The 221,016-nt window shown below is 39.6% G+C and overlaps 3 protein-coding genes across 8 annotated transcripts; 2 read left to right on the top strand and 1 right to left on the bottom strand.

Moving 5' to 3' along the window:
- The first annotated feature begins 17,866 nt into the window (after positions 1-17,866).
- Positions 17,867-184,298, top strand: TIAM2 (TIAM Rac1 associated GEF 2). 3 transcript variants are annotated; one of them, XM_053972797.1, is made up of 28 exons: positions 17,867-17,945; positions 48,270-48,412; positions 95,576-95,687; positions 96,759-97,961; positions 103,778-104,213; positions 108,122-108,294; positions 109,321-109,545; positions 118,571-118,756; positions 119,711-119,857; positions 123,258-123,311; positions 127,564-127,728; positions 130,442-130,552; positions 130,974-131,052; positions 132,064-132,156; positions 133,178-133,438; positions 152,996-153,099; positions 171,561-171,740; positions 173,168-173,236; positions 173,616-173,741; positions 174,894-175,002; positions 175,630-175,809; positions 177,160-177,278; positions 178,416-178,524; positions 179,549-179,607; positions 180,500-180,605; positions 181,334-181,421; positions 182,068-182,222; positions 183,062-184,298. In XM_053972797.1, the coding sequence occupies exons 4-28, from the start codon at positions 96,765-96,767 to the stop codon at positions 183,703-183,705; spliced, it is 5,175 nt and encodes a 1,724-aa protein (XP_053828772.1). In that variant the 5' UTR covers positions 17,867-17,945; positions 48,270-48,412; positions 95,576-95,687; positions 96,759-96,764; the 3' UTR covers positions 183,706-184,298. The 3 variants fall into 3 exon arrangements, with proteins under 3 accessions (XP_053828772.1, XP_053828769.1, XP_053828770.1); XM_053972794.1 differs by lacking the exons at positions 17,867-17,945; positions 48,270-48,412; positions 95,576-95,687; ... (10 more) ...; positions 132,064-132,156; positions 133,178-133,438 and adding an exon at positions 138,099-138,372; XM_053972795.1 differs by lacking the exons at positions 17,867-17,945; positions 48,270-48,412; positions 95,576-95,687; ... (10 more) ...; positions 132,064-132,156; positions 133,178-133,438 and adding an exon at positions 152,699-152,882.
- On the bottom strand, positions 178,968-210,956 carry TFB1M (transcription factor B1, mitochondrial). Of its 4 annotated transcripts, XR_008436171.1 has the most exons (10): positions 210,465-210,819; positions 210,215-210,372; positions 208,572-208,723; positions 204,922-205,030; positions 203,090-203,241; positions 198,734-198,853; positions 187,897-188,024; positions 184,656-185,153; positions 179,904-179,955; positions 178,968-179,090 (listed from the first exon to the last, which is right to left on the bottom strand). XR_008436171.1 is itself a non-coding variant. In XM_053972800.1 (8 exons), the coding sequence occupies exons 2-8, from the start codon at positions 210,345-210,347 to the stop codon at positions 184,892-184,894; spliced, it is 1,056 nt and encodes a 351-aa protein (XP_053828775.1). In that variant the 5' UTR covers positions 210,348-210,372; positions 210,832-210,956; the 3' UTR covers positions 184,387-184,891. The 4 variants fall into 4 exon arrangements, 3 of the variants coding, with proteins under 3 accessions (XP_053828775.1, XP_053828774.1, XP_053828773.1); XM_053972800.1 differs by lacking the exons at positions 178,968-179,090; positions 179,904-179,955; positions 210,465-210,819 and adding an exon at positions 210,832-210,956 and having other exon boundaries at positions 184,387-185,153; XM_053972799.1 differs by lacking the exons at positions 178,968-179,090; positions 179,904-179,955 and having other exon boundaries at positions 184,387-185,153; positions 210,637-210,820.
- On the top strand, positions 191,826-194,995 carry CLDN20 (claudin 20). The gene is made up of 2 exons (XM_053972801.1): positions 191,826-192,027; positions 194,053-194,995. Exon 2 carries the CDS (start codon positions 194,137-194,139, stop codon positions 194,794-194,796), a length of 660 nt encoding a protein of 219 aa, XP_053828776.1. The 5' UTR covers positions 191,826-192,027; positions 194,053-194,136; the 3' UTR covers positions 194,797-194,995.
- Positions 210,957-221,016: the final 10,060 nt, after the last annotated feature.

Genomic DNA, 221,016 nt, shown 5'->3' with positions numbered 1-221,016 from the left:
CCCTTGCCAGGCAGTGGTACCAGGGGCAGGAGCTGACTGCCCACAGCGTGTGCTGCTATTGGATTGGACAGTCACCCCAAGTGCTCAGAGGAGACTGCTGTCTCCATGAACATTAATTTCTTTGCAAGTGCCCCAGCCTGCCCCAGCCTGCCAGGTGACAGGGAATGTCACTGCAATAGTGCAATTGCAGGAGGGATTTCTCTGGGCTGTGCTTCACCTTGGTTAAAAAGAAGGTCAACTTTCTGCCAAAGGATACAACTGCAGTTCACACCAGGTGTCTGAGTAACTATAGCAGAGTGACACATGGTGACCAGAGTTAAAGTCCAGGTCATACTGGTGAGCTTTTCATCTTGCAGGCTAAACCTCACTGGTCTTCCCTTACACCATAGGCTGACCACTTGTCACAAAAACTTTCTGTTCTAGGGCAAAAGTATTAAAGAAAATTTTATGTCCTTACTGTGAAGTGATATAGAAGCAGGAGTTCTTCCCTTGCATGTAATCCTAAAGCATGTAACTTTGTGATACAGAGCCTCCCCTTACTCATTTTGTTAGCTTTACAAAATCTTGGACCTTCGGTGTATGTCTCATGTCACTAACTCTGTTGTACCACAGGCAGAGGCTATGTGAGAGGCTAATGGAAAATCAGAGCTTGCAATTGTCCAGGTTTAAAATGCAGAGTCAAAAGACACTTCCAGTGGTGAAAGACTGTATTTGTGTCATCATGCCAGTATGCTGATCCATCAGTGCTGGAGCATGTGGGATACCTCTGTGACAGCTTTCACAAAGTCATACATCAAATTACAGGCACATGCCAGTGCCTTTGGAAAAACGGCTTTTGCAAAACTCATTTATCCCTGACTACACATTCAAATTCTGTGAATGAATCACTGTAGATAAAAAATAAGTAAAGAAAATAGAGTGGAGTAGCGTGAAATTGGAAAAAGTACTTCAAAGTGTGTTCAGGGTGATGGTTTATAGTGAAGCAGGTAAACAAACATCTCTCTCCAATCTCTTCCTCTTCCATTCATTATTACAGTGCTGCAGTGGTGAAAAGCTGTAACAACCTGATCATTTCTAAAATTTCTTCAAAATAATATAGCTGTACTTGTCAGGAAAAGCAAGTCAGTCAAGGAGAATTTTGCCAGAAGCAAAAGTTACTGTTTGGGGAAAGAGATTGGATTTGGCTTTGTATTTGGCTCTAGGGCCTTATGAGGACACAAAAGGCAGTGCTTACTTTTGCATTCTGCCACATTCACCCCAAAAGAATGGCGACGACCACAGATAACTGTGTGTATCCCAAGGCAGCCAACTCAAGGCAGATATAAACAGCCAAGGCAGGGGGCAATGTATGAACATCACACATATATGAGACATATATGAGAACAGACAATGCCAGAAAGACCTGAGGTCATTCTGGCCAGCTTGATGTTTACTGGCTTCCAGCTTCTATTTTAAATTATGTTACTGAGAACATGGATTTAAAGTGTGTTCCAAAATCAAGAGAGATGAGCAGTAAAAAGACTGCATATAGCAAGTGCAAAGTGAGAAGTCCCGTGGCTGAGTAGTGAAATTGTCTCACCACAAACCCAAAGTTAGCTCCTTGCCAGCTGAGTGTGAAGGGTTTCTCTAAAGAGCACTGATACAGATATCTGGGCCACCAAGGGTCACCAGATACAATGCTCTAGCAGTACCAGTTTCTTACATACCATAAGCTACAAAAGCTGCTCCTTTATAACAAGGACTTGGAAAGTAGAAAGGTGAGGGTGTACATCTATTTCTCACAGTGTACAAAAATAAGTATGCATAAAGCTTAGAAACTCTATTTTTTCTCCTGCCATGAGACTTCAGGAGGTTTGGAGATCCCAGTTTGCATGTGCAGTTCTGGCACTGTGAACCCTGAGGTAGACCTGCTCCTGATATAGATACAATGAGTATAGGATTAAACATTATTCTCACATCAAATACTGCAAGGCCAGTGTTTGGGAATGGATCTGATGTTTTGCATATCATAGCAACAACCAGACTGTCCCAATAATCCAGACTGATGGATGGGCATTAATTTCCACTTTCTGAGGATACATGCCACCCAGAAATAGGAATGCCAGTAACTGCTGATTTTTTTTCAATTCAGTATATAACAGAGGAAGATAATTGCTTCATATAATAGATAACTGAGCTATAATAGCAGTACACCTGGTATGAAACTGCACTGTATAGCTTTTCCTCATAATTGACTGGTGTTGAAAACTTGAGTTGTGAACAACAAATAGTCTTCAGACTTAACATGATAATACTTGGTAAAGACTCTGAATTAGTGAGGGATTACCAAACTGTGGAATCATAACAATTTCTCTTTCTCACATTCTGTTGACTCTTCTCTACTGTTTGCTAATCCATCGCTACTCTTTACATCCCAGTCTTTTCTCTTGCTTCAAACAATTCCTGTCTAAAAACGTAAGAAGAGGCAAAGATAATGTTTTCCTTCATTTGATTACTTCTTCTTCATGTGATTTTTCTCTCTGAGTGGGTGTTCTGTGGCACCAAATTCATGCTGGTGACATGTGCACACACGTAACATCCCAGCTCATTCATGGTGGAAGGACCTGGAGCCTTAGCGGGACCAAATCTAGGTCACCAGTGTGCAAATAAGTAGGTCAGTAAGGAGTGGAAGTAGGTTATCCAATTGTTATGGGGGGTGAGGGCTGCCCATCCACTTCTAGGGTACATTTCCAGAACACAATAAGGCAGCATCACAACTGACATTGACATTGATTGGTGTCCCCCCTGGGGATATCCACGGAGATGCCAGGAAATAAATGGACAAGGAAACAAAATCTACCCTGTCACATGGGAGAGGGCACACCCAGGTCTCGATGCAGGCATATCGGGAGAACAGCACGTAGCCTGGCTGGTGAACCTTTTGCTTTCCCATCCATTCTGTGCCTGATTAATGGACAGAAAAAGGACTTCACGTTCCAGGGCTTTATTCTGACACATTTCATCAGCTCTATCACTTGAGAGTAGATAGAAGACAAATAGTTTTATCCTATTATGTCAGAACAAATTGCAGCCTGCAGGCCTGATTCTCTGCTCCGTTATGCCAGTTTTACCCTGGTGCAATTTTACTAAGCACTGATGAGCTCAACCAGACTAAAACCAGCATGACAGCATGAAGATGCAGGTTCTTCATCTTCCAGAGTATGGAAGATAGAGCTCCAAGGCCCTGCTGCATTAATAGCAGTGCTCCCCAGTACAGCCTCAATGAAAAGTAGAGTCAGACACTGCACTTTGAATCATGGTTATTTCCAGGGCAATGAACAGAGATGTAGTCAAGGTATTGTGCAGTAGTTGTGTTATGGCAGGACCTGGTTTGGCTCTCAATTTTCTGTAGGAGGCAGAGGTTACAAGAGGAACCGATGGTGTGTTCCCAATGGCTGGTGACAATTTAGAGCAATGTCTCCCCTCAGCTCTGTATCCATTTACCTTCTAGCCTCAGATAAAAGCATTTCACAAAGCATTGAAAGAAGGTGCTTCTGCAGTATCTGTTCTATGGTTTCCCTGTAAAGAAACAGCTGCTCAGAGTGAGGTGGAGAGATGATGCAAAGCAGATGCCATGTGATAATTTGTAAGAGCAAAGACTCCTGAGACTCCCAGTTGTTTTTATAGTAGAGTCCCCCAAAGCACCTAAGGATGAGGAATTTCTTGTCCAGAGTTTGTCCTGATTTCTTAAGTTTCTCCAGGCTGGCCCCATGCAGCCAGTGAGCTAGAAGAAAGAGGAGGAAAGGGTCAGATCATTTCCCATCCACCTGGCTTATGTAGTTTCTTTGCTCATCTTTCAGTGTTCTACCTTCCTATCCAGGCTGGTTTGGATGTAAAACCAAATTGAAAGAAGGAGGGAAAGGAGTGAAGCTTAACATTAATCTGAATAAATCAGATAAATTATGTATGTTCCCTTTTCCTCTCTCCAAGAATGAAATCTGTGTCTATCCTCCAGCTTTTAACTGAATTATTACAAAGGTATGTGAGCTCTAAGCCTTTCAACGCCTGCAATGATCTCCATCTCACCCATAAAGTCTTCTCTGATAGTTTGACAAGAGTAACTGCACAACACGTGCAGAAAGAGGGAATGACAGATGCTGTGTTAAACAAAGACAAAATATAAATTACTACAGTGACCTCAGCTGTATAAAAAATATGTTGTCAGGAGACTAGGGAGCTTTTGGGAAAAATTTTTAATGGGAATTTCTTTAGTACCCACCCCTACAATATCTGGTTGCTCCATTCAATGGTTTTCCCCATGATCCCTCTGCTTTGTCCTGGCCCTATCTCAGGGCTGCAGAGCCCTTACAAGTATCAGGAGCACTATTATTATCTGCAATTTCCTGGGTGCAGCATAACATGTGATCCAAGAACATCCTTCCTTTCCACTTCCCATCTCTGTAGATAACAGCACACCGCAGAATTCAGTTACTATTCAGTTACTATGCTCCCAAAAACCCTACTTTTTGCTTTGCTGGGAGCTGGAAACTGCTGATATGTGTATCTTAGTATGTTTCCCTTTGAGTTTATAAATTACCTGCAGGCTTTGTTACACACAGTTCTTGCATGGTAGAAAAAAAAAAAAAAAAGAAGAAAAAAAAGGAAGAACTCACTCAAATGTAAGATAAGCAAGTAACTGAGCATGCCTGCTTGGAAATGGCTGGATTTTTGTCAAGAAAAAAGCATTAACAGAAACCTTACTTAAACAGCATCATGTGTCAGTCCCTTTAAGGCTTTCACTTAGGAACAGTTATTATATTCTATGATATATGTATATGAAATAGATTTGAAGACAAATTTTTGCTATTTAATTCCTGATAGAAAATTTCAGAACACTTGAATAGATTAAGTCCCGAATTCACTGTAAGCTAGGTAAGCAACATAAATCTCACCACAGAATCACAGAATCAGCTGCATTGGAAGGAACCCACAAGGATCATTGAGTCCAACTCCTGGCCCTGCACGGAACCATCCCCAAGATTCCCACCTGAGAGCATTGTCCAAATGCTCCTTGAACTCTGTTGGGCTGGTGCTGTGACTTCTCTGAGGAGCCTGTTCCAGTGCCCAATCACATTTTTACTCTTTATACTCACTGATTCAGGAGGCAGGGGCTTCAGTTATATTCGTAAATTAATTCCCAGAACCACTGTCTGGACTGAAGCCAACCGTCTCCCTGGTCTTATATTCTCCTGCTCCCAAAAACAGGATGCTGGAAGGAAACTGCCTATGGTGAGTGGTACTTGGCCTGTCCTACATGTACCCAGAAATAGTTTGGAAGGCAAAACTGTGCTGGTCAGGACTCAAGTGACTTAATAAAGTGAAGCTCAAGCCCCACCAACCAACTGCAGTGGAGAGTTTCTGGTTGCTGTTTAACTTAGCCACGTAGATACAATCAGAGTGAGCTTGTGCCGCAACAGAGTACAGCTCCTGAATCCCAGTTCTTCTTTCCATGGCCTGCCCAAGACCTTGGGTCCACTGTAAATTTTAGGATATCATTGCTGTACCCTGCAAACCCTGGTATCTATTCAGAGCAAAGGAAGCAGACATTAGGTAAATAAACCAAAACATGGTGCTGTATAACCTTACAAAATGCATGTAAGTGGCTTTAGGCTAGATTATTCTTGTACTTGAGCAGCTAAGTTCACCATCACTAATGTATAAAAAAGGCATTGAGTTGACACATTTGCAGAAAAAGTCCAAGTGTGATTGTGAGTCACATTTCACTTACACTTGCATTTCTATACAGCCCTTTCACAGTGTTCCTGCTCTAGGCAGAACTCCCTATGATTAGTCATCTAATTCAAACTAATTATCATAGCAAGAGAAGTTTTCTGAGTGCTTGAAGAGAACACATTGATTTTTTTTGTGGGCTGTCTGCTGTCATGACATTTCAGAAGAGACAACAAAACATGCAAAAGAGGAACAAGGAACAGAGTATAAAGGAGCAAAACTAGGGAAATATTTTGATTGCAGGGGAAGTTGGCTAGTCAAGGAGTCTAACTGTGCATAATGCTGTTTATTTTCTGGTTAATTTTAGATACTGGGTATTGGACAGCAAGACAATTTTGAAGGCTTCCTAGTGGGTGGGACTGGTTTTATGGCCCATTAAGCTATTGCAGAACAACCATAAAGGGTGCATTAAATCAGTACCTTCAGCAAAGGTAGGCAGAGTTGCATGCTCACTTGTACATATTTCATACACTTACACTCTGCCCTTTTGCATTGAAGGTATTTGTGCATTTCCTTGTGCTGAAGACAGAATGTGTATTAAGGATTCTTGAGCCAAGGGAAGGGCAGCAATAATGCAAGTCAGCACAGGGGAACTTCAGTAGGCAAGGAGACTTAGAGCTTCCTTTCAAGCTATTTCAAGAATTATGAAAACTAAAATGGCTTTGGACACTTAATGCAGTTTTGCAGGATGAGAAAATTAGAAATGCGCCAGGTACACACAAAACCAGGTCGACACATTGTTCTGTCACCATGAAGAAATTCACTGGAAATCCACAGATTATTATTTTTTAATTGTTCTACCTTCATGGGGTTTAGGAATAATAATAAGTGACCAAAAATAATGATGCTATTGAACCAACATGTGCATACCAGAACACCAGAAAAAAATTCCAAACTAAGCAAAGAAATGTTCTGATTAGTTTTTCATTTAAAGTCAAGGGCTTTTTCATCCATCTTGTGGGCTTTACAGCACATTGCTTGGACAAAGCAAGGATCTGTTCCCAACTCTACAAGGTAAACAATGCTAAATATCAGCTCCTCTTCACACAATTTCTGAGTTGAATCCATCTCTGTCCAACCATATATTGGCTTGATTTTTTAATGTCAGTTATGAGGGTAAATTACACATTTGGGAAGGACCTTTCCTGTTACTTACATGGTGAAACTCCTTCTCAGAAATCCACTGTGTGATCACAAATTGCACACAAATCTTGGAGGTCTTTATCTGTAGGTAGTCCGGACCTTAGATAACACTTTGCAACGCCATCTACTTGAGGCTTGGAAAAATCCCAGTCACATAGGTTGATTGTATTCCCCTGGAGCTCATTGTGACAACTGGTTATTCAATGTTTGCAAAGGGATCTGATAACAAAATATGCTTCGGGCTGCTTGTGTCCTGTGCATAAAGTATTAGATTTTCTTAATGCAACATTAAAAGGCCGCCTATCTCCAGGGACTGTTCCCCCTAGATATATGCACACTTATAAAATGAAAGCACAGGAGGCACAATTACACTCCATTGTTTTTAAAACTCCCTCGAATATCACAAAGTGCCCTCCTCCAGTGAGAAGAAGCAAAGACTCCCAGAAATAGGTAGGGGTGTTGTGTGCTTGTTTCACCCTAAACATTCATGTTTTATCTCCATTAATACTCAGAGGCTGTGGCTGGGGTTTTCTGGAGGCAAAACTCATCACCCTTTGCTGTTCTTAATGCAGAGACTGTACCCTGGAGGAGGCCAGTGCTGACACACTTGGTGTTTCAGTCTTTGCTTCAAGCTGTCTCCTGTCAAACCAAACCTCATCCATGGATGGAAAATGTGTGCAAACCAGTTCTCTCCTCATGAAACCATTCAGAGCCATGTGGAGGGGTGCTCTTGAAAAAAACCTCAACCAATACCCTACCTATCTCTAATATTTATATACATATATTAATATTTATATATTTATATGTACATGTAATTATTAACAATCATCTTAAGAACTGAACAGAATTTTCATAGCAAAGTAAGTAGCATATACTCATTTGACAGATAGTTTATTTTCACTATATGAGTCTGAGAGAGTGGGGGAAGAAAAGGCAAAAAACCCAAAGGGCCTAAACTGCTCCAGGGTTTTGAACTCCAGCCAACATATAATATTTAAGGCTGATGCTTTTCAAGAGCTTCCAAAGCACATATATGATGTAAAATTAAATATGCAGTCGAATCATGACAAGTTTTTTTTTCAACAACTGTAGTTCCTACCAATTGTTGTGATGATGCCATGGTACACAGATAGGAGGATTTTTTGCGGAATTCTGCAAGGGAATGAATCTGAGGCAGGTGGAGGAGAGAGATGATCTGTTATAGGGGGTTATTTTTTGTGTCTATGCTGTATGTTTTCTATAAACTTGCATCATATTTTCCTATATTCAACTCCACCTCCAAAAACAGCATGACCAGCTCATTTTTTGTCCCTGCCATATCATGTCCACATCCTCGTATCATTAACAGCTTTCTTGGGCCAATTCTCCACTAACTCCAGCCCCTTTGCAGGTGTTCTACCTTTATTTATCCCAGCAACTGAGCAAAAACCAGTGTTTTGTGGCTTTTTCAGAAGCCATGCAGAAATTGCTGTGTAGGCAGCCACCTACATTATTGCTAATTGGCCAACTGCTTCTCCTAAATCCCTTCAGAGCAAACAACAGAAAGCAGTGATGACTGTCTTTCCATTACTAGTAGCATTAATGTGGCCACTTCTGTATCTCCTGAAGGGAGTACCTGAAGGGAGTCTATAAGAAAGGTGGAGAGAGCCTAAATGTGGGCAGTTTTTAAATATCTTTCACTACATTTGTTTGAAATTGGTTAGAAAGGTCAAAAGGTGTTGCAAGTAGCAGTAGTGATGATGAGGAAAACTGATGGATGGGTAGATAGATATCAGTTCACATAAGCCTTGTTTCCTTAGGAACCAGACTGAAAGCAAGTTAGAAATGTTTAAAAAATGATTCTTGGTTGTGCTTTGTGGTTAACAGATCTGTATGCTGCTGTTGCCATGGGTACATTGTTATTATGTACAACAATATAATAGCGCCAAAGAGGGTTAGTGTCAAGAGATAAGACGTAGGTCTGTTGTCACATCAGCTTCCATGCAGTCCAGGGGATATGATGCTGTGCTCTAATTAATGCTGACTTCAAATGCCTCAATCTCAAATTAACATGCTCAACTGAGTTGTGGTTAAGAGAAAGACAACCAATGTGTTCTGGTCAGCCCTGGCCCATGAGAAACACCAGTACAATCCAGTCCTGCTAAATCCAGAATTTTTTTTACTCGTCTTCATCTTAACCGCAGTCCGTTCTTTTTCCCTGCTCCCAAGCAGGAGCAAAAAGGAGGTCAAGTCCTTCTCTCATCCACTCTGTCCAGACTCCTCTCTCTGGCCAGACATTGTACTTGTCTAGTGCCCCTCTGAGTGTGCTGGTGCTCACTGGGCCATGGGTGAGGGCTCACTGGGTGGAGCAGAGCAGCAATGACCTGCCTGATCACAGGCAAGCCCTCAAAGGAGACTCGGAAGCTCGCTCAGCCTTGGGTACTTCTGCTGGAATGTCGCAGGCATAGTAGCAATGTTCATTCCTACCACATCAGGAAGACAAGCAAACTGCACCTTCCTGGCAATGCTGATCTTTCCAGAAAGTGGAGAAAAATTAACCTCTCCCAAATAAAATTCTTCAAAATCCTTCTCTCTGAGGAGTGATATGTTTGTTATCTGTGAATATGTGAGAAGGAAAAGACCAGAAAGGAAATTTAATGTAGAATGCATCACAGTCAAGAAGAGACAAATACTGATAATGAATGCCTGTACCCTTGCTATTTAAGGTTTCTAATTGACAGAAGAATGAAGTAATGAATGATTAGAACAGCAGAGGAGACAAAAACCTGGCAAATTAAGCTCAGTGAACATAAAAGGAAGATAAAAAGCAGTTGCCTACCAAAGGCCTGTGTCTGATGACCTAGCAGCACCTTCCCTCCTACACTCCTGGGGACTGCACCCACACCAACTCCTCCTCCTGGCCCAGAACTGAAGATGCAATTAGCTGGCAACTGTGGGTTGTGAGTCATTCCAAGGAAAACTACCCCCTTCGTGCTGAGACTAGTGAATAAAAAGGCTCACAGGTCACCTAAAACAAATGGATGGTGCCATCTCTTCCATGGTGACAGGACCTTTATTTGTGGTCATTAGTGCGATCCACCGCTGCTGCTCAGGATGTGCTTTAATTACAGCATCGCCTGTTGCTTCCAGCTTGCCCCTAGCTTCTTACCAAGTGCTCTTCTCTGAACCCACTCTCAGTCCTTGTCTCCCATCAGCTCCTTCCTCTAGGAGCTCCTTGTTCTGACTCCATCCAACTTCCTACCAAAATTATACATATGTCCCCGTTTTCCTCTGAAAGTCAAAAAGGAACTAGGTACTCAGATTTCATGGTGATGAAAATCCCTAAAAATCCCTAAGAAGGAAGGGAAACAAATAAACCATCCAGTCTGCCTATTGCCAGCCTTCCAAAATAACAAGTGTAGTGTGAATCCAAAATGGAAGACCAGGAAAATGGAGTGTCTACCTTAATTCTGAATCACCTGGTTGTGACTGATGGCCTACCAGAGTCATCAGCCCCAAACTAGACCCTTATTGTTTTGCTCCATTATTATTTGCAAAGCAACTGCACAGACTAGTACAACATTTTTAGAGGCTCTGTTCCTCATCAAGATTTAATTGTGAAAAATCTGCCTTCTGCAGAAACTTTGGTCTGGGATTCAATGGCAGGGGCTTATCATGTAAAAGGTTACTAGCCTCCTCACAGGCACAGAATGCTGGCCCTTTTCTCTGCTCAAGCACTTTCCAGAGCAACTGCTGGCAAACAGGAGAAATAAGTCACTGCTGGGCAGCTCTATGAGTCCAAATGCTACAGTACATAGAAAAGAGCAATAGCATAATTTTCCTGTTCCAGGAAGAAGTTCAGTTGTATACAGTAGGTTAGACTAAGACATGTGGCCTACCTAGAATTGCTCTAATAGGTGCAATCTTGCATCTCTCAACCCATGTCTGTATCTGACCAGGGTGTTTTGGTTGGTTGGGCTTTTTTTAAACTTTTGCAAGCAACCATTAGCCTTTGAGATGCACACAGCCTTCTACTTTGCATATATAAGGGGTCAGAGTCCAATACTTTTCCTACTTTTTGCATTTCACATGCTAATAAGGTTCAGAGACAGTTAGATTAAGAGGCCTTCAAAGCAACTCTCTGTGTTGGAAGTTTAGGGCTGGACTGCAGATGATTTCTTGGTTCAGGACAACACGTGGGCACATGCTTTGGTTTATTAAAATCTGGAACCTAATTAGAGCACACCCTTTTTTGTTTGAGCCAGCAATGAATTAATGTAAAAAATAAAGTCACAGCCACATGACTGTGAATGCTGGGACAGACAGGAACAGGGAATGAAAACCATGGAAATGAGTGATAATGTTATAATACTGTGCCTCAAAGTTCCTGCCAAAAATCTTGGCCAGATAGTGTTGATTGTATGAAGAAGTGAGACCTTGTTCTAGTCAGTTTATAAAGCCATGCCTATATGAAGAAGGATATGTTCAAGCAGGCATTGATTATCCATTTTAAAATAATATTTTAAACATTGGTAATATTGAGGACTCATAGGAAAATTATCTAGAACGTTACTCATATAACATTGCTTATATGCCTTCTTTACAGATAAATACGTATGTGAAATTGTAAGGAAGAAAGCACCTTTATAAATTTCCTTTAAACACATTTTTTATTTTTATAAAGTCAATGTGTAAAAAAATTACCATATTTCTGTATAATAGGAAGCCCCTTCATTCTATTTGCAGTCATGTCTGCTGGTAGCAAGGGAGAGAGCAGAGAGTACTCTTCTTTTTCCAACAATAAGGGGCTAATAATAATTTACAGGGCAACTGGATATATACACCGGCGATGTAACAACAGGAGTCAATGGAAGGAAAAGAAGAAAATACCAAAATGAGCACAGAAACTAAATGCTGACACCTAAATGAAGTGATAGAAAGCACAGTCACTTTTAAGAGCTGTCTTGCAGGTTGGCATGTGCTAATACAGTAAGACAAGTGAAGAGTCTGTAAACACCCTGCCCTGGAAGATAAGATATGATGTGACTGTGGTATCTTTTGTACCAGTGATGGTATCAGCACCAACTGGTTAGGAGAGAGGGGGTTGGGTCAACCATCCTGGTGGTTCTGCCACTTCTGACTTGAAAAATGATAATGTCAAAACATGATAAAAGCTTGAGAAAGACTTTGATACAGACTCTCACCAGTCATTGCTTCAATGTTTTGAGAGTTTTGGTATCCTAAAGTGAAACTGGTATTTTGAAGTGAAATTAGCATTTTGAATAAGCTGAGGGGCCCAGCTTTGCATTGCACACAGGGAGCTTTTAAGCAGAGCCTTTGGAAGCTGTGAAATTAGGGATGACTTTGTGTTTTTCAGAGACTGCCATTTCCAAACAGGGCAAGCAGTGTTCACCAGAGGATGCAGTCACGTAACAGTCAGTTTTGAAATGATGTTTCTCTTTGAGCTTGAGATGAACATGACAATTCAGCATAAAATTGCATTGGCTTTACAGGCTTCAGACAAGGGCTTCTGAGGGGCATTTGTTATGCCAGAAAAATCCAGATTGGCCTCGGAGCGCTGGTTTGTTGAACACTTTGGCCAGGGCATTTTCTGTGCGGGCAGTGGAGTTTTGAGGAGAGAAGGACCTGACAGGCTTGGCGAGCCTCTCCTGCCTGGGGGAGGACACATAGACTTGGAGGTGTCATGCAGGGGGGTTCCCTGAGAGACTCCACACATGCCTGCAGTGCACTGCTCCCTGGCTGCCCTGGCTGGTGCAGTGGCTAGAGGACAGAAAAAAACTCAATTTTTCTTCTTGTATTGCTTGAGTGAATTAACAGCAAGGGGCTCTGAAATAATACCAGACTGGTGATGAGCTGAGCCATGTATGCTGCAGGGTGAGTGCAGGGGAGGAGGGGTTGTGCTTGCAGGAACTGCAAGGGACTTTAAGTCAAGTTCAGCAGAATTAGCCTGTGTACTGCTTATTTTAGAGATCACAGCATCATTGCTTTTATTTGCATGATCAATGCAAAGAAATGGTTTTACCATGCAGAGATATAGTCCCAGGTACCTAGTCATGTGGAAAATATTTCCTGAGAATAATACCATGGCCATGGGCCTTGTCTGCAGTAAGTCTCACATGGGGGCATGAACAAGAGGGTTTATCGAGGTTGCTCATTTTCCCTTCAAGGCCATCAGCTTTCTATTTTCCTTCTAGTTTTTCTGCTGTTTTTAAAATTATAAAGCTGCAGCGCAGCTACCTCCATTTACATACATTTTTCAAGAAACATACCTTTTGTTCTTGACATGCAACGTCTTGAATTAAACTGTACTTCATCTATTTGAACAATACACACCTTCTTTTTCAGTTGTCAAAAAAACTACTTGGTGAGAGGGACAATTTACTTTTTTCTCTCAAATGTCCCAGCTCAAGCGCTTAGATCTGCAGATGTTACTCTCCAGTCCTCTTGGCCCCACAGCTAGGTCATCTCTGGTCCTGTTCCACACCTGGAAACCTGGGACCAATGGGTCAGCAGGGCTTTGGACATGCTTTGAATGGCTTTGGCTTCCTGTTCAAATCTTCTTCCTGGAAAAGCCCAGTGTCACTGATGTCAGTAAGATCTGTGCTGGTTTCAGCACCTTTAAGATTCTGAGCATGGCTCTAGTGGAACTATTATCTAAGTTTTATGCCTTCATCTGTTTCCCTCTGTACATGCTTTTGCCTGTATCAAATATTTAATTTTATGTCTCTGTATTTTTTATCATTTGTCTTTGAATATACATATGTGTATATTTGGATGTATATAGTATACAGAGTCATGAATAAGTTTACATATTTTGTTTTTGATGGGGAAAAATACAAAAGGAGAAAGTTTTTACATAAAAAAGTTGGAAATTGCAAAGAAAATTAATCCAGGTTCCCATCTACACACATCTGTGTTTTGAAGATGGTCTTATGTTTAGGAGTTTTTGCACAGCTCTGTCAGCTGTCAAAATCTCTTATCTTAACATTTTGAAATTGAGTGTGAATATTTATTTGGAACAAATAATTGTGAGTTACCATTCTATAGGATTGGCAAGGAAACTTATTCTTTGCAATACTTTTACTAGTGTGGCCAATATTGTTAATGCTCCAGCATCATCAATACTTTCAGTATAATTTTTGAAGTATGTTTGTTAATACAGATACATAAAGGGGCCAGCCAGCAGAGGGGGCACAGAAACCAAAGCGTTGTTTTGGTGATGTATCAGAGGTGGGCATTTTCCCCTACGTTTGTTCGTGTATGTTGTGTGTGTGTGTACCTGCAGAGAAGGTGCATAGAAGAGAAACATTTTCATATTCCTTAATTTACCTTTACTAATTTACCCTCAGTGAAAATGTCTCCTGTCTTAATTACAAGCACTCTTAGAGACTGTGTTTCATTATATATGTTGAAAGAAAGTGCATTTGCAGAGGATGTAGAGCATATGCCATCTGATGGTTTGCATCATGTATATAATTTTTCAATAACAAAGATAGAAATTGTCTGTGTGTGCTTTCTGACAAGTAGGCACATAGGGATAGACAGATTCTAAATATTTGGGGGTCCCAGGCTCCTGACTGGCAGAACACCATGTTTTTATGAGTTGAAATTTAGGGAACAAGCATCTCCATAGTCTGCACCGCTTGTGCTGGGAGTGTGGGGTGGCAGGAGCAGACAGGCAGAGGCAGAGGCAGTGATGCCCAGCTGCTGCAGCCGAATGGAACACAGACAGCTACTGGAAAGCAGAGAAAAAAGTAAAGGAGATGCCCAGAAGCCATACATACAGGGAGGTCAGGAAGGGACAGATAAAGGATTTCACTACTTAAAAGGGAGAGAGAGACATACTTTGGAGGACAAACAGGAACACAAACCACAGAGAGGAAATCCATGCAAGCACTGAGTCAGTCAGACAGGCTGCTCCATAGCAAACCAAAGGCAGGAGGATGAAAGTGATTAAGATCGAAGAAACTTCTAATGTAACACTTCCTTGAGAGGGAAAGCCAAGGAATACAGGGGCAAAAGGGGGAACTTCATATTCTTACACAAATAACACTTTATTGTGTACCTTGGGAACCTGCTGTGCATGAAGAGCAACCACAGATGGTGTTCACTAAATCCTACTTAGTGAGGTAGATATGCCGGCTGAAGGCCCATCGGAAGTCCTCCAGTAATCTCACAGGAGAACTAAGCTCTGAACAGCAAACTTTGGGTCTACATAAGGAATCCGACTGCCTTAAAAGACCAGAGTGTTTCCATCCCTGTTCTGATTTTGGCCCATCTCCATCTTTTTTTCCTGCCAAACTCCCATTTACTTCAGTAGATGTTTTGCTTGAGTGAGTCATGAGGTAAGGGCTGGACCTGAGACCACAAAACATTGTAATAGGTGAGTCTGCAAGGGACATATTATTTTGTGATGTTTTCAGGAATTTTAATGGTGGCCTTAAGAGTAAATTTACAGTTTGTAGCATGTGACAGTGACACTGGCTTTAAATATTCATGACAGCAGATGATAGTTTCTGCTATGACATTTTCTTGTGTCTTTTTTGATAGGCAACTCGTTCAGCACTTTGCAAATGTAAAGATTTTAATCTCTGGAGTACGCTACAAACTGGATTTACCACTAATATGAATTTACTATAAACATAATCCATTACAGCAAAACAAAGGTGTATGGCTGAGAGGGGCAATAATGCCTCCCTCACCACTTCTGCTGTGCTACCAGTGCCACAGATACGAGCATTTTAATGATATTTAGCTTCTTTTTAAATTCCTGGTTCCAGAAGTTATTTGAATATGATTTCTTTTTAAAAGTAAGTAGTTAGCTCTCAGGCCTGTGAAAAATAAATTGGGAACACAACCTTGGCACAATTTTGAAAGTTTGAGAGCTAGCTGTTGCTTTTTAAGAGCTTCCATATGACTTTTTGTATTACTTTTTCATGCGCCATATTAGCAGTACTGCCACTGATTATTTCCAACAGCTCTCCATGGATTTGTTCTGCTCCATCGTGCATACAGCCAACACCACAGTCGCCAGTTGATATTCTGTCCCTAGAGTCTTTATTGAGGGGTGTTGCATGAAGGCAAAGCAATATCCTAATTGCAGTTGTGCAAAGGAGAAAAGCAGTCAACAGAGGGGGAGAAGGTGATCTGGAACAGGATAAACACATCAACCCCAAAGTAAATGTACTAACATGCAACAGAGCCCCCTATCCATGGAGACATTGGTTGAAATAGAACATAGAAGGCATCCTGCAGAAACTTCAGCAGACCTTTTCCACCCTATGAGGAAATTCTACTTATTTCTGAGTGATTATGTCAAACACAATGAAGAAGTCTGATTTTTGACTGATACTTGACCTGATACCTTTCTTTTTTTCCCTAACGCAATAAAAAATGCTTATAATATAACAGTTTTGCAATGTTCCTCTGCTTCCTTCTCTCAGTAATGACAACAAGGTATATTCCTAGTTCTCTAGCCACTACATCTAGCTTAAATGCTCTCTGCAAGATCAGTAGGAGAAACCATACCTGTGGGAGTTGCCACTCATTTTAGTCTTATAACTATTTAGTGTTTCATATTTAAAGAGTTCATAGTCACAGGAGAGATTTCTTCATTGAAATGTCATAATCACAATTGGCTAAGCTAGGCTGTGGGGCAGGAGTGCTGTCAGTATCCCTCCCTGACAGTACACGTAGCTGTGCTCTGGTGGACAGGTAGTGTTCTCTGACAGAAAGCACTTGCTGGCCAGAAGAGTCTCTTCTATCCTGACAGACTATAGTCCTGACGACTCCATCTCACACTACATTACTGAAAAAATGTTGCAGGCAGGAAGCCAGCAGAAAACTCTAACATAGTGTATTGTCTAAGCAGCTGAGTATACCATAAACACACATCCTCTGCTTGTCAGTTCAGCCTCCTGTAGAGATCCCCTTCCACCCAGTTTTGCTATTCTGATGCACTGGGCCTCTCTGAAGACAGGGTGTAGCCTGCCAGGGAGGAGACAAAGCTTTAAGGGCTGGCTGTGGCACAAACTAGTTGAGGGACAAGGGACTGCCACAACGTTCTCCACGATGCTGGCAAAGAACTTTTTTGATCTAGTTTTCCTGGAGAGAAACCAAAATAAAAATTGTCAGGGGAACAACTGACTATCCCTACATCAAGCCCTCCTCCTCATACTCACAACTGCTCCGCAGAGAGAATGACAGGGTTACCAGCATAACAAAGGTTAATTATGTAACATGCATCAGAGCTGTGCTTGCACGGTGCAATAATGGCAATAAACACACCAGGAGAATTGAAGGCAGAGGACAATTGCAGGCAGTGTGCCTGCCCCTCTCTGCTCTCACACCTCTGCTGTGCAGAGAGAGGGGCCTGTCCCAGCCTTCCTAAATATCTTCAAGAATGGCAACTGTGCCGCTGGAGCAGTTCCCTTTGGAGTTTGTTTCACTGTATAATCCCTCTTAGAAGGGCTCTCTCAGGTGGTTTCTCTCCCATTAAGTACCTGTGTGTTGAAAAACCCAAGAGGTGTGATCCTCCTGGGTTTAATTTCTCCTACTGTTGCATTAACCGGCTAGGTAACTCGCAGTAAGTTTGTAAATAAACGAAGACTAAAGGACAGGAGGGCTTGCTCGGGCAGACAGAGGAGGATGGGGTGGCAACGCCTGGATCCCGCACCCTTCGCTTGCCCTTGCAGGACCCGGCGGGTACAGGTGAGCTCGCCCAGCCCTGCCCGGGACACCACCGGGGCGGGCACGTCCCCCAGCCCGGCTGCCCGGTACGAGTCGCGGACCCCCGGCACCGGCCCAGCCCGGGCACAGCCCGGGGAACCGCGGGGCGGGGTCGGGCGCTCCGGACCGCCGCCCCCGCCCCTGCTGGAGGGAGGGAGAGAGGGCGGGCGGACGGACGGTGAGAGCGGGAGGGGGGAAGCGTCGCTGTGGCCGCGAGGAGCGAAGTAGGGGCAGAAACTTGTCCGCTGGCAGCCGGGCGCGCCGCGGAGACAAAGTCCTCGGGGCTGCTCCGCACCCGCGGAGAGGTAAGGGGGTGTTGGGCGGGGGGGCTGACAGTCCCGGCAGGCGCTCCCAGGTGTCTGACAGTGGTGAGACCTTGTCCTCCGCTGCGCGTTCCAGCGGCCGGGAGCGGAGCTGCTCGGCCGCGGGACGGGGTCTGGGTCTGGGTTTGGGTCTGGGTCTAGGCGCCGTCCGGCTCCGCGGGCTCCTGCCGCCCGTCCGGCCTGCGCTCCCCGGGCCCCCGGGCTGAGCCGCTCCCGCCCGGCTCCCCGGGGCGCGGCCGCTCCGGCGTCTGGCACTGCCGAACAAAGAGCCGCGGCCGCGCTCGGCTCCGCGTCCCGCGCAGCGCTGGGGCGCCCGGGAGAGCGGGGCTGCGGCCGCGGGGGTCTCCGGCTCCGGGCGTGAAACCCGCGCCGGCGGCTGTCGACGGGATAGCCGGGCTCCTCCGGAGCCCCTGCAGGCAGTCCGGCCGCTGCCACATGCTTGTGCTGTGCCCGGCACTTCGGGGGTGCTCACAGGGGAACCTTGCTCCCGGCAGCGACGCGCTGGGCTCAGCAGCTTCAGAAAACGCCCGTCAGGATTTTAGCAAAATGAAAAGGTTTGCCGGCGCGGATCTTGCTTTAAAGATGATCGCGGGGGGTGAGCTTTCAAAGTAAGAGGTGGAAAGGAAAACAGCGGCTTGAACAATGACAATTTCAAAAGCTCGGGGTTTATGGAAATAGTTTTAAGGCTGGTGCAGATCGTTTAGCGATTTTTGTACCGAGCTCTAATAACATGGAGTAAATTTTGCCTTTTCATATGTCTGCAGAGTTCTTGTCATTTCCCAAGAGAGCAATGTGTATGAATCTGAGAGGTTCTTGCTGGGTTTTGTACATGGCCAGAACTCCCACTGAAATTAATTTAACGTTTTGTTTTAAGTTACTAGTGGGATTAATGGTCATTTTCTTTAATCAGCTTTCAGTGAGGCTATACAGGAAAATCCTCCTGGAACCGTTGGGATTTTTGTATATGCAAAGAATGTGAAAGGAAACCAGTACTTTGTATGACCTTTTTTTATCTAACTAAACTTACAATAATGTGCTTCTATGTTTTTGGCATGAGTGAAACTTACAATCCTGCAAATGGGTTTACTTCTGTGGCTGTTCCCTGTGGGAGGCAGCGGTTGGTCCTGGCCGGGCTAGCTCTCTGTAGTTGGAAAAATATAGATATCTTGGTCTGGGTGCTTTGCTGTGGACCCAGTGCACCCTCTCCTTTATGCCAATGTAGCAGAAACCTAATCTAACCCCGGAGTTTTTGGTTTTTTTTTTTTTTTTTTTTTTTTTTTTTTGGGGTGGGGGGGGGATTTCTTTGCAGCTCTGCCTTCCCAGAGGAGTGTCTGGGAGAGATGCTGAGCCCCAGTGCTGGGGGGAGAGGGAAGAGAGATGGAGGGAGGAAGGGGGGGGACCACCCTTATTGCTCTAGTTTCAGTGTCAGGTAACTGTAGCAGGGCTGAAACTACAGAGGTGGGCTATGATTGTGCTTTGGGTGGTTTAAACTGCTGCAAGATGGGGTTGCCCTGGCAGCCCCTGCCTAGCTCTGATTCTTTTCATAGCACCACACTTACGCGGGCCTGTGGTGATCTGGATCTAGGCACTGAGCAAAAAACAGATGTAATTTTAATTCGGATCAATTCCATGATTTGGTTCATTAGGGGGTAAGAGAGAAGGAAAGAGGGAGTGGAGAAGGTAGCTTTTTTTAAGCTGGCAAAACTGGATACTGCTGCCAAAACTGCTTGTGGAACTGCAGTGTGACTGTAGATACTCCCAGGTGCCTTTCACCCTCCCTGCCTCCCCCCTGGGAGCCTGTCCCGTGACTCTGCATGTAGCCTTGGGAGCCTCCACTCTCTGGGTAAAAATGAGCCTTTGCTAATTAATCCATTAAGTGTAATGGAGTAGTTTGTAACAGAAGAATTAAGCAAGTGCCCAAGTGTTTGCATAATTGTTGCTTTGGACAACAATGAACGCTGTAGGTAGAACAGCACAACATGCAGAGTTTTATAAAAAGTGTGTGAGTTTGTAAGCACTTACTGGGTTTTGCTGCTCTCTGCAGCGTCTGTCTAGCACTTAATGCCCAGGGTGAGCCAGATGTTCTACAGTCAGTTATGACACTTATATTAGTAAGTGATTATCACATGGGCTTGTGACAGGAATGGGTGCTAATCAGCCAGATGAAATAAGATGAGTGTGTTTCTCAATCCTGGGGCTGATGGAAAAGTAGAAACTGAATCCCGGTGTATGACAGCAGAGTCTTTGCTGCAGCAGAACATGGGGATCTCTTCTTTCTGTTCCTGGTTACATCATTCCAACGTGCTGCTTATGCCAGCTCTGCTGGCTATGAGTTGGATCAGATCAGTGATCAGGCTAAAAAGTAGTGCTTGCACTACTTTTGGGAAAAAAACCATCAGCTGATGGGAAAAAGCCATCAGCATGCTGACTGCTGTCTTGTTTCAACACTTGCAATAGTGTCATCTGAAGGCAGGAGGGACAATTGATGGCCAGAGATGGAGGATGCTGTGAGACTTCCCCTTTGAGTAGCAGGGTAGTTTTAGCTGATGAGTTGATAGTGCAGTTACTTCTTCCATTCCTGTAATTGCAGTCACTTGAGGAGCAGGAGGAAAGCATTCATGTGGTGCTCAGGAGCTGGGCATCCCTCACTGTCTCACATTAGATCCCTACTGAAGGTATTCTGAGTGTCTGGAAGTAATGAATTGCTGCAAGTGCAGGTGTTAATTAGTTGTCAGTTTTTACCTACAGAAGAGAGGCAGCCCACTTTGTCCATGGCCATGGGACTGAAGTAGATGATCTTTAATGTCTTTTCCAACCCAAACCATTTTATGATTCTATGATATATTTGCCTCCAGGACTTGATAGCATTGATTTGTGGGATTTGGATAGTCTTCCTCTTGGGTCACAATACAGCTCATCAAGGAGCTGACCAAGACTTGGTTGAAAGACAGGTTTCTGTTTGTTTTTAATAGTAGATGTGCTTCCAAAACCTGTATTTGTTGGCCAGATCTGAGCTCTTCCATGCTCAGGTAATGATGTTACCATCAAGCACACTGAAGGCCTCACTGAATTTCCTTCAGTAGGATGTCTGCAGAGGTTATGTGGGTGCCCTGCACACTGACTGCACAAGTGAGCTGCACGTGCTGTCTATTCACATTTGCAGTGACAACTTTACTCTGACCTTGCCTTTGATAGTGCCTGGGCACATTGATAAGGATCCCTCATGCTGCTGTGGAACACCCTTATGGATTAATAAAGTTGCCTTACCACTTAGAGTCAAAGGTGAGATTCTGATGGTGCCAAAGTGAAGTGATTGCTTCTGAAAATTCAAGAATAGTAATGGTATAATGATAGTGGATGGGGAAAGTTTCAACAGTTTCTGTATATACTCTTAAATTCTCTGTGGGATTTTTCCCTTTCTGCAGAGTAAATTGCAGTGACACAAAGTAATGCACTGGAAAAGTTTGGACAAATGCTACCAATGAGATTATATAATACAATAGTGAAGGAATTTATTATGAAGCCTGTTCTTGATTCAAAGGAGAAAGATTTTTCCTGGTGGATTGTGGATTTATAGCTTCCTCTCCCATCCCAAAAGTGTATGTGTCATATTGTGCAACCAGAGAAATATATGCTTGCTCCTCTTCAGCAAATAGTTTGTGAGGACTTTAATAGCAGTTTCAAAGCTTGTAGTTCATTACTTGGGATAGCATAGCTGAAAATAGGGTTTACTGCTGATAGTAATTAAAATATGAGCACTTTTCTGGCTTTGTTTCTCTTTTTTATGGACCATGTTAAATGCTGGGGTGTCTAAATTTAGAAGTGTTTCTAATGTCCATAGATGTTGAGACAAAAATTTCCTAGGTGATCTCACTGTGTTCATTCTCTCTTTAGAATTGTGTATTTTTTCTTGATTTTAAATTAAATTATTTGACAAAGAGTTATCAAGTAAGAGTAGTAAATAGGTTGTGCATCATTTTTTTAATCATATTTGGCATTGTATCAAGTATGCTGTGATACCCCATTTGCAAAGCAAATAGGTGTTATTGAGAAGCCTTGAAAGTTTTGATCAAGGGGGCAGATGACAGCAAAGGAAGCAAGTTTGCTTTGCTTTATATGTAATCCTCATCATTCAATTTTTAACTTTTTGTTTCTTTCTTGGTTTTTTTAGTTTGGTTTGTCTTTCTTCTTTAGCATAGTGTTTCTTATTCCTAGCATCTGTGTGCTTATATCCCAAATGTCACAGAAGTGTGTTTCTTCACAAGCAGCAGCGACATCATTCCAAGGAATGAAGGGTGAGAAAAACACCTGCAGCATGTGATCATCCTGTGAGTAAATTGTCTTTTGTTGAGGGCACTTGGTGCCTTGCTGTGGGGACGGAGTCAGACGGTGCCTGGTGCACAGCACCATGGAATAGCACTCGGGCTGGTCATTGCTCACCCATGAGCTCTTTCCCCTTGAGTGATGCCATGGCTGGGTGGGAGCACTGTGCGTTTATATTGTCCATAGTCTGTCCGACTAGACATTGGCAAAGGAGTCAGCGCTGTGACATGCCAGCTTGCCAATGACTCGAAGAGAGGCTTGATTTTGAACATGCCAAGAGGCCCCTTGGCTGCCTTGGTGCCTGGTTGTGCTGTGTCATTTGCTAATGTGGTTTCTTTCTTGCTGGCCTGCATCTTAATGGAGTTCTTCAACCACGCTAACTGATTGTAATAACTTTTGCCTGTCTAGACAGGGCCTTACTGTGTCTGATTAGATCCCAGCCTTGTGGCGTGCATCACTGCCTGTTTCTTATAAATGTGATGAAAAAAAAAAAGTGCACGTTAATAGTGCTTAGTCTGTTTTTTTTTTTTTTTTTTGCTTTGCAGTGTTGGTATAAAATATTTATAGATGTTTACTTTTTGCCTGGAGGAAAAAAGTTTTAGTCAAATGTCTCTAGGATGCAATTTAGAAGGAACCTCTTATCTCCAGTAAGGAAAGAGCAGACAAATGTTCTCTTTGAGGATATTAATTGGGGTTCCACTTAAGTCAGTTGCAGAAGTTTATGGCTCACTGAAGTCAGCAACTTTCTCATATAGGTAAAAAAAGAATTTCTCTGAATCATTAATAAAAATCAAAAGCAGGAAATATGGTCTTCCTGCCTGGTTTTAGTTCCTTACTGCATTTTGGAAACGTAGTAAGTTAAATGCAACTTTGGTACTCTCAATATTTAAGTGCTCAAGAGGAAAGGTTGTAAAAGCAGTTTTCTACTGTAATTACAAAAATATTTTTTAAATTGGTATCCAATTTTAGAGAACCCAATAATTACAAAGTATAGAGTTTAAGATAAATTTGGGTTGGTAGTAGTCTGCCTTGTCTTTTTCTTCCATGCCTTCCGCAGAAAAAGAATGATTCAGATTTTAAAGTCTCTTAATTAAAAAAGAAAAACTGCCTTGGCAGAAGAAATGAACTTCTGGTTTTGATTTGAAAAGGAAATCAGAAGATAGTACAAATGTCCATGCTTTCCAGTAGCTCTGATTAGTATTTTAAACTCTATGTCATGGTAACAACTGCTTTTATTTTCCTTTTACTGTTAGGATGGATTTAGACTGAGTGAAGAAGGGAAACTTGACAAAAGAAGTTAGCAGACCATTCTGGTGTCTCACAGGACTGGGAAGTTCGACTACGTTTTTTTGGAGCTGGGACGAGCAGTCGCAGCTTGGTTGGTGTGCTGTGCCTGCCCAGAGGAAATTCCTACTTTATAGTGAAAGAGTGGCCAAGGACTAGAGCATATTATTCTAATTAAATAATTTAAATTCCATTGCCGTCATTTGAAAGGCTCTGTGTATCTTCTGAGTTATAGATGGCTTCTACAGGGACACTGTGAACAATTTGTGTACTTACATGCCAAAATGTCATCTTCAATTGATGCTGTAAAGTTTAAATTGCTGATTTATTTTGGTATTAGTCACTTGAAAGTGCTCTTAAAAAACCTACATCTCTTCAGAGGTAGAAGGCATGTTTATATGTGTTAATCATATACTGAATTTGTTTCCTTTGTGAAGCACCACAATGTCATTAAAATAGCTTTTAGAAGGAAACATTTAATGCAGCCCCATAAAAATAGGCCATTCACCTCTCTTTCTGGTTCAAGAAACTAGACTACTGCAGAAAAACTGAGTCCAGGATCTGGAACTGATGTTGGTGTAGTCATGCTCCCAGTTCCTTTAGGTCAGATGGTACAAATTTGATCTTGACTGTCCATAGATGCAGAGATCACACTTAAAAATGGTAGGGGTCCCAATAATGAGTGGGGTTTTTTTGTGATTTCTAATAGAATTACATTACCATTTTAGTGTGAGATACTTGGCAGAGTTAACTCTCTATAATTAACTTGTGTGATCATTGTATATATGACAGTGGAAAGAAGAGAAACTTGAACCTTTAAGATACTTTTGTTTGGAATACAAAGCTTGTTAGGCAATTATCAACTTTCAGGCTTTACCAACTGACTGCAAGGCATCTTGTTTGAAAAAAGAAACTGTTAAAATAATTTACTTTTTTTTCCTGTGGTTTTAAACCAACAGGAATGTTTTATGTGAACTAAAATACTTTGTATATATATCACTTTATCAGATCTCCAGGGGAAAATATTTGCTTAAAGATGTTTGAGTTTTCAGATGAGTAACTGACTAAAGCCAGAAACTGATGGTAGAAGAGTTATGGGGCTGCTTTTTCTGAGATTAATTTTCACTGACAAATAGTGATTATGGTGTAGCTATTCACCGCTGTAACTGTGGTCCCCATTTGGCATGCTGTACCTATAAAAAGCTTCCTGTATGGAAAAAAGTTAGATGGTGCTAGGTGCTGTTGTGCTCTTTGATTATCACAAAGCACAAATAAGCACCTGAAAAGTTAAGTCATCATAAATAATTGTAAAGGTTTTTTAACAATAATATAATTACTCATGCTGATGTTTTTGTGACCTCATGATCATGGGCTTGTTATGAATTTTTGTCCCTTCCCTTTGTGTTTTTTATTTAGTGATAGCATTGATTTGGTTACTGAAAATAAAAAAGCTTTGCCTTAACTAAGTGGGTTGGACTCATGTAGTTGCAAATTAGGGGAAGATTTTTAAGTTGTATCACAATCTAATAGTGAATAACAGTAAAGGGAAATATCTGTGCAACACTTAGAATACTCTCCCACCCATAAGATTCATCTGTTTATAAAATGCCAGTAATGCATTAGACTTTGGACAAAAGGAGATGCTGCTAGTAGGCAGCTTAACATAGAAATATTCCCTAAGGGCAGTATAGATTGCAATGGGTAGTAGCGATTGAACAGGGCTTTAGTGCGTCATACCATGGCTGTGATTTTTATTTTTTGTAATTACTCTCTGGGCTTCTGGCTTTCTCTGTGTGACTTACTTGTCTCAAGCCTGGTCAAGGTCAGTACAACTAAGATTATTGGGATGTGTCCTATGACTGGCAAAGTGATAAAACTATTGTTTTTAAATTTGCAATTGAGTTGGCATTTCAGGGACATAAAATGATGTGAGCTTTGATTCTTGACAATCGCTATGTAGGCTACTAATGTGTCCCGACACCCCCTTCTTGTAGAGCAGATTGGTTGCAGTTGGCATATTATTGCTGATAGTTCTCAAATTCCTTGCAGTGGTCCTGTCCTCCCTCCCATTGCTCTTGTTATGAACAACCGGTTCCTAGGCTGGCAGCAGGGAGGGAAATCGTGGGGTCGTGAGCAGGTAACTGTTAAATCAGCTGCATGCAAGTGTGCAGCAGATAGCGGCAAGGCCTGAGTAACAGCTACAACTGCACCACTGGGAAGTATCTACATGCACAGAGGAGTCTTGCAGTCTGCTCAGAGTAGCCTTGATTATTTTACTGGGTATTGTGGATGCTTGAACCCCGGCAAAAATATAGTCTATCTGATTATTTCTCCAGAATCAACCCTTCATAACCATTGCATATATTTAAATGATGTGTGTCTTCCTGAGGACCAGATCAGATGAGGTTTGAATTCAGATGATGAAATCTGTGTCTTTTTTCTTTTTGTTTCCTCTGGAAGTAGGAAAAGGAGAGCTGTGCTCCTTTTTCCATTATTGAGAGAGAGACTTCAGTGAGCACATGTCTGAAATAGTTGGTCCATATTGATTGTTTTTAAAATTCTGATCTAGGGATGTCCTTTCATCAGTGGTGAAGACTTTTACCTGTTTAATTGCTCTTTCTTATTATGAACAAAATGATGTTGCTTTTGTTGCCTGATATGGGCCTAAAATGGCACTGAAGTGCTGAGAAGAATATAGAACAAAATAGGAAACTTGGAATCAGTGCTCATACACTGCTTCATTTGCTGAGGCATAGAGCTCAGGTATACTTATTTGCAATGTTTTTTTCTTCAGTAATGGAAGGGGTGCTTTCTGCCTTTCTAAGGTGATGAGGTCTGTTTCATTTTGTAAAGCAGTAGAAGGCCCTGAGAAGAAAGATACCAGATGTATATATTGTTGTTTATTCTTCCTATGGAGTTATGCAACAATATTATCATCAGTGCTACCCAGTGAAGGAAGAGAAAAATTTGAGTATTTTAGTACTGTAATTGATGCCCAACAATTAATTATGGCATCCTTGAAGTAATTTTTTTTTCAGAGTGTTTCACTTTTTCATGGTGCTTCCAAAACTGGGTCTTTGAGAAATGTTTTCTTTCTCTTTTTTTTTCTCTTTTGGGAGATACCTTCTAGACATCATCTTTCTGCGCTCTATTTCTTTTGGATCCTGACAGCTTCCACATTTGGTCATGGAAAAGGCATTTCCCATAGTAGAGAACTACATTAGAAAAACAAATCACTGAACAGTTGCGGTTCTCTTGTTTGACAGTTTATGGAGCAAATGCTGGCTATGCACCATTTAGCATTCTCCAAGACAAAGTACCCACACAGTGCTGCCAATTTCATTAGAGAGCTACACCAGCTACTTTTAAAATTTGGTCCTGTTTACATAGGAATTACAGTTTTACTACCATTCCCATCAAAAGGTTATTGTCTGCACACAGAGTCAGTGTTTTTAGCAAATCTGCCTATAAATCTAAGTAACAGTAATTAAATGGAAGTCTGAATACCAGGCAAGGAATAAAACTAAGGGTCTCCCTGTGGACTATGAAGTTATGATTAGCATGGGCAGGTTTTAAGCACCAATCAGCCAAAAAAATATATTGTAATTCATCATTAGGATTTACCTTTCCAAAACCCAAAAGTTAAATTTCAGCAAAAGGCCAGAGATTACTCAAGGAAGAAAATGGTCACCGTGAAGTGATGATTTCTTTTTCCTCTCAAAGAAAGGTAGCTGGAATTGGTGCTGCTTTTCCAGTTCATTATACAAATGGGAATAAAAGCTGGGTGCCTGTGGATGGCGTTGAGAAAAGTCCAATAGCTTTGTTGTTTTCTCAGCTACACACTTGTCCTCCATGTCTGTCTGCTCTCTCCCTTTGCTCCCATTTCCATGGCCCGAGATCCACAACAAGACCTCAGCGGGTTAAGCTGGGTCCAGAGTTCACATACTAGACACATGAATTATACGTCCACAGTGTATCAATCTCTGCCAGAATCTGTCTACAGCCAAGACATAATGTATAGCAACACTTTTTAATGAGGAACATGCATCTGTTACACGTTTAGCAGAGGATATTTCTGGAGCAGTGTTAAGAAAATATGCTTTGGTTTTACAACCCCATACCCCTCTGTCTGTAGAGATGTCATTTTTGAGTCAAAGACCAGACATAAGAACTTTCAAAGGCTGTACATCTTAAAACTGGATAGAAGCCTGGCAGCTCTACCTGCTGTAAACAACATGTAAGTCTCATCATTCCCTGTTCTGCTCCCCGACCCAACACAGTAAGATGTGCTCTTCAGAGGGTTGAGGAAGCATTCCAAAGAAACACTGGAATAAAAATGCTGTTTTGTTTAAGAAGCCTCGTGCAAATGTGTAAACTCCTAATTTTCAACAGAAAAAGCCGTTGTGAAACAATGTAATTCAAGGCAAAAGCCAAATGTGCTGGTTTAGTTAGACTCTCATTGCAATACTTTTCTTCACCAGTAGGTGAAAAACATTATGTCCATGTCAAAATATTGACACTTGAGTCAAAAACTGGCCTGAAATGTTTTTTGTTGGATGGATAATGCAGAAAAACGTGTATGAATATCCCCAGGATTGAAGTCAAGGCTTGAAGACAAAGCTGTGAGTGTGGAGGCATTTCTCTCTCCATGCTGTGGTGAATGCAGCCAGCAATGAGCCTGTGGTTTGCACCAGCACGAAGCACTGTGAGCATTGCCAGCTGTGCTGAGCCTGAGGTGCTGGCACAGAGATGTCCCAGCGGCTCAGCAGAGTTTATTAGCTTGGCCCAGAGCCATGCTAAGTGTTCAAAAGACTTTTGGTTATCTCCAAGTGTGGGCAGGGATTTCTTGTGTCAGTTCAGAACAAGTTTGAACCTGCTGGTGTTATAACCTATAGATATATCATGTGGATCTGTGTCTTTGATGAAAGGAAACTGGTGTGGTTTAGTATCTTGCCTCTCTTTGACTGCCTTTGAGTTTGTTAATGATTTTTTCCTAACTTTGCAGAACTTGCCTCACTGTATAGGAAAATTAAAAGAGGACAAAGCAATTAAAGACTCATTAAGGTTTTAGAAGACCTCCAAGACTGAGTCCAGCCTTTGACTGAAGATCACTTTGTCAAGACCATAGCACTGAATGCCTTGTCCAGTCATTTCTTGAACACCTCTGGAGATGGTGACTCCACTGCCTGCCAAAGCAACCCATTCCAATGCTCAACCTGCCTCTCAGTGAAAAAATTCTTCCTTGTGTCCAACCTGAATCTCTTCTGGTGCACCTTAAGGTTATGTCCTCTTGTCCTGTTGCTGTTTCCCTGGGAGAAGAGGCCAAATGTCACCTGGCTACAACCTCATTTCAGGCAGTTGTAGAGAGCAATAAAGTCTCCCCTAGGCCTCCTTTTCTCCAGACTAAGCACCCCCAGCTCCCTCAAGTGCTCCTCATAGGACTTGTGCTCCAGACCCTTCACCACATCAATTGCCCTTCTCTGGGCACAATCCAGCACCTCAATGTTCTTACTGAATTGGGAAAACTCATCAAAGCACTTGAGATGTGGCCTCACCAGTGCTGAGTACAGGGGGGCAATCACTGCCCTGCATCTGTTGGCCACACTATTGCTGATCCAAGCCAGGATGACATTGGCTTTCTTGGCTAGCTGGGCACACACTGGCTCATGGTCAGCTGGCTGCCAACCAGCACCCCCAGGTTCTTTTCTGCTGAGCCACCTTCCTGCCAGTTCCCAAGATGGTGGCCAGCTAAGTCAAAAGTACCAACAAAACTTTTCTACACTGTTTCATCCTCTTCATCAAGCCTTCTTTTTTGAGCCCTGTACTTGTAGGTTCTGCAGTCTTCAGTATAAAGCTTATCGGAAGCAGCATTTCCATGTAGGAAGGTTACCAGAGGTGAAAATTTTGAAATTATGCAATCACTCCTTTCCCCTTGTGTGAAGGGGAATGAAGGGCTCCTTTATTTCCCCTGCTACCTTGGTCTGGCTTGGAAAGAGCATTTGGAGAAAGATAGATACAATGGAGTAAGCAATTTTTCTGTTGTTTGTGTCTAGCCATTTTGTGCTTCAGGCCCTGACTGCTTCAGCTGTGCTTGTACAGCATGCTGCAGGTTCCTATCAGAACAATTGCCAGATGAGCTGAGAGGAAGAGATGCCAAGATCTCCTTCACTGTCAAGTGGAAGGTTGCATTGAGGGAGCGGTAACTTAGAGCAAGTTACAGACAGAGGTGTCATCCTCATCAGGAGTACTTGTCAAAGGCACTTGAAGCCAAGAATGAAATGATGCAGAATTCATATGTACTAATGATTTCCATGGCTCTGTCAATTAAACAGCTGCAGAGAAGAACCCTAACAGAGTGATGGCACTGAAGGTTTTCCCATTGAGGCATTCTACTTAGATGACTTGCAGGATTTGCATAAAGCAGCCATCTCCATGGTATCAGGAAGAAAGAGTTTACTTGACATAGCTGCCTAGGCCCTTGGTGTGACAAGTGTATTTCTGGTTAGGCAGTAGGAGGAAAGTTGTGTTCCTGTCCATAACAGGTGTTGAGAGTGAATCTCCCTTTTACTCTTGTTCACAGTTTGTATACGACTTTTAGAGATCACTTCTTTGTGTATTTCCCCATGCTATTTCAGCTCCCAGCTCTGTGACTGCTCTCAGTTTGCATCTGTGTAGTGGGAAACTGTTGGCTCCACAATACGCATCAGAAAAATTTAGGATAAATCACTTCAGACTGACAAAGGTTTCTTTTAAAATGGCGGGGGGGGGGGGGGGGGGGGGGACAGCTTCTCACCCAAAGCTCCAAAACATGTCATATAAATTTGCTTTCAGAAGATGAACAAGGGAGCAGTGATTAACTGCAGTTCCTGCTGTCTTCCTGTCTAGCTCATACAACAAGAGGAGTAGGATGAGATGTGTGGAGAGCTTGTGTCAACAGTGCTAGTCACTGTCCTGTGGTCTTGGGGAGTAGAAAGAATCTCAGGCTAAAAACTGAGCATTTATGTGGCCTGCTGGTGTGCCCGTGTGAGGAATGGGCTGTTCTCTTGTAACAAAATAAGTCAAAGTGCATGTAGGATGCTGTTTCAGAATACCTTACAGTATTTTGCTCTACTTAATATTTTAAGGCTTTTACACTTTGGCCTGTGTTAGCATAAAAATAAGTACAGGACTATCAAACTTTCCCCACAGGACAAAAATTCCATTTTCCAACCACCTCTAATTATTTCCATTCTGCTGTCTGGAAAGGATCTGGAGACAATTTAGGAAGCCAGTTTAAAACTGACTTGGGGAAAAAAATAATTTACCCTCCTGAGCCTCCTTAGATGTGCAGCCAGTGGCATGTGATCAATAGGAAATCTCATGCTCAATGATTTTGATGCTTACAGAAGGACCTTGAGACCATGAAATTCAGCCTGAGAAATTCTTACCTGTATATGCAATTTTTGTAGATGTGGTGGACCGAACAGCTCACTTGTTGAAGAGCTTTGTGTGGTAGATAAAGTGACAAAGAACCATTAAAATTAGGCAGAGGATGGCTGTGCTCTTGGAAATGCCTTGTCATGAGGTGCATGGCCAGCCATTCCCTGCCTTCTTCCTGTGGGAGCTTGGGTGACATTGCAGTTTCTGAGCCCAGCAGTGATTATCTCCAGCCTGCAGTCCTGAGGGTGCCTGTGGGCAGCATCTGTAGCTCCAGCAGCAGAGGGAGGGAGGCACCAGGAAAAGTGTGTGTGCATGCCTGGTACCCAAGTACCACTCCTCCCGGAGCTGTGTCCGATCCTGCTGGCTCTGTGGATGGACACAGATTTTTCTTCAGCTTTTCTTGCATACCGGGTCTACATACATAATTCTGAATGTCTCTTTAATCCTATTAGGGCTGTGTTCAGCTGGAGTTTGGATTTGTCACTAATGAGCGCTTGAGGTTAGTAATTTTCAATTAGAGTTTTCTAGCTCTCAATTAAAAAGGTGGTTGACATTTTATATGGAGAAGTTAAAAAACTCTTATTTTTCATTTAGTCTGGCTGCAAATTATAAAATCAGGACTCATGGGTGTACAAAATGAACATTCTTGTGAAATATTGTAAAAAGTGCTTTTCACAGTTAACATTTAGAATTTTAAGGTTTTTTTTTTATGTGCTTTATTCTATGTTGGCAAATTGAAAAAAATATTGGATCCTTATATGGAGAACCAGCAATTTCCCACAGCCCTGCTTTTACAGTGGTGAATGCATTTCATTTTGTGTGTGATTTTCCCCATTTGCCAACTGACTACATCATACAGTTTTTTTGGCATATTCTTTCTGTCTTATGACCATCAGCAGATATTTTGAGTAGCATATTATAAAGCCACAGATCCTTTTTGCCGCCTTGTATTTTCCCTGTTGCCACTGGGAATGGAAAAGATTTTATTAATTTTGTGGTGTCAGATGAGGCTTCAGCAGAGTCTCTGTGCCTGACCCCAGCACCCGGTGCTGGTTTCCCTCCCCATTGGCAATGGAGAGACGTGCCTGATGGTCTCCAGTGTGTTCTTTAAACATAGCACAAGATTGTTCTGGAGAGGTATGAGGAAAACGATTGATACTTGTAAATGGTTCAAGATGCTCTGCAAATCTTTCAGGATGATCTAAGTGTCAAAGAGATGGAGCTGAATTTGAGACATGCTGCTGAAGTGGAGAATAACTGGAGCAAGGAGGAGATGGGGCCAGGCAGAGGTCTGACAGTAGTGGTTGTAGAGAAATGGAATATTCTTGCACGGCAAACTAGTGTTTTATGGAAACATAGACTGACCACCAGAAACTGAATTACAGAAATCAGGGAGGATGTAACACTGCTGGGTGCTGCAGTTGTTGTAGGGCTCCATGAGGATTTTTGCCTTCAGGTCTGGGCATTGCAGCAGTAGGAAGGAATACAGTCTATATAAACTATTGGGAACTTCACAGCAGTCTAAAAATTTGTGGTGTTTAGGACATTGTGCTTATTTTGGGCAGCATTTGTAACGAGAGTAACAAATGATTGCATACTGGAGGCTGGTTCAAGTGGTGTGCATGTGGTTTAGTTTAGCTTAGTGGGCGTGGAGATAGAGCTAATGTGCTAATCATCATCCCTGAAAGCTGTAACTCTTGTGTGTAAGGGGCTATTACTTAAAATACTGTGAGGAATTATGAATGGGAAAATTTGAAAGTAGTAAGCTTAAGTAGGAAGTATAATCTGAATGAAATATCATCTTTACAGTCAGACCTCATAAATAGTAGAACATTTCTTTGGGGAAGGGATGGGTGCCCTGTCCCTCGAGTTTAAATTTAGGGTAGGCTGGAGATCAGAATATGCATTGCTGGGAGGCAACTCTTCACTGGCAAGATCAGGATTGGCTTCAGTATTTGGCCATCAGCAATGTTATTATTGTGAAATGTTTCCTGGAATAATACAAGGTGGGGGTTGGTATCATAAAACAGTTTAGTTTTTGTTGATATATTTCTAAGAGTGAAAATATCTGTGATTAATTGTCACTGTCAAATCTCTGAACCAACATTTTTATTAGAGAACATGTCCTGCAAGATGTCCAGTGCGCAATTATCTCTGTAGGAGAGGGTGCCACCCGAGGCCGACACTAATGATAGATCATTCACTAAACTCTGTATTGTAAATGACTGTGTATTCTGAGCTAAGAACATGTGAAAAGGGTGGGTTTTTATTGCTGCTTTCAAGTTTGACTTTAGTCAGTTATATTTGTTCTCTTGCACTTTATGAACATAAAGTCCCAGACATAAAGGAGGGGATATATTCCATTCACTGAATTCAGACTGATTGTTAATCAGTGGCTACTTCTTACTTGTATAACATTGATGTAGGAATTAAGATTTCCAGTTTGCCAGCTATGAAGAGTAAAAAATGGGGCTAAATCATCAAAGAAAGTGTCCAGACTATTTAAAATACTTACATTTACTACTACTTTTTCCCCACCACAAAATCATAATACTAGATTTTTCCAGTGTCTGAGCTGTGCTTGACCAGTAAGCCCATTTAAACATTTTCTTTCTTTTATAAAAATTTTTACTTCAGTTTTATACTGAAATTTTTATAAAAATTTACTTCAGTTAAAGCACGGAACAGTGCTTTATTTTCTCTGGCCCACATGCTGACGTGTTGTGTTTTTCTTTATTTCTTGCAGTATTTTGCATTTCAGTGGGACTTGTGTGTTATAAGGAGGACAGTCTCCCAAATAAAACTTATTTGGTAAATACTTCAAGCAGCTATGTGGAGTTAACTGGTTTTTGATCTCAGGATGAGAGCTTGACATTAACTTTTTGTTCACTTGTATTCTCTATATCCTTTTGAGATAGGAAGTTCTTATTGTTCAGTTATCTTCTTCAGACAAAGACCTTTTCATAGGGAACTTTTATGTTTTGCCGTTGGCTTTTTTGCTTTCATCCTTATGAATTTATTTGTAGAATTGTTGTTGTTGAGGTTGTTTGTAGAAACTGAATCTATAATATATTGTTTGCCATATTTCACTTAGTATTATGGTATAGATATTATTCATAATTATTCATTTTTGGTTTAAATGTTTTCTATTTGTTATTGGCATTTTATAATAAGTGTATATATTATTTATTCTTGCATGTATTATTGATACATACACTTTATATATATGTATATATATATATAGTTTTGCAGAGAAAAGATAGGAATGATTAAATGGTGTCTTCAAAAGTTCATGGGAAGTTTATGGAGAAGCCATGTCTGTAAAGATACACTAAAGTTCTCTCTAGTGTATCTTATCCTGGTTCCTGCTTTGCTTTCTGAACTGGTTTTGGATCAGGAGCTGTAATCTCTGACGCTTTAAGTGCTAAACCCTGAAAAGCTCCAAGTTCGTGGTTCAGCCATGTGAGGTCTTTGCTATCACATGGATAATAGACATTCTCTTTTGCATTCCCTGAATAAAAAGTGAATCAACTAGAAGCATGTTTGTACTAAGCCACATCAGAGTTATCCTCTGAATTAAAGCTATGTAATAGGTCCTTTAGAACTAAATTTGTACAAAATACTGCACTTTTTGTTGTTAGTCCAGATATAATTTGACAGCTCTAGTTTTATCACTATTAAATTTACAGTTTTATTTTATCTGGATGAATTGGAGTGTGATTAATTTGTATGCAACTTTATATACCACTAAAACCTTCCATATGGAATTTAGATTAGATAAGGTTCCAGGAAATGAGAGTCTTAGATGTGAATGACTGTAAACATACTTTAAAGAGTTATACTGTAAGGATTAAATAATGTTTAAAGTTAATTCTGATTTTTTTTTCTGTTACAGAACATAGCAAACAGTGTAATTCAAGTTCTAAATCTGGATTAAAATAATTATGATAATTTGTTGACTCATAGTATTTCATGGGCTATGCTACTTTACATGGTAGTGCAATGGATGGTGTTGTGCAAAAAAAGTCAGCAAAATAAGAATCTCTGACTAACAGAAGCCTACATTTTTGATAGCAGTTAATTGGTCCAGGTGCCTTTTTAGCACATCATGTCACATTTTCTTGCCTTGGGGATATCACAAGATGGCTGAATATGGATAAACTAGGAAGACTGGCAAGCTGAAGCTATAATCTAATTTTTCTGAAATTTCTGTGGCTAAAACAATAAAATCAAACTTTCCTATGGCTTGTTAAAGATGAAGAAAATAGTGAACTGTTTTCCCACTGTTCCCACCCACATTTGATATGTATATGTGCAGTGTGTGTGGAAGCTTCCCCTCTGTGCCTCTCCTACTAGTCACTGACTTCTAGAGTAGAGTACAACTTCTCCAGAGTAGTTAATAAACTTTGGGGACGTCATTTTTTTTTTTCTTATGCCTTAAAAATTCTTTAAAAACTTTAAAAATTCTTTTTTCCCCTTCTCACAATTGCCAACAAGATTTTAGGATGTCTTCTCTCCCCTGGTAATCCTGTCAGTTTTGAGAGGTTTTCAAAAGACCTCTGAGGACTTGTTGTAAATCTTCTGTCTTTTATGCCCTGTTGGTCATTGTTACATCATTCCTTAAGGAAAAAAAATCCATCCAGAGGGTTCATTGTGCAGTTTATCAGACCATTAAAATAACTAATAATGAGTAAAAAAACAATGAAGGGGATGTGGGAGGGGCTGGGATGTGGGACTAACTGCAAAACAAAGTGAATTTCACTGCTGGGACTGATACATCTTTTACAGATACTCTACCTTGCTTTGAGGGGAAGGGATCACATAAAGTACCCTTCCTCTGGGCTTATGTTCTGGCGCAGAGCTCATAAAAATCTGTGGAAGTCTTTTCATCAGTCTCCTAATGAGTAATGCCTGCAATCTTCTTGTAGGCACAACTAGGTACATGCTGCTTATGTTTCTGTTGCTATTATGTAGAGGTTATGGGACAATCAGAGCTGAGGTAAAAATTCTAGGCAGTGGTAGCAGCAGTCCTGTGCCAATATCTTGGTGCTTCCACCACACATCAGCCCAGGGGCTGGCAGGAGGAGTGTGAGTGGTGGTTGTGTGAGGCTGCCGGGCTTCACCCAGCTCTCAACACCTTCTCTAGCTGCTCATGCCATCAGAGATGTGATTAGTCAGGGGCTGGAAGGCACAGGTTGACTGGGGAATGATGAAGTATAAAGGGAATTTAGGAATCAAATGGGGGTGGGACCTCCTCACATTTATATTAATTTATGCACTGCTGTGATATGAATACCAAGTGTTTAAAAGGAATGAAATAGTTAAGTTCAAAATCCTTTATGTGCTGAGCAATGTCTAGAAGGTTTATAGCTGCAAGTAAGTGAAAGGTTTACTTACAAAATTGATTTATATGTTCATTTATGTTCTTGAATATTGAGAACAGGGAGGGAATTAGCAGTGTTGCATGAGCTGCATGAGCACATTTTTCACCTTATATGGAGAATTGCCTGCCACTTATCAAGCGGGGTTAGATGTGCTGTTATTGTCACATTCCTTAAAGTTGGAAGAAATCTTGTTTCTCTGACTAAAGATCCAACTCATAAGCTTATGATTTTGTTGTTTGAATACTGTTTTTTCATCCAGGAATTGTTGGGATGGGCAGTGCTTCTTGAGAAAAATAGCAGCGTGCACATTTTCGCTGCTGTGTTGTGGAGTTCATTCCTCAGCTCGGGTGGAGAAACTTAGATGCTTGCAAGGGAAAATATGTTTCTGTTTGGAGTCATCTGGAGCTCCTCCTGGCTGGCTTCTCTGGTCCTGAAGAGCACAACAGGCGGAAAGGTCCTGGGAAATGAAGGGAAAGACTTGCAAATCGTATACACATGGTATTTAAGCGGGTAGACCTCACTTTTGTCTTTTCTTTATCCCCGTTAAAGATAAAGTGGCTGGTATTTGAAACATGGACTTGTTGAAAGGATTGTAACTAACAGCTGTTGGCTGTGAAGTCATTGATCTGCTGGTGATTTGAGTGTGAGATGGAATAAGTGGAAACGTGGAAGTGGAGACAAATTGCTTGTTTAGCCATTGATATCCTGAACCACAGAAGCCTGACAAAAGACTGAATACTTGAAAGATTAAGAAGGTGGCAATTATCAAATTTCCTTTTATGATAATGTGCCATTGATGGTTGCATTCACTGAAATATTTGCATTTTAAAAGTGGGAGGTCAGGTCTGTTTTAGTGTAATTTCTTCAAATTAAAGAAGTGTAAATTCTTCAAATTAAACTGCTTTCTATTTGAAATATTTCTGGGGTTATGGCATTCAGTAGAACAGTAAGTTTCACTGCTGCTTCTTGGTTTTTTAGGTACCTAGACTATTATAAATTCCTTAGCATGTGCTCTGCTACTCTTGTGGCTTGAGTTTGTGCTGTGGTTGAAGAGATTTTTCTATGGTACAGCCTGGGAAATAAAATACTTAAAAGGTAGTGATTAGGTGCAGTGGTTAGAAAACCTGGCTTAAAATTGCTGTTGCTGATTTCACTTTCATGCAGATCCAGAAGAGTTAACTGGAAAATGATACTTAGGTTTTTCTTTCTCCATAAAGGCAGTGTTGGCTGTATTTTTTTGAATAATAAGACGTAAGGAAGAATTCATGAGCCTAGTAACATTTGAAGCCAACAGAAACAAAAGGGTAGTTTATATGGCTAAATACTTCGAAAAACCAACATTTGAATCATTTAGACAAATAGTTGCATTGAAGTATCCATGCAATTTTGAAAGGGTAGAGCAAAAGATACGGATTTTTATTTTCTGCTTTCTTGTTTGTGGTTTTACCATTCGTCCCCTTTTATGGCTCACCAGAACAGTACCAGATTTCTTATCATGTATGGATATAAAAGAATTTAAACTACATATATTTATTTTTAGGACTCCACCCTTGGGCTTTGGATTTTGTGAACAGCTATTTTGGTAAATTTATATCTATATGTGGAAACTAGCAAATTGAATACTGTGCAAATCCACATTTTAAAAAAAGCAACTGCTATTATAGAAGTTAAATGATATCATAAGAAAGCCAAGAAAAAAGGATTGCATTTTTGTTTGCTGCTAAAGGAATGACCAATGCTTCCTGCTAGCTTTTGCACCCTGCAATTGGAGACTCTGGTGTGCGAATGGTTTAAATAATGCTGGGGTTTGTGTCTGGTTGGCGCTGTATGATGCTGGGGCTGAGGTGACTTAAATATACAGTGTGGGCCAATCTCAAAACCCTTTCTCAGGCAGAGCACCCATTGAAATCACATTTAAGTGTTGTCAGTGAAAGCTTTGCCAAACAAATCATTATGGATTTGACCCCAAAGTTATTACTACTAAATATCATATGTAAGCCTTTCATTATAGTGTTTTTTTAAGAATGGAGTACTTGAATGAATCCTGTAATTCATTATAACTCAAAGTTTTTAACAGGGTATCAGCCTCTTAAATTACATTTTCATTACTAAAACCAGTTTCTTCCTCTTTGTTTCTTTCTCCTTTTTTTTGTTCCTCAGAAGGAAGTAGAAGAGATACTCTGTGGCTCAGAATTTTTTTACCTGAGGCAAGCAACCTACTGAGGTGCCTAAATTAGGAGCTTGGTCTTCCAGCCTCTCCATGTGCACAGTGGAGAGGGTTATATCCAGAGGGGATTTTGCTCAATGCCATCTTTTGGATATGACTCTATTATGCCCATGGGTGGTGTAGGGTGCACTGATTTAGGAACCCAGTGGTTGGTTGGCAAAGGACCTCTATGATTTATGATGTGAGTTGTATATAGATTGTTTCAAAATTCCTTTTTAGGAGTTATCAGGTTAAGCTTTTTGTCTGTCTTTGCTCCATGGATGATGGAGATTGGCAATAGAGCTGTGTTCTTTAGTACAGAAAATCTCACATTGTGATGGGACCTTTTTGAGGTCTTCAGTCTCCCTTGCTCTTTCATGTGCTTTGTGTCTCTGGCCTTGGTCCCCTTATGAATGCAGGCTTCATTCAGATCTCATGAAGTGTTTTGTGAGTCATGATGTGGACTGATGGATTATGTGACCAGATGTCTGCAGTGCTTGGCTGCTTGTAGCAGGACTGGCTGAACCAGGTGGTCCCTTCCTGGCCTCAGATCCCAAGAGAGGGATTTTCAGCACAGAATCTGGATGTTTCATACTTTATATAGCTAAAACTGCTGTAATCCAGCCCTCCCCTATTTAAAATACTGAAGGAACAACAGAAAGGGCAGGCCATTAGGGTTTTAAAGCTGTTTTAATGTCTTTTCACTTCCAACTGCATTACACAGTATTAGATACAAAAGATGTCAATAGAGGTAGTAGGAGCACCCTTAAGCACGCCTCCCATATTCTAACATCATATTTTCACCTGTGTTTACTTCTGGCCAGCCTTCAGTCATTCAGACAAAAAATTTCCAGAGTGTTTTTTCTGCTTCAGGCAGAAACGTCTTGGAAAGTTTTTCACCAGAAGAACTCCAACTGTTTTTAAAAGAATGCATTACAGAAATTTAGAGAGATTTGTCAACTTTATTTAGCCAGTCATTCCTTCAAAGCATTGTTATACCTTCAGGGAGTAGACGGGGGAGTCAGGGTGCTTTTTGCAGTCCGATGGAAATTAATACAGACCTACCAACCTGCCAGAGTTGGTGGAAATTGTTATCTGCACGTGCTCGCAAGAGCAGCTTAGAGCTTTGCTGATACAATCACTGAATACTCCCACTTTATAAAATGGGCTTCTGCCTCACCAGCCTCTGTCTGTGCCTGGGGTGATGATGATGATGGGTGGTACTGAACACCCAGATGGGTAGGTCCGTGATTCCCGCTGCCTCTGCTTTGTTGGAGGAAAAGGTATCTGGATGTTTAATAGTCTTCCAAATTCATTAAAGCTTTATGCCAAGGCATACTTGAGGCAATAATTGAAAAATTACTACTTTGTTACTAGTCATCATTCATGCAGTTAATTTCAATAAAGCTGAGAGTAGCTTTTATAGTTTAGTTCTTATTCTACTTTCAGGAGTGTTGGGGTTGGGAGGTGTGATGCCCAAAGTTTGGGAACAAGGTTCAAAAAAGAACTTTTGTCTTCTACTTTTTTTTTTCCTCCCAGGTTGCAGGAGACTCTATAGGATTGTACTGATAATTCTTTGTTACTCTAAATGACGAAGTGTTGGAATCATGACTTCCATAGAGGGGATGGATCTCTCTGCTTTGTTTAAAACCAGCTAAGCATAAAAATACTACTGGGGAATTTTATGAAGGTTGCAATAAACCAACAAAAACAATAATCTAATGCATGACATCTTCAAGCTGTTTAAGAAATCAGGATAACACATGCGGGTTGATGACTGGAGTGTGATGGCAAGACTAAGGTCATATCTTACTTATTCTGCAGGGTGGGAATGAAGTTGCTGCTCATATATCAGCATTGCTCCAGCCAGAGTCTAAAGGCTTCACAGAGTTTGGGTTACCTCCTTTGATTTTCTTGTTCTTTCACATTTATAAGGACACTGAGAATTCTTGCTTCTCCCTATCTCAAACTCTTTTAAAATATTCATCTTGCCCAGAAAATGCAAAATACTTCTCCTAGTGAGAAGTGCTTTGGATCTTTGCCTTCTCAGTCATGATCCCCGAGAGGCACTAGGAGCTTTTCTGAAAGGGAAAATATATATTTGCTCAAGTAAGGTGGAAAGGAAGAGAGAAGCACTTGCCAGCCTCTAGTGTTGGCCAAGTTAGCAGGCCAAGAAGATCAGGATTGCAGCAAATAGGTAATTGTTTGCAGGATATAAACGACTAAGTTGTTCTTACAATCTTTCTGCTAATTTGTTGTGCTAACCCTGATAAAGAACAATATTTTACCATCCTTCAAACATGCATTCACATTTCACACTCAAAGGTCCATGTTGTCATGGATGTCCTTGCAGTATTCATGATACACTATTCAGCATTTTTAGCCTCTTGAGATTATTAGGATGGTGTGTAAATGTTGTTCCTTAACACAATGACTACCCAGCTCAAAGCATGCTCCCAACAAAAATGCCACTAATTAAAACTTGTGTGAGTGGAAAAGTTGTCATCTGCATCAACTTCAGTCTCTGTTTTGAAGAAAAACTTAAGGATTGTTAGAACCCTTTTGTGAACTAAAACAATTAAGCAGTTCAAGACCTTGTGTTATAAAATCTTAGATAAGAGTTAATCAATGTGACAAATTATAGGTTTGTCTGCCTGTCAGATGGAATTAATGTTCAGTGACCCAGGGAGTTTGGGTGCTGAGGTGAGAAGGAGGTGCTCCAGTGTTTCACTTTATGTTTGTCTTGATGTGCTGAATTTTTTCAAAACATTTAAACAAAAGAGAATTAATTTGGGTAACCCAAATGTTTCAGGTTAATACTTTGAAGCTGTTTTCCCCCACCATTTCTGTTGCTTTTAATCAATTATGAATGTTCTGATGTAAATGCAGAATTAAAATAGTAGGCTATTTTCTTGTGCATGACGTAAGGTCCAAAAATTTATACCAGATGAGTGTTCTGGAAGAGGGAAAATAAAATACTTGGGAAGAGAGTATTTTCTGAAGCATATTTTCCTGCATGTGATCTGTAAAATGTATATATCTAATTTTTAAATATGGTATCTATCACCAAATGTGAGTAGTGAGCTGTTGATAATGTTAGTAGCTTTACAGAAAATTTGAGACTTGCCTTTCTCTGTATGCAACTTTTTGCTGTTTTTTGTTAGCTTCATAGAGAATTTCACAGAAATTCCCAGCTTTTTTCAGTTTTCAGTTCTTTTGAAGGGTTTCTTTTGGGAGGGGGGCAGGTTGGTGGGAAGGATGGGGTTCTCTTTGTTTGTAGGTTTTGTTATTTTTTACTTTGGGTTAATTGGGTTTTTTTTTTTTTTGTTTTGTTTTTTTTTTTTTTTTTTTTTTGCTTTTTTCTTTTTTGGCCCTGAACATTACCAGATACTGTGTGTCTTTCCTGGGGTGTTCAGCCTAAGCTCTGACAGAATGCCACTGTTGCTTTAAGCCCATAGTGTTGCTTTATATAGATCTGGCCTGATTTATAGTGTTGCTTTAAATAACAATAAGAGAGTTCATCTCCCTTTCAGAAAAGGTTTATGACTGATCTCTGCCTGGCTAGGAATGTTTATTTTTCTTAAGTTGCCTCACTGCAAAAATGTTTTGAAATTGAGAGTCCCAAGCTGGTGATGGGGTTTATGCATCTATCGCTTGTGTCCTATGCAGCTCTAATCCCTTTACCACTAGAGAGATGTGGTTTGTGATGGATCTCACATAGATGAGGCTCAATTCTCAATTTCTCTGTCCTTTCCCTATTGGTCATCCTGTTTTCAAAACTGTATAATTGAAGTGATTTATGGGTGTTGGCAAAACCATCAGAAGCCTCAGTAAGATTTAGTTACTGCTTCTAGTCCTTTGCAATAACACAGGCTTATTTTCTTTTCTCCGTAGCTGATGATGAAATAACTTTGAAATAAACAATTTGAGAAAAAAGCATTTCCACCACCAGGGATAATGGCCGAAGGGGAGGGATTCGCAGTGGATTGCTTCTGGATGTTCTTAAAATGGCATGCATCAGCTTTCTTAAAAATGTAAATTTTAAATGTAAATCTTAAAATGCAACATCAGCTTTCTTGCTTGACTTTTGCTGCAGCCATATATTGATTATGTATTAAGTTGACAGAGGCTGATGGAAAAATCCTTTCTAACCCTGTACCAGGAGTCTGTGGGGCTGTGTTGTATCCTGTGCGGTAGCTTGTGCTTTGAAAGTGAATGAATAATGCCAAGTATGGGAAGAAGCATGCACAGAAGAAGAGATTATACGAAGCATGTAATTTAGGACACAGAAGGGAAAGCTCTGTTCTTCCCTTTCTGCCTTGCCTGGTTTTCTGGTCTGCCCTATGTCTGCCTTCCTAGTATCGCTTTCTGGTGACCAAGAGAAGGATTAGGCTGCTCCTAAAGCTGAGTCACCAACTCTACCTGCCACTTTTCAGGAGACCTTCCTGAAAAAAAGAGAGACAAAGCAGCAGGAGGATTATTTGCTTGAAAACACCTGTGGCTTTTTTCACTCAGTGTGCGGTAAGGAAATGGTGTCTACCTTGGTCACAGGGCAGTGGGCAAGGAGAAGGTCATGATGTGGGAATGGTTTCTATTCATGTGTAGAGACCAGGAGAGGATTTTCACGGAAAGAGAAAAATTAGCCAGTCCTTGAGGCTGTTCAGAACATCTGCAGACAGAATTGTGGCTCCAAGGGCAGATGAAGCATGAGCTTTCCCAGACCAAGGGCAGCATGAGTTAAGGTGCAGAGCTACAGTCAAGGAAGTCTTACCTTCTTTTCAGGGCTAAAAGTCTCATGATCAGGCTGTAGACCAGCTTGTGGCTGGAGGAATTTTAGTGAGATCTTAAAAAAGAGTGAGGAAACCTTTAAATAAAGTTTTCTCTTTGACTGTCTTCCTAGGTGGGGACACTGAAACTACTGGCTGGCTGGGAGCATACCTGGTTTCAGTTGTGGTATGCACTTAATGCGGTGCACATTCCCATTGAGTATCAGTGTCATTCCTACTTCCTTGCCCGAGCCAACTAATTCAAGACTACAGGTCTTTGGCAGAGCTTTGCAAATGCATATTGAACCTCCAGGTTTTATTGTGTTTATTTTTGCAAAATTACAATAATTAAAAAAAAAAGGAAAAAGTAGATGATTATGAAATTTAAGGCAAGAAAATGTGAGACTTTCTAACGAATAAAATACTAAAGTAAATTAAAAATTATCTCAGAAGTGTAAGACTGAAAACTTGGTGTTTTGTTGTTGTGTTGTGGGGTTTTGCTCCTCTTGAATAAAGAGGAAAGCAGTTTAACGCAGAACTAATTAATCTACAGTTCTCTTAGGTTGAGTGATCTGTGTTCAGTCACACCTTCTTCAGGTAACTCAAGTGCATTAATCAATGATCATCTTTCTAATTAAACTGCTGAGTAGAGAGAGCATTTAGAGGATGATCATTAGTTTTGTGTAAATCAATGTATTAAGGGAAAAAGATGTTCCTTTTTCTCATATGATCAGTCAAAGGTGAGGAAAAAGGTCAGAAGTTCTGTTTGTATGTTGCCTCTGAAGTGCAAACCATCAACAAAAATTAGAAAAAAAATTCAAGTGCTTTCACAAATACATTTTGAATATAGCAAGAAAGGTGGGGAAATAAATGTTCTGGATCATCCCAGACGTACATATCTGCTTGGCTCTGTTCTGCATCTGACAGAGCAGTTAGGGTAGATCCTGAAACTTGGCTTGGGAATGGGAGATTTCCTGAAACAAACACCCAGGCACAGGGAAGTGAAGTTTAGCATTCCTTGGGCAGAGCTGCCTGCTGTGGCACTGCCCTGCCTTTGTGGGCAGGCTGAATAGATGTGCTCAGTCAATGGTCCCTTCCCAAGGACCAGAGGATTTGCTGCCCCTGAGCAGAGCTGAAGCTCAGTGTGTCACTGGATAGCCTGGGCTCCCAGGAGTTGATTATATGCTGAATGTGTGAATGTTCTCTGTCCTGTCCAGTATGACTTGTGGTGCATTTAGAGTCAGTCAATGGGGCTGGAAAAGTTGTGGGATTTTTGTTTGTTTGTTTATTTGTTTTCTGTAAGCAGGAGCAGCTTCCCAGCAGGATCTGCAGACTATCCCCAGATTTCTCTAGGGGAAAGGGGAGGGATGGCTACCCAAGAAAACCATGTAGAACAAGCTGATGGGCTGCTGCAGAAAGCTGCAACAGCTGCCACAAGCTATTCACCAGTGGTTGGTTGAATATAGATGTCACAGATGAAGTTAAAATCTCTCTCTCTGGTGATTGACAAGGCAAGGTCTGGATGTATATCCTGTAAAGCTGTTTGCAGTGCATTTTATAGGAGGGTGCTGTGCTGTACTTGGTTTATCTACCAGTGGCTAACCCTGGGGGAAACCACATGAATAATAAGCGTCACTTCTTTGCTCCCTTCTTGCCAGACCTGTTGAGGTTTGGTAGGAGCTCATACCTCCCTTTTGACACACGTGTACTGCAGCTCAGGGGTTTGGAGGTGTCTGTAGAGCTGTCTTCCTGAATTGCTCAGCGCCTTGTCATTGTACAATGGCTTTAACCAGGGGCTATAGTTTTTAATGATGATGCCTGGCAACCCAGCAAAAAACCCCAAAAAACCCATCAATCGGTGTTTGCTCCTTGCTTGTGCAGACAGCACCTGCCCTGAGTTTGTACAGCCCTTCCCAGATCAGAGCTGAGGAACTACATCTGCGAATTAAGTGTTGCTATTGTGTGTATAATGTAATTCACCCTTTGTTTACAGTAGAGCTGAAAGGGCCCATGGTAGCTTTGTACTAAGGACTTTGCTTCAGTGCCATGCCTGCTAGCCATTTGCTAGTGTTTATTTTTGTGTACCCTCCTGTTCAGCAGGAAAATGAAAATGTGAGTACAAGATGAATGACAAACCAAGGTTGTTACCATAGCACATACTGCCTAAGCTATGCTGTTAAGACTTTCACAGGTATATGCCTACCTCTGTCCTTAACTAAATGACAGAGCCTAGGGTGTTGTATATGCCATGCTTAGTGTATGGGATTTTTGACCTTGTTTGTTGGCAGGAGGCAAAAATCTGACTCTGGGATGTGTGAGGTTTATGTGACTATTACTTTACTACAGCAGTTGTTTCTTTTTAAAGTACTACTTTATCTTTTTTTTTGACACATGAAAGATTTTTTTTTTTTTAAGATTTATTCCTTCAGAAGTGCTTTTCCCTTGGTAGAAGTTTAATGGGAATTATTGGTATTAAAGACATTTTGGGGAAAGGAAAAAGAGAGGAGTGTTGTAAACTGGTATGAGATGCCGATTTCCTCCTAGCCTGCTAGAAAAAGACACCTGAATGTATAAAGGTCTGTATGTATGGAGCAATATTCTACCCAATAGATTTTTCTTATGTTAAACCTTATTATTTAAGATTGTGCAGATCCAGAGAGATGGGTATTACAGATCTGGCAGAGCATTGCTGGGAAGTTTGTATTCACCATGGCAAACTTCCTTCAATATTTGATGGACTGCTTGCGGGGGAGCATTGTGACCTCCCTAAGAGGTAGCTTACTGGGAGTGCTGGAAGCACTTCAAAATACTGGGCCCTCTACCTTGGCTAGGAAGTTTGCCTTAATAAGTGTTCAAGTAAGACCTGACTGGTAGGGAGGGACTCATGTGATACTTTGCCATAAATCAGTTCTTTTGTATCAAAAGTAGTATAGCATCTGCCTGTTTTAAATGTTGTGTTCTTGTTTCTGCCTGTTCCAATCCAGATAGAAATGTTTTAGCTGTACATTTACAAATCTGTGATGATTGAGTACTGTGAGATTACCCTGGCTGTGTTAGATAACAGCTAGCTGCATTCCTCTATTGGTATGGGCCAGCAAAAATCCAGGAGGGCCAGGTTTGCCTGTGAGGGCAGAGTATAAGACTGCATTGTTGAAATTACATGTAAATCCTGACATGGATCTTACATTTAGCTTTGTACTAAGTGTCACTCCATGTTTATCAAACCATTAGTAAAGAAGCTATGTCTGAAGATCTGGAAATGTGGTTCCAGCCAGAAAGGAAAATGCTCGAGCGGCACTCTGCAGTGAGCTGGAACATGGGAACAAAAAGGGCACTTTTCAGTTCAGGGGTTTTGCAGATGAGAGCAAGCTATTGCCACAGGTTTTGAGTCTTAGTTGCTGGTGCTCAGGAACTGAACCCCATGGTGAAGGAAGCCCTGTGTGGCTTTGAAGAGTGGAGCCATGCTGTGCCATTGTGTAGAAAAAGGAAGTATGACAAAAAATAAAGGTTAGACATGGTAGCAGTGCTATGAACTTTGGGAAAGACACTATCTGTGACACAGGGATCATGGCAGTGTTATCTGAATGCCATAATCATGGCGCTTGCAGCCTTGTCTGGCAGCTCTTGGATCTGTGTCTCTTACAGCTGTGATTAAGAGGGCTTTGGTGGTCTGAGCTCTAAATGTTCTGTGTAGGTAGTTACACCTTTCCCCACTAGCAAAGCAAGGTCTGTGTATTTGGAGCTTAACAAGTAGGGGTTTTTTTTGTGTAACAACTAAGAATTTAGTTGCATTTCATTAGTTACATTTTATTACTTATATTTCCTCTTGGGTGTAACTTGCAGCCTGGTGTTGCTTTTTACTTTGCTGACGTGCTGTTAATTTGTCCATTTTGTGTGGTGGTTTTGCAGTTTGTATTATTTGCTATTTTGTTTGCATTTTAGTTTAATGGCACATCCTTTATTTTCAGTGAAGTCAGTTTAGGACTTTGCTCTAATTCCACTGCCTTTGGAAGCATGAGTATGATAAAATTCTTGTGTTAGTTTTAATTATATTTTATGTCAGCTTAACCATTGTAGATATCAGGATATTTTATGACAAGGTGCTTTGTGCTGTGAAGAAGCTGTTTAAAATCAGCTGTGCCAATTTGAACATCAGAGAAAATATTATAATACAGTCTGACACTTTGCAGAATGAAAATGACAGGCTTTGTAGAGCATGAAGTTCTCCTTGCCAGCTTTTAGGAGCTCAGTTAGTCACTCTACTTGTTCAGTGCACATCCACTGAGGATGGTGTCTGTCTTAACATTTTCAGGTGACATGGGCAAAGGAGCAGCTGATTGCTCCACATCAGTCTCCTCAAAAGCAGTTTCTGGCTTTTCAGAGCCTGGCTTGGTTGGTGCAAGAGAATTTCCATGGGAGATCTTTGTACCTGATGTGCAGATATTTTGTAGAGGTCCTGGCTGGGATTTGATAGAAGCTTTAAATATGAACATATGGAAACAGGCAATCCTATTATGGTACAGGCATAGTTTGTGGTTAGGGCCACCACTGTAGAAAAGGGACTGTGATGGTGCTGGCCTATTTCAAGCCACCTTTCCTGGTTGAATGTTTCCTAGATGGAAAGCTGGACAGCTTAACAACAGCTCTTCTCAAAGTACGTGGTTGTAATGTGTTGTTTTACTGGTTTCTATTTTCCATTTGTACACAGAAAGAAGTTTTTAGCTGTGAGCAGTCAGTGCAGAATGCATAAGTGTAGTATGAATTGAGTGATGTTTCGAGTTTTTTTTTTTTTTTTTGCATGAGAGCTGTTGGCTTGTTCATAGGAGAGATTAATGATGTAGTTGGCAGTGGTTCAGAACAAACCTTATTTCTATTTTCTGTATCTAGGGATACAAGTGTTAACAAAACAATTTTTGTTTTTCAGATTGCCAGCACTACGAAAATAGGGACTTCCAGCAAGAAGTTCTTCAGCTTGTGAAGCCACAAGGACACCTCAGCCCCTTTCTGTGCTTTCACTCATGATGCAGAGGGAAACAAGATATTTAGAGAGCAAATAAGTTATGCAAGGTTTGTTTGGGTTTTTTTGTTGGTTTGTTTATTTCTGAGTGGGTAAATTGCATTATGAAACATTATAGGCAAGAGCCAGATAGAACCAGGTTAAAATTTGTTTTAGTCCCTGGATCTTAATGTTTCATATTGGTTGGGTGTTTTTGAGGCTTTAGAACCAACCAATAGAGAACATCATCACAGGGAGAAATGTAGGCTATGTGAACTGTTTCTTTCAAGGCATTAATCCAAATATTAATGCTTGTGACTTCAAAATAGATTGTATTTACAAAACTTCAGTCAGACAAGCCTCCAAATCTGTAAACAGCAGAGATATAGTTTTCTATACTTAGCAGGGAAAGGGAAGGGTTTAGGCTTTTTTTCTGCTTAGCTCACAAGAGTGTTATGATGTGGTAAATTTATCAAAGGAGAGGGAATGGATGAGCAGTTTCTGGTGTAGAGTGCATTGCTCCAGAATTAGACAGAAAATTATCAGCAAAGAGAGCCCTACTCCTCATATCTCACCTAAAGGAGAGAGTTTGAAAGATCTGGTACAACTGAGTTTATGATAGGGCAAGTTTCCTCCATCCTGTTTAGTTTTGTCATCTGAGATAATTGTTTAGAGTTGTTTTAGAGATTTTAAAAGACTTAATCATGATGTTTTGTAAACAGGTGATGAGAGTGTTTATTCAATTTTCATTATTTTTAATTGCTTCAGCAGTTTACTGTTACTAACAGAATAAACTTGACATGGTTGTCAGTACCGTGCTATCTGCTACACCATGTATGCTACTAGTTATCATAAAATTCAGACCTTGTTTGGACTTTGTAGCAGGAATCCACTGCACAACCCTGACAAAGCCACCTTTTAGGAAGTTAAGGCCTATGAGCAGTTTGGACATCACAGAGAAAGAAAATGGTTAAGCCTCAACACATCCTGTTCATTCTCATTCTCCAGGAGTTTGTCTGATGCAATCACATCCACTGGCAAGGGATGCAGTTCCAGAGGGATTCAGTCTCATTCCATGCTAGGACAGAATTGTTCTTCTTTCCTGACAAAATATTTTGGGGCAAAATTGGGCTGAATAAACAAGGGGAATCTGTTGCAGAGTTACAGGGTTTTCCCCCCCATGATGGACACATACTGGGCAGGTGATTATTAGACCCGATTGTTAGATATTATTCAAACACTTAAAAATTCATACCTGTGCGCTCAGTTTACTTTGTAACCCACTCATCTCTTTAAAATTAGTTCATAATGGAGCATTGTTACATTTTTTAACAACTTAGAGTTTTGCCACATGCAAGGGATTTAGGGCACTGTTGCTACAGAAGTAAATATGCACAAACTCTGCATATGCTGTTGTTTGGCTAGCGGAGTATTTGGCCCATCCTTCTCTAAAACAGACTGTTTTTAATACTAGCTTATACATTCAGGATAAATTATATATATAATATAAAAAATGTATAAATTATACATTTATTATAAAATTAAAATGGATTTGGAGGTGTGGTCAGTGTTCTGCTGACCCCGATTACAACAGGTCTAGAAGGTCTTCTGAATTCTGGAATTTCCCTTCTCAAAAAGGAAAAGTAATACAAAGAAACAACTCAAAAATAGTCAATTTCTAATTGATTTTGATAAAAGGACAGCTGTGAAACTGTGCCATTGATTGATACGATTAGACTTACTATTCCAGTGTGTTGTGCCATTCTTTATTGCCATAGGTTAAAAGTGTCACTGAGATTTTATGCACTGCAGCACTCATAAAAGTTCAAATTTGCTATATTTAGTTAAATTTGCTATAATAGTCAAGCTGTTGGGGGGCTTGTGGGGGCGTTTTGGGGTGGTTTTTTTTTTTTTTTTGATTGATTGGTTTTCTTTGACCTGTGTTGATAAAATGAAGTATTGAACCTTATTCTAAAATTTAATGACACTACTGTCTGTTTGGGTGTCTTTTTGCCATGTTTCAGTGCTTTGGGAGGAATGCACAGTTTATTCCCTTGCAAGTTCTTAAGCTTTTTAGCAGTCAGTATGTTTTGTTTCATTTTGCTCACATGCGGCTTCCCAAAAAGCAATGACAGCCCAGCGTGAGCTTGTCAGGGGCAGAAGGTGAATTTGCGAACCACGTGAAGGCATGAAGGAGAAAATTACGGCATACAGATTCCTAATGATAAACACACCAAAAGCATCCTAAAATTATAAAGCAGTGTGGTGCATTAAAGCTCTAATTTGCATTTTGGCTAAGGCGTAGCTGCATTTTTGGACTATCCCTTTAATTTGGTTCTTTTAATTACCTGCTGATGAGTTCCTGTGGTGGAAGCAGCAGGAGCTGTGCCTGCAGCAGTTTCCTGGCATAGTGGTTTCTATCAGACAGAGCAATGGGATTCCTAAGGTTACTTTGAAATCTGGGGTCTCCTGCTGTAAACCAGCAGACTGACACGAACAGGAATCTAATTAAAAAGTCAAAGATATTGAATAAAGCTCACAAATGCCATCTGTTCAGCTTTTCAACCTGAAATTACTCTATGAATTGCAGCAACGAGTTTGATTGTTCCTACATTTTTGTAGTTGAATTTTGTTACAGCAGCCACCCATACAGGCAGAATTGTTCAGGCTCTGTTAGTGTCAGTAACTGCTTGGGCCTCTTGAAGTATTCAAGCAAAGTATGTTTGGGTGACAGTGCTGGATTAAAACTTAATCTCATGAGGAAGGCATTGATAACCTGCGAAGGCCTTGCACTGGTTTACTAGCCTAGAGAATGCCTAGAAAGGGGCAGCACCCTATATATCTGTAGACTTTTGCAACAAATTATTCCAGGTTAATGTAATTAAAGCAAGGCCTGGTTATTTACCTCCTTTGCAAGTGGAAGTGTTGCTCATGTGGTTGGTTGAAGGAGAAAATGCCAAACAAGTTTGTAGACTAAGGAGGGAAAAAATTCCACCAAATTTGTGATAGAATGATCGGGAATCAAATCAAATGTGAAAGACGATCCACCAGTGTCTTGATGAAAACTATGGAATGGAGTAATCTTAAAAACTCTTTCAGTAATATATAATGTTGGTACCAACAGCGTGCATTCAGCCTTTATACAAAAATGAAATAGAGACATTGCAGAAAGAGTCTTTGTGGCTATTTGGACAAGCTCCTGTGCCTGTTCATGTGTAGTATACAAAAGAAAATGTTCAAAGTCTGAGGAAGCAGAAGAAAACTTTTGTGTACTGATAGAAGTTTTGTGGCCTGCTGTTGAGCTCTGTATCCAGGAAACAATTTCTTATTGACAGACAACAATAGATAAACTCAGTAATTTACTAAGACACTGATTTCCTAAGAAGATCAATCTGGTGTATGCATTTTTTGCAGTATTATCTCATAAGAAATATATAAGGCCCTAAAGGCTTCAAGGTAAGATCTCCAAAGCTAGCTATCTGAAGTTACTGCCTACCCTTATTTCCTAGTTGTACATTGCTTTCCCTGTTTCCTTGGTGTTCTCTGTCACAGCCTCGTGCACCATGGCCTACATATGCCCGTGCACATCCACAGCTGGTCTACACCGTCAGCAAGGATCACCAGCCTTCCTAAAGATGGCACTAAGAAGTTAGGCATGCCTGATAAAGTTTAAGGATGCTAACCTCCAAGAACAGGGCAGCTCTCCCTATAATGTGTGTTCGGTTTGACACCTCTGTGAGCTGGCACTGCTGACAGAGTACTGGGATGAAAGGATCAAAGTGTCACCTTTTCCCTGTGGAGCTGTTGCGACCGTGGTCCCTGAACCATGGTACCATGGGAGGGAGAACACTATTTCCCAGGGGATCACACAGGGTGCTGACCTGTGACCCTGCTGGCATAGTTAGCAGTGTGTCTGCTCTCACTCTGCAGCAGTGAGATGCAGCTCATCCATCATTCTGGAGAGCCCATCCTCCCCTGCTGTAACATGAGGTGACAGGGGCAAGGTGTGTGTTGGTAGTGCAGCTGATATACAGAGAGCATTGCCCCAGGTTTTTCCTGGTCGGTATGGCCTGGCCTTCAGTAGAAACATTGGTGCTCTGTGTGTGAGCACGGGAGCAGAAAGAGTATTTGTGTTTATATTACTCTGAGAGGCATTTTACTGAGGTCACTGTTAGTCTGGATAGATGCTTGTTCTTCCACCTGAGCCGTAGCACGGTCATCAACAGTCTGTGGACATCCTTGCTATGTGTTCTCACAGCTGCTGCTCTTTGTTCAGAGATGTACATCCCTGATCGAGGATGGACTCATTTGTGCTCCACCATTCCTGTGTCCTGGGAGATCTTACAGCGTGATCTATTGGTGTATTGTCTTCTACCCTGATCTATCAGAGAGGTCTCTTTTTTTTACTTTAAATGACAAACATCAAATATTCCCTGCAATTGCCAGCTGAATTTGCATATAGAGTAGTTTCTTGAAAACCACATTATACTTTCGTATTGGAGAATGACATTTTAAAATCAATGACTGTGTAATACAGAATAATATTAAATAGGATAGCAAAATGATCTTGGAAATTGGAGATCCAGAAAAGAAAATCATGGGTAGTGGATACTGAGACTCTTCACTTCAAAACTGAGTCAGTATTTCTTAGCATGCTTATGCCTTGTAAAGCTTATATGTCTTATTGTCATTGTAGACAGTATTAAAAAGAAATTTATAGGGAATCTCATTGCTCTAAAGGATAACATTTAAGAAAACATTGCCTCTTTGTATTTGCTGTTGCAAGCAAGCTTGGTGCTTAATCCAGTGCAAATGTTACATGCATTTATGTGAACTGAAATCTTAATTACTGTTCTGCCTGCCTGTTGTTGGCATGGAAAAATAATTATTGATTGAATTGAACAGGTGCACCAAATTTGAAGTTTTTATAAACCTAGTTTAAAATACTTTTTATTTTTCAGAAAGAAAAATACAATGCATAATACTAGTACTAGAGTACTAGTATTGGAATTCACTGCAATTCCTTGTAGTGATGCTATTCTGGTAGATATTCCTACAGTATTGTAGAAGTTGGTTTTCAGGTGTCTGGGCCAGTAAATGTTGCCTTAACTTATACTTTGAGGCCTTATGTGAAAGCTCTCCTCTTCATACACGGATACAGCTGCTGTTTAGGTTGCCCAGAGTGGGGAGCCTGTCTATAAATAACAGTTGTCACTGGAGTCCAGTATATCATAAAAGATATTTGGCCTTTAGGTATGTTTCTCACATTGGACTTATCGAGCCATGTGATTTCCAGAAGTGCTGTTCCCTTGAAGCCTCCGCAGCATATCTGAAGAGGTGACAATATAGTTGCAAAACCCTTTGACTTGGGACCAGAGCCAAATGGTGCCTCCCACTCTCCTGCAAGATCCCTTGCACACGGATCACTGAGGAACTTACCTCAAACCTTAAAAAAACCCAACCAACCAGCTAACCAACAAACCACCAAGACACCCAGTTTTAGGAAGTGCAGTGCTCTTGGATGAGTCACTGCAAAACTGAGTTTTAATGCTGTGGATCTTTTCCTGCACTATTAAAATGCAACTGGTGCAAGAGCTGCTGTGTTGTGTTTTTCTGGGCATGAAACAGTGGGAAGGGCAATGTCCAAAGCTTTGTCACAGGGAGTGATAAATCAACTACCCAGGCACTGAACCATCAGCTTGTTGGCATAGCAGGGGGAGGGACAGAAATTGCATGGTCAAAGACATCAGAAGTAGTGATTAAAGCAATCTTATTTATTATTTTAGTAGTCTATCTCCAAGCCTTTCCTATTTTCTTAGTTGGCACAATGGATGAAATTCTGTTGATGCTAGCAGGAAGTTTGACATGAGCTTTAATGAAACCAAGATTTCACCCAGTGTTTTAGGGTATTTTGAGTGTTAGTGCAGCATTTGTGTATTTTACAATTCCTTGATTTGTAGGCAATAGCCTAAGTATTATGTATCTTTCTTCAGTTACCTTAAGAAAATGGTATTTATTTTTGCAGTGGGAAGTTTCATGTAATTACAGCAAATTTTGTACTGATTTTTCTCAAAACTTCCTAACTTCCTTTTTTTTTTTTTTTTTTAATGGTGTACAGGAAAGGGCGTTTTTACTGGCAGACTAACTAACTTAAGAGAAAAATTAACAGTATCTTAAGTTATACAGTCATAAAACAGGTATTATTTATGAATAATGAAAACTTTGGAGGAAAACATCTGTCTGAATTTAAAAAAAGTGTTATGGAATGACATGGATGTTCTCCTGATTGCAGTCTTGAAACAGTTCTGCTAATTCCTTTAGTGGATAAGAAAAAGAATTGCAAGAAATAATTACATTTGAAGTCAGTGTAATCTGCTTGTGTAGACCCCGGTGTATTAAAATTAGTGTAGAATAGTTTTGCTCTATTTGCCATAGAAAATAATGTTCTATGGATGCCTCATAGATTCTTAGCCTATGACACCAATGTCAGATGTTTTTTAATATACTGTAAAGAGATCTGCATATGTGACTTTCATATATATCATTTTCCATTAAAAGGCTGTATCAGTAAGGGTGGGTGGGAATAGTAGAATATTGAATAATAATGAAATAGTATGCTGAGATATTTCTTCATTTTCTGACTACTTTTAACTGGTAAAATTTACTTGGGTGGAAAGCAGTTTTCTATACTGTGCATTCAGTTAAATCCTCATGAGGCATGTCCTAGCATTCCCTTAATAAAATTCATGTTAAAATGTTATTGAGTTCATTTGGTTTCCAGGATGTGGTCTTCTGTTGCACATTGGCAAACCTGACTGAAACACAATTATTTCTTTGCATCTGTTGATATTTTTCTGTAACCTGAATTAATAAGTGCTGTTGAGGACAGGAACTGAATTTTTACTCTATCCATTACCTGACACAGTTGGAGCTTGTGGGAAGGGAACAGATGCTTTTGAGCCTTAGCAGAATAACACATGCTAACAGGATGTTATGTGAATTGTGCTAGGGTTAGTTCATAGAATCACAGAATGATGGAAATGTTTTGGTTGAAAGAGACTTTTAGAGATCACCCTTAAAACTCTACTCCTCTGCAATGAGCAGGGACATCCTCAACCAGATCAAATTGCTCAGAGCTCTGTCCAAACCTGGCCTTGAATGTTGCCAGGAATGGGGCATCTACCACCTCTCTGGGCAATCCAGTGTTTCACCACACTCATATAAAAATTTCTTCCTTATATCTAGCCGTTAGAACAAATAGCCCTTGTCCTATCAGTGCAGGACCTGCTAAAGTCTGTTTTCATTTTTCTTATAATCCTCCGATCATGAGGGAGGAAGAAGAGAAAACTTTGGCATGAGGCTCGCTGCAACTTTGCCTCCATATGACCTTTTCCCCAGCCATTACGTGAGCCTTCACCACATGTTAATCTTCAGTTTTCTTGTTTTCACAGCCGTTGCAGGCCTCCCCCATCTGTCCATACCCACCGTAGATAGATGAACCAGGGCAGGGCTGAGCAGCTAGTACCCAATAAAGCATATTTCCAGGTCGCAAATAACCAACTATTCCATACCTTGTTGCCTCGTTCATCCTTTTCTCCTCTTGGGACCCAGAAGCCTGGGAAGAGAGAAGCCTTTTTGGTGCTTGTTCATTCCTTGCATCAGCAGCATCTGGGTTGTTTCAGGAGTTCAGCAGATTGCCGTCCTAGAGCTTAGGAAATGATTGTAAGATGTCTGTGTTGGTTTATTTCCTGTGTGTCATTTCCTGTGATATTTCTACAGAATAGCCCTTTCTGTTGCACAGACATAAATCACCTGTACCATAATGATTGCATAGAAAATGGAGCAGTGTGTTACCCACGCAGTGAGGCTGTAGTGCTGTCTACTAATGCTATTAAATATACTTTATATAGTGGTAGATTTCTGGAAAATCAAGAGTGAGATCCTGTGGGAGTAACATAATAACAAATTTATGGATATTTGTGTCTTATTTTGTGATAACTCTATGTGTATTTCTGTCTTTTGAAACATTTTTGGAACAAGTTGAATTTTTAGCTAATGTACGTATTCTCTGGCTTTTACATGCTGTCATTTCTTTACTGTTGCCTTCGTCCTCACCAGGACATTTTTCATTTCTTCTTAATATAATGTGAAATTAGATCAAAGTATTAGCAAATAGCACAGGATTGGCTGTATACCCAGTATCTCAGACTCAGTATTTATCCAGACTATATATAGCTGATTGATTAAAGTGGTTTCAGGTTTTGTGCAAGTCAAGAAGCTATTTATGTGTGTTGGAATAAAAGCCATAGTGTTGAACAAAGTTTTGATTATTCCCAGAAGTTGGAAATAAAAAGGTATTTGATTTCCAAGACTTCTGTAGAATTAGTAAAGAAAGATGTATACTAAAATCCAGGAGATGAAGGGTGGGTTTCCTAAGTTCCTTGGACTTCGTGGGGAAAAACAGAGAGAATGACAATATTTTAAAAATTAATATATTGTGAGGCCAGAAGTGATGACTGTGATAATCTAGTTTGATTTCCTGAATAATGCAGATTGTGTGGCCAATTTTTTTTCTTTCTAAAGAAACATTAGTTCCCGTATTTTTGTTAAAAAAAAAGACTTCAGTCCTTGATAGGCTGCTTCATGATTGCTGTATTTCTGCAATTCCCCCCAAACCTTGTTTCTGCTGCTGTTGGTCAGTGCTGGAGGCTGGCTCTCCTAACTGGACCGCTGAGCCTGGCCCACTGTGTCCCCTCCCAAGCTCACAAGCAGAATATGATGAAATAAGCAATATATGGTACTTTACCAGCTTCTGCTTTTCTGCATGTGTTTTGACGGACAATGTACCCCTTGAAATCCTTTCCTGCTGAAATAATTATGCAGCCTATAAGAGAAGATGCTGCAATAGTGCTTAGAGGAGCTGAGCCCTGTCCCCACCTTGGCCATCATTCTGCCTGGAAAAGCTGTCTTGTCCATGCACTCATCTTTCTTCTCCTTGCCTTTCCCCCTGCCTGTGACTGGGAATAACCATACCAGCACAGCACGTCTGGGTTTGTAAATGAAAACTCCCGTTTGTTATGATAATATGCCCTGTGTGATTGTTTGGATGTACTTTGCCAGGCAGTAGCAGTTACTAGTTACCATAGCAGAAAACCGTAATAATTTCCCTAGACAAAGTCTTGGCATCTCTGAACACTGTGAATGGGGATTTTACCACCACCAAAGTGATCTGGGTCAGCACTCATCCACTGCTTCTTTTTTTTTTTTTTTTTCCCTCCCTCTGACCTTGGCAACTTCGAAGAAGATTTGCCCTCCTGGGACAGAGATTCCAATCTGATTGTATTGCTGAGTGTTGCCTCCTGCAACAAATGGTTGGGGTTATTAAGAGTCCTGGTCAGAACCGTTTCACTGGTTAAAAAGTTGTGAAATTTTAATACTGAGGTTTTATAACTGAAAGGATTTGGAAACCTTAGTTACAGAGTCACTGCTTCTGTCTAGACTGTGGAAAGAAAAGAGTGAGTGTTACACTGTGAAGTGGTAGCTTAGTTTTTGGCAAGAAGTATCAAAATGTCCTAAGAAAACTGTCTTTGTCATGAAGATCAGTTCATATATAAATGCACAACTGTACTGTCAGCTAGCGGATGTTCATTCCAAACACTTCTACGAGGAGTGTATGGAAAATTTATACTGTGATTTTCCCAAAATGTAGTCTAAATCTGAGAAGGCTATTTTAAAGCAAATACAACATTAAAAAGTTTCAAAGCCATTAGTTTTAAACTGTGCATTATTTATATGGAAAATATTGCTTTTGCCTATTTCATGTAAAAATTAATCCAACCTGCTGACTCTTGAAACAATCATTTTTTGTTTCCATTTGGCATAGAGAGTTACTGGAGGCTTTTAGCACCATTGTAAGGGATAATGAGGTCATTTTCCTCCCACATTGCTATTTTTTGCTAATTTGTCTGTATATGTAACCTTCCTAAAGTAGCTTGGCCTTAGCTGTCCTTATGCTCAGAAAGCTTTCCATGACATCTATACAAAAGTTTCCTCAGTGAAAAAATCAAGCTGATTTATTTCTCATATATTCTTGATGAGGCTGGCCAACAGCTGATACAAAATCTTTATACAAGCCTGTTATATACTAAAAGAATGTTCTGCATTCCATTTTTGTTCTCTTTTTCCAAAGAAGTTTGTCCTTCCTTTCTTATTTCTTCAAAGTGTCTTATGTCTTTTTAACTAACTGGACAAAGTAATTCTGTATAAGTTCTAACAATATTGATGAAAGAATTATTGTATTTGAACATTCTAACAAATGAAAGAATATTTTATTTGTGTTTAAAAATTGCTGACTCATACTGTTCAGTGGCTGTGCCTCTTTAGTTGTAGTGTCATTCCTACTTTCCTCATGTGTACCTGGAAAAAAAATACTAGAATGAAAAAACCTAACAACACAAAAGTTATGATTTGCACAAGGAGAAGAAATGTAAACTAATTGCTGCTTATTTAAGGAAACTGTTTGATCACTCTCAAAGCTCATTATTTTTTCCATACCTGCTGTCACCATTATGTTTTATTCTGTGACTTATTTGTAAAGCACGATTTTCAGTCAAATAGAAAAATGTGGACTTTGTTTTGCTCCCCAGTTGCACCAATGTGAAAAATACAGGATGGAGCTGTTGTTTTTCAGGCAAAGATCAAGAGTGTGCCACATGTTCAGAGGACCTTATCACCTAAAATCAGCAACTTAATGTGTAAATACACAGTGGGGTTATTGTTGGCTAAAGAAAGGAAGATGGTAAATTAATGAAGTTACAAGAAGTTGTAATACATTATCTGTTTAATTGGGTGATGTGGCTTACATTTCTGCACCAGACTTCTACAAATCAAATCTCCCACCCCACATTGCACTTTTGAGGAGGAGAATGTGGCTTTAGGACGCTGTGCTGCTGTAGAGTTTCCACATGAAAATGCGTTCAGACGTTTTTGGATAAGATAATAAAGAAGCGCATTTGGAGACAGGCCATGCAGTATCGGGTGTGTCGGGGAGCAGCAGTGGTCCCGGGTGGGGTTCCTGTTGGAGCTGCAGCTGGTACCAGGGCCTGCCTGGGTCACCAGATAGCAGCCAGGAGCCATTGGAGCATCTGCAGGAAAGGGGTTTCCTCCCAGCTTTGCCCCTCTGGTGCTGGCATCTGCTGGAGCACCTGTTGGAGGGGCTGGGCTGGTGGGAAGATAGCTCTCTTTGGAAAGTGGGGTGTCCAAATACACGAAGAGTTGTCTGTTGAGTGAGCTACTCTTAATGTCCTTAGAAAAGGCTGTGGCCTTCTCCCAAGTTCAAATCTTTGAAATGGTTGCAGAAGGGTCTGGTGCAAGGATGGCAGGCAGCACCTTGCTCTGTTCTCCTATATGACACAGTTGCATGGTGGTTTGCATCACCTCCAGAGTTCCTCTGCTCCTCTCAGCTGGTGGTTAGGACATGTTTATACTTGTCCTCTCGATTTTCAAGGTGACAAACACCCATCAACTTGGGTGTCTTGAGTGCATTTAGCCTAGGAGACTTACTGAAGTGGGGAGGCAGCTAGCTACAAATGACTTTGTTGTAGGAGAAAACTGATATTGACTTATTCTGATTCTTAGTCTGATTTCAGAGCATCAGTGCTACCTCCATAATAACTAGTTTATATTCATGCTGCATTTTGTTTTCTTTAATAAACTGTTAGAGTGGAAGGAAACCTAGCTGTTTAAAGACTGCTCCAAGGTAGTCTTGATGCCATGGCACAGGTGGAGTAAAGAAACAGAACAGAAGTTGAAGTTCCACTAGTGGGGATGGGCAGAGGAACTGGGCAGTCCAAAGATGTGAGTTGGAGAAAGCAGGATAAACCTGCAGGATGGCAGCACAGCCATCTGTCTGTCTCGTAGGCATGTACCCAGGGCATCCTCAGCTCTCCTTGTCCGGGAGATTGGTAGCAGGCAGCTCTAGCAGACAGCATTGTCCATCTCCTAAGGGCCAGGTCACACAAACTGTGAGAGTGATGCAGTGAGATAAGGGGGTGGGGGGAGCGAGGCAGGTGTGATGGCTGGTTGTGTGCTACAGAGCAGCTCCCCTTTGACAGAATGTGACCCCACGTGCAGCTCATGTTCCTGAGCATCCAGCTTCAAAATAGTCCCTGCAGTAGAAAGCCACTCCAGGTGAAGCAAGTGGGGCATGACCTGACCTGCCTCACGTGGAGAACTAGATGGGTTCTGGGGACTCGGTATTGGGCTGCGGTCAGGGCAGGGACAGGTAGCTGGGGAGTGGGGTGTATAGCAGTAGCTGTGTAGCAGATAAAATTTGTGATGTTGGTGTGTGAATAATGGCAGATAGGAAGAGGAGAAGTGATGGAAAAAAATAGCTAGAAAAAGAATATGGGAAGCAGAGGAAAGAAAATAAATATAGAGTGTAGTTTATGTTTTATAATTACTTGGTGATAAAAAGGTAACTGAGATTTGTCTCTGAATGAGAGACAGCTCTTGTATGTAATTTGGACAGCTTGATGGCACCCCCTTGTTGCTCATGGCAACCCTTGTAGGTTGTAACATACCTACCTGAATTGCTGCTACACCAGGTTATGTCCATGAAGTATAAAAGCTATTTGAATTTTCAATTAGGCTTTTTCTTAAAGAAAGGTAGCTCTTGTATAGCAATGCCTGTATGCAGATGTTTCTTATCTTGGAAAAGGAAGTAGCAAACTTATTTCAAGTCAGACAGGATGCACTTATCTGGTGCTGTCCTTTTTTCAATTACTGCAAGATGTGCAGCTTGTCACTAAAGAGGAAAGGCTTATTTTCAGAAAAAAAAAGTAGCAGTTGAAAATGTCAATGAGTTATTTGAATTAAAAAACAACAAACCTGAAACAACCACATAGACTAGATTGTGTCTCGTATTTTCATGGCAAGAGAGGAGGCATGCATACGTTCCGACTGCAGGAAGAGAACAGTTAATATGAGCACCTTGCTATCTTAGAGATTTACTGAAAAGGGAGTGAATTGGTCTCTGAATTGCCTGGGTCATTCCACTAACTGCAGCAGGAACTTGGAGTCCTGGTTAATTTACTAAGTTAGGTCTGATCATAGAATGTCATTCCCACCCTCTTCTTGCCTGTTGCTGTAGGTGCCCAGCATACAAGAGCCATCTGGTGAGTGTCCAGGCAGTGCTTTTGCAAGGTTTGGATTGTGTGGCAGAGCTGCTGTCTCTTGAGTAGGAGTGAATACTGGCTCTCATGCACTATTTAGTTGCTGAACAGATGGAGTCAAAATGGCATCTCAGGCTGACTTCTCCATGGTTGTTTATGGCTTGTAGCCATTTCAGGAAATGCTGCACTACTAATGTTACTGAAATTCTTGAATAATGTCATTTCTGTCACTTCAGGAACCATTGTTCTGGTGTGTGAAGGGTTGAAAAGCATTTGTCTGATGCAGGGACAGCACAGAAATGGTGCTTAGATGTAGTTGATTTGGGTTTTTTTTTAAGCTTTAGTTTCTTATGATGTTTTTGCTTTGAGATCTATCATTCTGTACTTGTTACAGGGCTTAACCAGTAGAGTTTAATCAAAGCTTTTGGTTAACAGAGATTTTTTTTTTTCTTTAAGAAGTTTGAAAATTACCAAGGTGTCATCTTCCAATGGGTTTACTTTTATAGACTGCAGCAGCTTATAGACTTATGTTAGCAGCAAACCTGTCTGCACATAGTATCAAGAACCTGATGATTAGAACAGATCCAGAAGGTTCATACATTTGTGGTGGACTCAAAAGAGGAAATCTGTCCCTTTTTTAATTGCAGAAAACTCATCTAATATTACTATGCACTGCCTTCCTGCAAGTTATTCTCAGTAGCAGTACAATTACCAACATTCAAAGCGATAGCAAAAACCTCCCCCCAGCATTCCTGTGAAGTTGTGAATCACACTTCTGCTAAGATGCCTCTTGATAGACTGCATGAACTATTGTAGTTAGAGATATTTAAGATGAATTATAGTATGAATGTGAGCACAGTGTGAATTATGACTTATATTTGATTTGCCAAATATGTTATGTCTAGTGAACTAATGCTGTCACAGAGAAGGGCTTACCTGTTGTATTTACAAGAGATGGTCTTGTCAAGTTATCTGGCTGGATTTGCCAGACCTGCTTGTTAATTGAACTGTTTTAACAACCCCTCGCAGGCAGATTAAGTAATATTCTTTTCATTTGATGTTGGAGAAGGTTAATGTAATCAAAGAGGCAAAACATTGGTATTGAATCTGGTATTTGAAGGCAGGAGCTGCTTCCTTCATAGGCAGGATTTTTAGCAAGTCATTATTATGTTATTTGTGTTTACCACTTTTGTAACTATGGTTTCTCAAATCTAAGTCCTTTAAAGTGAAATTAATCTAAACCCAGAACAACGGTGGTTGTTGTAGGATAGTGATGTTTTCTCATTTGCCTGCCCAGAAGTGGCTGTGTGCAAGGCAGCCTCCACTGCCTGCTGTGGCTGCATATTTGAGCAGGCATGCAGGAACTGGATGTTTCTTCTGAATTGTTTGGAAACTGACGAGGACATCATGAGTCTGAACAGATGACGTGGCTTTATAATTTACTTCTGTGAAATACTGATCAGTGATAGCTTTAACTGTTGCAGGATGTGTCTGTCTTTCTCCCTACCTCCTAAGATCCTAGAGCAGGATTAAATGATGTATTATGATGCTCAGAGGCACATATTTGGTTGGTGGGCTACTGAGTCTTCAGCTCTTGTTTTTCACAGACTGTCTGGTTTATAGTGCAGTTCCCAGGATGTTTTTGTGCAGCTTGGATAGAAGCCTGGGTGGGCTGCTGGGCTACCCCCATGGTGCAAGAAGTGCTGGAGGGGTAATGAGGTGTAGAGGAGAAATCCTGGCCTCAGAGTGGTCTGACAGTCTTCTCCCTCGCATTTTACTGCAGTCAGGAGTTGGACATCTACTGTGGCCATGTTGCTTCTAGGCCCAGCCTGGGGAGGTCGTCACTGTGCCAGCGCTTCTGTTTTCTTTTCCAAAAGCCAGCTCTTCCGTTCAGGTATTCGTGCAATTCTGGCTGTGGCTGTACCCAGTGTTCAGCTGGTGACCATCCTTGGCTTGGAGGTTGCTGCCTGTTCCTCAAATTGGCCTGGCTCCTGGCCACTGGGAACCCTTGTCCTCCTGCTGTGGGGCTGCTCAATCAGACTGCAGATGAACAGAGAGGACAAGGGGCAGGGAACAGCATGAAGCATCTTTGTTTAGAGACATCTAAGTTTCAATGGAAATTGGACTTGTACGTTGTTGCAGACATAATTAAGGGCTGAACAAAAAGTACAGTTTTATTAGTGGCATAGCTTGTGATGCTGCCAGAGGTGAACATGGAGCGAACACATAGCGGGAGCACAGCTGTGTGGTCCCATGGGAGCAGCAGGTGAATGCTTTGCCAGTCACAGGGCTTGGTGCCACCAAGGGCCTGAGGTTCAGCTGACTGTGTGTCTCAGCTAGCTCCCAGGTCACACTTGCAGTCTCTTTTCTCTTTCTTCATTTCCTCTGTCTCCTCATTGGTTCTTCCTCTCTTTCTCAAGTATCTGGGCACAGGTGTTTGTTTTAGTGATTGGTTTTTCTTTTTGCAGGCAATGGGCAAGATGGAGTTGCCTTTTCTGCGGACTGACTCAAAAGTCAGGTTCAGGCAGCGTGTTCTTCTAGCCGTGCTTAGGGGGGAAAACCTTAATCTGTTCTTAGTACCTTTTGATTAGGCAATGCCACCACCTTCACCGCTCAGCACAAGGCTTGACTGGTGGGCAGCATCCCTATACCAATTGGGGAAAATGGCAATTCCACCACAGCACAGAATATGCTGTTTTCTTTCATATATTATTTGTACTTCACAGATCTTTCTCCTTTTCTGCACCATGCTGTTTTGTTGTCATGCGTTCATCTGACTTAGTCAATGTTTATGTGTAAGACTTGATTAGTTAAAGTACTCAGACAAAATTAACTGAAGTAGAGCTTGCCTTTTCCAATGGCAAAACAAATTATGAGGCAGTTTGAGTGGATCCAGTGTTTATCTTGCTTACAAGTGAAGGGTCAGATTAATACTTGGCGCATTGTTATGGTTTTCTTTCCTTAGTGGTTTTGGATGCATCAAATGCTTTAATATACAGCAGGCACTATCAAAAGCTAGCCAGATCAGCTGAGTGATTTCAGCAACAAGTTTCCAGAAGACTGTGGATTGCCTTTAGCTGCCTGTTGTATGTATTCAACATACATTTTTCCTTTGCTTCTCACCTGGCAGCTGGGAATGCATTTTGCCTCTGGTTAACTCTGCAATATGGCTGCTTAAAGGAGGGCATCTAACTGGCAACATTACCTCTGTTATCCTTGCTACTCACTAATTCTCAATAGCACTAGTTGTAATCTCTTCTAGTATTTTGTTGTGGGTAACCTTACCTTTCACCCCAGTCTGCCTTAAAGCAGAGCACCCCAGCTTCTTCCCTCCCCTGGACATAAGCAAGACAAGAACTAACCCTTCCCTAAGGTGGGGAGCAGGGGTCCCTGTGAGGTAGGCATGAGGGGACTTTCTCCCTACAAAGGTTGTGGCAGGTCTTTAGCTGAAAGCTGTCTAGCCTTGTGCCTACATGCTCCCATTAAGTCTTTTTGGGCTTTCCTCAGCCCACCAGGGCAGTCCCCAGGCCCAGGGTGAGCAGGGAGGACATGTTACCTCTGATAAGAAATTGGTAGTATGTGTGTTTTTTAAAATATCAAAACAAGAATTGCAGTGGGACAAATCTGTTTGGAAACTGTCCTGGCTATAAATGTGATCCTAGGTCTGTTGCCTGTAAAATGTCCCATGTCCATTTCTCACCTCTTTTTCATGTCAGTGACAGGCTGCATTTTTATTCTACCAATTTATTTCAATCTTTGGAAAAACGGAGATCTCAAGGTTTTTTTTTTTTCTTTTTCACTTAAGAATTCAGCAGAACAGTGTTTTTGTGACACTGATCATGAACCAAGCTGAGCATTTACCTGCAAACATCTGCAGAGGTTTCTGGTCCCTGTGCCTGTTGCAGGCTCAGTAGCTGTGTTGACGTGGATTAAACAGAAGTAGGTTTGGTTAGGGCCCTGCAGAGACCTGCTGCCTCGGGTCCCTGCTAGCCACTGGGGATGCAGCCAGCACTGCTGCTTGGTCTTGGGGTGACACAGCTGTGCCCTCTGCCACAAGGGTCTCAGGCCTTCACTCCTGGGATGAACCCTGAGAAAGGGCAAACCACCTGGGGTTGGTCAGGTCAGACTCTTAAAAACACAGGGGGTGGTCTAGGCTGTAAATTCTAGTTAATAAACACTCTGCTTTAGTGGTTGAACAATGCGTGAGACCTTTAAAAATCTTTATTTGCCATCCCAGTTGTGCTACAAGTCAGTGTCACCTTTCTGTTTTTATTTTCTTCTCTTTTATCCTCAGATTATTCCTGGAAACAAAGAGGAAATAATTCTGACAATCCTTTGTCAAAGGTAGCTAATAAAACAATGGAAGGATGTAGGCTGAAGCATAAATGGGATATTGTGGCAGATGTAGATGATTATTAACCAGCCAATGTTTCCGCAAGGGATTCTAATCATAAACACAGCATGGAGTGAATCTGGGTGTATTAATAGCAGAGGTTTTATGGAAAATCAGAATGTGGGCTTTTTTTTTAAACATTCCATTTCCTGCTTTAATTGATAGAGTGTGAAGCTTTCATGCAAATAATTTGGAAAAGATTGTTTTGTATCTCTGACATTAAGTACATGATACAGGCCAGGAACAACATGTTGTAGAAGGATCTCTTAAAAAGGATTCTTACAGTGATGCTTTTTTAGAGATGTGACTAGTGACAGATGCTAAAGTCAGTGATATAAAAAAGCCAAGTGTCTGTGGTAGAGGAATATCTATTTGTGTCGATGTAACCTATGTTTTAATGTGACTTTGCAAGAAAAACAAAGATATGAGAGAGATCATTATGCTGCAAAACTTGTGGGCTATGCTTCCAGTTGTATCAAATGTCCTCCTAGTTTCAGTTTCATATTATTCTGTGTTATGTTTTGAGAAATAAAATGCTAGGTTTGTACTGTAATCACTGGTTTAGAGTTTAAATACTTTAAAAGTACACCTTTCTTTCTGCAGCTGTGCTACAAGTTTGGTCCATCACTCTCCTTTTCTGAATTTCTGAGGAGAGAATAAAAAGGTTAAACAGAAATCACCCAAGTAAAGTGATGAAAACTCTTCTTGACATGTTATACCTCAGCTCTGCAAATATTGAGTTCTAATACCATTTGCAAGAGTCAACAGTTTATTTGTCTTATAGCAGCTGATATTTTTGAAGTGTAGAGTGTTGCTTACAGTGGGATAGAAAATGCTGGGAAAGGAAATATCATTATACTGTTATAATACATTAAAAAGACAATATAATTGTAAATGCATGTGGATTTTTAATAATAATTTTTACTCTGCCAGTATCAGCCAATATATTTCAGAAATTTTGTGACAGGAAGGACCCCAGGTTAAAATTTGAAAATAAGGGAAAATGGGAGAAGTTTCATCAAAAGATATGGACAGGAGCCAGTTTCTCCACTAGTCATCTCCAGCTCTCCAGGAAAATGGTATAAACTGTAAAGCCAAAGGGGAACAGCAGGATTGACCTCGTGGAGGTTCCTCTTGCTGCAGCATCTATTTTCTTCAGGAGCACCAATGGATCCATCTACAGCAAAGCATTGTGCTTACTGCACGTGGTCTCTTGTAGCTTTGCAGCCTGTTTTCTGGTGATTAATTAAACTAAACTTCATTATTTTTGATCTTAATTTTTCTCTTTCTTTTTTTTCTTATTTTTCTTCCCCCCCCCCCCAAAGCTGTTTCTCTGCTCAAGAAATCTGCTTAAATTAAGCAGTCGGTGCCAAGTGAAATCATTCAATTATTGGCACTTTTGGTCTTTCCTTTGAATAAACAGAGCCTTCCTGACGGCAGGGCAGTTCCTCAGGAATTCCTTTATGGTGAATTAAGCAGAGCAGTGATGAATAACTGGGAGCAAAGGACAGTCTGAGCAGCAAACCAAATTGATTATCTAAGTCCTCAGCTAACTGCTTCAGGGCAATTTTGGATGGGACCGATGTCCCCTAAGGCTTAGGTGGAGCCTAATCTCACCCCAGGGACCTGTTGTTGTTAACGTGTCCTGCCCTGTTATCTGCCTTGCCTGTGTGCAGCTGAGGAGGGCCAGAGCTGTGTCATGAATTAAGGGTTTACAGGAAAGACCAGGAGCTGGCATCTTTGCTCATGGACCCCTGGTGCACGTGGGGTGGTGGTGACAGGACATTCCCGTGGCACACACACCCCTTTTGTCACCCCCCGGCTGCCTCTTCACCAACGCTCCCACGAGTGTGCTCCTGCCAGGCAGCCAGTCCTGCTGATGGTTGGACGTGACAGTTCCAGCAGGCACCGGCTTTGCCACACAGCCATTCCCTATCCAGGTGCCTGGGGGGTCCAACCTGCCCGTGCCTTCAGCTACTCCTGTGCCCCAGTGCAGAGCATGCAGCTACCAGGGGAGCACAGCAACACTGTTGCCCCATCCTGCTGTGCTGCTCTGTGAGAGATTAAAGCTTCTGTCAAAAAACCTACAAAGAGCCTTTACAGTATTTTCTGTCTACAGCAAACCTGTGACCTGCCATGTCTTGTTATAGGAGAGAACAAAGAATCTTAGCACAGACTGGTTTTAAGCGCACTTTACTTGGTAACAGCCTAATGTGCTCCCTACCGTCTTGAGAGACTCGTCATTCCCAGCAGTCCTTTCTTTTATTTTTTTCTTTAACTTATTCTGGCTACTGAGGCAATCACTGTAACAGTAGAACATCAAACCAGACTGTAAGAGTGTAAAGCATGATCTCCCCCCACTGTGTCCTGTAAAAACTAGCATCCAGTCTGATCACTATCTTGAAAGGCTAAGGTGAATCAGAGATTGTTTACTGCACACTTTTTTTTTTCTTCCACTGTCCTTCTGAATGGCTTTCTCTAGATTAATTTATAATGCCACCCATTATTATCCATCTGATTACATTTGAAGAGGTTCTGCATTTAATATTGAGTGCTTTTCCCTGATGAACACATTGGGGACATGATTGAAGACAGAATGAGGAAATGGGATGTGGAGCTCAGGATGAGAGCAGGAGAGAGTGATGATTTCAGCTGTTCCTGTTTACACTGCCAGCTCACTGTCCTGCTAAAAAGCTACTCCAGAACTGTCTGGTATTTTCAGAGTTAAGCTGATTATAAAATATAGTAAAAGCTGTGGCCTCTCCAGGAAGCTATACAGACTTTCTGTGAAATAGTCTTCGAAATGGATTTAGGAGCATCTCCACTGTTGCTTTCCAAGGAGGATAGATTTGGATGGGTACATCTTGCTTCCTGTACCACTAGAGCAGAGCAGCACTGGAAGTGGCAGCAGCCAGGCTGGGGATGTTTCCAGGCAGTGGCAGCAGCCTCTTATTTCTTACCTTTCTCTGAAAGAAGAAAATTCAAAGAGTGACAAGCTTCAAGGGTAACCTGGGCTCACAAGCTTTAATCAGATCTGCACCTCAGGTGCCTGTATACCACAGAAATGTAGTGCCTGCTGTGGAATGATTTTGTTTCCTGATTATTTATTTTTCAAAATTTTGTTTCTGGGAGAAAGAGGAGCAGCAGTGGGTGGATGATACGCAGGACACAGCAGTTAAAGCTTCTCTGTTCCTCAGCTCACTGGTAGCAGACTGGCATGCACCATTTGGATTTGGTCTGGATTTTCAACCTCTTGCAGGCAAATGCTGCGTCCACTGGCAAGTCCCAAGATAGCCAGCAAAGATAGCTGAAAGGGTTACTTTTCTCTTGGAGGACAGAGGAAGGGAAAGGATTGTGGGAAGCTGTATTTGATTATCTTGGATATATTGAACAGAAGTAAATTGTGACACTGGCCTCTGGCTGCTTCTGGGATTAAGTTCTCAAAAATATTCTCTGGGGCAGTATGCTTCCCTCCAGTAAATGTTTAACTAGCTGCATCTTCATCAGAATTAAACAAGGAACTACCCCACTGTAGATGGCAGATACTTAATGTGGAATCTGTGCTTCTTGTTCATTCAGATTGTGCAGCAATGGTAGATAATGTGTGGAGATATGGGAAAAGGGGAAATACTGGGTGGGACATAAAGTTCATAGACTGTCCAAATCCACTTTTTTTTTGCCTTGTCATGCCCTTATGTGTCAAGTCAGTCTGATATAAATTTCAGGTTGCCAGGTACAGAGGTCACACATGGAAGACTTTGTCACATGCTAAATTTTGTATTCAGTTTCTTTGCTTCTTAGCACTATTTGTTGGAGAAACGTATAGAAGGAGCATGTAAAGCTTGGTTGGGCTCTGGCCAAGGAGTTGCAGCTGGTCTCCTAATTAAAGAAAAAGAAAATGATATATAGGCCTGTGGGGATCTGTCAGACACAGATTTATTGGGCAGGATGGAAGGGACTTAAAGCTATCGCCTCCACTCTGTCAGCCCCTCCCCACACAGTGCACGTGCACTGAGTTTTAGGATACTTTTGCAGCCTTGCAAAAATCATCATCTGGAGCACTCTTACCTTCATGCTCCCTGCTTCCTTCCCTGTTTGCAGCTCCTCCAAGTTAATGGATGCAAAGTGCATCCAATGGATGTATCCAATGCATCCTTTCCAAAATGGAAATAATGTGCAAGATAAATCTATCCATATCAAAATAAGGGATTCTGCAGGTTAGAGTTGTTAAGTGATAATCTGACTACCTTTGCTGTCTTGTAGTCCTCCTCAGACATCAGTAAGGAAAAATACATCAAGATTGCTATTGGTGAAGAGAACCTGCAGCACCGGTTAGCTGGAATATTAAAAATAATTTTAAATAATGAAAAGTTTTTCAAAAGTGAAATTTGTTGATTTATACTGATTTTTGCCATGTTTGGGTCCCCAGTTCTTGGGACATTGCCTGGAGAGGATGAGGAGGAGGGACCAGTTCATCCTAAGAGTCTCTTCATTCTTCTCTTCAGAAACTTCCCACATGATCTTTGTTATTGGAAAAAAAAAAAAAAAAGGCAGGGGGCCAGAACCTTACAAAGATGACAAAAACCTGCTTGTCATTCATTTGTGCAGTTGATGTGCTTTAGCTACCATCCTTTGGACTTCTTGATGACTTTGCCCTCCCTGCATAGTCCAACCCTTCCACAGGGACTGCAGGCAGAGGTACACAGAGAGGGCACACTCTACTTGCCTAATAATATCACAATTGTAGGAACAGAATTTGTCCCAGGCTAATCTGAAGAAAATTCATAGCTGGAAGTGAAATCCTGGGTCTGCAGGAAGTGATCTCATGCCAACTTTGGTCTAGTTGGGATTTCACCTTCAGGAATGTGAAAGAAAATGAAAAAAAAAAAAAAAAAAAGGTGCTTTTTGAAGGGAGTAAGCATCAGTTAAGCCTTAAGCAGTACAGGACCTCAGTGGGATAAAGATGTGTTAAAAGTTAAGCTTGAGCTTAAAATGCTTTTCTAATATTTTTTGCATGTAGAAACCTGAGTGCTCCAGTTGTGTACTCTGGCTGCAGCATTTTGCAGTGTGTGCACCACCCTAACATGTTTCTCCAAGCTGGGAGGACTATTGCATATTGTGTCGTTCTTCATTTCATGATACTGTTGATGCAAACCAGGACAGGAAGCTGTCTGGGATAACAATACATCACTTATTTCTGTTTACTTTTTTACCTTTTCTCCTTGCTCACTGGAAGTTAGAAAGCATTAAAGCAACAAAAGTAAGAACATAGAAGTGGATAAATGCTTCTCTTTTGCAAGAAACTGTACACGCTTCATTTAGTCTTCTGTATAATGTAACTCTTAAAACCAAAAAATAATAAAAAGATAAAAGTAGTGTTAAAAATTGTTTTATAGGTAGTTTCCTTTTTGACCTTGCTGCCTGACTGTGCTTACAGGGGAAGCTGATCAAGAGATCTCAAGAGTTGCAGCTTCCTGGGATTGTCTGTCAGAGGAATGAAGAGCAAAAGAATAACTTTCCATCATGAAGTATGTGCTATTATATTTTCAAGTGTCCTTAAAAGACGTTTCTTTGGACATAATCGAGTGGATTCAAGGTCCCAAGAGGTCAGACCAACAAACAGATATCAGTCCTTAAGCTGTCTGGGTTTTTTAAATGAAAGTCAGCAGTTGATCTCGGTAACATTTCCTGTGTTAAATACTGGCATGCCTTTTGGTGCTGGTTTGCTATTTGGGTTATTTACATAAGGAAGTAGAGTGACCTTTAGAATTAAGTATTTCTTTTAAGAAGAATTGTTCCTTTATGGTGAATATATAAAGTCCTCCCTTCAGCAAGCAGCTGGAATCCAGCAGCAGGAGGCAGTAGGATTGATCTTCTACTTTTTCTTAACATGTCAGTCCACTTTTCAGCTATGACTTTACTGAGACAGCATTGTCTTGATTTATCTCAGGGCCAAGATAAAGGCATTTCCCTCAATGACCTTGAATTTCTTCTCACTCCTCCATCTGCTGTTCCAGGCTTGCTGTGCTCGTCTTCCCAGCAAAAGCAGAGCACAGCCACTGACTGGCTTTGCTAAATAGTCTCTGTTTGCAGTCCTGGCAGTTCAAATGCTTTGCTCCAAGAGTTGTACATGGATGGAGAGCAATTATGTTCAGCAATTTTCAACAATATTTTTATTTCCTTAATTTTGGCAGGTTCGTTGTCACGTAAAAGCTCATGTACATGATTCACTGGAAGTGAAATTGGTTCCTAGGGTATCAAGAGGGAGCCCTTGAATGTTCTTTTCTCTGCTGCTGTGGTATCTCATCTGTGTTTGAGTAGTTAGCTGCATTTGAAGATATTTGTTTTCAACTAGAAAGTTAATTTGCAAGTAGTAGTGCCACATATTCATCACTTCCCTTGCGGTATGAATGGACATAAAGAGACTGTACCCTGCCCTTAGGGGTTGTGTGCAATCTTCCCTTCTCTTTTCAAAATTGTGTTTATTCTGTTCTGGAAAAATGACAATAAAAATTAGTCTGCTTTTCAGGTGGATATAAGATACCTCAGAGTTAAGTGGCATTGCATATATCTGCCCCTATAAGAGGAACAGCTGTGGAAAAAGAGGGATTTGGGGTTTCCTCCTCATGCCATGCCTGTGCAAGGAGGCCCTTGTCTGAGTGCAGCTATTGTACGAACATGAAGCAGTAAATGGCATTTTGTCTGATTCTTATTATGCATTCTCATTACCTTCATGTGTGGCCTGGGAGGGAAGTGGGAAGGGAGGGCAGAACAAACCAACCCACTTCCCTCCCTGGTGGTAAACCAGAGTTTTAAATGTGAACTGATTTGGGGTAGGAGAAAAACAGACCAGCATCTGGTGTGTCTGACTGCAGGCTTTTGCCGTGCTCAAATCCTGTATGTTTGTGGAAACTGGGCTTCCTCAGCATGGGAGGAGGGTTTAGACTGACTTGTGCTGCCATCCTAAGAGTCACCTCTGTATGGTAGTTGTGAGTGTGTTAAACTCATTTTGTACTGGATACAAGTTCTCTTCCTAGAGCTGGCTTGGTTCTCTAGGGTTATTTACCATGGTAAATTTTGTTTGGCAACTGAGAAGCTATCATAGTTATCTTTTTTGCTTTATCTTTTTTAAGTCACGTTATAAGGAATCATTCCTATTTAAATGTTTGTATGATTGCGCTTAATTTTAGCAAATTCTTAATTTGGCACTTTTTTGTGTATGTTTACATGTGGCGTTTTCATGGCTTCCTAATTTCAGTGTCAAGTTTTATTTTTTTTTTTTTTTTTTGAGATTTGAGTTATATATAAAATGGATAAACAATGTATTTACTCTATTTTGTTGTCCAGAATGTCTTAAATGTGGTGGCTACAAGAGAGAATGAAGAAAGTTTATCAAAATACACAGTTATTTAATGGAACTAATAGAAATTAATTGAAAAGCCTCATGGAAGTGTGACTTGGCTTCCCTCCTCCCAAGCCTGTTCCACACCACCCAGTCAGGCTGCTGCCAGAAATCAGCAGAGCCCTAGTGCTCCAGGACCACTATCCATAGACACTGGAGATGTCCTAGCCTCCAGCCGCTTATGAAAAGTCTAAGTGATAAGTGTGGAGACAGCTAATGATACCTGGATGCTATGTGATGTTGGTTAAAAAAGGAATGTATTATGGGAGAAAAGGAGCAAGTAGGACACTGATGAGTATTTGGGGACAGAGCTGAATAAAAAAAAGTTAAAATTTGCCAGGTGGAAAATGTTTTTTAAATAAATAAAAAGGAGGCACACTAAAATACACATGTATCTTAGTTTTTGGGGTTTTCATAACATAATCTTGGCAAAATCAATTGTCTCAAGTGCTGTAGACTCCCCTGACCCCACACTGTTACAGATGTTTGGTGAAAACTTTGTGAACACGGAACAGTCTGTAAACTTTGTCCAGGTCTTGACAACAATTTTATGGAGTGATGAATGACCTGTGTTACTGTAGTTGCAGGTTTCCTCTTTTGTCTGTTGGTGTTGTAAGTAAAACAGATATAGCTTTTCCAAAAAACAAAACCAACAAGCAAACCACAAAAAACCCCACCAAAAGACAAACCCCAAAACCGAGGGATAAATTCTTTTAAGGGACTACTTCAGAAGATAAAGTAAAATGGAAAAGTTTTCTCCCAAAAGCTGGAGGAGGAAGAATATTTAAGTTATATGATCTGTAGGGTAATGTCCTGTGGCCCTTAAGAACTGCTTGAGTGCTTAAAGCCAGGAAAAGCAGAGTAGATGTCTCCCAGTGAACCAGCAGAGGAAGGAGTTACTAGTTATTTTAACTCTTGGTTAGGCAAATAGGATTAGCTATGGGAGATTAAAATGATCAGATCTGAATTTTGCTTTAATATAAGTAGGACCATATGTCTTTGGGAAACCCCATCTGGTTTCAGGCAGTCTTAGTGAGAAAATGAGACAATTTCAATACTTTTGTCATTTGTTGTGGGGTTTTTTTTGGGATTAGTGGGGGGTTGCCACAGTTTCAATTTGTTCAGTTCATGAAGTTCCTGCTGGATGAATCCTCTGTAAGTGAAATGTTTTGTTTTCCCACTTGTCAGCTTACACTGTGTTTTCTAAAGGGACAGAGAGAGCTTGAAAATTGAATGCTCTAGCTAAGGAAAAAAGACACCTTACAGTCCATCACTTCACATAGCCTTTGTTGTCTTCAGAAAAATCTGGTGTGACTGTTTTTTGGAAGGAAATGGGGAACAATGGTAATAGTGAATAATATAACTAAGTCATGAGCATCTTCAATGTGTTCTTGAAATGCAGGTTTCTCAGTTCCCCTGTGTTCCAGGGTGATCACAGGTTCAGTCATCATCATAAAGTGAAAGCAGAGAAACAGATGAAACTATGTGTAGTAGGTGAACTAAACTCAGCAAAACAGCTTGGTTTTCCTTTTTCCCCAACATTTCCTTCTTTTCTTCAGAATAATTGCATTGATTTCATTGAAGTTACTCCTGATGTGGGGATAACAGTCTGGCATTGTTGTGGTTTTCTTTGTCCTTCAGCTGGGTTTGTAGGTTCTACCAGACAATTTGTTTTAAAATAGTACAAAAGTTAGTTGCTGGTTTGGGTTTTTTTTTTGGGGGGGGGGGGGGGGGAGGGGGGGTGTTTGTTTTGTTTTGGTTTATTTTTCCTTTTAAAGAATAACCAAATACTAATTTAAAAGGAAAATCTTACATATGACCTTATGGTTTAGAGTCAGCCAAATATGAATTCATAAGGTTTTGCACTTAGTTTTTCTGAGAAGGTGTTCATCTTTTCACTGTCTTAGCCATCCCCAGCTCTGCTATGGACCTGGAGCTTGCAGGATAAAGTTACTGTTTCATCTGCCACCTCATTTGAATCCTGAGTGGCTATATCACCTCATCGAGTGCAAAATAGCAATATAAACCAGAAAAACAATATTGAGAGAGACCTGTATTATAAGAGAAAGTGAAAGAACCTGATGATTCTAGTCCCCAGGGATGGGAGAGGAAAAAGCAGTACAATGTCTGAGCAGTACAAGCCAAGTACAGGAAGAAAATTGCTGTTTATGGGCTTCCTAAAAGTACCTACATTAAGCTTGGTGTAGTATGAGGAATGCAATAATACAGAAAGAAAGGGAAAATTAATAGTTCTAAATATAAATCTGTGCATAGCCAAAGAGCCACACAGTGCTTTTCTCCATGGAAATTGCATTTCCTGGGTAGTAAATGTTACTTGTGAAGTCATAAGAAATTCTGTTTCCCAGAGTAACAGTACCATACATGTTTCTTAGTCTATGTTGTACACTTGGTAGAAATGCTGTCCTCTGAGTCAGTACTCTGAACTCAGGTGTTTAATTAAAACAACTTCCATTGTTTTGGAAAGACTGCTCTCCCTGCCGATTGTACTTGAGACAAACCGTTTTATAACTGTTTCTTATTTCCTCTGCCAATAGGAATGAATGACAGAGGCATGACCAGATCTGCTGTTTGCACTCCATTCTTGAACAAAAAGTGATAGAAGCAGGGAACATCTTCCAAGATCCTTCTGTCTTCTGCATTTGTTTATGTTGTTAGGAATCAGAGGAAAAGTGCTACATGCTGCAATAGGTCAAATTTGATACTCAGCCCTGTACTTGCAGAATAAGAGAGTTTTCTGTAGAGACTGCTTGAAAAAGAGATGTATTTCTTTCACAGGAACAAAGTTTGATTTGTAATTCTATCCCTAGGAAATGCATATGCATCCATTTGTGTTTGTCTGTAATTCCTTGTATTTCAGAGCCAAGGAGAGAAAGACATTTTGCCTGTTCCTGCCAAAGGATGTAAATAAAGCAGCTGCTTTCTTTCACCATCTATAATGGCCATCACAGACACCTGTAGGAAGCAGGCATGATAAAGGGCACCAAATGGGTGAGCCAATGAGCTACATTTACTAGCTTTGGTTTTTACTGATGCCAGGCTTCTCTCCATGCCACGGCAGAGGGGCTCTGGCCCTGTGGGGAGCTCATCAGCTCAGCTCTAGGCCAGAAAGCTCTAGGCAGGCTCCTGCCATGGTGCTGGCCAGCATCTTCATTTTCCCATCAGCCTGTGGCTAGCAAATGGTGGTAGGCATTTGGATTAAGGGCTTCTCAGCCTCTGCTACCAGAAAGTGTGAAGATGAATTTCTAGTTCTCCTCCTTCTCTTGTATGTTTGTGTAAGTAGTTCTGAACCTCACCTCTTCTACAGTAACCGTTTTCTTAAGCAGTGGTAGCAAAAGAAAAACCACAAAACAAAAAAAAACCCAATACAAAACAAAAAACAAAAACAAAAAACCAAAAAAAAACCACAAACAAAAAAAACCACCCAAAAAACAAAAAAAAACCCACCCCCAAAAAACACACAAAAAACAAACAAACAAACAGACAGAACAAAGAAAAAAAAAACAGACCAAAAAACCAAAAACAAGCTCAAAAATACTTACAGTCTCTGCAAGGGTCACTGCTGTGTTTTCACTTTTGTTCATGTTGAGTTGTTAGTTTGCTGTAACAGCTACAAATTTTATAATTGAGACTAGGCATATTAAAAGCACTGTACTGTTGTCACACTGTTGTAGTGTTGCTCAGTTCTTCAGATTCTGGTGGGCCAAACAAGTGTCTCCACTAGAAAGGGCTTGCTGTCTGTCAGGGACATTGAGCTACGACAGTTCATCTTAACGTTGCAAATACAGACCACCACATGGAAAATGAGGTACTTTACATTTTTTTTCTCTGTGTATGTGTTCATTTATCAAATTCAGAGTTGTCAGTTGTAGAAGTTTGTTGTGGAAAAGTGAAAAATGGTAAGGTACCAAAACATGTTGCAGAATTTTATATGGACTTCCCCCTCTCCACCAATTTCACATCTCAAGAAAATTATTGTATCAAACACATGATTTTTAAAAACTTTTTACTATCTCCACTTAATAAAAACAGTGATTTGACCAGATTAAAATATTACACTGGAAGCATTTCGGAAATGCAGAGCTGAAGTGCAAGCTAGACTGTGGATTTGATTTATTCCAGACACAATTAAGTAAAACCTTGAGATCCAGACATTCCTTGTTTTTGAACACTGTTCAAAATCTAGGTCCAGATATGAATCTTGCATTGGAAGGTTGACCAGTTTATATATATATATGTGTATATATATGTGTATATATATATATATATATATATATATATCTTTATGGGGTGTTAAACAGGATTTGATTGGACCTGGAAGGTAATGACTGCTTAATATTTTCGATGAATGGAGAGGAGTTAAGGATTTCTTGGGGATGGTCCTGAGGTCATCTTGAATTTCACAAATACATCCTGCAAGAAGAGGTGGCAGACTGTCCCACGTGTACTGCAAAACTAATGCCAGCATTGGTAAACTCCATTCGTTAGTGAGTGTGTTCAGTGAACAGAATATTCTTTTCCTGTATTTAACATAGTTAAACAAGTAGAGAGTTTGCTTAATGTAATATTTTCTTGATTTGATTTTAAAAATTTACTTTATTTTTCTGCAAATTTGAGATAGTAAAGATGCAATAATCTGAATTTAAGATGAGGGATATGTTTCAATATATTGCCTCAGTGTACCTTAGCAGCCTGCCATGAGGTCAAGAATAAAATACTTGGAGTAAGACATATTTTAAGGACAATTCTGAAATGAAAAGCAGGGACTTCTTCCTCTGGGTACTGCTTTTGCCCTGATCCAAAGCCCAGAGAAGTCTTTCTCTTATATGTGATTGGCTGGGATTGGGCTCTATCTTAACAATGGCATTATGTCAGCAATAATATTTCAGGAAGCTGAAAAGGCAGCTTTATAAGGAGGGAGAGAGCAGTCAGGACTCAGAAACTGCTGCCACACAGTAGACTGCTCACACAGCACGAGTGTTGTTTAGAAAGTGTTGAGCACTTTGGAAAAATACATCTGCTGCAGCACATTGCTTAGGGATACTGAAGTCAAAGAGCATCCAAACATTACTTTGTGAGTTGCCTTTACTGCAATAGAGTTAATGTTTCATTATATTTGGAAAAATGCTATAGAATTACCTTCTGGGCCTCATGGAAAAAGTGAAACAACAGGAATGTTAGTTGTAACCCCCTTCTCAGATGCCAGGAAAGACTCCTTGAGGCTGCCATAACCTAACAAGATATTCTGTTGAGGTCAAGAACATATTTTTTTTCCTTCCCTGTTCTTTCTACCTCAGGCAAGGAGAAAGGAACTTAAATTGTTAGAGAAAATAGAAAACACAACATGCTGATTCTCCACTTGTAAATTCACGTGGAACTGGGATACACACAAGGGAAATGCTTGTGTCTTTCCGAGCATGGTTGCATGGAAAAGCCCCCTGCTCTGTGCCTGGAGATGGGTGGGAGTAGGGTGACCCTGCCTGGCTGACTCTGCTCTTGGGAATGCAAGAGGGGCTGGGCTGGGACGAGGGTATGCAGAATTTTACAATGACCCAGACATTATGAACTTCTGCACATTGGGGTATTAAGGATTACATCCCTAAGTGGCTTAGCTTGGAAGGCAGTAAGTATGGTCAAAGAGGGCCTCAGAAACCCCTGGTCCCTGATTCTTTTTTGTCCCTGAGCTGGGAATTAAGTCCAGCTCTGCTGCCCACCGTGCTCAGACTGGAAGGGGGCAAGGATGCCCAGCACACAGCAAGGGGAAGAGGAAATCCCTAGCCACATGACTTTGTGCAGATTGTCTTGGGCTTCTCACATAATCCTCTGCTTTTGTTTCTTGGGAGAGACCCCACCTCTCCCTTGCCTGAGTGTAAGCTTGTGTAGGAGGCTCAGTGGGGGAATCTTGCTGATTTAATCATTCCTTACATGTTGTTTGCCTGTGTATGGGACAATTGAGCCTGTAACAATCAATCTTGCACGCTCTCAAATAGGAAAATGCTACATATGATCTAAGCTACACGCTGAAATGTGGTTATTGGAAATGAATTTTATGGCTGAATAGGCCAGCATCATGTTGTCTCTCTGCCTTTTTGGGCTTTTAGTTATTTAATCACAATGTCATGCCGGCAGAAGATTTTATGTTTTTCCCTTTAGCTCGCTGACTTAATCTTCTGCTTCTGGAAATGTTTATATGCAGATGACAAAATAAAGATTTCGTAAGTAAACTGGTGGCTTGCTTTTTTATCACATTAATTGAAAGGCGTATCTTTGCAGCATCTCTTCAAAGAATAAGAAAGGAGTTTCCTGAACTCCTATTATATGCATTAAGGCAATTAATTTTTGCTGTTTCTTATTCATATTGTGGTTGCTTAAGAGCAGTAGTAATAATATTAATTTGGAAGTGTTCTCCTTCCATTTGTCCTTCCATCAAATTGGCAGTTCTCTATAGCTGTTGTGTTCTGAATGGTAATCTACCAAATATTTACATGTCTTCCCTTAAAGCTTTTGAATGCATTTGTAAAGCTCTTTCTTCTCACACATGGTCTGTGTTTTGGTAAAAGAGGTCTAATGCAGACATTCCTAATTACTGCACTAACATTACTTATGAAGTTTATGTGAGGAACTCTGTTCAGATCTTAGGTTTTGAAGAGATTCCAAATTTTGGAGGCTGTGAAGAAAATGAGGCAGTCCTGTTGATTGTAAGACTTGCATTTTTTCTCATGTTGAGAAATGCTAGGATTAGGTGAGATAATTAGTGCTGCAGAGCATGTTTGATTACTTCTAAGTGACTGAGAAATAATCCATCATAGGTAAAGCTGCTGTTACTAGTAGCATTCCCCTTCATGTCTATGTGTTTTAGATGTGGCAATATATTTGAAAGTTCTAGCTTTTTAGCTATGAGCATCACTTGTCTGTAACCTCTGTGCTGCTACTCTATTTTGTTTATACCTGTCATCTATCATATGGTAGATGAGAAGAAAAAAATCAATAAACAGCTATTTTGCCTCCCCCTAACTTCCCATCTGTTGAGATGCTTACTGTTGCTCACTTAGCATTCGGGCTTCAAACTGTGTGTTTCACTTTTCTCTTTAATATATTTTACTTCTCTGCTTAGTTTGGTGAGTGTAGTGCTTAGCAGCAACACACACCCTCTTTGTTCAGACTGAAGGCTTTAAACAACATCGAGATGGTGATAAACTGAGGTGCATATTATTGTGGGAGCTGGCGCCCTCCATCTTTCATTGTAGGGTGGGGATAATAGAAGCCTCTTGCCTGCTTAACTCATGTGATTAAAATGGGACACATTGTGATGTTCTCCTCAATTAGCATGATCGGCTCCTGGGGAGCAAGGGAACGCTGGCTGGGGTGGTTCGAATTTTCCTCTCTAATGAGTAGAAAAAGTCTTTTGAGAATTGCTAAATAATTCAGGCCATTAGGAACCTGTCAACTTAAACAATGCTCCCTCTGACCAGAAAAATGGTTGTGAGCAGTTGGACACCCTGGCAGATGTTGAACTTGTTCTCATTGTTCACTCTGCTTCAGGCAAATAGCTTTGCAGGATTTGTGCATGGCTCTGTTGAGGCAGTGTGTGTGGGTGTAAGCAACACATGTTAGCCAGACTCCATCTAGCTTTTATACCCAAGTATTTCTTTTAGTTAATTTAATGATATTGTAATAAGCTGCTAATATTGCCATTTACCAGTTTTGGTATGTATGCCAGCTAGCTATAATGAGAAACCACAATCAAGACTCAAAAAAAAAAAAAAAAAAAAAAAAAAAAAGGTAAACAACATCCCCTCCCCAAATTTGACTTCTTTAACATTTCTTCTGTCGTGTTAGTTTCTTATTTTGCATTTTGAACTGCTTCTCTACAAACAGAATGATAGAGGTATTTTTAAGGAGAATTTGCTGTATACTCATCTAACCCTAGGATCTCAAACTTCTGGGGAAATATTAATGTCATGAAATATCCCATAAAATCATATGCATTTTCAGGACTACTTTAGCTGAAATTCATTTTGCAACAATCTATTTTATATGCCTTTTGGTTTATGCTATTGAAGTAAACAGCGTTTTGACGCATTTTTTTAGAAACTGTGCCATACTTATCTTTCTGTAACATTTATTTCTGTCTGCACATTTTTCTAACTTAATTGATGAACTTATGATCAGTATTCTAAAGAAAAGTTATATAATAATTATTTAATAGATTTGGTTAGAAAACAACCCCTTAAAGCTTCCTACCCCCTGCAACTGTTGTGCTTCTGCCTTGAATGCATGACAGCAAATAGTCAATTTTGCACAAGCAATTAGCTGGTCTGTTGGATCAGTTAATGGAACAAGCAATGGTAGTAATGGAATGTGAAATAACGTGTACTTTGTAAATATTTATGTTGTAAGATCTCCTAGTATATTCTTGTGACAAATGACTCCACGTTCAAATATTTTTACATGTTTAATGGACAAGTTTTTTCTTTTTAATGGCATGTATGAAGGCTTCAGTTCTCATTTTGTAACATAATGTATTCCAAAAACCTTTGCAATCATATTTTTATGATATTTATACAAGGTTAGATTTTGTTCCCAAGAATTAACTGTCCTAAATTGAGAACCTTTTTACATGTAACTATTGCAGTTAAAGAGCTTTTAATTATGGCTTGGAAGATACAAATACCTCTTTAATTAAAACTATTTGGCTAACTCAAATTTGTTAGTGTTCATTGGATATTGAAAAAGTGTATTGTTGAAGTAGAGTGCTTGTCAAAAAAAGGTATATCAGTTCTGCTCTAGTGATATTGGATGTAGCAAGTACTGTTTAGGACAGGTTCCCATCTCTGTCTTGTGTATCAGTGTTTCTCACTTTTTTTTTTTTTTTTTTTTTTTTTTTTCAAAAATTCAGCTTTTACTGTTAGTTCTAAAGAAAAAAAGACTATTAAAAAGTGTGAGCCTTTGAGGTTGTGCAGAGCAAGCCTGTCTGTCGATGTGGGTACTGCTGCTTCTGAGAGAAACCTTTGTCTCAGGAGTTAACCCTTGCTTGTTGGTCTCAGATGTTCCAATGAGAACCAACCCTGTCAAAACAAACCCTCCTTTTTATTACCGAGCATGACATTATATGGTGTAGGATTATGTGGTCTGTTGGGATCAGCTGTCCCAGTTGTGTCCTCTTGCCCACCCCAGCCTGCTCCCTGGCAAGATGGAGTGAGAAATGCAGAAATCCTTGATGATGTGCAGCCACTGTTCAGCAACAGTGCAAACAGTCATGTGCTATCACCACTGTTTTGGTCACAAATCCAAAACAGAGCTCCATAGGAGCTACTATGAAGAAAATTAGCTCTATCCCAGCCAGTCCCAAGTGCAGGATTACTGGTGGATCATTGCATGCCAGGCTTCTCAAATCCAGCATGCTTAGTTGTTGAAATTGAGGCTGCATAGTTCATCTTTATTTTTCTCTCCTATCTTGGCATTTTTCAGTAATGCTCATGCCATGTGCCTTGCCATTGTGTGATCATGCTTTATCTTTCTTAATTTAATTATACTGAAAGGAATAAGGCAGTAACTAGAGGCACTTCGATTCCCTAACTATCCTCTGTAAGACTTGAAAATAGATTATAACCACAAATAGTAAGCCCTTGTCTACAGCAGTGCTAAAGAACCATGCAACATAAAAAGAAAGGAAAAATTCCATCTTGCTTTAAAGATCAAATGTGTTTTATTACATGCCTTAAATAGCAATGAATTCTCACTGTTTTGGACACAAGGTCTGTGTGGAGAGTGTCTGTACAGCAAGCCCCTCTTCTCTGCTGAGCTGGGCAAGGGCACACTGGGAGGTGGGGATGGAGAGAATCCCTTTGATCTCATTCATCACATTTCACAGAGAGAACAGGAGACTGAGAGAAAAGTAGTAGGTACTTAGGGCATTATTGTAAGTCTCTGTGATAACTAAGGGTACAAAATTGTGCTCATGTACATCATGTTTTCATTGCTTAACATCTATTCTGACCTACAGCCAAAGCTGTTAGACTTGTGTTGATGATCTCATTCAGTAGGTGAAATGGCCTGCTTTCTGGTGAGCAGGAATGGGCTAACACACAGGCTCCTGTCCAGTCTTTTCCCAAACTCCTCTGAATCAGAATTAAGTAATGAGTGACTACAATAATTTTCTGTCACTTTCCATCTGATAAACATTTTGAGATAAGATCAGAAAGCTAAGTGTGTGCACTGGCTTGCAGAAGGTTGAGTTCCCAGAAATTGAACTGATGTCTTTATGGAAGAATTTCATGGGATGTAGGGTTTGCCTTCACTGCTGGTTGAATGGGAGACCACTGTGTTTCTTGTGCAGTTCCACTTCAAGGCCAAAGATACCAAGAATGGATCTTAAGTACAGTTTAATGAGAATATTTCTTCAGCAGATGTTGCATGATTCAGATGTTTCAGCCATGAGATCAGCAAGGCTTTCAAACTCATCTCTGGTTATTATCCTGTTGACAACAACATGCAATTATTTTTTAGCATTAGTTACACTTAGTATAGCATAGCTTCCCAGCTTTCTTGAGAGCTCTACTAGAGGTTTCTGATTTGAGAACCCAAATTTCCTACTTAAAATTCTTTAATTCCTACATAGATTCTGTTTCACAGAGCATGGGAACCTGTTTTGGATTTCATGGGAAGGCTCTGTACACATCTGTGTAACAGTCTGTGGTTAAGCCATGACTGGCAAGACACTGATATCTTTCCACACGTGCCCATCCAGCACCCATCTGTTGAGTATTAGTTGGGGGACCTTACGGATCAGGGATTTTCACACAGCTCAGCTGTATCAACGTCAGGTGAGCCAGGCAGGAGGAGTCAAGAGGTAAAATGGAGAACTGGCATTTCAGAAACAGACTGGACTGTATCTAGGAAAAGATATTTTATAGGCATGGCAGTGGGTATGACAGTAGGCTGACTTTAGGGAAGGAGGCGTGTTATTGTCTCAGCATGAATGCTGGGGATAGGTGCCTTTTCTGTCTTTTTCTTCATGGATTTCCATTGCTTAGGAAACAAAACTGTGGTAACAGTGGGATTTCTTAGCACTTTTGAAGTAAAATCTAAGGTTTTGTAGTGCAAAAGTGATGTACAAGATAGGTTAAAATACCTATCTTTAATTTTGGAGATTCATTTCTCTTCATCTATAAAATAAAGTGGCTTTAAAATATCTTTATAGATGGAGAGAAATGAATTCTCAAAATTAATACACACAACTTTATTTTTAGTTCCCTTCTGGACTTCTTGCACAAACTGTTTTTATTGCAAAACAGAGACATTAAGAGCCATTAAACTACCAGAGACATACATTAACACAAGCTAGGGGGGTTCCTCTTGCTTTACTGAAATACCCCTTAATTTCCTGTGTGACCTAGTAGCTCTTTAGAAAATAAGGATAATGACACCCTTTCCTTTCCCAGCAATGTTGTGATGATAATACATTTGTGGAAGATTGTGAGGTGCATAAATACTTCTCATAGTAGTAAGAGATTAATCTGTTGTTTTCTCCATGGGGCTTGCCTACTCCTTGTTGATTTCCAGAGAATATTTCATTATCAGGTTGTCCCAAGTTGATAATGGCAAGGCAGCGGGTGAGAAAAGGGGGACAAGGTGGATGTGGAGAGTCAATTTTGGGAGTGTAATAAATAAGGACTCTCCTGTTGTAACCCACAAGCTAGACTGCAGCACATAAGTCAAGCAGAGGTCAGAAAAGTATGCCTTTAATGTGCAATGCCTATGTGCTAAAAGTAATCAGGAATATTAGAGATTAAATTTTGAAAATAAAACTTATTTGAAAACGAACTTGGGGGTATCAACTGGAGTCTTAAGACCAAATTTAATGAATGTTGATTGCTTTGTCACAAAGAGAGGGAATGCATTGATGGAACAGGCTGGTAAAAAGTGGAAGGCATAGTGAGTACACAGGTAGATTAGAAATAATGTAGTAAGTAGCCTCCATGTTAGTCCCGGGACTTGGATCTGGCCTGTTAATGAAATAATTGGACCACAGCAATACTAAATGAAAAGAATGTTCCTAGAATACTAGGAATATGAAGAAGAAAATAGTCTGCTTTGCCCAGGGGGAAAAGATTTTACCAGAAAAAGCAGATGTGGAGCCCGCAGACCTATTTTCCATTGTAGAATTTAGGAGTGTGGGCATAAGTCATGTACTGCTCTATTAGGTTTTACAAAATCTGGCCTATGGAACTTGCATATGGAAAACTTGATGGAGATCAGTAGAATTCAAGGAAGGATTTGACCTTTGCCATGATGAGAAGAGTGATAACATTGTTAACCTGTGAAGTTTGAGAAGCGATCCAAGTCGTCGTTTTCCAGTGGATGACTTAGTTATAACTCGGCTTTGGAGATTAAATAGAATTTTGTTCCAAATTACTTCAAAGCTGCTGGGTTCTGGAGTTTCCTCTACAATGAGACTTTATAATGAGTCTGAATAATGGACACAGTGAAACAGGGGTCCACTTTTAGGTGACAATTCCTCTGTTACTGTGCAAATCATTATTTCATTTTTGTAGACCTACATATTGATTTGGGGCTTTTGTGGATTGCTAAAGCTTTTTATTATAGTGTTCATGTATTTATTTTCAAATGAACACGTCATCTGCAGTGTAACTTGGCTGTATTTTCACACTTGGCACTTGAATGTAACTGCAATTTTATTAGAATATTTGAATAAATGCATTGTTTTTTGGCCGAGTTTGTTCACCAACTGCTGCTGCAGTCAATGAAGTTTTGAGCTTTTCTGGTAATAAAGCAATTGTTCATGCATCTAACTACAGATGAATAGCCTAACTCTGTATATTGAAATTTTGGTGATGCCATTTGCATGTGAAGAGATGCATTTTATCTAAGGTCAGTTATTAAAAACCAGTTATTAAAAACATACTGGGAAAGGTAATTCTTTCCATGGGAAAAGTGTAAATGTCTGACAGAGGAAAGTGGCAAGGAAGAGAGCGTCAGAGTTTGCGGTTGTATCCGAGATGCTGTTGTGCAGGGTTGTTAAACACAACTGAGAGCTGCTCCTAAGAGTGTGTTTTCGTGACTACAGCATTCCTGCTGTGGTTTGAGGAATTACATTTTTGCCAGGATGTCTCACTCAAGGATGTTAGGGTTACCTACTCCCCCCTAACAAGCTTAGGGAAAAAAAGAGAAAAAGCCAGGAAAAAACCGCACAAAAGACAAAAAAGAAAGGGAAAAAAAAAAAAAAAAGAAAAAAAAAAAAAAAAGAAAAAAAAAAAAAAAAAGAGGAGGAGACCCTGGAGCTACCTTCAGGCAGGCAAGCGCCTTGCAATTCAGCAGATTTCCAAGCAGCTTTCCTGTGGAAGCAGCCTGGAGGCTCAGGAATGTGGGGTCAGACAAGAGCTCAGTCACGGTGTATTCCCCGGCGGCTGCCCGGCATCGCGGCAGGCCGGCCCGCATAATCGTTCCAGGCGGCCCGTGGAAAACCACCCTCTGGTTAAGCTGCATCATGCTGTTCCACCAATGGAAAAAAAATGAACGGGAGGAGGGTGTGTAGCCTGCAGACAAAAATACATCCAGCCTCGCGCAGGATCTGTTTTTAGTTCCCGACGGCTGTGCGCTCTGAAGTGTTAGGCACAGTTTCCTGGCATGCCCAGGGCAGGGAGAGGCTGTGTCTGCGTGTCCCTGTTCCCGTGGCAGTCTCGGGGCAGGCGGGAGGCTGCAGGCAGTGCCCCAGGGAAGGTAAGCGGGACTGGGGACCGGGAGGGAGATGCCGGGGGGAGAGCAGTCAGTTCTCTGCTCTCCGGCTGCCGGCCAGGGTTGGAGCGCTGAAGGAAAAGTGGGGAAGGACTTGGGAAGCCTTTGAAAACGGAGTGCGCTGCTGCGGTGCCAGGACTTGCAGCCCCTCTGCCGCCTCTGCTATGGGTGGCTGCACCCAAGGCGAATGGTTTTCCTCCAGAAAACAGTTCTTGGTGGTCATCTGTCAAACTCTATTGCCTGAATTGCTAAATAAACCACTGCTGGGATCATTTTACATCTCTGCTATGATGGGGCTGGACTTTTCTTTTAAGGCAAAATATGAAAAATGTGTTTAATAGTACTTTTTTGTTATGTTAAAGTGACTCTTCCAATACAGTGAATTCAATAATCTTGCCGAGTCTTTTTTTTTTTATTATTGTTCTGTCTATTCTCAGTAATACCTAGAGTGACTTACAATAAATAGCGTACCCAAGCAAGGGTGTAATGTTTGTGTAGTATTAGAGGAAAAAAATTCAGTCAGCACTATTACCACTGCTGAACTGAGATGGTGTGGAAAACCAAAGCTTCTGCATTTGCCTGAGGTAGGTCCGGCACAGTTTTTGATCTTTCTACGTAAATTTTTAGTACATAATTGTACACAAATAGTGAAAATGCTATGTGCTGTGGCAGACAAAATAAAAATGAGGAAAATGCCCCAAAAAATGAGGAAGTGCCTTCGCCCCTTGGTTTCCTTTTCTTATTTTTTTATTTTTAAGGGTGGTGATTAATTGCTTTTGCAATGCAGTCAGAGTTTGCAACTTTGTTTGTGCTTGTTGCTGATGTGGTCACTGAGTTAATTTTGTACACTGGTGACTTCATTCTGGAAATCACGCATTTCTTTCTCTTTAGAGTAGGTGATTTGTTATGCAATGTATGGTCAGTTACAATTTAGAGGCAAGAGCTGGATTTTTTTTTTTTAATCTGATCACTTTCAGTGGGAAAGGGGTATCCATGGGTGGATGGACTCTGACTAGGGCAGTCTGTAGCTGTGAAGCTACAAAGCAATTTTTAAGTGAGGAAACCTAATCCTCAGTGTACTCTTTTTGTTCTTTTAATGTGTGAGTAACATGCTGGTACTACAGGGGTACAGAAAAGGAAGCCTTCAGCTGTGTTACTGCTGTAGAGCTCTTGGCATGCAAAAATCAAGGTCTGATTTCAATTTTCCAAGGGACTGTGTCTCAAGTTTACTTTTGGTGTCTAACTTCCAGATCCTCTGTCCTCTTCAGGAAGTTCCAGGGCTGAAGGTAGGAAAGCATTTACTTTGGAATCGACACCCTCAGGTATTTATGAATGTGTAAACTGAGAAGTAAAAAAGACCATGCCAATTGTGGTCTGTTTTCTCCCTCCTGCTTGTGGAGCAGGCAGTGTAATAGGTGACAAGCAGGGAGTTTTGCAGCCACCCCAGCCCCTGTCCCTCAGCCTGAAACACGCTGTTCTGCCAGTTCCTAAAGGAGGCTTTTCTCTGACACCATGGGTGAAGAGTTGTTCCAATAGACTTGGAATGTGTTATGCCAGAAGGAGTCTTTGTGGGCAGAATGTATTAATGTTCCTGTCTTGGATTGTTCTTCCTTTCTGCCATTTGCTTCTCTTCTTTGGTAGGGTCTGTGTGGCTGCTCATGGTGTTGTGAACTGTGTCCTAGTCCAAAAATAAGCTTTATCCTATCTTCTCCAAATGATATTTTGGCACCTACAGTTTTGGGGTGGATATGTGTGAGGGAATATCCCTGTAGCTTCCTGCTGACTGTGGTTGTTTTTGATAGCATGAGCTGGTTGCTACTGAAACAGACAAGAAAGGAGAAGGGCAAATGTTCCCAGTGGAGAATTGGGAATCCCAGTTTGACCCGAAAGCCCAAGTCTCCGCTCCTGGTTTTAGTGTAGATAAAGAGGGCTGAGTTAGAGACCTCTTCAGGAGTTTGTCTAAGCAAAGCCTGCAGACTTGCGCTTGGTCTCCAAATGCTGGGCAGCAATGCTGGAGCCCAGGCTCCCCTGCTTGGAGTATCTTGGCTCCTTTCAGGTACACCATCCTCCCCACCTGAGGCCTCAGGCTGTGAAATGCCCTGAAAGCACCATGTAGTTCTGCACCAGGACCTGACAGTGTCCTTACAACCCAAGCAGGTGGAGAAGTCTTTCAGATCACTGAGTTAATTTCCCCTCCAAGGGCAGGAAATACAGCCTCAGACATACCAACCCTAACTACTGCAGCTACTGCACTAAGCCAAGATGTTAGCTGCCATTCCTAGTGGGTTCTTTCTTTTTTTTTTTTTTTAAGCAAGCTTAATGGCTTTTATTTAAATGGATGTGCACTTTAGCCATTGTGTATAAATTCAATAACATTTACAAATGGTGAAATTTGTTTTTCCTGCCAAAGAAAAATAAGTCCCTAGAGTTTTAGATTTTATCAGCACTGGTGTAATATGATAAGAATCTTCAGGCTTAATTCAGCCTTCCATATTGCACTAACTTGAAAGCTATAAAGTCTAATTCAATGAAGCTGCCAGAGTCTTGGACCTAGAGTGATGGGTTGAGCAAAAGAAGGGATCACATCCCAGGTACAGGATGTTTAATTCTGATGTGATATAGATGTGAAGCACTGTAGATCAATTGGAATTAATGTTATTTTAAGAGAAGAAACCAGAAAAGGAGAGTGTCCCTTTCATGCTTAAACTGTGAAATTAGAAGTCCATCTGCAATGTAGGTATGATTCACAACATGAAAAGAAGTGTCTAGGCTCATAAAGGCTACTAAGGTTAATGAGAAAAACAATTGACTTTAATTTGATGTGTAAGCTACCAAACAGTTCCTAATACATGAGACTAGAACTCTCTAGAGACAAATGAGTGAGTGAGGAATTCTGGCTTCAAATTGAATTTTTAAGGCAAAATAGTCCTATTTTTTTTTTAATACAGGCATGCTTGTGGTGTTTTAGTTATTCATTCTTTGAATACAGTGGTATATAATGCAAAGTATCCTGCCAAGAATACTGTGGCATAATTATTATGGTATATTTTTATAATAGGAATGTGATTGAGATTGCAGGAATAAGAAATCTGCTTCTGATTTGTGGAAGCATGTGACCAGAGTGCGTAGTTTGAAAAAATATAGTAAATTGTTTCCAGTAAGAAACTCCACATTTAATCCGGCAAGAGTGTTGTGCTAACCTGCCCCCCTCATTAATTTCATATATCCGTCCATACACAGCCATGCAGGAAGGGGAGGGCAGGTTCACATTCTAGCATTTTGTATTACTTTCATATTAAAAACCAAAGTAGATTAAAAGTTAATTAAAGCTTCAAACCTGTAATTCTGTATCCCTGTAAGAATTCACAAAGCCCAGTGATTCTTTGGAAAACTTATGGACACATTTAGTTAGTTATATACAATCTCAAAAACTTTGTAAGCCATTTAAAATGTACAGTGTTTTAATTGTTAGGTGGGAGAAGATGTAAAAGTCGTTTGAAAGAAAATACAGGATTTGCTCAGGCAATTCTAACAAAAAATAACTCAAAAAGCTTTTCCTGATGTAAAATACCACCAGTAAAACTTCTGCACATCAAACCCTGCAATATTTCTAACTCAGTCCTCTGTTAAAAGAAAACAAATTGGTAATTTCTTATAAATCAGGGGATTTTCTGTTTAGTTTTTATTGTTCTGAAATAATTTCACTTTGTCCATTATCCCAGCTGCTCTAGTTCTTGTGACACTCTCCTGGGGTGCATTTAGGAGCCGTGCACTGAGGGCAGCTGCCTGTGTAAGGACCCCGGTGCTGCCTTTTCTCCTCTCTGTGCCTCCCTGCTCCATGTGCACAGTCCAGAGTGACCACACTGGCCCCACTCCATGGCTGGCAGCCCTTACCTGCCCTTGTAGAAATGAGGGCTTTAAACAGAGCAGAAAGCATGTGACTCCTCTTGCTTCATAGCTAGAGAGTAGTTGGTGGGATATACTCTGCCCTTAAAGGCTCTTTGTAGAAGTCTTTTTATCACTGCAGAGTGAGTTGAAGCTCTGCCTTTCTTTGGCAGATGCTTATACTTGGGTAGGTGGCTGTGAGGGACTGCCCAGTGGCAGGTGTTCCAGGATTGGTCTTATCCTGTCGTGAAAGGAACTGCAGTGGTGCAGGTAACAATCCTCCTGTTAGTGAAGAAAGTCTAATGAGTTTGTGATACATGCTTGTTGCTTAAGCTATAAGTAAAAATAAAATGCTTGGTTAGTTTATTTATTTATTTATTTATTTATTTATTCATTCAAGGAAATATTTTCTTAAAAAGTTAAAACTGTGTTCTGCTGTGTCAATGTGAAGAACTGAGAAGATGGAGGTTGCTCTTGTCTCCCAGGTAACAAGTGACAGGACCAAAGGAAATGGCCTCAAGTTGTGCCAGGTTCAGCTTTATATTAGATATTAGAAGAAAAAATACATCTTCACATTAAAGGGTGGTCAGACATTGGAACAGGCTGCCCAGGGAATGGTGGAATCACCATCCCTGGAAGGGTTCAAAAGGCATGTGGATGTGACACTATGGGTAAGTGGTGAACTTGGCAGTGCTGGGTAAAGATTATCTTAGAGACAGTTTCCAAATTTAAGGATTCTATGACTCTATGTAGGATCTTATTTTATAGGGATGAGACAGCTAGCTCTAGGTCTTACCTATTTCTTAGCTCTTAATCTAGCTCTCCTTTTAAATGCTTTTTACTTCTTAATGATAGGAGGTTTTAAATTTAAGCTCTTCTGCTGTACATGAAGAGTTTTGTTCTCAGTAACGCTGAAGACTGTCATGAATTCTTGCATTTTTAAATGAGCCCTCATTCAGTGGTGCCAATTTGATAGCATGATGTTAGCCTCATTTGTGCTCATCCATTATTTTATTTTATTTTATTTTATTTTATTTTATTTTATTTTATTTTATTTTATTTTATTTTATTTTATTTTTTATTTTTTACTGGTTTTGCCACTCTGGCACAGATTATATGTTTAGTAAAGTGATACTCAGCTTCTCTGTAACTCTTCAGTAGATTTTTGGGGAAGCTTCAGCAGGGGTAAGTGGTTTCTAGACCACTTATTTTTTATCTGCCAGTGAAGATTTATTTTCACCAGCCACCCAGAATAAAATCATCAAAATACATCAGAGAGTTAGCTTTGGTACATGTGTTTGTCTCATGAGGGGTAACTTTGTGATCCAGACTAAAGTTTAACATTGCTAGGGTTGACTTTAGTTAAGATTTTTCAACATCCTAGGGGATGGGACTGAGACAGTCCCAGTAAAGCAAATCTGCTGAGCCTCCCTAGGATGGTGCTACCACAACCTCTTGCCTTTTTATGGCCACTGTCCAATGCTGACTGTGGTGGTGGAGCATTCAGCCTACTGACAGCTTCCCATCTGGAAGCTTGCCATTTTCTGACCTGTAGTTTTAGAGAGTCTCAGCCCAGTTAGTGTGACTGTATGGGAAGCAGATGGCTGACAGTAGCACAATCATGTTTGGTATGTGTTCCTGCTATAGCAGATGAGAGCAGTGCAGGAGCCTGTCTCCCTTGACTCAGATTTCCCACCAGTTCATAACACAATAATTCCTTGTTGTATCTCATAAGCAAACCTAGTACTGGGATATTATTATTATGATTCAGTTTTGCTTGGAATACGGTTAGTGACTAAAGTTTGGAAAACTTTGAGAGATTAAAACTTGAGGGGAAAGCACCCCTGCAATTGCTGAGCACTACTTGTACTTGTGTTCCCTTAAAGAAAGTAATTTTCTCCTCTAGTGTTTGTAAAGCAGTCCAGCTGTGGTAGTAATAATGAGGGAATAGAGGTGGCAGGCCCTTCTCCAGAACAGCTTCTGAGCTTGTGTATTTGTGTTGTGAAGTGAAAAAAGTCTAAGAGAACTTTATGTGGAGAAGCCCCAAGGTGGGGAAATACATTTTTAGACCTAGGGTTGTGACTGGTGTTAATGTTTAGGTGTGGTGGGGATGGTGGGCTTCCCAGATTAGTATGTTTGCATAGCTGGTTTTTTTTTTTTAATGTGTCAAGGGTAACCAGGATGAAGATTGAAAACTTCTTTTTTAGGGAATGTGGTTATAATTGAAAGCAAATAAACTCTTAATAGTCATCTTTAGGCATGGTGAGCTGCTTTCTAATTATGCTGATTATAATTTCTGAAAATATTCATAGAAACTGGTTTTGCTCACAAGAAGTATTCATCCCTCTGCATAGGAAGTGAGAAAAGCATGTCTTCTGCAGCAGTGGATATCTGTGAGAAATGTAGCTGAAGCTGAGTTCTGTCCCCTGCACTGTAATTTCCAGGGCTTCCACAGATCAAATAGTGTAAAACACTTGAGTGTTTGGAGTGAGCACAGCCAGAGTTTGTCCATGACCACCACCTACCTTGCCCCTCTATCATGCAGCCTTTGGGTATAAGCTGACTTGCTCTGCTCTTCCTCCACTAACTGGAAGTAACAGAAATAAAATTGCTTCACACAAGTGAGAGGCAAGAGAAAGGCATGACAGCTGATTTCCAGGGCAATGGTCTTTGTGCAGCCTCAGAAATGCCCCAATGGGTTATTGCAAAGTGTGCAGATGTTGAGCCTACCGTAGCTTTCTGAATGGCTGGGATGCTGAGAAAAATCGCTTGGGGCTATTTCTATGGAATTTATTGGCTGTTCTGCTGTAGTGCAGACTGGTTCCTGCACAGACTGAAACACTGCTTTGTAGACATTGTGCCCTGAGATAAATTTATACCCTCACCCGTTGTGTGGCCTGTGTATCAGAGACATGTACAATGGACCCTGGTAGCCAAGGCTCGAGCCCTGACGAACTGAATGTCTGTCTTTTGAGGTTCATGGCAGCAGTTTGCTCACTACCTACTCTGTTAAAAGGATTACCTAACCATTGCACAATCACTATGGAGACCAGATGGTCTTTTTGCCTATTTCTTTAGACAAATTGAGTTCAGTGTTTCCTTATGAAAAGATATAAGCCCCTCAAAGGTTTCTTGTTGAATGTACTTTCTACTCCTAGATGAGGAATTCTGAATGTAAACTCATTGCTTGTTTGTGGTCTGTCCCTCTTGGATATAGGAAGACAATACTGCTGGGTGTTGGCAATTTGTTCAGGAGCTTGGAGCTAAGGAAGTATGTGTGTTGTCTTCTGCTAACCTTGAATCAATAGTATTTTTGTTCAATCCAAGTTGCATATGACACTTTAAAAACTGTTCACATAGAGGAGTACGCTTAGCAGCATAGGCAAATCAAACCTGCAAAGGTATCATAAATAGCAGACTTCCAGAATGTTAGAGAAAGTAAGAAAATTACAGATTTTTTTCTTTTTTGAGTGTAAGATTAAATTTCTGTAGCTTATCTTTTTATCAGATATCTTTGTGATAAGACAATTCATGTTTATAGGTCTGCAGCATCTCTATCATGATCTGTCTCTTCTAAGTGCTTTATTTGCTAACATCTTTCTAGACTTGCTGTTAAGACTATTTTTAGTTCTAGTTGGCAACATTTACCTTTGTTTTTGGTAAGGTCAGCTACATACCAATGAATTAATTTAAACTCTTTCCAGGTTCTTATACAGTAAATAGCCACAAAAAGAGTCAACGAGAACAAAATCCAGCATGTTCAAATCAAGTAGTTATTCAATTGAAAATTATGAACCGTAGCCATGGAATTTAGGCAGAAAAGAAAAATTTTGGTGGTCGTGTGTTAAGAATGGTTTGTAACTTAACTCTGTGTTCCAAAACTTAGTCTAACATCTTGTACTACTTCTTTTCTATAGAGTGTCTCAATCCCTAAGCTGCTGGTGTGTTCTATGAGATCCAGATTTGGTCCTTTTGCTTTGAGTTGCGGTCTTTGTGTGCTAAATGAAGAGCCAGTACTTTCAGAGGGTTAGGAAGTGCTTGGGTCTTGTTACCTCCAGGTCTGTGCAATGCTTGGTGCAGCCTTTTTCTTTTTTACTGGCAGATTAACTTAAAATCAGAACAAACCTAAAGAAGGAGGTTACTGGGTGGCTGCTGGAGTGAATTTCATGGTGGCCTTTCACTGCAAAGGTCATGGTTGGAATCCAGGCATGGGGAAAGATAAACAGATGCTGTGGGACATTGCTCTGCTCAGTCTGGTCCACACTGTAATGGACCACTGCACAATACTGTGAACTGTATAATTGGTCTCCCAAAAGGAAAACTGGAGAGGGATGAAAGTTTGTCCTGACTCGTCAGTGAGAGGAAAGAAAGACAAAGAGGAGATAAAATGAAACATTTACTCGACTTATTTCTACTAATTCAATGTCAATTGTTAAAATATGCTTGTAAAAATGTGTGTCTAAATTCCAGGAATCCCCTTCATCGGACTTCTCTTAATTTGTAACTTTTGATTTTTTTTCTTTTTTATTCATTTTACATACAGTTGGAGTAAAGTGTAAGTTGTATTTGACTGAAAACTCTTTTTTGTTTTTTTGATGTTTTTTAGGAAGGCTGTGTGCAGCTCCATTCTGGTTTTGGCAAGCATAGTGGCTGGCCACAAAGACAATGCAGAGCATACTGACTGCTAACTGTGCCTGTGCTTGAGAGTGTTCCTACAGGTTTGCTCTTTCTTTTATACTATACTTTTAATCTAAAAGTGCTAAGGGCTTGAAGTAGGGATGTTAAAACATAGAAACTCTAGAAGATAATATTATGCTTTCACAGTGGCTTGTTTTGACAATGTTTTAATGAGACAGCAGTGTATCCTCCTCCGGGTGATAGTCTGAGATCCTGTGTGTAAAGAAGCGTAGCGCCGATGGAAAAAGCATTCTGGTGTTGCTTCTGTACGTTACAAACACTGGAGATTCATTCTGAGTTACAAAAAGAACAGAACTGTCTTTTTTACTTTGGGGTGCACTTTATGTAGGTTTGAAATCTTCAGTCACCTCAGTGGGGCACTTTAACTGTTCCAGTGTGTGCTATTCACTGCAGACACTGTGAAAAACTGAAGAGCATTTCACCAAGTGAATTATCGAACTGTGCTGTGCTGAATGAACATAATGCAGTTTTGTGCTGTAGTGGAAGATGAGGCTGTTTGCTAACCAACTTATTTTTTGTCTGATTTTTGGCATGGTGTTTTTTTTTTTTTTTTCCTTTCTCCCAGATTAGCTTCATTTAAACACATAGCTGGGGTTTACTGAACATTTTATTGAGGCAACACTTGGTAGCACAGAAATCAGTCAAGCTAAAACTGCAGTGGGCTTGTCTGCTGGCAGAAGGGATTTCTCTGAAAGTACAGTTCACTTTGCATCTAAGTTATGATTATCTTGCTGTCTCCCTTTCATTATGCCATTGTTCTTGGGAGCCAGAGATTTTGTAAGTTATAAGAAAAGGATGTTGCCAAGGGTGTGGGTGGAGGAAGGTGTTGACATGATTTCAATGGAGTTAGATTCCAGCTTTATAACAGAGGGGTAATGAAGCACAGAGAAAATAGGCTTTCCTAGCTTGCCCCTAAAATAAGTTCAGTTATGAATTTAATATTGTACATGGCTATTTAATGGCTTTTTTTGAAACAATTGTTTCATATCATTTTTTAAATAGGCATTTTCCTGTGTAGAGGGTAAAAATGGCCTGTTACTTTTTGCTCTATCTTTTAGCCATTGTTTCTAATGAAACTCTTCTTAATTTAGTGGAAAATGGGGAATTCAGAAAGCCAATACAGTCTTCAGGGATCAAAAAATCATGCTGCTACTACAGCTGGTGCCAAGCAAAAGCCTTGCTCTCTGAAAATTCGCAGCATTCATGCTAAAGATGAAAAGTCTTGCTCTATGCATGGATGGGGACATACCAGCAGCGGCTCAAACTACAAATCAAGGTCCCTTGCCAGAAGCTGCCTTTCACACTTCAAGAGTAGTCAGCCTTATTCCTCTAGACTTGGTGATGCTGTGATGAAGGTCTCCAAGAGCAATGTCCATGCCAAACACAGGACAAATGCCTCAGGGGACTACTGCCAAGGGAATAACATGATGTTTTTGCCGGAGAATGGTTTCCACTATATTGGTCTCCAAGCTGGAAGTAATCATGCTGCCTCTCGAGAATGCAATGGCCACATTTTAAATTGCTACGGAAAGAACGAGAGTCTTGCATCAACCTCCCCATCAGAGGACAGAAGGAGTCCTAAAGTTCTCATTAAAACTCTGGGGAAGCTGGACGGTTGCTTGAGGGTCGAGTTCCACAACAGCAACAACAGCAAGGTACCAACCGAGGAGTCCAGTGGGCCAGTGCAGTTGCTGAGGTATTCCCCTGCCTTGGAATCTAAGCCAAGTAACCTGCTTGATGTCAGGAGGAACTCCAGTGCAGACTGTTCTTCAAGCCATCGTCTGTCACCTACTGATTCAAGGCTTCGGTCTAGTAAAGGAAGCTCCCTCAGCTCTGAGTCTTCATGGTATGACTCTCTCTGGGGAAATGCTGGGGATATCAATGACCTGGATGGTTCATATTTGACCAGGAGCACTCCAGATACAAGCATTCATGCCAGTTTCCCAGCAAGTGACAACAAGAAGTCCTTCAACCAAAGTTCATCTCTTTCCTCACTCCGAGATCTCTATAAGGATACAAATTTGGAAAGCACTCCTCCACCTGGGATCAGGTTGTCTGATGAGTATATTGACACTCCTGGTAGCCTAAGCAACCGTGTCTCATTTGCCTCAGACATTGATGTTCCCTCCAGGGTAGAGCAGGGAAGTCCTGCACATTACACCTCCTACACCCTCCCCTGCAGAAAGTCTAAGCCCCTCGGTGAGGATGCATCCAAGAAGGATACGTTGAAGAACCGAATGCGGCGCATCAGTGACTGGACGGGAAGTCTTTCAAGGAAGAAAAGGAAGCTGCAGGTATGTACAAACCAGCCTAAGTGCATGAAAGTTGTTTTTTATATTCCTCTTATAAGCATAGTGATTGCATGGTATTTGTCTTTTTTGCAGGTTAATTACTTGCTTATCTCATTTAGTAATTTGTGGAATTTTGAGAAGTATTGCATCCCTGGTGCTGTCTGAAATGTCATCAGCAAAAAAATATACACATTATTTTGTTAAAATTTTCCCTTCCTATTTTCATATTTTGTCACCTTCTAAGTTAACTCCAGTCTCTTTGCAGCCTAATATCTCTGCGAATTTACTTTTGAAATTGTTGCATTACTTAAAAAGTGACTTGGGGTTTAAACCTTCTTTTTATTTCAAGTATGAAAATAAAACCTCTCTCTATATATATGCTATGGATTAGCATACATTATCTGAAGAGTGTGGAAGGAGCAGTAGAAGGAGGACATTGTAGCCATCTTTTTAGATGTTCCCTATCTGTTTTACTGGCTTCACCACTCACTTTTTGCATGTTGGTCCATTTCTAGCAAGGCAAGCAGCTGTATTGACCAGAGGTGCTGGTTCTGCTTTCGCATCCTCTGAAGGCATTACATGGAGCAACCTCCTCCTTCCTATGCGTCAGCTTAGTTCACCAGATGGAAAAACTTGAGTTGCCATCTGGCTCACTGGGAGATGGTAGTGTGAAGAAGGAGATGGGAAGGGAGAGCAAGAGGGAGGGAAAGGATGTTTTTTAGAAGAATTTAAGACTAATCCCATTAATAGGAATTTAGGATGCCTGTGGTCAGGAATGAAATTCTCATCTGTAGCTGCAGGCCCCAGAATTGGCTCTTTAAATACCAGACTGTGCCTGGTCTCTGTGTGTGAGTTTGCAAGCTGAGATGAGATGAGACCGTTTTTGGATTTGGTTTGGATTTTGGGGTTTTTTCCTTCCTTTTTTTTCCCCTGAATCTTCCCTGGTGTTTTTCATACAGGAACAGTCACTGTGCTTCCCTAAATGAAGGAGGCTTCCTTTCAGCAACATTGATGTGCTGGCCACTTCAGAAGTTTCCTGTCTCCTGTGCTGGAGATTCAGACAGGTCTTGTGCTTAACCATGTGCAGTGTAAAACTCTGACAGGCCCTTAAGCTCAGAAATGAGCTCAGTGTAAAGTTTGCTGTGTGCATCCTGGTTGGGGGCTATAGAACTGGGAAATGAGAATGAAAGCTGTTTATTTGCATCACTTCTTTTGTGAGTTGGTGCTCATGTACTTCATCAGATGCTGTCTTTTCACGTTCTTACTCAGCTGTAAAAGAGAGGGCAAAAAAACCTGGAATCACTGAGGAGCCTCAGTGCTGTGTTCCAGGATTCTTCACTGATTTCAGCATCTGTAGCTGCTCTGGATTTTACTGCCAGGCTTTACATATGATTTCTGCATCCCAGACCTTTAGTATGTATTACTTAGTTATGACATTTTCAGAATGGCATTTGTGGTGTGCAATTCATATCTATTTTGAATTCACTGTGCAGTGAACTGACTTCAGACGCGGCAAGGAAATTTGGCTGGCGAGATTGCATCAAGCTTGAATCAGATTCTGGTAGAAGGAAAAATGCCCTAACTCCAAAAACGGTGGTTTCTTAGAAAAAGGCATAGGAAATGGTTAGTCACTGATTTTAATCACACAAGTATCCAGCAACAGGAAGGGTAAGAGGGAGGTAGTGAATGCTTTGTAGTTTTGCAGTTCCTTGTGTGGCTTTATTGGTTCATTTCCATCTTTCATGCTTTGAGTAACCTGCCATCTCTTCTGGGGGTTGATGGGTTGTAGTTTGGTAGTACTTATATTCTTAACAGGTCCTTTAGCTTAACAAGACAGAAGTGTTGTGCATGGTTCTGATCTGTCACGTGGTTGGTCCCTGTTTGTGTGACTTCATCTCGTTGATGGCAGCATCTGTGCTTTGCTCTGAACAGCGTGTCCCTTCCTCCGTACATTAGTAATAACTGGCTGTGAGTCACTTGGGCTGAACGTAGGTGAAAGCTGGAATATTTCCCTGTAAGTGGGCCTAAGTGCTGGTGGTGGCTGAGTAGTCCCTTCAGCTGCCCCAGTGGACACAAACCAGCCAAGCCCCCTGCTTCATGGGAGCACAGACCTAGGAGGCACAGGCTTGGGATATTGAGGCCAGACCCCAGACACTAGAAAGGCAATGGAGTTTAATCTCCTTTGTGAACAAATTGCAGCTTAAACACAGATTTTCTCCATGTTGAAGGCTCTTTCCAGACCATCTTATTCAATGCTTGCTAATAGGCAGAGTAAATGTAGTTCTAGACAGTTTGTTCTGATGTCCGTATTGCCTTCTACATTAGTTATTCTTTCCTATTTTTTAATCTGTTATGATTTATTTGAAGGGAGAAGTGGTGTCTTTTCTTGGCCTGCATTTGTGGGGCTATACAGACTCTCCTCGGTCTCCTGTGTTAAGATTGGAAATCTATTTCCTTTTCATTCTGGCACCCTTCCCCCTCATCTGTTTTAAATCATCCACAAACAGATTTGCATATGGGATATTCCAGAGGAATCCTTGGTTATGCCCTGTCCAGTTACTTGGATGTTTCCTTATGTCTGCTTGATCTGATGTATCCTGGAATTGAATTTACTTTTCTAATAATGATCTTGCATCAAGACTTGCAATAATCTTTTCCAAGACCTAGTTTTCCTTGCATGAGGGTGTCCTAAAGTGTTCAATGCATCACTGGTACTATATGCATCACTCAATGCATCACTGGTACTGTACTGCAGCACACATGTTCATTTAGTTTAATCTGTGCTGAAATGGCATTGGGGTGATGCTGAGTCGCAATTCAATGTGTGTGAGCTGAAAGGTATGTGTGATGTATGTGAGACCTGTGGACAGAATTTATACAGACTTGCTGCAGAGCCAGATATGGCTAAAGATGATGGTGTAAACTCTGTGCAGCTCTTTAACATGGAGAACATTAGCAATTTCTGTGTAAAATGAAAACCCATCCACCAGAAACAGCTACTGAAGAAAGGTTCTTGAATTAAGTAAAATAGCCTCACTTCCAGAATCATAACAGAAATTTTATGACTTTATAAGCCAGAGCCCTGATGTGGGCTGTAAAGAGAATTTAAAAGAAAAGTACATTGAGTGAACCTCTTAATTTGACTTGAAAACTGGCATTAGATTGTCCTTTTAGCATGGGTCCTAATGAATGTAGCAGGCTGCGTTTTTCCTGTGCTGTTCTTTGCAGCTAATTATTACGTGTGTCACTTTGTCTAATTGGTATCTTAGCCACTTTATCTTTTGCCTTATCTTTAGCTATTCCAGAGTATATCTCAAACATTGAGAGATCTCCCTGAATGCAGCTGAACAGAAACAGAGATCTATCATCACTAGATTCAACAGAACAAAAACTGGCAGAAAGTCACCTGGCAGGGAAACCACCTGGAGCAGTAACTTGGGTCAAACCTTTTCAGTAGTGGCAGATATTGCTACAGTGACTGCTTTCTCAAGGACTTACATAGACTGCCAGACTCTGCCAATTCAGTTCTTTAAGAAAAGAAAAATACAAATTATGGTGTCCTGGTGAAGTGTATATATTCATTTTGTATTTTTTATCCATTTTCTCTACTTTGGTACCTCCTCATTCCTACCCTTTCTGTGTGTGAGGAGAAAACATAGGATTTGGTTAGTGGCTGGTCATTGACAGGTTGCATCCCAACCTTTTTCTTAATGTTTGTTGTTCCAGTGGTAGGTTTTCACAACAGACCCCCTTCTATGTATTTGCCATGTGTTGTGTCTCTTACTAGTGTTTTGGGACTGAAAGAAATACATATTCTTAATAAGCTGTATACTAATGTTTTCCAGAGGTCACTAGCAGTTCCTGGAGAATAGTCAAACAATTAAAATGCTGGATTTTGGCACACAAATACAGTGGCAATAATTAAAACAAGGGTGGAGAAAGCTTTCAGTTTCCCTCTGATATACAGATTGCCAGCACACTTGTATGATCTACGTTCTACAGTTTATTTGTAGCATAAATGCATTACATGCAGGATTTTATCCTGGTCTGCCACCCTATGTGCTGATCTTCCTCCCTTTACCATATAAAAACCAGTTAAACTGTTGATGTTTAGGGAGTTACTCTTGGACAACACTGATTAACACTCTGCAACAAGATTTGAGGAAGGTGCTCCTTTACCATGAGAATTGGATCACCAGACAGTGATTTGAAAAGCCAGATTTGAAGTTCAATGTACTATAAGGGGACATGGGTTTCAGGTCAAACTGTCTTTTGTGAGACCACAGGCAGCAGTGTCCTACTGCTGGAAAAGTAGTTTGTCTGGCATCACCTGGGAGGGTGTACAATCCCAGTCTTGGTCACACACCGGAGGTCCTGATGCTATCAAAACATAGCACAGCTTTTCTGTTGCAGTTTTGAAGAGCATCAAGTAAGAAGCAAAGAAATAAAAAAGTAGCTGTTTTCAAAGCTGCTGGGGAGAACAGCTCCCAGGAGACCAATGTTTATTTACTTTGTTCTTAGTACAGTAGTCTGTGAGAAAATAAATGCTTTCAGAGAGGCAGTGTAAACTTGAAAGTATAATGGCTTTATTATTACTGAGGGTAATAGCTTCACTTCTCGAATTGTATATTGCAATATCTTTTTTTTTCTTCCCTCACACTTTTACTGCAAAAAAAAATATATCTTTTGTGGTTTAGGTTCTTAAATCTTGGTTGCTTTTAAATAGCATTGGGAATGCTTGAGTTCAGAAGACAATAAATGGCTTCTTAGGATGGATGGTGTGGTTCTCAACAGTGAAGTTAGTCCAAGGAGCTGTTCTGGGTAGAAGGAAAATCCCTGTCCATCCCTGGAGCTTGGGAGAGCTGGGATCAGATAGCATATTACTTGGAAAGGCTTAAAAGAGCCTTTCCAATATGCCAACAAAGTCCCACGTTGACAAGCAGTGGCAAGAAATGGGCCTACTCTAGCATCCATTTCAAAGGCAAAGTTGAAGTCATACCATCAGGCCTGATTATTTCAAATAAAATTGGCCAGCCCTCTCAATCCAAGGGATGAAGTTACGCAGTGCAATTAGGAGAACAGCCTGCCAGTGCTTGATGGAATGATCAAACTCTCAGGGTGTTCCCAGAAACTCAGAAAATACACAGCTCTGCAGTCTGGAGACTGGATTTAAGCCAGTCAGCAAGTGTATCTTTCTTTTTTTAAATCACATATTGTTTTAAATTAGATTTTAGTCAATTGATCAATTCCAGCAAGCTTAAAATATTCTTTACTTTTGACCTTTTATTTTTGTTGATCAAGCACCATTTGTATGACAAATAGAAAGTGGAGGTTAAAATCAGCCTTGTGTTGAAGCTAAATCTAGCCACCTTGCACCAATGTGATAGCACCAAAGTATTGAAAACCCTATAATAATAAAAATACCTGTTGTGACACTATTCCTGCTTGTACTCGGATGCAAAATATGGTGCCTGCGTTTCAGATTGAGGATGTAGTTGTCTCCTGGAGTACCTCAGGTTTCAGACAGTAGTTTCTAGTGAAATTTGAGATTACTCAAAGCATGCCAGAATTACAAAAGTGCTCAGATTAGTGGACATACCCACTTCTGGGGATAGGGGTTTAATGGGGTTCTGCTGAAAAAACTGGTTGGTAACAGTGATGGGTGGTGTCAGTGGCTGAGGCAAAGGCTGTGATATAATGGTGAAAAGATGAAGGAACTGAGAGTGGCCAAACATGAAACAAATTTAATTGACAAATGAGGTGTGTCTTTTGATCGTAGCTCTGGTGACTGATCGCAGATAAATTCCTTTTATGCACAGGAGCCAAAGTGTAAAGATGGGAGTGAATACTTTGACAGCAGAATGGACAACTTCACTACAGACATGCTGGCACCATCACAGCTCTCCACTTTTCTGTGGTCTCCTGGCTCCAGTCATGCCCTGTCCCAGAGAAGCGAGTCCACCAACGCTGTCAGCAGTGATGCCTTGAGGCAGAACATTTATGAGAACTTCATGCGAGAGCTGGAGATGAGCAGGATGAACTTGGAGAATACGGAGACCTCGTCGGAAACAGAAGACTCTAGTGGCGAGTCCCTTAGCTCCTTGGAGCAGCTGGATTTGTTGTATGAGAAAGAGCAAGGAGTGGTGCGCAAAGCAGGGTGGCTGTTCTTCAAACCCTTGGTGACCCTGCAGAAGGAGAAGAAGCTGGAGCTGGTCACACGACGGAAATGGAAGCAGTACTGGGTCACACTCAAAGGTAAAACCACCACGTTGATCCTTCATCTTGGCAGCAGCAATTCTTTCTGTTGTGTCTCAGCAGCATTTCATGCATGCTGACTTCTGTTAGCATATTTAGGGGGATTAGAAAATCACACCTAACTTTACAAGGTTCACCCACCACAACTTTGCAAGGTCTATCCACCACCTAAAGTGGAGCATGTGCCTAGGCAGCCCACTGAACTGAGGTGCTGCGCAGTGTCTTTGGGATTGTGTGTGCAGCTTTGTGTTTCATACCATAGTGGGAATCATTTTGTCTGACTTCCTAATTTGTGTGTTCACATCAGATTGGGAAGTTAGAAGATGCTTTTGGATGTTTGGAGATCAAAGACCAAATTGAACCAAAATTTAAGGGTCAGAAGAAGTTGCTGGTGTCCAGTTCCTTGTTAGAGACACACAGTTCCTTAGGCTCTGCTATGAAATTTACTGAAGGATGGGGTAGTTTATTGTAAAAATGTTTTGTTAATTGCTAGCACTGTAGGTGGCAATATAATGAAGAGGTGAACTCCCAGTGCCAGAGCATTTATGCAGAGAAGTTTGTGTGGTTCAGAACAGGGGAAGCTGAAGCAGCAGCAGGGAAAGCCCTGTGATGCCCAAGGCAACCACTTCCAGGACTTGAAGGTCTCCCTCCTTTCCCTGGGTGGTCTTTCACATTCCCCACTCCCAGCAATACCAACCCCTTCTGGCTTTTGGCATGCCCAGCTTCCCATCTCCTGCAGCTGCTCCTGTTGTGAAAACAGGCCCCATGGGAGGGGAATCCACTCAAGGGGGCTGCTGCAGGTGTGATTGTTGTGCTCCATTTGTGGCTCAGAGGGTGCTGTGACAAGTGTACAGGTGTCAGGAAGTGTGAGAAGGAAAATAATATCTATTGTGTGGAGGAAGGGAAATTTAATGGGTGAGTTAATATGCCTTTTTTAAATTTTGAATTGCATCCAAAGGATTTGTCCTTCAGTAAATATAATACTAAGTTAATGAGTAAGGAAATGATCAAGCGTGATAATTTCCTGTCATATCTGGGACTAGAGGAGAGAAAATAACAACTTTACCACAGGTTGCCCTTTTTAAAATTGTGCATGGGTGTAGACCTGAAGAAAAATGAACAGCAAACAGCAAGTCCTGGTAGTGTGCTTGATAGTGCTGATTGAAAAGAACCAAACTTACTAGAATGAGGCAATTCTGCCTAAAAATTCAGAGACTTGTTATCAAGGGATCAAAATGTAGGCAGGCTTAGCAGTTTAAATCACTTGCCCTGATCATCAGATAGCATGATTCATGCTTTCAAGCAGTGTATACAAAGAGAAAAACAGTACCTCAATTCCACCCTCTTATTGTGTGTGTGTTTGTGTTATGGAGTATGAATATAGTTTAATCTGCCTCTTCTAAAATTCAGTTTCTAAACAATTCTATCAAAACTCTAAACTGAAATACGTTATATACTATTAGTTTGTGCATTTCTGGGATAATGAAGCTCTGGTAAGCAATTTAGGTGCTTCATGTTCGTTTTTTTTTGGGCTATAAAATTGGCTTATTGGTGCCCTTGAACAAATTGTGTCTCTTCTTACTACCCGAATTTCTGCAGCTACAAAAAAAGGAACAATAAAGTTCTTTGTAAAAAGCTGTATTAACTTCTAACTTTATAACTGTTAGATACAATGCTTTTTACTTCAGTAGTTGATCTGGCTGCATTCATGGTACAGAGTCTTTTGCACTTTGTTTTAAATATACATTCCTAATTTCCTTGATCTCTTACCTTTATTGTCCTGTGGAGACTTCTGATTCCAAAATAAACTTGCCTGTCTGGATATCAAGGCATACTTCTGTTTTCATAATTACTATATCAAGATCAAGGCACTTGCTTTGGTTCTATTTATACAGGTTTTTGAATGAATCAGTATTTAATTTATTCTTGAAATTTAAATAGCCAAGATACTTTAAAGCATGACTCTAAATATGTAAATTGAGAACAGTATGTTTATTTGCACTCTGTTAAGATGTGTTTAATTATAAATATGCAGAAGGCTTATAACCATCTAGTAACCTGCCAGACTTAAAAGTATACATGTCCTGAGGCCTCTGCTCCACTTTCAGGGCCACCAAGACCTGAGCCTGAATAGTAACTGTGTACCAAGAGGAATTCTCTTTTCCATCTGTCCAATTAGTTTCCTTTAACAAGGGACATTGCTTTCCTGTTGCTCTCTCCCTTCAGCTCAAGTTTTAATTAAAATAATGGACAATAATGAGTCCCTGTGGGTCTGATGGAGCTAGCTGCTTCCAGAGATCACTAGGACTTGACCTGAAGATATACCTGGGGTGCCATATACCCCAGCATACATACATGCCCTTCAAAAATTTTCACTTGTGTACCTATAAACTCTCAGGATAAAATATCACTTCTCTTCAGTTAGAGCAAATAGGGGAAATATGGGAATATGGAAATATTGAAAAATAAATCTTAAATACTTTAAACTTCTGCACTTTCCTAAAATGCAGAAGTGGAAGTGGTTGTATGTTGCTGCTGCTGCTGAATACAAGAGAATACTTGGTTTTGTTAGTTTAGTTTGCCCTGTTATGTTCAAATGACATTTCTGATATGCAGTGTGTTACAAACCATGTCCTTTTTTCTAACTGCAGAGATCTCCAAGTGTTTCAGTAGCATAAAGAAGATAAAGGGAGGGCTGCCCAAAGGAACAGATAGGACCAACTCTATAGGATTGGTTCTTACCCAAAATATTCTGCCAGTCACTTTGGACATTAACAAGAAAAGGTGCAGTTATGTAGTATAGAGGTATTTCTATGTATTAGATTCCTTACTCTAAAAACTTTTCAGTCAGTGGATGATTTGATCAGAAATCTCTGATATGGGTTTCCCTTTGTAATGGTATTTTAGAAGTGCACTTCACTCCATGACCCCTTGAACAGGCAAATTGGTGAGTCTCGGGGGACAGTGGGTTCTAACGAGGCAGGAAGGAAAGGCTGTCAGGGATGGAGGGCACAGGCCCTTCATAAGCCAGCATCGCTGCCAAAGGCAACATGGCACTGTAGTCATACTGCTGTGGGCTAGGATCAAGTGTCCTCTGCTGGGATCAAGTCTCCTCCACTCTCCTCCAGAAGTAATTCCACTTGTTATACTCAGGATTGTCATCATCAAGGATGAAGTTTGTTTTCTGGATGCAAGCTTCATACCTTAGATATTACACTATTTACAAGACTGAACATGCTCAAACTCAGCCCTTTTAAACTCTTTTAAATTACTCAGAATTGTCTGAGTCTCCAATTTTCAGCTAGATTCAAGGAAATCTGGTTTAAATTTGAGAAGTTTATTCACTAAGCATGTTGTATGAAGACAAAGGGTTCTGCAAATCTTTTCAACAAACACAAAGATTTTTTAAGTGGCTGTTATGAGAGAGTTGGTTCAATTTAATAAAGAAACACAAAAGCTGATTTAACTAAGCAGGAGTTAATCTCTTCTACAAGCCTTAACATTTTAATAGGCTGAGTTTATTGATAGAATATTGTGGGTTAGAAGGGACCTTTAGTCCAGTTTCCCTGCCATTGGCAGGGACATCTTTCACTACAGCAGATTGCTCAAGCCCCATTCTACCCTAACCCTTGGATGCTTTCATACTGAGGTCTCCTGATTTATTTATTAAGTCCATAAATGTTTGTTGAGGCCCTGGTCTGTTTCAACTTTTCATTGGCAAATTCATCATTTACTTTTCCTGTTTTTCTGTGTAGAAGATCTTCCTTTTTTACCTGTTGCAGAAGCGGAGCAGAACTGATGTTCGCTGTCTCTGAAGGGTGTCTTAATTCACAAAAACATTATATAAAGTTGGGAGATCCATAACTTACTTTCTCCTCATGTTTTTTTGTCCCTCTGTACTGCAAAAGGTTGTACTCTACTGTTTTATGAGACTTATGGAAGGAACTCAGTGGAGCAGAACAGTTTGCCTCGATACGCCTTGTTTGCAGAAGACAGCATAGTTCAGTCTGTTCCAGAACATCCCAAGAAAGAAAATGTGTTCTGTCTCAGCAATTCTTTTGGAGATGTCTACCTATTTCAGGTAACAGGATGCATGCATAACTTGGTGGTTATTTCCTTTTTAGGATGTGTTTGTGAGTCTACACATGTATCTATATGATTGTATGTACACAGGCACACACATATCATGTTTGTGCCTTTGACTTAAAAATAATAGCACTACTGCACTGTTGCATTACACTATTATAATATTAAATGTATGATATGACTTCAGGTATTACACCAGTTGGCTCAGTCAATTATGGTTCAGAAACAAAAAGAACAAGGACCACAAATCTGCAAGAAGCTCTGGGTATCTGGTTGATCACAAGCTTCTAAAAAATCAAATTTTTATCAATTTTTTTCACATCTATTAGCATTCCAACCTTACAGAATAGTGTGCTCAACCCTGAATCTGCTGGCCACAGAGAGTTTGCTTGAGCAAGATACTTAAGAAAGAGATCTAAAAATAATCAAAATACCTTGGCTGCTCAAGGGCACCACTGGAAATGTTAGTAAAGAACAGTATTATGTGGAACTGCCTGCATAGAAACGTGTTGATTCATAGGCACACTTGTACATATCTCCAGATGTACTTCATGCGGATTGCATTCTCTTTACCTTGATGTTGCCTCTCCACTAACTTGGTATTTCTTAAGTAAGCAAATACCTCTCTTCAGAATCTCACATATAAAATCTTCTCTGCTGTCACAGCAGTGAAGAAGGCTTGTCTTTGATATGTGGTAGGATTTACTTTAATTATCTGGAGGGATGAAAGATGCAAGTCACATCTTTCCCACAGCTTATGTGGCTCTTGTCCTTTTGGGGCTTTTAGACCTTGCAGGTCTAAGAAGCAGAAGCTGAAGTTTGGAGACAAGTCAGGATGGAGTGTAGGAAAATCTCAGACCTCCTTTATTTACTGAGTTCTAAAGAAAACCTTATTTCACTTGGTTAAGATAAAGTGCCTAAGATAACAGTGAGCCCATCAAGCATTTCATACCCTAGAGCTGTTGATTTTATTTATTTTTTTCTGTTATCTGCTCATAATGTTGCACCATTGGTTTCACAGGCAACAAGTCAGACAGATCTGGAAAACTGGGTTACTGCCATACATTCAGCCTGTGCTTCCCTCTTTGCAAAGAAGCTTGGGAAAGAGGACACTGTCAGGCTGCTGAAAAATCAGACCAAGAGTCTCTTCCAGAAGATTGACATGGATGGCAAAATGAAAAAGATGGCAGAGTTGCAGCTCTCAATTGTTAGCGATCCAAAAAACAGAAAGGCCATAGAAAATCAGGTACTGGAAACAATTTTTTTCTGAGAGCATATTTATCATTACTTCTTGTGTTGGTCTCTATTTGTGATTTCTAGGCCTGAGAGTAATTGTCTTGGACTAGCTGGCACAGTGGTTGTAATTATTGCCAGGTTTCTACAGCAATCCAGAGCAGTGCAGGAGGCAGGCTCCTCAAAGCTGCACATCAGACTGTTCTGTTTCAAGAGCACTAAGCTTTTTCTTGTCTCTTCTGTGAAAATGTAATTAATTTTCACTGTTTTATGTTAATAAGATCTAGCTGTTACATCGCATACCACAGAATATACAGTGTGTTCTGTGAATAATTTATAATTGTATTGGCAGTATTGTTCTGCACCTTAAGACAGCACATGAGGAATACTTACTCCTTCATCCAACCTTATTTGTGTAGTGGTAGACAAAACCATGTGCTTCCAGTTGAAATTTAGTCATGACTAATGATCACCGGATTGCCTGTGTGGTAGTGAACAAACATGAAGCCTTGCTCTGCTCTCAGTTGTAGCATGTGAACCAGGAATCATTCCAGGGATACCTTATGGAAGTACATCATGTAGTGTTGATGTCTTGCCTATGCCCCCAGTTTTGCAGATAGTAACAGGCTTTAATTATTTAGACGTGCTTAGTGTTCAGCCAACGACCTCACTACCCATGGTTTCTTGTGCACTAAACTTGTCTAGTAGTTTAGCCTAAATAAGTGTGGACTGAGGCTGCTGTATCTTAAGTTTTATTTGGCCATTTACAGAAGACTTCTGATAACTTGAACTGATTGACTGGTCTTTGAGAGCCTTTCCAGTCAGAGTAACTATTCCTCTGTCAGTAATTCATGCTGCATATTATGGCCCCTTGAGTAGCAAATGAGGTTTATTTCCTTCGAACCAATACAACATAATTATTTTTCTTTGGCTAATGAAACACTTGTAGTTTCAGGGATTTGATGCTTATAATATTTAAAATTCTTACTCTACTGGCTTGGACTTGATGAAGAGCAGACTGACTAGTACTGACTTCACTGCCAAGCTCTTGTGGTACACTTGAATCTGAAGCTATATGAGCAGAGTTCAAATAACATGCAGGTTTGCAGTGCAGATGTTCATAAGCCCTTTGAGTGCTCAGATGTTCATAATTTATTTCCAGGTCACTTTATTTCATGGTCCAGAGCTGAGTGAGGTGAATGGAGGAGGAAATATGTTAAGCATCTTTTCATTGCAGTAGGCTTTGAGACCTAGAAGAATATACAGATTTCTATAGAAGTCTAGTGCTTGTAACATGTGATGCACTGAGGAAAAATCCTGAAGTATATTAACTTAATTTATCTCTCCCTCATCAGATATTCCTGTTAGTAGTTCATTTAGCGTCAGCTGAAGGGTATTAATGATCTATCTTAATATCTGCTAATGAGATGTTCTGTCCTTGAAGAACTGTCATTGTTTTCCAGTTCTGTGAGAAGTTGGTTTCATTCTGTAGAACTGAAATCCATCTTCTGGGCTGCATAAGATTTATTCCTGTTAATCTTCTGTCTATGTGTGTCTCAGAACATTGAATGGGGGCAGACCATTAGCACAAAGAATGAAATGGATCACTGCAAACATCCAGTAGCTGGGAAAGAATGAATTTATAGAACAAATTTTCTCCATTCTTGAACCCTTTGATCTCTTTAAAATCTCTCCTTACAATTGCCTAAGGTTTGCTGGTGAAGTCCCTTCAGAGAAAAGTCACTTCAGAGATCAGTTGCCTGATCTTCTAATTTGTTGTCTCAGATTGGCTTTTGCAAAGAAAAAAGAAAATCTTGATGCAATTAGTAACTGAGAATTCTTAATATACTTAGTAAGGTAAAGATTTTGAGAAAATGTTATTCCTGAGGGTATAGTTTGCATATATGTAACTGTAGTTGTTCAGTAATTGTGGTTGTTTAGTTTTATTTGCCTATTTTGAGAAATAAGAAAATTCTGGTTTTGGTTTTGTGTAAGTTTGATGATGTTTCAGTCATGGGGCAGATATTATTCCTCCATGCTGAAGTACAAAGTATTATCAATACTGTATTTCTTAAGCATGCCACGCATCCTGTGCTGGAAATCGTCACTGGTGATTTATTTTGGAAAGCCAGCAGAAACAGTGTGATTGACTTCAGAAGGACTGTGGTGGTTTTTTACATAAAAATAATTTATTTTCACTGGGGGAATTATCTTGCAAACTCTAATTTCTATAGCCTTTCTCATTTTCCTTCCTCAGAAAAGCAACCACCACATGTCAACTTACTCTTTTCTTTCACTTCTCTATTGACATAACACCAGTACTTCTCTGCTGAAGACTTAATAATTCTCAGGGCTTTAAAAGCAAGCAAAACTTTCCTTTCCTTTAAAAGCAAGCAAAACTTTTTTTTGTTTCACAGTTACTACCACCTGAAAGGCAGTTGTACTAAGGAAACCTGCACTTCTAAAGTTGCTATGGGTATTTTGATATACTTCTACATGCTTCTTTTTGGTGTCCAGCAAATGGACTAGAGAAGCTCATCCAGTACTGTCTGGTAAATTTTGTGAATTTGAAGGCAATCAATTGATAAAACCAGTGCTAAACAGAAGTGCAAACAAACAACAACAACAACAAAAAAGACAAAGAAAATATAACTTTTCTAGAGAAATTGTTGTTTTATAGGCTTGACGCTATCGAAGCGGTTGGGAAATGTTTTCAGTCTTGTGGCTTATATGAGGGATTCTCTCTATCTGGATTTACTGGCCCAATAACAATAATAATAATAATAATAATAATAATAATAATAATAGACTTTTTAAGTGTTTAAGAGAAAATTGTAGCCCTTCACAAATCTATTGGTAATACTAGTCAGTTTAGAAGAGATCAGTGAAGCAGCTGCAAGATGGCAGTGTGTCTGGAAATCTCAAGTCTGCACATGCTACCTACAGCCATGTACGTTTATTATTACAATGTGAAATAAATACGTTGTGTGTGACGGTATTCTCCCAACATGTATCTTCTCCCCTCAAGTGAAGAGAATTAGGACAAAAGGTAGCAAGTTTGAAAATCTCCTGGTGCTGAGATGAATTTCAAAGCCTTTCTTTTAAAATTTTTTAGTTTTCCTAGATGTTTTTCCTTTCCTTTCCTTTCCTTTCCTTTCCTTTCCTTTTCCTTTTCCTTTTCCTTTTCCTTTTCCTTTTCCTTTTCCTTTTCCTTTTCCTTTTCCTTTTCCTTTTCCTTTTCCTTTTCCTTTTCCTTTTCCTTTTCCTTTTCCTTTTCCTTTCCTTTCCTTCTTCTACACTTCTGCACTTCCTTCTCTTTGCCTTCCTGCCTGCCTTCTGCAACTTCCTTCCCTTCCCTGTAGTGATCTTCAGCTTTTTACCATAACTTTAGACCATAGTCTAAGACCATAACTTTATTTCTTTGTTTTTAAAATTTACTTGACTTTTTCTCTTTTCTCTCACATTTGAAGAAGGATGATTGGAATAGGTCTGGGAATTTATTCTTCAGCCTCCACAAAGCTCAAATTTCATGCCTTAACTTTCTATAAAGCATCTGATGAAATATTTTCTGACACTGAGATCCAAATTTTCAACAACATTCAAAGACAGACTTTTCAGGGAACTTTGCTAACACATGCCATTGTTGCTGCAGACAAATTCAGCTGGAATCTCAATATATAGTAACTTTTCATTCTTCCATATAATCTTAAACTAAAAAAAAAAAAAAAAATGTCCAAGCTTGTTAAAACAGACCTTCAGTTTGTGAGGTCTTTGAACTGGCTAAAGCAGATCTCTGCTTCCTGAGAGGTCAGTTCAATATCATTCCAGATGTTACTATTCAGTAGCATTTTACTTCATTGTACCTTCCCTACATCATTAGCAAAGTACTTCTCCTTATTAGTAGTAGACTGGAAGTGAAGTGAGTAGGCAGACAGAAGGTTAGGGAAGTTCATCTCCATTCTCTCGGCACTGTTGTTGCTGTTTTACAGATGCATGAATTTCCCTCTTTGTTTTGCAAAATTTAGCATAAAGTAATGAAAAATGAGTGTGGAGTTGCATAGCATTATCTCATACAATGGAGCTGGTGAGGCAGCCTGTTCAGAAAGGGCTGGTGGTCTGGGTTTTGGGGAGGGCAGCTGGATAATAAAATTCAGTGGCTTCCTTACTTACATTCCTAGCTATAGACATATATATAGTACCACCAATTTCCACTGGATTTTCAACAAGATGTAAATTGGGTACACATGTGTCCACTTTTGTGCTATCAGTGGTATTGGGAATAAGATTACCTCTATCTATTTTGGTTAAAAATTATGAAAATTCTGTTCTTCCAATGCAACCAAAAAGATGGCATTTATTGTAAAAAACCTTAATTGTCTTGTCATTTCAAGAAGATTTCTTAACCTTTTTTAAAGTCACCATGCAGATGAAGAATAAAGCTAATTTCACATGAGTGTTGTACTCTTTTACAATGCCTTCTTTATTTCTTCAAACTAAAAGTTATGATAGCATCACAGTAGTGTTTTTTAAAGTAATGGAATTTGTGGAAGAGTGATGGTTTTGCTTCTTCAAGTTCTCTTTAGGAAGTAATAACAATAAAAATCTGTTCCCTGTCCCCAGAAACCAAGTGACTCATTTTTCCAGATGGATACAATATGAATTGTGTCTGAGAACCAGGGACTGGAATGCAAAGAGTTTAGTGTTGTTTGTAATGTGGTTGAAAAGCTGTACATATAAAACAGCAGCAGAAGTTTCTTCTCAATCCACAGAGTTCCCTACATCAGCCTGCAGAGACACTTTCCATCTGGAAATAAGAGATTGTGTAGGGAAAAACTGAGAATTTTTATTGCTATAGATAGTGAATTGTGTCAGCAAGGCCTTCATGCTTCTGTATGGTATAAGAACGACTACTAAATATAATCAAATTTGAAGACTGAAGTATTGAGAGAAGGCCCTCCTTCCTGTACATCTTTTCTTTTTTGCTCCTTTGAATAGGTTCCAGGTGAAAAGCTGGTGTTATCAGGTGAGCTGTCCAGGAAGTTTTTTCCATCCTTCTTCTAGGTCCTTGAGGTATTGTTGCATATTGTAACAACAGTTGATATGCTGTAATTTCTGGCCTGGCTTTACCCCATTCATATGCTGGTTTGGGTTTTATTACACTAAGCTCTTTTTACTTCGTGCAGAACACATGTTTGCAAATGAGACAGTTCTTCCTCAGCCCCCCAAAAGATACTGTTTGCACTGTAGTGTACAAAGGATGAAGGGCCAGGGACCGTCCCTGAGCCACGCTGCCTTCACTGGGACTGCTGAGGCCTCCCCTTTCCCAGACTGCAAACCCTGCTGGTGCCACTGCAAATGTCACCTGCAGAGAGAACTGTTGAGCATGTAGGAACTATGGATCCCCAAATCACATGCTGGAGACTGTTAGCCTCTATATATTTACCCCTTATTTTCCCAAGCTCCCACTTTAAAGTTTAGCTATAGAAAATTTAGCAAGTTTATTGGTCTGAGAGAGACCGGCTTTCAAACAACTTCTTTTAGCTCCTCTGTTTGTGTGACTTAAAATGTAATTGATTTGCAATTCTTTCTTAGTATCTGAACAGATTTTTCACTAACCTGGAGGAGAATTGGCTATTTATGTTCTGAAAATGGTCATTACTGCTGAAGTACTGCCAGAAGTACCATGCTGATCTTCCTTTGTCTGTTAACTCTTAATAACTCATTCCTGCATTAAGTCTTTGGTACAAAAGCTTACCCCTTACATAATTACTGTCTTGTCCTTGCACCAGGCTTCCTTGCATGAGTTCTCCTGGTGGACCAGGCTAAATAATTCTCAAGGCTTCCCACATTTTTACTCCTTTTTATCTCTCTACCACAGCTTCCTTTTCCACACTACCTTAGAGGATCCTGCTAGGTTCAATAAATTTATTTGGGTGGCCCTCTCTTGCCTTTCTTCCAAGCTCTTTCATGCTGCCATTAAACTAAGAAATCCTTGCTTAACATTTCCCTGGACTGACAATGACATCCTCCCTTTCCTCTGGAAAACCCCTTTAATGCTTTCATGTTTCATGTGTGCTCATTTGTCTTGGTACGCCTCACATCGGGCCATATCTCTTATCTCTTTTCAGACTCACTTCATGCTGGTGTTAGCCTTTGTCACCCATTCCTGCTCCCACAGCTGTCTGCTGCATCCACTTTTTCCTGTTTGCTTTCGAGCAGATTTCAAAGGGCCGTTTTTTCTGTGCATGAAGTTAAGTCCTTGAGCCTTTTTTTGGGTAGTGCTCCCACGTGGGACAGAGATTTGCCTCACACAATAGCAGAATGGGGATTGCAGCAGCGAGTCTGCAGGCTGTAAATTAACTTCATGGACCGGGTCATACTGTGCTTTGAAGTTGTTGCTTTTTTATTTGTGTGCTTCTCCCATTTAGTCTTCAAGAATATAAATCTCTAGGAAGAATTATCATAGTTTAAAAACCCTAGACAAATAGCAGCTGGTATTGGTTCATGGTCTGCAATTGGTTCCAGACATCCCTGGTTTTGATAAGACTACAAGACAATCCCAGAAATTCCTTGCCTACAGCTTTTGCTAATGCCATTAAATGTAACATTGTGATTACCAATGCTTTTGGAGCTAATTAGCCAGTATCCTGTGTGACTGATAAACACTGTAATTTAATTATTTCTTCAGAATGTTCCCATATCGTACCCCACTTCCCCTTCTTAGATTTTTTTAATTTTAAAATACAAGTTCATGCAAAGGTATAATGGGGATTTTGAAGAAGGCCTAAGACACACAAGGATGCCTGTTCTCAGCCTGTGTTCAATGAGGACAGGATGCTCCACTCCAGCAGTGCCCAGAACAAAGCTTGCTCTGTTCCTGAGCTATTAAAAATTGACTTGGCTCTGTACCCACAGAGGTGTCATCTCAAAGGGAAAAACATTACCTGCGCTTGTAGCTTTTGGCTTTGTGAAAAGCTGACAATCATGTTTTCGTTCTAGTTGGATGTTGACACAGAGAAAGAGCCCATCTTGCAATCTCCTATTTGAGTTGTCCCATGTGTAACATACTGGCAAGCAGAAAAATGCTCTGAGAAGCATCTGAGAGCACAAAGAAAGCAAAAAAAAAAAAAAAAAAAAAAAAAAAAAAAAAAAAAGAAAAAGGAAATTATCAAATAAACCCAGAGAAAAGAAAGCTTATTCTTTCTGGAGTGCAGTGGATGCATGTTTCAAATGTTTGTGATGAGAGGTTGGACAAGGCATCTTCATTATGTGTATGTCTCTGTCCATTTTCACTAGACTTCTGAGAATTGATCTCATTAGAAGCTTTTGTAAATTCTCTCTTTTACTTTTAATAGTCATTCTTGGAAAGATTTTTCAAATGTATTGTGAATTACAATTTTGCATTCATACCTGTACAAAATGGTATATTGTCTTCTATTTCTTCACTCTACTCACCAAATAAGATTTACCTCTTCCAAAAGTAACTGATGAAACAAGTTGTGAGCACATGTGTAAGGAAGCTGGGCTGGGTGGGGTGTCTATCAGTTGTAGCACAAACCTTAGCGCCATGTTGTTAACAGGGCCTATTTTGCCCTTTCTTTGCTTACTTCTTAATTCTTGAAAGTAAGGTGACAAAATACTTGTTTAATTCTTGAAATATTTGGCAGCATTATAAGAAAACTGAACTGATTTTGCTTCTAAACAAGCCTAAAGGGCATAGTCCACCTGAGGTTTTTATATTTGTCAGCTTGTTTCCTGAGCCACAAAGGTGCTTGTCCCAGCCTTGGCTAATGCCAATGAAGTGATAATGTCCTGTGCACGTGGGGACAGGCAGGTGTGCCAGAAAAAGGTATGAAGCCAATGCTCGTTAGAGAAAATGTGATGAACTTTCTCCACAGCCCTAAACCACCTGTTGAACAGGCAGTCTGCAGTGATTGGAGCTGACTTTGGAAGCTCAGTGTTGTCAGGGGATTTCAACAGTTGTCAGTACCCGGTCTCGGTGTTCCTTGACCTAATGGATGTGCCTTTTCTGCCGTCCTCTTTATCAGTGTGCTTGCTGCCTTTTTTATTTGTACTACGTATAGGTATTACTGTGTGATGTACATTAATTGTACAATCTGCAGGGCAGATTTTTGCTGCAACTACCAGTATGTAGCTGGGGAAAGTTGTGGAAATGAAGAGCAAAATTTGACTTTGGTGCAGTGCATAAGAATATGTGTTTAAATAAGTGTGTATGTTTTAAATGAGTGTGAATATATTTGCTTAAATGAGCGTGTATTAACACAGATACTTAAAGTCTATCATCTAAACCTTGATTCAGAGGTTTCAGTCTAGTAAATATTTGAGTCTTCACTTTCTAATTTTACATTGAAACTGGGTTAAATTGTTACATCTTAATGTACCTGTGCTAGATATATTTTAAGAATTGCATATTTACACTCCTTCTTTTGGTACAGTGGTTTTTTTTTTGGATCTATATAGCTGTTTTTTGCAGTTTGCAGTATTGTCTCCTGTTTACAGTTAGAGGAACCATAGGATGGTAGTAAAGAATGAAGAGAACCTACTACTGTAGCTACTTTGCTTTGAACAGTGTGTTAGAGTCGCTGTTTTCTACTTTGCTTTCAGCCAGACAGCCAGCTACACAATCTAAGCTAAAAAAAAACCAAAACCAATTTCCAAAAAGAAGGGGGTGATGGTAGGGAAGAAAGAAAAAAAAAAAAAAAAAGCAAGCATTTGTGAACCACAGGGTTGTGTTTTTATGTAACTGTTTTTGTGGCTATCAAACTACCCAAAGTTCATGGTATGTTCATCTTGTCAGTATGTGTTTAAGACCACCAGCTTTGTTTTATTTCAAGTAATCTTTTGGGTTGATGTAACACAATATGACTGAATGCATTTTGGCAGGGAATAACTAATCTAATCCATATACTACCAGATGAAAGCAATTTACTATGGGTTTGGGGAAGCGCTCAAATTTTCAGTGCAGCCCACAAAGGCATTTTCCCCCCATTTAATTGTCCCTTTTTATATCCAAACAGATCCAGCAATGGGAACAGAACCTGGAAAAATTTAACATGGACCTTTTCCGAATGCGATGTTACCTATCCAGTTTGCAAGGTGGGGAGCTCCCAAACCCAAAGAGCCTTTTGGCTGCTGCCAGTCGTCCTTCAAAATTGGCCCTGGGGAGGCTCGGCATTTTCTCTGTCTCATCCTTCCATGCACTGGTAAGTCCTAATGCACTTCCATGGGTGTGTTACACAAAAACACCATGTGCTTAGATGTGGAATCGTGCTGGGATAATACATGGCTGCAGCCATATGCATTGCTCAGGCAGCCCTGTATCCTTCTCACCCTCTCTGCCTGCTCCTTGACTCCAAATACATTTTCTTCTACAGGATATGGCCATGGCTTTTTTTTTTTTTTTCTGCCCAGAGGACTCCAGACTTGGAGTCCCTCCTAAAAAGGAAGTATTTTTAGAACAGGCTAAAGCTAGAGACAATTCAAAATAAAATGTCACTTTTTTTAAGAACTGTGGGCTGTGTTTCTAAAGAAGAATGAGTGAGATCCTCAGCTGTAACCAGTTGCTACCCTGTCAGCTTCAAGGGAAGTACAGCAGTAGTAGGTTCGCCTCTGCTCTTCAACCTTGGCAGGACTGCAAGGCTGATCTTGGCAGAGAGGGCTGGATGACATTTGCTGCATGTAAGGTCTGAAGAGTAGTACTGAAAGACCCGTCAGGGAATGTGTTCCTCTCTGCCACTGTTTTTATCTGTGTGGTTTGTGCCATTCCTTGTTAATAACTCAATGCCATACCATTTATCTCCTATATTTGACAATTTGGAGAGTCTGTCTTCCTCTAGAAATTTCTTATCTGAGTGATAGGTTATCATTCTTCTTCAGAGCCTTTTCATTAGCTTTTGATTCACAGAGCAATATTTTCTCAGATTCTCCCTTCCTATGGCTTCTAATTTTGCCCCATGACAAAAAAATTATGCTGCCATGCCACTGGAATACTGAAACAAGCATCACTGCTGAAAGTTTTAAACATTGTCCTTGCACTTTGGCATGTTACATTGAAATGAACTGAAGTAACCCCCATTTGATGCCCCAGGTTGAAATAACTGTCAATATTTTGCTGTTATGGAAGTGATACAAGAGGGTCTGTCTCTGTGTTTAAATAGATCTGCTCCAGGGATGAAGCTGCTCTCAGGAAACGTACCCTGTCTCTGTCCCAAAGGGTTCGAAATAAGAAGGGTTTATTTTCTTCTCTAAAAGGACTGGATACGTTGGCAAGAAAAGGAAAAGAAAAGCGACCTTCCATAACTCAGGTAGATCTTACTTGCTGGGGATAGCATAGAATGGCTTGCTTCTCCTGGGGCTCATCCTGCAAGGTGCTGTTGGTGCACAGGGTAGAAGACATTTGTCCATCAAACCTACATTCAAAGTTTCAGTAGGTTTGGCAAACTTGCAATGGGATCATCACCTGTGAAATGCATATGTCTAATTTGGGGTTTTTTTGTGATAAATAAGATTGGTGAATGACAGGGTTTGACCCAGTAATTTAATTATTGTCAGTATAAGAACATCAGATTGGAATTTGTAACAAAATTTCTGTCACACTGCAAACTGTTTGGAAGTAGGGTTTCTTTCAGGATAGGCTCTCTGCAGAGTCCTTAATACAGTGTGTGCTTGTTTGTGACTGGGACTCTGAAGCACTGTTGCAATTCAATATAGAGTGACACAGGTGAGTCTTCAAGGGAAAAAGGGACTGTGCAAAGACAGGCATCTTTGGCATGGCCTCTTAAAGCAACACTCACTGCCTGGAAGTACATTTTATCCACCAGGAGAAGACTGCTGTCATGCAGGGAGTCAGCTCTCAGTATAGACAGCTGACAAATAATGCCAGACCAGTTTACTGAAGATTTGGTACAGGTTTGTTGTGCAGGGTCAGGCTGGCTCTAGGGAGAGGGACTATGCTGATGTGTGCCCCCACTGAAGGGCTGCGCTGCTGGTGAGACCACAGCATCTTTTTCTCTTTCTGGAACTAATGGCCCATGCTTACATTTAGTGCAACCTCCACACTTCAGGAGTCTGTGTTTTCTCAATAAAAGTTCAGTTATAGGCAAAACAAAAGTTTGCTGCCTTTTCCCTGAAAAAAAGGTAAATAAGAGCAGAGATGCTTCTTGACAGTGAGGCAGAAGTTACAGAGGTGCACTCTCACTCAGAACACTGCTCTGTTTTCACTAGCCTCTGCCATGTCTGCTGTTGCTCGTATTTTGTGCATTGTTCATTAGGTAACTTTGTTCCTGGCCCTTGATTTTATTAGTCACAAAATCTCTGATCAGCACTTGAAAATTGGCTGTTCTTGCATGTGTGGTAGTCTGTTGCAGAATATTTAAACAAGCCTATCTGCACATGTCCTGCTCTAGACACAGAGCTGATCCAACAAATTTCGTGTTGCAAAATAACACATCAGGATTTTCCGGTCTAGTGGTTTGTATTTTTAATAGGTAAATATCTATGTATTACAGTGGCATTACACTTGTGCCTGTTACACATTTTAGCATATTGATTGAGGTGTGTTAACATGGTCAAATTAATTAATAAAACTCAAGTCTGTCTTACAAAAGAAGGAATTAAAGGAGAAATTTTTCCTAGGTCATCCTTTTCACATAACTTCCCCTGTGTTCTCCAGCAGCAGAGTCTGCTCTGGGAGTCCTGCACCTCTGTTTCTTTATTAATATGAGCCCTGAGGGAAGGAATGTTATACCCTTTAGCTCTGTTCCCAGCAGAGCTGATACCTTGCACTGTTTTTAACTGGGTAATATGTCTTCTCATATGTTTTGTAGCCCATGAAGGGGATTCTGTGGAGCTCAGGGACAGAGAATATTATAGCTGTGGCAAGGAGAGGAGGCTCCTTCTGCCCTCCCAATGCTTTTCTGGGCAAAGAGAAGGGAGGCCTGTCACAGGCAGAGGTGCCCCCAATGGGTTTTTACCCTTCTCATTTCAAACCTTGCAACCAGCTAGCCCAAAAATGTTTTCATTTTCATAGACAAGCTGGAGTTCTTGATATTTTTTTTTTCCTTTCTGTAATTAAATATTATAAGTAAATATTAAAAGAAAGTAAATATTAATATTATAAGTAAATATTAAAAGAAATTTAAATGCTGAGTGTTGCCCATAAAAGTGAGGAATTTTTATGGGCATGGCTTGAAAACTGACCCATGAACCTAGAAGATGGCTGAATAGAGAGCCACATCCTTGCTCAGAGTTGTGTATATGCACATAATTCTATATCAAAATCAGAATAGGCCTGAGGATAACTTTCTTGTCTCTTTCAGTCAGCTGGGTTAAGCAGAGAAGTGGAGGTTCCTTCTCTGCTCATTGTGTTTCTGTCAAACAATAGATTTTAAAAAGTCTTGTTTTATTGGATTTAAGTTAATTTGACTGAAGCTGGTATGTTTTAAACTACAGTACCCTAGCTTCACAATCAGATGGTATATTCTTGAAGATCATTGTTTCAGAGAAGCTTTTAATTTGATCTTGTTTATTTTTATGGCATTAATAAAAATGTTCAGAGTTTCTGTGCTGGGAAGCTTTCGTAAACATTAATGAAGTGGCTCAATCTTCTACAAATCAGTTAATAAAACTGCACTGCAGCAGATGGGGGATGTCTAGGCTCACACCATCCTCAGTTTCTTAAATGCTTGTCTGCTTTCTTATGTCTAAATGATGAACTGTTTTGACAAATCATAAGCAATAAAATACTTTGATTATGTCTGTGGGTGAGACAAGGAAGTTCAGAAGTGGTACCTTTTATTTGCATTGGCAGAAACTGAATTTTGTATGAAATCTAGAGTTTGTTGTCTTGGATTATCTGAAAGGCTTTTGCTAATACCAAAACCCCCCAAAAGCTCAGCTGTAAGTCTGATATTGTCCTAATTTGTTAACTGCAGAAGGAGTTAAAAAAATGTTTTTTAAATTTGCAGTTTACACCAGCCTTATCACTGAAATATTTGTATCCATAAACATTTATTTGATTTAAAAAAATAATTTACAATCTAAGCACCTTTGTGAAATACCAGTAGTTAAATTTCCAAAGTATGTGGGCAACACACAACTCAGGTCCTGCCTTCATCATTTCCAAAGCAGACACAGTAGTCAGCTACTTTCGTTGCTTAATAGTGTGGGGTTTGGGTCAACTATGCCTTTAAATCTAAGCTAAAAGTTTCAATCGCTAGTGCCAAGAAAACTGGTTAGAAAAGGGGTAGGGTAGGAGGTTTTAGAAACCAGCAATAATGATTTGAAATAGTCCATTGAAGTCATGATGAGATTCGTAGCTCTCCCTAGCAGTATCTGAAGGGTGAAATTTATAATTCCAGTATAGTGTATGGTTTGAAGGTAAATTACTTGAATCTTATTACTAAATAGTAGATAAGAAAAAATAAGAACATGTTTTATACATATTTGAATCTGAGTGTGCATGTAGCTTAAAAGAGAAAATCTGCTTAAGTTTTCTTTATATGGAGAGAGTTGTATTTCTTTATTACTTCTAGTCAGAATAAAGCAATAAAAAGTACAAAAAGATCCCTGGTGCTTAGCAGGTTGATATATATTCCTTAATTTAATTTTATTTTTTTGTTTTTTCAATGGATTTACCCAAAACTGATAAGAAACAAAGGTGTTTATTTGTTCAACCTACTTATTTATCTGTGATGTTTTCAATAGGTTTTTGATTCAGCAGGAGGACATGGATTTGCTGGCGTGCAGAATTCAGCTGAGGTATGATATGCCTGTTCTCATTCTGCATCATCATGTTTTTGAATTCCTGAATGCATTTCTCTAAGGTAGTGGTGGGGCTGGTTCAGAGACTCTGAAGTGGTTCATAAAATGTATTTATTGTTAGATGATAGGATTATAACTCTGCTAATGAAACTACTTCAACATAATTTTCTGAGCATTCATGTTAAGCTTTAAAAAAACAAACCAAACTCCTAGCAGCTTCTTCACACACTAATACATACAGTCTGTACACTGTGAGAGATACTTGGGGCCGAGCTTGTTTGAAAGCATCTTTCACAGTATGGCAAATCATAGGATGGTTTGGACTGGAAGAGACCTTTAGAGGTCATCTAGTCCAACCCCCTGCAATAAACATGAAAATCTTCAACTAGATCAGGCTGCTCAGAATCCCTTAATGGTTTCCAGGGATGAGATGAAACCCAGGGTATATTTCCCCCTTTGTCTGCTTCAACAGAACCTTTTATTTTGAGTTTTAAGGCAATAAAACATATGTAAAGTCTGTGGACGATCCCATCAGAGAAGTGAGATACAATATAAAGCTGGAGATTGCCCAAGTAAAGGAGAAGGATGGAGCATCCCTCAGCTGCATTACCCAGTAAATAGCTGTGATTGATCTTCTCTGATATCCAGGAGGAGGAGATCTGCTGCTTTTCCCTGCTTGGCCTCAGACATGGTCCTTTTCCATTCCTTCAGCCTCCTTGGGGCACAGTATTGCCATCCCCCAGTCTGGAAGGACATCTCCCATGGACAGCAGCTATCCTGTAATGCTGTAACACTGCTTTGCCTCCTGAAAGTATCTTCACATTTTGTCTGTTCTTTGAAAAAATGGATGGAAATACCCTTTGTTACTTGGCCACTTGCCTGTTATTTCCTGGAGTGGGAAAGTATTTAAACCAAATCACTCCTCTGATTTCAAAATAAATTGTAATTATGGGGTTGAAATCAACTCCTGCAGAGAACACTTAAAAAATTTCTCCAGAATGTACCCTTGTGTGTGGTGTGAGATAGCATCCATCTCCCATCTCAGAGACAGCAAACACAATGCATTCCTTTTCAAACATGCTGAAAGGTGGAAAGGTTTGCCACATGAGAAATGACCAAATCTCCTGGGCACAGCCCCTGAAGGTTTCTCCTGAAGGGCTGTGACACCAGTCCCTTGGCTGGATGCCAACCCCCTCGGGGCTGGGAGGTTGATGCAGCTGCCTTATATAACAGAGTGTGCTGTGGTTCCTCTGTCCTCTGGCCTAACAGGAGCATTTACTCCTCCTGAACCCTTCTGAGGAGACAGAGAAATGTTTTGAAGGCAGGAGGGAGCAGGCAGAATGAAATGCTCTCCCTCAGGTGAAGTGTCATCAAAGGGATAAGGTCTGTCTTCTTGTCCCAGCTCTAGGTAAAGTAGCCTTCTCCAAATTCGGGTAGGGGCTCACAGTCCTGTTCCCCAGGTAGAGGAGAACCATCAGAGGTCAATGTGGCTGCAGGTTTTGGGCTAGGATTTAAAAATTTAGCAGGGTTGTCTTTCAAGACTAGAAAAATGCACACAATTTAGGTGCTGAGCAGACCTCTGGAGCTAGAAAAACATTTTTTTCCTTATTATTTCAGCCCTATTCCTGAAACCTTTTTTCAATGGGTATTAAATACAGTGTGGGCATTTTTAAGATCCTGTCATTTTGGTGAATCATACAACAACTCAGAAATTATTCATCATAACTTTGAAAACCGTTACTCTGGCATCAGCCTGGTTTCACTGATTTAAAAAAAAAAAGAAACAAAAAACCAAACAAAAGCAGCATCAAAACTTTTATAAAATGCTGCCTGCGTATGACAAATAGTGAAGTCTGCCAGGGAAGCTGTATTTTCCCTGAAAAGGATGATAAAACTAGAGGCAAATAGTGGGAGGAAATTATGAAGTAACCTATTGGTCCTGCAGCAGCCCTGTGGCACAACATGTGACAGTCTGCAAGTCCTGGCGCCTCTTTCTGGAAAATTGGATGGGTTGTTATAACTTCATGTGGCAATGAATGAATGAACTATTGTGGAATTGGTCACTGCAGGCATAACAGGAAAAAAAAAACCCTTTTCATGTCAGATTTTCTGAGACGGAAAATGTGGATGAAGCAACGGTTCCTTGACTGCAGTTAAGGAACACAGTCATGTTTAATAACAGAGGGAAGGTTATCTCAAATTGTATGCTTGAGCACCAGTGTATGTGGCAAGGAAAGGATGTAGCTCATGTCGGCTGCAGAGCTTTCTGTCCTGTTGTAAACACTTACATCAAAAGGTGGCCTTGAACCTATTTCTCATCACCTTAATCCTCTATGATATGAGGTTATGGGGTTTTTTTTCATCTCTGGCAATAGTGAGATTTATTTCAGTTGCACAGAGTTGGAGTGCTAGTGTTGCAGTGCAATAAACCATTGTAGTAGTTGCAAACTTCCCTTGCTGAGGCAGGCATAGCATTGGTTTTCCCTGGAGGAAGCCACCAGGGAAATTCAGCCTGACTCATGTGTGCTAATCTCTCACAGCCTTCCTGCCTTGCCCCCTTTCTCCTTTCTGTTATTTACACTGTGGAGGTAGGTCAGGCTTCATTCTCAGGCAGTTGATTTAGTGCTGAGAGGACTACAGTTCCACAGGAATTATCTTCTTCAACATCACCAGCATTACGAGCAGGCTGTACCTACAGCTGCCAAGGTCAAACTTCTCCTGGTGTAGATTTCAACACTGGGTTAATTGCAGTAGCAGAACACGACTCCTGTTAGGTATAAATTGATGGATTTCAGTAGGATTTCCATCACCTGTGTTAATTGAAATTTCATGTTCAACTAGTTAAAAGGGACGGTTGAGCAAGACAGACAAGATAAATGAAAAAACTTAGTTCATTAATAGTATTCCACAAAACCAGTGTTATTCTGGCATCACATTATTGCTATGCCACAGTCTGAGTTGTCTGTAACCTGAATTTCTGCATTGCTTGCTTCACTCTTTTAACAGCCACAGTTGTTATTTGCAAAAAGAAAATAATATTGGTCTCTCTGTTGCTACTGACAGATTGTTGTCAGTAACTTTGCTGCCTGCAGCAAGGGAAAGAGGCTCTGTGCAGCTTTTACAGCAGCTTTTAATTGTGGTGCACCCCTGGGCTTGTGTCCTGGTGGAGAGGGGGCAGAATTGTGTAATCAAGGGTCTTTAGGTAGGCAACAAATCCCCCCCAGCCCAACAAACAAACAAAAAATACTAACAAAAAGCATGAAGGAGGTAGGGATACCTGGGAACAGCTTGGGATATCTTAAGATATGCCTTGGGTGGAAATCTTGTCACTCTGTGGAGTTATTGTCCATTTCCTGTGACTGCATGGGGAATCAAGGGACCCCATCTGCATAAACTTAAAAGCCTTGATATAGATAATTAAGTGATATGCTGAATAGGCTGACCCAAATAATACGTGAAACTCCAAATTCTGAACAGCTCTTGGTGTTTGTCTTCTCCTTGTGTGGCTTCCTTTAAAACATGCAGCCTGAAGTGCAGTGCAGGAGAAAGTGTGAAAAGTGAAGGGTGAGAAAGTGACAGGGAATTTATTTAGGACTGATGTTATTTGATCAAGTGGAGTGGCGTTGGAAAGAGGGAGAATATGGAGCAAAATGGTAAACAGGCAAATACCCTCTGCTGCCAATGAAACACCATGTTCTCAAACTGTAAATAAAATAGAAGCGCTTTATTCCTACTTTAGGTCTTTATTTTGTTATGGCTAGCCTTGCTCCACAGTGCTCTCTGCTGGAATTTTGTTGTCATCTTCTGTCAAAATGACACTAATTCAGTTTATTTATTTATTTATTTACAGAGTTATTTTACATGTATTGGTTAGGTAAAATTGTAGTTGTCAGTTCTTCCTAAAAATTTATTTTCACTGTGATATAATACCATCTAGCTACATATTTCCACAGCCAGTTCAATCAATGATTAGTACAAGATAAAAGCATGAAATTCCACAATGGGAAAGCACTGCAAGTTCAATATGAATCTAGAAAATCAGGTCTTTGATAGTGAATGAGAGCAGGTAACGGAACTATTTGCCTGGCTTGCCATGGCGGAAATACACAGCACTGTTTTTGAATCATAGCCACTGCAAACTGCTAATGTAATTTAAGTGGTTTGGTTTAGTTTGGTTTGGTTTGGTTTTTTCTGTTTTGTTTTTTAAAATCCATATATGTTGTACTTTTCTCTCTCTTGTTTCCAGCAGCAAGTTGACGATTTTTTGAATGTCTACTGTTCAGTGCCAGAGAGCATCCAGAAGGAGAATGCTTGGGAAACACAGACATACGTTCATTTCTGTGATGGCCAAGCTGTGACGCTGACACTCAAGCCAGAGCACAGGGTGGAGGATGTTTTGTCTTTGGCATGCAAGGTACTTATTTTTCATGCACAATTGCACCTTGTAAATAGCTGTGGACTTGAGAAGGAACATAGTATATCAGTGGATGCATAAATAGATAAAACTGTGGTAAGATTATCATTATATATAATAATACAATAATGAGATAATATATAATACTAATAATACATAATGAGACAGCAACAGGGAGCTGCTTAAGGCACATTGCTGTCTTTCCTTAGTTGCGCCTTTTATATGCTGTAGCCAAGGCAGCAGGGTTGTGGAAAGGTTTTCAAAAGCGTTGCTGGAGACAGCACACAGGGGGTACTTCAGGAGCAGTGACAATGTGCCAGGTAATCAGCCTTGGGCAGTCTCAGCATGTGCCCACTCTATATTGTCCTTGCATCAAACCCGGTTGTTCTGTGCAAATTAATCACAGAGGACCAACAGGGTTGTTGAGTTAGAGCCAGGAGATTAAGACATTTAAGATTGCTGTGACAAAGGCTATCATATAGGTTTGCTTTTGAAATTACTTTTATAAGCTTTTAATTAAATACAAGCTCTATTTGTGAATTTCGAAGAGTGAGTTTGCATGTGAAAGCCAGTGCTGGCAAATTGAGAAGGATTGCTATAGACCACGGAACAGAAAACTGAGTCACAGGTTAAAGATAAAATAGAAATACCAGTTTTAGCTACAGACGAAACAGCAGCACCTCTGGAACACTGTAATATACCTAACATTCCTGCCTCCATGTGTCAGTGCTTGAACTCTATGACTTCATGATTCAAGACACTTAAATTGTGCTAAACAGTTTTTTGGAAAAAATAACTCTTTACCCTCAAGTTCTGTTTTCTGGCCAACTGGTAAATATATTTTATTTACTTCACAAGGGGAAAAACAGGAAAACAGGAGTCCTGTGCCAGACAAGATCCAGCTGTAGCTTTTGGCATAGGTTATGGTGAATTTCCATGTGAACTCATTGAACTGGCTTGAAGTTAATGAAGTTTGAGGCTTTAATGGAGGAAAGGTCCCAATTTAATGGCTCTTTTTACGTGCTAATATTGGGTGGAAAAAAAAAAAAAAGAAAGAAAAGCTTTTAATAATCCAGAGTAAACTATAGTTTTTAAAATCAAAATAAGTGCTCTGATTGAGGCAAGTACCAGTGCGTCTCCAGAGCATCATTAAGAAGAAATTATCTTCCTGTGGCTTCTCCTGGTGGAGAAAATATTTAATGTTTGGCTTTACTTTTAAAAACGTGGCTGTACCCCGTCAGGCTGAAGGGATTGTCTGATACACGACTTGGCCACCAGGTGGCATGGAAGAGCCAGAACATTTTAAAGTCCTTGGGGTGCCATGCAAGACCCCTAGAGGAGGAAATAAAATTTATAAAAGTAAAATTAAGTTGAAAAGGAAATTCCTTACCTCTCTTACTCTATCATTCCAAAATATTTGTAGTTGTAAAGCTGACTTTTAATTTTCATTGTCTGTATCGCATGAAAATTTAGTTTTAAATTCCTTGATTTTTTTCTTAAATGTTTTTCTGTTTTATTTTGTCTTTCTATTCTGTGTGTAAAGCTTTTCATAAGCATTCTCTAATGCTGAATACTTTCTGCTCATCTGTCCTGGTTATTTTCCTTCTTACATTTTCATTCTGCTCTGGTGAGTGTAAGGAATCTTTCTTCTTAACAGAAAATGTTTGAATGCTATGTGGATAAGGCTAAAGTTCAGAAGAGTTGTTAAGGTTTTATTTTTTCCCCTTCATCTATGCTTTATGAAGTTTATACTCTTCTCAATTCTGTTTTCCATCTGAGGTTTTTGGATAGTGCTTATAAAGCAACTTGTGCATTTGAATTCAATTTTTCAGGATACAGAACACAAGGAACTTGTAAACTTCAGCGTGTAATAAAATGTGAAGTTAATTACTAGTTACTCAGTAGAGTTAGATTTTGTAAGCTGCCGATGCGTTAAAGGGGTTAAATAACCCTCAGGGAGGGTGTCAGTCCTCTTCTCTTGGAAATGCTGCTTCCTTCTGTTTTGGAACTGTTGGTCTAGTAATATGCTAAAATGAAATGTTTTGTGCCACGGTCTCACCAGTATCCTGATTTTTTCAGAGCCTCCCATCAGGGGCTCAGCACTTTCAGGCTAATATCCTTTGGGAATATCCCTATTTCCCTTTGACTTCCTGTTGAGACAGGATCTTTGCTTTGACCTCATGAGGTAAAAAAAAAAATAGGGGAAACTCTGATCATAGATGAAACCCAGCAATAAAAATAAAATCTAGTAAAGGCAAATCCCTAGGGAACCTGCTTGTCATCCCATCCCCTCTCCTAACTGCCTGTACATGCACACACATTTTCTACATTAGAAGCAAAAGCTGCTGAGCAGAACTGAATCATTAGAAGTAGTTATAGAAAAAGGTGGTTGTGAGTGTTAAGTTCAAAAGGACAGAAGACTGTTGAGATATCTTTGGAAGCATATTTTAGTGCTCAGTTAATCTAATAGACAAGACATTGTGTTTATTAAAGGATTTGGGAGGATCATAAGGCAAATTTGAAATAGCACTTTAACCTTATATTTTAAGCAATGCATCTAGTTTTGTTTATACTACAAAAATAGGTAGAAAAATACTGTTTGAGATTGCTTTTGCATGACTTTAGAAGCTTGTTGTGTGTGTGTCACTTCTCTGTCTTCTAGGATTCTGGAAATAAATAATGAATTCCAAACTCCATTCTTTTTCTTCTTTAGATGAAACAGCTGGAGCCAAGACACTATGGCCTACAACTCAGAAGAGTGGTTGATGAAAATACTGAGTATTGTGCTCCTGAACCATATGAATATATAGTAGACCAGGAAAGTGTGACTCTTTTTAGATAAAGTTTTGTGATGTCTGTAGTTGCAGTTGAGTTATCACCTACAAATGTGTGAAATTTAGATCTAAAATAAGGTTTTAAAGATGTTCTGGGACTGCATTCTGTCATTTTGGTTGGCAGTTTTGAGTGTCTAGGCACTGCAAACACTTTCTTCAAGAAATGTTTGAAGACATGAATGAGGCTTTTAGTACAAAAGTAAAGTGTCAGCTTGTACTCCAGAGTGAGTTTTTGGTCTTTAACTTTAGCTCCACTAATAGCAGTGATGCTTACACAGTAACACAGTTCTCTATGAAAAGACAGCAAGTCTTGATGCAAAGAATTTTGTGCTTGTTTCTCATGCTGTATCTGGGGTTTGGTGCTTGCGTTTTCATAGTTTGATGACTTCTGCTACTCTTCTTTTCTAACAGGTGTATGATGAAATAGAAATTTGTCCATTAAATGTTTATCATGTTCATCTTACAAAGACTGAAAACATAAGTGATTATGGTAAGCTGTCAGGAATTCTTCTTTTTATTCTTCTCATTGCTTACTTTCTCTCTTTGGGACTTTTTAGTTTCTGAGAGCAGACAGAGCCATTCTTGATAGCTCAAAGTGTGAGTCTGCAAAGAACTCGAGGCATCATAAGACCCAAAACTGATTTTGACCCAACTGATAAGACCCAAACTGATTGTTTTACACTGGCAAGTGCATTTCTTATGTCTTGGAAGGGTCCACTTCCTAATTTTCCTACAGTGGCCAAATAAAGCATGGGCTTGTCAGGAATATGAATGTCCTTTGTCAGGACTAATATAAGTGCTCTCAGTCAGGCACTGGTCAAGGTCTGCCTTTTTTTTTTTTTTTTTCTTTTTTTTTTTCTTTTTTTTTTCTTTTTTTTTTTTTTTTTTAGTGGGATCCTCTGTTGGTACAGTATACTTTGGGAAAAAAGTATACTTTGGAACTAATTCTGACAGGCTTTTTGTCCATGGGAGGTAGTTATGCCTAGGAATAATTTTGTCCATGGGAGGTAGTTGTGCCTAGGAATAATATATCCTTGCAAGGATATGTTTGCAAGGCAGCTTTATGCTGTGTTTTAGCTGCAAATCAGTTTTAAATTATTATTTTCTGGCCTTTCCCACTCATTAGTCTAGTATAGTTTGTTGCTTTTTAGTTTGGATTTCCACTTTTTGGAATTGTTTAATACACCTGTATGTCTGATGGACATTCTGCAGAGCTCTTACTGTAAAGATGGACTGTGCTGTATTATGGAAATGTCATGGAGCTGAGGTAGAAAATACTTCTTTTTTACATCAGAGCATGGCATTTTCTGGGAGTTGAAAAGTCTTACTAATTTTAACAGGTCTTTCAATGACTGGGTAGCCATGTGATAATTTCTATATGCTTCATCAGTATGTTCTCATGAGAAGTATCTTCCTTCTCATGTAAAGTGTACTAAATACAGGAAATAAAAGGGAAATGTTCCCAAGAAAGTTTATTTGATTTAAACCTCTTTTACTTCAGGCTTTGCTGTCACAGCCCAAGTTGCTGAGAATGAACATCTCACCCATATCTTTGTAAGTGATGTTCTCCCTGATGGACTGGCATACAAGGAAGGTATTGTATCCTGTTTGTGTTTAAAACTGTTCTTCTATTTTTTTTTTTTTTTGAGTCCAAAAATTTGAAGCAGCTTTAGGGATCCTGTCTCAAATATTTCTTGGCTTTTACTGCTCACAGTTTTCTTTACTGAAGACCATGGAAAGTATGTAATAGTAGGAAAAATTGTGTATACAGAGTAACTGAATTATCCTTTCAGTGTAGTGGGGACAGTTCTTGTTCACCCTTGGAGACAGAGTCTGAGTTTAGCCATCCAACTGAGTGCTTTTGCACAGAGGAACAAACTGGAGAAAGAGTCCATCTCACACTAGGGAACTTCATGGGCTTGATCAGTTTCTATGACCCATTGCTTCCACTTTTGCTGGCAAAAGCCTTCCTTCCCAGAACAGCTTTCTGCATACATTTCTGTGAGCACCTTCCCACTGCGCTGCTCAGAAACTGTGCCTCTCTTCATCAGCATGTGTGAGAAGCACGTGGGTTCTGCTATCTGAAAAATAGCCCCAGAGATACGGAGACAGAGATCTGAATTTGCTACCTGATGGTAATATCTGCTTGGTTTTGCTGACTTAGAAAGACAGCACTTGCCACTGTTTAGATTTATATAAAAGCTGATAAAAACCTCCATCCTTAGTTGTTGCAGTTTTGCATGAATAATTTGATCTGTGTGACTAGTGCCTTGTTCTTCACAGCTGATGAAATATGTGTTATGGTGCTGTACAGTGATGGTATCTGGTTGTGAGTGGTGCCTCCCACCCACCCAATTCTGTAGCATCTTTAAACAAAACCAACTTGTTTGCTGTACTGTGGGTAGCACCTATCAAAGTAAGCAAGCGTGAGGTCAGTCTGTGTAACTACAGCACAAATAAAGCTCCCATTGGTTCTAATGGACTTGCGGTAGGATTAGGCTATTTGAATTCAAACCAAAAAGATAAAAGGTGAGTCAGCATAAGGTTTGAGTTGTGACTCTTTTTATATTGTATTACCTATTTTTTTTTCTTTCTTTGCTTTCACATGCTGCCAGGGCTCCGAGTAGGCAATGAAATCCTGAGCATAAATGGAGAGGCTGTGTCTGGTCTTGATCTCAGGCAGATGGAGTTACTGTTTTCAGAGAGAAGTGTAATGCTTACAGTGAGAACGAGCCATTGTGATACCCAGCAACCCTTATGTGTATCCTGGTCAGATGGTGACATTTCCAGGGATCCAAAGAGTTTGTTGCCCCCTCCAAACCAGTCACAGCTCCTGGAAGAGTTTCTAGATAACTTCAAAAAGAACACAGCAAATGGTAAGAAATTGACAATAATTCTATTACTTCCAACTCATTTCAAATATCACTGTTTTTTAAAAGTCAGTCATGATTAAAATTGTGTGCTTGCCTTAAAAACACAAGTACAAAGTGTTTAAGTTCCATTGGTGCTCAATATCTATCTATTATTATTTTTAGGGAGCAGAAATGGAACAGAATATGATTATGTCTGCAGGGAAATGATAGTATTTTGATCTGTTTGTCTTTACCATCCAGTATTATCAAGTGTTCTCTTAACTGTTCTTTGTCATCTTGAGTATCTCCAACATACCCATTTCCCAGGCATCAGTGCTTGAAATGATGTGATGGCTTTCAGAAGCAGAGTATTGTTCTGTGTTTGACATGCTTTCTGTGTGGCAAAGTACCACTTACATTAAGGGTATCTTCAATGCAGTAGTCATCGTCACCTCAGAAAGGAGTCATTGAGCTCTGCTCCCATCCGGTGATATTCCGCTCCTGTTGGGTACAGTGGCCGTTGTGTAGAATAAAGCCTATGAAACTGGGTGGAGGATGAATCCAAACAGTGCTGTGGCAGGGTGAGATCCTGGTGGGTTGCCATGTGAGGAGCACCAGGCAGGGAAGATGCCTATGTGGTAAAGAATGCTCCTTGGATGACATCACAACCCCCCAGCCCCAAGGAGGTGCCAATGCCCACTGCTGGGTTGCCTTTTCAGCTGGAAATAGGAGGTGGCACATAGAGGGGTTCTGCCACTGTGGGTGGAGGCGAGCCGTGGACTCCCTTCCCTTCCTTTATCTGATGTTACTTCACTGGAGAACCACATCTTGAGATACCAGAACACTTGTGAATGTCTGTCTGAAATAGAAAGTACGTAGGGCTTTGCTCCCCTTTCTTCCCACGCCTTGACTATTTTTCAAACAAGGTAGAAGCAAATTTAATGAGATTTTCAGTGTAAAAGGTGCAGTTTCGTCGCTATGACTCTGGAGGGTGCTAGTAAAATTCTGCAGGAAAGCTAGCTAGGATGCAGTGCTGTGTGAAGGGAGCAGCAAGAGATACAAAAAGAGACTGCTGATTTTTTTGCATATAATTATGATGGCGAATGTTTTCTGATTGGAATTTTTTTCGTAATTAAAAATGGGAGAAGAGAAAGAATCACATAGGAGAAGTTGTTAGAGTGGATTTAATTATAAAGCAATTTTATTAGGTCATCTTTTGAAATTAAAAGAAATCTGAATACGAGATTTGTGATTCAGTAAGTAGCATCTCTCTCAGGGGCCTTATTTCAATTTAAAATGCCATTAAATTGACTAGTGGCACATAAAAGTTAGTGTCATAAACCAAAAATTATGATAGAGCTAATTAATTACATAATTATATCAGGGCTATCATCAAGCTTGTTGGCTTCATATCATAGGCCAGCATTACCTCGAGTATTCAGTGTAATAAATGTGTGTGTCCATTCACTAGATTCCTCATTCCTCAGGGATAAATTTGCAACCTGTGCAAATATTCCATTATAATAGGAAATTACTGTAGTATGTATTACACTTTAAGCACTAGTGGATAAAGGGACACAGTATATTTGCTTTTCTGCTTAAAAGCAGTTCAGGAAGATTTATTTTATTCTGAAAGGGAACAAATAGTTCTAAATTAAGCTTCGTGAGAAGAACTTTTATGTTAATTGAATTCAGTGCTTAGTGTCTGATTACCTGATCAGTTCAAATGGAAACAGAAGAAAATGGCATTACTTTGAATTAATAGATAATCATAAAGAGTTTAACTGTTCTGTGTCCTGTTACTCAGGAATTGAATAAGATTTTAGATTAGTGGAGCGGATATTTAATGATCCAAGCAAGGATTTGGAGGCCAAGGACTCTTAAATTCATATCTTTAGGAAATTCATAGAATCATTAAGGTTGAAAAGACCTTAAAGGTCTTCGAGTCCAGTGTTTGACCAAATGCTGCCATGCCAACCAAACCACAGCACTCAGTGCCACATCCAGCTGTTCGCTGAACACTTCTGGGGATGGTGACTCCACTATATCCCTGTGCATCCCATTCCAAAGCTTAACCAACTGCCTTTTCAGTGGAGAAATACTTCCTCATGTCCAACCTGAACATTCCCTCATGCAGCTTGAGGCCACTTCCTCTTGTCCTGTTACTTGCTCTCTGGGAGAAGAGGACAACCCCCATCTGGCTACACCCTCCTTTCAGGGAGTTGTAGAGAACAACAAAGTCTTCTCTGGGCCTTATTTTCTCCAGGCTAAACACCCCCAGCTCCCTCAGACATTCCTCATATGACTCACTCTCCAGACCCTTCCCCAGCTCTGTTGCCCTTCTCTGGACGTGCTCCAGCCCCTCAATGTCCTTCTGTAGTGAGGGGCCCAGAACTGGACATGGCACTCGAGGCGCAGCCTCACCAGTGCCGAGAACAGGGGGACAATCCCTGCCCTGCTCCTGCTGGCCACACTATTGCTGATCCAGGCCAGGATTCCATTGGCCATCTGGGCACAGCTGGCTCATGCTCAGCTGCTGTTGACTAGCACTCCCAGGTCCTTTTTCCCTGGGCCACTTTCCAGCCACTCTTCCCCAGCCTGTAGTGCTGCCTGGGGTTGTTGTGACCCAAGCGCAGAACCTGGCACTTGACCTTGTTGGACGTCGTACCATGGGCCTCAGCCCACTGATCCAGAGATCCCCCTGCAGTGTCTTCCTGCCCTCCAGCAGATCAACATTCCAACCCAATTTGGTGTCTCCTGAAAACTGACTGAGGGGCATTTCATCCCCTTGTGCAGATCATTGATAATATATTAAACAGGACTGGCCCCAGCACTGAGCCCACAGTAACACCACCCATGACTGGCCTACAACTGGATGTAACTCCATTCACCACCACTGTTTGGGCCCAGCTTTCCAGCCATCTACCCAGTGATGAGTGTACTTGTCCAAGCCATGGGCTGGCAGTTCCTCCAGGAGAATTCTGTGGGAGACCATATCAAAGGCTTTACTGAAAGCTAGGTTGGCTATGTCCACAGCCTTTCCCTCATCCACTGGTTGGGTCACCTTGTCATAAAAGGAGGTCAGGTTGTTCAAGCAGGACATGGCTTTCCTAAACCTGTGTTAGCTGTCCTAAACCATGCTTTTCCTAAACCTGTCTCCTGGTTGTCCTGTTTAATACTGTTCTGTCTGCTTGGGTAGAGTTGAGTGAGTCACTCTTAAGACTACAGTTTTAAAAAATAATTTCTAACATTTGCTTGTCCATATTGAATCTGTTCTTCTGAAGTAGCACCTTTGAAAGTCAGTTAGTGCTGGAAGAGGGGACATTTTTAAAAGAATCAAGCTCAATTTGGCTGAAGGTACATATCAGGAGTTAAAAAACCTCAATGCTTCTGCTGTTGCCTCCCTGTTTTTAGAAATTAACCCTGTCTTTCTAGAGTGCTATGAGGATTAATGAGCTAAAATTAACAAAGTGCTTAGAAAATGGAAATTTTCACCACTGAGTCACACAGTAATGCCCTGCCTAGTGGTTGGTGATCACCACCATTCAAAAGCAAACCAGAACTTCCTTAAAATCACTGTCTTCATATAACTTGGACAGTAATAGTTTGTGTGCATTTGTTTACAGTTTTGTAACTATTTGTCATAACTCTGATGAATGCCTTTTCCTATGTATTCTGCTGCATTGAGGATACCAAATTATACCTCGTGGCAAACCATGGTAGCTTTTACTGTACAGCAGGGAAGTGATTGACTTTCTCCAAAGCCACTAATTCTGCCACTCCTGAAAATTATTCCCAGGGAATTTTTTGTGAGAGTGATTCATTTTCTCCAAGAGGTTGTTATACCCTTGTAGCTGTATTTTGGAACTGCTGTGGTTGTATCATTTGATCTCCCACATGGCACCACTATGTTCCTGCTGCTTAGCTGCTTGGCGAGTAATAAGCTTATCCTGGAAAAGAAATGAGATTAAATACTTGTAAAAAATGCACTCATAAATGTGGAGTAACTAAATTTGCTCCAAGCCCCAGTGCCTAGAAACTTAAAGAAATATTTATGTAGAATTAAAAAATGAAGAAATTGGAATTAAGTTCTTACAGCTGCAGAGCAAAAAAAAAACAAAAGATAAAAGTGCCTCATTTTGGGATGGCATGGATATTTGAGGAAAAAAACAACAGAGAAGGCACAAGAATTGAAAACTATATTTAGGGCAATGCTGTGTGGGTCTATGGTATATCTATAGATATACCATATCTATGGTAAGAGGCAGGAGGTAGCATTGGTAGGTGTGAAAATTGATTGCAGAATGTTAGTTACTGTCAGAGTTGAGCAATTTTTCTTTTTCTTCACCAAGTGTGATTTTGCCAAAAAAAGCTGTCGTTTTTGGTTAGCTGACACTGTTAAAATCAACTCTAATTTGTAAATAGAACTCTGTGATTAAAAAGCAAAAAAAAAATAAAAAAAAAAAAGGTGGTGGATGGCAGGTTGGAAATGCTTTAACAAGTTTCCATGATGGAACACTTTCATCTCTGAGGATTAGAAAGTTAAATGGGAAAGAAACCACTTAAAAAAAAAAAAAAAAAAAAAAAAAAAAAAAAAGAAAGAAGAAAATTAAAAAGTAAAAAATAAATAAAAAATAAATGGGCATATTGTTCCTCTGCTCTGTGTTGTATTCCTCACCTGAAGGGTAGGGTGCTTACCTTCTGTGCAGGGTCTGGGCTCCTGTCTGGCCTGTCTTTCTGGAAGCCGTCAGTGAAGAAGCCTTGGGTGCAGCTGACAAGGAGGAGGTTTGCTCCTCCTCCTCTTCCTCTAGCCCCATAGCACTCCTCCCACCCCTGAGCTGGCAGCAGCACTTGCTGCAGCCCCTGCAGCTAATCAAGGAGAAATCTTTCTCCCCAGCCCCCGCACACTCAGGGAGTTGAACTGATGGGTGCAGAGTTCTGACAAGGGCCAGAGCCAGGTAAGGAGGAGGAGGAGGAGGAGCGGGGAGCAGGCAGGTGCCAGGGGAGAGCTGGTTGCAAGGAGAGCTACCCCCAGAGGTACAAAGTTCTCCTTCAGTTGAGCTGCCCAGAGAACACTGCTCTAGCCACTTTGGAGCAAGCATTTTGCCCTCTGCTTTCCTTCCTCTTGCACTAATGCCTGGGCAGCAGTGTAGTCTGGGACGTGCTGGTTTGAGTCACTCCTGCTGAAGCTGTTTTGTGCTGTATAAGGCACAGCTGGAGTCAGGGAGGGAGAGAGTCAGGCTTCGTGCTTTTTGACAAATGGCTGGGCTGTGTGCTGGAGAGGAGCAATTACATTTTAGCTCCTGATCTGCTAAACATTGAGATACTTTTGCAAAGTGTCAGTGCTTCAGGAGGAGGATCAGTGGCTTGAATCCTCACATGGAAAGTGACTCTTCTGTTTACCAAGACATGTGCAGCATCTGGTTTTAATCTTAGTAAGCACCCACAAGAGCAAAGCACATCAGTTGGCCACAAGTTTAATTTTTATATGAATGAATTACTAAAATTTTTATATGACTGAATTATCTTAATAATAACAACTGATTTGGATTGGATTCCAAGGTACTTCCTGTTTCAAATGCACTTTGCTAGGTGTTCTAGGCCTCTGTAAAGTGTAGGTACAACTCACTGCTTCTCCAGAAAACTTTGCTCCATTCAGCTTTGTCAGATACCACCGAGTTGAGGGAGGAAAAGGAAGACAGAGGTTGGCTCTGCTGCCAGCTGTCTCTCTGCATGTCATTGTGCACACCTTTCCACATAGCACCCTGTACATCTTCTTTCAGCCCCAACCTACCCTGAATATCAGAAAGACCTGCGTGTCCTTCTCAAGAAAAGCAATAAAGTTGGGAGGATGTTGTCACTAAAGTGTCTTCTAGCTCCCACAGCTGGGAGCTGTGCCTGGACCACTGGCTGAGTTCACTCTGCTTCTTGCTGTTTGCCCATAGTTTTTTGTAAATGTCTTTAATGTATTGCTGAAAGCATTTCGTAAACTAAAGTAAAAGTAAAACTTAAACTGAAAAGCATTTCTAAAATTACTTCTACTTTTACTTCTGCCCAAATCAGGTCCTGTTTTTTTGCCCAGATGCTGTTTCAATATATAAATTCTCTTTGTTGTGCTGTAGGAGATCTCCTTCCTTGTGCTTTGCGTGTGAGGTATTAAAGAAATCTGGTTTTATTCGTTCAGAAAATTCCTTTGAGCTCAGAAAAGCTGAATATTACTTCTTAGCTTCTCAAGTCCCAAGGATACCCACAGTCCTGTTAGATAATGGGCCCTGATCTCTGTTAGTTGTGCAGATCTGCATACATTGCTCCCTCTTGCCTGGTGGATCTAATACCAGGCATATGACGGTTTTGTGTGGTGTAAGGCAATGTACTGGGAAAGCCTCTCTGTAACACAGACATGTAGTTGTCTATGCAGCATGACTGCTTATCTGCCTGAAGATAGATGACTCTGCTGGGCTTTCTTTTCCTTACTTATTACCCAATCCAGTGGGAAACCACAAAGATGTGATAGGGCATGCTCATCAAAGCAAGTGCAAGAAGGGGCGGGCTGTGTGTTGACAGTAGTCTTGGACAGTAGTGGTGGGTTGGCTCCTGCTCCAAGTTGTTTGTGCACTGTGAACACCAGTGTCTTCATCCAGCACTCTTTTGGATTGCTGGGAAGAGACTAGGTCTGACCTGTGACAATTCCTGGGACTGTAGCAGTATAGGGATCAATTCAGAGAAAGGATTTGTCTCCTCAGAAGCTGGGTCCATTGGAGCACTTGTTGCCTACTGCATATTTTGCAATACAACAGTTTCCCAAGAGTGGCAGTTTAATGAGCTCTCGCTGTCACTTGACAAACTGTCCCGTTGGCTTTCTGCTAGATGTGTGTGCACCAAATTAAAAATTTGCTTATGCTATAAAATGCTCTTTGTTGTTCTTTCCTACTGAAAGAGCATTTTGTTCTGCTTTGCTAAAAGCTGCTATGATTTAATCCCTGTGAAGTCAGTGGGCCAAATTGTTGGGTTTTTTTTTTCCTGGTGTAAAATTCATTAAACCCTGTATAGCTGCACCTTCTGGCTCAGTGATATGTAGGCATAAATCATCATATTCCCCTTCCTACTGAATTCTGTAGAGTGACAATATGGATAGCAGGGAGGTTTATTAATTATGATAAAGTTAGAGACATCCACATATAAACTAGTGCCGTAGGCACGATTTAAAACACATCAAACAGCAGAAGTTCTGTGTTTCACAGAGGTAAGGTAGGTTGAGTAATGATAAAAACTGTCTAAGCTAGCCACAAACTCTTGCTAAACTATTAAGTAAGTAACTTTTCCTCTCCTTTTTCCTTTCTGTTTTCATTACTTTTGTGCCTATAAATCTGAGATGGAGAAGAAAATGTACTGCTGAGGTGGTGTACTTGGAACCTGAGCAGGGCTAGCTCCATTTGCTTTCTAGCTCTCCTCAGTGCAAGTGACCTCTGAGGGCAGCCAAAGCCTCACATGTGAGCAATCCTGCAGGAGCAGCAAAAACAAGGAGAAGGACCCCTGACAGCACTCCTTCATATCCAGCAGATGTAGCCTGGAAGAACTAATGGCAGCAGTGGGTTGCAGCCTTTGCTGACTTAGAGAGGATGGTGGTGTAGAGGACCCAGCTTGAGCTCTGCTGTGTCTTCCTCCTCCATACTGCAGGCACACAGTTGAACTGGAATGGAAGGGCGATGCATTAGCTGTGGCTAACACTGGCCTCCAGTGAGACTGTATGGAAGAAGGCATTTGTTAGGCACTTAGGAAACAGACACATTTAGGTAATAGTCTGAGAAACCGGTGTGAAGTGTTAAACTTCAAACCTAAAAAGCTGAACAGCTGCCCAACCAGCAGATACTTGGGCAGAGAAAGTTCAGAATGTTAAATAACCTTATAGAAACAAACCACTGAGATGCAGGGGCTAATCAGGCACTGCTACAAAAGTGCAGGCAGCTATTTCCTATTGTGTTGCTAATTTGTATCTCCTGTCGATTGTTGAATTAGCTAATGAGTCAAATGACTTTGCCTCACCGTGAGCTGTTAATGGACAAAAGAATCTAAAGGACTATGCTCCAGCATCAAAATGGATGTTGCTGTAGATATTTAGAAAAAAAAAGAAATATAAGAGAGCATAAAGCAGCCTATAGAAAGTCAAACTTGTACAAGTAGGTGGTTGATTGGAGTGATGCCACTGTTCAGCATGTCACCCAAAATGTCTTAAGAAAGCTGTACGATACAAGAATATTTGCGTGAATATGCTGCCTTTTTCTATACTTGAAAATGTGTAATGTTAAAAGAAGTGTCACTTTTCTCACTGAAGGGTGGAAACAAAGGAGAAAGACTTGTCCTGCTTGATCATTTCAGATCCTAGCCAGAAGTAGGAATTTCTCTTTTGTCTAGGCAGTATCACATATGCAAATAGAAGCAGCCAGGTTGCATTGTACATTGGGAAGCATGTAAGGCACCTTCTGATGTTTCATAGTTTGCTCCCTGAAGCCAAAACATATGGATGAAAGGGGCCATGAGGGGAATCTTCTTGGCTGGTCTGTAATTGCATGTCTTGTTTGGTAACAATTACTCCAGTTAGTGACAGGCTTCTAGTAATTCTGTGTTTAAGAATCCTGTCTAGGAAGTCTGATGTTATGACAGCTGCATGCTAATTTTCTTTCCAGATTTTAACATATGGAAAGGATTCCTGAATGAGTTTCCTGCTACACCAAGGAGTCAGTTGTTACAGCCTAACCTGATAGTAAACCTTCTAGCTAGTCTCAAAATAAGTTACAAAACATCCAGACCACCAAAAAAATTATAAAAGCCAAAATATCTTACAGAGATTTAATAATTTCTGAATTACTGAATACAGCTAGTTTTATTTGTGTTTTTCTAACGTTTGGTTTTCTAGAGACTGAAGTTACTGGTACTAGTAGATTCAAGTCACAATAATACAGCAATAAGAATTTGACCTAGTTGTTATCTGAAGTTAGTTCAAAGGATTTCAGAAGAACTTGAAAATTTCCTAGGCAAAAAGTAGAAGGTGGTTTTGAATTGATAATAAATTTAGTGTTTCACTGTCTTTTAAACTGTTGGTTAAAGCAGCATGAAAGCTGTAAACCACTGTACAGTTAGTAACCACAGTTACTGCCTGCAAATACATTTGGATTTACTCCAGCATAAGAGTGAACACTGTGAGTACCAACTGTGGGGAAAAAATGGACTGGCACTGTGTAATAGTTAAAAACTTACACAGATTCCATTAATTGAGCCAACATGAACACTCAATTAATTGGAGATTACTGAGAATCTTCACTTGGGGTCCATGGTACCTTAGTCTCTTGCCCAAATCCATAGAGAACCTCAATTAAGATAAAAAAGAGAACCAAATTGCTTTGGCTTTCAGCTTGAAGTGGTAGAGAATATGGTGGGTTTCAATGGACATTTCTTATCTGTGGCTTCAATCTACCCACCTTCTCTTAAAAATCTGTTTTCTTAATGCAGAAGTTACCTAGAGACAGTTTTCAGCCTAGAAATCAAATGTGATCATTAAAACTCCTCATGAATAAGCTCAGTGTGTAGCAGCCATTTTTCATATGTTGAGGCTTGTACTAGTAGGATGTAAGAATGCAAAAAACTGATTTGTTTTTTTATTGGCCACTATGACATGCAGAGGAAATAGATGAATAATGAAGTAAAGTAGGACCTTTCAGTCCACTTTTCCTAGGTGGAAATTAGATCTCCACTTGTTACTTGAGCTGGACCATTCTTGTCTCATGATCTTTGAATTTTTCCTCATCTGACTTATCACCAAAATTCTAATAATCTTTCTCTGGCCAAAGATTGTTTAGAAGAAAAAAAAAACCTGCTTTTATTTGAAGGCCTTGAAGAATTCTATGTCTCCAAACACCTCTTGATGTTTACCCAGACATGGCCCTTCATGATGGAAACCCTGGAGCAGAAATTCCAGCATCCTCTTGTATCACAACTTCACTAAACTTACCTAGGTGTATCCCCAAAACTTCATCTTCTAGACCCTCCTCATTTGTACTAGCAATTTTTTCAATGCAAATGGCCATTGTGGGCAGTTAATGAATCTTCCATGGAGTCTTCCATGTATCCAGTGTATCAGTAGGGTTATCTAAAGCCTGCTTAACAAGCAGAGGATTAGACATGCTGAGTCTGGAAATTCCTTCCCATTCTGGGTTTATCTATCACCAGCATAGTACAAATATTACACAAATACATACATACATAATACAGCTACACAGGTTAAAATAGCTAGAAGCCTCTGTCTCTTCAGTAGAGCACAAGAAATACTTTAGGTCATTAATACTGATGCTTAAAGATCCTGGCAAAGAATGTTCATGACTAAGAGAACATTTATATCACAAGTGCATGTGGGTTATGAGCCCCAGTATTTGTGCTACCCCAATTTCTTGCTGACACCAGCTTTGATGTTCATTAACAGCTCCACTGCAACAAACAGATCATTTTCTTGTTTGTAGTTCTCTGGCACTTGAAAGGGAAAGAGGACTCTCACTTCCTGTCCTCTCTGCTGCAGTTTTAATCTGCAGTAGTTAGATTCTGTAGATACAGTGGTACTCAAGCAGTGGGCTTATGATGGGCTTGGCCTAGTCCATAAAACATTGATATCCTGACATCAGAGCAACTGACAGCATTTTTTAAACACTAGGATTGTCCAGTGATTTCAGACAGATTATGCAAAACAACAATAAAGTGGGCATCAACTTACTTCTGAGAATAATTATATGAATTTTAGCTTGAAAAAAAATAGGATCCACAACTGTAAAGGATTGCAGGAGGTCCAGACTGTCCACTAGGAAAGAATGTATTCAATATTTTCAGTAATTCCCAAGTGTTCTAGAAACCACCAATAAAACACAACACAACTGATCTTCAGCATGTAGGATATTCTTCCACTCCTTATTACAGAGGGTTTCCATAATCCGCTGTATGGTTTATCTGGAAATGAGATATTACATTTGGGTAATAAATTTAAGCCAGGTGTATGGAAAGCTGCATTTTTCATTGTTGTGCAAATTCCCCAGACCGATCAGTTAATTATAAGCCTACAGTTATCATATTCTTTTAGCCAATGTTATTATCAAGAGAAAAGTAAACTTCCAAGAGAAGATAACAAGTATTTCCAAAATCCCTGGTGCAAATAATACCAAAGTCTGAGCCAACTCTCAGAAAGGAATAAAGCTTTGGTGGTCTTCATGCCTTCAGACTTACTGAAAAACAGGGAGTGGTAGGTGAACCATTCCAGCACTGCCTGGAGAAGATAAATATCAGTATAATGAGCTCTAAAAATGCTCCCTCAGAGACCACCACTTATAACTTCAGTTAAAGAGTTCAGCCTGGCAGGTAGCATGCATATGCTTATTTCTTTTGGTTTTATACAACCTAATATAATTCAGGTTTTCAACAGTATATTTACTCTTTTGTAATGAAGTTGAAAAAATAGGTCTGTAAGCATTCCTTCTGTATCCTTTTCCTTTCTGAAAAACTTCAAGAAATGTCTTTTGAAAAGTAACAGTTGATCCAAAGGAATTTATTGAATTGCTTTCAAAAAAAAGACATTCTCACAATCTCTGTTAGAGAAGGCATCCAAGTTTCACCACAGAGATGAAGGGTTCTGGGTTCACTAGTTCAGCTGTGAATAACTTGTATGTCTTCTTTTGCGAGGGTAAGTCTTTTCAGTTCTTTGGCTCGTGTTATTCCCTGAGATCAGCATGGAAGGGATACCCACCAGTTTATATACATGACAGAGCCCACACAATCTCTACAGCCCTTTAGATTTTTCTCTAGGTTGCAAAGAACACAATAACTGTGATCAGGAAGAAGAAAAGCAATGGAAGATTCCATGGAAGATTCATTAACTGCCCACAATGGCCATTTGCATTGAAAAAATTGCTAGTACAAGTGAGGAGGGTCTAGAAGATGAAGTTTTGGGGATACACCTAGGTAAGTTTAGTGAAGTTGTGATACAAGAGGACACTGGAATTTCTGCTCCAGGGTTTCCATCATGAAGGGCCATGTCTGGGTAAACATCAAGAGGTGTTTGGAGACAGAATTTTTCAAGGCCTTCAAATAAAAGCAGGTTTTTTTCTTCTAAACAATCTTTGGCCAGAGAAAGATTATTAGAATTTTGGTGATAAGTCAGATGAGGAAAAATTCAAAGATTATCCTGTTCCATTTTGAAACAGATTGTTTGCAATCTTTGTGCCTAGCTAACTCTGTTCTAGAAATTTATTTGTGTGATGGTTGAAAACCAGTCTTCTAATTGCCAGCATAGACATATTCCGGGCCAGTGGAATGACTGATCAGTATCTGAGTATCTGCTGGCCTTCGTCATTGCTTAAGTAGCTCTAGCTCACAACTGTATGTTGTCAACCCCTTCTCCACACTTCCACATTATTCTTTCATGTTTCCAACTCATGAGTCCCAGCTTATAGAAGCAATGGTTCTTACAGGTCCCTGAAACTGTCTTCCATGTGATTTCGTTCTAGGACTGTGCCTTCATCTTCAAGGTCATCCACATCTCCTTTATGCATCTCCAGTCGTGCTCCTAATTAATGCTCTGTAGTAACTTTGAATGATTCGAACATTTAATTGGAGTACTTCCTATTGTACTTTCTTTGCTGAGAAAAATAATTAAAATATCAAATAAAATTAGTCCCCAAACCCACCTTGGACAAAATCTACAATCTAGCCTTTCCCAGGCCTAGGAGTTAATTCAGACAAATCTATTCTTATCTTACCTGCTAGCCAGTTCTGTCTTGTTTTAATTCCTATCCTTTTCATTTTGGCTGACAATTTCCCTGGGGATATTATAAAAGTTTCCTGTTGTTTTTTTTTATTTTTTCTTTTTTAACTAAGTTTCCAGAAGGTTTTTTTTTTTTCCTTTATTTTTGTCTTAAAAACATATTTTATTGAAGGTGGATGTCAGATTAGTTTGACACAATCTGCTTACCCACAATGTATATATGTTATAGTCCATTTATCTTCACATTTCTGATTTTTCTTTCCGTGAATTTATTGTGAGAGCCTAAGGTTACTACATAGGTTATAGATCTGTATTTTCCAAAATTAGATTACCTCAGCATTCTCATTCTTTGTTTAAACATAGCTATTGGATGTTATTCACCAGCTGTATAGCCTCATCCTCTTTTCCCCATCATCAATTGAATAATTTATTGAAATCCTTGCTCCTGAGCTTCAATTTCATATGCCAGGTTTTATATGTTGAGAGCTAAAGTTTAGTCCTCTGCACAGCTGCTTGCACCCACCTCAGACATGGTCATTTCTGATCATTAATTGCTGTCCTGCCTTACTTGTCTTTGTTGATTACAGACATATTTCAGCCTGGTTCAGCCAAGCTCTGTGGGACTGGCTTTACCATGGCCTTTAGAGTCAGACTGTTTGCTTTAGTGAGTGTTTGGTGAGGTGGTAAGTGGATCAGGTGAAGTTAGGGATACCAAGAAAGACTCACAGCTGCTAACTGTTAATCAAGCATCTCCCCTTAGCTGAGACATGCCTGGGTGCAGTTCCGTTGCCTGATTCTGACAAAACATGTGACTTCATCTCTCTTTCCTGCAGCTGAGGATAGTTATCAAGTAGCGCACAGAGCTGCTGCTCCTCACAGATCTGAAAATGATGCCCTGCTGTGGTCTTCGTTTGTCTTGGAGTGAGAGACTGAGTACATTTAATTTTTCTGTGTTGTCTTCTCATGTAGATGTAGAAGGAATTTTTATTCAATTTATCATTGTCTTTGGAGCAGCAGGTGGAAACACTCCTTCTTGCTATAGTTTGTAAAAAGAGGTGGTTATACCACCTACACAGTGCTTGACATTTGATAACACTTGACATGCTTGTGATGGTTATTTGACATTTTTTAAATCAGTGAGAGCAGTCTGAAATGGAACAAGTTCTGAAAAGAGAACTATGAATAAAGAAACAGGATCCTCAGTTCCTACTCTCTCCTCATGATGGTTTTGTCTTTGCAGTGAGCAGCTGAACTGGTAGGAACATCTATGACTTGAAAGTAATTAAGGCTTCTTTGTTAATTAAACAGAAGAAGAAAGATAAGTGACATTTGCATTTGCTGATGGCTTCTTTATGGTAAATGAATTGCCGGATGGTCGATGTTGATGTTTTCCAGTTGATTTCCTTTGGATCCTTGGCTGGGATTGTAGGAGAGATTATTATTGTCTCACACATCTGTTAGACGATGAGTTTCTATTGTGCCTCACTGCTAACAAACACATGAATAACTTCCACATTCACCACTTGTACGTGTATCACTGCATCAACATGGGAAGAAACATTCCCGTAGGCATACAGAGCTCTTGGATATGCTGCATGTGTTTGTTTTTTCAAACCAACTGTCCCATCTGTGTGCTCTGTGCCTGCTTTTAATTGAATGTTGAGCAGTGAGGAACAGGACTTAAGAAGTATGTTTTCTGTCATTTTTTAGTGGTTACACTGTAACTTCTCTTGAATGATTGAGTCGCTTACCTGCCTGCCAGCAAGACTCAACATTGCAGGAGTAATGCCATTCTTTGGTGATGCTGTTGGTAGCTAGAGGTTCTGAGTGTGTTCTTAGTATTTGGTGGTTCTTTGCTAGAAACCAAGAAAAATGTTTAGTATGCATTTCATGTGATGTAGTTTAAGCTTTTCACATGGAGGTGGTCTTTGCCCCCCCTGTGCTTTTCTTGGAATTCTAGCATTTATCTGCTGTTGCTACTCTTCTTGTTTGCAACAAAGCTGATTGTATTTGGTTTGTGTTGCAAAGTCGTGTTAGCAGGGGCCTACAGGGGTGGCTTCTGTGAGAAGCTTCTAGATGCTTCCCAGTGCCAGCTGGCTCCAATATGGACTCACCACTGGCCAAGGCTGAGCCCATCAGCAGTGGTCATACCTCTTCTGGGATAAGATATTTAAGAAGGGGAAAAAAGCTCTGCATGATCACAGCTGGAGGGAGGAGTGAGAATATCTGAGAAAAACAACTCTTCAGACACCAAGATCAGTGAAGAAGGAAGGTATGGGATATGCTCTGGGTGCTGGACAGACCTTGCAGCCCTTAGTGCAGATCATGGTGGGGCAGCTGTTCCACTGCAGCCCACAGAGATCCACCTGCAGCCTGTGGAAGACCCACACCAGAGCAGATGGATGCAGGAAGAAGGCTGTGACCCTATGGGAAGACCATGCTGGAGCAGTTTTGCTGGCCAGATTTGTGACTCTGTGGGGGATCCAGCTGGAGCAGTTAGTTCCAGAAGGCCTGCACCCTGTGTGAGGGACCCATTCTGAAGCAGTTTGTGAAGAACTGCAGCCCATGGGATGGAGTCATGCTGGAGAAGTTCAAGGAGGACTGTCTTCCATGGGAGGGTCTCCGTGCTGGAGCAGGGGAAGAGTGTGAGGAGTACTCCCCATGAGGAAGAAAGAGCAGCAGAGACAATGTGTGATGAACTGACCACAACCCCCCATTCCCTGATGCCCTGTGCTGCTCAGGGGAAGGAGGGAGAGAAAATCAGGAATAAAGTTAAGTCTGGGAAGAAGAGAGGGGTAGGGAGAAGGTGTTTTTAAGATTTGGGTTCATTTTTCATTATCCTACTGTGATTTGATTAGTAATAAATTAAACTAATTTTTCCAAGTTGCGTTGGTTTTGCCTGTGACTGGTGAATGATCTCTCCCTGTGCTTTTCTCAACCCATGACCCTTTCATAATATTTCTCTCCCCTGCTCAGCTGAGCAGGGGAGTGATCGAGCTGCTTTGGTGGACTCTTGGTGTCCAGCTAGGGTCAACCTACCACACTGACTTAGTATTTTCTTTTCTGGAGACATTCCTGTGTGCTAGACTGAAAAAAAAGTATCTGCTTCAGAGGGTCCTGTATCCCAGCTGGAAGTGATAAACATTTCAACTCAGCAAGCATGAATGTGTGTGTAAACAGGACAGAGGTGTACTGCAGCAGAGAAGAATTATGTTAAAAGATTTAAACCATGTTTTGTTTAACTCATCATTATCAGTCCCATTTTTCTTCCAGACTGTTTTATCACAAGTATGTCAGTAGAATAGATCAAATGTACTACTGTAATGGAGCTGTATGGGCAGATTTAGCCATGATACACTCACCATTTACTATGCTTGAAAGCCTCCCAATGTTTTCAGTGAAGTATTCCATGTTCTCTTTAAGTAGAGAGAAACATAATTCTAGTAACATCAGAGTTTCGGGTTTTTTAAAAAATAGTGATTAAAAAAAGCCTGGAAGTGCTGGTTTGACCTTGAATTTCAATGATTTTTAGGAATATATATCTCCCTGCATACTTCTCCATCCTCGTGGCCAGCAAAGAACCAGAAAATGATATAACGGAACAAATTTGTACTTGCACAGTGATAGCATCTTTCTTAATTTTGTGCAAATTCTATACAGTTTTGTTGCTAGTTTTACCTGAAAGAATAGTGGTTAATCAGCCTTTAAGAGAACACTTTCACATTATTATTTGTGAACATCCTTGATGATATGAATTCTATTGTAGAGCTAAATCCAAATCTGAATGTTTAAAGAAAATACATTTTGTAGAGTTTGGCTTTACTAGTCCCCTTCCAGTTATCTCTGGAAGTTGAAAGAATTTCAGTGTTGAAGTTTTTGCTGTGTTTATGTCCTTAAGCTTTGCATTTGTAATCACCCATCCTCTAATATTACCTTTTTTGAGGGGGGTGGGGCAGGGTGTTGGGCTGTGTTGCTGATATTGGTGCATCTATGCTTTTTGGGAATAGTCTGTAGGAGCAGATCCAAAGGAAGTCCCCTTCCACAGCAAAAGAAGGAAGAGGAGACAGGATATGGATGATAAACTGATCAACAACCCTTACATCCTTCCCTTCCTTCCTTCCTTTCTTTCTTCCCTCCCCATGTTAGTTCTGCATACAATGTAGGATGCAGTAGGATGTATTTTCTCACCTTGGATTCTTTCCGTGTAGCTTTTTTTAGGTTTTGCTATTTAAAATAACATTTAGGGTCGCTTCTCCATCGTCAGCAACTCATTCTGCCAACAGCAAATGTTATAAAAATGGGCAAGACTATATAGACCTATCTCTGACAGTCTTGTAGACTACAAAGGAAAGATAAAATGAGGGTAAAGGCAGGAAAAGATAGGTCATCTGGAAAAAAAATACAATATACAATTTGTCTGCTTTGGGTGTTGTTATCCCGATTTCTTCTGTTTATGTTGTTTGCTGATTGTTTTACCCTATTTTCCTCTTCCCACATTTATGCTCTCTCTTCATTGCTTGTGTAAGTTAGTTTTACTGCTTCGTAAAAGACAAATATGTTTAACGGTCACTTTGTAAAATCAGGAAAATGGAGTTTTTTTCTCACTAGCTAACTACCTGAGATCAAACTCTGGATTCTTTATGCTATTGCAAAATATAGCTCAGGTGCATGCTGTTTGGAGGGGAGAAGGGCATTAAAACCCAGAAGGTAAGTAAAAAGAGCTTACCTGGGAAACAATAGGAAATAATATCCTTGGCATCACCTTACCCTGAAAAAAATGTTGTTTAAAAGTCAATTTAAGTTTTAGGGATTGGCTTACACAGGAGTTGACAATGGTAGAAGTCAATAGGCATTCATGTGTACTCATATACAGAAGAGAGCCTCAAAATTACTTTAAAAGTCCAGAGGGAAGGAGAAAATTATTCAGGCTTGGTGGAAGAAGAGAGGTAAAAGCATAATAAAGTAAATAGACAAGACAGATTCTTTCTTAAGGTCTTAAAGATGATGGATGGCTGGAGTGGGGTTGTATAAAATGTGTTCTTTCTGTAAAAGTGATAACTCTTAGGGTATTGCATCTTACACAGGCTCTTGCATATCAGGAGCAGCACCTGACTCTGGGAGAAGGTAAAAAAGCCTAAGGGGAGAAAAGTGAGGAGACCTTTTTTCTGCAAGGATAGGGAAATGAGAAAGTGGTCAAGTATTTGGCATGTAGGTGCAAAACATCAGCCTCCATGCTAAGCTTGACCCTAAGCACCTTAATAACATATAGAAAAATCCAAGTTGACATTGTGCTGAGTTAGTTGCGTGTCTTTCTCTGACTTGCCTCTGGAGTCTGTCAGCCGTGTTTTGTCTTACCAGGAAGGCTCCTTGTGAGTTGCAAGGTGCTCTTTTGGGCCTAAAATTCCCATTTTCCTCTCTACTTCAAACCATGTTCTTCAATTCTCTCTGAGAGGAACCGGTACTGCTATGCATTGACCGGACAACAGCAACATCCAGGCAGCTAAATTCTGTTGTCCTTCCCAATTTCTTTGTTGCAAGCTGTCATGATTTTACTGCAAGATGGGTGGCGTTTGTTTTAATTACCATTTCAGTTTCTGGTGTTAGCTATTAAATAAGAATCTTACCTTTCGCTTAAAAATTAATCTCCAGAATTTGTAGGTGTTGAGAAAGAGTTTGAAAATGTTGTAATGTGGTGTGAATTATACTCTGGAGGCTTAAAAACTAGGAAACAAAGCAGCAAACTTTAACCGCCCCCCCCTGCATTGCTGTGTTACCATCTGAGGTTGCTGAAAAGCCTTCTTCCTTTATCTTTTCTTTCCTTTTTTTTTGTTGGTTGCTTTATAATTTTCAGCTACGTGGATTGATAATACTGCTGATCAAAAATCACTTCTTCACTTCTAGAGTTTTTAATTAAAATTGCCATGTGAGCATCTCTGCAGACTTTCAGCAGCCAATTGAGGAAATACAAAGAGAAGTGACATAACCTTTAAATGAATGCTCAGCATTGTTGGATAGCACTTGAGTTTAAATGTAAATATTACTGAAAGCTTCAGTCAGTAAGTAGAGCAGGGCAGTGCTCTAGTTTTTGCATTGTGCCATCTACTGTGTAGATGGACTCCACACTTGAGAAAATTGGTAAGTATTTGCAAGAAGGGATTGTGTCTGTATTATGAATTATGGTGTTTGTTGCAGGGCAAAATTCTCTTTTTGTCTTAAATCTTTAAAGGATTCAGGACTAAGTTATGTTGAACAATGGTGTGTTCATCCAAGGAGAACTGCTTTGTGCATTTAATAATCTTCACTGGTTGTCTCAGCACAGAGTGTGCTGATTATAGATAGTGCTGCCTTCAAAAGCATGCTGTTAGCAAGAGTGTTACGTTTATTTTGGTAGCTCAGATATGCACATTGCTTCAGACAGTTTCCCATGTCCAGCTGCTGTTTGGAAAGCAGAGTTTCAAGGCATAGTTGCTCCTTGCTTTGACCTCTTCCATTGTTTTCTGAGGTGTGGTGATGATTTCAAATTTTGTATTTCTTCTGGACATGGCACTTAGTGTCCTGGTGGTGTTAGGTCACAGGTTGGACTCAATGGTTTCAGAGGTTTTTTCCAGCCTAATTGATTCTGTGAGTCTCTCCTGCTGTTGTAATTGTACTAGACACTGAAAGTGTTGGCAGGTAAGAGCAAATATTTCTCCTGTTTCTGTCCTAATTTATTTGCCTCTAATTTATTTATTGCCTCTAATTATTATCTGCCTCTAAATTATTTATGTGTTTTATTTCAAATGCAGACTTTAGTAACGTGCCAGACATCACATCCAGTTTGAAAAGAAGCAGTACTGATGGCACTCTGGACCAAGTGCCACACAGGGAGAAGACTGATCCACCCTTCAGGGTAAGAAAATGCTTAACACAACAGTCCTTATGAACCAAAAAGCAGTGTTGTAGCGTTAATGCTCTGCATTTTATTTGAAAGAATTTCACATGTGGCATTAGCTTGAAAAAATTTGTATGCATATTAGCTGTACTTGGTGTTTTAGTATCTGGAGGTCACCCTGACAGGTTGGCATCTACAGCATAGCTGCTGCATCTGCAGGAGCAGTGTGATGGGGGCAAATGCCAAGCCGATGGAGACTTGTCAAATTCATTCTTCTGTGTGGCTTGAACCCAGTTCCTGCAGAGAACAGTAAAGCTGCTACAGCTTTCTAATTGATTCAGTTTGTTTTGTCTTCTCTTTTTGCTGATATTTCATGGGCTTACTGTTAATATTGCAGTGACCATAGCAATACTATGTCAATAGTTTTAAACAGGGCTACAGGCTTGGAGAGGTGCAGTGTTTGAGAGACAGTGATTGCCACTCTCTAATTTGGAGACCCTTTATGTGTCTGCAGCTTCTGTTTGAAGTGGCTGGACTAATGGTTTTCTTTCTCTCAGCAAGGACTTTGGGGGCTGAGGCAGGAATGCCCAGAATTAGCACCCACCTTCATGCACTGGTCTCCAAAGAGCAGCTTTTTGTCCATTTTGCTCTGAATCAGGCTAATTGCAACCTGCGTCCAATTGAAGTGCATATTGTTTTGAACCTCCCAACTGCAAGTGTGGGTAGTGTTTTTGAGTTGGTGGCCATGATTTTACCTGGCATTGCCATTCTGACAACAGAAATGTGTTTTTAAATTCTGTTGATGAGTTGGTTGTATCTTCAAGCAAATTTGTGATAACACTTGTGTTAACACTCTTGCATAACGGGAATGACGTTAGAGTTTTTATGGTTCTGGAATATATTACTGCTGTGTGCTAGGTTGTGTGAAAAATTGGTAGAGATGAGAGAGAATGTTAAGACTCAGAAGACTGGAATAGGAAGATATATTGTGCCTCTAACCATACTTACTGAGAGGAGCTGTTAATCTTACTTTTTGAATTACTTCGTAACCTACTTCAGTCTTACACAGGTGATTTTATGCCGTTTCCCTAGAGAATAAGGAGAATCCCAGTGATTGTGGGTCTTCAGCCCATCTCCTGCTGCACAGGGGGGTTCCCACAGAAATGATCTGTATCCTGTGTAAGGATTGCTTATGCTTCCCCAAAGTCTTTGCAACCAGACAAGAACAAACTGGATTTTCTCCCCTTAGGATACATTGTTCCTTTGAAAGGAATATTGTGGATTTCTTTGCTGTGCTGTTTTAGGAATTCTGCCTGGCTTTAGGGGTGGGGATCTTTGTGGGAGCACAGCAAAAGTGACCACAAGGCTTAGGATGTTTTGATGGCTGTTTTTACCAGGCCAGGCTCCCCTGAGTATCTTGGGGAGCCCTGCTCACCGGGATTATGTGGTGTCCCTTGTGCACTGTGTGGACATAAATGCTGACCTTCTGTCCTGCTGGAGGGGAGGAGATTTTGGGGCATCAGCTTTACTCTAGCAGAAGAACAAAGCCAATCCTGATCGCCTGTGTCAAATACACCAGGTGCCAGAAAATTAGGGAGAGTTCTGAGGATTTAAGTACACAGAGAACAATTGCTGTACGCTAGTTGTTGCTTTTAATGCACTAAATTTGCTCCAATGTTCTAAATTACATGCTGCAATTAAAGCTCAAAAAAAGAGGGGAAAATGGACAGGTCTGCTCCCTGCCCTCCCTCCAGCCTCAAATTTGTCAGATTCAGCAGTTATTAGGGCTTTTGCATGATTTGCTGAAGTAATTGCCCATTCTGTATTGCAGTTCACTTCTTGAGCTGACATGCAGGTCTGCTAGCGTAATTTTAAAAATTATCTGAGGCTGTCCTGGTTTTGTAGGTACAAGGGTGGAAAACAGCCTGGCAATCAGAGGCAGTCAGACTGCAGCTGTAAAAGAGTCTGTGACAGCTCTATAATTTCGGCAAATGGTTTGTAATTGATTGCTGTCTTTCTGTTGGAGGGTGCCTATTACCGTCAGAGCTTTTTGTCTGACCCTTTTGATATCCCCAATAGATGTAGAAGTGAAGAAAACCCAAACCTAACAGTTAAGTTCAGGTGGTGTATATTGTATGTGCTTTTGTGATTATGTATAGCAGGAATTAAAATGATTTCTGTTTTTATAGCTGTGATTTGGGACTGCTCACCAGATGAACAATAACTATTGCTAATAAAAGCTAGTTTGAGGAAATTGTGCAGCCTTGAAAAGTGTAGCATCTGGATTTGGGGTTGTGGATTTTTTTTTCCCTTTGCCTTCTGTTTCCTGCATGTGCTGACTTGACCTCCCACGCCTGTGGACACCATTAGTGCAGTAGGCAAGTAGGCGATGCTGCAGAAGTATGGGGGAGAGGAGCTCTGTAAGCACAGCTCTGTGGAGGAGAGGCTGGTGGTGCTGAGAGGTTCTGAGCACAGCCTGGAACAACAGGCAGTTTGGGATTATTTCAGGGAAGACACAGCTAGAGATGCTCACTTTCCAGTTGACAGCAACGGTAGATGTGATTGTTTGGTTCTGAGGGAGCAGGCTCCTTTGAAGTTTGGTTGATTTTTGTCCTGTAACATGTAAGTAAGTTAAAAACAGTCTTAAAATTTTGGGTTTAATGATTGCATGTCTGATTTCTGGATTTTATGTTTCTTGTTTGAAGCATTTTCATTTGTCTGTTTTTCACTTATTTTCACTTTATTTTCTTCATCTCATACCAAACTAAGGTGAGGCATCATCTTAATTGAAAGTACAGTGAGGTGTTTCAGAGGTGCCTTATAATCTCAAAGCAATAAGTCTTTTGTTGCATGTGTACTACATTCAAACATGCCTTCATTTAGTCAGTCATTCATGGATTTATATTTTTTTTTTTTTGGTAGACTGAGAAGTGAATTTAGGAGGGCAAGAGAGGCTAGTATCATTCTGGAAATAGAAGCTGTTCCTTAAGTTATAAAATGTTATTAAAAATACATGGATATCAAGAACCATGCATTCCAGATGCACATTTGTTCTGACAAGAATACAAGCTCTGTATTCTCTGGGATACCCCATTTGAACTTTAATACCTTTAACCTTATCTTCAATTTTATTTAACAGGGATAGATATTATACTTGTAACACATTGTGCTGCAGTACGTTTTTGAATTGTATTAAAATACTGTTTATGTGGCAACAGCATGTTGTCCTTGCTCTTGGTTCTGGAGTGTGTAGATGTTCTGTTGACAGAAGAATATGTGACCTCAGAAAATCTGTGAATTGAGCATGCCTGTCGATGTAGTTAAGTTTAGTTGTGTTTAATCATTTTGAGAAGTAATTCTCTGTGCTCCTGGTGCTCATTTAAATACTGATATGTTGGCAGTTGCCAAGAATCAAGCTCTCTTTACATCAAAGTAGCATGAAGTTGAATGAACAAAAAATGCACTTTGTCTTTTAGCTAGTTGTTATTTCTAATTGCAAACTATATTGGCTAGAAATGTTTTCTCTAGCCCACTGTTTGTTTCAAGATTAAGTTTAATAGTCTGTTATTGACTTGCTTATCTTTACTTTGTATTTTCAGTGTATTAAAAATAATCTTCTATGAAACATAGCTAGAAGGGGAAATTTTACCATATAATTACCTATTATTTTAAGGTATCTAGAAAGAGACCTGCTGTAATCTGACTTTTGGTTGCTCTGAATCTTATAAGTGTCATCAGAGAGATACATTTCTGAAATCATATTAAATCTAACAGACATAAAGAAGTAACTTCATATAAATGCTTGTCTGAGAAGGGGAAGATGTGTTTTCACTTTAAGTATTTTACAGATCATAAGAAAAAACCTTAGGGTATACTCTCTGCAAATATTTCACATAACTTCATTTTATACTCAGCTGTATCTTAGAGGTCTTTAAGAGACTCAAGAAACCCAGTAAAAATAGCTAATGTGATGGCTTTTAATCATTGCAGAAACAGTCAATGAATACTGAATGGTTTTATGGTGGCATCTTCAAAAATTAACATTGCAGGTGCAGAAATGGAAGCTGCTGTGTGAGAAACTTTGAATGTTAACAAGAACTGGCTTTTTAAACAATGGCCAACTGGTTTCATTTTGTAAGGCTTTGAAATGCTGCCATATTTCTTTCAAACAATGAAGTAATATTGGTCCTGGGAATAAGTTGAATATAGAAACTTGGGGAAATTGCCTTTGCTGTTGCCTCTTGAAAGAGTCACTTTACACTCAGCATGGGTTATTGATCATACATGAGGACAAATGTATATGAGGACAAATCCATCCCCATCATCTCTTAATAAAAAAGAAATAAATTCTATACACTGAAGAGACAAAACCCATTCTTTTTCCTTAAGAATACCATTCTTAATGCAATGAATGGAAGTGATGGTTAAAAATCCTAGAACACCTTTCCCTAGCTTGAGCTTATTTAGATTATCTCAACTTCATCTGATAAGGAAATGAGAATTCGTGGCAAGTCTGATCAGCAGAGTTCATGACACTTTTGGCAAATGCACATCTGCATCTCCTGCAGGAGGAAGCATTTTCATCAAATGCTTTCAGCTTTTCAGGGGGATGAGGTCCAGGTCAATATGATGGCCCTACTTGAAATGCCCATTTTTGCAGATATAGCGGACAAAAAGAAGGTAGAAAAAATATGTCCTTGTGTGTTTCAGAAGTCTTGTTTTTGGATGCTTGAGTTTCTTATATAATATGGAGTCATCCTTCCAGTGTTTTTGAAGCTTGTGTGTTCTGTTTATTGTGATGCCAGTTGTGGCCAGTGCAGTGAGTACATTTCCGTGAAGCCAGCATGTCTGGGACCATGGTGAGAAATCTGGTTTTTGGTTTGCCTGCATGCCGTGCCACTTTTCATGTTCAAGGAGCCAACGTGCACATATGTCTGACTTGGGCAACTGCTCAGGTTTTTTTGTAGCCCTTCCAATCAAAGGTATATGTGCAATTGAGCCACTTATTTGTATATCTGACGGTGCCCAGGAGGTGTGAATGCAGAGAGAGACTGGGTCAGAAAGCAAATTCATCTTCCAAGTTCTACATCATGCAGCTACCTTAGGAAGCATCCCAAAACAGTGCTTTCAACAAATGCAAAATACATGTGTTGGGATTTCAAAAAGGAAATCACTCTGTTATCTATTAGCTGATTTCACACAGCTATTTCTGTAATGAAAATCAGTGAGTATTGTAAAGAGTTTGCTGCCTTTTGTGATTTTGGCCTCTTCTATATACAACATAGCCATCACTGGAGGGGTGGTTTTCATAAGTTGAAGAAATTTGCATTTTGTCTTCAAAATCCCTAAAGTTGATTTCAAAACCCCTCCATTAGTAGCATGACCACAGCCATCAACTTCTGATGCAGAATAATTCAGAGGTAAAAATCTCTAGGTACAATATACATTGAGGTCTACGTTCAAACCAGGATGAGAGAAAGATGTAAGGTAATCATTACTCATACTTTCAGTCCAACCCCAACAGAAAATTCATGCAATTGTTCAATGTTTGTGGAAGATTTGAAGGGTATTTTTTCTTCCAGCAGAATGCAAGTGGATGCTAGGAATTATGTATTCCTGATTTATCACCCAGAAAACATTGTACATTGTAATCTGTAGCAGATGGGGTTTGGAGTAGTTCAGGGCACTATTATTCAAAACACACCCAACTGCTTTCTACTGCCGCTGTCAGTAAATGTAATCCTATTTATTATATGGATCATATGTATTATATATGTGTAGTGATTATTTATTTTGATTTGGTGATGACTCTCATAGCTCTCAGAAATGAGTATGGGATCACCAGTCTGACTGTGTGTATATAAGCAGTATGTGAAATAATTTTGTTAAGCAGACTGTAAAAATTAAAAATCTTGGAAAGGAAATGTTACTACTAACCAAGTAAACACCAATTGTTGAACTCCACTGAAAGAAAACCAAGTAGAAATGACCAGAAGCTCAACAGAGCCCTATACCCACTTCTTGCATGGAGGCAATTCCAGCTGAATGTTGTGATGGCTTCTCATTAGCTCTGTTTTGCATTGCCTGGGCAGTTCCCACTTGCGCAGCATGTCATTAATTGCAGGAGAGCTGCCTGCCTGAAGGTTTACTCAGCATCCTTAGGACATGAAGGATTTTTCCTTTATTTTAATCATGAAAACTTCTTTTTAGCAGTTGATGACATCCAAAAGCCTGGGGAGTAGTCTGCAATTAACTTTTTTTTTTTTTTTTTTTTTTTTTTTTTTTTTTTTTTTTTTTTTTTTTTTTTTTTTTTTTTTTACTTTGTAGGAGGGGGATTAACAACATAGTACTCTCAAAATCATGTATAGCCTCTGCAATCCAAGTGTCATTTTCTTCCAGATGTGACATGTATTTAGGGAATCTCAGAGCTAACATGGGAACATAACATCTTTCTCAGCAGTGGTTTCCTTGATTCATTTGTGCCTGGAGGGGACTGTTCTGCATTGAAAGCATGACAAGCCTGTGGGGAGTTCTGCTAATTATTGTGCTTCCCTTGCAGATAGCCCAGCCTATGGTGACCCTACCAGAGCTGGTGGCTCCAGCAGTGTGAACCCGCTTCCTGACCCTTGCTATCTTCCTGTGCCTTTTGAGAAGGGTATCAGTGAAACTATAGCCCTTCAGAAGTTCATAAGAATTTTGCAAATTAATCTAGGTTTCAGTCTATTAATCTATTGCTCAGAAAAGGCACCAGAACTGGTAGACTGTAGGTTACAGAAGGCTTACTGTAAACCTATTAGTGATTGCTACTGCCCAGTCCTGGAATTCACTTTGTTGTGTTGATCCTGGAGTTCTGTATTCCCCTATGGATGGCCCAAAATTCAAATGTAAGAGCTGTGAGTCTTGGCTAACACAGCAAATGAGCTGCAAAGCCACAAGGCTAAAAGCATGGAAAGTGCTATACCTAATGTGAACCTGTAACCAGGTCAGGCTGTAGATGGAGACCTGCTTGCATAGTTACTAGTAGGGAGGCATGAGAACGGTAGGAAAGAAGACTGAAGGGTCTGCACAGTATGTGCATTTCCTGCATCCAGAGGTGTGACCTTGTGGGGCTTTGTTTTGTGCTATTACATTGAGGCCCTGGGGCTTAAGGGAAGGGGTATTTGTTGTCTTTCCTCCAACCGAAGGAAACGTCCTCTCAAAAGTACTGAGACAGCTTTTGGTGTAAAACATACAGATGGTTTTGATCAGGAAAAGAAATTGTGTTGTGTTGATGCTTGCAAATGAAGGAAGCCAGTGGGAGAGGACTTACAACACAGCTTTTCTTTGTAGTCATCTGGGAAAAATCCATAAGGCTTACCTGCAGATGAAAAGGGAAGCATATGACAGCTGCCCTGAATCATTGCAACAGGATATGGTTAGCAGTGTCTCTGGAGACGCCCATGACTTCATTGATGAAGGGCAGGAAGCTCTGCCTGGGAGCCCACCAGCCTCCAAAAGCAACCCTGCTCACCTGCAGTGCAGGATATGACGGCAGCATTTCACTTTGGAGGGAAAGGCAGAGATATCTAATCACACTTCTGATAGACCCAGGGAACTGGGTAACCTCTCTGCCAGCTGCAGAATATTTAGTGGTTTGTTTTTTTAAAAAAAAATCAAGGTACTGTTCAGTTGCAGTGTTGACAGTAGCGTATGTGTTTTTTTCCTTGTGATGCAAAAGCATCTAAACCCAATTTTAGTGCGTGCCAAGGTACGTGAAGTGTCCAGCAGTCACCCGTAGCACACAAAGTCACTTTAAATTTGCACAAAGGTTCAGTATAGGATTTCAGATAAATACTTCATCCTGGATACCATCATAACTTCAATGAAGCTTTGATTTTACTCTGTCAGGAACATGTAATGACAAAGGTTGACCTGAAATACCAAAACTGAAAAACATCTGCTACCTGCAGCAAATTCTGCAAAATAAAAGATAACAAAAAAGATACATGAAAGAATCAAAGAGTCAGAAGATAAAAAAAAGAAAAAAAAAGTAAGGCGTCAGTTGAGTTAGATGCATAGGGAAGTTCCACCAGATTTTCATGTTTTGTTGTCTGTTGTCTCCTGTTAACATATTGTGAGCAGACATGGACATCCTCTCACATGGTGATTATTTCCTTCTGGGACAGTGGAATTCTCCTGTAGTTCCTAAACACAGCTTTGCCAAAACCAGGGGAGAGGTTGGTGTAGAGTTCAGAGAATCTATATTTGTCTGTACAGGGGAGTTACTGCATCTTGTAACATTAGGAATGCAAAATGCTGGCTACTAACAAGAATAGATATGAGTTACTGCCTCCAAAAGTGTCATGCTGCAAAACTGTGTTGTTAAACATGGGTGCAACTGCAAAGATAATGTCTCAGTGGTTGCTACAGTTTCTAATGCAATACTTGAAAAAAGTTTTTGCATTCAGCACAAAACACTTTGAGTGAGAATGTTACAAACAATATTTAATATGCTTGAAATTAAAAATAAAGCAAGAATTCACTTTAAACATTTGGAATGCTAACTGATTTTTTAATCACTGGAATTAAAGCAAGTGTCTTCACTGTGGTCAATTATGCTTTGAAAATACATTTTGATGGCATTTAAAAACCATGTTATTAGTATATTAAGCATGACAGGAAAATATGCAGAAAAATTATCCACCCACAGTTATAAAAAGTAAAAAACCAGACTCCCTCTAGATCAGTGTAGAGGTCTGGAGACAAGCTGTATTAATCCTGAGCTTATAATGCTTAGAGACCACTAACATTGCAGAGCTCCTGTTAGTGCAGGGTACGTAAGTACATGTATACTTTTAAATATATGTGTCTGTGTGTGTGTCTACATATGTGTGTTGTGTACATGAATTATGCTTCTGTGTCACCAGTGGTCCAGACTGATGTTACAAAGTAGCCCACAAGTGCTCGGGAATGTCCTGCAGGCAAGCCACTGTTTCCTTTCATTCAAAGTGTACACTGACAGAGCAAAATTAGCTTCTTACATTCATGCATTAAGGGCAAAAGCTGGATGGGAAATGAACTGGAGGCAGATAAGCACACCTACACATATCGGGACAATAGAGGGAAGCCTGTGTTATGAAGGATGTCACTGTTATGGTAACTATCAAGGCTGGTGCCACTGAAATGGAAAGATGAAAACCAGATGTCAGTAAAGGGAATGTTCATTATTCAAAGTACACAGGAACAAACAACAGGGCTATGTCATTTTTCCAGTGATCTTAAGAATATTTCACAGTGGTGGATTATTTCACTTGTTTTTGAAAAGTGCTTGAGTGCTGCTTGTGTGCTTCTAGAGAAAAAGAAAGGCTAAATGAAAAGCATTCATTCATTTGCTTTGCTTTAGTTTGTGTTGTTCCCCTTTTTGATTTGTCCAAGTCCCTCAATAGGAGATGGAAAGATTACTGAAACATAATTGTCTTTTTTCTAATGAATACACATTAAAAAAAAGCTGTTAATTGGTAACATCTTTTAGCTGGCATATGGCTAGCTAATAATGCAGGCTTAATTAGCAAATCTGGGGAAGAATAACTTCCTAATATGGAATTAAAAAGGCCTGTCATTGTTTTTCATCAAGATTAACGATATTGCTTGGACCTGAAATTTAGCAACCTTTTTTTTTTTTCTCAGTCCCAGTGGATGAGCTGTGTTTTTACATGTATCTATTAGAAAAACAGAGCTTGAAAGTGCCACAACTAATGCAGATAGGAAACAAAGGAACAGTAGCTCTCCAGAAAGTATTGTTATACTCTTAATACACTGTATTAAACTTAATCTGGTGATCTGGCCTGTATTATTTTTTAAATGATATATGCAGCACTGTAAACTTTTAATTTTCACAAACTATTTATTTAATTTTGTTTCTTATCTTCAGACTTGCTCTGTGGATCCCTAGGATCTGTGGACTACTGCAGAGGCACCCACTAAGGGTGGATAAGAACAGTAGCCGTGTACATGCTGCACAGTAATCTATGAATTTGGATTTTTAAACGAGACTGTACATCCACTGAAAAATGAAATGTTAAGGAGCAAGCAAAACCTCTCTTGCTGCTTCAAGACCATTTCCTCAATCTTCTGTTTAGAGTCTTCTCCCGCAGTGAACCTGATACGTCTCCAAGAGAAAGAAAGGGCACAGTCCATCCGCTAAGCAAGAGCTTCCTGCTGCCGTGATGTGTTCTGCATGCCTTATCAGCAGCATGTTGTTTCAGGGCTCCAGCATCATTTTTCCTCTGATAGGCAGCCTCTCAGTGACTGAGCTGTACAGTTTGGCAAATGCTGAGCTGTCAAGTTGTGCTAATGATTTGGAAAGAGATGGATGTAAGTTTAATTGCAGTAATTAAAGGAGAAAGCTTTGTTATTCCCTTGTTTGTGTGAAGGCGAACATCCTTGAAACCTCAGAAGCAGTGCACTCTTAACCAAGGATATAGATACCCAGGCTTGGTGTATCATTGGGGTTCAGGAAAAGAGTTTCCTAGGGAGCAGTAGGTGCTGCCAAGGGCAGTGTTGAATGAAGCCTTACAGCTCAACTTCATTGCATTGTAGGAGTGCCATGATAGGGACAACATGGAAGTTGCTGTGTTTTATTATGCTACTGGTGTAGTTCTCCTTTTATTAATGAATTGCTCGTCAGTCTTTTATCTCTTCAGTTCAGTGTTGTCATGTCCTATAATGTTTTATTTAAAGCTGCATTGTTCTTAGAGTAATCTATCTGTAGACCCAAATGGTTTTGTGTAAATAAGTCAACATCAGAACTCTTACTTTCAAGCCTGAATTTATTACTGAGCTCATTTTAAATTTCTTTTTATTGATGTAATTATGGCTAAAAAGTTCAAACAAAGGACAAGCATAATTATATAAAGAAATCATCCAGAGAGCTGCCTATTTGTTTTTCATTTTATCATTGTAAGAGCATTTGTATGCCTCAACATTTAGCAGTATATACCCTTGACAGAGCATCGGTGCTATTGATAAATTATGCTGACCTTCAGGGCAGTCAGCACCCTCTAGATATTTTTAGGTATTTGGCTAACTTTCTCAAAGCACCTGATGTTTTGTTTATGCAGTAAATTTCACAGGCAGGGAGGCAGGTATATTTCTGGGGAGATCAAACCCATCTTCCCTTGTCATAACTGAACTTTGTCCTGCACTCACCACATCAAGCTATTTATAAAAAAATCTTCTCGTCTATCATGTTTTTCCTTCATTTGTAGCAATAAAGGGAGGCATGGCAGGTCTGTCTGTACTCTCATACACTGCTTAGCCTCCCTGCACTGGGATATTGTCAGCATCTCCGATTTTGGGTAATCGGCACAAAAGAGAAAGTTGTGCAGCTGAGCTCAGAGGGAAGGTGTGTTTGTGGGAGATCACAACATCTGTGGCTTCCTTCCGAGGGCTCTTTCCTTTGGCAAAGTTTGCATTCACGAGCCACAATGCCCGCCTTCAGGAGGAGTAAAACCAGAGCTAAGAGTTTAGCGCTGGCTCGCAAAACCCAGCAGCAGGCAGCAGCAGCTTACGGCTCCCTGCACAGGATGTTCTCTGTGGTGAGTTCTGCAGCGGCGTGGCTTCAGCTGGGGGTGCTGCTTAATTAGGCTGGGGTGATGGGGCTGCAGAAGCATCCAAGCTGCCCCTACCTGATAAATAATGACTGTCCCAGCATTAGTAATCAAATAATGGATTCTCACTATGTGGTGTTGGTGGCTGAGTTTGTACCACTACTCTGCATGGGAAAAGATTTGGGGTTTTTGAAGTTTGGGGGAGGGAAGGGTGGGTTGGTTGCCTGCACTGTTTGCTGCTGGGCTCAAGCAAATTGTTATTTCTTGCATCTCCCAGAAAAAGGACTAAATAAGATCCATATTTTGACAAGAAGTGGGAAGGTTTTAAAAAGATTCCTCATGGAAATTTGGAAATAACTGCAGCCTGAATGTTTTAACCGTTTCTCTGTTTTTTCACAATTAAGTTAGTATTGTGGAAATAGGGAGGGAAAATATATGATCTATAATCAAGGTAAAGCTGGCAAAATATATGTATTACACTGGTGGCTGTATATATGTGTATATATATATACAAATATGTATGTATATATGTGTTACACAGGTTGTAGAAAAACAACATGAGCTTCCTGCGTTAAAATTGACAACATCAGGATAAGGACCAGGGGTAGGAAGAACTGACAATTTTTTACAAAACCAGGGTTTGGAAAATTTTTTATTATGTCCTTGGATGTTACCTCATAAGACTCTCTTTCTTGTGACCTGGGCTGTCAGGGTTCCTCTTTTTGTTTTCCTGATGCTCTCATCTCTACATTTTGTACAGTCAGGATTTAGTGTCCTGCAATGGAAATCACTTCTGTTTTGCTTTTGACTTTGGTATGAGTTGGCTCAGATGACTTTAGAGACTGATTCTAGAGAAACTGAGCACAGCATCTATAAACTCAGTGGTTGCTGCTTGTCCTGGGGACCTGATCAATGCAGGCTCTTGGGCCCGGGTCCCTACTGTATGACTTGGTCTATAACAATAGTTTCAGTCAAGTACCTCAGTCACCACTGATGGTTCTTCTGTGCTCAAAGAGAAAGATGGCATCTCTCTGTGTGGCAGGTGAGAGGGAAGATTTGCCACCATGCAAATATCAATAGCTCAGGCACCACATCTGGTGGGTTGCACCTTGGCTGTTTTACACAGCTGTATGTTCAGCCTTCTTTCAGACCTTGCCCTGTGCTCTCTGGGAAGAATTACTGGGTCAGCAGCCCCTCCCTCTTCTTATAGTATTTGTGATAATTCTAAATGAGGTTGGTGACATCTAATTCTGTTAATAGGCTGATTTGCTAATGTGAATCTCTCTGAAATTGGGAGATTCTAACTCAAAGACAAAAGTTCCTTGTTAATCCCTTGCGTTTTGTATGATTTGGTAGTGTCTAGCAGGGCACCTTCTTATCCTGTGGTGCAGAGGATTTGCTTCTCCCTCCTTAAAACATAACTCTAACTATGCTTTGCATATTTCTATGAAGGATCTGAGTGGACACTGAAAAAAAATGCCCTTCTTGTAGCAAGGTTTTAAATATTTTCATTAAAAGACACACAAGAGACAGAGTGAAACAAACCAGACCCCTAGAATTTTATTGTCAGTCAGGAACAAGTTCATATTGAGTGGCCTTGGAGTTGGGAAAACAAGAAGGAGCAGAAGATAACTAATGACTGAGGCTACTGCTTTGGTTTAGCTTCTATTGCCAAAAGCTGAGCAGCACCTTTTATCCAGACTTCTGTGGTGAAAATGCCACAAAGTATTTTTCAGTAAAACTCTGCTGGCATTTTTCAGTTTCAATGAACAAATTAGAGGAGTGAGGTACTGTATTGGTGTCTAACATAAAGCAACTTTTTTCTGTGGTCTTTAAGGAAGCTAGAGCCTTCAACTTTCTAGCCTTTTATATTGCTTGGTTACAAAGTACTTCCCAGTCTGAGGAAATGCCAGAGATGTCCATAGAGTGATGCACCTACAAAAAGATGGTGACTGTCAGGGCTACCTTTGTTCTGGAAACACCTTCTAACACAAAGAAAAAGGGATGCACATCTCCAAGAGCTTTCCTTTTGCACAGAGCAAGGGATGTTAAGGTGTCTCAGGTTAGTTGTTCATTGCTTAAAATTCCATGTAATTGTATTTCTTCTGCTGACTGGTGCATTCAGTCTTCCTGGAAATAGATCCATCAGATAGAACTGACAAGTTAGCTGTTCATTTTTGGAAGGCACAAGTCTAATCTAATTTCTGCAGGGTGTTTCTGAGCGTTTCCTCTTAGGGTAGGGAGTTCAATGGATTGGTGATCCAGCCCATAGATGTGGTCTGTGTCCTGCACAAGGATACTGAATCCTGAACGCTCTTCAAAGGACATGCTTGGCTTTCACTTCACCAAGGAGTCTTTCTTAAGTTGTATAAAGCTTTCTAAGTCTACTAAAATATTCCTTTCCATCACTGTTTCAAACAAACCCTGACAGACTGGCAAAGTACATCATATGTACAAATGAGGGTAAAGTAAACAGCAGCATGCAGAGACCCTGTAACACAAATTGACCTTGTGCAACATTAATGCTCAATCAGTATAATTCAGTAGAAAGTCACAGGATAGCCATGAAATCACTGTGATAGTTCTTAACCACTGCTGATTAATGTCTTCTGGTCTCTCACTGATTAATTTTATGGGGTTTTGTTACTCTGGCGGGGATAGTACAGCCTCAAATGATGATATGCTTGTCTGCAAGGAGCAAAGAAAATCTGTAAGACATCCTTGTAAGAGTATATTTTTGCCCACTTTAGGGGAATAATCTGTAATATTTCTTGTCACAACTGTTATTGAAAAGAGAATATGCTGCATCTCCATCTGACAAAGTGAGCACCACTGTGGTTGCTAGCTGCTGTGGATCAAGGTGACATCTCTGTGGGCTGGAACTTTCTGTTCAAAGGTTACTTTGAGCAGTCCACATTCACAGAGAATACTCCTTGCAGAAGCATGTGGAACCTTAAATCTGAGTCTCAAACATGCAGGGATGAAAGAAATGTTTCTCCAGGCTACTTCTACACATCCTTTTGTTTTCTAAGAGGCCAAGAGAGGTTGGTCAGGAGGTTGCTTCCCCTGACTGGTAGATCTGTAGGACAGTTTATACAGCTTTGTTGGAAAATCTTGAATATGGCCAATAAACCATAAGGTTTAGTAAGCACAGTGCTCCTTAGCTTCCTTCTCCCTGAAAGAAGGAAGGAACCTTTTTCATTCTTCCTGAAAGAAGGAAGGAACCCTTTCCATACACTAGCCGGAACAGTGGGCAGTGGATTGTGCTCACTGTCCTGGCCACATCATGGTGCTGCTGCTGGGCAGAGTTGTGGCTGGAATCCATTTCAGACACCAGGACAAAATTGTGGGGTTTTTTTTTTTCTTTAAGCCCTGCATAAACTCCCTTTTCTTTCCCACCTCTAGCACTGTTAGTCTAATTTTTTTTTTATATTTAGCCTTATCTGTCTGTGGTTCGATGCCAAAGGTAAGCTGAAGCTGCTTGTAGTCTCCTGTACATGTTGCTGAAAGTGGCATACATAAGCTCAAATATTGAATTTTGGAGGAAGTTTGCTGCTTCCATTGTAGTTTCTGCTCAGCTTTTATTTGTTCCCAGCTACATTGCAGCCTTGTCTGCAGTCAGTTATCTGGACTTCTCTTTTTTACTGATTTAAATGTTTTTATTCTGATAAGCTGCACACTATAACGGTTGGCATAAATAATTTTTTTACCATTTACTAGGTACAAACAGTCTTGGTTCTGCACAAATAAAATCAGCTGTGTGCTTGAGGAATTTATCAGTTTTATCTGAGAGTCATATCTGCCTGTATTAACCATTGCAATGTCAAGATCAGAGCAAATTCAGGGTTAATTTCCTCCTTAATTCAAGATAGCAGTGGATGTGTGTAGTATCAAGAGGGAGTTCCTTTTGAGACTTCTTGACTTAAGGGCACTGGACCACCAAGTTTTGATTTGACATCCAGAATGCCCAGATGGCTTGGAAATCCCAGCTGCAGGGCAATCCCAGATAGGGAACAGAGGCTGAGCCTCTCCTGCCCACACATGCCAGATGTAAAAGCTGGTCCTAGGGGTTGTCATTCGAGACTTTCTAGAAAGGATCTGTTTTAAACAGTTTAAAAGAGCAGGAAATTGTTTTGTGTTAAAGGCACAAAGTAGCGTCCAGAACACTAGGGAAAAGGGGTAGAGATCTCAACCTGGGTGGTAAGAGAGTTTTGTGTAGAAACATGGAGGAAGAATTGTTTTGTGCTTCTCTATTTATTTGTTGCTATGTTCTCATTTATATTGGCTCCTTGTCAAGAACCAGTGGTTCCACTGGCAAAATGGGTTCCCTCATCTTCTGTGGTCTATGCAATGTGTACGAGTGAATGTGAAACACTTTTGTCCTGTGATCAAGTGGCATTTCATGCTTGCTTTAACCCAAGTGAAAATACCACAGTGGATACAAAGAGTGAGGTCTGGATATTGTGTAGTCTGGAAGACTCTTCCCTCTTGTAAAGGGAAGGACACTGAGCAGTATGACTTAAGACAAGATCCTGTGAGCAGGGAGGTCAAGGGCAATATTTTAAATGCCAAATTTGCAAATATATCCAGGAACATATTAAAGCTTATAAAAATCAGTGCTTGTCAACAGTACCTGAGAAGTAATCCTGTGCCTTGGGCTTTGAACAATTGCAGAACAATTTCCGACAGCAAAATTATATTGCTTAGGTGGTCAAAAAGGATTTATGTTGAGGAGCATCATCTATTTCCATATGCTTTCCCATACAGTGATTCTTGGTGACAGATGCAGCACTGACCCCAAAACACAAGGGGATGTAGAAATAGCACATTCCCCAATGTCGGCCTGCTCTATATGCAAAGGTGTTTGAGGAGGAATAGAGGACTTGTAACTCTTCCTTGTAAAACTGTGCCTGATGATGATGCTTGTGACTTGCTTTCAATTGGCGGCCTTGCATCCTTGATCCCAGTGTCCTTGATCAGTCATCAGGCTGATGTAAATCAAGCTGCCCATGTGCATCTTGAGCTGTAGAGAGTGTAAAATCTGAAACATTCTGATATAAATACAAACCTTTCTCACATCAGAAACGAAAACAAAAGTGAAGTGCTTTGGCACTCAGTTGTTTAGAAGCTGCTTTAAAAGACCCCCCCCCATGCACACCACTTCCTAAAGGATTTGTTTGCAAGCCACTAATTAATTTCAGTGTCACAAACTGACTACAATTTTTAAATTTATTCCATCAGTGTGGAGCTATAATTCTAACAAACACCATTCAATTCCTATTGCATGTTTTGGGGTCCTAATAAGTGTTAAAAATACTAAATGTATCTAAATTTCATAGTCCTGCAAGCTGTCATTATACTGGATTATGAAGATGGTTGCACATATCAGTGAGGAAAGTAGCTTATTTTTTTACAGTGGTGGCATTTTTCAAAACTGGGAGCTGGGAAGCTACTGTGTAATATGGACTACATGGCAAATATCTGATATTTTAACATTTATTTTCATCATATAGGTGTTTATTCGCAGGAATGGTTGAGATTAAATATTGCTACTCCATTTATCCCCCACTTTACTGGAAGACTTTGTATAGCTCAGTTCATTTTCAGATTAACTTTTGCATTTGTTCATTTGATGGCCTAGTATGTTGGTGAACAAAGATACACAGGTAATCAGTGGTGAATCAGGACACCTAAAAAGGATGACTTGAAACAGCTTGTGGAATAAATAAAGTACAAATTAAGACAACTCTGAAATGCACTCATGTCCTGATATCACTATAAAAAGACTTACACATGAAGCAAGGCAGGCCTTCATGTAGTCCTCTTTGAATGCACTTGCTAAATACAAGGTGATAAATGTCACAGCTTATGCAACTGTCCAGTTTGTGCAAGTGTCTGAATGACAGAAGCACTGAAGAAGAATTGTTTCATGTAGTACAAAGATGTTGATACTGAATGCTGTTAATGTAGAATTGGGTAATGGTAGTGATGTTTTAGCTTTCAGGGAAACACTATGTATGAAAGAGAACAGTGAAATAATTTCAAATTAAGCATTGAAGATTATATGGCCTGCAAAAGTTGCTCTTGGATGTTAGTTGTGGTCATCCAAGAGCAAATTACATAACTATTTCATAGTGTCAGAAATATCTCCTTGTCTTCCATCTTTGCATTACAAGATTTACTGTTGTTGTTCTATCTTCATTTCCTACCTTGTTTGAAGATTTTCTGTTTGTTTTTTTTTTTTTATTCTGTGTTTAATCATTCTTCTAAAGAATATCAAATATTTAGTTTTCTATTTGCCTTTTTTGAAAGCAAAAGATCCTGATATGTAGTTGTATCCTTGGGAAGAAAACATCTGACCATCTTTTGACACCCCCAGATATTGGAATCTGAGCCCTCAGCTTCATGTCTCAATGTTTAGAAAGCAACAGCAAAACACACAACACAACATAGGTTGAAGATGAAATACAAAATAATTATTCTGGATGCTTATAAGATATTTATCTGCTAATTCTTTCAATTTTGATGCAGTGAGTGTTGCAAAATAAGAGAGGTGGAAAACAGTGTGATGCTAGTGTCATAAGAATCAAAGTATGTGATATATCCGAGTGCTCTGTCATCTTTTGCATGCTATGAGCTTGTATCTGAAAACTGAAAATAATTTGCACTGGAAAATCACTAGCAATTTTAAATTCCTTTTACTGCTATGATCTGGTTCTGCTATAAATTAAAGATGTTCAAAGCTGTCAAGATACACATCTGAGAAAAATCAATGGCATGCTCTGGCCCCTGAATTTGGAACAGGAGCAAAATTGGAGGAATTTAGAAATAATTGTAGTACAACTGGTATTCTAAAACACTGTCGCTTGTCTGTTTCTTCTCACTTAACAGAGTGCAGAACAGATCAGTGCGTTGTGCCGAAACTTCCAAGAAGTCCAAGCAAGCAATATGGAAGGACAGAAGGACAACCAGGATCCACCTCCACGACCACTCGCTCGCCACCTTTCTGATGCAGATAGACTGAGGAAAGTCATCCAAGAACTTATGGACACTGAGAAGTCTTATGTCAAGGTAGAAAAAAAAACATGGCTCACTTGTTTTTGAGGCTGACTGTGACTTCTTGACAGTGTTAGCATATTTTGATCTTATCTTTATACAACCCGCCTTCCACAAGGGCCATAACCTACAAAGTCTCCTTATCTAATTGTTCCTGTTGTTTCTGGCAGACTTGCTCCTGTAGCTGAGGGTGTAGGATTTGATGTAGTAGCATTAGTTGTAGTCAAACTGTAGCTGTATTAGAGAGCGGTCATCTGTGGGGAGAAGATACCTGCAAACAAAAGGGTTTTTTCCAGGGGATGTCTCCCTAGTTTTCAAGATGAAGATAAATCTGGTAGAAGAAAACAGAATAGTCTCCTACAAATGAGTATGTGGAAAAGAGTGCATGATTATTTTTGAACCAGGAAAGTTAAAAGGCACAACTCCGGTGGGTTGTAGCCTGACATGGAAGTTATTTCTCTTCTGACTGCTAAGCCTGCAATTTGTTCGATGTATCTCTCTTCTTTTTATGAACTCTAAAATCATGTGACTGGCTGCCAAAGGAAACATGAAAACATCAATTTCATTGACCTACAGCAAGAAGGCATCATCTCCTTTTCTGGATCTCAAAACCTTTATTTACAGATGTCAGCACTTGCTGCAATAATGTTTGTGGAAGAGAAAACACTTCATCCACCACTGCAGTGCTACAGCCATATGCTGGACCCTCATTTGTGTCCACCTGATGTATCTTTTAGAGCAATTGCTTGAACAAAGCATGATCTTGGAGGCCACTGATATACATGAAATTTTGCATCAGGAAAAATCCTGGCAGGTTGCAATACTTGTTGCAGTATTTTCCGGGAGCTGCTCATTATTCCTTCTACATAGAATTTCTGGTGTATCTCTTCCTGGGGTTGGAGAGCCCTGTAGTGGGCCCCAGGCCTGCTGGGTGGGATAGTAAGTCTTCAAAAATGGCACTAATTTTTTGAAGTAACTGAAAAAGCCCATGATCACACCTACCTGACAACATAACTGAACACTTTAATAACAACTTACAGGGTTTTAAAATGCTACATTTGCCTCTGAATATTACTACAGATTTTTGAATAAGTGGCTATTTATATAGTTTATGTAACATAAATAATTAAAATATTTGATGCTGTTAATATGGATAGACTAATTTAAAAATAATAATCTGTAACAATTCTTCCTCATGCTAGGCTAAAATATAATTTGCTATAATTAAGTTGTAAAGCCTTAAGGGATGAAACATTACACTGAAATCGGTTTGACTCTAATTTAGCAGTAACTTCAGTACTAACAACATGCAGGGTATTTTGTTACTGAAAAAGAATTGTATCTTTAGTTCATTCCCCAAACTTACCCCTATCTCAGGGTTGCCACATAGAGAACAGTTTCCAAATGATACAGAAAAAGTGAACAAATACTCTTTTTTGCAGGACTTGAGCTGCCTCTTTGAGCTATACTTGGAGCCCCTTCAAAAAGAAACCTTCCTTACTCAGGATGAGGTGAGGGAATATCTGAAAAAAGGTCGTTGTCATTCTTTTATGGGTTAAGACCTTGGCACTTGGGTTTTTCATTGCTGAGAGTGTGACAGAAAAAGCAAACGACAAAGATGTCAATAGGAATGACTTTCCCTCTGTGTGTACATCACTTCCTTTTCTTAAAGAGTAATTGTTCTTCTGAATTAACTGCTTAAAACTGAATTAACTGCAAAAACCTTCACTTTTTGCATGGATTTTTTATAAAACCTGTTTGAAAAGTATTAACAAAGATATTACTAGCCTTTGCAATCTATTTGTGTGTTTCATCTCCTTAGTCCACTGTTTTCAAAAGACCTTGTAGGTCCATGGAGTGCTGTACTTCATGGCCTGATGTTTTCCACAGATGGAGTCCTTGTTCGGCAGCCTGCCAGAAATGCTGGATTTTCAGAAGGTGTTTTTGGAGACCCTTGAGGATGGCATATCTTCTTCCTCAGATTTTAATACATTGGAAACACCATCTCAGTTCCGGGTAAATATTTCATAATTTCATACTTTGTAGTGTGCCTGCAAATGTTTGTGAAAATCTGGCTTTGAGAAGGTTCTGGCTCTTAGAAGTTTCAGAGGGTTGCTTTTATGTTTGAAGCTTTACTTTGGATTACAGAGTTCTATTGAGCAATGAAAGATAAGTGCTATTTTTCATGGTCTTATCTTCCTCCCCATGGCAAAAGTTGCAACATGGGAAAAGACAGAGTAGACTTCGAGTATGTGATAAACTGGCAGTGTTTGTGAGGCAGAACTCCTTTGAAGAGAGTTTATTGTCACTGTGCTGAATTCTGCCCTGCCTGTGCTTCTCTATGCTGTGCCCAACTAACCCCCAACAGACTGGGAGCTTTTCTTGTTAAATGCTACACAAGTTTCCCATGCTGTGAGGTCCAAGAAGCAGACCTGTGAAGTGTAAATGGCTGCAGCACTACCCAGTACCTGCCCTGACTGGAGGAAGTTGATTCCCTGGCAATGGAGTCACTGGATCAGGACTGAGCGCAACTGCTGGCACGTCTCCTGAACACTTGCTGCATTTTGTGGAGCAAACATTGATAAAAAGAGAGGAGAGGGCTGCTTTCCTCCTCCCTCACTACTCCTTTCTTATATTTGCTCTGGGGGGCATTTTTCTAAAAACCTCTCTCTTGTGATTCAGTCCCTCCCACATCTTCCCAACCTCTCCTTCATCCAAAAACATCAGAGGTGTCCTGTTATTACCACCTGCCTGAAGAAAGGAAAACAGCTGGAAAGCAATCCTGTATTTGTTTTACTCTGTCCCTTCTGGCTTTGGCACTTTATGCCTTGCTTCCTATGGCTCACATTTTTTTCCCAGCACAACATAGTTATATGTCTGCTGGTTTTTGTTCCTGTGCTGCCTGAAATATAAAGTAAAACAGAATACCTGCTCAGGAAGAAAGGAGAAAATTGCAGGCTATGCCTAAATAGGCTGACCTCTATACTCAGCGAAACACAAAAATATCATCAAGTTACTACCAGTAGTATATTCATGTTATATATATATATATATAATATATTTATAGAAAGATAGCAGATAATCCACCATTGAGTCTGCTTGTTGTATGCCTGAATATTTATTTAGGATTCTAGTAGTGAACTAATATTTTGATTGTGTTGATTTCAGAAATTGCTGTTTTCCCTTGGAGGCTCCTTTCTGTATTATGCTGACCACTTCAAACTGTACAGTGGCTTCTGTGCAAACCACATCAAAGTTCAGAAAGTTCTTGAGAGAGGTAATTTATTGTCTTCATTATTGTAATTCACTTGCATGAATTCAAACTGCAGTGAACTACTGTAAAAAACTTGTCAACTTGCAGAGAATATTGGATAAAATCAAGGAATAAATATTAGTATAAAACAAGGACTAATCAGGTATCTTTCAACAGGAAGATCTAAGATCACAGGTTCTGCTGACGTATGGTATAGACCTGAAGAATAAGACTCCATTTGTAACCCCCAGGCAGTAACCTGGAGAACTGTAGAAACACCTTCCACAACTTTGTGCTGTCTGCAGGCCCAGACTCCAGAAAAGCAGCAACAAATGGTAGAATAAATCAGGAATTACTTCCTGTGCCATTCGCTGCAATGCAGTGGAAAAATTAGAGGAATAATCTCACCTTCATAAAATTGCTCTCTCGGCCCTTTTGAATGTTATTTGATGCAGGAAATTATTATGAAATGAATAGTATATACTACTCTGTAAATCATCCATTGAAAAGGGCGAGAATTTTGGTGCTGGGTTCAAATTGCCACTCCATGTTTTTTGATTATGGTAGCTTCCATAAATTTCATGTTCAACTGACCAATTCTTTTTTTTTTTTTTTTTTTTTTTTTCTTTTCTTCTTTTTTTCTTTATCTAGCCAAAACAGATAGTGCCTTTAAGACCTTTCTGGATGCTCGAAATCCCACAAAGCAACATTCTTCTACACTGGAATCATATCTCATAAAGCCTGTTCAGAGAGTGCTGAAATATCCTCTGCTTTTAAAAGAGCTGGTGTCTCTGACCGACAATGAGAGTGAGGAGCATTATCATTTGACAGGTAACAACTTCTTTTCTTCTACAGGAATGAATATGAGTTAAGTTTTATTTCCTGCCCTTTCTGAAGATACAAGTAGGCATTCTGGTAGATAGCACAGAACTTGTCAAAACCTAAAGAGAATTCCCTCCCTCTCCTTAAAAGTAGTAAGTATTTTTTTTTTGTTCCTTTAGCTAAAAGTCCTACTTGGTATGTCCAAGTCCCTTTGAGAAGTAGGTATGCCCAAGATTTGCCATGGCAAGTAGGACTGGGATCTTTATCCTCATGCACAGAAGCATATCAGGTCACAGTGTTGCCTTTTGGTTTTTTTTAACCCACTGGAGAAACACTGACCAAGGCTCCATCTTGTGGTTATTATTTAGTTCTTGAAGTATGTCAAAGTTTAAGAGCACCACAGAAAGAAATATTTGTTGTTCGACGTCCTTCTGTGACTCTTGCTTGTGTAGAAGAGATCTTTGTCAAATGTTTGCAGTCCTCCCATGTGGAGAGATTTATCTGACATGCATTGCTTTTCTAGGCTCACATACCTGGGACTTCACCCCAGCAAATTCCAGTTCAGGTCTGTCAGCACTTGGTGGATGAAAATCAAGAGATGTATTTTATGGATTGACTGTCATTTTCACAAAATGGATGCAGACAAAATACACTGTTAGTAAAAACTCATGAGGATCTTACTGACTTGAAAAGAAGCTTCCAATATCGTTCCCTTCCCCAAACAAGCTGGGGCTGGGGACTTACTTGCAGGTCAGGATAGATGACAAACTGCTAAAATTAAGAACTGATGAAACAAAGGAGCCCTGTCCAATTCCGTTCTGAATTAATACAAAAGTCTAATGGAATCTAGTGACGTTCTTGTTTGGAAAACATAATTTAAACAAAACCTGGCCACCAGCATTTCATGAGTACAGCCTATGAGGAACTTGTACAGCCTAACACTGTATTTCTTTGTCCATTCTGGGATGAGACAAATGCGATTTATTTCTCTTAAAGATCATTAGATAACTTATTCCAGGATAAGTGTAGATTACTTCAGAGGATCTAGTGGCCCTTTATCTACAAGATGCAAAATCTGACCATGGTACTGTCACACTTTGGGACCTTGTCACTGGAATGCTTATTGCAGCCTTTTCAGCCACTTAAGACACCACATGAGCATTTTTCACTTACTCTGACCAGGAAATTTTTCTACTGTTTCTATGAGAAAGTATTGATACAGAGCTAGAATTCAGCTCACCAAACATTCGGAAGGCAACATCATTTTACATGTCTCAAGGGGAATTCAATTTAAAATTACCATATTTAGAAAATAAAAATGAATTACATAACTGTGTATGAAATTTTTAAACCTTACAGAAGCACTGAAGGCAATGGAAAAAGTAGCAAGTCACATAAATGAGATGCAGAAAATATATGAAGATTATGGCACTGTATTTGACCAACTGGTTGCAGAACAAAGTGGAACAGAGAAAGAGGTAAGAGAAGAAACAACATGTTACATTCACTCTTGAAGCATTATCCAGCTTACTGTAGGGCCTTCCTCACTTCCTGAGGCAATTTGTGGAACTTACTTGTGCTGGGCTTGCTCCATTCTCCTTGAATATTCTGACTTGTGTTTTGCCTGTCAGATTTCTTTCTGTCAGCAGATTATGGTAAAGTTTTCAGACAGCTGCCAGAGCTGCATTCTGGACTGACAGGAATTGCAAGCAGGAGTAGATATAGTTCTCAATAGGAAAAAAATCCCCCCTGTCAAAACATTGCAGAGATTATCCATGCCCCAAGGCATTCAGATTTTATGCTATTGAGTTCTTAAGTTCTTAACATATTTTTTCACCCGTATAAATGAAAATGGCAATTTGAGGGATTTCACGTTAAGGTCTGTTATTCTCATTCTCTGCACTTCCAGTGCTGAGGCATCCATGGGCATTTGTCAGAGCAAAATCCATTAGTTATACAGACTGTGTGCAGTCATCTCCCAGACTGGGGCACCAAGGCCTCAACTTAGCCATTTACATCAAACAATTACTACGCAGATCAAATCTGTAAAGTTGGATATCAGATATGAGAGATGTCATCTCAGTTGTTTCATTTCCTGCTAGTAAAAGTCAAATTGTCCCTGTTGACTACCTGGTTTCTCATAATTTATGGGGAAATAAAACTTGACAGCCTTTGATATTCTTCAGCATTATGTTGTATCCCACAGAAGAAAGGAGCCTCAGAGTAAAAGACCTCCATTAATTCTGCCATTGGTAGTGTCATTAATACTAATTACTCTATAGAAATTAAAGTTACTTACAGCGAATAAATCAGGTGGTTCGTAACTGGCTATATGGAAGTGTAAGATTATCAGATCAGATTAGTATAATTCCAAGTTATTAACAGTAAAAACTTCTGCCCAGCTTCCATAACTTAGGGGCTATTACATTGTATATTTGCAACCTGTTTTAAAAAAAGGGATTACGTACACTTTTCCTGCTGTAGTGAAGATTGCTTTCTATACATAAACACAGAAAACATAGATCCTCTAAGTTATCGATGTGTACTAAAATGCAGGACTGATGTAGATATTTATACTGCTTATTTATGTTACCTACTGTTATAATTTAATACAGGTGACAGAGCTTTCCATGGGAGAACTTCTGATGCACTCTACAGTTACCTGGCTGAATCCTTTCCCATCGCTGGGCAAAGCAAGGAAAGACCTTGAACTTACAGTGTTCGGTAAGTGTCTTCTTTAAGGACTCTGTGCTTTCAAATCTGAAGATTGCCACATTAGATCTTCTCACAGGATAAAAGCTCCAAACTCCCTTCCCTGTAGTCATGTGCTATGTAGGGTGGACTTATATGTGAAAAAATACATAGTTGTATTTTCCTAGCATGAAAAAATTTTCTATTTATTTGCTTGCTGGTACTGTTTGCTCTGTGAGCCAGCCTTAGCTGCTGTCTTGCCTATATTTAATCTATGGAAGATTTTCAAGAGGGAATATTAGAGTCTTTAGAACAATCTGTTAAATGAGGCTTTCAAAGTAGGCTTGTGGGAAAATCATGTCTTGTGAATTCAGATTAACTTCTGCTTTACAGCTACTGCACTGAAATCCCCATCCAGATTATTTTAACCTGAATCTTGATGTGGAAATGAGACCATACAAACAAGAGTCCATTTCTTAAAAATAATATTATTTTAATATTTCAGTGGATAAACACCTTCAGAAGAACTCCAGGCTGATGACAGGTTTCTCTTTCTCAGGGCGCTCCTTCCATGGGAAGCATGGTTAAGGGAGGGGATGCTCCAAACAGAAGAACAAACTGTTAAACTGCAGGAATAACAGACTGTGTCCTTCACAGTACTCTCCTGCTATAGGCCCTTTACTCCACTTGAAAATGTCCACTGTCTACAGAAAGAAAATTTTTACATCTAACCCACATCTTTTTATTTGTTTATGTGAAGACTTATGGGAGATAGGTGGTTACTGGTAGTTTCAGAATAAATGTACAGAATGGCTTCATCCTAAACGTTCAGAACAAAAGCTGAGGGAAAAATACTGCCATTGCATGAAAGTGCAGGATGAAGAACCCAATTGTCATCTCAACACAGGGCAAATGCTTTTCAATGTTTGCTTATCTCATCCTTCGCATTTCCATGACTATAATAATCAGCTTCTCCAAGATAGTATTTTCACTGAATATTGTAACATTATGCCTATAATTAACAGTTTTCTTTTTTTTTTTTTCTTTCTCTTTTCAGTTTTTAAGAGGGCTGTAATACTGGTGTATAAGGAGAACTACAAACTGAAAAAGAAAATGGTAAGTCTGGTATCAGTGGAGATGGTGGCTGTTCAGGATATTACTGCAAAATGAGATGGACCATAACAGTGTTAGAGGGGGAGTGATTGAGGTGAAACACCACTTTCCCTTACTAGGCTGGAGGTCTGGCTATCCTGATGAAACAAATGCTCAGTATCTGTGTAGCAATATTTTTTGTTATTTAGTAAGCAGCATCATCTTCTGTGTGAGCCCCACGTTGATTTAATCAAGTGGAAGATGAAACACTGCTATGCAGAAATAACTAATTCTTCCAGATAGCATTTATGATGGCCTACCTTACCACAGGGTGCAGGTGAAAGATCTGTGTTTTATGGGCCCTTGATTACCCTGGAAGGAAAAGAAAAGGGGAATTATAGACATAACCTTCTCTGCACCCACTTACAGACCTGAAATGTGGAAGTCAGGTAGCAAATTGTATGTTCCAAGTACCAGTGGTGATATACTGCACCATGCTCATTGTAACAGATGGAGGAGCTCTAAAAGTAGCAGCAGCAGCTACATAATTAATGTATGCTGCTAATCAACAGTCTGTATGTTCTTTCACAGGAGATTTCTTCCCTGGTAGTACTTTTAGGCAAAGTATTACTTTTATCAGTTAAAATCAAATGGCTTTTAAAAGTTAAAGCAATTACGAATTCCAAGGTTATGTCTATCACCATTTCAACTACAATTTACAAGTTCATTTTAAGGTAGTGAAGGAAAGTTTAATCAATTTAGTTTTTCTTCAAAGGCAGATCTTTTCAATTTAGTTTTTCTTCAAAGGCAGATCTTTTCAATTTAGTTTTTCTTCAAAGGCAGATCTTTTAAGAGTAGCACGAAACACCACCATTTCTTCTACTTCTTAGAAATATCCTTTGTTTTCTTTTTACAGCCTACTAATGCTCGTGCTGCACATAATTATGGTGACTTAGATCCATTTAAATTTCGTTGGCTGATTCCTTTATCTGCTCTTCAAGTTCGACTGGGGAACACAGCAGGTAACTCTCTTTCAGTAAATACTTTAGGACTGAATGCTTTTCTGGAATTCTGTAATATTGCTTCTTCCAGATGTCTTTCTGAGCCTCTGGAAACAAGTAGATGTAGAGAAAATACCATCTATCTACTGTTGTCTCTGCACTCAGGGGGTACATGCTTGATACATTTACAGACTTTCTTCATTTGGTATGTTGACTTCTTTTGTGCATTAAGGGAGATGTAACATGATGTGAAGGAATGACAGAATGAAAATTCCCAATAAAAGGCAGGTGGTTTACTGTAGTTGACATTCTGATGACACACTGGTGCTGTGCGTGTGCTGATCCTCATGTTTTTTCAAACAGCGGAAAGGTGACCAATTTGTGGTAGTAAAGGGCTGTGGGTTTATTTTCAAGCTGATCTTTATAGTCCTATCCACTTCTCTATGTTCTGTAAAGTGTCACAAGGTCTTTAGAGCACACCTACATGAAGGCCTGTTAAGGCTGGAAGATACAGAGAAGGAGAAAGAATGGGGGAAAGCAACTCTCCAAGAGAGAAGTTATCAAAGGCAGTGCTAGGCTGCTGCCACAAGAGAGCTCAGAGGACTTTCTCTTGGGTGAGATCTTCTGTAGCTCCACAAGTGGCTGAGTTAACACTGCCTTCTGGAGAGTGGGGGTGCTCTACCCTGGTCTTTCTAATGCCAAAGGTTTTGTGGAGTGTATGCAAAAGTAACATTTCCTTCCATGCACAGGAACAGAGAACAGCTGTATCTGGGAACTGATTCACACCAAGTCAGAACTAGAAGGCAGGCCAGAAACAATTTTTCAGTTGTGCAGCAGGTAAGCTTTACATGGAGGTTGTATTTCTCAAATCACATTAATGGAATTTAAAAAAAAAGAGAAAATATTTTCCCCCATGTGACCTTCACATCAGCAGTTTCAAAGCGGCACTCTTTATTTGAAGCTAGGCACTATGCAAGTCTTTAACTGCAAAAAGTATAAAAAATTCAAATGGGTGAATTAGGTGTAGTCAGAAATCTGCAGATATATGAACATAAGCTCCAGTATGGTATGGGCTGATAAAGTAACTGATTTTATCACTCTCAGCTGGTTAACAGAGATTACTTTCTCATAAAGACCACTTAAGGTGGTGATTCCCTCATACAGAAGTTACCTTTCAAGTAATTTTCTAAGAGGAAGAAATGAAGATCACAAAACACAAGGTGTGTGAAATGTCTAACATTATTAAGATGTCCCTGCCCATGGCAAAGGGGTTGGAACTTGATAACCTTTATGTCCCTTCCAACCCAGAACATTCTATGATCTTATGATAGCTGTAAACCCACTACTAAAGCAAGCTTTTGAAAAAAAAAAACAAAAAAAACCCACTGCACTAAAGCCCATCAGCAGAAAGGAATGGGAACATTTTATCCCACTGTCTTACTTCAGCAAGGAAATTAAGTTCTGTGTTTTCTTAAATTTGCAGTGATTCTGAGAACAAGACTAACATTGTGAAAGTCATCCGTTCTATTCTGCGGGAAAATTTCAGACGTCACATAAAATGTGAGCTACCACTGGAGAAAAAATGTAAAGATCGCCTTGTCCCACTTAAGAATCGTGTACCTTTAACAGCCAAACTGGGTAAGAAACACCTTCTCAAGTGAAAACTAAAGCGCCCAGACTCCAGTGCTGGTAGGGCGTTCACAATTATTACCATGACCATAGAGTATCATGTGTCAGACCCACAAATCCCATTTCTTTTTTTTTTTTTTTTGGACTGGAGAAGGAGTATTTCTCTACCACTCAGTGTGTGACAGGAGCTAGAGGAGATAAGCAGACTTCCCCACACTGCAGTGTGTCATTAGCTCTCTTCAGAGAAGACTTAATAAGGCCCAAATTCCTTTTGCTGGGAAGGAACAGACAGCTTTGACATACAGTATTAGCATTCTTTCCTCTGGGTTCCCTTTAATAACTCAGCCCTAGTAACATTTGCAGCTAGAACAACAGGGAAAAGGCAGGGGGTCTTGCTCCTTTCAGTGCACTAAATCTGCATCCCAGCTGATACTGTAATTAAGTACAGGCTTAAGACATTTTAGGTAAATGAGTGGACTAGTATTTAAAGTTCTCTATCAGATCAGTCCTCTGTAAAATCCCCTTAATGTCAGAGGACCTGGAACAGTTCAGCTGCTGCCTACACTTGGGCCCTTCAGTGCTTGAGGTGCCTAAGTCAGTCTTTCTTTCTGAAGAAGTGTGTAATTTATGACTACACTTTTTTGAGGATTTGATATATATTACACATGAAGGAAAGCACAGTAGGATAGGTCTAATGAAAACTGTGACATGGGGAGCACACTGTCAGTATCAGGGTGCTGACACATCTGACTTAGAATAACTATGTCCATCGTAAGTGGGATATTAAGATAAAAGGAGTGACCAATTTTTTTGCTGAAAAAATAAACCTGCATTTTTACTCTGCACAGCTTCCACAAGATCCTTGAAGGTACTGAAGAAGTCATCCAGTAGCGAGTGGAATGGTGACCAGGGGAAAGGCACCTTCCAGGACTCTGATGAGTGCAGCCTAAGCAGCAGCACTCAGAGCAGCAGCTGCCACACTTCTGAGAGCATCCAGGAGCCCAAAAAATCATCTCCTGATAAACATGCAGAGAGCACTGCATCTGACTTTTCTAATGTTCTTGTCAAAGAATCCGATATTCTCAGTGATGATGACGATGACGAGGATTATCGGAACCTAAAGAAAGGCAGCCCTACAAAAGACATTGAAATACAGTTCCAGCGGCTGAAGATTTCAGAGGAACCCAGCGCTGACTCTGAACAGGATCAGGCTGCTGAAATAGAGGAAGAAGATGGCTTTCAGATAGCAGAGCATCCAAAGCTCGTGCGGGGCCATTTTTGCCCAGTGAAGAGAAAAGTAAACAGCACAAAGCGTAGCAGAGGAACTCTAATGGCAATGCAAGAACGTCACCAATCCCTTGACAGTCACTCTGATGCTGCAAACCTGGATCTGAACTCTATTTTAGAGAGAGAATTTAGTGTCCAGAGTTTAACATCTGTAGTTAATGAGGACTGTTTTTATGAAGCTGTGGAGAGGCACGGAAAATCCTAGATTAATATTAAAACATTCATTTGAAGTCCACATAAAATTCAACAAATATTTTGCTTTAAAACTAGTAAATTCATGGAAGCTGCAGGAAAACTACTATCTGATTTTGTGCACTAATACATTTTTGCTCAAAAACAGCTGTAAAGGATTCTTAAGTTATTTTAATTTATTGTGGATCAAAAATAGATTAAGTTGGCCCAGGTTTGTAAATTAGTTCATCCCTTTCAAACATTTATTAAGACAATGTAGTGTTCTTGGGGATGGCCTCATTAATATTTTAAGTAATGTGGAAAAGGTGCTAGTGAGTGGCAGAGGGGTTTACAATGGAAAGTAGCATTGCAAACTGAATTTTTCAATACCATGGGCATTTTATTTCTTTGGTTTTCATGTCTGCTTTATTTAAAGCACAATTAAGTTATTTTAATGTGTTTTAGTGCACAACAGTGCAGAAGTTTCATTTTTGTATGTTTCAATGCTGTTTATACTTTATACATATGTGTAAATACAGAAACAAAGCTTGGCCTGTAATCTTTTATTTGACTGTATTTTTTATTTTCTCTATGAGCCTGTACAGTAAAAGACAAATAAGTATTGTACTTAGCCATGTTTTCTACTTTTTATTGTGCTGCTTTTCTGCAACTGGAGCTTTAAATCCCAAATTCTTTGCTTCTGCATAAATGAGAAGAGTATTAGCAGACCTTGAGGCAATTGGTGCACTTTATCCACTCGTAAGCCAGTCACTTGAGTGTATTTATAAGAGTCTTGGCTTCTGTTTTTTAAATTATTCTGCACAGTAGGATGTTCCAGGATAAGAAAAGCACAAAAATCCAACACTATCTTATATGCTGATATCTGAAAAGTATTTTTCTTCAATTTCAGTAAAGCACTGGCATTCATACAAAATTCAATTCTATCAGAAGTATTGCAACTTAATTGCCTGTCTCACAACCTACCTTGTTTCTTGGTATGTGTTCTAGCCATTTCCCTGAAGTAAAAAGAACCTGGATTGTCTTTTCCCTTTTGTCTGCAGCTGAATGGAATAGAGAGATGCCCTCTCTCTCTACCACTTTCTCAAAAGTAGGTCTTTCATATCTGCACAGATGTAGGACCATCTAAACCTTCTTTTACTGAGTCAACACCTGTAGATCAAGGAGTTAAAACTAATAAAAAAACAATCAGACTTGTGCTGTTACAGCTGATTTTCCTCTTCAGCCTGTTCAGGCTGACCAGTACTTCCAAGTAAACTTTTTGTCATCTTCTTTTGCCGTAGCTCTTCTCTGTAGTTGAACACAAAAAGGCTTGGGTCTTCATCACACATTTTCCTGTATGCATTGCACAGGTTTCTAAACTGTGACATAGAGAGCTGAAAAGGACGCAGAGTTGGATCAACATCTGCTGTCATCATCAGCAGTTCTGTTCTTTTCAAGCGCCCATTTTCAGGAAACAAGGTCCTAAAAGATATGGGGTAAAGAAAAATTTCAGCAATTCACACAGACAATTACATTTTCCTTAAGAGTAACATGGGATTTACTTATTAGTAAACCTGTATTAATTATGTCACTATTTTAGCTCTGGCACTCTTAACATACTTCATTTATCTGAGCAATGGAAACATGTAAGAGTCCTTTTTCTGCAAATGCAAATTATGACAACATAGCACATACATACATTATAGACTAAACACATGCATGTATGTTCATGTTTGCTAAGATTAAAAAGAGCTTTGGGTATGGTTACAAGCACAGAGACTTCTTAGAATTAGCCTCATATTTAGAAAGCAACAACAGATTAAACTGTGCAAAACGATCAGATTCAAATAAATATTACTTTCTTTCAGACAGTTCCATTCCAATAGAAAATACAGTTACCATTTGTCATTAATACCCTAATTCTAATGTCAGAAAAAAAAGCCAAGAAAGAAGAAAGAGCATTTAATCGCCATTCACTTTTTAATATTTAGAATGTGGGAGAATGTGGCAGGAGTCCTAGATTTTGTTTTCCGCTTTGTCATTGTTCACAGATAGGCATATCAGTACATTTTACTCTAGGGTTAGATGCATTAGCACCTCTCTCTCAGAAGTTCCCCAAATTTGAATGAAGAGTATTAGGTAAGTGATTTTTAATGTCACACAAAAATACATACTACACAGTGCAAACTATTTAAAGGACCAGCTCTTATTAGCAGTAGTTCTCAGTCTAAAATAGGCCAGAAAGGCAAAAAATCTGCACATGACTCATGGGCACTTCTCAATTTTCAAATTCTATCTCTGCTATATACATAATACCTAAAAATATTGTTCATCTAATACAGTAACATACACCCTGGCCCCCCAAACCCCCCAAGATGTGTTTGGCACATGGACAAACACATGGCACTTCTGGTTGGCTGGACAAACTAGTCCAAAGGCTTTGTGCAAGAAATGATAGTTGGTTCCTGGTGGGTACATAGAACATGAAGTTAAGAAGGGGTTTAAAATTATAAGTGAAAAATGAAATTTCTGGGAAACCTGTTTGAAGCATATGCTACTTCAGGCCTTTGTCGAAAATGTCCCCATTAGTTCAGCATCTAGGTCAGCAGTGGGTCAATTTTTATTTCAATATCCCTCTTTCCTTTGATTCCATAGTTAAAAAACATACCTGGAGCAAAGTGTACCTAGTCTTTTTTTAACAGACTATGAACCATTATATAAATGTCACGAACCACAACTCAAACTATAATACGAACTTCATAGCACAATCTTATATTTCACATCTCAAATCCCAGAACTCATACACAAATATAAACTGATCCTAGTGCCTTGTTTTTATACAGTCTGTGTGATAGATAACCTTATAATGAACTTTACAGCTTTTTTATACACCAAAATTTGCTATTTTTTTCAGGTCAGCCAAAGAATAAGAGGACTGTGTTTCTTAGCAGCACACTAGGGCTAAGGTATGATAAGCAGCTTGGGGAATACGTGACGTCCAAAAGTTCAGTTTCCCCCTCCTTGCCTCAAAAGAATGTAAAGCAGTTATTAGCAATTTGAGACTACAAAGAAGCTGGGAGGTTTTTTTTAAACGTTGGTTTAAAAACACAACTTTGTCGTGCACAATACTGTACACAACATAGATATGCTGACTGCACATGCTTTCTGCTTACATGGTCAAGAGAAACCATTCCTCCACAGTAGAAAAAAAGAAAAAAAACATCACCACCCTGTAAGTCAAAAACAAACCAGTCTAGAGTTCGGACACCTCATTTTCTAAACACTTCCAAATGCATATTCAAACTTTTAACACAGAGAAATCTATACCCATTTTAGATCCAGTGTCTGCATCCCACATATCAATGGCATTCACAGCCTCAAGGAAAAAGAACCCAACAACTCAAAACTAGAGGCAAAATTCTTTGTTCATATTTAAAACAGTGACATAGAAGGCTTGTAGTAGAGTAGGGTAGTATCAACCCTAATTCTAGACTGCATCAGGGCCAAAACTATGCCCAGCAACATTCAGGGAGCCCAGGCTGCAGCAGATGCCTCTAGTCATGACAGCATCTCTGTCACACATTCTACAGTGCTGAATTCTAGGAGTTGCCAATAGTAATTCAGACACATGGCAGTGTTGGAATTTAAACAGGATCCTTGGCAAAAAGACTGCAGGTTTCTCACATCAGAGAACCTAATAAATTCCCTCAGTAAGATACTGGGAAATTCTGAGAGCCAATAAGAACCCCATAATTTGACCTTTTGACATTATCCCCAAATAAGTAAAATTTCCTCAATTTTACTTCATCAAATTACAGATGACGTAAAATTTCATCAATTACAGATGACGTAATCCTCACACTGCCATCTTTGGTTCTGCATGTTGATACTTTTGTTTTTTAACTCAATCATTCAGTAGTTTTTGTGGTTGAGCTGGGGTTTTTTCCTTTCTGCAACAGACAAACCATTGAAAAGATGACCCCTTTATCCTAGTGATTTTTAAGAACTTCAACTGCACTAACAAAAATACACAAGTAATTATTACATAATTACATTAGCTATTAATCTCATACTTTTGTGTCCAGAAACCATTCTGAAATAGAAAGATCTGATGAACTATGACAACAGATTTAAAATTGGAAGACTAAAATCAAATGCACAGCTGACTTAGAAGCGCTGCATTTACAAAAACTTTACCTGGGAATTTTTCATTAAAAGTACTTACTCAATTCCACGGAAGCAGTATTTTCTTCTAAACTGAAAAACACTTTGAACCACTTTTTCTACCAGCTCAAATGGCTGCTGTATCTTTGGTTGCACCAATGGAGTGAAATGCACCACAGCCACATCCACCTATACAGAAAAGAAAGATAAATTAGAGTAGACATCTTCCTCTGAGACACATTACTTCTAAGTTATCTGGCTAGACATCAGCAAACAGGCACAATATAGGAAGGCATTCTTGCAGGAGGTAAGCCAGCTGTGGAGTGACTAATGTCATGGTATGGAATAAAAAGATTTGCCTTACCTTTCAAAACCCTACAGAATTTTAGTCTTAGTTATCTACATATTTCCAATTAGTTCACATGCCATCAGTACTTAGTACTTTTTACCCCCATGGCACTTTGTCCATTTAGAGCAACTTTCATGTAATCTGTAAAGTAATTAGCACTTCTGTCTTCAGATCCTTCCACAAGATAATTCTGACATAATACACAAATTAGATAATATTTTATATACAGGCTGAAGGGCAGCTGGAGAAAATTGGTATTATAATTAGAAATCAAACCCATTCCCTATATGTTTTCTGTTGCTCCAGGGCTTTCCTAAAATGTAAGCCAAGGAATTGCTTTTCAACGTTTTAAGATTTCTATTCTGTTTAAAGGAATATTACATAGAAATAAGTGCACTCAGTTTAAGTGACCACACAACTCTGTATTTACACTGTGTATCACAGTTCATCCAAAATGTTTGAATGATTCCACAAAGATAAGCTTGTACATATTCTTTTATAGTTCTCAAATCAGACTGGTTCACAGAATAGTCACTTGCCCTGTGTCTGAAAACAGAATGAAATAATATGTACACACTTTATGTTTTTTATATGTGTGTGTATATATATATGTATGCCATACAACTATATTATATATTATAACTGTATTACATAGAAGCTTTCTGAATTCAGATTTCTGTATTAAAAATTAGGAGCTGGACTAAAACTCCACTTCTGCACAACAATGAATAAAGCAGCTCATCTTCCAAACTAGAGTTTAACAACAATAAAAAGGAAAAATTTCTGTGGAGGAGCACATTGAAAACTTGTACAATGTGTACAAGTACTGTACAAATTTGTAAGTAACAGATTTTAAAAAATATTTAGTCTGTTCTTAAAAAGAGTCTGCTGAAATGATAGGCAATCACTGATTTTTTTAAAAAGATCTGACAGTCAATACTGGCACTCACAGAACATGAATTTATCATCACATGTGCTAGTTCTGACAGAAAAAAAGAGACACAATCAGACCAAAGAACAGCTGCTGCTTGAACCACAGTCTCAGTGTACCAATTGTTCGAGATAACCCAGAGCACGACAGTACTTCAAAAAAGAAAGTGTTCCTCCTACTGCTTCAACCAAAACTGCTCATAGCAACTTCTGATGTGGACATAATCTGGCACAAATGTACCATCCATCCATTTTGTTCTTTCTGTGGGAACAGCTCAGCTGTTAAGCACATCTATCCAATACAAATGCTTCTACAATACAAATTTCAAAGGAGTTGTAAAATCCAAACAATATAAGTTTTTCATGTAGATTGAACTTACAAAGCCGAGCAAAAATTCTGGCTAGAGAAAGGAAAGAAAATACCAATTAATGGTGTTGATGAAGAAAAAACCCACAGCAAGTTTCCAGTGTTAGCACTGCTGATCCCAAGTATATACTACTGGAGTATTTTTTTTTAGTTGTCCACCTTCTCTGAAAGCTAGAGTTAATAATACAACAGAAAAAATACTTAAAATTACTGAAATGTGAAGCACAATAACTTATTTAAAAATCAGATGAGAAAAAAACTTGACATATGGAATCTGCAGTGATACACATGTAATTTATTTCCCAAAGCATATTTTTAATTTCTCAAGCATTCAGAGCCTCTGCCTTTGCTATGGGTTGCTCCTATCAGGAAGACCACAGGGATATAGAAATAAAACTTATGTTCACATTGAGTATAAGAGAAGTAAATCTTTTTGAACAGAGCAAAGACATACTTCACATGTCCAATCAGCTCCTTGAACAGAAATACGAAGGGCACATGCATATGTTTATCTGCAGTTTGGTCAGGAAATATAACAAGGTATTACCCCCACAAAATTAGGGGTAAGAAAACAACCAGAGTCCATGTGGCATCACCTAGTCACCTCAATTTTGCAGAAATGTTCGTAAGTGAGAAATGAGGGCTCTTTGGGAGTTAGAGCCGTATCTTAACAAAAATTTCTGAAGGAAAAAAGCACACAATCTAGATACAGTGTACAGTTTCAGAGCCAAACAGCTCAATTTGCAATCTCAAGGCCAGTAGGCAATAGTTTCTTAGCTTTTGAAACAAAACACAGCACTTCTCAGTTCCATTATAGACACGGTTTTCTTTGGACCCCAGGAAAGCTGCTTGGTTACTATAGCAACAGATACAGGGGAAAGCTTTTCATTTGTAAATGGCCACTCCTTTAAAATCATACATGCTATTTTCCCCATACCTTTTAATATGTATCAAATAGAGAGTAGAATTATGAAAGCCAATGCAGTACATAAGCGCACTTAAAATACACATGTTGATTTGATAACTTTACTAGTAATGCTTTTCACTTAACCAAGTATTTTAGAAATATTTACAAAATAACACTCAAGTCTTACAAAATAGTGAATACAAAAATCATTCAACTGATACATCCCAAATTGTCAATAGTACAGCAATTATTCACCCCTTACTGTTTTAGTACAACTGTACAATGAAGGCTTATGTTCTGGTAGGGTAGGAGGAACACATAATAGCATACAATTTAATTCACACAAGTCTGCTGCCTTGCTAATGAAATCAACACACTAAATCAGAATAAGTTAAATGAGACAATTTTTACTAATTGTTGACAACAAAGGTCTCATAATGGGCAATACATGTACCTTGCAACAGGGCGGTATTAAAAGCAAACCCACATAACCTTTCCTCAAGATGTAATTTACTCATAGGGAACTAAAACTGAAGCAGAATATATTACAATTTCATTAAAACAGACTGCTTGAGATCCTACTGAGATAGTTCTAAGCCAGCACTTTCACAATCCAAGTACTCAGTACTATTTTATCTGTCTACTAAAAACGTTAGGTCTAACATCAGATATGTGCAACTCGTAGCACAATCTTGTTCTGATTAGAGTTTACTTTTGGCTCACTTCCAGCAGAAAGTAACTATGCCTCTACACTAATAAAACTAATTTCTGTGTAAGAACAGCTCTGCAGTAACTCCATTCACACCAGGCTCACAAACAGAATTACAGAAGACCTGAGGTCAGGTACAGAACCTGTGGGTATATCACTGCTGCAATGAACAAGAACTTTCTCCCAACTTTTTGATTTCTCACACCAACTTGTTGAGGCCACTTTTCTGATGTGTTGCATTTACCATGGAAGCCTTACCAGTAGCTTTATTCCCTTGTTCTTTTATACAGCCTTATACAAAGCTAACAAGTTATAGGGTAACCTATGGAAAGCTAAAGCTATCATGAACTGATAAGCAAAGCCTGCAGTTGAATAGAAGTGTCCTGCTGTTCCAATTACACATTAAAATAATTTTCACAGTTCTTTTCTAGGAAATTTAAACTCTTAATAAGATTATCTGTGATGAAAAAAACAACAACTGACAAACAAGAAAACTCTCCGGCCCTCAGTGCAACTTAAATTATTCTCCCCCCAGTCTGTAAGTCTGCAGTTTCTGGATTCTCAAGATTTTACTCCATTTAATCACTGCTCACACTTTCCATCATAGAACCTGGATATCATTATGTATTTAGGACTAAGGACCGCCGTCTGTTTTATTCCATAATCTCTTTGCTTTCCCTTACTGAGTGTTTTTCAAACAAAACTCATTAAACAAAGTACTCCTTTATTCTCGGGTAGATGGAACTAAGAGAGGGAACAAACAGCAGTAATGCACTTGCTGTGGAGAACAGAAAAAAAACAACATTCCAAGAAATTTTGTTAATACATGCCAATGCAGTTTTATATGAGAAGGGATAGTTGCATTCAAGAGAAACTGCATTTACCGGGACATCTACAGTGAAGAAAACATCTCAGACCTCACAACCAGCAGTAAGTCCTACACAAACAGAAATGAAACAAAACTTTTTTTTTAATTACAACTGTAGTGCTTATACTTGAAATTATCACGCCTTTAACTTGGTTCACCCCATTAAATGTAATGTATGGCTACCATTTGCAGTGCTTTGTATTTATGCTTGTGTGTTTTTATATACTGTTTTTTAAAAAGGAAGTAATGAAAAGGCTGATTGAGAATACTAATTAGCTTTTTCAGAATATGAATGAGAATACGAATGAGTTTTTGAATGAGTTTTGAGCTACCCAGACCTGTCAGCTCCTCCTGTAAAAGGAAGTTAAGCCATCTTTCCCATGGGCCTGTACAGCAAATGATATGTATTTGCCAGAACATCTCTTCCCAGCCTGAACAAACTGAAGGGATTTGGAAATAGGCAGGTCTTTGAAATAAGGTTTTAACAATGAATAGCTGTTAATATTTTCACCTTAACTTTAAGCATTTTTAATATATAGATGCTGGACCGAGTTAGCCCATCCTTGAACAATTACCTGAAATAAATACAATATAAAAACATTAGAGTATAAATATATAAATTATATATAGAGAGAGAATATAGAGAATTATACTATATATTATAAAAGAGGATAACAGTATTATACTTATAAAGGATAAATATATAAATTAGTTCAGAAATGCCACTAAAGACTGATAGAACACATATTGATCAAAACTGTGTTGTCTTATGAATGAACTGAAACAAGAGTACAATGCTTCAGATATCTTGTATTCCCCTTAATTTTATGCCTTATTATTATGGCTTTTCAAAACAGTTCTAATGATGAAGATCAATTTTAATATAATTGTACATATTTAGATAGAAAGTCTGGATCATGCTTTCTAAGACAGAAGCCTGCCCTTTGTCTACCACTGATAAAAGACAAAACCTGGCAATTACACAGCCCCATGCAAAAGGCAAAGCAAGGTACCACTTTCTAATCCTCCTCTCAGAGGTTTCAAACCATGTTCTGCATCTGCAATCCCAACAGTCCAGCTGAGATGACAGCAACAGTTCTGTCTTCCCAGCTGCACAGTTACCACACTGCCCAAAATGTTCTCATCTGTCAAATGAAACTGGACTCATTATAAAAGAATAGCAAGGAGCTTTTTAAATTATTTTTTTTAATTGCCACTTCTGGCAGTTTTGCCAAATGGCAAATTTGCAAATTATTTCAGACAGGTGACTGATTCAAAAAAAGGCACTTCCACAAATGAGCTGTTCCATACCAGTAATAAAAACATTATTTTAGAGACAGAAGAAGACCATATTCAGTCTTACAGCTTCCTAAATACTGCTACTCTAAGTCAAGGAACAGAAATCACTGAAAATAAAAAACTGTTAAGTTTAAATAAAAATGAAATAAAATTAAATATTGATTTAGAAAAGTCATGTGACTAATTGTGAAAATGCAAAAACTAAATTCTATTTTATTCTCCTCCAAAGCCAAGATATTTTGTAACACTTAATAAAAAGATGAACAGGTATTACTTAAAAAACAGAAATAAGGGGTTACCTTTAATCATAATTTAAATAAGAGATAGTGTAACAGTACCCAGTGTTATAAAAAACGGCTGACTAGAGCTATCAAGACACTTAAACAAGGTACCTGAAGAGTACAATGTATTTTCTACCAGTGTGTTTTCCTACCACAATGATTTCTAATCTGCAAGTTTCTAGTGCTCCATTTACAATGTGTATTTGTCTAGTAAGCATACAATCTGTATGCTATTACCAAAACCAACTGCAGTAAAGTAAGTTTTGCTCGATGGCTTGCAATGTATGAAAGGGCAGCAGCTCCTTTTTACAAGCAATTCTAAAGCACTGTCCATTTGCCTTCATCTCTGTTCAAGTACCTTGTGTACAGCAACTCAGCTCCTGCAGGGTCATATTCAGATATTCATTCAGATAGCTCTAATTTTAAATGCAAGCTTTTTTTGTTTGCTGATTTCTTTTCCTTTCCCCCTCGAACTTCTCCTCCTCCCCTTTCCTGCCTGCTGCACAGACGGCCACAGCTTGGCTACGAAGCTCCCAGTTACTCATTTCCACAAGAGAAAAGGCAGACAAAAGGTGACAGAAGATAATCATCATGGCATCAGCAAGCCTGCAGTTCTTTGCTTTTATTCTGGCTTTGTTTGGCGTTTTTGGAGATATCGCAGCCACCTTGCTACCAAACTGGAAGGTAAATGCAGACGTTGGCTCAAACATCATAACAGCTATAACACAGATGCAAGGACTTTGGATGGACTGCACATGGTACAGCACTGGGATGTTCAGCTGTACCCTGAAATACTCCATTCTCTCTCTCCCCGTCTACATCCAAGTTGCACGGACCACTATGGTACTGTCGTGTATCCTATCAGCCTTTGGGATCTGCATCACTACAGTCGGAATGAAATGCACAAGGCTGGGAGGGGACACTGACAACAAAAATAATGCTTGTTTTGCTGGAGGAATCTGCTTCATTCTTGCAGGAATCTTTGGATTAGTACCAACGTGCTGGTACACGAGAGAAATTATTTCAAATTTCCTGGACCAGACCATTCCAGAGAGTAGTAAACATGAACCGGGAGGAGCAGTTTATACTGGATTCATCTCAGCAGGGTTTCTGCTTATCGCAGGTGTGATCTTCTGCTCTTCCTGTTTTAAAAAGCAGCAAGGAGCGTGGATTTACCCTCCGAAGCAGCATCATTTCCCATCCACAGAGCAGGAGAGCAATGCAGGTTACAGCCTGAAGGACTATGTATAAATAGTTATTTCTATCCATTGAAGTATTTCTATTCATTCAAGGGGGTTTTTTGTGTGTTAAGTGTAGTTAGGCTATTTCAATGAATGCATAACATAGCACTTAATCTTTCCTGTATCTGGGTTGCAGTTATGCTTATGCAAAGTATTTCATTTATAGGGGCATCCACAAAAAGGAAAGAGTAGGAAAATATACTTGTCTGCTACAAGAGTACTTTATTTTGTTGATTTTTCAAACCCTTCTTCCTGACTTCCCAAGTTACACTTATTGAAGAAAAAGGAGCTATTTTAAAAACATAACTGACTGTACAATTCATGCATTGATGTCTTGTCACAGCAAAGATGATTAAAAACTAACTGCTTTCTGTTTAGTGAATCAGACTTTCAATAACATGAGACATTTTATGGTGTATTTTACATTTTTATCTTGATTTTATTTATGATGCAAGCTAAAAAAAAACCCAGAAACTATTTGTCCAAGAAGCCCAATTCAAAGGTTTTAAAAAAGTGGACATATCTGCCTTTCATTTTCAATTCTAAATTGCCCTGGTAACTAGATTTTGTTAAAAAAAATACAAAAAAAAAAAAATCAACCAACCAAAACAAATCCACAACAAAAGCTCAAGGCTCCAAGCCTCAGCTGCACTGTATACTCTGCATTATCAGGCTGAAGGATCAGCAGTACCATTCAGCTCTTGCCAAAACCAGCTCTTCTGCCCCAAACTGCCACCTGCTGTGGGTTTCATTTATTATTGTTAAAGGAAAGTGTGCTGGACATTCACCAACTGCTACTAATCTATCACTACACAGTGAATGTTAAGAGATGAGGAACAGTACAACAAGAGAAATGTAAACATAACTGTGAAAACACCTGCAAATTGTAATGAACAGGATAGAAGCCAAATTATTTATGTTCAAGAAACATCTGTAAAAATTCTGGCTTACACTTGCTAAAGGCAGTTATTAGCAGCTCAAATAACACAGTAACCACTTACTGCCTTCTACATTTCTGACCTTCTGAAAGAACCTTTTAAGTCCTTTTAATTATTCCTGTAGGATCTGTTCCAGGCCCACTCCCAGGTGTTCTATTACTGTAAAACGTACTATACAACAGTGATAAAAAGACAGCTTCTCTATTTTTTTAACTGTCTTATTTTGAATAATTACATTAAATCCTTTAACCTTTTCTTTCACCACACAGATTTTGTTTTGTATTGGTCATTGGCAAAGTATGTTCTACCTAAATACTTCCCTAAGTGAGAACCAAATCAAGAATGAAAACAGGTATGATACAGGCCTTTAAATTTAGGAATATGATGCTGGATGAGACTCTCAAAATCAACTTCTATTCTGTGTATTTATACACAACTTTCATTTCCCACAGTACTAGTCTAAAATTTGCTAAAAGACCACGAACAAGCCTAAACATAAAATGTTTGGTATGTTGGAAAAATATGTTTTATTACAGCATTTGATAAAGTGGACTGTTTTATGGACTCAATATGCAAGTAGTCTTTATTCATAGAGAGTCTTCATTTTTCACACACAGAATGGCATTACATCTTGTTTTTACTCCACTATTACATACCTATTTTGGGTTTCCTACGTTTTAATCAAGGAGCTTGATTTGTCCTATTCCTAATGCAACTATCAGCAGTTATTAGGTATTGCAGAGACTTCACTATGACCAAAAAGCAAATTTCTTTTTTTTTATAATCAAGAGGCATTTTTACAGGAGGGTGTAAGGAAAAGGTAATAATGGCATACCATGAGCACAACAAAAAGTTCATTGGTTACACATGCTGCAAATTTTTCTTCCTGAAACTTTATATAAAGTTGCTGTACTTCATATAGCTATGAAACAAAAATAAAAGACAGAGCTATTTCATTCACAGTATGCTGCAAAAGCTTTCCAATAAAACAGATTCTATGAGAAATGGTAACATCTAAAACCATGTCAGTCTACAGCTAAAAGAACAAGGACAAAACACAAGATCAGTCTACAACACACACAACAGGTATGTGAAGGAAACAAAATAATAGTGAAAACAGTGCCAGTCCTGTCTGAAAGAATTCTGCTTTTGCAATATAAGCAATACTTGTTTTAACTCAAAAAATACATTAAATAAAAATATCCCTGCCTTTAGTTGCACTGCTTTTTTTATTCAACAGAGCACCAACTGACTCTAGGATGCGTTTATACTAAGATATTTGTCACAACTCTTACAAGTTGTGTGTCACAACTCTTACAAGAGGTTGTATTACAAGTGTGCTACTCTTACAAGAGGTGTGTGACCTCTCTTGATCAAATACAGCCTTTTCAGTACAGGAAAATGGAAATACCAGTTAGAGCTTCCCAATTCTGGGACACCGTCTGCACAAGACTTTTATCTACATTAGCTTTATTAGTACCCAAGTTGTACCCACTACTGAGAAATCCCCACCATAAAACTGGAATTTTAGTCTTACTTAAAACTATTTCACATATTTGACAGTAAGAGGGCATCCTGAAATTATTTTCCATTCAGCTAGGAAACAGGGAAAAAAAAAAAACCTAAGCCAAAACCTCAATGCAAAAAATAAGGTTTCTTAAGCATGGTCATTTCCTTTCACAACAGATTGCGGTAATTTAACATGTTTGAACAGTTATTTGCCCAAAAAATACTAACAGAATTTTAAATTATCATCAAAACATACCCAGATAGAGGCCTTAAAATTCACTTTGATAAAAATAACCTTCCAAAGCTTCTCAAGAGATCCCAGAAAAGTAAAAAGGACCAAGAGAGAGACTGATAAAGGGGAAGGGAGATGTATTGAAGAGCTGAACCAACCAATTTAAGAGGAACTTTCAGAAGCTGCAAGTTCACTTCTGAAACATCAGTTTGATAGGACAAGTAGTAATGGTTTTAAATTCCTAGAGGATTTAAATTAGATATAAGGAAGATAGATATAAGGAAGAAGGTTTTTACAATGAGGCTGGTAAAACACAGACATGCTGCCCAGAGAGACGGTGAATGCCCCATCCCTGTAAACATTCAAGATCACATTGGAAGAGCTCTGAGCAACCTCATGTAGTTGAAGATGTTCCCGCTCACGGCACGGGAATGGTAGTAAATGACCTTCCTTCCAACCCAAATATTTCTATAAGCCTATGATTTCCACATGCATTCAGGGACACAGACATCATTTAAAGTCAGGCACAAATTTTTTACAAAAAAATCCAAACCAAAACAAAACAAGCTTCTTGTCCAAAATCCTGAATTATTTCTTTATTTTTGATTCCTGTACTCATAATGGCTATTAATAAAAACCAGTGGCAGTAGATAAGAGAACAACAAAGAGATTGTTCTCTACTCATTCAAGAACATATAAGAGGGAGAAAAGATTGTTACTTTTTTAAACAATCAGTGGGATACAGCTGACAAACTGCTGTAGCAAAAAGGAGGGAGTAAAATATGCTAAAGATGACTGGAGTGAAACATAAAGATTATAGACATGGTAAAATTAGAGATGTTTGACAAAGGTGACAAATTAAAAGCTTTTCTTATCACCGTCTTTCAAAAGACCCATCAAATTCTTAAGGCACAATTCCCAAACTGTTTATAAATGCAAACGGTAAAATAGCAGGCTTTCGAAAAATACTTCAGTCCTAGCAGACTATCCTGACATTAAATCCTAATCTCCCTCTCCAGAACACCCAAAGAAGTATGCTGACCTTGCAGATAGGTTTGAAGGTGAAAACCAAGCTCTGAGGAACAAAAAAATAAAAGAAAAACACTTTCTCAGAATAAGCATGCTTCATGTACAGGAATTTCACATCAATCCACTTTGCAATACAGAGATGCTCAAATAGAGCAGCCAGCAATGTTGCTTAGTGAAAATAAGATACCTTGCTTGACCGATATATTACAAAAACCACAAATAAATACAGGAAAACCTACCTCTGGCTTTGGAACAAAGGCTTGACCTGGAATTATGAAACAGTTTTCCACAGTGCAGAGATACTGAGCCATGATGGACAGTCTGCTGCGTTGGCTACTTCCTGGATTAGCTGTAAGTCTCTATGGGAAAATCAAAATATGTACATCAGTGATACTGAACTGACCAAGTGATCAGTTGTATTAAAGCTTGATTTTCAGTATAATCAAATTTAAGACACCAGTTAATCATGAGAAACTTGTATCTAATTGTATGCCCAGTTAATCTAGAATTTTCTTATCCAGTATAGCAGCATTTCACTAAGATACCACATTGATTTACAACCTCAGTCCTGCAATCAAATGCACATGAAAAAGAACTCCTAGAAATTCTGCAGATCTAAATGACTGTCAAAGTAATTTTGTATGGATACAAGAGAAAACTAAAACTATTCTGACTGCAGGATTCAAAACAAACCTAACACCAGCTGCAAGCACTCTCACAATCCTTTCCATCCACTGTTTCTGTATAAAATACTACTACTTTTTTTCTTCTTCAAGATGAAACAAAGCTCCATAAGCCCAAGATCAGCTAGAAACCAAAAGTTCTTCATAATTAACTGGCTTACTCTTAAAATATTTACGAGGAAGCGGGGTCTACTTTACATAGATTTAGAATCCCTAACAGTGAGAGCATTTAATACTTAAAACTCAATTTAAGTATACTTTGATTTTCCCATGAATTTTTTTACAAAATAATAGCCTGGACAGAAGATTCCTACGCTTTTGTGACCTAGCAAGAAACACATTTTATTGTGTTTTGCTTGCACAAACAAAATTGAAACATAAAGCATCTTGTAAAACAAGTCTCAAATTACAGAAGTCATTTCACTAACACATACAAAAACAGAATCATGATGATTCATGTTCTTATTGACCACCACCTCAATAAAAAATAAAAACTAAACCCCAATTTGTATATCTGGTAATATTTGTACAGCATGTAGTTCCATATGAAAAGCCTACTCATGAAATGCTGCCATGCTTATTAAATTTATGCCTGAAAACTAAACCTGTTGCCGAAGTTTCACATTTTTTCAAACAACTCTTCCTAAAGGCAGCTCAGCACAGAGCAAATCAATACTTTTCAATGACTTTTTGGAAAGAATGCTCAGTGATTCTTTTTGCCTATGCCAGCATTTAAAGCTACCTTCATTGTTGTGTCAGAGGAAATTATTATTCTCTTAAAATCCCAGACTGCAAAGTCTAACAATGCAATCTGACGTGCACTTCCTTAACCTCTGCAGTGGAAATGAAACTGACCTCATGGCAATACTTCCAGCACCAATTCAAACAAACCTGTCTTGCCTTCTCCCAGAAACCAACTAGCAAGTCTCAGGCAGTAAGTTCCTGCTTCTCAATTACAGAAAAGATAACTTAACATCTGGATAGTAACATCTTAAACCACTTCAACCACCGCAGCAGGAACATACACGGGATCAGCCAGACAAACCCCCAGCCATGGGCAGGGACATGCACAGCTAGGTCAGCTTGTTCAGAGACCTGCCCTGCCTGACCTTGAAGGTTTCCAGGGATAGGGCATCTACCCCATCTCTTGGCAACCTGCTGTTTCACTACCCTCACTGTAAAAAATTACTTCCTTATATATAAATTGTTGCATCCCGGACTCAGAACGCCGCACTAAATCTACCTTCTTCTGGTTTAAAACCATTTCTCCTTGTTCTATAGCAACAGGCCCTGCTAAAAGATCAATTTTAGAGTAAGTGGGCTGGAAGAACCTGGCCTAGGTGACAGATTTGAGATGAAACACTGAAGAATTTGGGACAAAGCAAAATGTTTACCCACAAAGTGAATGGCAATTTTACAAATTTAAACTACAAAGAAAACAAATTATCTGCTTGACACTCAGAAGGTGCTGTTTTTCCTGATGTGGATATTTGGCCTTATCCTCCTTAACAGGCTTCAGATTCAGCATATAAAATAACTGCTGGTTCTCATCAGTTTTAGTCAATTTATTTATATCATATCAGAACAGACTGGGCTGCAGTAGTAGGTGTCTAGTGACATAACTAACACCAACATTGCTGTGCTACAAGGAAACAGAAAAGCAAGAAAATACAACCAGCAAGAAAGGCAAAGGTATTTACTTCTCTGTTATACTGGCAAAACAAAGTCTGACCATAAATAAAAGAGTGCATGGCTTCACTTTCTTACTATTAACATCAAGTTATCCTAACTAATTCTAAAGCACGTCACTCCATTCCATGATGCATCTTATGCTTTCACTGAGCTTATGACATATACACAGACTTTCTTTGATATTGAGCCTCTTAGCTTAGAAATATCCAGGGAGGACATCAAATTCCCCTATCAAGACTATAAATCCAGAGATACAAAAAAATACCAGTAGCAACTCACTGTTATCTGCATTACACTGTTCTCTCTTTCCTGATACTGACTATGCCGGTACACACCTATTTACCATGATTATCTTAAGCAACCCCAGAGGGTCAGGAGAAAAGAACAGAGCCTAATTATTGTTCTTTCTCCAAATCATAAAATAAAATAGTACCTTTAAAACAATTTCTTTTCATGGTATCAAACCACTAATGGAAATGCAAAACAAAAACCATGAACAATTTTGTCTTTGAGGAAGACCTGTGTTGAACAAGAATCAAGAGAACTCAGACTATAAACTCAACAACAATTAACACTGATTCACTGCATGACCCGACCTTGAACAACATACTCCATTTCTTAGTGTTCCTAACTCCTCAGTGTTTTACGTACAAGAGCTTAAGTGTGCATGGTATTTTGCACCTAATTGAGCTATACTGGATGCAGAAGAATTGTAATCTGCATGTCACCAATGACATATGCAGCTGTGTACAGCAATATAAAGGACAGAGTGCTCCCACACAGTGTTAGGTGAATTTTTGCTGTCACAAAACTATGCATCTTACCTATCATCACGCTGCATTTTACGTCACAGTCCATTAGCCATATTTTGCAACAAGGCCTAACCTGACATGACATGAAGCCCTTCCGGGAAACAGACCTGGATTCTGTCTTACACCAAATGAGCCCAGAACTGAACTAAGAAATCTGGTTTATTTCACACCAAATGTTTGTCCCTAGTGTTCTCTAGAGCCACCTACTGGAAATACCTCTTCAATCTTGATTGCAAGGCTAGGGCAATGATGACACAATATGGGGTTTTTTTTGACTCAAAAAATGACAGCAGACATTCTACTTGCATATGTAATTATTCCTAATTTTCACAGAGAGAAAAAAAACAGCAAAATTTTCCTATTTGAATTTTTAGTTGGAAGGATTAAAATTAAAACAACATACACATTGAAGCTGCACAGACAAAACGCAGCAAGTTACAAACACTGGGGTAATAAGATGGAAATTTGGTTTTCAGGCTGATGTGCAACTCCTTTTTTTTTTCTTTATAAATGCAAGTGAGATGCTTGTTAAAAGCCAGGCTGCTTCCATAACTGCAAAGCAAAAAAGCCATCCATTCTCTATGTTTTATATGCTTCATGCAATGTCAATAGAAATAAACTGTTAAGTCTAAAAGCACTGTGGAGTAAGCCAACCTAATATCAACTCATCTGGCATTAACACTACTACACTGCAGATCAGTCTGGCCTTCTTTGAGAAACTAATTATTAATACAAAATAAAATATCAATTTGTTCTTGGACTTGTGGTGACAAAGTCAATTAAGGCCTTTTCACACACAAGAATGGCAGAATACATTAGTAATTCTGATATCAAGTCTCATTCAAAAAAGCCAATGCCAATTTCCATGGTCTTGACATGGAAATTTCCATGGTCTTTTCCATGGTCTTCCATGGTCCCCTGCATTTTAAGTGCTTAATCACAACTGGAAATAATGGTAACCTTCCAATTCCTTATTTTAAGGAGGTTTTTTCTTAAAAATTATTTTTAATAAAGAGGACAAAGAAATATAAGTGTTTCTTGAGATGAATGAAAGGTAAGGAAAAACAAATTGATGACACATTGCATAAATGTCTGTGAGAGCATAAACCCATCTGAAAACAGAAGAGTGCTGTGCAATCTATTAATGTTAAAGAAATCAGACTACAGAAAACACCAGAAAGAGTACCTCAACAAAATAAGACATTAAAAAGACATTAAAAAATTTACATTCTTGTGAAAGGATCAGAGTAGATAATTAACACATCAAAATTTATAATTTATAGCCACATAAACTTAATATGGAACTAACCTTTTCCTCTCTTTTCAAAGTCAACTAAAACTGGGTTTGTAGTTTTAAACAAAAGATATTAACAAGATGCAAAACTGAAAAAAAATGCCAAAATTTTACCTCCCCAACTTCCTTTTGAAAAGTCAGAGTCATCTGTGTCCTGCCATAAATAAAAGGTCCATCCCTTTTTGAAACATTCTCAAGCCACTTGATGATTAGAGGAGTTGAAACACTGAAGGGCAGATTCCCAATTATATGTATATCTGGTGGTTCTGTTGACATTTGACAGAAGAAAAACAGCTGTGAAAAAGCTTTGGGTAAGATTTTGCCAAGAAATAAAACACAAGAAAGATACATGCCTATCAACCTAGACTGAAAATATGGAAACAATTTTTTTATCGTGCCACACCAAAATGAAGCCTGTCCATTTATACTCATCTTACACTGACAAAACTGTGTTACTATTCTCAGTGATTTTCAGCTGATGAGTAAATTCCAGCTGAGCTACTCCAGAACGGCAAAACCACAACAGCGTTCCTGTGATTTCGAAGTATGACTATTAGGTACAGAGTAAATAGCCATACTCATACTTTTGTCCAACACATCCTCCCAGAGGCATTTTACTGAGTCCTAACAATCCTCAAAATAACCACCTAGCTCACACTGGACAAGAGCTCTCCTTCTGTATAGAGTCCTCTGAAATCAAAAGGTGTTAAAGTACAAGACTTAGCAATAAGAAGTGATACCTGTTTTTCAGTATGCATCATATCAGTATCTGTGTGTGTTGTACAACACAACACAGGGATTTCAGTAGCAGGGACCCTTATATCTAAGCAGGAGTGCAAGAGAAGTGGGCAAAACCCAAAAGCCAGTGTGATGTTCCTTAGATATGACCATGGTTAATAACATGAATAAGAGATGACAGTATCAAATTCAAGCTGTTTTTCTGGCACACTTTACTTATTATACACTTTTAAGGCTGTGATACTTCTAGTCTATCTGTGGTATTACACATTGATCAGAGATTCTGTTTTTTGAAGTCCACCAGCTTTTGAGATTTTCATATGGCAATAATACAGAAGAAATGTATCTTGCCTCTAACTGGTCAGCTCAAAACCTAACAGTGACTATATGTTCAAGAAATATGTTTAATTTTTTAAAACTGCAACACACTCTCACACATACATTTTATCATAGTTTGTTCTGTGAAGCACTTAATGTTTTGCAATGAGGCAAATACAACAAAAAATTTTTCCAGGTGAACATGATGTGCCATGGTCTTTTATGTCCTAAGTCAGAAAGCACTTTACTGCTCTTCAGGCATTGCAAAGAATGACTTCACCTTATATTAAGAAATTTGGAAAAGGGGACTCAGAGGTTATAGCTGATTTATCTAATAGTATTACATGTTTTAAAAGGGAAGTGAAATAGTGCCCTGTTGCAACCTCAGGTTTAAAAAAAAAGCAAAAAAACCCACAATCCTGATGAGATTCTACTTTTGCCAAAGATATCCAGCTGAAAACAAAACAAATGAGAAAGCTAAATTTTTGAAGGCAAGTTTTCCAAAAGTTTCAAAGCAAGTTACAGAAATTTCTTCAGTAGAAGAGCAGCAGTGGTAACTTCTGACTTCTTCAGTAAGACGAAGAAGCCAGGAAGTACACAATCTGATCTCCTTTTATGCTTTCCAGAAGTCATTCTTGTACAGTCAAGATATTCTAAGGTTAATAATGGCAATGATCCTCACTTTAAACTAAGGTCAATGTCACACAAATTCCACTGTTTTATATTAGAAAAGGAAGAGAGTTCTCTGTTTTCTCTAGTGGAAAAAAACCAAACAGTTGTCTCTTTATCTTTGACATGTACCAGAAGAGAGTAACATCTGCACTGAGTGAATTTCAATTTTATCACTACTTAAGACTAACTCAGAAGCCCTAAAAAATGAAAATACTAACCATCCTCCCAGGTTTTTTTTAAGTGCTTTGGAAAAGCCTTCTCCATCTTATAGGTCAGGATATCTCCATGAACGATGCGCACCTTTCCTGGAGCTGCTTCAGATAGCATCTGTTTGTAAACAAGCAAGTAGAATCTACTGTGAGTGTTAACCAAACTGATATTCAGTTTCAGCCACTACAGGAATCAAACCATTGCTATATATTTATCTTCAATATACAACAAAGCACAATAGGAGTTAAAATGGAGAACACTATTAGTAAGTATTTACTTTCAAAAAGCAAACACTAGATATAGATTAATTAATATGTAACTCTGTAAACACTTAACTATTCACAGATGTAGAATTCTTATCAGAGAATTCAAACTTGAAAAGACTGCTAAGCGTCTCTTCAATAAAAACAATTAACAAGTCCCAGGTCACTAGCAGGCCCTCACCTGATTTAAGTAACAACGCAAGCAGTAGGTTTTGAAAGGTTTTTAGCTCAATTACTCATGAAAACGAGGGCTTATGTTGTTTATTTTGTTTCCCCCACAGCTTTAGGGCCTATTATCCAATTTCAGCCATATGTGATCCAAGGCTGCAGAAATACTAATTTTTCCTTTTACATGAAAAATGTGGAAGAGATTCTCTTAATATTCCCTGTAGTAGTCTACGCTTAAAAAACAAAGAATCCACTTAAAAAATGAGATTAGTATCTAGCAGGACGGAAGATCTCAATACTTTCTATCTTCCTAGACATTACAAAATCATCTCCATTGTCAGCTTCTGCAGCCCACTTGCACAACTTGTATTTAATAAAGGCTGATATGCAAACTCAGTGCTGGCTGTAGTTTGACAACCAATTCTTTCATTTCTGGTGTCACTTCCCATAATCAAAATTAGTTAAGCTTTTTTAATGTTATACTAATCTTTTCTCTTACACTGTGAAACTATGCACAAACAGCACAGTTCAAAAGCAGTGGAGACTTTTTCAAAGATGACATTTAGGGATATTTATTGATCCCATAAGACAATAATGAGAAATGGCTTAAAGAACAACTTTGCTTTTGCACAGAAAACCAAATTCATAAACAGTTAAGCGCCAGTGGCCTAACTGCGAAAATAAACTGCTCATCATTGTAGTCCCCTTTTCAATTTGAATGATGTTTATATGCTCAGGGGCACAAAGAGCTTTCACAATTCTCTGAGCCAAAGGAAAATACTGCTTTCTCCTACAGTTCACAAAATGTTGTCATGAAATTTTTTTGAGTAAAAGTTTAAGGTTTTTAATTATCAAAAAAGCTAAGTTTTATGTAGAGCAATAAAAGCCTAACAAAAAAACTAGAGTGTTCCTACATGTTTTAAGTGCAATCATTTCCAAACAGAAAAAATAAAACTAATCTCAACTCCAAACCACTTAATGGACTTTTCAGCATTACACTAGCAATTATGTGACATACAAATTCATTAATCTGCCATGGTTTGTCAAACCTTTCTTTGAAGCTGTTATACATGCTCTAGCAGGAATACACTGAAACATAATGTAAGATCAATAAAGTTAGAAAATAGTGTCATTTGCTAATAACAGTTTTCTTATCAAGATTGAGTTTAGGGACTGCTGAGAAATACATAACTGAGAATTGCATTTAATTTGTGACCAGAAAATAATTGTCTTATATTTCTAATTTAAAATAAAGACTTAGAAACCCAGTGAAGCATTTTTTCATTTGAGGGGAAAACGTGTGCAGCTAACACAGCTCCAGGAGCTGCTGTGCATCAAGGACACCAGCCAAGAGTGTTCAATCATACAGACACTCTCATTCTTTACACACAACCAAAAGGGCACAAAGGAAGCATAAGGGGTATAGTTTAAAACATGAAATGGTTTTCCTGGAATAATTCTATATTCAATACATTCTCTTGCTCTCTTTATCAATCTTTCCAGCCAGAAAATTATTAGGGCATACGGCAGAGAGAGGTTGGGATTCTTTAAGACTGAGACAGAACTGACAGACGCTCAGCTGGTGTAAACTTTAACTCAGTACACATATGTTCTTCACTGTATTTCAGTTCTGCAGTAAAGAATATCCCCACTTCAGTTTTGTGAGAGACAACAGCTTGAAAACAGTTAATGAAAAATGTTTTATGCTTTACATCAGCAATTTTAAAAGTATCTAAGAGACATTTTAAAGTAATAGTCCCCACTTATTATTTTCATCTCTGACATTTTCGCCTATTAAAATCTCAACCATTTTATGATTATGAGTTTTGATAGTTTGCTTGGGAAACCAGAAAAGTTATTACAACCCACATTATTAGAAAAGAAAGATTCACTGTTATGTATCTTCTTATTTGTATGGAAAAAAAGCAATACCAAATTGAACACTAATGGCTGCAACACATTTCTTGCTCATTCACATCCACTGTTACTGAGTTATACCACCTCTATGTTCAATAACCTCATTCAGACATTCACTTCTACTCTGAGGAGATTGGCAATTAAAAATAATGACTAACATTATGTCACTTGAACAGTAAAGATAATTACATACCAAAAGCTCATTTTAGATGCTGAGAAGTATACTTTTATTCAGATAAAACTGTTGGAAAGGACGTATTTCAGAAGATCAGAAAAAAAAATCCAAGTACTTAAAAAGCTCTCTTAACTAAAACAAGTGTCATTTAACCTCAAATTCTCTCGAGTCCCAAATCAGTTCTCAAAATCTAAAACAAAAATGCTGATTGCCCCCCCCCAAGTTAAAATATGGGTTCACATTTCCTAAGACAAAGATGGCATATTATATGTTATTAATGGCTAAGCCCACAAAGATGTAATTACATGCACATTCAAGTTTCAGGGCATGAGCAGTTTCATTCATACCTCACATTATTTTTATCATTTAAAGAGATAGCAGCAATTCTCAAGTATACTATCTATTTATTTTAACTGCTGATTTAGTGAAAAAGACACAGTGCAATTTAAGGAAAGCCCTTTGAATTGCTCTAATCTGAGATTGTAGAGACATAAGAAAACAGTCAAATTTTAAGATTTTTGGATTCTGTTTTTCTTGATGGATTTATACAGCCAAATTCCACAAACATCCAGCAGCACAAGTAGATAGCATTTGAAAATGCCACAATGACTCATGAACTTATACCAATTTTAAAAGAAAGGAAGAAAAGCTTAAGAGTGTTTTTTAGAAAATGTAAAAGAGATGCTTGCTTTATTCTTCTCTACCTGGATGTTAACCCACATTGACTGTATTAACTGGAGATACACCTTTTCAATTTTATAAAGCATAATTATTAGGATTAAAATGAAATATAAGACCATAGAAAAGGACATTACATTCAGCCTTCAAATTATGATTTCACCAGCATGATGAAATACACCTGAAATGTCTCAGCCTGGAAAAAACCCCACAAAACCAACAAGCCTTGGCAGTAACTCAGTTGCAGGATAAGATCCTAAAGGGCCTATGAGAAAGCAGGAACAATGAATTGTGACACTGTGTATCTTCAAGCAAATTATAGCTCTGGTTCCTGCCACAGAACCAAACCTATTTTCAGTGCTGAGATTCCAACAAGACACCTGGAATCTCTAAGTTCTCAGAATGTTCTTATTCAATGCTCCGGTTATATGTACACAAATTATTCTCCAGCTGGTACCTGCAATCCTGGGATAAATCGAGCATCTTTTTCAATTAAAAGGAGTTGTTCAACACCAGCACTGAGAATGGATCTGGTAATTCCTCCTGGCCCAGGGCCCACTTCGCAAACATGGGCATTTTTCAGCTCACCAGCCTGTTTCACTATCTTGTCTGCAAGACACAAAGAACATACTAAGCCTTTATTTTCCAGGAGATTCAGCACACCAAGATAACCTCATTGTTTACTGTTACACAAGCATGCTTATCTCAAAACAGACATAAACAGTGACACATCCCAGTTAAATCATCACACGCCTGCCAGACTGCACAGAATTCAGATTTGTTCCATACTACAAGATATACTGAGCTATTTTAAAAAAGGCTATTTTTGGTTGTATGTCTTTAGTATTTATTGTGTTCATTACAGAATCAAATAAAAAGAGACTATCACTCCTCTGTACACTAGCAGTACTATTGTGCTGCAAGCAAGCACTTGGGTCCGACATCCTAAAGTCTCACAACTTGTCCTTATAAAGGTATTTCACTACAGCACCTCTATTTCAAGGCAATTTAAGAAGAAAGATACAGTAAAGCCCTATGAAGATTATATTATGTACAGAGCAATTTTATGAGGGGGAAACTGGACTAAATGAAGAGCTGGACTAAATGAAGGCAAGTGGCAGCTATAGAAAACAGGGCAGTTGAAAGGTGAGGAAGGAATACCCATGTGAAAGTGAAACAATACAACACTAGAAAGTATTATAGACACTAAAGAAGACAGACTAAGGACTAGAAAATTTAGCTAGTGAAATGAAGGGATCCTTGGGAAGCATGGAGAGATGATACTGACAAAAATTATGCTGTTCATGCCATGATCTCTTATGTATGCAATAAAAAATATCCAAAGACCTGTTTACTTGTAAAGTTTTACTAACGGCTTGCAGACATCTTTATTCTGGGGTAGGAACTGAGTTTCATGTTCTGAATTTTTATCAGTCTGAATTGTCAAACAAAATCAAATAATTAGCTACATGAAACTGTACTGCATTTCTAAATGCAAAATCCATCCACCACTATGCCAGTGAAGACACCCACCCCAGACTGACAGAACAGTGCCAGCTTTGTCACCCACCAATGACACAAAGCTGGAAAAAAAAAAGAATTGTTCAGAACAATGCAACTGGTTCAAAAAAGCTACACTTCTGATAAACTGAGACAGATGACTCTCCTATGTACAGCACATAGCAAACTCTAAACTGCACAGTGTTATATACTTCCTATGATACAGAATAATCAGGAAAAAAAATGCCAATTTTTAAGTCAAACTTATAAACCAAAACAGTACCCAAATAATACAAGTACTACTTCGGTTTAGATTTTTTGCATTTCAGTCAATAACCCATATTTTATATAGGAATACCATTTTTATGTAAGAAAAATTGCACTTCAATTTCTAAAGAAACTTATTTTTGAGGAGTAAGTAACCTAACCTAAAACTACTGTTAAAAAGAGGTCTTTATTATAAAGGTTTACCATTGAGCTGCCATTACTCTGACAAACGCTATTACGCAAACATCATCTCCTTAGCTATACTCTGGATTCTGACAAAAACTGGCATACATGTTCTATGCTAGGTAAAAATATTAGAATAAAATATTTAACCTGTCAATCGCAAATCCAGTAGAAAGTTCTGGGAAAGCTGTTTCAGTGCTTTAAGGCGAAAGAGTTTAATAATCCCTCCAATAGTTGGCAGGGGAGGCAGACGGAAAGCTGCCACCTTTCCTGGAGCAGCCATAAGACAAAACTCTCATTCCTTCCTCCTGGAGACACCGAAAAGATTATTCTATTACAGACAACGAAATAAAATTATATTAAAAACACTACTAAGCTTACAAACCAAGGTGTGATTTACCAATAAATCATTAGGAGGACTAAACTCCAAACATCACTACTTTAACTTCTGGATGCAGAGTTTATGCCAGGCACGAATTCGGGGTATTCGGGCAAGTCCAGCTTGCAGATCTGCCAAAGCCTCAGGTAAAACCAAACCCTCTCGCAATTACTCGATGTCAATCTTTCATTACTTTAGAGAAGAGTCAGTAAGCAGAATGACTTCACGGCACCACGTAAAGACAGAACGTGTTTAATTCACGTGTCCCCACGAAACGCCGGAACAGCTCCGGGCGGCGCCGCCCGACTGCGCAGGCGCACACGCCGTCGGCGAGGCTGGGGAAGGCCCAGCGCAGGGGCGGGGCAGCGCGTGGTGCCGCCGCACGCACCGGGCTGGGCCAGACCGGGAGGGCCCCGCCGCCGCCGCAGGCGCTTTCCCTCTCCCTGGCTCTCCCAGCGGAAAGGGACGCTCGGAGCGGTGTCCCGGCGGCGCCGCGGCTCCTCACGGGGCGCAGCGGGCGCCAACCCGGAAGAGAAAGGGGCGCAGCTCTGCGCATGCGGCTGTCCCCGCGCCTTACCTGGCTGTGCGCGGGGGAGGCGCGGCCGCGCGTGCGCATGCGCGGTGGGAGCTGGGGGCCGGGCTAGGTGCTGTGGGGGAGCGGGAAATTAGCAGTGTATAAGCGGATTTAATAATTGTGTTCGTATGCGTAATTACGTTATGTAAGTGCGTCTCTTACATATATTTGCAGGTATATTTATATCTAGGGGGTGTGTTCTTCAGGTGTTTTCTCGTTTTGTTCGTCCTGAGTTACACTGGTACCACCAAATTTTGGCAGAGTATTTCTGCAATATCTTCTGTCACAGTGGATTAAGGAAATTCTCTTCTCCACAGCACTTTTAAACAAGTATTTGATTTTAAGGTTATTTTTCAATTTTTCCTGTAATGTTCCGTGTTACTATGACTCCAACAATGTTAAGAAAATATTTCCTGGAAGCTAGACTGTTACTAAAAAGCCACAGGTAATAAAGGATATTATTTGGTAGACGCAAAGAAATAAGGACATTAAAGGACTTGCAAAACATAATTTCTCACTCAGGAGAAATAATGGGAGCAATTCTAAATAGTTTTCTACATTAGGCTTCTACCACCAACAGCCTACTCCAGTTAACTAATAACAGCACGTGCTGTAATGTTTATTAGTGTTGTCCTGTGACAAAGTAAATGAAAGAAGACTGATGCACAATATTTGCATCAGTATCTCTTTACATCTGTGGGTTCAGTTTTGAGATCAATAAAGTTTATTACAGTTGAAAGCTATGTGTGTGTGAGATAAATAATACATGTATAAAGACCTGGGAAAAGGTGGTTTCAATAGGAGAGAGAATATAATACGAACCACATTTACAGAAAAGTGAAAATGGATCTAATTACTCAGTCATTAAAAAGATAAGGAACTTTGCAACTGGTGTCAGCAAGAAAAGGACCTGGCCTAGGATTGATTTGCATACAGTGGAATATTGGAATAAACTCCCATGGTCCTAGTCTTATCTGAAACACTGAAGTTTTGAGTCTGTGAGGTATAAAGTATTATTTTTAATGTATATTATTTGAATTTAAAGTCATTATAAATTAAATATAAAATGTAAGCGCCACCTGTTGGTGAAAATGTGGGATTTCAAATCATACTTGCTAACTATGATAGTAGCTCAATTACAAAAGGGCTTTACAAGACATTGATATAATGCTGAAATTTTTCTGCTTAAAATCTGAAGAAATTTGAAGGAATATGGGCTGTGTCTCAGGAGAAGCAAGTATGAAAATGGCATGGGATCAATCAGCTTTATGACCAGCTGAGACATCCAGGCTGTTTTAGCTCTCAAGCAAAAAAGGTGCCAGTTTAAGTTTTTTCTGTATGTAAAAAATGTCATGTCAGAACATTGTTGTATGTATTTAGACTATTTAGAATGCATTTCATACTTGATTGTCACCAAAGCTGAACTTTTTCATGTCACAGCCTCAAATCTCCTCAGTCTTTCTATACAAGCATTGTTCTGACATAGTTAAAAGTACACACTTTTTCTTGATTAAATGCCCATGCATAAAAGTTTCTAGGTTATTTTATGTGGTCATAACTCTTACTGTAATAATAAACAATAATAGATGTATAATTAAATAGTTGAGTGAAATCCAGTAATCTTTGCTAATACTTTCACCTGTAGAAACTTTCTGGTAGAAAAATTGCTTGTTAAAATAACAATTTCCGTTTATGGCTGAAATGTTTCCAGACCACGTTGCTGACCATCGTAACATGGGATCAGTCAGACTTCTGCAAGGAATTTTTTGTGTGCAATCGTCCTATTTTATACACTGTTGTTATTAGTATTATTGCTGTTATGGTTTGTTTTCCATATTTAATTGCTGTTTTTGCAGTAAATTATTATCTCAAAGCATGATCTCTGCCTTTTGTCCCTTTCTTATTGGAGGAGAGTGGGAGCAATGGAAATGGCTGATTGGAGCTTAATTTCCAGCTGGTTTTAAACCACAACAACTGGTCATTTCTAGAAGGTATCTCCAACTAAGCCTTGCATATTCTGCAAAAGGAAAAGTGAGCCTTCCAAGCTTTCATCTGTTTATTCTGCTTATTCCAGCCCTTTCATGCAAGTTAGGTAAGGCCTGCAGGAAGAGAACTTCCTTCTTATGGTCCTAACAAAGTTCACAGAAGAGATGTGAGAGAAGGAAGCTGAAAGGAATTTTTCCATTCCTGTGAATACCTGCCACCCACCCTGGGACTTTCCAGTATCTTTGTCCTTTGATGTGCTGGAGTTGTCCCCGGAAGATATTTTTGATTACTTAACACAAAGGTACTCGTGTCACAATAAGGGATTATGAGCACTACAATCAAGGCAGTCCTTAAATATGCAGGAAGAGGATGGAATATGGAGAGCACTGGTATAAATAGCAATAATAAAACTTTAATGACCTCCCATACTTTGGACAACTCCATTTTTATACTGGAATCTGGCCCAAAAATCTACTAGAGAGGTTCTTAATCTATTTTCTCTCATTCCTCCAGGGTAAGAGCAGTTGGAAAAAAATCATAAACAAAAAAAATGCAGAGTTTTGGAGTGCTGGACAAATTTTTATTTTGGGAATGGCAGTAATCCACCATCTGCTTATTTCATCATTCAATTGTGTTAACCTTACATGCAGAGCTTGCTAATTTTGAAGCCAATGAAGCATTCAGCACAGATTCCACAGATCAGGTGGATGCCAGAGAAAGCTAAACTGAGCATCTGAAGAAGCTCAGGGTCGGGTTCTGAGATCAGTTTTACAGAGACACCATCATGGCATCAGTTTGAGTTCTTCTCTTGGCTACAGTTTCAGTTCAGGTTCACCTGCCAGCATTGCAAGGGTTGAAACCAAAGTTGTGACTGTAATGGTGAAAAAGCATGTTCACCAGTTGGAAGTAAATTTTACAGACTTGCTGAGCTCATTCATAGATACTAATTATTTACTGGTCCTATGTCCAGGTTTTTACCATTTAAAAATAACTCCCTCTAAAAGGAAGTACAGTCTTACTGAGCTAAACATTTTCTTGCTTGGGAATATTGTTAATAGTTTTACATTGTGGCATCGTGTTGTGAAAAACAGGATCCACACTGTGCTCTTGAAATGCCACACTCCACTCAGTTTTGAGATGGAAAAATCTATTTGACAGTTATTTTACATCAAGTTAAGGTAAATAAGATGACAATATGTAAATGCCCAGATTACATTGTAAAATGATAAGGAAATGTAACACCCAAAAGGGGTTAGAGACAGAAAATCTTTTATTTTCCACCCTGCTGGAAGTATTTTCATACCACAAGGCCTCTATTCTTCAGCTTGTTCTCAAAGACACTGGTTTCTATTGTTTGTTAAAATAAAATGTTTATTTTTTCTGTTACACTACCTCATAAGGATCCTAAATAGATGATAGGAGCCCATTGCACCAGGCACTGTACAAACAAACACAGTGACTGCACTCTCTCAGGAAGACTTTTGTGACCAAATGAAGTATTGAAGAAAATAAATTAGCAAATGGGAAGAAGTTTAGGGAATATAACAGCAGAGAGATGTACATTTGTATCGTCAGAGTAATTTTAGAAGCCATGAGCTGCAAAAAAAGTACAAAACTGTTATGAAACCTCTTCAGTATTAACTCTGTACAGGCTCTGTAATATGGTTTCTTGCTCTTTGATAGTGAAGGTGATACATTTTAGAGTCCCTGGTCTGAGCTAAATGTTTTGCTCACTTCAATATTTACACTCAATGTGACATAAACCTGAATATTACTTCAGCTATTTTTTCTGGTAGAGCCAAGTAATTCAGTTGTAGGGGAAATCTTCCTGCTTAAGTCAGCCTACCACTGTGGGTTTGTCAGGCCACATTTTGACAAGGAACGGTGTTTTTCTTGTTACCATTTCAATAATGCTGTGTAGCAAAAACTAAACACTCAAAGAATAAAGACTTCATGTTAACAAAAAATCTGGCAGAAATTTCTGTCCAGACTGCTGAACTCTTTCCTAACATAACTCAGGAAGTACAAAGATCCATGGCTTTCTGTATTGTCATAGCAAATGGCTAAAATTCATTATATTTATTTTAAAGTATTAGAATTTCTTTTAATGCTCAATTCTTCTGATGTGCCTTTTTATTTGTGAGCCCCTTAATCAACTCAGGTCACATTGTAAAGCTCTATCTGTAGCCATCCACACAAGAAAGTTTATTTTTACTTGACAATTTTGACTTTCACTTGATCATGCCCTTTTAAGTGGTAGGGCATTTATAAGAAATACCAGTTAATGCAGACTTTGGGTTAAAATTTGAGGAATGTCAGGAATGATGAGAATCAAGACTGCTCTCATTTACATTATCTGCTGGCTTCTGTAGAAATGGGGTTTTTCACACTTGCAAGTAGGACTTAAAACCACAGACTCAGTACTACCAGCAGCTGCACTTTTCATCCATTTATCATTGGGAATTTTAAAGCATTGTGAGACATTAGTAGTTCAGTGAGCTTGGTCTTGTTCACCGAACATCCAAGTGTCTGTATTGGAGGATGTTCCCTTGAGGATAATAGTTGTTTGAATCCTAATTAGGTGCTCTGATGTTCCAATTTTACACATTAAGTATCCCCAAGTAAAAAATAAGGAAAGTTTTGTCATTTGCAACAGCTCCCATGAAGATATTAATTAAAAATACAACACACCACATCAATTGGAACCCAGACTTTTGTACTCTGATCGTAGAAAATAAGTACAAAATACCTAAATCTTTGAGGAGCACACAGGTAACTGTTCATTGCCACACCACGTTTTCCAGCTGTGTCTCCTTTGCAGTCGTTAATTTATGGTCTTGTTAAACCCACCCGTGGACAGGGAGTGGCGCAGAGCCACAGGTGTTTTGCAGGACAGTTTAAAAACATATGTTTGCCTCATCTGGACCACTGAACAATGTGGTAGAATTAGATGAGGTCCTTGAACTTCTCATCTTCCTTGCTTGTGTCAGGCAAGTCATTTGCTGCCTGATCCCTCAAAAATAAGCAATACCCTTTATAAGTGCCTCATAGCTGTGGTGGCTTGTTTATGCTTCCAGAAAATGTGACATGAAAAAAGATGACAGAGAGGAAACCTTTTAGCCTCAGTTCTCTAGTTTCTGTCTTTCAAGTCCAGAGGTGGGATTTGGGTCTGGGAGCTCGAGCATGAAAGGATTTCTGTCTTCAGTATGTGGGAAGGGGATTTTTAAAATGCAAAAGGCAGAAACTTCGGGACATGAATGTTGGGCCAAGCTCCGTGACCACTGGGTGCCACTCTTGTTCCACAACGAGTGAACTGCTGTGTCTTTAACAAGGACCAAAAAGTTTACTGACTCGACTGAATGTCCTTATGTTGAGTCAGGCTGCCAGAATACAAATGCCATATATTCTGCCTAGAAGAAATAAAAAGCAGAAGGTCAATGATAGACGCTTACAGTAAGCAAGAAAGGAAGATTCAGTAAGCAAAATCCAAGCAGTAAAACCTGGAAGTTCAGGTCTGCTGATATACCACTTGTAAGGGTAAGTTGTTAATCATAGTTGCGAGCTCCTAAGAAGTCAATGTCAGAATTTGTATATTCCTAAGGAAAGAGTGAAGAAACTGATATAAAAATGTGTTTTTAAAATAAAACATTTAATTAACAGGTTTTAATTCAGCTTTTTGCATCTAATGCAGCTGGCAAAATAAAATGTAGTTCCTCTGTTTGAACCATAACCTATTTCTATTGTTAGGGTGCTGTAACAACCACAGCATTCTGATTGTGCATTTCTAAGTGGGCAGACAATCACCACTGCTGTAGTACTGAGTATGGGAGAGTAAAGTTAACTGCAATGATTTCTCTGTCCAGACTAAGAGAAGTGCTAAACAGAAATAAAAAAATCATCAGCAAGACATTGCTCCCCTAATCACCAGTGTGAGGTTTTTAAATAAATACATTTTTCTGAGGCTTTACCTGGCATAAATTGCTACACTTCTGTTAAAGTTGTGGTGACAGCACTGATTCCTAAAAGGTGTGAATACTCTTTAATTCTTTTAAGTCTTGCTAGTTTGATTTTATTTTAAACCAAATTATTCTAACATCTTCAAAAATGCAGCAGTGAACTGCTCACTTCCAGATACATTCTGTCATACTGTGATCTGAAAATGGAGGTGAATTGAGATGCATTTCTTTCTGGCTCTTCACTTTTGGAATTCTTGTTTGAAATTTGTTTGGAGCCACAGCTCCTCTTGGACTGCATCTGTTTAGCAGATGTATAAATAGATACTATTCAATGTTGTGTATTAAATAGATATTGTATGTTGTATGTGTATTAATAGATATTGTATGTTGTATGTGTATTAAATAGATACTATTCAATGTTGTATTCAAAGCTTAGAATGGATTTTTTGTATAGTAGTCACACCCAAAGGCCCCTAGCTGAACTCTAGCACATCAGAAATTGTACTAGCACAGCAGATGATGTGACCTCTGTCAGGGAAACCTTGCTGTGTGAGTCCAAAAGAGTAGGTGGAAGTGGATGCTAATAGATTAGGAGAATAAGAAGGTACAGAGTAAGCACTGGTCAGCATGACAAGCTGTAGTCTCAGGAAGGCAGCTTTTTTCCTATAAAATCACAAAAGAAGGGTACAGTGACAGAACTCTGCTGATGTTTATGGGGAGGGCAGAGGGGAAGAAACATCAAGGTGCTTCTTTGAAACATGGGCTGCTTCATGAACCATGGCCTCTCATAATAACTAAGTTTCCAGGAAGCAGCCTCAGAAATATTTGTGCAGAGGCAAGTGAATGTGAGAGTTTGTGGCATATGTTGCAATATAAAAGGTGAAGCAGTGGAAGATGTAAAGAGAGGAGGGATTAGGCCAAAGCAAGAGGGAGGGAGATAACATGTTGAAGGATGGATATGACAAGCGGTGCAAGGAGGCATTTATAAAAGACAGAGGGAAGGTTGTTTAATTTCACAAAATATGAAAAGTTGAGAATTGGATGAGAATTTTAGCTGTATTAATGAAAAAGTAACTTAGAGATTTTGTGCAGACAGATCTGCAAAACAAAGGTTGAGGATGAGGCCCAATTAGATGTCTACGGTGGTAGTGATAATCTAATTATATGAGTAGATGGGATCACAGTGATCAGAAAAAAAGTATTGCTGGGAAAGAACATTTTAAGTTGGTTTTTGTCCAGGCCCTGCCATCCCAGGCCTCATTCTGGGCACAGAGGTACACACTGGAAGCTTTAGCTCTTACTCCTCCCTCTGCTAAGAGTAAAGTGAATGGAGATTGGAAAGCACTTGCCAAAGACTCCATATATTTGATAGCAGAAAGAATTTGGAAAGTATTTGAAGGAAAGGAGTTTACTGGGACTGAAGCTGTAAAACGAGGACCATATGAAAGCTTGGATCTGGCTGTTATTTAGGATTGGAGAAGATCCAGCCAAGACTGAAGGTTTATTTCTCTAAGTACCTTGGAACCTTTGGTTCTGTGTCAAATAAAAGACCTTAAACAGGAATTAAAATCAGCAGGAGCCCAAGACATAGTTTCACCTGGGTAAGTAGCTCACTGACTTGTAGCATCACAGTAGTGAACCAAAACATCATAAGAAGAGTGGAAATAGGACATCAGGAGACTTTGGGGTTAAGATAAGTGGCTTATATTTGGTATGAGAGAAATGGAGACTACTTTTGATTAAACCCACAGTAACTAGGCTGCACAGGGTCTAAATACCTTTGTAGATATTACTGAAGCCTGCAGTCAATTATGTGACACTGCTGGAAAAAAAGTCCATACAGACTTGAGGAGATCTCCGTGCAAGGAGTCCATTTGCAAGGTGGTGTATCAAGATATATGTCTGAATATAAATAATATCAAAGTACCTCATCTGTAAGTTCCATCTAGTCATAGCAGCAGGATGTGGAACAGATACAGCTGATATGGGGGCTAGAAAGGCATTTAATGTGACTTTTATTTTTCAGGAATAATAGAGCTTGCCAATATCCATTCATTAACTCCAGGCTGGTTTTTTTAATGACTATTCTCCATGTCTCTTGCATTTTATGAATCCAAGCATCAGAGTGGGTCAAATTCAGCTACTTCATTTTTTAGTACCCTTCTAGTAATCAGTACAAAATGCAGATACTACAAGCTAAAACAATTGGTACTTTTCAAATATCTTGAATAAACTACGTTATGTAACTGTTTCTTGGTTGTCTTTGATAACTATCTCACAAAGTCTTTTCTTACTCTTAGGCAGTGAGTATATGAGTTATTTCACGTAGTTAGAAAGGCACTCAGCTGACATGGTTATACGCACATCTCACAATGTCTTATCCTTAGCCAGTCATTTCCTCTTTGAGAGGAGGTACAGAAGCTTCCTCTTTGAGATCTATAATAGGTTTTCTCTGAGGTGTCATGTAGGTCCTCTGCCAAGACCCATATTTTAATTGCTAAGGTTAGTTTGGACAGCACAATCTTGAATTTAACACATCTTCCTTGTTTTCCAAAATTGCAGTAGATTATCCTGGCCCCATTTCCCCACTAAACAAATGACATTTCCAGCTTCTACAGTGATCTTGGTATCTCAAATGAGACATGACAATTACTGACACTAGAGTGTTGTTTTTCATCAGAGAGCAAAAATCTTATTTTTGGTAAGTAGCTGAACACTGAATTACACATCACCATTGAGAATACTGTGTAGGTTGGAGGTTATTGGCAAAGGCTCCAGCTCTGTGTAACTTCTCCATCAGACTGAGTATAAATCAGATTACATTTTTACTTTTGGTCCCTGTTTTTGTCTCTGCAGGTACAATATTCCCTACAGCTACTTTATATATAATAATGAAAAGGCAGAAACTTACATAAATGGCCCTGAGACTTGTAAAATTGCAAACAGGAAATACAGCAATGTCTTTATGGTATCACAGAATCATTTAGGTTGGAAGGAAGCTGTTGAGATAATCTAGACCTGTGTTTCAGTTTGTGCCCATTTCCTCTTGTCCTGTGACTAGGAACTGCTGAGAGGAGTCTGGATCTTGTTTTCTTCATTTTCTCTCATCAGGTACTAAAGACACTGGTAAAATCCCTCTGAGCCTTTTCTTCTCCAGGCTCTTTTGGCCTGTTCTCTCATGCTCCAGATCAATAATTGTTTTAGTGGTCCTGTGCTATATTCAGTCTGTTAAATCTGTATCTTTCTCATTCTGTGTAGTGCAGCCCTGGATCCACCACTCCAGATGTGTCTCACTGGTGCTGAGTAGAGGGAAAGGATCACCAGGATCACCTCCCTCAACCTGCTCTTCCAAATGCTGCCCCAGAGGCTATTGCAATTGAATGGTCATGTTTTAATTGAATCAAGATCTGGTGTTTGGAAGTTTTGATCACTTCATTCTGTGCTATTCTCAGAACATCTCCTTTTTACTGGGGATCCTCTAGGGAATAAACTGTCATCTCATTTGCTGGTCGTCTGTAGAGTGAACTAAGCAATGTGAACTCAGCTCTTGGAATTTTGTCTACCCCAGAAACACAGGTGGTTTCCAAGCCAACCTGAAGAAATTTCCAGCATATACCACTGTCCTCCATTCTGGACATGATTTTCATTGTTTTGAACTGATAGGAGGAGAGTACATTTTCTTCTAGGCAGCTGCACAAGTGCACATAACTTGATTATTGGTCCATAACAGACAGGCTCTAGGTAGACTTTCTCAAGGCTAAACCTACACGTATCAGGGTCACCGCTGTTTGCCACCATCACCTTATCTAGCTCAGTATCAGTGTGTCTTTGGCCACATGGTGGGATCCACAGCTGCATTCAATAAACTTACCTTGGGTCTGTTACTCAGCTTTGGGAGTTCTGACTTGTCTGCTACCTATGTACTTCCACTGTAGTTCTAGAAGGTCTCCATCAACCTTTGAGATACTGGTGATCAACATGGGGATCCATAGACATTAGTTTTTGACTGCTTACAGCTAAATCAGTTATGGACCTCTCCCTTCTGCCAAGGTGATCA

The sequence above is a fragment of the Vidua macroura genome, chromosome 3 (genome assembly GCF_024509145.1).
Source record: "Vidua macroura isolate BioBank_ID:100142 chromosome 3, ASM2450914v1, whole genome shotgun sequence".
Classification (NCBI taxonomy): Eukaryota; Metazoa; Chordata; class Aves; order Passeriformes; family Viduidae; genus Vidua; species Vidua macroura.
Note: the sequence above shows the minus strand (reverse complement) of the source record. Positions and strands in the feature narration are given on the sequence as shown.

Excerpts from the sequence above, each read along its gene's own strand:
- CLDN20 (XM_053972801.1), top strand. The coding sequence starts at position 194,137 with ATGGCATCAGCAAGCCTGCAGTTCTTTGCTTTTATTCTGGCTTTGTTT.
- TIAM2 (XM_053972797.1), top strand. The coding sequence starts at position 96,765 with ATGGGGAATTCAGAAAGCCAATACAGTCTTCAGGGATCAAAAAATCAT. Across the intron at positions 132,157-133,177 it reads TGGACTGGCATACAAGGAAG|GGCTCCGAGTAGGCAATGAA; the intron begins GTATTGTATCCT and ends ACATGCTGCCAG. Across the intron at positions 181,422-182,067 it reads ATTTTTCAGTTGTGCAGCAG|TGATTCTGAGAACAAGACTA; the intron begins GTAAGCTTTACA and ends TTAAATTTGCAG.
- TFB1M (XM_053972800.1), bottom strand. The coding sequence starts at position 210,347 with ATGGCTGCTCCAGGAAAGGTGGCAGCTTTCCGTCTGCCTCCCCTGCCA. Across the intron at positions 203,242-204,921 it reads AAAAAAAACCTGGGAGGATG|AACCACCAGATATACATATA; the intron begins GTTAGTATTTTC and ends AAATGTCAACAG. Across the intron at positions 198,854-203,089 it reads TTCAAAAGGAAGTTGGGGAG|AGACTTACAGCTAATCCAGG; the intron begins GTAAAATTTTGG and ends ATTTTCCCATAG.